Source organism: Tachysurus fulvidraco, chromosome 1, assembly GCF_022655615.1.
Source record: "Tachysurus fulvidraco isolate hzauxx_2018 chromosome 1, HZAU_PFXX_2.0, whole genome shotgun sequence".
NCBI lineage: Eukaryota > Metazoa > Chordata > Actinopteri > Siluriformes > Bagridae > Tachysurus > Tachysurus fulvidraco.
In genome coordinates, this window is record NC_062518.1 from 10,918,281 (window position 1) to 11,206,638 (window position 288,358).

General features: G+C 40.8%; 7 protein-coding genes and 1 pseudogene across 12 annotated transcripts in view; 2 read left to right on the forward strand and 6 right to left on the reverse strand.

Moving 5' to 3' along the window:
- LOC113649652 (lysyl oxidase homolog 4) overlaps window positions 1–26,320 on the forward strand; it is a 28,822-nt gene extending 2,502 nt beyond the window's left edge. Inside the window, exons 3-15 of the mRNA XM_027157536.2 lie at window positions 1–243; window positions 826–1,040; window positions 10,616–10,654; window positions 10,739–10,949; window positions 11,940–12,117; window positions 15,357–15,511; window positions 15,643–15,798; window positions 16,804–16,966; window positions 17,516–17,759; window positions 19,475–19,590; window positions 20,721–20,857; window positions 23,696–23,807; window positions 24,099–26,320. The exon at window positions 1–243 is cut by the window's left edge and continues 317 nt beyond it. Of these exons, the coding sequence (XP_027013337.1) occupies window positions 1–243; window positions 826–1,040; window positions 10,616–10,654; window positions 10,739–10,949; window positions 11,940–12,117; window positions 15,357–15,511; window positions 15,643–15,798; window positions 16,804–16,966; window positions 17,516–17,759; window positions 19,475–19,590; window positions 20,721–20,857; window positions 23,696–23,807; window positions 24,099–24,169 (2,040 nt within the window). The 3' untranslated portion in view covers window positions 24,170–26,320. The remainder of the gene's footprint in view (window positions 244–825; window positions 1,041–10,615; window positions 10,655–10,738; window positions 10,950–11,939; window positions 12,118–15,356; window positions 15,512–15,642; window positions 15,799–16,803; window positions 16,967–17,515; window positions 17,760–19,474; window positions 19,591–20,720; window positions 20,858–23,695; window positions 23,808–24,098) is intronic.
- Window positions 26,321–26,563: 243 nt separating this feature from the next.
- Window positions 26,564–47,976, reverse strand: LOC113649653 (atlastin-2-like). Of its 6 annotated transcripts, none has more exons than XM_027157537.2 (16): window positions 47,821–47,955; window positions 41,146–41,866; window positions 37,157–37,186; window positions 36,792–37,060; window positions 34,036–34,170; window positions 32,226–32,330; window positions 31,849–31,899; window positions 31,695–31,751; window positions 31,506–31,598; window positions 30,920–31,058; window positions 30,557–30,684; window positions 30,410–30,466; window positions 30,217–30,288; window positions 29,337–29,768; window positions 28,226–28,240; window positions 26,564–28,126 (listed from the first exon to the last, which is right to left on the reverse strand). In XM_027157537.2, exons 2-16 carry the CDS (start codon window positions 41,237–41,239, stop codon window positions 28,016–28,018), a joined length of 1,788 nt encoding a protein of 595 aa, XP_027013338.2. In that variant the 5' UTR covers window positions 41,240–41,866; window positions 47,821–47,955; the 3' UTR covers window positions 26,564–28,015. The 6 variants fall into 6 exon arrangements, with proteins under 6 accessions (XP_027013338.2, XP_047668773.1, XP_027013340.2 ...); XM_047812817.1 differs by having other exon boundaries at window positions 41,544–41,866; window positions 47,821–47,954; XM_027157539.2 differs by lacking the exon at window positions 28,226–28,240 and having other exon boundaries at window positions 47,821–47,953.
- Window positions 47,977–58,452: 10,476 nt separating this feature from the next.
- Window positions 58,453–75,862, reverse strand: slc22a31 (solute carrier family 22 member 31). Its single transcript, XM_027157521.2, has 9 exons — window positions 75,278–75,862; window positions 68,979–69,082; window positions 68,280–68,434; window positions 64,709–64,877; window positions 63,002–63,147; window positions 61,571–61,679; window positions 60,966–61,180; window positions 60,141–60,252; window positions 58,453–60,058 (listed from the first exon to the last, which is right to left on the reverse strand). The coding sequence occupies exons 1-9, from the start codon at window positions 75,749–75,751 to the stop codon at window positions 59,629–59,631; spliced, it is 1,914 nt and encodes a 637-aa protein (XP_027013322.1). The 5' UTR covers window positions 75,752–75,862; the 3' UTR covers window positions 58,453–59,628.
- Window positions 75,863–79,049: 3,187 nt separating this feature from the next.
- ankrd11 (ankyrin repeat domain 11) lies at window positions 79,050–184,216 on the reverse strand. Its single transcript, XM_027157535.2, has 13 exons — window positions 183,730–184,216; window positions 151,034–151,122; window positions 104,502–104,647; window positions 100,021–100,159; window positions 93,221–93,394; window positions 92,114–92,314; window positions 91,772–91,914; window positions 91,439–91,583; window positions 84,307–91,346; window positions 84,082–84,180; window positions 83,598–83,741; window positions 83,324–83,416; window positions 79,050–83,119 (listed from the first exon to the last, which is right to left on the reverse strand). The coding sequence occupies exons 3-13, from the start codon at window positions 104,586–104,588 to the stop codon at window positions 82,934–82,936; spliced, it is 8,451 nt and encodes a 2,816-aa protein (XP_027013336.1). The 5' UTR covers window positions 104,589–104,647; window positions 151,034–151,122; window positions 183,730–184,216; the 3' UTR covers window positions 79,050–82,933.
- Window positions 184,217–189,133: 4,917 nt separating this feature from the next.
- Window positions 189,134–191,804, reverse strand: LOC125145969 (annotated as a pseudogene).
- Window positions 191,805–196,515: 4,711 nt separating this feature from the next.
- spg7 (SPG7 matrix AAA peptidase subunit, paraplegin) lies at window positions 196,516–205,209 on the forward strand. Its single transcript, XM_027157547.2, has 17 exons — window positions 196,516–196,764; window positions 197,230–197,332; window positions 197,451–197,534; window positions 197,622–197,863; window positions 198,523–198,662; window positions 199,194–199,296; window positions 199,826–199,951; window positions 200,086–200,248; window positions 200,638–200,811; window positions 201,144–201,268; window positions 201,351–201,453; window positions 201,657–201,767; window positions 201,855–201,970; window positions 202,134–202,290; window positions 202,790–202,953; window positions 203,041–203,118; window positions 204,568–205,209. The coding sequence occupies exons 1-17, from the start codon at window positions 196,567–196,569 to the stop codon at window positions 204,775–204,777; spliced, it is 2,397 nt and encodes a 798-aa protein (XP_027013348.1). The 5' UTR covers window positions 196,516–196,566; the 3' UTR covers window positions 204,778–205,209.
- A 187-nt stretch (window positions 205,210–205,396) lies between these two features.
- On the reverse strand, window positions 205,397–223,149 carry cdh15 (cadherin 15, type 1, M-cadherin (myotubule)). The gene is made up of 14 exons (XM_027157546.2): window positions 222,920–223,149; window positions 214,943–215,104; window positions 214,147–214,302; window positions 213,818–213,962; window positions 213,108–213,289; window positions 212,331–212,459; window positions 212,003–212,188; window positions 211,233–211,477; window positions 210,781–210,923; window positions 210,453–210,686; window positions 209,490–209,732; window positions 209,201–209,346; window positions 207,970–208,158; window positions 205,397–206,751 (listed from the first exon to the last, which is right to left on the reverse strand). The coding sequence occupies exons 1-14, from the start codon at window positions 222,971–222,973 to the stop codon at window positions 206,551–206,553; spliced, it is 2,415 nt and encodes an 804-aa protein (XP_027013347.2). The 5' UTR covers window positions 222,974–223,149; the 3' UTR covers window positions 205,397–206,550.
- A 30,988-nt stretch (window positions 223,150–254,137) lies between these two features.
- Window positions 254,138–288,358, reverse strand: part of acsf3 (acyl-CoA synthetase family member 3) — a 60,379-nt gene continuing 26,158 nt past the window's right edge. Inside the window, exons 8-10 of the mRNA XM_027157572.2 lie at window positions 261,739–261,873; window positions 261,461–261,572; window positions 254,138–255,206 (exon numbers count right to left, since the gene is read on the reverse strand). Coding sequence (XP_027013373.2) covers window positions 255,089–255,206; window positions 261,461–261,572; window positions 261,739–261,873 — 365 coding nt within the window. The 3' untranslated portion in view covers window positions 254,138–255,088. The remainder of the gene's footprint in view (window positions 255,207–261,460; window positions 261,573–261,738; window positions 261,874–288,358) is intronic.

A 288,358-nucleotide genomic window follows, 5' to 3' on the forward strand; every position in this document is an offset into this window, starting at 1 on the left:
CATAGTGGCTCACGCAGGCAAGAAAATACTGTGCCACAAGGACATGAACTGCCCAATTACCTACGCAGCGGGACAACGTACAGACGCAATCAGGACAGTCAACCCAGACCATCAGGACAGTCCTCTGGACCTGAAAGATCTAGATCTCCACAATCTGGTCCAGTGCCCAGGCCAGAGCAATCAGATCCCAATGTAGAGCATGACAACAGAATGAACACTGATTTCACAAACACTGTGGAACAGGTATGACTAACACTGTTGAGCTACATTGATCCTATTTAAACAGTAAATTCTACTTCTCATGTAACATGAAGATACTTTAATTTGTTTGTTAGTTAATTTATTGATTTCTTAGTTGACCCATTTACAAACCACTTTCTCTAAATACACTAAATCACAAAGCATTGCAACCATCCTAACAACCCCTATAAAACACTTTAAAACCTAAACAATGTAAATGTGCCACCGAAACACCAATATCCACTGTTCCCTTAACATTTGACTGGTTTAGTTTGTTTGTATATCATATTTATGTCTTACTACACAGTCTAGTGGCAAAGCTAGCTGTAAGAAAACCTTCAATTGATTTTAATTACTGTTTGCTAGACAATCTACTTTCACCATCTGTCATGTCTTGGCATGCAAAACAATTATTTTTCTAGGAGTACTGACGTTTTCTGTGTGTCTACAATCCTGTTGAACCCAAACATTATTCCATTTGTTTTATCATTGGTCCATATGTTTTTTCCGGTACACTGAAGATGAAAGCTAATGTTTTGAGAACAAGATGAAATGAATGTCAAATTTGCATTCCTCTTTCTGCAGAGTGTTGGAAGAGGGAGTTTGGAAGAGGTTCGACTCCGCCCTGTTTTGCCTGGTACTCGCGGCACTGCAATGGTAATGGAAGGGGTGCTTGAAGTGAAGCATGCTGGGAGATGGAGACATGTGTGTAACCTTGGCTGGAACTTGAGCAGTAGTAAAGTGGTGTGCGGGATGCTGGGATATCCAAAAGCAGAGCAGCACAATGAGCGCTTGTACAAGTAAGTCATTTGCCCACCTTCCACTTCTTCATTTGGATTCCCCTTTTTTTTCTGTTATTATATTAATACCAAAACACTTTAGTAGGGGCAATATGCTAATTCATAGTTATGTTCATATGCTATATCAAATTCCTAATAATTGTTTACTGTATAGCCACTGGATTATGTGCTTGACCAGGTGTTTAGACATGAGGTGGCAAGCAAAGGAGGAAGCTATTTTGTATTATGTTCATTGTTGCAATCTGATTGGACACATTACTGGCTTCACAGTTGCTACTGTATATACTCTATAATACTTAAGGAATTTGGTGCGTATGCATAATTTCATATGTATATGTATAACTACAGTTGCCGGAAGAACATATAGATTGATCTTGGAGAAACAAAAATCTCAAGGCATAATACAGATCAGTCCAATTCAATTCAAGTTTATTTGTATAGTGCTTTTTACAAGTGAAATTGTCTCAAAGCAGCTTTACTGAACATAAACATAGAACAACAGTTTAATATAAAGAATAATATAAAGATTAATAGAATACAAAATTCAAGATTAATATTAGATATATTTAGTTCACAATGTGTATGTATTTATCCCCAACGAGCAAGTCTGAGGTGTCTCATGCAGCAGTGATGAGGAAAAACTCCCTTAGATGGTAAAGAAAGAAACCTTGAGAGGAACCAGACTCAAAGGGGAACCTCATCCTCATATCAGTAATCTGATCATCCCAATATACACTATGACCAAACATATGTGGACCCCTTACTTTCACACTTCCATGTGCATTTGTCCATTTATCCTCGAGAGCATTAGTGAGGTCAGACACTAATTTCAGGTGAGGAGGGCCTGGGGCGCAGTCGCACGTTAATTCTTCCCAAGGGTGTTCATTTGGATTTAGGACAGGTTTAGGACAGGTCTCTGGACAGGACACTCAAGTTCTCCCACTCCAACCTTCCCCGTCCCCACGGAGCCTCTAAGGGTTAGGTTTGAGTCTCTTCCAGTGAAGGTAGATTGTAATGCAACAACAAACAGAAACTCACTCCAATTGTGTGCTTCCTGCTTTGTTCCACAGTTGTTGAAGAACCACATACAGTATAGGTAGTATGATCAGGTGTCCACAAAGTTTTGGCCATGCAGTGGAATCAGATGTATTTTGCATTTTGGATGTATTTTTTCCTCTAATCATGGTTGAGGCTGTGATTAACATTGAATTTGGTATCAACTATTAGCTAAGCCATGTGTTTGTGTTTTTTAATGTCATGTAAGTCGAGTGCAAAAATACAGTACATGACTGTTTCACCGTGTTTATAGAATATATTTGTCATCTGAATGTATTTTCTTTCCATATATCATTGTGGATTCATGGTTGTTCAACCAAACTACAGCCATTTTAGACAGATGTCAGTTATTCCTCCTCTACTTTGCTTTTCCTTTAACTGGAAATCCTTGAGCAGCCCACTAAATCATCCACACTGCCGGCCCCCCAGCCATAAATAGAGCAGCCACGGAAAACGCAGCTTCTCTCTGTCTTTATACTTTACCACAGATCCTTTTTCTGGAAGTTATACCCTACACTCCAAACCCCCTAAATTAGATGGACTACGTGCTGAAAAATCACCACTGGCTAATGTACTTTTCCATTTCATGAATTGTTGTTTTCTCCTTACTTCCTTCCTTCGTTCCTTCCTGACTTTTGAAGTCAACACATCACTTGCCAGTTATTTACTAACCCATTTCAGTAAGAATAACATGGAATATATATTATGCCATTTAAGGCTTATTTATTTATACATTCTTATATTTATTTCCCTCTGTTTTTGATCTCTTTTGGATCTTGCCTACAGACATTCAGTGATAAAATCATACCCTGACTCTCTGTTTGTTCTGTTATTTCCACACACACATGCAGTTAGCTGTGTTTTGGGGGAGCATGTTGTCAAGGCCCCTTTTACTGATTGCGTCTGTGTTTGCATCATAAACTCTTCAACCATGCAACATCAAAAAGCTGATGGAGGAAACATAGCCAGTGTTATGAGAACGGCTACAATGCTGATGGCGTTTCAGGATTTAAGCTCTTTGCTCTTTTCTTTTGTCTGTCCGTCTCTCACACCCGTGTTTTAGCCTCTTACAGATAATATAGTATAATTATTTATTCATTAGACATTGCTATCAAAACAGCTTACAGAAAGTAATTGTATTTAGTAGTTTTTTTAAGAAACGTTATGTAACCTTCATTGGTGTGGAATATTTATTTCATGATTAAATTCAGAATTTTTATAATTACATTTTTTTTTCATCAACTTTGTATATTTTTACTTTAGCTACATTACCCATAATGCCATGTGAATACCTGGAAACACATAAGGTTTCAAAGCTTCAACCTTTTATGCACCATCAACACTATCATTCTCATCATGTCCATAATTGCTGACTATCTGATCTGAGCCTCCACCGTCAGTCTGCATTGTACAGTTGCACTGCATTCTGGAATTTAAAGTCAATCATTTGCTGCCTTTTGAGGTTACAATACAACAGCATCTGCTGCTTCCAATCAGATTTCCTCAGCTGTATACTGGCAGTGTATATTTTTCTACCTGCAGATGATCTCATGGCCACATCTTAAGTATTTAACAGGAAACATGCTGTCGCTGCCTCATCCACTGATTGTGTGTTAATCTAAAGGCTGTTGCCATCGTAGTCTCCACATCAAACAACTGACAGAGGAAATTTAGCCAGTGTTATGAGAAGGGCTGTGTGATGATTGTCTCGCTGAATTTGTTTTTGTCAAAATGATGTGATAAGGGTTGAGGCTTGGTGAAATAGCATCCTAGGCTAAACCCAAACTGGGATAAATGAAGGGAGTATGATTACAGATGTTTCCTCTCACGTAAACTCTATGATGAAGAAAGTACATTGTGTCAGAGTCAAATCAACAGTTTTCTTTAAAGACCAAGGTCAGCCTGTAATTAGGAGCAACGTTTGGGTTAAAGAGGAACTGTTGTGTTGTGATAGCAAGTGGTTAAAAAGGCCAAAACGAAATTCACACCCACACTGTGTCTTATTGTACAAACCATTGAAGTAAACCCACGATGCAAAAGTCAGTTATCTTTAGAGAAACTTCTATTCCTCGATTATTTACTATTCCACTTATAGTTAACCAGTTCATTTACTGTCTTGCAGAAAATGTAAGTTTTCTGGATGTTTTGTCACTCATCTCAGAGACTTAATCAGTTATACCGAATGTTGGAAAATTCCCCACATCATACACCATAGAACTTGAGTGGGTTTTATAAAAACTAGTGAGAAAGCAGAAAAGGTTGAAAATGCCATTATATTATATAACAGCACTATTCTGACATGTTTACTTGGACAGGATCCCGTGCGGTAATGTCTCCACACTCAGACGTCATTGCAGTGTGGTGATGCCATCTGAGTGAATCATAGATTTAAATGCTGACATTTCACTGTTCATTAAAAGAGAGTGACTAAAGCCTGTAAGATGGCGTAAGTGTAGACCTACTACTCTGAGGCATTTTACATCGAATCATAACGCTCACCATTCTTATTTGGTCTATAGGAATGAACAGGATAACATTAAACATTTACAGAAATAAAACTGCAAAAATTCATTTTACAGCCTTAATTTGCACAGAAATCTGATATGAACACAGTCCCAACAAACGATTATGCCCGGAGAAAGAGTTTTGCAGGTTTTCTTTGTAGCTTAAATAGCCAGAATTTGGCAGGAGACACAGTAGCACTATTACACGGTGCAAAAAAGCCCACATATTCATGACGTGTGTAGAGGCACTTATGTACAAATATATAAATAGTACTTGAATATGAATATTTTTTAAATTGCTCAGTGTGGACTTAAAAGTAATGAGGCATGTTTTATGTAAGGCTCAAATCTAATCCAAACTTAACATAGGTTTACATCAAACTGGTGATTTGTCAGATTTGTTTAACATATACAAATCTATGTATATGTAATATAAATTCAGTGTAGTGGGTTTTTTGGCATTCGATAAAAGTATATAATACAACATATCACTTGGGAACTTGAAGCTATATTTTGGTCAGTGTGCAGGATCAGCCACGATACATCACGGTACCAACACTGAGATGTTGTGTGACTTTGTACATAGACTTAATTGATCTAAGAGGGAAATTTTCTTACAGCTGTTTAACACTAAAACACTAAAAGCAAAATGTCAATGAATAACATAGACATTATGCATATATGAATAGATTCATATGATTGTGTGTTTATCTCTCACACAGAAGGCCAGGCTTATGGATCAAGCAGTGACTCTGTGGATCCACGAGGTTGTGTAGAACCATGTGGTTAAGTAGATTCTTGATGTATCTGTAGCTTTGCTTTATTTCTCCTTAGTTTACAATTAGGAAAGAATTTGCCCATTTGCTGTAAACCCGATTTCATGCAATCCGCACTATCTAAAAATGATCGATCACAACTCAGAGGCAACTACGGTCCGATCTAAGATCCGACCTTCGTGACAGGTATCAGTTTCTTTTAATTGTGGTCCTTGTGGGAAGTTAGTATAGCCTGCTTGGCTTTGTTTAGTTGTTTGTGTTTGTAGCTCGCTTCAAATTCCTGTACTTTTGGAGAGAGATGATAGTCAGTCTGATTTATGTGACTGGAATATATAATTACAGGACCTTGTACCATGAAATTTTTTAAATTTAGCACATTTTAAGTAGATTTTATAAGAAGAATCTACTGACAGGATTTTTTTCAGCATATACTTTAAAAGAAATGCAGTGCTAAGCTCCTTCTGCGAGACCAGCCTCAGATCCAGAATGTTTGAAAGTGGCTGATTTGTATGTCACCTTTGGGCCAAAAATCTGACCTTGGCATTATCATTGGTGGTATAAACAAATACTCTGCAAAGATGTTGAAACTGATCATGAGTTTCTAGCAAAAATATGTAACCGTAAGCTGATCATCACCACTGATTCTGTAAACATGGCTAACTGTAAGCCATCATTAATTGCTGCAACACCTTAGAAGGAACCCCAAAAATAGACAGCACAGCATCCATTAATAAGAATTTGTACAAAAAAAAAGACAAAACAAAATATTACAAAAGCAGTAAAATATTATGAAACCTAGGCCCAGCTAAATGTGTGTAGATAGCATGTGTGCTGTAATTTTGTCCTTTTGATCATCAGTCTGATGTCCACTCTTCAAGGTTCACTCTGTTTGTGGTTCAGCCTTCCGGCTTCGTGTCACGTCTCGGCTTTGTGCTCTGAGCTGCTGTCCTCTCGGGCAGGGACGCAGCGCTCAAACTCCAGTAATTATAAGGTGGAATCTTGCGGCAGCGTCTCTGACTGCGTTTTAATAGCCGTGTTCGATTTGGCTGTGTCAGCATAGGACCTCGCCCTTCTGGCCGTTAAAGCCTCAGTGCTCTCTTTCCATCATTTCGGTTAAAGAAATGTTTGTGTTTGAGAGAGAAGAAAAGCCATTTCTCGCCTTTTGGATGGTGTTTATGTAGCCAATTTAAATGCCCAACATTTTAGCAAATCTCCTTTACTAAATATTGAAGATTGACATTGTTTGCTTTGTGGTTGCAACCAGTACATTGCATTTTCATAGCTGGCGGGCTAAATACAGTAACAGACTTCTATACAAAAGCTTTCCTTTCAGCAGTCTAAGGTATACTCTCTAAAAAGAAGTTTTGGGGTGAACCCCTCTGGGCTGTCTTTGGTGGTGTAAGTTGGATTTTGACTCCTACATTGAATAGGATGGTCTGGATCATGTTTTAATGCTGTCAGACTTGTTAAGTGTCAAGAGAGATTTAGTGTGCTTTTTCTTTCCATCACCAGACACATTTTGGGAGACATTATATGTATGAGGAACAAACATGATCATTTGAATCCAGAACATTTTTTCTGCACTTTCTTTTGGTGTAGGGTAAAAAATATGCTGGTTTGTGTTGGATGGCTGTTGTGCTGCATATGTACTTGAAAGTGCAGAATATTTCCAAACATTAGACTTAGTAGTGAAAATGTGCTTTGTGGTCACGGATGTTCATGAACTGACAATAATTTAATGACACTGGCTAGATATTAATGCTGTTTAAACATTGTTATCCAGTAGTAATCAGCAGGTGTTGACTGCCCAGGCTCATATTTTAAAGAAGTTAATGGAGCATTCTTTGATGAAATGGTGATTTTAGAATTTGGACAGGAATTTGGAAAGTTCTTTATATTTTATAGGATAGTGTAGATAAAAGGCCCTGAATTTCAACCCATTCAACAAGTTTTACAGAATGCAACTGAAGCTTTAAAAAAATAGAAATAGTTAGTTAGATTGGTGATTAACAAACTAATATGAAAGGTTTTAATAACAGTGATATCAGCCATCATCCTCATAAGAGTCAGCTAAGATGAGAGTCAGAGTCACAGAGCTTATCCCCAAAGGAAGGAATTCGCCCTCAGAATAGGAAACGCACCCTCAGTCATTTATTTACAAACATGCATTTGCTATTCCATCTGCTGGCATGTTTTCTGGAGGTGTTAAGAAACATGGACTTACATGGACACTGGGAGAATTTGTGAATCTCAAACCAGGGACCCTGAAGCTGTAGGTGTGGGTAACCATTGCTAGTTTGAGACATGATGTGGAAGCACACTAAGTAAGTGAATTAGTTCAAGCTTTGGTGAATCTTTTTGTTGCTGAGACACTTTGCACTTTTTCCAGACTAACTGGCCCAGATTTCTGCCATTTCCCTCTAACAACAGGGAGACGATTGGAAAACATCACCATACTAAAAAGCATATATGCTCATTATTGTGTACTTACTGAATAATCATATATTCACAGCTTTAGCCAAAGTGGCTTAAACAAGAGGCAGAATCTAAGAGCAAAGGCACAACATCGGCTCTTTCCGGTCGGCATTCGAAACCACAGCCTTCCAGTCACTAGCATTAGTGCATGTAAATATTACAGAAGTAAAACAAAGTATAAGAAAGATAAAATAGCTGCTGTAATTGTCTAAAATTTGCTCTTAAAAATAATATGGTCAGGGCAAATGTAGTGTGGTTGTTTAAGTCTTTTAAAATTCCACACTGATTCTCTGGGAGACATTCTCGTGCTCAAAAATGTGTGTCTGTGATTTTAAAATGGCTGCTCTTTAAATTATAAAAGGATCATTTTCATACTTTCGCTACTTGTCTGGTGCAATCAGCTTTCTCCTAGATCATATTAATGCTATGTGCACCAGAGTATCTACATTCTACTAAACTCTCACTTCTTCCTTCACACTAAACACACAAAAAAAGACACAGACCTCCTCTTCTGTCTGCCATGCTTACTGTGAAACCACATTAAAGCATGGATAATGCAGCCATCTCTCCTTCTGAACACAGATTAGCCACTAAAGAAATTAGCTGTGACTCAGAAGGTCCGTGGTTTGTTGGTGTCTGACACTGTGCCCTTGATGAACTTTTCCAAGGGCTACTACATATAGAAGTATTTGTTAGATGAATATTTCTTTATTGTAATCCACTTCCTCTGAAGCTTTTCTTAATTCCCATTCCTCTACATTTTCTTTCTAACTTCTTCAGTTCTTTGTGAGCAGCTGATGAAATCCTTTCGTAGGTGTACAAGTGGCAAATAAGCACTTTTACAAAAACCAAACCAGACCACCAACACCCACATGCTGTGTGTGATTCTCTTGGGTAGACAGCAGTGTGTGAGGCTTGCTTCTCTCGTGGCAGTGTGTGTGTGGTATAGCCTGAGATGTAGACTGGTAGATTTACAAAAAGGTCTTGACTAGTGTCCTGTATTAGCATGATACCTATAATTTCTAGCTAGATTTAGAGTTCACTTTTAGCTTCAGACTAAAAGATGACAGTCTGAGATTTGTTTGCAGAAGAAACTGTGTTGTAACCCTTTTAACAGGATATAGAGCACATCGTGCTTCCCTTCCTTTGTGTGGTGTGTGGCTCCCAATCAGCACCAGGCTGGTGGCTTAAAATCATCACTAGCCTGTGCTTATATTTAGCTTAAATACCCATTAGCATCTCAGCTTCCTTTCATGGCTCCTGCATGGCTGCTTCTTTAAAAAAAAATAGGCACAAAAGAGCTTTAGATGTTTTTTAAAGCACTGGTTTTTACTGTACATGAATAGGAAGGTTTTGACATTTTTAGGACAATTTTCCTGTTTTTTTTCTGACTTTTGCTTCTTCATTGGAGTTATAAATTTAATGTTGCTAACAAATATCAATAAAAAGCCTTTATTATTGCCACACTTTAGGGTGTACATTACAACACAGTGGAATTATTTTCATCATATAACCTTGGCTTTAGATGTTGGGGGTCAGAGCACAGAGGCAGCTGTAATACAGTGTCCTTGCAGAAGAGAGGTTTGTACTGTAGGCCTTTCTCAAGGGCCAAAGGAGGCAGCTTTATTGTGCAGGGGCTTGAACTCCAACCTTCTAATCAACAACCCAGAGCCTTAACCAATTTATATGAACAACAGATTTCTCTGAACTTCTATGGTGTCATTTTCTTGGCTGCATTCACAGGGCAAAGTAAGTCTTTTTTAAAGATTTCCTGTTTTTCAAGTGTGTATTATATGGTTTAATTGTTACCTATATGAGGATAGTTGGTTAATTGAAAGGTTAATTTGTTTTGTGATTTGATTTGACCAAACAGTATCCTTTCATTATTTATCCATTATAATGATGAACTAATAAACACAGTCATTTGTAGATCATTTGAAGCAAGTGTATGAAGATGTGTGAGTATTTCTGGAAAGGATTTTGATGAATTTATCAGCTACCTTATTCTTGTCGCCTTAGTGAAAATTGTGTAAATGAGATTTTTTTTTTTTTTTTGGCCCAACCACTCATTTATGAACAGACTTGTTTGGTTCACTGTAGTTGGTGTCAAATAAGTGTCACATTCGTTACACAGACAGCAGAGCAGTAAAGTTGTCACCACCTCATTTGGCTTGTGTATGCCTTTCTTACGTGTCCCTTCCATGTTCATGTATAGCACTGATCCATCTGTGATTGAAGTTTATCATTAGAAAAATGAAAGTCCAGAATGAGAGAGCGAAGAGACAGTGGGAGAAAAAGAGACACGGGGGGTGTCTGGCTGCTAGCAGGGAACACTGAGATCTCTGTGAGTCTGTTTGGGATCCACAAAACCACCAAACCTCCTCAGCTTGTTTTGTCTGTCATATATACAGCTGCTATTTATTTAACTGAACCCATAAGGTAAAGCAGCTTTCTACTGATGTGTGTACATCAATGTGTGTGTGTGTGTGTGTGTGTGTGTGTGTGTGTGTGTGTGTGTGTGTGTGTGTGTGTGTGTGTGTGTGTGTGTGTGTGTGTGTGTGTGTGAATTTGGAAGTCTGTAGAGTCTGAATCACTAAATCTTGGACTGGTGGCACTTCACCTAACATAAACACACAAAAATACGGCATGTTTACCGGCGTGTCTCAATGCTTAGGAACATATTTATTGAGTTTAAATTTGGTATGAGGTGTCGGTGTGTATCTTTCTGTGTATTTTATGGTTTATTGAATCTCTTCTCTTTCAGGAAACAGTGGGAATCTAAGATGATGGATCCAGCCACACGGTAAGTTATGACAATTTATATTCATTATGCAATGTGCTCTTTAACGAAATGCTTAAAATGTGACTTTCTCTGTCTGGCTCACAGGTCTGCAGTCAGTAAAAAGGGTTATTGGGTGGAAAAGGTGAAGTGCACAGGAGCAGAGAACTCCTTGGCACAATGCCAGACTCAACTGTCTTTTGCACGTAGTGACACGCCGTGTATTGGGGGGATGCATGCTGTGGTGCGCTGTGTACCTGGTCCACAGTTCTCCCACATGTCCAGCTCTGGACAGCCTCGAGCGACACCCACCTCTCAGGTGAGCACACCAGCTCATCATGCCCAGTCAGCTGTCATAATACTCTATAGGACCAAAGTATGTTGACACGTGACCATCAGAGCACCTGTCCAGCTTCATGAAATGTCCAGCTGCATTTAATCAGGTTATTTTTACATGCTATGTGTTTCAGCACTGGTCTAACACTTTATGGCTAAGCTTTTGCTCCTAGACATTTTTTTTAACCATTTCACAATAATTGCACTGGGGCAGATCTAGCAGGGCAGAAATTTCACAAACTGACTTGTGGAATTCACTTAGCTCTAAAACTGTTCTACTTCCACTGTTTTATGCTTCTATTAGCTATGGGTTTGGTTGAAACACCAGAACTCCAAAAGTAAGAGGGAGGTCTACATACAATTCTACTTATAGTGTATGTAAATATACAAAAGTGTGGCATTATGTGACGGGGGCCTTGGATGAATAAAGCTATTTCCAGAAAATTCCACCCAGAGTGAGCGAACACAAGGTTAACTTTAATATAATTTTAACAAACAAAACAGGGTTTTCTTCCTGAAATTTTAACTGTCATGCTAGTTAAGTCACAGCTTTTTTTAAATAATGTAAAAAATAAATGTACTGAAGCTGAGTATTATGCACTAAATCGAGTCAGGGCAAAAGTACTATCATCATCCCAAGAATATGATCAAATTCTACTAAACCTAGTAAAAAATTTACTCAGACCCTGTAATGAGTAGTTTATCTCTGAAACAACAATTTAGAATGTAATACAATACAAATATACTTAGTGATAGTCAAAGTGTAGACTCCCATATAGAAGGATGAAAATGAAGAATTTTATTTATACAGAGTAATTAAATGGGTTGGGCTTCACAAATGTTATACCAAGGTGATATTATACATAGTGCATATAAATATATCAGTAGATCAAAATTAGTATTTTGCTTAATGAAGGTGATATAAATTTTATCTAATAACTTGAATTTGCTTCCAACATCTCTGTTTAAGCAGACAGTACGTCTGAAAGCAGGACCCAGGCTTGGAGAGGGACGTGTAGAGGTGCTGAAGGAAGGGAAATGGGGGACGGTGTGTGATCACCTGTGGGACCTGACTGCTGCCAGCGTAGTGTGTAGGGAGCTGGGCTTCGGCACTGCCAAGGAGGCACTGAGAGGCGCATACTTGGGCCAAGGTAGGACATTTAAAGACATTTGTAGTTACCATATTTTCTGAACTATAAAAGCATATATGAGATTAGTTGTTAAAAAGCTGTAATTAAAGTGACTACATTTGAGTAAATACTGGGATGTAGGGATGTAAATACTCTAGGAGTAAGAATTTAGTACCAAATTATCTTCTGTATTTGCACATTACAATGGGGTTCTTACAAACAGCATTGGAACTAATGTGTTTATTCATATTAATATCTTGTCATTGCTTGGTGTCACCTGCTGCATAACACTGACACGTACATGCAGACTGTGGTAATTTATGCATATTACACAGACCTTTTATTCTGTCCAACTCTGACCATCAGATTTGTGCATTATTATATTACTATTATTACTGGAGCTCCTCTACTAAAATGACTCCAGTTCAAATACTGTTTAAAGCCCAAATTCAGACAGGATTAGCTTCACATGAGGAACTGGGGTAATTCCATCTGTTGCAGGTGCTACTCAGTCATTTTATTTCTGTCCAGACTGGTAAAGTCAGTGTTTGTCTCCTTTTTCCACTGAGAAAATTTTAACCCAAATCACCTACTGTTTCTCGATGCACATAATGGTGGGGTGATAATTTTAGTCCCATCTGGATAGACTCTGGTCCTCTTTTCGTTTGCAGGCAGATGTTGCCTCATGTGTTGGAAAGACACTTTTTACTACTGCTACTTGATGCATTCATTGTCTTTGCCTGAAGATTACGAGAAAATATTTCCAGCAGTCAAAAGATAATGGGCGGTTCTATAAAAATATTGTTGCTGCAGGTCATTTTGTCTAAATGTGGACTCGGAGCTGCTTAGGGGGGAAAAAGAAAAGAAAAATTGTTACACAAGATGTACAATACATTCTTACAATAACAACAATAAGAAGATTGCAGTTTTTTTATAAATATATTTATGATGCAGTCCTGAGGCACACAAATATATGTTTTTTATTTTACATAAGTAAATATGTATGCTGTCTGAATGGAGTATAGGACACAATTTATCTCTCTAGAAGGTGCTATGACTTACACAGTAGGAGGTTTAGGTGTGTGTTAGTCCCTCATTAGGTAACTGACCAGTAAGTAGATGAAAGAGTTTATTTAAGTCGTGTGTGTGTGTGTGTGTGTGTGTGTGTGTGTGTGTGTGTGTGTGTGTGTGTGTGTGTGTGTGTGTGTGTGTGTGTGTGTGTGTGTGTGTGTGTGTGTGTGTGTGTGTGTGTGTGTGTGTGTGTGTGTGTGTGTGTGTGTGTGTGTGTGTGTGTGCTTCAAGTCAAGAAGTCAAGAAGCTTTTATAGTCATTTCAACCATATGTAGCTGTTGCAGTACTCAGTAAAATGACACAACCTTTCTCCAGGATCATGGTGCTACATAAAACAAAGATAGAGCTAAGGACTTAAGTAAGTAGTCCTAGATACATAAAGTGCATCTATGCAACCTAGTGCAAACAGTGCAGGACAAGACAAAAGGACAGTGCAGGACAAAAGACAGTGTAAACAAAAAATACAAGACAATACACAAAAGACAATACAAAAAAGACAATATACAAAAACAGGGCAGACCAGTGTAAATACTGTATGTTTAATCAATATTACGTGTGCAGAAATACTGGAATGAACACATTAGTATTATAGCAGCAGTCACATGAGGTAATGTAAAGTATTGTACAGCAATCAACTGAAATGTGAGACAGATGTGCAAAGAGCAAAAACAGTGTGCAAAACCGCATGTAAACAGTTTGATATGATGGTGCTGTAGACATGGATGTAAATTCGAAGAGTGTGTATTTGGTGTGGGTCATTGCAGTCTATACAGTTGATTGCGCGTGTGTGTGTGTGTGTGTGTGTGTGTGTGTGTGTGTGTGTGTGTGTGTGTGTGCGTGTGTTGTGCTCGGTACAGTTCAGTTTAGTTATTGAGGAGTCTGATGGCTTGTGGGAAGAAACTGTTACACAGTCTGGTCCTGAGGGCCTGAATTCGGTACCTTTTTCTGGAGGGTGAAGTGTGTGTGTGTGGGGTGTGTGGGGTCAATCACAATGCTGTTGGCCTTGCGGATGCAGTGTGTTGTGTAAATGTCCATGATAGAGGGAAGAGAGACTCCAATGATCTTCTCAGCTGTCCTCCCTATCCGCTGCAAGGACTTGCGATCCAGGATGGTGCAGCTCCCAAACCAGACAATGATGCAGCTGCTCAGAATGCTCTCAATGGTCCCTCAGTGCTTGCACGTGTGTGTGGTTTTTCATGTCAATAGGTCCGTGTTTCCAAGTCCGCAAATCCTGCTTCACAATAGGGTTTAGTTTCTTTTGGAATAAATGTTAGGGATAAATGTTATGCTAAATAGTAACTTTAAAAATTTTTATTCTTTGTTTCTATACTTCTGTAAAGCTGCTTTGAGACAATGTCCATTATTAAAAGCACTTAAAATTCGATTTTGTTCTTGTAAATTTAATTTTATTTTTTAATGAATTAAAAAGTCAGTTTGCACCTTTTGTTTACACATGCTATATTGCGCATACTGTAGCCTATTTTTCTATAACTTGTAAGTTTATAATAAAATAGATTAGAGCCCTTATTATTATTAGCCTTTCTTTTGTCACATATACATTACAGCATCTTTCAATCAACAACCCACAACCTTAACCACTTAAGCCAACACCACCCCATGTTTACATTATATTATAGCCAGCTGCATAAAGGTCACGAGTAGAAAAGAAGCAGTTGGGTAACACGGCTCATCCTCATGACATCATGACCAACTGCACTGTAAATTACAGGGATTCCTGTCTTTGCGCTCTCTGTTTCCAATGTATCTCTGTCGTGCCCGGTGATTCTATTTTGAAGCATTAAACGATGTGCTGGGTTTTGGGGTGTAATTTTGTAAGGGATGCTGAATACAAACATGCTTTTGTCCTGTCCACATCACAGCTGTGCCATTTTTGATCTCTGTGTTTTTTTTTTTGTTTTTTTTTGACTAGCCCACTGGCTGTCTGGTCCAAGGAAAATGTGCTAATCAGTATTTCTAGCAGCTTACGGTGGAGCTGTTGCAAGGATAAAACTTCACTTGTGACCTGTCATTAAGCATTAGACATGATCATGAGGCATTTTAACAGTCTATACACACAAATGAACACAAACTCACACATTTGTCTTACTATCAGTATAAGTTACATAATAATTCATATAACTAATTAATACTCCAAAAGGAAATTTTAACTGAGATTTTTGTTTTTTCAGGAACGGGTCCGATCCATATGAACTCAGTGCAGTGTACTGGCCAGGAAAGCTCCATAAGGCAGTGTAAATATCGGGAGGTTCCGCTGTATACCTGTAAACACAGCCAGGATGTTTCTGTTCGCTGCAACGTTCCCAAAACTGGCCTGTCAGCTACGGTGAGAGAAACACACACAAACACAGGATTGTTTATATAAACGCTGTCTGTTGTCTTCGTAGTCTTAAAGTTATGAAGCCTCTCTCTCTCTCTCTCTCTCTCTCTCTCTCTCTCTCTCTCTCTCTCTCTCAGGTACGTTTGGCAGGAGGGAGAGATCCTTTGGAAGGAAGGGTGGAGGTCTTGATAGATGGGCGCTGGGGGACAGTGTGCAGTGAGAACTGGGGCATCAATGAGGCCAGAGTGGTCTGCAGACAGCTTGGCATGGGCTTTGCATCTTCAGCCCACCAGGTATAGAACTACTACAGTTATCTAACATTCTGGGGAGTGTATTTGTTCTTCAGATGTTATACAAAGCACAAAGGTCTTTCTCTCTTTTTCTCAGACACACACACACACACACACACACACACACACACACACACACACACACACACACACACACACACACACACACACACACACACACACACACACACACACACACACACACACACACACACCATACACATCTGGCCAGTAGCAGGTTTACCCCTGAACTAAAATCCACAGACATTCAGACTAGATTTCATTTGAACAGATTTCTTATAGCCTAGCGTGCCACTGTACACTGGCTTTGTTTATATCCTTATTGCATTTTTTCAGTCTTCTGTTATTTCCCATGCAGAAGATAATTGCAGGCTTTCCATGAAATGCCTCCATACTTCCAAGGAAACGTGGAAGAAAAGGAGCAAAGACTGAGAGAAAACAAACTTAAAATAGTTGTTTTGTTTTTGTTTTTTTTACTTGCACTGGATGAGAACACTGTTAGGATTTTTATAAACCTGGACTTCTAACAGCTTGAGGAACGGGAGAGAGGGGAAAAAAAAGGCATAACATCCAGTGAATGCTGCTATTTGTCACCCAACACTCAACTCTAGTCTACTGCTGAGTAAATCTCAGACAGTGAATTCATGTCTTTGGCCTGGTTACTAACCCTCAAGATACTGTTTGGGACTCTGAGGCATGTTCATCTGGAATATTTGTTGTTCTGTGCATAACTGCTTTGGCATTTTCACCAGTTTGTTCCTTGCTGGTTTTATAGTCTTGGCTCTGTGTAGGAGCTGTAGTTTCTCAGCCACTGTGTGAATATCATGTGGTTTTACATCAGCATGCCCTAATGATCGCCATGAAATCTTTCCAATTGCAATGATTTAATTAGATGTCTTTGTGTGCAAAAATGGCTTACAAATACTTACAAGCTATCTGGACAGCACACATACTGTAGATAGACACAAGATATGTTGTGTGATTCAGGAGACCTCGTACTGGTTTGGGAACCCGAACGCAGAGGAGGTTGTTCTCACTGGTACTCATTGTATTGGGACGGAGATCTCCATCCAGCAGTGTAGGAGGAACGAATATGTTTACTGTCCTCGTGGAGGCGGAATCAAAGCAGCCGGTGTTACCTGTGCAGAGAGTAAGTCAGTTATCAATTTTTCATTCATCAATTCATTTCAATGAACATATTAATAGCAACAGTTCAGAAGTTTGCATCTTTTTCATTTTTCATTTAATGTGAAGTCAAATTAAATAATAACACAAACCCACCTTTTACATTTAGAACGGTCTTTAAGCTTTTTGTTGCCTGGAAATGCACGGAAATGAAGCATGTCATTACAAAATATTGACTTTCTTTTGACCCTTGATTTCTTTTGTAGATAATTTAACAACATTACAGTATATAGCTTTACCAAGAAAATCCTTTATTCGTCCCCCAGTGGGGAAATTTCCAACTTTATTTATTTTTGTTTGTTTGTTTGCTTAACAAACAGAAGGTGCATTTTTTTTGCAATACAATACTAGTATGCTAGCACAGTAAGTATAACAGTAGTTTAACCTGTTATTACAGGTAGCTACTAATAAAACAAAAGGGCAGCTGTTTACAATTGCTTGTGCTGCAACAAACCCTCAAAATGAAATTCTACAAAATGCCTTAATGAATTTCTGAATGTATGTTTGCGTCCAGCTGCACCAGACTTGGTGCTGGACTCTCAGCTGGTCCAGGAGTCAGCATACCTGGAGGACCGTCCTCTTCACCTGCTCACCTGTGCCCATGAGGAGCGCTGCCTTTCGTCCTCTGCCGCCCACATGAACTGGCCCTATGGCCACCGGCGCCTGCTGCGCTTCTCCTCACGGATCATGAACCTGGGACGTGCAGACTTTCGGCCACGGGCCGGACGCGAGTCCTGGGTCTGGCATCAGTGCCACAGGTAAGAGCACAAACCAACATCAAAGCACAAGCAGTGTCTGCATTCAGACAGCTGAAACACACATGAACATGGATTAATTAGAAGAATCTTTTCTAAGAAGAATAAAAATGGTAATGGAATAACATCGCTGAGTTATAAAAATATTCTCTATTTGTTTTGTCTTTTAGTAGGTGATCTGACTTCCAGAATATACAGAAACTGGCATGCAGGGTTTTTTGTGTGTGTGTTCCTCTGTGTTATAAGACACACTGAATTATCCTGAACAGACTGAAGTCAGCACATTATACTCATGTAAAACATGACTGATATACACAATAGTGGTAGGTACAATAAATAGTTTTTCCAAGCAGGTAGAATTAAGGCAGTTTGTTTTAAATTACAGATGAATTTATAGCTCTGAAAATATAATACAGAAAATTATCAGACTTTATAGCTCTGAAAATACAATATAATCCATGTATCCATGCTCTTTTTGTTCCTAATGTACAAACAGGATCTTAGACCCATTATGTCTGCTTTCATTACACAGATAAACAGAGAAGCCCTTGATTGTGGGCTTTCATTCTGTGCTTTCTTTGCAAGTGCTGGTAGAAAGGGATCAGTACATGGAATATGTGTACTTTTAAATTCGGCATGTCTGAAAGCCAAAATCCCTAAAGATTTTAGCTCTAAATAGTTTTGTCTGTGGAATTTGTGTCTGAGAGCTTTTTTGCCATTCTGGTTTAAAGATTAGTTCTTGTTCCAGGAGTGAAGCTGTAATAGATGGTGTTTTGTCAGTTAAACACAAAACATAATCAGAAACAGACCAACACAAAGTCCAGCGCATGCACACACAAATACAGGACTTTTTAAAATCCCCAAAGACCCCTTTACACCTTCCTGGCAGCTCTGACTGTATCAGCACCATAAAGCTCATTCAGATGTGTGTTTTTTATTTTCTCCTTATGGCTCTGCTCCGTCACGGTCCGGTTTCTTTATAGCTGTGGTCAGGATGCTGCGGTCAGCTGAGAGCACAGCCTGGTCCTTCTCACTGCTCTCTGAGCACAATGAAGGAAAAGAGATTTGTGCCATTTTGTTTCACTCTTCTGTCTTTTACATAACTACGGAGTGGATGCTAGACATATTATTTACATGATTCACATACGATCCCTTAGACTTTTTAATATCCAATGTTATAGAAATATCTAGATTTTTATGTTAGAAAAAGTGAGCGAAAAAATTATTTCATCTACTTTATTCTTGTTGCTAACAGAGAATGAAAATATAAACTTATGTTACAGACTCCTACCTTGTGCCATCTTAACCCCATCGCACCCGTGACATCTTAATGGCTTCCCTTTACTCTACAGTCCTCTTAGGTGTAAAGATATTAAGTGAAGACAATTCATTATCAGATATTTGGACAGTGCAGGATGACAGTATTGATGACATTAGCATTATGTTAAAGGTGTAGTGATTAGTAAAGCGTAACCATGTAATAAATGAAAATGATCCCGCGTACATTTACAGCATTATCCAGAACAACGTATAGAAGTGTCTTTTATAGAAGTCTTTCTCTCTATGGAATACATCCTTACTGGATCTGCTTTAACTGGAGCACATTTATACTGGCTGTTCAGGAGGATTACATGTAGTTGACAAGTACAGGTTGTGAAGAAAAATATTACAATGTGAATGCAGATTACCATAAAGGTGTTCCATGTGTGTTTCTAAAGACACTACCACAGCATCGAGGTGTTCACACACTACGACCTCCTGACCATGAATGGTACAAAGATCGCAGAGGGACACAAAGCCAGCTTCTGTCTGGAGGACACATACTGCCCCGAAGGTGGGTTTTCTACTGACGCTACACTACACCAAGGCTGCAACTTCATCTTGATTAGCAATAAATCAATTATTCTATTTTAAAATATTTTCTTTTTAGAAAGACCCATTTCTTTTTTCCCTCTGATCGTATTTGTCCTGAAAATTTACTAAATACCAAACGTTTTTATTTCAAAATATTATTTTCCAGTATTTCGATCCATTAAACTACAGTCACCTTTACGAGGCTTAAATAAACAGCATAAGATCATTTTTATCATTTTTATGGCATGAGACCTTTTTTTATATACTTATGTAAGCTTAGAGTGTTTTGTATTTTTATAACTATGTCATGTGGCCAATGGACCAGTGGTTTCAGTCAGTTAAAAAAAACCTCTTTCCTACATTGTGAGAACTGATTTATTCATTTCTGACAAGTCAGATATAAAATAAAGGCCAATATCCGCTGGCTGTCTTGTTGACTGAAACTGTTGATGGAAAGGAAAATATTTTTTACTTATTGATTTGAGGTGAATTATTTTCTGTCATGTGGAATCGACTCCAAAGCTTTGGGGGTTGAATTGGAGTCAAATTGATTTGATTCCAGGCATCGAGAGCCAATAGCAGGATGTTACCTGATGCACAGAATAAAGATTAAAACTATAAAGTGTGTATGCAACAAAAATGCATAAAATGCAAAACATGACATTAATCCAAAATAGTTTAACTGCTTACAAGTGAATTGAATCAAGCTGCATCACTATTTGTGGTGTGAAGAGATGTTGTGTGTGCGGCCGCATGTGTCATAAAGCAGACCATCTAATCAGTAATCAACAAAATCCATACAATTTAAATTTTCATTAGATATTGTAGCCTTGGCTTAACACTCTTCACTCTTTAAACAAAGCCTTTATCTGTATCTTACTCTGTTAGTTGCATAGCATTTGCTTTATAGCTTTTTAACTTATTCACCAGCTTTTTTATTTAACTGCATGTGAAGCTCTCAATCCAAACCTGTGTGGAAAATTCATGTAAGCTTTTAAGCTTTTTAAGTAATTCTCCTCCTTTTATGGAAGGAAAATGACTCGAGTTTACATCAGAGCTACATGATGTGGTCAGAGAAGAAAAAAAACTTTGTTGTCTCCTTGGCAACAGGCCTGCACAAGCGGTATTCCTGCTATAACATGGGGGATCAGGGCATTTCTGTGGGATGCTGGGATACGTATCGCCATGACATTGACTGCCAGTGGATCGATGTGACTGATGTCAGGCCTGGAGACTACATCTTCCAGGTAAACTCCCACCTCACACACATCTGTTCTTTTATTACACCTGTAGGAAGACTGTGTTTTAATATACCACATCACAGGTTAGATATGTCTGTAGATCTTATTACTACTTAATACTCAGATAATTGTGTAGTTATTCATTTCAATAAGGTCAAAAGACTGCTGTAGATGGTGGAGATGATGAGATATATAGTGTATACTCTACAAATAAATTAGAGTTTATTTTAAATTAGTGGTTATTTACTGATTAATAAGGATATTTAACAAAATAAAACATCTATTAGTAGTTATAAATAAAAATATATTTATTATTAAAACATCTAATTCATTATTATTAACCTTTTCTGTATGGAGACTTTTTGTTGGTTTGTTTTTTCAATACTTTAGGGGATTTTTCCTGATTTCATCAAGAATAAAAAAAAATCCCTAATTTTGTCTTTGCCAATTCCCACCAGTTGACCAAGCCAGTCATATGACAGCTACTAAACATGACGATCACATGCTTTCTTCGAGACACATGAAACCAGCCATGCTGTGTGCTCATGCTGTGGAAAGGGCGGCATAACACACATTTGGGAAAGTAATATCCAATCCAGTATTCATGCATGAACTCATAGATGCCCATGACTGATTTAGCATCACTGTGATTGACAGGAAAGATTGAGGGGGTGGTGGTGGTGGGGTGGGGCATATGTGATTATTCTCACTCAGAGAGCACAGAGTATTTTTGCTCTCTTGGCCTCCCAAACCTACAACCTACAGGAATTGTCAAGGTTTGAACTTAGTTTTGGTTTGAGATCGCTTTTCTGTTGTGCCACTCAGTGAGGGAAATGCCATGCACACAACCCTGTCTGATTATTTTCCTATAACTACACACGCTGCTGTGTTTAATTCCTTATTAAACATATAGGAAAATTAGATAGATTTAATTTCACACACGTGTTTAAAAAGAAAAAACATACACTGAAAGATACAAAAGGAGAACAGGCAAGTGTGTGCATGTGTGTGTCTGTGTATGTGTGTGCATGTGTCTCTCTCTCTCTCATCAACTCACTGCAACATATGTCCTTTCACTATGATTCTGTTATAGGCTACAAAACTGCTGTGTATATTTTCACCACCATACATCCTCATTTTTTTGGACACTTTATTCCTCTTTATTTAGCCACTGAACCACCATGTGCAGGTTCAGGAGCTGTAATACTTTACTTTTATTACCCTGCACCTTTAAAACCTCGAAACAGCGGAAGAAAATGATTCATCTAATCTAAATAAACCAAAATAACCTTGTTCCCCTGCACTCCTGGCCAAAAAAATAAATGAATAAATAACCATGTTTTAAAAATAGCATGAAATCGTGTAAAAGCTTTTTTTCCCCTCCCCTAAAGTCATGCACCATTTTAAAATGGCATTTTGCCTTCAGTTTTATGGGAGCAGTTGGGAGCAGGTTTCTCCAGCGATGCAGAGTGCAGATAAGGAGAGTAATTGAAACTAATTGAGTCTATGCATGCTTGCATGTGGGTTTTTTTTTTTTTTTTTAATTTAAGGATTCAGACTCAGTTTAAAGCCTTCCTCAGCCCTGCTATTACTGTAATGGTTCAGAGAAACGGCTGATGATGAAAAGGATGTGAGTCAGCTTTTGTCTACTTCTCTGAACCTAAAGCAATTTCAAAAAGCAGGTATTCTGGTTATGACTTCTTTCAGGCACAGCGCTTACATTTAACCACTACAGAAAGTACAAAGGAAAGTGGGTAAATAAGAAAAAGCGTAATGGGAAGAATTAAGGTAATGCCATTACTGGTTAATGTTCTTTTAACCAGAGCTCCTATATTTAACATCACACATTTATTGCCACAGTTCAGTGAAGTGGACGTTTCTCATTTCATCACTACAATTTAGTCACTAGATTCCACGCTTACTTTTTCCCAGAGGCAGTCTGGTGGCAAACATGCCATTAAAACCGACTGGGACAATGACAATACCATCTTTATGATATGGTTTACAGTGCAGATCAAACAGAGACCTTACGTAATGCTCAGATGTGTGTTAGGATTCGCTTTAGGTTGCCATGAAACCCCCCTTTGCAAGAGCTGTAAAGTGCACTAATAAAGCGAGTTAGAGGGAGGGTGTTTCCATGCATGTGTGGATTTCATGCTATCACTGGGCGTTCTCTGAGAAAGAGTGGCCCAGGCTGCGGTGTGCCAGATTTAGGAACATACATTTAAGCGCATTACTCATGACTGGTTTGAGACGTGCGTCCGTGATTGCACAGTCATTTACGAATCAGCATTGCAATCTGCCCGTACTCTCTGAGATTAGACAGATCTCTCGACATTAGAATGTTTTGTGTTTTGTAATACAGTGGGAAGCAATAAAAACTAAGCAGAGCTCTTTGTTGCATTACAGTAGCAATGCCTGGAGTAGGAATTGTCTCAGTAATAAATAAAAATTAGTTGAGAAATATCATTTTCACTCACATTTTGTACTTGGATTTATTTATTTATTTATGAGGACATGCATGGTCTTCTCGGCATGGAAAAATGTGTGTGTTATTAAATATAAATTGTTTCAGCTTGAAAGCTGGAAAAGTCATTTTGGTTTGCTTTTTCATACATAAATGTACTGTATATGGGGAGCTGGAAAAAAACAATAGCAGCCATAACCAGTGCTTAATGATAGACTCTGAATACAAACGCACAGGCCAGATCTATCCTCCATCATCAGCAGTAGTGGGAAATGGAGCAAATGCTGTGTGTGTACGCTGAAGTATATACGAGTGGGTTATTAAAATATCTTACCTCCACATAGCTGGGGCCAATAATTGTCCCTTGCTTGCTGTAGGTGGAGGTGAACCCCTCACTGGACATGGCCGAGTCTGACTTTGAGAACAATGTGATGCGATGCAGATGCAGGTACGATGGTGGGAGAGTCTACCTGTACGGATGTCATGCAGGTGAGTGGATGGTTTTGTTTAATTAGGAGAGACATTTCCCAAGAGTTTTTTTTAGTGTTTAGTTGCATTTACAACAAAAACATCATTATGACATTTATGTCATGTAATAAAATGCTTATGGATTCAAGTTAGAAGCATGGATCTCTGAGTGAATCAGTAATTTCGTTGATCATTTATTTTATTACTGTTTTACCTCTAAACTGATGATGTAGGTGATATTCGTGATCAGTGCAGGATTTTGGGTTTAGCTCAAATGTACTACATAACCTTCCTGTCTGCATGTTTTATAAGGTGATGCATACAGCACGGAGGTTGAGGACCTGTTTGAACACCAGCAGCAGATCTCCAACAACTTCCTCTAACGAATGGAAGGAGAGGAAACCAGGAAAGCAGAAACTCTCCTTCGTCATCCTCTCACCCTGCCTCTGGATGGAGGGGAAGGAGAAGGAGAAGGTGGCTAATGCATACAGATTACAGGCTGAGGGGTTTCTAGAGATTTTATTTAAGTTTCATTGACAGTCAGGTGAATCCGTCGAAGTAGGACCAGATCCAGAATTCTGGGTAATTTTTATCCAGCTCTGAATAACTGATCTGTTTATAATCTGGATGGAGTGTGTTCAGGTAAACATATATAAATGAACCAATCTTAAGAGCAGTAATTCTGGCAAAACAAGATAATCTAATATTAGATTAAAATATTATAGGAGTAGAACAGAGTATATAAGATAAATGGGGAAAATGTAGGAAATGGGAAAATAAGGATTTTTTTTTTTTTTGCCACAGACGAAAAAGAACAGATTATGCACGTAGAACAGGAACGTTCAGATGTCCACCCTTGCTGTCATGTTATTGTTGCCATGGCAACGAGTGAATTTCTTATTTTTTAACCTCTAAAAAGCAGTAACTTTCTTTAGATTTAAAGTGTTATTTGACCACTGGTCCCCACCCTGAGAAAAACAACTAAACCTAATGGTATTAACAGCAGCAGTGTTAATAAATAAATTCCCTCTCTGCATTTTGCTGCAGCTCAAGCATTTTTGCTTTTGAACCCTGATTTTCATCAAACATGATCACTCAAGAGCTTCGGTATTCTTTTCATCTGCATTGCTTGTGTTCTCTAGATATTCCCTGGCCTGACCTTTCAGAGCTGTAGGTTTCTCACGCATACTTTATTTTGCAACATTCATACTGAATATTTATGATCCCAGTTTCGTGTCAATGATCTTTCCGGATTTCATGCATAATAAATGAACCCATAATTAGTACAGGTTTAGTGTAGCAGCTGGACATCTCATAGCACTTTTTACCTAAATAGTGCTTTGCTTATTAGCTGGTTTTGAAACATCGACCCCGGATAATGTATCTGAACACAGAGCTGATAGCATTACATTAAAAGATTTTGCCATAAGTTTGTGATACATCATAGCTGCTCATTATCACTTGAGCCCAGGTACAACCCCTACAGGACTCTTCATAGTCGCAGTGTTTCAGCTCTCATGGTGCTCGATTAGGGAACACGTGGAGACACACAGGAATAAAGCGGATCGTCGTAGATCCTCGGATGTGTCGGTGCTATGTTTGACCATTTGATAAGTATGTATGTGCTTCATCATAGATGTATTGTCATGTACAGATTTATTTGAATCATGATTTATATATATTATGGTCTGTAATTTATGACCTTTTGATACTTTTGTTATTGCAATTTTATCTCGGTGAAAAACAGCAGGTCAGTGAATTTTATTTTAGATGGTTCCATCACTAATACTTGAAAATAAACATGTTATGTCTAATGTATTATATTTGCAAGAATAATTTTGCAACTGTCAAATTTATGAGTGATTGATATGATCAGTCAGTCAATTCCAGGTAGTGCCACAAGGGGGTGTGAATCGTATCTGAAGGTATGTGAAACAATACAGCTGGAAAAGGGGGAAAACAAGTGTCCACTACTTCAAAGTTTTATAATTTAGTAATCTTGGTGGATGCATAATTATGATAGAAAACTCAGTGTGCAAACGTATTCACCTTCACTGGTATGTTCTTCCACAGTATTCTGAAATGCAAAGCCATAGTGTTTCCAGTACTGCCAGCTGGAGAGCAAGGCACAGCAGGATTCTTTGAAAATCTTATTTAAATGCCTCAAAACCGTATGAGTAAGCCTGTAGAAATATAATTAATGCTCACCATAAAGTTCTGGATTAGGCTTTACAAAAATATTAAAATCAAACAAACATTGAACATCCTGTAAAGCAACATTACAGCTATAATTAACAAGCGGAACAGGAATGTGTTAGAAAAGCTAAATCAAACCTCGATTTTTTTTTTCACCAAAAAAAACAAAAAAACACATTAGATGGTGACAACTGGCCGAGTTTGCCGAGAAGAATAAGCATAAACCTCAGGATCAATAAGTGAAGAGCTAATTAGGGACAATTGTAGCTAAAAGGTGGTTAATAAAACTGGGTAAATACTTGTGCAACCAAAAAATGGCTTCTGTTTTCTTTTCCAAATGTGCAGAATTTGGTAAAGCTCAAGGTGCCGCATAATAAGAAGTGGCTGTCTTGCATACACTATATGATAAGCGTTAGAATAAGTATCAGTGCTTAGCTCAGGAACATTTGCACTAAGCTCCAGCCCCGGCTCAAGAACAGAGCTCTGTACATGGACCCTTCAGTGTGATGGCATTTTATATCTCAAGCATGTAGTGTTGCAACACAAATGCAATAAAGAGATGAACTAGACTGAACTGAACATTTGGATATACAGCAGTTCATTTTAATATTGTATTGAAAAATAAAAATAAAAAAATAAAATAAAAACTGAAAACAAGTGAAAGATTATAAACATTCCAGTGCTTGGTCAGCAAGAGTGGAATCATAATGCTCAAGGTAGATAATTAATATATAAATAAAAGAAAAAATATAATACATCCTTCTGACATTTACACATCACGAAAGCATTCCTTTAAATTAACGGGGCATCAGTCTACCACAAAACCGATGCTGTTCCAGCTACAAAAAAGGTATAGAAAATTTTAGTTATACATCTATTTTCCATACACATGCCCTATTTGTGACGAGTTTAAAAAATCCGAACTGTACAGGATAGCTCACGTCAACCGTCATCTTGTGGATGGAATCATCAAAGCATCTATGTTCTATTATACAGCAGGTAGACAGCACATGGGCCTATAGAAGCAACTGTGTACAGTAATTTCACTTTGCTACCGTCATTGGTACAGTTCATCCTTTACCTCTATGATTTGATCTCACAATTTTTATAATACTGTGGAACATAAGACATGTCATACACCTTGAATAAAATATGCAGTGTTGTATTTATTTAAACAACAAGACTGACAAAAACAAAGAAATGTGCGATTAAAATCTATAGATAGCGCCCGATTCCTTTAGAATCCTTTCACATTACGAATAATAACCATTAAGTGCCTTGTGTTATTCAGTGGAAAAGTAAATTACAGTATAAAATGTGCCATTTTCTCACTGGGGAGAGCGGAACAGCACGTTTAACTATCCACCTCATTAGCAAGGCTCTAGTGGGCACCCTTTCTAGAAATACAAGGCCAATGTCAGTCTTCCACTAGTGGCTAAGCCACTAAATGCCAATGTCTCAAGCGTTCAAAGACGATCACACACTACGGAGTGTGCATGAAGAATGGTGTAAACTTTGGCTCTATGATTGGTGCAGCGTCAGTTTGTCTGTAACTTGGCAACATAAGCAAGCTTGCATGGAGTTCAGCCTAAAATCAACCGAATCACTGCAACACCTGAGCAGAGAAACAAAAAGGACGAAACCGACAATGAGAGAATGCAGAACGGGGAATGATGAGATGAATACGGAATGAAGAGAATAGAGAAAGGTCAGAAGTGAAGTGGTAGCTGAGGGAGCACTCAACACACACTCAACACACACACACTCAACACCCGACAGGCCAAACAAACAGCATATAAGAAGCATTTGATGCATTAACAAATATTCAACGACTTCAGTCCTCCATTAGATACAAATGTCAGCATGATGGAATGAAGGACATCTGGATGATGAAAGTGCCATTCTGCATTCTATAAACGTACAGAACCGAGTACACAGCAGTTTGTACTTAAACCCAACCCGGTGCGGCCGAGGCCACTCGCTCGTCAGGGCTGAGAAGGTCCTACAAAGGAGTTTTTGAAAGAATGTAGCAACTAGTTTTTCTTCTTCACATTGTTGTTTGAGGGCAGTCTGTTTCGCCGAGTGGGCAGGAGTGTGCGCAGCGTCACTTTGTTCCTTACAACCTCGAAAAGCTTGCAAAACACCTGAAAGAAAGAGAGTGCGTTAGTCCAGGGCACAGACACGGGGTGGGGCAAAAAACAAAAGCCAAGCACAAGAGACAGGACGGCCTGCAGACAGCTCACCTTTCTCGGAGTCCTCTGTTCAGCGGAGTGGAAAGACAAATGAAGAAATTAGCAGGAGAGGAAAGGAAAATAAAGCAGTGCATCAAAAATCAGCAAAAAAGACCAATCCCAAGAGACAGATAAGTGTCTATTTAAAGCAAGTGTTAAACTTTATATAACAAGCTTTCTAGGGTTATGGGAGTCTGGAGGCAGAAATAGCAACATCCTCTCAGATCAGACCTCCAAAAATCATAAAAAGAGGAGATCTTAGTCTAAATCAGCACTCCTACATGTGGAGGCTTAATGAAATTTAACATTAGAAAAAGAGGAAATATGTAAGGCATGGTGAGACAATCTGGAATATTACACCACAGTTATTTTAGAACAACTTGCTGATGCCACCCCCGGGGTTACAAGCGTCACTGCAGACACGTCTCCCAGGTTCCAACAAGAGATGGTGGCCTGAGTGTTCAGACTACTGTCGACTATTCATCCATCAGTGCAAGTTTAGTCTGGAACATAATTACCTTGAAATGATTCCTCATGAATATTATAATTAAACAGTGACTAAGGTCCCAGTTCAATATATCTAAAGGGGAACATTATAAACCCCATTTATTCACCATGGTATCTGTGATGAAAATGATTTTGATCAATGGTGAAAAATAAAACTACATTTTTTAAGAAAAGACATTAAAGACCAACTTCAGTTGATCGCTCATTATTGAGTCGCACTATAAGACAAACATGCATGAAATTGAAGTCGTGCAAGTCTGTAATAGAAATCCCTTGACATCCCAGTCATTCTTCCTTTTTCGATAGAAAACTGCTGTAAATTAGTCGTGCTTATCGGGAAAGTTTGTTTAAATATCTGATATAAATGTGACTGGGAAAACTTTATATTACCAACATTATAGATATAATAAAGATAAATCTTGTTTCTGTGAATACGGGTCAGACCCCATAAAAGAACCTCAGAAAGCTGGAGTGTGCATAGTAGAGAACAACAAGAGGGATAAGTGTGGAATGATTTTTCCTTCTTGTGTGAATTGGATTGGATTTCAGGTCCAAGAGACACACAAAAAGAAGATAAACTGAAAGAGAAAAAAGTTGCAGGTTGAGAATAACCCACCTGCACCCAAAGAGTTTCTGCCACCTGGTCGATGACGCAGCCCACCTCGCGGAACTCCCCTGAGTATTTGACATAGGCCCAGGTGCACAGAGACACCAGAGCCACGCCCATGATCAGATTACACAGCATAGCCACAGAGTTTACGCCCACAAAGCCCGTCACTAGCGATACCACATACATGGCAAACATGAGGGCAAAGAGTGTGGCTGGCGTGCGCGCAGCAAAGAAAATGTTCTTTCCGTCGTTGTGCTTGACGAAGTTAGCATAAGCCTCGTCCAGCTCAGCCTCCAGCTGCTCCTGGTAGCGGCGGCAGAACTCCTCGCCTCCCATCTTCTTGATGGCGCAGAACTGCCGTATAGAGCTCTGCTTCAGCTCCTCGTGATGGCGCTCCAAATCAGCTGGTGCGATGTAGGACTTGTCTCCTCCACAGACCTGCAGCACACAACAGGTTCATACTGTGCAACTCGCACCGTGGGTGTTTTATGAGAATCATACCAGAAAAGTGCTAAGACATGACAGCAACATGGTTCCACCACCCAAAATAGCTGTACTCTCTCCTGACTGGCTAACGTGCATGGTTTTCACTGTAGTCTTTAATTGTATGCCTAAAGTAGATGAGAAATGGTAGGCATGCCTATTAAAGTGGCCAGTAGGTAGCAACATAACACTAAACTCTGGTCAAGATTCAAACATGAGAGTCACTGATTAGTTTTGTATTGTGACTAGATGAAAAAAAAAAAATCATAATACAGGTTCCATGAGATGAAATGTTAAAAGGAAACATCATGAAAGTAAAATGCCAGTATTTTCTATTGCAATATTGGAAACCAAATTCTCTTGTGCCTAAAGATTAGCGGTTCAGTTGAAGATGTTCATTTACCTTTTCCATGCTCTTCATGTAAGCATCCTTTGCTCCTGTGACTGCTGCAAGATTGTTAGCTTCAGCTGTTGCCTACACAAACAAAAAGAATAACAATCACACTATACAATTAAATCAAATCCTCCTAATTTATGATTATATTAAATGCCATTGACCGATCAGATGTTTTTGTTTGTGCTGTAATGAACTCTACCTGTAACATGGACTTTGGTTGTGGTAGCTCTTCCCCTTGGTATATTTTCATGTAGGCCTAGAGCCAGACAGCAGAGTTAAGACACAGAGCCAACTGATTTATTTAACAGATAAAATCACGTGCATTTTGGAGGAGGAAGGCATTTACTTTGAAATACTGTACAAGATCTCTACATGTCACTTTGGAACCACCAATTTCTTTCTCCACCAAGTTCTCTGGAGCCAGCAACAGTGGGATGAGATTCTCCAGCTCCTTTTTAAAGTCAGGATCAATATCTGTGTGTGGGAAGGTAGAGGAGGAGGACAAACATTTGCAAACTCGAGTTCAGCATAAATCCATCCTAAAAGTGCATTTACATCACAAATGCTGCTCAAGTTCTTAATACTACAGCAGAAATATAAGTTCGTTTATAAAACCCATGGGAGTAAAAACCGTAAAGACGTCAAAATCGGTCACTATTTTAAAACAACAATACTGATTTTCAGACACTAGAGGGCAGATGACTCCTACCTCTCAATCTGCCATCAAAATGGGGATTGGTGGCCACTTTGAGGCCAGGGTGAGGAAGCAGGAAGCAGTTGATGTTAGAAAAACAAGAGTGGATGTGTTTCCGGACATTCTGAAGCTCCTCGTGTTGGTTCTGCTTCACCTGAGTGCACATTAAAAGAAAATACATCAGTCATCAAGTCAACTCTGCCATTATGCACATTCACTAACAAATAACTAATTATGCATCACAGGGAAGAAGAGATAAAGTGAACCAATTATTCAGATCGACTCAAAAAGGATGTATAAAGCATAAGGGACACCACTATCAGAGATTACTGTAGAGATAAGGGTGGATTAATGATTACTTGCTTATAAATCCTGGGTGAACATAACACAGAGAAGTTACATTTAGGACCAGCTCTCACAGTAAACATGCAAACAGCATATTTAGGGCAGCAGTTGGAGTAGACGTTCTGGTCCGTCATCATATTTCTTGTATAAAGAATAAGGTGCAGTCTCTCTTTGAAGCTTATGCTTCTCAGATTACGAACGCTAGTCTCGATTGCAGCTCAATGTGTAACAAGTAGGGCATAGAAGCTCCACTTACCTGTAGCCTTTTCTCTAGAAACGCATTCCCCCCTTCCAGGCCATAGTCATGTTCATACGGGTAACTCCAGTCTCTTATGAGAAACATTAGCGACTAGAAGCCACAGATAATGTTCGTGTTAAGAAAATTCTCCATTGTATTAAATAAAATATTAAAAAGTTCGAGTACAACAGTCACAGTAAAACATACCTGGAATGGTTTTAGGTAAATTTCCTCCATAGCAAGTCTTCCATACTCTGTGAAAAGCTAAAGAGAAAAACAGTGATGAAGAAGAGGTGCACTCCTGTAAAGCTGGATTTTCCCCACTTTGGTTCCTTTAAAATAATCAAAGCAAAAGACTTACCTGCAGATGTTGAAGATCATCCTCTTGCACATTCTGAGATAAATTGTAAACCTGGATGGAAATCACAAGAGCATTAAACAGGAAGAATCTAAAGTTGATTGTATTCAAACAAATTATTGCAACAGTATTCGAAGCAGGGATGCAACCATGTGATAGGACTGAATGACTTTAAAAGTCAAGTATATTGTAAAGTTCATCATTGGGGAAAAGGGGGAGGAGAAAAAAAAAAAAGCTTAAAGTTTATATTTGGATTCATGTAATGAAGAGAAAGTATGAACATATAGTGTTTACTTAACCGTAGCACAAAGAAAAAAAAACTACAGTCCACAAGAGAATAGGATATTCAGTACAATATAAAAGCAGATGAAAAAGTAGACCTGAACAGAGCTGGTCATGGTGCTGAGGGCGAAGAGGGTGGCACAGTCTTTAATGGTAGACTGGCTGTCGAAGGCTCCCTGTGTGTCCATGAGCAGCACAGCCACCTGCAGAGACGCACATGGCCACGACTGAGACTCAGTTTTACCAAAACCTGTTGATTCCATCACGAACACAGACCTGCTTCCAACAGTGAAAGCATTTATCCAAATTCCAAACTCTAACCTTCTTCTTTCAGTTACACAGATCTTTTATACATACACATTGTATATTTGTTACATGAAACCCTAACCTTTAATTTAGTGAATTTATTGTACAAAGCTTTAAAACATTTGAAAATTACTAACATTAAAAGGATATGCAATGACTACAAATCATGAAAAACACTATTAGATATAACACGAGGATTGTGCAAAGTTCAGGCTCCAGATTTCATAAAGCCACTGAGCCTAGGAAGGATGTCATAACTGCTTAAAAAAGGATCAGTTTAGAATTTCAGAAGTCAACATTTTCAGGCATTAGATTGTGCTTACATAAGAAGCATGTACGTATTCCACTCCTAGATAAACCTCCAAGACCCAAGTGTAGCATGCGAGAGATACCAACGATGACGGGGGTAATAAGTACACTACATGGACGACAATGGTCAATCACACCCATGTGTGCTTTCTAAATATCCATCATTATAACCTCTGCTCCTCTGGGAAGACATTCCACTAGACTTTGGAGCTGTTGTAATTTTGTTGTAATCATTCAGCCAAGAGCATTAGTGAAGTCAACGGTTCTGTGGATGACAACACCATTCTTTCACTCCACCCTGAAGGAAAACAAAATCTTCATTTACATTTAGAGCATTTAGCAGACATTCGTTTCCAGAGTGACTTACATTTTCCTTTTATTTAAATTTATACAACCGAGCAATTGAGGGTTAAGGGCCTTGCTCAGGGTCTTCATAATGGTCGCTTTGTGCACTGTGGCATTGTCATGCTGGAACAGGTTCGAACTTTCTGGCTACAGCATACAAAAGATATTGTAGACAATCATCTGCTTCAAAAATTGTGGCAGCAGTTTAAGAAAGGTCCACATATATGGGTGTGAGAGTCAGGTTAATATAGCCTAGCTCCAAAATCTACAGTGCAAAAAAAAAAAAAAAAAAAACCCAATAAGGAAAACAAAAGGACAATTAGCAGATTCATCCACTTGCACACTGACTAACAAGGAAAGGGTAACCATCACCACATTTCTATAGTCTTATAGACTACATTTACCCAAGATGGTTTCTAAATCCACACTAAAACATACTTTAAGTTGGTGAAATCTTATTCTTGGAATCAGACTCTTCATAAAATTTATTTGTATGTAATCAGTATCACTAAAAACCGTGAACACAAGTGTGCCACACCATAAACAGGAGCTAAACCTCTAGACGAAAAACCCTGTCGTTTACATAAATCACTTCCGTCACAATGATAGTTATAACCCCTGAACAAATTAAGTAGAGTTGTTTCAGAGAGACTGATTATGTAGAGATCTCCGCTGTGAGCCAACAATCAGCATCAACAAAAGGGATTCACCTCAGGTAAGTGAAACTGCTCAAGTGTAACCATATAAACATTATAAAGAGGACCGGCTCATCAACAACTTAAAGATCGGTCACGTTCAGCGAGAAACTTGAATTTCCCTTTATGTACCTAGTTACATGTGTTTTTGTTATACAACTTTTATAGTTATTCTATTCTGAGAGACTTGATGAATACAGATGGTTGTGCAGTGTTGCAAGCTACAGTACGCGAGTAAGGTGTCAGGTTCTACCTGGGACCCGTCCGGTTTGTTGACCACAAACACTTCACTCCAGGCCAGGATTCCTGTGGTCTCCCGCTCACATCCACCTCGCCAGGTGAAGCCTGTCAATGGTTCATCACTTCCCCCCAGCCATGAGGCTGATTTCTGCAACAGCATGACGGTTAATGAGAAAGTAATCTAAAGAAACAAAACCAGCTTTTCTGTTGCAAAGAAAAATAAGTGTTACAGGATAACTAGGTCAGGGGCCAGGTGTTATAAAATAGTAAGAAACAGGTAAAAATGATTAAAAGGTCAATACAGAATCAGTAGTAATGGTTTAATGTTCAGGCCTTTTGTTGTAGTTTCCAAGACAATTGATTATGATAAAACATTAATATGTAAAATAGTCTACTGAGAAACGAACGTAGGGAAACCAGATTCCTGGACATACTTTACATGTTCAGGTTTCACTCGGAGTCTTACTGCAACTTAAATTACATTTCAAATCTATAGAGTAATCTATTTCAGTAAACACATTGCAATTCACAACAACAACGTAGAAGCATTATAAAAAGGCCTCTCACAAGACACCTAACCTACAAACCCTGAGGGGGAAAGTACATCATGTTAATGGACATGGCAAAACAGTCTGAATCTATGGCTTAGTGCAGAAATATTTAGTTAAACTTGCTTTAGATCTTTTACAAAGTTTTTAAATCTGGCCATTGTTTAGCACAGCATAATTTTTGCACTCATTAGTAGTAAAGATCGCTGCTCCGTTCAATTCAGCCTAATTGGGTGTTTGGACCTCCTACTGCAACAAGATCATTGCACCACGTTGTAATCAGTCAGATTTGTTTGGTTACAAAGCTGAATATGATCTTGTCATTTAGAGCCCCGTTTTTACAACCAACTTCCTAACATTTTCAACTTTGTGAAGAAGAAAAAAAGGCCTTACTGATGATAACCAACTGAATCAGTATCAGATTTATTGGCCAAGTGTGTTCACACACAAGGAATTTGGTTCCAGCAGTTTGAGACTCAAAAGTACAGACATATAATACTAAACAAGAAAACAATGCAGATGATGAGATACAATGTAGACAGAATGAGTATAAAATATGAATATAGAATACGACTGACCAGTTATATACATAATATTGTGCAATATTATGCTTTTTGTACAATATACAGCAGCAGTAGTGTGTAATATACAGATGATATGATGACTGACGTCCTGAATGACTGACGTAATGAAGTCCTGATAATGCAGTACTTATGATAAGAAGCAGTGAATATAATTATGGTGAGTTGTTGATCAGGGTGATTGCCTGGGGAAAGAAACTGTTCCTGTGTCTGGCAGTTTTAGTAAGCAAAGTTCTGTAGCACCTGCCAGAAGGGAGGAGCTGAAAGAGGTTGTGTCCAGGGTGCGAAGGGTCAGTAGTGATTTTCCCTGCCCGGTTTCTGGTTCTTGTGTCTTACTAGTCCTGGAGAGTGGGCAGGGGGCGGCAATTATTTTTTCTGCTGTTATAACCGTGCGTTGCAGTCTGTTTCTGTCCTGTTTTGTTGCACAGGACAGATTCTATGACTGCAGTGAAGAAGGGAAGGTAAATGAAAAAGTCCAATCTCTGAGCAGGTGGATTAACCGCCATAATACAGACGCACCCTGAACTCAAATGGGAAACAATCTTCTGTTTTAATCAGATCGCAAATTAAATATACGTTATACACACACAGTATTGTGCAAAGATTTTAGGCAGGTATATAAAAAAATTTACAGAATAGAAATTCTAATTAAATCATTTTCTGCGACTAGCATTTGCCTACAAAACAGAATACATTTTTCTAGGTATACTTGCACAACGTTTTTGAAGGAACTCGGCAGGTAGGAGAACTAACTACAGATCTTCTGTGGATGGAGGCTGCCTCAAATCATCATGGCTCTTCTTGTGATCACAAACAGACTCGATGTTGAAATCAGGGCTCTGTGGCCCCAAAACGTCAGTTCATATTTGCTTGTTTAAAATTTTGACTCAGCAGTCCAGAGCACATTTTTCTGCACTCCAGTTCTTATGTTTTTGTGCATATCGCCTAGCCTTGTTTCCACATCAGAGGTACTTCTATTTGGCCGAAATTCTTTCATTAAGACTACTTGTGGCAGACTTCTCCGGACAGTACATGGGTGTGCCGGGTCCTGCTGGTATTCGCTAGTTCAGGTGTACTATGCTAGTCCATTTAGTATGAACACTAACTGGTTTTCCACATTACAGTTCTTCATAAGTTTTTTAAAAAAAGGTTTTTTAAAAACCTTGAATCGTGGTAAATCCTTTTTGAATTTAAGAGGCAGATTCGTCGATCTGAGACGCAGCCATGAGAAAGACGCAGAAAGCACAATCATGTTGGCAGCAAAGGGTTTTAAAGCAAAACAAATGCAGTCAGCATGTATTGTTGCTCGCATTACTGTTGCTTTTGCACATAAAGTTATGCCTCGTGTATGAACTGCAACCAAATAAGATACTCACATCTACATGCCTATGTGACAGCAGAAAAACACATCCCCTCACTTAGCTTACCACGTTACTAACAATTTGTATTTTAAATGTTGAATGACAATTTAAAATGTTACAGGCATCCTAAACTAAAAACCTAAATGAAAGTATGGTTAAGGCTTGGTTGTAGAAAATTCTGTAGAAAGCCATTTGCATTAATAGTTTGGGAACCCGTGGCCAAACCCAGTTCTTCTCTTGAACAATTTAATTGGTTAACTCAACTGAATCATCTCTCACCTGGTCGTACATATATCGGAGCATGAAATCCAGCAGGAAGGACTTTCCCTTGCGGAAGGCCCCAGCAACAGACACCACCACTACGTTGAGATCTCGGATGTGGTCCTGCAGCAGGATGCGCTCCAGTGCCTGCTCATCCAGAGAAAACTGGTGATCATCTTCATCTGCCACCACAATTTGAACAGGCCCAGCCACCTCCTCTTCTTCAAGCAGCTCCTCCGCCTCGTCTCCGCTCATCTTATGACACACGTCTTCTGCCAAACCCGCACCTAACCGCAATAGACACAGACAGAGAGCGGTTAGAGAACAGCCACCTGATAAACTAACACACACCATGAATTAGCAGAAGCTTACATTTCACTTACATTTGTAATTCAAATATTTTCCTGGCCTATCTGCAGGGAATATAAAAATAAGGTCATTAACCCAAACTATGTGCACAGTGTAAAAGACTATTGCATGCTTAATCCAAATAATTTGTTAACAGAGGAGAGAAAAATTGATCCTTTATATTCTTGTGTTGCTTATGCATCAGGCACTTGTACGATGGTTGGAGAAAGGCCTAGTGGCAGCTAATGTACACTAATGGTTTCCATTTTTGCTAAAATGTACAGATCTCTGTTTGCTAGGACAGACCAGGATCATTTATATAGATCAGACTCTTTGATTGGAACAAAACAACCGGAATCCTCACACCAATCTGATGAAAGTGACTGGAGCGCCTCTTTTCCTTGAAGAATGTCTATACAAATTACAAACTTGTTAAAAATGATTGGATCCAAGAGGTCACGAAAATGTGTTTAAAAATAGATTATATTCAAAGAAAAAAAAATAGAAATTAAACTTCTCCATATATCAGTCACGCTGCCAGCTCTCCTCCTCTCAACAGATTTATATTGTTGTAACAGAAGGAATAACACACACACGTTCAGCAAGCATCTATCCACACAATACACACTCATACACCAGCTCTCTCTCACTGTTAATATCTGCTGCACCCACTGTCACCCCAGCGAGCAAGAACACAGAGTCCACGTGAATAAACCGGTTACATACTAGATGCAGTAACATACTTTGCCAATATATATTGTCATTTCAACCATATATAGCTGATGCAGTACATAGTGAGTTGAGACAATGTTTCTCCAGGACCTTGGTGCTACATATGCTGTGACTAGCCAACAGAAGCCAAAAGAATTTTGGTTGCATTAACAAAGGCACTCAATCTCTGGTAACCTAGCAACTTGGGGAGTGACACTAACAGCCAATCATGTAACAGTATCAAGTTTGGTTGCACCATATCGTTGTCTCGTGCTGGTGCTGGATTCCTCTTCGGTAACCGGCAACTGATAAGCAGAAAATGAGCCGCAGCGAGTGAGGAAACTGTAAATAATAGAGGAAAAGTCAGCTTGCCAGTATGGCAGTTTTTTGGATATTATAACTAGGGCTGAAACGATTCCTCGAGTAACTCGATGACAAATGTGCTAGGCAAATTCCTCTGCTTCGAAGCCTCGTTTAATTCATTTTAAAGTGCACGTCACATTATTGTGCAATTATTGTGTGTGTGTGTGTCTGTGTGTCACAATGCGCTTATGTAAAAGCGGAAGGAGACGCGAGGAGTTAGCGGTTTTGATTTGAGAGTGCGTGCTAGTGCGGGCTGCAAAGTGGAAGGGTGCGATAATGTCACTGAGCAAAGAGAAGAAACAAACAGGAGAAAACGACAGAAAATGTCCAGGTTTTGGGACACTATCAGAGCGTCCGTTTTCAGCAGCAGGAAACATTTCTTCAAAGCGCAGGGCAATATATAATATGCTTAAAGCACTCTGTGTGAAACCATGCATGGCCTCTAGGTCAAAGTTCATGTCCATGTTTTTTGCCTCTTAAATACCACAAAGCATTCCAAATTAGACAGTAAAAGGTTTGTTATAGCTGAGCTGTCGATTTTGAATCTATTAGTTCTGAAAGTTGCATGACTTAAAGGCAGTATTTTTGTATTATTACTATTTATTTTAATGTATGCCTTGAGATACTTTAAAAAAGTAATTTGAAAATCATTTATTTTTTTGTTTTTGCATCTCAGAAAAGGGTTCATTTTAAAACCAGAATGTTTGACACTTAAATGTACTTAATTCTTCTCTGTCAACTTTGTCATTGTTCACAGTATAGACAGAGAAACAATGGGTATCTAAATGTTTATTTTTGATAGAAAATATTGTTGTATGCATTTTATACTATGCATTTAAAAAATTAAAGTTTTTAATTTAATTTTCTAAAAAAATTTCATTTTCAAAATTTCAAATTCATTTTTCTAAAAAAAAAAAAAAAAAAAAAAAAAAGGAAACCAATTAGTTGTTCATTTTAAGAGACCTGTCTTATTCTCTCTTGAATATTTAATAATGCTCTTTAAATTAAGCAAACACATTTTACCAGACTACTCGATGAAATTTTTGGTAGAATACGCGATTACTAAAATATTCGATAGCTACAGCCCTAATAAATCTACGCAATATACTTGAATAGTTCAACTTCAAGTATGATTAGTGTAAGAATAAATTGAGTTACTTTTTCATATTTCTGCAGGTTTTATATTTTAAACAACGTTACTGTAGTGCATCAGGTTTGTTTTTTATATTACAGAGGTATCTCAGTATACCTCAGTTTTATTTATGTTTACAAAACACTGTACATATTTTACACACTATTTACCAGAAGGTGAACAGCTAGTGAACTTCCTCGCACTAAACTTGCACTATATTCTCAGGTTTCTCTATGTTACATTTCTGTCTTAATAACTAAGGGGATTATGATCAGAGGAAGGTTTAGCTTAAAATAAAAAAATGTTTAAATGTAATGTTTTTCTACTGGTCCTTATTTTAGATGGGCCATAAAAAAGTTCAATAATTATCAATATCAACCGATATGAAACACTGATATCGTGATAGAGTTTTCGGCCATATCACCCAGCCCTAACGTACTGTACATGTTGGATTCGCCGCGTTTGGATGCCAATGCTGCTTCACAAAGCAATGAGCATTAATCGTAAAGCAACATCCGCTGCTGTTGATTGTGTTTGCGCCGCTGCTGCACTAACGTTGCTGTATAACGTTGCATACAGTGACGTCAGGACTCGGCTCTGTGACGGCTCTTTAGCCCATGGAAAGGAAAACCGGTTCGCCAGGGGAACCAACTTTGAACCAGAACTCTATTAATTCTGGTGGAAAGGGGGCATTAGTACAACACAGAGCTAAAGACATAAAGTAAGTTAATCCTAGCCACATAGTGGTGCAAACAAATAATACATGACAATACATACAAGCGTGTACATACTATATCATAGTACATGAGCAGAAATATTGAAATTAACGCTTAATATAATAGCAGCAGTTTACCATGGGGGCATGGGGGGGGCTGTCATATTGAGAAATCACTTTCAAAACAAAAGATAAAGATAAAAACTTTTAACTGGACCCCATGAAAACACTAAACATGGAGACTTCTTCACAGTAAACTTCACCATATAAACATTTTTAAAATTACATGAAGGTGGAGCATTTATCAAGTCCATGGCCAAAAGATGAAAACAAGCAGGTTCCAGCAAACATACAGATGTTGACAATGAAACAAAACACTGGCCAATATCATTTGAGAGGTAGTTCTAGTGGCTAATCTTCACAGATTTCACATTCCACACGTAAGAGTGTGAAGTTTGAGTTAGCAGAGCAACAGCACAGCTGGACAGAAATCATAGCATAATAAGAGAAATATCAGATATTCAAAAGAGCACAATGTTGGTGTGCATCTCACTGGTGTGTGTGACTAAAGCACTATTCGGATGGGACTAGTTCTATGTGGGGACGTGGGGGTAAAGTAATTATTACCAGAGCTTCTCTGTGATTTTAGTCCTGTCCAAATGCGCCATCTCGGTAATCATTACGGCGACTTTTACCTTCTGTAAAAAGGTTGAAAAAAAATTACCTCAGGTAATACTATTCCCGTCCGAATCGACCCGCTGTAAATATGTACGGTAAAATTCCGTCATTTCCTGTTTAAAAGTAGTTTTTGGTGCGTTTTTCAATCATGGAGGCGCCACGTTGTCCGTTTGTGCACGTGATAACAGGAAGCAACTTTATACGCACATGACAAGGAGGTTACTGTGGTGCGTAAAGCGAGTTACCCCTCCCACTTCTGCTACTTTTACTGAGATGTCTTGTCCCGTGCGAATTGGCCAATTAATATTACAGACATCCTGAGGTAAAATTGCATTACTCCACGTCCCCACGTAGAACTAATCCAGTCCGAAATAGTGCTTATGACAGCAAATCTTTGTGGAAGTTGGTAATATCACTATACCAACCCAAGGATGAACCACATCCAGCAGGAGTAACAGTCCATTCAAGGGAAAGCAATCTGAAAGATGTCCAAGTACTAACCAGGATTAGATCCCACATAAAAAAATAAAAAATTACCACAGCTTCCCAAATCACTGTAGAGTAAATGTGCACCTTGACTCTTCCCACTAAAACTGTTCAACAGGAGCTCCACAAGGTCATTATCCTTGGTCAGGATAGCCAAAACATATCTAGTGGTTTCATTGGTTTAAAAAAAATAATAATAAAAAAGTAGTAGTATGTGGAGAAGCCCCAAAGAAGCTAACTACCCAGGGGTCGACCAGTAATGGCTTGCGTTGCATGATCAAGGCATTCTTTAGCCCAACTATTTGTGGTAGATGAACGTGTCACTGCCAAGGACTACCTAATGCACCCAGTGGTTTAAACATTGTAGACTGTGCTGTGTATCATGATGATAATGTACACAGCAAGACGGGTGACAAAGGGGTTGGTGAACATGAAGGTGAAGTAGAACATCTCCCATGGCCTGCTTTCACCAGAGCCTCTTTGGGGTGTTCTGGAACAATGAGTCTGGAAATGTTTTCCTCCACCATCACCACGTAGTGACATGGTCACTGTGTAGGACCGTCAACTCCAAAACGTATTGAGGTTGTATTGGCCACAAAAGGAGACCCTAGACCACACTAATAAAACTATTGTGGTCTAAAACCCTCAATAAATTATGTTCTGAAAGAAAAGAGAATGGAAAAAAAATTAATATTTTAAAGAATACAAGGATGAAATATAATTAAAAAAAATAAAAATACAATAAAACGTTTTTAGACTGTACAATACTGAGCAAAACCTATTTAATACTACGGTACCATGTCTTAAACACGGACCCTCAGCAACACTGCTGTGAATTTAAAAAAACTTTGTATTTTTGCTTGTCCTCACAGTTACATTTGCACACGCTTGTGTTTATGTAGAGAAAAAGCGAAGCCTGCTGAAATTGTATTTGTAGTTGGTGTTGTAAACTTTTTCCAGAGAAGACCAGGAGACTTGGATATCCTTGTGCAGTAGTCTTTATTGTAGATACACGATGAAACGAGTCTGCAAGTCAGAGCGTACTGGCACGGGCGCTGCAGTCATCAAGTCTGACTTACAGTGGCAATACATTGTAAATATACACATTTTAGGGGGCAGTCCAATCAGATAACGACAAAACACTCGGGTGACCATCAAAACATGAAAGGATGTAACAGCCCCAACACCAGATCCTGGAATTTCACCCACCCTGGATTCCATTAACATAACAACGGGACAAATGGTGCAAGAAGACAGATGATACCCTGAGTTACCTTGCCCCTTTCCTTTGATATGTATGAGATACAGGACCCACAAGTCTAATGTAAAGTTTGAATTTAACTAGCATTGTAACTTGATTGGGCTTCTATATTATCCACAGAAATATGCTAGAACTAAAAGGAAATAAAACAATGACTTAAAAAATTATTTTCCCACATTGGCTACATAATAGTGATGATTGATTAACATAGACAAAATCTTCACTGTAATCATTTCAACCATCATCGCCTCACCCTACGGTACAAAGTAATAAAGCAATTACAAGACCAAAATCTAATAAACCCACATGCTTACTTGTGTAATAGGATTCAAATTATTAGAGCTGGTATTGAGTAATGAATAAGAGTTAAGGATAAGCTGCTGTAGTGCTGCCTTGCCTGGGATGTGAAGTCGCTTGTATTATTTAGGCTGTTTGCTGACGTGATCACGTACAACCAAACAGCAAGGGAGTAGAACTGGAAAAGAGACAGAGCAGTCTGCAGCGTAAGAGCTTGAGCATCTGTGTGAGAGATGAGCTAGTGTTGCTAATTTAGCAAACTTGCTCTAAATTCAGTGAGGAACAAAAGGTTTTGCAGCACCGATTTATTTTAAGCAGCTTCATGCCTTCCTTTACATGTTGTACATGTTGATTCTCTAAAGCCTGTTTATGTGCTAAACGATTTTTCCCTCGAGTCACTAGCAGACATTCCTATTCATTTACCACAAACTGTCATGGGTTCACGCTTGTACTGTTGAGGCAAATCCACAGATGTGTCCAGAAATCTAATGGACTAAAACTATATGGTGCATCAACATTATCCTCTTCGGTATTTATGGTGCCCACTTAACAAAATAAAGGCAAAAATACACACTCGTGCTGGAGAGAATGCAGAGAAAAGCTGCATTCACACAGGAAACCACTTTATGGATGCAAGTCAGCAAATACTATAAAGTCCTACTGCTGGTTGCCATAGAAATACCATTTAACAGTAGGTGGAGCAACTACCAATTTTATTGCAGCTAAAATAATTTAAAAAAATAATCTTGGGAGATATATATATATATATATATATATATATTATAAAATATATATATATATATATATATATATATCTCCCCCACACACACACACACACACACACACACACACCAGATGATACAAGAAGCAGCTCTTTGTAGAGCGCATATGATCTTTGGTAATCCCGTTGGTACTCGCTGCATAGAAGCAATAAATTTCTCACACAGCTAAACACGCCCACTTCTAGTCACCATCACTCACATCACGAGATTGCCAGTTCTTATTGAAAATTATCGATCTCTGATTGCTTAGTCACTGCAAATCACTGTGTGTGTGCGTGAATAGAGCATAAGGTTTACAGGGAAGGTCTGTAATTGTCTTAAGTATGTAATATTTTTACACATTTATCTGAAGATGACAACCATCTTATTTACACAGCATTAAGCCAGGAAACAACATGAGGAACTGAAGGACTTTAATTGCTCATGTTACGTTAACTTCTGGATCAGATTAATTTCTCTCTAGTAGGGTTGGGAAACGAGAACCGGTTCTGTTTTTTTAACAGGAACCGGAACCACGCAGAATTTTTAAGTTTCGGTTCCAAACGCGGTTCCGATGCGATGGCGGGCAAAGCGCTGGGAGCGGTCACTTTAAATAGCCACGTCTTGCCTCATGAATATTAATTGTTTACACTGTTTACAGTCACGCAACCAAATTAACACAGCTTACCACAGAAATCAGTCACTAGCGCTGCTGTGCTGAGATAAAAAAAAAAAAAAGTCTAAAGTGTGGATTCATTTCCAAAGCTACAACAATGAAGCAAATCTACCCCCTCTGAGAGGGTTTTCTCCACAGCTGGAGATACAATAAACCAGGAGAGGTCTTGTCTTCTCCCAGAGAAAGCAGACATGTTAATTTTTCTTCAGAAAAATTGCTAACCGTTTTGCTAAGTTGTAATTCTGGATGTTAAATTTGATGTTGGATTAATTTAAATTTAAATGGATATGAATTGAAATGCTCTGTTTAAAATATTTGAGTGATTAATAAACACAAATGGAATTGTTTAAGAATTGTGCATTATTTTTCACATTTCTTTTACTATGAAATCGGAATCAGAACCGGGAATCGTAAGGCAGAACCGGAATCAGAACCGGAAAATGTCTTTTGATACCCAACCCATGATGACAGCAAATGACAGCAAAATTATTCAACCCAGTCATCTCAATTGTAGAGAAAGCCTCTCAAGCATTCCATGGAAAATCCAGTTTCCATTTGATCCAGCAGATAATACTCTAATACTCTACAGTGATAATGGAGTGATGGATGATTTAGAGGAACTACAAGGTCATTCGAAGAAGATTGAAGGGGGGGGGGGGGAATCAAAAATTCAATCAAAGAGGTAATTTCTCTTGGAAATTTCTAGCCATCGGAAGACAAGACTTTCATTACAGTGGATCAGATTCTACCTCTAATCGTTATGAGTAAAAGCTGTTATGAAGCAAGTCCCACAACCTGCAGCCATCATTTTTTGAACATGGCACAAAAGCGTTTGAGAAATTCAGAACATTTAGATCAATTGAAAGACACCATAATCCAGAGCTTTAATGTATCTTTTCCCAATAGCTTTTTTTGTTGTTAATACAACTGAGCAGTTAAGGGTCAAGGGCCCAGAAGTGTCAAGTGGTCAAGTGGATTGGAACAGCATTTTAATCACCGAGCTGATAATTATGGTAGACAAATCCATGTAAGAATCTAAACTTACTAGGAAACAAACCCTCCTCTCATCCATCTGGACACAAGAGCATTCACACAGGAAATAAGCAAAGATCTTATTACATCATGAAGACAACAGAGGGTTATATTATATGGGCCATAACATAACCGTTAAACAGGTCCAACAGATTTGATGTGAAAACAAATGCAATGTCAACAGCTGCTAAATGAAAAAGAGCCATTCCCCATGGCCACAAGTGGGCAAGTGTTATTAGAAACACCACAGGCTAATGCACGTGAGAGATGTTTACTCTGATGATGACAGCGGTGAGAGGAGGGGGAAAAAAAATAAATAAATAAAAAACACTTTTTTGCATGCTTGGTGCTAATTGCTGTATTGTTATGGTCTTTAGGCTCAAGAAGCTGGATAGATTGTACAAGTGGCACATTGTTGTAACAGACAGGATTCACCCACTCAAACACTAGAACAAAAGTAGCACAAGATGACGTCTATATGCTGTATAATGACTTAAAACCTTGCACAGCTTTTTACCTACTGCAATGTCTATTTTGTTCCTCTTCCTGTGGATGTAGGTTTAGTGTATTGAGCTGAAATTTCAGTATTACTGAAATAGCAGTGTTTCACAGCGATCTATATTCATTAGTTTCACTCAGTGGAGAGGTTTACTCTGGACATCAGCTCTGTATTGTGTTGTATAATGCACTGCATTAGTGGACGTCCCACTGTACATCATACTCCATTCCCTATTATTACAGAGCGTAGTCTCTAGACAGTGAGTAGCTGAGGCAAGATCATCTTGCGTGCAGTGTAAAGTCCAGGTTACAGCTCAGCAGATCTGATCCAACTAGGTCACATTAGCATGTCTAAAGGCCACAGTCATCTGACAGAAGAACCGAAGGGAAGAATTCAGGATAAGATCTGAGGAGGTAAGATGATCTGGTTCCAGTTGCCACAAATGAAAGGAAAATAAACACTGGTCTGAGCATCTGTCTTTTTGCCCAGCTAAAAAGATCGTATAAGCTACAAAAAGGAGTGTTCTTTTAATTGTAATTTTTCAGATTACCTGAACAGTAAACCCTAATCACACTAGAAGCCAATGACCAAACTTACATGACGACTTGTTCAGTAAAAAGCAAGGGGGACATTACATACTTTGTACAAACCAAATAAACATATCTGTTAAACCATTTAATTTTCACGCATTTGTTTGTTGTTCATTATTGACCTGAAACTGCCTTATCCTGTTCAGGGTCAATTCATAGTCTAAACTGGGAACACCAGGCATGAGGAGGAAACGAGTGGATAAAATGCCCAGACATTCATACACAACAAAAGGACCTTAGTGAAACCCAAACAACTACTGGTACATTTTTCCAATGTTCGGTGTCTGAGCAAGAAATTTCCCTGTGAATGGAAAGGAGGTCTTTACTATATACACAGTAATGCTGAATTTATTTTTATTTAACAGCAACTCTGAGAAGTTCCAGCTGTTTTATTTTAACAGGTTCACCAAGCCCAAGCGAACAGTTAATTATTAACTTATACAAAGCATTTTTTGCTTGCTGTGTGTGTCTCAAACTGCACGGACCTTCATTACAAATCCTATGCAATGACACTTCTGTCCACAGACATGACACACATTTCAAAGTGGTGACAAGAAATAAATGAAATGTTTTTATCATTAAGACAGACATAAAACGTGCCAAAATACAGCGTTAATAATAGCAAAATACGCTTAATACAGCGTTACTTTCTGGGGCATGTGGGTTTGAGCAGTCAGGATTAACTCGTTAAAACCACGATAAAACCAATAAACACCACGATGATTTTAAGGTTTCTACGAGCTTCGCTGTAAACTCTGGTTTATTACAGACACCAACAGGAAGGAGACAAAAATACCGAAAGATGGTAAACGCACGTACGTTATACGTGATCACTTAATAGGAGCTAAACAGGCTGTAAGCTCAATGTAAACACGGAATGCTCAAAGTCAACCGGCTACCTGCATCAGCGTTAACGGGCTGCTGTAGGATCTCATGACTTACACTATTTAAAAACATACACGAAAAAACAGTCAACACTGACATTATTAAGCTAACGTCTTGTTTACATATACAGAGCTTTGAATGTCTTATTCAAAGCTCTCTCAGTGTATGTACATTAAAACCAAATCCTGCCCGGAGGTTATGCTATGCCAAAGCAGCTTTCTCTGAATCCTCAATATTCTCCATTACGGTAAAATAAGTGTGAGAGCAACGTAAACAGGAAAAGGTGCAATGTATGGTTTAATGAATCAGGAAACTGAGGAACACTGGCCTGAGATATACGGGAACGCTAGCATTAGCTCGAGGCTAGCTGTAGCCTAGCATTAGCTCGAGGCTAGCCATATATATCTATGGAGGCCAGCTTTAGCCTAGCATTAGCTCGAGGCTAGCTTTAGCCAGGCATTAGCAGGTGTTATCAGCCAGTCAGTTAGTCAACAGTGCAAATGATGAGACGAGCGGTTTTTTCACGCCCGCCTACACAAATTCACCCCTGCTTGCTGTAACATTTAAACCAACAATGTATCTGTCATAATGTTATCTTCGTTGCAAAAGTTACCTTTACGATTTAGCCCGGAATGATTCTGAAGCTTCTGCCTGATCTCCGCCTCCGCCATCTTTGACCCCCCCAGTTCAAAATAATCAAACTCGTCTGACGTCAACAGCTCCTACTCCCCGCGCGCCTCTTATCTAAACGCGAACGGCTTGTGCACGTGGACACGTGCTCGCCGCGCCAATATGTATCTTAAAATAGGGTCAGCCAAACGTCACTGTCCATAACAACCGAATTAATACAGCAATAATGTTTTAAACAATGATTTATTCAACATAATATCAAAATAAAAGGTTACCACCAAATTGCGGTTTATTTTACATCGTTTTTGTGCTTTTAAATCTGATAACGTAAAGCTTGTCCCCCCCTATTCCAGTACGTTGTGGAATAATCCGTCCCCATAGCAAGTGCCAATCAAAACGCAGTAAATATGAACGTAATTCAAATTTGGCTGAATGTTAGCTTTAAGCTAACTACACGACCGCCATCTTGTTTTTGACAAATTTATCAACACTACAGTTATTTTTTATTTTTATTATTTTTTCCCCTTAATCTTATCTAAATGTTGCATTATAATTTTACTCTGTTACCAAAGCTGTACTGGAAAGGCAAACCTCAATTAGGGACAATTAGATATTAAATGTTAAATATAAGTAAATATGAATCATTATAATTATTATGGTAATAAACCACAAACAAATGGGTTTAAATATAATATTTGACATGAGCAAGACACCTTTTGAGAGAACCCAAGCTCAATATGGAGCTCGTCCTCTTCTGCGTAATGCTGAGTAGTGGGATTTTTTTTTGTTTACTATATATCATAATCATAGTCAGCATCGGGTCTGTACACAATCATCAGTTTGTCTGCATGCAAAGTAGTGGCTTCATGGAACGTGTATGTAAACCAGTTCTAAACTCCTATATCATATAAAACCTGCTTTAATACAGGTAATGGTGATTATTTTAGGGCTGATAAACCATGTGACTGCACCTGAAATATGTACATTTTGGAAGGTTTGAGTTTATTAAATACAAAAACACAACACAACACACACACACACAGAGAGAGTAAAGATGTGAGAACATATTCCACTTGTTTATCTCAGCAATCACATCTTCATTAATTTATCAAGAGTTTATACAGTTTTAAACAGAAACCAAATAATCAGAATCAGCTTCATTGCCAGGCATGTTTTCACATGCGAGGAATTTGTTTTAGTGACATAATCTCCACAGTGTAACAGAATGACATATACAGTACTGACAAAATTGTATGTACACATTTAAAGGTGTGAAATGTGCAGTTGAAATCTACATATACAAATATAGACAATTTGTATGTACAAATTTGCAAGTGTGAGAAATGTGCAATTGAAGTATACAATATATACAATTTGTATGTACACGTGCAATTGTGAAATGTGCAATTGAAGTAACAGTAAACATTTGGACAATATGTATGTATGTATGTATGTATGTATGTATGTATGTATGTATGTATGTATGTATGTATGTATGTATGTATGTACAGATGTGCAAGTATGAAATGTGCAAATAAACGCCTCAGGCATAATTTCATTAAGGAATATTTTTATATTATGATTGTAAGCTTCATGTCCACATCACTGCTATTCTGGGCTTGCTTCTTGGATAGCTTTTATTGCCCTCATAGTTTAACCTGAATATAAAATCAGCAAGTCACATAAGCTTTGTCTGTTGTGCTTTGGACTGGTTCCTTAGATTCATTTTCTACCGCTTATCCAAACTTCTCGGGTCATGGGGAGCCTGTGCCTATCTCAGGCGTCAGGCAGGATACACCCTGGACGGAGTGCCAACCCATCACAGGGCACACACACACTCTCATTCACTCACACACACACACACACACACACTACGGACAATTTTCCAGAGATCCCAATCAACCTACCATGCATGTCTTTGGACCAGTGGAGGACACTGGAGTACCCGGAGGAAACCCCCGAGGCACGGGGAGAACATGTAAACGCCACACACACTAGGCGGAGGCGGGAATCGAACCCCCAACCCTGGAGGTGTGAGGCGAACGTGCCAACCACTAAGCCACCGTGCCCCCTCCTTAGATTCATATCAAAGCTTATTTTGGACTAAAGATAAGTTTAACTTGAATTAATGGGCTGATTGTTTACATTTTCCCCATCTTCTTTTGTCTTTGAACTTGTACTACTGGCTTCATTGAACCCAGACCCAAAGCATTGTTGACAAGGTTCTGAGCTCAGTTTTTCTCCATCTCAGTGTTGCTGATGTTGGTGAACGTTTGACATTGGGCCTCATAGTCTCATGGATAAAGTAAAAGATTCCGACAAAATGCAGAAAAACAGTTGCCTGAGGCGTTTATTTGCAAACGACACCAACAGAATATTCATCTGGAAATATAATATTTGCTGGTAACAAATGTTTAGTTTGGAATTTTGTGGAAACAACAGCATGTACAACAGCACCACCAGTGGCCATAAAAATACTCATGAAGCTTACAAGAGCTGATGTTTTTTCTATCTTAAACTGTAGATTCTTGTAATCCCTTCATGACAGTCATGTTATATAATTAAACAAAGCTAATTACCCTCTAGATGAGGGCTGATATATATTTTAATGCACACTGAGCACATCATCAGCAGTGACCGAGCAGACGCATGCAAAATATGTTGTGTACAAGGTGATTTATTTACACTAGCACAAAGAATACAAATTATGGAGAAGACAAATGACTGAATCAAAGTTTTAGTAATAAAGGTCAATAAAGGAATACAACTTTATTGTGTTGTATGTATGGAATTTGAGGGAAAATGTATACACATAATCTGAAACATTTGGATTTTAGTTCTATAATATAGTTCATTCATTAGCAGTGACACATGTTGGGCTCTTATCCAGAGCGACTTGCATTTATCTAATTTATACGACTGAGCAGTTGACGTTTAAAACTTTGCTTAAGAGCCCGGCAGTCTCAGCTTGGTGTGCTTCAAATAGCAGTGCTGGCATTTGAATTTATGTATTTAAGAAATATGCAGCATTTGAAACCGGTATTTTTACCACTGGGTAAACTGCACTCAGTCTGTTCACATATCATCTCAAGGACCTCCAGAGGTCACATGAGCTATGGGAAAGTCACTGACAGGAGACAGCACAGAGAAACAGCTCCAGTTTACTGAGGCATCCATTCACAGTCCGCGTGACATGTGGCCTATATAGGCAAAAATCAGGGGACTGGTTTGGAAATGACACAAGCAGGGGGATAAGTAAATGGGTCAGATATGTGTGTTTGAGCAATGTTCTACTACAAGGTTAAATGATAAATTGTTGAACACTGTGCAGAGTATTAGAGTAATAATGTCAGACTAAAATGCTCACATTCTCACAGCCTTCTAGGGGTCAAAATGTTTAGCAGGCAAAGGTGGAAAAAGTGCATAGAAGTAATATAGAAGTAAATTTCAGAGAATTGCAAACAACAGAAACTAAGTGAATAAAAACAAGTAAAATGGTCCCAAGTTCCTAAATGTAAGAGATTATATAGTATTTTAAAGAGACTAGTTAAAAGACTAGCTGACAAGTTTGGGTAGCAGTACTGACTGAGTATCAATACTTTTTCTAAGACAGTTAGTTTTGGTTAGTTTAATTGTGCCTTTCTGTTCCTCCTATAAGCTGTCTCACTCTCAGCTGGAGGAAACACCCTCTGGCAGCACATGTATCACGTCGATCAGCAGAGATATGTTTGGAGTCCAACACTTGCTTCTGCAGTTGCTGGAAATCTATCACATAAAACCTATATTCATTCTTTCGTTCATTCATTCATTCATTCATTCATTCATTCATTTTCTACCGCGTATCCGAACTACTCGAGTCACGGGGGGCCTGTGCCTATCTCAGGCATCATCGGGCATCAAGGCAGGATACACCCTGGACGGAGTGCCAACCCATCGCAGGGCACACACACACACTCTCATTCATTCACACACTACGGGCAATTTTCCAGAGCTGCCAATCAACCTACCATGCATGTCTTTTGACCGGGGAGGAAACCGGAGTACCCGGAGGAAACTCCCGAGGCACGGGGAGAACATGCAAACTCCACAGACACACAAGGCAGAGGCGGGAATCGAACCCCCAACTCTGGAGGTGTGAGTCAAACGTCCTAACCACTAAGCCACGGTGCCCCACTAGGTAAAACCTATAGTATTATATAAAAATAATTATATGACAGCAGTACACTATGTATTAAACATGTTCGACTGATTAAACATTAATTAACCCAATGTGATGTTAAGCATATTGATTAAAGTATATAAAGAGTTTAGAAGAGATAAACTTCTTTACCCAAGAGTTTTGCCAAACAGGTCTTGGCTGATCAACCACCAACCATGTGTGGCGAAATGTATTTATTTTTTTACTTATTCATTCAATTATGTAATTAATTATTGATTTATTTAATTATTATTATGTGAAAAATAAATGACTAAAATTGTTATAGATAAAGTTTGGCACTTTGGAAAAGATTTGCTAAGGATTTGAAAACATCTATTCAGGAAAAACCACACATTTAGTGCCATTTACTAAAAGGCTGTATATTACTCCATATTACTCTAACAAAAATCTAATCTAATCTCTTACCTTTAGGTATATAGGGTTTAAAAAATTAAATTTCTCTAACTTTGCCTCTAATATTTGCAATTCTCTGCATTTCACTTTAATCTATTTTATTTACGCACTTTATTCTTTATTACTTCTGTGTGTTTTGTGGAACTAAAAGCCGATGCACAGGGTTCTGAGAATATAAAAAAATTAATTATAACCATTATAATCAGTATAATCTGATGCCAAAGAAACTTATCTTGATATCTTTGAAAGCCAGGGTGTGTTGCTTTTAGCTTTAACTATTTCTTTCCCAGTGCAATGTTGGATTGCATTGTTTTATGTATTATCATTTGTAAGTTACTTCTGATCGCCTGAGATAGGCACAGGCTCCCCGTGACCCGAGAAGTTCGGATAAGCGGTAGAAAATGAGTGAGTGAGTGAGAAGTCACTTCTGATAAAAGAAGCTGTGCTACTCCAAAAGGAACTACAGCCTTGGTGTGAAATCCTAAGAGGTGCAATCAGTCATGACAAAAGTAGGCCACGCTGTTCCCACATGCATGCATGTAGAGTAGGCAAGAAGGCCAACAACACATATCAGTATCCATCTGCCTGCAATCCTTGCACAAGGAATTCTTCAGGAATCTGCAGCACCTAAACGATTTAATCTTGCTAAGCCTTAGAGCATTACTTAAATTCTTGCAGGGCTAAGCATGTGCAGGATTAACTCCCGACTAGAACAGTATGGCCTTTCCTGGTAAGGAAAGCAAGTTGTGGCTCACTATAACAAAAGAATGGCAACATATTGCTGAGGATCTCCCCTGCAGCAATGAGGAAAATAACGAGCGATGGAGCAACAATGTTTGGTGAAAAATCTAATTTACACAATTACCTCTTTCACTTAGTGTACCATGTTTGCAGCTATATGGCTGATGTTGTTTATCTCCCCTAAAACCACTCACTCACTTTCACTAACTGTTTGTCAGGGTAGTGGTGGATCTGGATGTTCATATCACTTTCCATTCTGTACTGTTAGTAGATATAATTTGATTGCATATCATATTTTATATTTTTCCATATTATTCTCATGAGCTGCCCAGCAGGGGGCAAAGAGGAAGGCCAAAGAGGAGGTATATGGATGTAATTAATGAGGATATGAAGCTAGTGGGTGCAAGTGTTGAGGATGCAGAAGATAGGGATAGGTGGAGAGAGATGATTCGCTGTGGCGACCCCTGAAGGGAAAAGCTGAAAGAAGAAGAAGATTCTCATGTCTTCATATTTCAATGAATTCTTTTTTTATTATAGTTTCTCATTGGACTACATTCTGTAGCACCTGGACTGCCCAGGGACATACGCCCAGATTCTGTTTGTTGACTTTAGTTCGGCTTTTAATACTATAATTCCGGAAATTCTTCTCTCCAAACTCCTAAGGCTCACTATACCCCCTTCCATCTGTCAGTGGATCACCAGCTTCCTGACAGACAGGAAACAACAGGTGAGACTGGGAGGTGTGACCTCCAGCATTCGGACTATCAGCGCTGGCGCTCCACAGGGATGTGTCCTCTCCCCACTGCTATTCGCCCTCTACACTAATGACTGCACTTCAAGTGACCCAACTGTTAAACTCCTGAAGATTGCAGATGATACTACGCTCATCGGTTTCATCCAAGATCGAGATGAATCTGCATACAGACAGGAGGTAAAGCGGCTGGTGCCATGGTGCAGTCAGAACAGTCTGGAGCTAAACACCCTCAAAACTGTGGAGATGATAGTGGACTTTAGGAAAGACCCCTCAACACTACTCCCCCTCAACACTACTCCCCCTCACAATATCCAACAGCCCGGTGTCATCTGTGGAGGCCTTCAAGTTTCTGGGCTCTATCATTTCCCAAGACCTGAAATGGGAGTGCAACATAAACGTTATCATCAAAAAGCCTCAGAAGAGAATGTACTTTCTATGTCAATTAAGGAAGTACGGTCTGCCACAGGAGCTGTTGATGCTGTTCTACACTGCAGTCATTGAATCTGTCCTGTGCACATCCATCACCACCTGGTTTGGTGCAGAACTTTGCTTACTAAAACTGCCAGACACAGGAACAGTTTCTTTCCCCAGGCAATCACCCTGATCAACAACTCACCATAATTATATTCACTGCTTCTTATCATAAGTACTGCATTATCAGGACTGTCAGTCATCATATCATCTGTATATTACACACTACTGCTGTATATTGTACAAAAAGCATAATAGTTATTTGCACTCCCACACTTTATGTACATTACCGATCAGTCATATTCTATATTAATATTTTATATATTTTATTCATTCTATATTCATATTTTATACTCATTCTGTCTACATTGTATCTCATCGTCTGCATTGTTTTCTTGTATAGTATTATTTATGTCTGTACCTTTGAGAGTCACAAACTGCTAGAACCAAATTCCTTGTGTGTCAACACACCTGACAATAAATCTGATTCTGATTCTGATTCTGATTCTGATTAAATTTAGTTGATAAAGTTTAAGGAAGATCAGGCTGGGTTTTGTCACTACAAGTTGTATAAGGTATATAAACTTACCTTACTGTGTATTGACAAATAAAATATTGAATCCTGACTAACTTAAAGGCTCTCAATGTTTTAAGGCTGAATGGAACAAGAAGGCCACAAGTCATGCAGATGATTTTGCAGCTTCAAAAATTGTCTCTGGAATTCACCAAATCTTTTAAAGAGAGTACACGAGAGATATGAGCATTTATTCAATGTGACACATTCATTATTTGTTGCTGCATTAGCCTCATAGGTCCAGTGCAAAATTACGAATCAAACACTGAACATTAAACATGTCATGGATTGTCAATTACATTTGAAATAAGTGTTCAGAGAATGCTCAGCTTGACGGTTACGACGTGATATACGAGCACCAGTGATTTCCGACGTAAGATGACACAGATAAACACAACAGATTAGAAACACACACGGACTGGACAGAAACGATCCATTTGACATTTTACAAATGACAGATCCTTTTATATGAGGTACATAGAAGCATTGAACATTATCATATTGTCAGTGCTAAAATTTACAACCTTCTAGTCTCTAGTGCAGCACTTTAAATGTGGGTATGTATGTGGGAAGGCATAGTGATGGAGGGACCGGACGAGGAAAAGAGGATGGAATGCTGAAGCCAGCCACCTGCTGTTGGAGAAGCAGATGGGCCTGTAGAGAGCTGCGAATCCTGAGCCACCTGCAGTTAAGTAGAGCCTCAAAACTAGAGCCTCAAACCCTCTAATAACTGTCTGTCCTCTCAAACAGTGTTATTTACATACGGATCAAAATTAGACCTAGGCTAATGACATCAGAATCAGAATCAGCTTTATTGCCAGGCATATTTTTACATGCGAGGAATTTTAGTGCCAGAAGCTCCACAGTGTAACAGACTGACATATACAGTATAGATGAAATCGTATGTACACATTTACAGGTGTGAAATGTGCAGTTGAAATATACATATGAAATCTACATATACAAATATAGACAATTTGTATGTACAAATTTGCAAGTGTGAGAAATTGAAGTATACATTCAGTGCATACAGACTTTCTAGCCACTTTATTAGGAACACCTTTACACCCACTCATTCATGAAATCAGCCATTCAGGTCACGCAAGGTATAAAATAATGTACTCTAGATACAGGTCAAAAGCTTCAGTTAATATTCACATCAAACATCATAATGGTGACAAATCCTTATCTTAGTGACATTGACTGTAGCATAGTTGTTTTGCTACATATTTTTGCGTTGTCTAATCTTATCTGTAAAAGACACGTATGGGTGCAGGGTTTCATTCTAATCACCGCTGAAGCCACACCATTCCAGCTGTTTAATCAGCTGATCGTGGCTTTTAATAGACTCGCGTGTGGCTTTGCTCAAGTGGAATAAAAACACAAGCCTTTTCAGGATAAGAGTGGACATACCTGATGCATTTATTCCCCAATTAGACAGAAAGACCACTATTGATAATGTATTTGCACCAACTATATAATTAAATACACTGGAAAAATGTACCAAAGCATTCGGGAGCTCACGACCAGACCGTGCAACAGTTTCTTTTCACAAGCCGGCAGACTCCTCAACAACTGAACTGAACTGTACTGTACTGAGCACAACACACACACACACACACACACACACACACACACACACACACACACACACACACACACTCGACTGTATGGACTGCACTGATCTGTACCAAATACACACTCAACCAATATACATCCATGTCTACAGCACCTCCCATATCAAACTGTATTACATGCTGATTCTACACATTGTTTCTACTCATTCAGTCAATTGTAGGACTGAAAAGGGGGAAGTTGTGGCCTAATAGTTAGAGAGTTTGACAACCCTAAGGTTGTGGGTTCGAGTCTCAGGCCGGCCTTGACTGAGGTGCCCTTGAGCAAGGCACCAAACCCCCCAACTGCTTCCCTGGGTGCCGCAGAATAAATGGCTGCCCACTGTTCCGGGTGTGTGTTCACGGTGTGTGTGTGTGTGTGTTCACTGCTGTGTGTGTGTGTGTGTGTGCACTTTGGATGGGTTAAATGCAGAGAATGAATTCTGAGTATGGGTCACCATACTTAGCTGTATGTCATGTCATGTCATGTCACGTCATTTTGCTGTTTACCACAATTTAGGATAAGCATAAGAATAAGTGACCCATACTCAGAATTCATTCTCTGCATTTAACCCATCCAAAGTGCACACACACAGCAGTGAACACACACACTGTGAACACACACCCAGAGCAGTGGGCAGCCATTTATGCTGTGGCGCCCGGGGAGCAGTTGGGGGGATTTAGTGCCTTGCTCAAGGGCACCTCAGTCGTGGCCGACACAAGACTTGAACCCACAACCTTTGGGTTACGAGTCAGACTCTCTAACCATTAAGCCACGACTACCCCATATTATTACAATACCTCATATAACTGCTGCTACTATATACAGTATGCACACTGATAAGCGATGCTTTTGTGTTTTGTTTTTTGTGTAATAGCCTGTAATGTTTTCTACTGTTTGTCTGCACTGTCTTTTGTCTTGCACTGTTTGCACCATGTTGCACAGATGCATTTTATGTGGCACTTACCCAAGGTTTTAGCTCTGTGTTGTTCTATGTAGCTCTGTCTTTGTTCTTTGTAGCACCAAGCTCCTGGAGAAACGTTGTCTCATTTCACTGTGTACTGAGTCAGCTATATATGGTTGAAATGACAATAAAAGCTTCTTGACTCGACTCTATTTCTAGAAGATTCTGACTGTAAATCATACTCCGTTCTGTTCCAGTCAATTGGAAACGGTTGTGGTTTTAAAGTGATTTACAACAGACCTTTAGAACCGCCTACATTCACCATCCTGTAGCCTTTAATGCTCAAGTGAATCAAAGAAACTAAGTGACTGGTGTAGAATTAAGACTGTCTGCTATAGGCAGTGTAATTATACTTGGATCCTGTAAGGGGAGCTCTTCAGTTAGAAGTGTGAGGAGGTTATAAGCAGGGCTGTGAACTTTTATTTTGTCTACTCTCAAATCTGATCAGTTTAATTCTGCTTTATGGTTTGTTTTTAACTGAAGAAAGCTTGGCATTGCTGAAGCAGCAGCACTAGTGCAAGACATTGTAATAAGATTCACATGAATTTCTTTGTGTTAGTTGTTTGTTTTTTTCTCTTCTGCTCTCACCCGAGATTTAATAGTTTTAGATATTTAATGGTTTTGTTTTTTTTTGTTCATTTTTTTAATGTCATACATTTCAAGGGATGTGCTGTACCTGTAAAAACCTTTTTAGGAATGTTTTATTCAAATATTAAAATAGCTTTAACAAAATGCAGAGCAAATGAATCCTCTTCATATAAATGATACAGAATGGTACGATTTCATACAACAATTTAAGATGGTTTAGGTATTAAATGGCAGTTTAGAAAAAAGTGTACAGGTTAGGAAAAATCCAGGGAGATACTTAGGAGCTGAAAATGTAACTGCATACAAAAAATTGATTTTATTGCAGTTTTTTACACATACATTACAAATATATCTATTTTTTAAATTGCACACAGTTCCCATGTTACACCAGTTCTGGTTTGGCTTAATGGTAAATTAGTCTAAAAAAAAAAAAAAAGGTTTCATGCTGTTCACATTTTAGAAAGAGAATAAATAAAGTCAGTTGGTTTGTGTAGAATGACGACAAACTGAAGAACTGAATTTCACTTAGATCTGAGATCATGATTCTGACTTATCTAGCTGCAGTCTGTTTGTGAGGCACTGCAGATATCCCATGATGCACCTGTTAGCACCACTGGAACCCTGCAATAAACTAATCTGTAACCAGTGTACATTTATCCAAGTGATCATAGACTGATTTACACTGCTAATGCACATCAGACTACAGCGACAGGACAGAATTACAGATAAACCACCATGAACACAGAGTTGTTTGTAAAACAATGTGAGCATCTTTCAGTTAGATTAGTCCTGGAAGGACGAGGTCACAAGGTAGGTTTAATAAGCATCATGAGACCAGCTAAGTGAATGAGGAGCAGCTCTCATGTGAGCTTATATCACTGGTGCATAAACACATTCAGAATGAGAATATATATAAGGAACAGTGTGTGATGGCTCATGGGATTGACTGGACATGGAGAGCATGGCGGAATTTAAGAAAAAAAACAACAACACAGCAGTTCAGTAAAGACAGATATTCAGCCACTGTTCCTGTAACAGGCTCTGGATCCACCATGACCCTGACCAGGATAAAGCTCGTACAAGAGACTTTATACTACGAGAGAAATTAATCAGTATAAACATTCAGGGAAAACATTATAGGAAGTCAATACCTGTACAGTACTGTAGCCTTACCTGTAGGTTTGTGGATAAATACTGGTCTGAGTGTAAACACTGACATGGACAGTATTAACCTGAAACAGGAAGTAAACTATCCTTTTTTTCTGTCTTACAACTTAGTGTATAACATCACTTTATTGAAGACATTATTAATATCAATATGGAACGTCACACACAGATCTCAAATCTTAGGTTTATTCTGGCCAGAAGCAGCTCCACCTACTGGACAGATGGAGAGTGGCAAGAAACAGTAGCTGAGAATAGTCTGTAATAAATTATAAAATGCCTGTAAAATCACTAATGATTAACTAACTGCTATGAGGAGTCATCATGACCAAACTGTGAAGCACCGTTACTCAGCAGCACTGGCTGAGATGTTGCTGCCGTACTGTAAGGCACTGTGTCCTGGGCGAGCATCTTCCTGGTGGCACTGAGCAAGCGTGAGTAGTTCTCTGGGTTGTACTGGGACGACGGATGGTGGTAACGGAGCAGTGGGAGGTCGTCTCTCTCTTTCTTGGAGAGGAAGAGCGGAGGCCGGCGCAGACCCTCTCCGTCTCTTAGAGAGTCTGCCAGGGCCTTGCGTTTGCTCTCGGGCAGCAGCATGATACAAAGCACAGACAGCACGGCAAAAGTGGTAAACACCACGTGGTGCAGGAAATAGCCGCCGTTGTTCTGCAGCTCCATCAGTGATGAGGCAGCTGTGCCTATGCTGCCGGCAGCCATCACCAGTCCCAGAGTGCCACCCCTGAGACAAACAGCAAAAAAGTCATGATTAACACAGTCTGGAACTTTCTAATGTGTTGACTCTACCAATAATAACGTCTTACCGAATGACAGTAGGCATGACTTCACTGGCGAAGAACACACTGAGCAAGGCCAGAGCCTGAGACGAGAGAAGCCCCACGACCGACAGCACCAACACCAGACCTCCACGCAGGACTGACAGCACACAAGCAAAGTCTGTCATTATGTATTTTTATATATTTATGTCCTACCTATGTACATAATTCATTTTTGAATACTGAACTATTAAAAATACTGTTCTAAAATATTTTTTACGATCAACACCTCAAAATGTTAACAGAAGTGATGCAGTCATATACTGTATATTTCTTTTACTTTTTTTCTTGTGCTAATTAACCTTAAAACTTAAAGTGTTGAATTAATTGAAAAATTACATTATTCCAAATAATACTGTATTTCTTTTAAGATAATGTGAACAAATGCATCATTGGGAACATTGGGCACGATGCAGGAATATACCATGGATGGGATGTCAGGCCCTTGAAGGAGACAGTGTGCACGTGCATATTTAGGATATCAAAGAAGCGGAAGGAAACTAGAAAACCTGGAAAACCCAGAGGAAACCCATATGGACACAAGGGGAGAATAAGAGGAACTTTTTAATAAGAGGAATTGGACTTTTAATATTCTCATATATTTAATCTAGAAAATGTAAATTATTTTCTAACTCTGTTAAGTGACCAGATAATTTCTAATGTAATTCCTCCTGGTGGTCCAGCAGCAGGATCCTGTGCTCCCGTTGCTGCGTTCAGCTAACTCTCAACATTGTGACCCTGAACAGGGAGCCATTTCGAATGTAATTGTAGTCAGACAAGTGTAAAGGTACTGTACATAATAATGCTGATTACATTGTGTGAGGGCCAGTAACACCAGCGATGACAGGCCTGTGAGGATAGCAGTTAGCAGCAAAATTCCTCTCCGGCCCAAACGGTCAACAGACACGCACAGGAAGCCGCACGCCACGGCTCCCATCAGAACACGCAGGAAATAGCTAAAGTAGAAGTGGGGGGAGTAAATGTGGAGGTTCCTGGTGAAACAGTACTGGATCCCTGTGCCCAAGAAACTGCAAAGCAGATAGAGTTCATTGCACAGACTAAATCACACAATCACATGGAAAAGATACCAGAGTATATCAACAAAAGCATACACAGAAAAATTATATTTTTTCTCTATCAGTCAAATATTAATCTTGTATTATATTAAACTTTTTACAATTTTTAAATGTTTGTATTATGTTAATGTTCTGTAAAGCTGCTTTGAGACAATGTCCATTGTTAAATATACAAATAAAATTGAACTGAATTGAATATAAGGTTATTATAGTAACATAAAAGATATTTAATATTGTTCCAGCTTTAGCCTGATTTAAATGTGCTGTAAGTGGAGACTAAGTAAACTGTAGGTTATAAGGTGTAAACATGTAAACACACAGAGGTGTATAAGTGTCACTCACAAGGTAAAGGCAAGGATGAGACAGTTCCTCCAGATAACTCTGGTGTGACGGAGTTCAAATATGTGGTGGTACTCGGGCTGGGGGTCTTCTGGGAAAGCCACATCTATCTCTGTAGTGGGAGACGAGCACAATACACATAACCACAGCTTCAGGCTGAGCCACACTGCACCCAAATACATGATCCTTCACTCCTGCCTTCATTTAGACTAATTTATTTATTCGTTTGTTTGTTTGTTTTATAGGGTTTAACAGTTGCCAACACAACTTTAGTAAGAAATAATAAGAATTATAGATATATTCTATATAAAATAAAATGAAAAGAAAAGAAATAATACGAAGAAGAGAAAAAAAAAAGAAATCCGTGTCAGCTTACATTTATGTGTGTCGGCCCCATATTTTCCCAAATACATTAGGAGAACCTTTTAAAGACAGTCTAAACTTTTCTAGTTTAATAAAAATAAAATTCTATCTCAAATCCATTGAGAAAGAGTTGATCGGTATTTGTTTTCTAGCAAGTAGAATTTGTAAAGGACATTGCATCGTTTTTAAGTGTAGAAATGGAAGGCAATGAATGAAAGACCTTACTTTGTTTAATAGGATTTATTAAGCCTCTTACTATTAAGACTGAAATTAATTATTATTAACATACACACACACACACACACACACACACACACACACACACACACACACACACACACACACACACAAAAATATCCCCTTTTTATCCACTGTGAAATATGGCCACTGTCTAAGTTATCCATTACAGCCTTGCACAGTTACATCACAGTAGTATTAGCTACATAGTAAGATCTTTTTTAAGATCATATTAAAAAAGACGAATCAGTAATTGCGACACCTAGTGTTCAAACTAATAAATTCATGTTTAAATTCGTATTCGTATTTTTATATCGCTTTTAACAATTCACATGGTCTCAAAGCAGCTTTGCAGAAGCATAGAAACATTTTAAAGTTAACATGAAATGAGTTTAGAGCAGTATGAGTATTAGATCAGTTAATATACAGACACAGAAAATCTATAACTGTGGCCAGAACTGTGGATCATACTGATCATAATTCTGGTAAATGTAGCTTATCATGAGCTTTGTGTGCATTGACAGAGCAAACAAAATACACACTTTCATAGAAGCGTCCATGTTTTTTCCCCACTCTGCTCATCGCACATGCGTGAGGTGAGAAATGAATGTACTGCAACTTGCAAAAAACTATTTATAATGAATCACAAACACAGCATTAATGTACATATACTTCTCTACACATGCATTTAGTTTACTTAACAACAAGAAGCTCAGGATGAGAAAACATGGCTTTCACATGATAGATTAATCACGTCTGTGTCTCATGAGGAGGAGTTAGATCAGGTGTGTAAAAGCAAAGGTGCTTCCAGGAGTGATGCAGCAATGCATATACCTGTCAGAAGAGTCTCTGCTGGGTAGATCTCATCTCTTCGACTCACTCTGTTACGGCTGGTGAACATCTGTAGGCATGTCTTGGCCTGAGGAATCTGAGATGTGGCCAGAAGCCAGCGAGGAGACTCGGGAAACACAGAGGGCCAGCTGTTCAAACAGACAAACATGCTATTCATTCACCACACACACTCCACAAATGTCATCCACAAGTCAACAGATACACACTTACACACTCACACACACATACAGTACACCCACTCACACACATATACTTGCTTGAACTCACACAAACTCTCTCTCTCATTCGCACTCACTAGCACTTGCACTAGCACTCGCACACATGCATGCACTCACACTCACGCACTCACACACCCATTTATAAACTCGCCCTGACATTCATAAACACGTACTGACACTCACTTGCACTGACACTCACTCACTCGCACTGACACTCACTCATGCGCACGGACACTCACTCATACGCACTGACACTCACTCATACGCACTGACACTCACTCATACGCACTGACACTCACTCATACGCACTGACACTCACTCATACGCACTGACACTCACTCATGCGCACGGACACTCACTCATACGCACGGACACTCACTCATACGCACTGACACTCACTCATACGCACTGACACTCACTCATGCGCACGGACACTCACTCATACGCACTGACACTCACTCATACGCACTGACACTCACTCATGTGCACGGACACTCACTCATGTGCACGGACACTCACTCATACGCACTGACACTCACTCACTCGCACTGACACTCGCACTCACTCGCACTGACACTCACTCACTCACTCGCACTGACACTCACTCACTCACTCACTCGCACTGACACTCACTCACTCGCACTGACACTCACTCACTCGCACTGACACTCACTCACTCGCACTGACACTCACTCACTCACTCGCACTGACACTCACTCACTCACACGCACTGACACTCACTCACTCATACGCACTGACACTCACTCACTCACACGCACTGACACTCACTCACTCACACGCACTGACACTCACTCACTCGCACTGACACTCACTCACTCGCACTGACACTCACTCACTCGCACTGACACTCACTCACTCGCACTGACACTCACTCACTCACACGCACTGACACTCACTCACTCGCACTGACACTCACTCACTCGCACTGACACTCACTCACTCGCACTGACACTCACTCACTCACACGCACTGACACTCACTCACTCACTCGCACTGACACTCACTCACTCACTCGCACTGACACTCACTCACTCACTCACTCGCACTGACGCTCGCTCACTCACTCGCACTGACGCTCGCTCACTCGCACTGACACTCACTCACACGCACTGACACTCACTCACTCACTCGCACTGACACTCACTCACTCACTCACTCGCACTGACACTCACTCACACGCACTGACACTCACTCACACGCACTGACACTCACTCACACGCACTGACACTCACTCACACGCACTGACACTCACTCACACGCACTGACACTCACTCACTCGCACTGACACTCACTCACTCGCACTGACACTCACTCACTCGCACTGACACTCACTCACTCGCACTGACACTCACTCACTCGCACTGACACTCACTCACTCGCACTGACACTCACTCACACACTCACACGTGTGTATGTGTGTGTGTGTTGGCAGTAAAAATGGCTGACTCACCACCAGTAGGAGAGCAGCAGCAGTAGAGGCACCGTAGCCACAGCCTGCAGCACAGTCCAGTCACCACACAGCAAAGCCAGGCCTGGGAGCATAAGCTCAGCAAACACAGAGAAGAAACCACTCACCATGGACACCATGAGCCTGTGAGGGGGATCACACACCTCCAGACCTGCAATACAGAAAATGATTACAAAGACAGTTATTCTTTTCCAAAATAGTAATTTATTTGTCCTTTTACTGTTCTAGGTGCATAATGGGTATTAGACAACACTCATACATGCATAATTTCGAATGCACCTTAGAAAGACCAACATTTAAGTCAAGATTGAGTTAATTCATTAAATTAGACATTAGACTTTATGGGATGAATTTATGAGAAATAAAACCCAATGCACGTGAATCTGTTTACATTAGCAAAGTTAAATCACAGATAATCTATAGAATTAAATAAAAATGAATTTATAGAGAATTTTAGTGAATTTGGAGCAGTTTGCATTATGCATTTAAATTTTTGTTGCAAGAGATTTGCTTCATGACAAAAACCAAAACTTGTTGGACAAATTCCTCTCAACAGTTTCAGGTATATCAAATACAACATGTAAAGTTTTTGCTGTCTGGCTTTGCAGTTCTTTCCATAACCAACTGCTACACACGCAGTGTTGTGGACACTGAAATATACTGGCATGAACATTTCAACGAGCTAAACATTTTTCACATATTTCACATAAAAATCTCTCTAACAGAATTTGCCAGTTGTTGGCTCGCAGTCCTTCGTGAATGTGTGCAAAATGGTGTGAAATTCCTCAATGACTCGAGCTGCAGACTTTATGTTTGCCTCGTCCTCTAACGAGGATTCAGGAAAGCAACATCGCTCCCTCCCAGTGCCTTCCATCCGACTATTGTTCTGGAAACCATATTACATCTCATATTTTTCATTTGAACTGAATTTTACTCTATGACCTCAGAGGAATTTGGCCTTACTGTGTGTGTGTTATGTTTTAAGATTCCTGCTCCTTGTTCCACCCTGTACCTCCATCTCCTACGCATTTCAGAGCTCCCACCATTCACACAGCTGACACAGTGAGCTCCCTGGATTGTACCGCATTACACAGTGTTCTCTCAACTTTTCCTTGAGTTAAAGCAGAAATACATTCCTGTATATAATCACAGGAAGACCAAATGAGAAAAACATGGCTTGCTATAGTGGCCTTTTTCCAGAGGAAGTCTTTGGCATAGCTTTTAGCTTGCAATCATATTTACTCCAAATACAGAAGCTGACTGTGTCTCAGACAGACTACTAACGTGGATCCTGGGAACTTTGACTGTATGGATCATATAACAACAAGACAAGCATGAAAACTGGTAGCAGCACAAGCTATAGATAAAAAAAAAATCTATTAATAAACTGACCTGAAGACACTATTCCAGTGTTCACACTAGCAAGTGGAAAAGTGAAAGGAAACCAGTTATTTTCTTCATGACACCGAAATCGAGAAGCCACATGGCGGTAGCGCAACATGAAACATTTTTCAGTTAAGATCTGCTATGATTGATCAACATTAGTGATGAGCAGGTTATCACATATATCCCTAATCTTCTACTCCAGTTCTTACCTGTGTTTAAATTTGTTTTCTGGAATTTAAGACAGTATAAAGATATGCATTTTAATAATGGAGCACAGTGATGGCTAATTACTGAGTAAATTGCTAAACTTTATACATTTTGTTGACTATTATGTTATGTAATCAGAGAGACAGTACTGAGAGCCTCAACTGCTTAGCTCTGTGCTTATACTTTACCTTCATTTAAGTAGATACTGTATGTAAAAGAGGTATGAAAAGGGTTAAGAAAATATTAATCACAAAATGAAAAGTGCCAATTAAAAGTGCCTTATACTATAAAAATATAAGGAATAATAATAATAATATTATAATAATAATAATAATAATAACAATAATTATTATTGTTATTATTGTTATTATTATTATTGTTATTATTTTAATAATAACAACAATAATAATAACAATAATAATTATTGTTATTATTATTGTTGTTTTAATAATAATAACAATAATAATAATAATAATTATTATTATTATTATTGCAATTAAAACAACAACAATAATAATAATGTGAATTATTATTATTATTAAAACAATAATATTACTACTAATAAGAACAATTATCGTAGTAGTAATGATAGTAATAATAAAAACAAGAAAATATTATTATTATTATTATTATTATTATTATTAATAATAATAATAATAATAATAATAATAATAATAATAATAATAATAATAATAATAATAATAAAATAAAGGGTGAGAGTTCAGAAGAGAAGAGCAATGACTTGTAACTACTGGTCATTAGTTCTTTACTCATACAGTTCACTTTATAATCTAGATCAATGCTTCCCATGTACATCTAACATAAAAAACTAACCAGTGAGCAAAAGAGGTTGATGCAGAAAAGGCTTTTATTCTTGTTCTTCATCTATTAAGAGACTGACACACAAATGTACTTTAAGCCATCCATCTCTGGAAAATGACCACCACAGGACCACTGCTGAGCAGATTGTTCATCTATTGTAGGTGGATCATTCAGCATGGGGATGACACTGACGTGTGTGTTCGTGTGTGTGTGTGTGTGTGTGTGTGTGTGTGTGTGTGTGTGTGTGTGTGTGTGTGTGTGTGTGTAAAATTTGTGATGGTCAGATTTGTGTGGTCTTTAAAATTGTAGTAGTGTTGCACACAATGTACACCTTAATCACTGTCCTTTCTGTGACAAATAGCATACCTAATAATCTCAATCTCTCCCTCTCACTCTGTCCCCCTCTCTCTGTCCCTCTCTGTCCCTCTTTCTCAGTCCCTCTCTCTCTCCATCTCTGTCTCTCTCTTTTCCTCTCTCTGTCCCTCTCTCTCTGTCCCCCTCTTTGTCCCGCTCTCTCTCTCTCTCTCTCTCTGTCTCTTTCTCTCGCCTGAACCGTCCTGATGCCCTATTGTTGGTTGGAATCCTATCACTTGGAGGTTGCTCACCGATGATGATGAGCCACACGGACAGTCCGCTTTATAAGCAGGATCGATGCATTGTACATCTAACAAAAAAAAACTAACTGGTGTGCAAACAAGGTTGATGCAGAAAAGTGCTGCACGGCTTAAATGTCGGAATCTTTATACAGGCAAAGATGATAGGAAGAAAGAGTGACTAAAATTCCTCTTGTTGATCCATAATGCAACTCTGCAATGCTACCGTTTTACTTTATATTTTCATGCTGATAGCACAAACAAACAGTCTTCCAGTATAACATGCAGCCAGACAGGATGTGGTAGATAAACAGGAACTTCTTATTCTGCACAAACATCCTGCTACCTGATTACATAAGTTCTAATGTTCTTCAAAAAGCAAACATCTCTTTACTACATGCCATAATAATCTATATTAGGAACACTGATTTCACTAGGGGAATACATTTTTGACCTGTGTGTGTGTGTGTGTGTGTGTGTGTGTGTGTGTGTGTGTGTGTGTGTGTGTGTGTGTGTGTGTGTGTGTGTGTGTGTGTGTAACTCACGGGCGATATAAGAGGAGAGGAAGACACCAGCGAGTGCAGTGCCTTGGCCTAGACGGAGGAGCTGAAATACCTCGGAGCTGTTGGAGAAACACACTGCAACTCCAAGCAGGCCTGAGAAAGACACGGAGATCAACAGAGACCGACGCCGACCTAACCTACACACACACACACACACACACACACACACACACCATCAGGCCAATCCGAATTTCGCTGTATCTACAGATTACATGAATCCAACAAAAAAATATGTCAAGTTTTCAATTTCATATGTTGGCATTTTTCATTAAAATAAAAATAAAAAGCATGTGTTGAAGAAAAAAGAAATCCGTAAATAATTAATGATTAATTTAACAATCAATCAACAGAATATGAATTAATACATCATTATTAATAAATTCTGAGAATCTTGAATAATATGGATGGTTGTAAAACTTTAATACTTAAAATATTAACGCTATAACACAAATAATAACACAAAAATAATGAAATGATCACATTATGAAAAAAAAATGTATTGACAAAAGTAAAGAAAATTGTAATATACTTTATAATTGTATAATTGATGGAGATCTAATTATTCTGATCTAAATTCTAATCTATAAAAGCAGAGAGGATTTTATTTATTATAGTGTTTAATTAGAAACACTTGACCTCCCGGTTCAGTTGCCTAAAGCACCACCACTCCAGAACGCTCACCAGTCACACAGAGTGCCGAGCAGCACGTAGCCGAGGATCCAGCCGGTCATGAAGCAGACGTGCTGCAGAGGAATCTTCCAGTAGTCCTTGCAAACCAAGTTCCACTGTGGACACCAGAAACAAGGGATAACTTAGATAAGGTATCTTAAGTGATACTGAAAAAACTGTTCACAAGCAGCAGTGATTTGTTTACCTGCTAGAGTTCGCATTCTCAAACAGGATGTAAAATAAATGACACTGACACACATTGTTAGAACTGCAGAGTCAGTAACAGGGTTACAGCGAGGTCAAATGATTGCGTTGACCTTTCATCTCATGTGTTGTTGCTGTTGGAAACCACTAAGGTCTGTTTTCGTGTCCTTATTGACATGTCCCTCCTTTTCCCTGTCTGAGAATCCCATCACCACCTTAAGTTCTACTCGATCAGCTCAAGTTTAATTTCTTGACACCATTTTTAATAGTTCACTGGTACCACAGTTCTGTTGGTGGAATGAGAATAGGACATTTTCAATCATAATAAACAAATAAATGAGTTTGTGGCCGCAAGTGTGTTGGCTTTTAATGTGAAACGTCAGTTTTTTCCTCTGTTTATAACCTTACACATAATTGTAGTATTTTAAAGGCTTATAAACAAGCACAGTGTGTATAGACACGGGGCAGTGTGTATAGTGTATAGACACGGGGCAGTGTGTATAGTGTATAGACAGTAAAAGGGGATGCGGTAGCTCAGTGGTTAAGGTGTTTGGCTACTGATCGGAAGGTCATGGGTTCGAACCCCAGGTCCACCAAGCTACCACTGCTGGGCCCCTGAGCAAGGCCCTTAACCCTCAGTTGCTCAGTTGTAAGTCACTCTGGATAAGGGTGTCTGCTAAATGCCGTAAATGTAAATGTAAATGTAAAACAGTAGTGGCTCAAGCCCCGGCACTGCCAAGCTGCCTTTGTTGGGCCCTTGAGTAAGGGGTGCTGTATCATAGCCACCCCTGTGCTTAAACCCCGACCTACTCAGTTTCTTTTCATGTAAATACTGAAGAAATGACACTTTGCTCCAATGTAAAGTAGTGAGTGTACAGCTTTTATAACAGTGTAAATTTGCTGTCCCGTCAAAATAACTCAACACACAGCCATTACACTCCTAAGTGAAAATGACCAAATTGGGTTTAATTAGCCATTTTCTCTCCTCAGTGTTGTGACACCGTTAGTGTTATAAGGTCTCAGGTGTGAATGGGGCACAGCTGTGTTAAATTTGGTGTTAATGCTCTCACTCTCTCATACTGGTCACCAGAGGTTCAACATGGCACCTCACGGCAAAGATCTCTCTCAGGATCTGAAGAAAAGAACTGTTGCTATATAATAAGATGGTGTAGGCTATAAGAAGATTGCCAAGACCCAGAAACTGAGCTGCAGCATGTTGGCCAAGACCTAACAGGACTGGTTCCACTCAGAACAGAACACAACTCAGAAGCTGAGTGCACGCGGTCAGCGTCATATCCAGAGTTTGTGTTTGGGAAATAGACGTATGAATGCTGCCACCACTGCTGCAGAGGTTGAAGGGGTGGGGTGTCAGACTGTCAGTGCTCTGACCATACGCCACACACTGCATCAAACTGTCGTCCCAGAAGGAAGCCTCTTCTAAAGATGATGCACAAGAAAGCCTGCAAACAGTTTGCTGGAGACAAGCAGAGTAAGACCATGGATTACTGGAACCATGTCCTGTGGTTTGATGAGACCAAGATAAACGTACTTAGTTCAGATGGTATCAAGCCAAGCGTGTGTGGTGGCAATCAGTTGAGGAGCACAAAGACAAATGTATCTTGCCTAAAGTAAAGCATGTTGGTGTGAGTGTCATGGTCTGGGGCTGCATGAATGTTGCCGTCACTGGGGAGATACAGTTCATTAAGGGAACCCTGAATGCCAACATGTACTGTGACATACTGAAGCAGAGCATGATCCCCTCCCTTCGGTGACTGGGCCACAGGGCAGTATTCCAACATGATAACAACCCCAAACACACATCCAAGAAGATCACTGCCTTGCTAAAGAAGCTGAGGGTAAAGGTGATGGACTGGCCAAGAGGTCTCCAGACCTAAACCCTATTGAGCATCTTTGGGGCATCCTCAAACCGAAGGTGGAGGAGCACTAGGTCTCTCCTCCTCATCCACCAGCTTCATGATGTCATCATCATGACATCATCAACCTGTGACGCTCTGGTGAACTCCATGCACAAGAGGGTTAAGGCAGTGCTGTAGAATAATGGCGGCCACACAAAATATTGACACTTTAGCCCAATTTGGACATTTTCACTTAGGGGTTTACTCACTTTTGTGGCCAGTGGTTTAGACATTAATGGCTGTGTGTTGAGTTATTTTGAGGGGACAGCAAATTTACACTATTATACAAGCTGTACACTCACTACTTTACATTAGAGCACGGTGTTGTTTCTTCAGTGAAAAGATATAATAAAATATTTACAAAAATGTAAGGGACTTCTGTGAGATACTGTATATGTGGCGATAATAAAGGCTTCCATGCCCATTCATTCATTAATTCATTTCACATGGGGAATCTCAGAAAGCAGAAAAGGAGCTATTATTTACCTTGAATATAAAAAGATTTGTGTGAGCTCTTAACCACTCTACTATGGAATATGAGATGAGCATGGGCAACACCAAGTCCAAGTGAACCTGAAGCATAAAGCCAAAAATCAGGGCAAAGCTTTCTCAGAATACACTGGAAGTGAATGCTGGAACCAGCTGCTGCTGCCACCTCCCATTAACCTGAGGTTACATCAGCTAATTTATATAGCACAGTATGTACTGCATTCTAGAGGGAAAAAATAACTAAAATTTACATTTTCATCTTTCTCTTTTGTGACTCAAAATTCACCCACTTCAACATCACACAATTTATTTTTTTATTTTTTTATGCCACACATTTAAAACATACACAAGTTTTTTCTGAAGCCAAATAAATCCAGATAAGGCTACTGTGCTCCAATTGGTAAAGTATATAAAGTATAATAAAGTCAAATTTCCCATCAATAATGAGAGAAATACTTTTAACACTTTTAACAACAGACATTCAGACAATGTCAAAACGCAGCTTAACAGAAATCTGGATGTACTACAGTACCTAAGTAAGATTATACACTGAACAAAGTGTGAGATATGTGTATCGACACTTTAGTATCCATGTGGGACCATCTTTATTTTCCAGTAGAGTCTTATAACCATCAACATTGGAGTAACATTATATTATCTTTAGAAGAACAAAAAATTCAATCCATGTACACTGGTGTCTGCATTTCAGAAACTTTCTGTCATGATAACATGATGCTGTAGTGTGCTATGGAAAATGTAGTGTCTCTACAGCAGTTTCAACCGATGTGCAGCTGCACGTTTCTCTTCTTCTTCCTGCTCTGCTCTGTTCCCTGCACGTTGGAAACACTGACAAACACCTGAGACGTCAGACAGAGGGAAACACTGCCATGGAGTCAAGGATTCGGGATGAAGTGCACACAAAGCTGGGTGCTTCCTGTTGGCGTGACAGAGATTTCCTCACCCAGTCGAGTAGCCACTGCTGCTTTCTTCAAAGACACAATACTCTCCAATACTGACTGGAAGACTGACGGAATCATCCTTTATCAGCCAGTTATCTGTGTAACTTTTTTACTCTGTCTGTAACAATAGTGTCAAAGCATTTTACTAATCACTATGACATCACATGTCTCACAGTGTCTGAGAAAAGTGTTGAAATGTGTTATAGTAGCAAACAGCTTATGACCAAAGCTTACGCTTGCTTCGGCGGATAATCTCGCATCCATGCTGTAGAAGTTGGACCTGACGAGACTTTACGGTGTCAGCCAGATGTTGTCTCAGAGAGTTTAGGGATCTAAATGTATTATTTATATTTACAAAAATGTACCATTGCTTAAATTGCTGAATTAAAATTGCTACTAAATAATCTATCTATCTATCTATCTATCTATCTATCTGTCTGTCTGTCTGTCTGTCTGTCTGTAAAGCTGTTTTGTGATGATTTCTAAGGGTCTGGTGTGTTAAACGTTAGCACTTGAAGTTTCCTGGGATGGTAAATGTAGTGTTCCATATGCTAACAAATGATAATTATTTACAAGACCTTGTGCGGACTATTAATCTGATCATTCTCATTAAAACTACATTGATATACATGCACGGTGCACTTTAACCCATGTATTTTTGTAGTTATACAATCATTCAGTCATGTGGCAAAGGTCAAGAGCTTCAGTAATTGTTGACATGGAACAGCCATGAGAGAAACTGCTGATCTCTTGAGATTTTCACCAACAAGATAATCTTTAGAAAAAACACCTAGTGAGCTGAAGGTGTGCATGCTGAAACACATTACTGATGTGAGGGATCAGTGTAAATTGACCAGACTGGTTTGAACTGAGAGGAAGTCTGTAATTACTCAAGTAATCACTCTATCGTGGTGAGCGTAAAAGCATCTCAGGAAACACAACACATCAAACCGTGATGTTGATGAGCTACAGCAGCAGAAGACCACATCAGGTTCCTCTCTTGTAAGCCAAGAACAAAAATCTGATGCTAGCATGAGCACAGACTTACAGAAACTGGAGACTAGAAAAAGCCCTTGTAATTGATGTTCCTAATGGTGTGTGTGTGTGTGTGTGTGTGTGTGTGTGTGTGTGTGTGTGTGTGTGTGTGTGTGTGTGTGTGTGAGTTCACTTTCAAGTCAAGAACCATGGATCAAATTTGCTGAGAACAATTTGCAAAGACTGGATTATTGTGCCAACAAAACTCCGAAAAAATAATGTCACATTTAGTGAAATATAACGATTTAGCTGTAATGTGAATATTTGAACGGTTGAAGTTTTCACCCCCATTTTAATACTAAGACTATCCAAAAATCCCCAGTTTGCTGGGTGTTAACTCAGAGGCCTCACTTGAAGAACTATAGTTCTCTGACATTTTGCATACTTTTGGACAAACAGTAAGACTCTGGGTGCAGAAAGTAGTCACCAAACAGGTGAGTTACTGTAGCTGCCTGTGGCTGTGTCTCAAACCACACACGTGTGTAACTTGGCATGAGCTGATAGAAGGTCAACACTGCTCACATTCTGTTGTATATACCAAGAATGGTGACATATTATTTAACCCTTTTATCCAGAAATTTTTTTCATATATGAAAAGGATTCTGTGAATATATAATGTAGTAAAATGTAAATGGATTAAAACTTTTTTTTGTTGATATTTATTTTTTTTATGTAGAAAGTTAGTAAAGAAGAAGGACAGATGGTCTTGAAAGCTACAGATGTTATATATAATTAGCAGTAATGATCTCAAGAGAATTGAGGTGATTTATACCTTACATATTAAAACACAGGTCTTGAATTGACTGTCTGTAAGGTGGATTATTATTATTATTATTATTAGTAGTAGTAGTAGTAATAGTGTATTCATTAAAAAAGCAGTAGTATGAATTAACTATTAATTAAATTAATCAGAATTGAAGGTGTTTGTGAAGCCCAGCACCCTGGACTTATTGTAGGCAGTATGATTGTGTTTACATCGTGACTGACACATCAATCACATCCCAAACAAAACAAGCATTGTGACACATAAGCAAGTTTCTAAGACTTCTAAGTTTTAACACTTTTTATGGCCACAATTAAACGCATTATAATAGTACATATATTACTGGTTATTTGTACAAGTAATAATGAAATTACATTTATTGCAATTATTACATTTCAAGGTTTTTTTTAGTTTACGACACTGTGTACATTTACAGGTAGGCTGTTAAGTAGATGATATTTTAGGGTCATTATAAGTGCAAACCCCATTAATAGGGGGTTCAGTAAACCCCATTATTTAGGGGTTAAGTAAACCCCGTTATTTGGGGTTAAGTAAACCCCATTATTAGGGGTTAAGTAAACCCCATTATTAGGGGTTAAGTAAACCCCATTATTAGGGGTTCAATAAACACCATTATTAGGGGTTCAATAAACACCATTATTAGGGTTCAGTAAACACCATTTTTAGGGGTTCAATAAACACCATTTTTAGGGGTTCAATAAACACCATTATTAGGATTTAGTAAACACCATTTTTAGGGGTTCAGTAAACACCATTATTAGGGGTTCAATAAAAAAACATTAGGGTTCAGTAAACACCATTATTAGGGGTTTTAGACAGCAGTCATATTAGGATTGGCAACAAACAGAAAAATTGCGAAGGACAATTGTAAGTAATTTTTAAAAACAAATAATTAAGAAAGATCCTGATAAGAAAAAGCCTGACCTCAGTGACGAAGTTGTTCTGGAGTCCTGCGGCTTCCCCGTACATCCATCCCCTGGTACAGGGCACCAGCTCCCTGCGCTCCAGCTCAGAGGAGTTAGTCCAGTTCCTCGGGTACTTGTAAAGCTCACAGTGGCTCAGTCCGGAGCCGTTCAGCCACGGCACGGTGAACCTGATGAACGCCTGTGTGGAGATGTTTCTGATGGGGAAGTCTTCGGGCAGTAAGTGCGGGTCCGCTCGGCAGTGGTACGACTCCGGTGCGAGCGTGAAGAAAATGTCACAGAAAAGATTCAAAGCCACGGCGAAGTTCGGGAACCAGCTAAAAACCACAACGAGACGGTTGTAGCGTCCGTATCCTCCAGTGTAGGGGTAAATTTTGCTTTCAAACTCCATCGTTTTAGAACAACCGGCGTGTATCATGTCACTGAAAACCTGGTCACCCGGTGCGGTGTTTTTAGTGAAAAACGAGTCGCTCATGGAAGAGTCGATTCCTTAGAACGCCAATTGATTCACATTTTAACGAATCGATTCGCAGCGCAAAAGACTCCAAACATTATAATATTTAGCTAAAGTTCTTACCTTTTTAGGTTGTGAATGTGTAAAAAACTGAATCCATAACCATGCTAATGTTTATCAGCTTTCTGTATTAGAGCTCATTATAATTAGAGCTGCCTGTGTGTAATTTAGATAAATACAAACCATGATTTTCTTTCACTTAGGGTTTTGTCATAGAGCTTGAATCAAACTTGTGACTTTTTAGTCTTACGAGACCGAGAATATAAGTCACAAAACCACGTCATTGTTACCAAGAGATGGAATTATCAAAGCAAAACTCTATACCTTAAATAAACTCTCAAGTGGTCACACACAGTTGAACCCATACAGTCTACACAGAATTCTCAGATGTGAGAGTATGGGATTAATCATCCATTACAGCATAGTACTGAAGTGGCCAGGGTTCCAGGTTCAGTCCTAAACTCAGGTGATTGTTTATGTGGATTATCCCAAGCCATCCCACTTAAGGTACTGTAATAATAAAAAAGATGTAATCATTGATATAATGATTTTTTTTATCTAGGAGACATTTATTAAACATCTATGGAAGAAGTCTCCGGAGCCAATGCTTTGTGATGGTTGGTGTAAAATTGTATTCATGGTAGAGAAATTTTTTGTCTCATAAACTATAAGAGAGAGAAAACGAGGAGCTGATGAAGGAAGCTTCTATAATTTAAGAGATAACAGAAACTAGTTTGCCTAAAGAATGCTCCATAATATTTTATTAATTTTACAGCTTTTGGCAGATGCCCTTATCCAGAGCAAATTAAATTCACCAAGCAGTGGCTGCTCTGTGATCCTTGAATACAAGCTCATAGCTTTGCAATCAGCAGTGTTAACCGATGACCTCCCACTTCCCCGGACATTTTATGTAACTTTAAAGGGTTAAAATGCTTATTGCATAGTTCATTAAATCCTTGTAAATTGTATCATAAATGATAATGTTATCACATCACATGTGGATTATTTCCATTTAAAAGCATGGTCCATCGTCTGGTATTGCTTACAAAATGCAGGCTAGTAAAACTGCAGCTTATCCAATATTTCTGCTGACATAAAATTAAACGATCCAGCAGTTTGATTCACTGTCACAGGTTTGTTCTAAGAAAGCAGTAAATCTTGAGGACAACTTTTGTTGCCAATTGTAATTGGAGTTCCAAACAAAACAAAGGTTTAAACCTGTAAAATTCACAATTAACCTGTTTCAACAGTCACTTCTCAATAACATTGTTAAGGCTGTTTTTGCCCATGTCAGTGCAATAATACAGTGAAGACTTGCATCCACCGATAATCATGTTGAAGTTCTGATGCCTATAGCTGTTGGTGTAAAAAATATGCCACATCTACATCATCTGGTTTGTTGTGCCTACATCACAACTGATTCCTCTGTAAAGTTATTTCAAGAGACCGGAGAATTGCAAGGAAAAAAGTCAGAATTCTGAGATTTAAAGTTGCAATTCTGAGATATAAAGTCGCAATTCTGAGATATAAAGTCACAATTCTGAGATATAAAGTCTCAGAATTGAGAGAATTCTGAATTCTGAGATATAAAGCCGCAATTTTTAGATAAGTCAGAATTGAGATAGAAAGTCAGAATTCTGAGGTATAAAGTTGCAATTATCTTTTTTTTTTAACGAGTCCATTAACTTCCATATATTTAACTAGTTATTTTTGTTTAATTGACATGGGCTGTTGATTCACTGAATCTGATTCACTGAATCTGATAACTAATCTGATTCACTGATTCACAAATGTGATTCAGTGAGTCACTCACACGAGTCAATTATTAATCACTCACGTGACTCTGAGAGTGACTGAGTGAGAATCATCTCGGTGTTAGCAGCTGTGATACATATTACAGTCGTGTGTGTGCTTTATGTGTTGTGAACCATGGAGAATATTTTTAGTGAACCTACTCAGGAGGAGTGCACAAACATTCAGCAATGTCTTAACGCTATAAATATTTTAACCAGACACACACCAGCTCACCTTTCTTTTTCTATACACAGAACAGTATTTGCACATGAAAGTAAACATATTCATATATACAGCTTTATAGTGTGTGTGTGTGTGTGAGTGATTTTAAAACTTAGCACTACTTTATGGCTGATTTGAACAATTTTTATAAAAACTATAGAGTTAATGCAAACCCTTTATATAAAATAAATCTGATATAGAAATGAAAGTCCTTTAGTGTGTTGGGGTGGACATGTTTGTAAAATTATTAAATATTGTAGGTTAGAGATATTTTTAGTGGAAATGAGTTTTGACTTCTTTGTCATTTCCTTGTTGTTTTACGTTATGTAAATTCATGCACTATTTTGTTATATTTTTACTTATATAATAAGGTTTATGGCAGACCGCAGTTTACTATTTTTACTGTTTGAATAATTAAATTAAGAAGCTGTGGGTGATAGTGGATGTGACCAATACATTTGAATTTGAATGTGAAAAGCGGTCACAAAGAATATGTTGTGTAAGGTGGTCCAGTGGTGCACCAACTGGAAGCTTAAGGATTCACAAAAACATTCGAAACCTTGTGTCTGTCCCTCTAACTATATCTCTGGATTTGATCGTGGCACAATTACTGGCCAGATTTGAGTTTTCAAAAACTGCAGATCTCATGAGATTTTTAAGCACACACACACAAAATTATGTGCAAAAAAATTACTCTACAATCATGGTGAGAAGAAAAGCAGGCTTTATGTGCACACTTCTGTCTCATTCAGATATGGACAGTGAGCCTCTCCTGCAGTGTCACATTACAGCTTTAAGGTTTAACATGACTTCATGAAGACATTACAAATGTGTGTGTGAAGAGATGAAGATCAGGATCTTATTAAATGCACTAAGGTTATTTATACTCAGCGTGTTACTCAGGTAATAAGACATAGACTGATGTGGATGATGCTGATAATCAAAGTGAGAACTGCTTGGTTGTTGTAAATATAGAACTCTTTAAAATGTTTTCCCACCAGTAGATGAGGTTATAAATGCAGGTATGATCATGTAGAGCCTCTTTTTAATTGGGTACGGTCCATGCAAAATGAGAATCAGTTGAGGAAAGTATGTAGGTAACAAAACTATATGTAGTTAAAAGAAATCTGGCCATGTGCAGGGTTTTCCCAGGCTATCACACAAGAGTTGTCCAGTCGTAGACTCACGACTCTATGCTGCCACCTGCTGGACTTGAAAAGTATCAAGAATTCACAGACAACAATCATATTTCAAAAATTTATTTACGAACATAAACTCTGAGGAACAACAGCAGTTCTCGCGCTCTCTGTACATGCAACTGTAGAAAATAACAATTTTTTTTTTTTTTTTAACTCCATTAACTTTTTTTTTTTTTTTTTTTTTAGTTTCTCGCATTTGAATTGCAGGATATCGACACAGCTAGAGGTGAAAGTACTGGGTTTCGGACAGCACTGAAGATAGCATCGACAAATCCCACCCTCCCATAGCTGCTCCAACAATATGTACACAATTCAACTACATTGTACAAAAGGGAAAAAAGAAAAGAAAAAAAAAAAGTGACTTTATTACATCACCTGCAGCGTCTCATTGCTGTTAGAACCCCACATTCTATGCAAGATTAGACTAGTACAAAGAGAAGGGTGCAAAAGGTCCTGGGAGATTATATACAAGCTTTATGTACAATGTCTCGGTTCTTTACTCATTACAAGAGGAAAATATACACAGCGGAGACCTCCAACTCAAACATACCACAGGTGTCAGAAAAAAAAAAAGATAATAAATAGGTTATTTCTCACCATTTAAGAACAGCTCTACATGCTTTATCAATTTTCCAAGAAACACCTACTGTCAGATTTATGCATATTGGAAAAGGACAAAAAACAAATGTAAATAAAGGCTTGAAATTGTGACCTGTTAGCATGTAAAGAAACCCGGGTGAACTGAAATCACAGAGGTAATTATGTGTTATGGAGGTCAATGGGAGGAAGTGCTTCACTCGGAGACAAGAAATTCAGTTTTCAGGATAACGTTTTGCGAAAGCATTACAGAAAAAAAAAGCGATAAGCTGATGACCATGATACAGAACTGCCACATAAACCCACATCACAATTTCAAGCCTTCTGTTGAACAGATTAAAAAACAGGCAGAAGGATAAACGAAGAAGCAGGGAGTTGTCAACTCAGGAAACAAAACGGATACACACTTGCACACGATGCGTCTGTAAACAATAGTGAGAGTTGCAGGGACAGTAATGGGATACATTCTGCTTTTTAAACCATACTGATGAACAGGTCACACTGTTGAGAGGGGAAGACGACACCACACAGAGACACACACACACAGGCACGCAAACACAAGCATTTGTGGTTAGATTTTCTTTTTTCCAAAATTAAGAGCACTAAAATTCAATCAATTCAAATGGAAACCTTTTCACACACACCCTGTAGGTCAAATCAACAAAAAATGAACGCACAAAAACGGCTTCTTGTGATATTTTAAACATACATACACACACTATCACACATGAGGAGGAAAAAAAAGAAAGAAAATAAAACACAAACACAAGCCTGGATGATGAGCATAAGCTAATGTCACACAACCTCAAGCTGAAGTACAGGCAGCTAATGAAGAATGATAAAATATCAGAAACATGGTTTTTAAAATCAGGATTCAGGATAAAAAAAACTAAAAACAAACAAACAACTCACAAACACCACAATACCTACTAATTATGAAAGTTCCATTATAAAACAGGACGATTTAAAATAACTAATTTGCACATGTCCCCTCTGTCAATGCGGCTATATAAATGTTGTGTGATTGTGCTTTGAAGTTGAATTAAACGGCAAAGAAAAGCTTAACAGGTAAAATCTGCAATGTGCACTACAATGAGGGGCAAACGTGAGGGGCATTCACGAGGACAGTAACTATGGAAACAGTCCAAGAGCCCACAAAAAAAAAAAAAAAAAAAAAAATGGAGTGTAACCAATTTTTTATGCATGACCTTACATGTCCACATATAAAATGTCTAATACTAAGGGCCCTTTCAAAATCTCTGGAGAAAAGAAATCCTTCACGACAGAGTTGGAGAAAAGCTCACGAATGTATTCCGGTGCCATTCCTTTAGATTGCTGTTTAAAACAAAACCAACCAATAATAATAATTATTATTATAATTAAATAAAATGAATGTGATCACTTGCGGCCCTTGAACTACACAAAGAGCTACTCATCACCACTTGCACAGGAAAAGGAAACAAAACAAAACAAAAAAATGAGTTGTGTCAATGATAATATGTGCGAGAAAGAAAGAGATGAGGTGAAGAGAGAACATTAATCATTATGGATCCTCTGTGTTAAGTGTAATATATTCAGCAGTGTATTGGATGGTTTAAAGGATGTTTCTATATTTGTCAAGACCCAGGTTATATCGACTCGACACGCTGCCGCTGATGTTCCTAGCTATAATGTGTGCAGCTTTAAATGAAAACAGAAAATGTTAACTGTAAAAAGGCATTTTCTTGGTTTATTTTTTTTCTTTTCCTTTTTTTAAAGATACATACTTGTGTATTAAAGCAATGAATAATATACCTCTACTATTATTTAAATAATCCATAATCACTCTGCTACATCTGAGAACTATGTTTGTGGCCCTGACAGTTTCATTCTGAGGGATTTATGGATAGTCTGATGACGGCAGACATACACTCTGACCGACCTGAAAAGAACTTTAAGGAACATGTACACACGAGTCCTTAAAATACTGACGACGTGTACACATTTTGGCCCGTGGGTAAGGGATGGGGGAAGTGCTGCCCAAAAGTGAACTGTACATACAAAGATAATTTTATTCATTTATTTTTTACACTTAACTGTGTGATGTTACAGTACATAAGTTATTTACAACTGTGCAGTAATGGGTGGCAAAATAAATTATCTAGAAGGCAGCGAGAATACATTGGTTAACGAATATAAAAACTGTACATCATTTACGGAATACAATATTTTTTTCTGTTTTTTTTTTTTCTCCATTAAACTAACATTGGCTCTGTAGTGTTTCAAGTCACGTCCTCAGAAAAGGAACAATGAAATGCCCGAGTAAAGAAAGACCAAAATAATAATAATAATAATAAAATAAAAATAATAAAAAAAAACAAACAAAAAAATAACCCCACTAAAACATCATTTGTAAAAGTCTTTGCCTCTTGGTTTGCAACACTGCATTTCCTAAGTTGTTCTACGTCTCTTTTCTCTTACTGCAGATGTTTGCAGAGTGCTAGAACGATGAGCCTGGCTTTTGCAGTGGACCATCAGAGGCTGTGTGAACCTGCTTTAATTTTCCCCTTCGTCTGAGGACACCCTGGATCTCACGATGTCTGAGGTGGGATATCCTGGTGCTGAAGGAATGTCTCCCTCACCCTGGCATTGAGCCTCGCCACACACCGCTTTGCGCCGGGCGCTGTGGGCATCAGGGAGCCACGCTCTCCTCTGTTGTGGTCATGAGAGGTCCGAGTCCAGCAGCATGCTGTCCCACTTTAGCTGTGGATGTTTCAGCGTTCATCTTGCACCTTACGACCTTATATGTCTTTTGTTTTTTTTTTCTTTAATATGTGGCTGCACCTCGAAGTGTTGGACCATGTTGTTTCTGTTCGGCACACTCGAGGACACCGTTGGTGCCTTCTATCCCTGATCCTGAAAGGACAAATGTGGAAGAGCCTGTCTGAACCCTCCCCTTTTGTTGAAATTTAATTTAAAGGGGATCACAAATAAAGAAAAAATAATTTTCACTTCCCCATTTATTTTTCACCCAAATCAACTGGCAGGAGAGGGTGGGCTAGCTTTAAAGCAAAACAGTGTTGCTTCTTAAATTCCAAACAAAAGCATAAAAACTTTTAAGGATGAAAGTGCAAGGTGTGTTTTCCTCCAGTAAAAAGACGCTTCCTCTTCTGACAGAAGGGGAGCATTTAGTTTTTATTTCTTTTACCTTCTTCTATGTAATATATACGTATATACTCTTCTCAAAGAAATCTTCTTTCAAACTGGCTAGCCCTTACCGAACTTGCTGTCTGATATCTCTTTGAAAAATAAGGATTTTGGACCGCACTCTCTGAGTTTCCATGTGTTCATGTCATGCAGGCAACAATACAAAGTCGTCGTTGACATCGACCATTGGCACGTAAAAGGAGGGAACCTCATTGACGCACAGAGATTTGTGTCCAGCAGGGTCCAGCTCCTGCACCTTAAGTTGCCACTCCATTCTCTGCACTGCGTTGAGAGCGGCGGCCTCATGCTGCTGCCGCATCAACAAGCACGTCTGTGGGATCAGAATCATAGTGTTACCTCTAAACATTGTACACTAGTAAAGTCTAATCAGTTCATAGCATCACGCAGTGTTACTCTAGGAGCACTCGGTTACAACACTCTTTTCATTCTCACATTGCATCACTACAGTGTAGCATTGCATCAGAATATACAGGATAGGAATTGCAACAAAGATGAACATCAGCAAGATCCTCACCTTCATGCGGTCATATTTATCATCCACGTCTTGAATCCAAGAGATAAACTGTCTGGCGTTAAAGCGATCTCTTACAGATTTGTTTTCATCCCCCTATCACAACATATCAATGCATTAACATTAACCAAACTTAAAATACACACACACACACACACACACACACACACACACACACACACACACACACACACACACACACACACACACACACACACCTGTAACTGTTATTATTGAGACATATGGTAGGTTCATGACAAAAGTAAAGTTATTTTACCTGGCTCTCTGATGGCATGTTGTAAACCTCTGAATCCAGAAGCATGGTGCAGGCGCTAAACGGGACAGCCTGATTAGCAATAGTTCTGGCTGCTCTGCAGTGAACTCGCAGAACCTCTTGTTCACAGGACACAATCAGCTTTTCCTATAAAAAATATAAAATTAATTTTAGTGAAGTACATAAGGCCAGTCTAGACTCTCTGACCCTTGAGATATCTTTTAATTAAGGTGGTATATACAATTTTCCAAAGACACAAGAGCAACATCAGATGAGTGCTGGATGAAATGAGGATACGGATAGTATTACACGATACTTTGTATAGTTGGGCTTTTCAATTTGTACAGAGGCTTTGTATACTTCAATCAAAACGTTTCGTGCTGAGTGATCAAAGCAGTAATGTTAATAGGATGACTACTAAAGCACATCGAGGGATCCAGGGAAAGGAAACAGGCAGTGTGTGGGTGATGGAAGTTGGTGCACTTACCCGCTCAATGCTGTGCTGCAGTCGCAGTTTCCCCCTTACTGCCTCCTGCTGTCTGAAAAGCTCCTTCAGTGGCTCAGACAAAGATGGTGGTGGCGCAATCTGCCGGGAAGAACCAAAAATCTCATTTAGTTCTGATCAATTTTGAAATGCAGTTTTCTTAGTGTGACTACATGTCGGATACAAAGTACAACAAAAGGTACGGTCATGTAAAATTATTGGTCTTACCACCGGGATGTGCAGTTTGCTCAGCGGTTTGCCATCTAGCAGGTAGGAGCCTGTGTAAGTTACATATTCTGCATAGCACTGGGGAGCTTGTGGTGTTATATAGCACAGAATTTTCCGCTTCTCTTCAATCTTTTTGCGGATCTGCAGGTACTCGAAGTAAGGGTTCGAGCGGTCGCTGTGGTATGGCTCAATTTCATCCAGCTTGATGGCGTTGACTATAACCGCTAATGTCTGCTGTATCATCTCCCGTGTTTGCTGCATCGCTGTGTTGACAATCTGAAGCTGGACGTGTTGTGGGCCTGATTTCTGGAACTTCCTTTTGCGAGGATGCTGTGTCTGACCATCCTCTTCCTCAATGCGACCTTTAGATTTGGTGACAAGAACAGGAGTTGAAGCCTGAGCAGTGATGGCGCTGATAGGCTCCTTCTCTTTCTCCTTTTCTCCAGAGGTTAGGGAGGACGGAGAAATAGTGGTGATGTTTGTGGTAACAGGAGAAGAGGTTGTTGAAGATGAAACACTTGTCACAGTGCTCTGCTTACTCTGGTTGGCCAGCATCTGTGCTCGATTACGAGTCATCCTTGGAGCTATCTCCTCAACCTTTTTGGGGGCCTCAGTTGTTGCAGGTGCAACTGGGAGTTTGACTGTTGTCTCCAAAGTTTCGGATATTTGGGTGGTGCTAGATGATGTGACAGTCAGGACTGGAGCAGGGAGGCAAGAGTTGCATGAGGAACCCAAGACAACCACAGGATTAGGTGCAATTTGTTCTGATTTTAAAGGTGTCTGTGGCTCCAAACGTGGTGTTACTGCCGTCGGAATATCAGGGGCCATGTCTTTCTGCCTATATTCCTGGTCTCTCTCTCCATCAACAACTGAATACATGTTGCCATCACCCTCATCCTGGTCATCAAACAGGTGCACATCGTCCTGGCTTGTTTCTTTTGTTGGTGGAACATCTTGAATTTTGTGAGGTTCTGGTTCAACCTCATGTTGGGGTCTGTAACTGTCATGGTCTGTTGGCTCCAAATCCTGAACAGATTCACATGGAGTAACATCGGTAGGTGAGCATGGGGGTTTGGTCAAACTGCAATAGTCAACACCAATCAACCCTAATTCTTTGTTTGTTTCCAAGGGTCTTATTTGGACAGGAGGATGTTTGATTTCTGTTGTCTCTGGGGCTGAAATTTCAGGCTCATGCATCTCTTTTTCTGGGAAGGGAAGGTCTGGCAAAGAGAATGGACTCAGATCATCTAGTTCATCAACAGTACTGGGAAAGGGGTCAGCCCAGTGAGACTCGCAGCTTACTGGTTGGGCAAGACTGCTCTGCGGGTAACTAAGTGATTCTTCTCTATTCTCTTGTGCCACACATGATGGCTCAACTTCCATTTGATTCTCCTCAACATGTGGTTTGATATCTGTGAAAAAGTTTTCTAGTCGAGTTGAGGAGGGTGGCATGAAGTTTGATTCTACAGGTTCTGCTTCAGGTCTTGGTGAGGAAGAAATATCCTCTACGCTGTCTTTCGGTACCTCATAATGACCTCCCGAAATGTGTGGGTATGGTCCGGAATATGTAGAATACGGGGGTGTCATAGATGAATGGACAGGTATTGCAGTTGGAATAGGTGCCAGTTCACAGTCAGAGTGTGAATATGGACTGCTGATCTTTGAAACGGCAGCTTCAACCTCTCCATAACTTTCATGGGGTGATTTCATAAGACCATCTGAGTTCCACCCTAGAGACTGGTCACAAGAGTTTTCCATGTTATCTTGAGGATGAGTGGGTGTCAGTGGAAGGACATCAGGCTCTCTACGATCTAGAGTTTCAGCCCAGGTCTTCATGACAGACTCTTCTAATCCAAGAGAATATGTGGGATCTTCTGTAGACTGCAAGGCCTGATCTGAAGCAATCTGAGTTTCAGCAGTTTCTTCTGCATTATCCTCCTCTTCATCCTCCTCCTCCTCCTCCTCCTCTTCATTATCATCCTCATCGTCATCCTCATCTTCATCTGGTTCCTCCATACGAGGAGGTAAATATTCACTGCCACTCACTGGATCAGAGGGCAACATACTGGGCTCACTCTGATGTGGTTCAGACAAGTCATCAATGTCCATCGGAGGCAAAGCTGCAGGGGCCGGTGTTAGAGGAGCAGCTATGTCAAGACACTGAGGGTCAGGTCTATGGACTGGAGTTGAGGGCTTCATGAGATAATTGTACATGCTCTCTGGAGGGAGTTCGCAGGCATCATTCCCAGAACTGGCTGCAGAAGCTCTATCGGGTACAGGCTGTGTCAAATCAGGCCTTGGAGACAGCATGTTAATGTGAGGTGAGGAATATGAAGACGAAAGAGTATCAAGTCTCTCCACTGGTATTTTGTCTTCGGAAATATGCGAGGCAGAAGACTCAAATTCTTGAGGTGTGTTTTGCTGCCTACGAAACTTGTCATCTTCTACTTTCAACTCTTCTTCTAGAGGTCTTCTGACATCCGAGGAGATTGACCGGCTTTCAAGGGGTAACTGCATATTCTTGGCTGGTGTAATGCAGGTTCCTTCTGGGAAACTATGGGATGAGTTCTGGGATGTGTATCTATCAAAGAATGTTGGGGAGCAGGCATTCGTTGACATAGTCATTGCAGAAGAGTTTGGACAGTCTAGTCCATCAAACATGATTTCTTGGTAGTCCTCTGTACTGCAGGATGGTGTACGAGGAGTCTGCATGACTTCCTCATAACTTGGACATGAAATAACAGATGCAGGAGTGGGGACACCTGTTGGTCTGTTCTGATCAGGTCGTGGAGAAGCAGGAAGATTTTCCTTAATCTGGTGGCCAGCTAACCAGTCCTTTGAGTTCTGGCTGTCAAGTGGCTGTGACTTTCTCTCAGGGGACATCATCTGGGATGGAATGCTCATATCTTTAAGTTTCTTGTCTTTCAAAGCAGAGTCTAATGTGCCAGACTTCTTAGAAGAGAGATCGGTACGGTTCTTTTTCAGATCCTCACTAGACTTGATTTTCTCTTTAAGCTTTGGATCTCCTGATTTATGCCTTAATTTCTCCATTTGTTTCATCTTCTCCTTGTGTCTTTTATGACGCTCTTCATTCTCCTGATCTTTCAAACTAAGCATTTTGCCAAAGCTTGTTAGTCTGAGATCACCATCAACCAGAAGCTTCTCACGTGGACGAATGTCTTTCCGGGTGCTGTCTTTTGACTGGCTGAGCTTGTCGCCATCATTGAGCTTATCCTTGGTCTTGATATACTCTGTTCTATCTTTGTCTGCAATGTCCCTATTTCTGTCCTTGTTTTTACCATCAAATTTTGGACTATCTTCTTTAGACTTATCTTTCATATTTGTGATTTGAGGGCTTTCTTTCATTCCAGATTTTGGCTCTTCTTTGTTGTGTCTGAAAGACCCGAAGCCATCTGAATATTTATGCTTCTCCTCTTTTACCTTATATTTCTCTTTCTTCTTTTTGTCTTTAATTTTTTCATTATTAATCATGCTATTTGTCTTATCCTTCTTGGACATTTCCTTTTCAAACTCCAGGGTTTTGTCCAAGTCGTCCTCTCCATCACCCTTCGAGCTATATGGAAAAGTGTATGGATCGGCTTCCAGAGGCATGGGCTCTTTCTCGACAGGTAGGCTCTCTCTGCGACCAAAGGACTCTCTAATCTCCTCTGACTTGTCCCTCTTATCGGCTTTGTCCTTCTTGCCTTTCTCCTTATCCTTGTCATGACTCTTTTTGGATGATGAGGATGAAGAATGCCTGTTTCTCTCTTTCTCTCTGAATTTATCCTGCGGATTGGAAATGGACATCGGCTCCCTTCGATCCTCTGACATATCCGGCAATGTGATATTTGAGGAGTCATAGAAGCTGCTTGAAACCGGCTCATGACCCCGGTCTGTGAAACTGTCTGATGAGATCTCGCTGTTCTTATCATTGGAATCATCTTTGTAATCGTTCATGGCCTCCTCTTCTAGCTTCTCAAGCAAGGATTTCTCATTCTCACCACTCCCCTTAGAAAGTTTTCTATCTTTCAGATGGTCTGGCTTATCTTTGTATTTGCTTTTGCACTTTTCCTCAGTGAGCTCCCTCTTGTCTGTCGCTTTCTGTCTAATTTTCTTTTCCTGATTCGAGTCCACAGATGCTCTGTCTTTGCGGTCCTTGTGTTTTAGATCAGTTGAATCCTTATCTTTCTTATCTTTGTGTTTTTCCATGGAGCCTTTTCTCTCTTTTCCTGCATCCAATGTCTTCTCTTTCTTTTTATCTTTATGCTCCTTTTCTTTCTTATTTTCTGTAGAGTGTTGTTTCCCCTCTCCTGAGTACTTCCTGTGTTTATCTGTCAGGATATCTATGTCATCCCTATCAGGTGTGGAATCTTTACGGTGAGAGTCCAATAGTCCAAAGGAATCGCTCAATTTTGCCACCCCTCCATTGTAATTCTCATTCTCATCTTCACTCTCATCTGTGAATATATCCTCAATTTTATACCATGTCTTCTCCCTCACCTTTTCAGGCTTCTTTTCTTCCTTTTTAAATTCAATAAAATCCTTTTCCCTTTCACAGTGTTTGTCCTGAAATATTTTTTCTTTCTTTTCTTTACTCTGCTCAGATGACATCTTCCTCTCCTTGTCCTTGCTGTGAGAATCTTTGTGTTTATCTTTAGCCCCATCTTTCTTGTCTTTGGAGCTCCTTTCAATGTCTTTATCTTTCAAAGACCTGTCAAGTGAGTTTTTCTCAGGTTTCTCCTGGTCCACGCTTCGATCTTTAGGCTTATCTTTGTGCTTTTCACCTTTTACCTTGTCTTTCTTCTCCACGCCATCCCCTTTCTTCTCCTTTTCTTTTCCAGAGTGGTTCCTCTCCCTGGGGTCTGACTTAGGAGTAGTTTCACTCTCTGATTTGTCTTTGAAGAAAGTCTCATTGCCATATTCATCTCTCAAGCATTCTGTTTTGGTTTTGGAGTCTTTACGGTCCTTGGTGAACTCATAGGAATCTTTCCTGTCTCTGCACTCAACAGTCTCCTTTTCTTTTTTCTCTTTGATGACCCCATCAGCTGATTCCTTTCGTTTCTTCTCCTTTTCTGAGTGACTGGAGTTCAGCTTTTGTTTGTCACTCCAGTCTTTTTTCTTTTCGTTTCCTTTGTCGCTTACTTTGTCAGAGGATTCCTTCTCTTTCTTTTTTGAAATATCTTTTTCAAAGCGCTTGTCCCCATGCTCGGATTTCTTGTCTTTAACTTTGTTGTCCTTCTTCCTGTCCCTGTTTTCATCTTTCATCGTTTCCACGATGAGTTTGAGAGAATTGTTATTTGCTTTGTAGTCTTTTATGGGGGCATCCCAACTATCATCCTCGTAGAGAGAGCTGTCGGAGGAAAGGTCTGATGGCCATCGATCGTGATCTGATGCACTCATCTTGGTGTCCTCTAAAAAAGGATTTTTTATATCATAGTCCTCGTAATCTGGTTCTTCCTTGAGGGTCTTATCCTTCTTGGACTTTTCTTCTTTTACACTTTTGTCTTTTTCTGACTTAAAATGCTTGTCCTCTCTCTGCTCACTCTTTTTTTCGGCTTTGAGAGACTTATCCTTGGACTTTTTCTTTTTCTCCTCTTTGTGAGATTTCTGTTTTTCCTCCTTAGGCTTTTCTTTGTCCTTTATACCTTTCTCTTTTTCAGTTTTTAGGGATTTGTCCTTCTCATCTTTACTTGCTCTATCTTTGTTAGACTCCTTTGTTTTTTTGGACTTCTCTTCTTTAGATACTCTCTGAACATCTTTCCCTGTCCAGTCTTTATCTTCGGTTTTAACTTTTGACAACCGGTCCTCTTTTTTAAAATGATCTTTTTCGTGTTTGGAGAGTTTGACTTTACTTTCAGAAGGCGACTCTTGTCGTGAATCGTCAAAGTCAAAGGAGATGCTCTTGACAAATTTTTCGTTCATGTCTTGATTCAACACTAAAGTTGTAACCTTCTCCTTTTCTTTATTTTTGTGTTTATGTTTTACTTTGTGCTTCTTCAATACCTTTCCATCTTTGTCCGTTTTAGAAACAGTTCCATCTGTGTTTGAGTTCTTATAAAAGTCAGAGCTCTTTTTGTCTAGAAAACTGGCATGTGTGTTGTTTTTCTTTTTCTCCTGCACTTTCTTCTTCACCTGTTTTATAGACTCAACACTTGAGTCTGCAGAGGAATAATCAGACTCGCTGGAAAGCCTCGTTCTGACCGAGTCGGACAGGGAGCTGACATCAGACCAAGCCGGAGAGGACACGGTCTTCCAACCGTCTGTCCTCCACTGTTTTGGGTGCTGCTCTGCAAGAGATTGTGTAAGCTTCTGAGAGCCCAAACTACCATGAGAAGAGGAGGAAGAAGACACGGACAGTGAGCTAAATACACTAGAGTCTTTAAGGTTCAAAGTTGAAGATTCCTTCACACAGTTCGAACCTGGCATTGAGCCCTTATCGTCCTCGCTCTCCATTTCGCCTGTCTCGGAGTCTGAGGTGCAGAACTTGTCATTTACTTTGCCAAAGCGCACCTCCTTACTGACGTTATTTTTTGTTTCCTTCTTCCTCTTCTTCTTGACTTTACTTTTGTCTTTCTGCTGCTTTGAGCACAGTGTGTTAGAGTCTCTACTCTTGGTGTTGCTCTGAACAGCAGATTGCCTTGGCGTGGGTGTCGGTGTGAAACACAACGTCCGGTCGTCCTCATCGGAGCTGTTGCTATCCGATAGTATCCGACGCACAGGCTTCTTTGGTGTGAGTGAGTTGCTTTTGGAATAGGTTTTAACCTCCATCTTGGGGATGGAGATGAAGTTGTTGGTCTTGCTGACAGGATCCTTGCGGAAGTCTTTTTTGAGCAAATGTTTGTCATCAACAGGTGGGACACGCTCCTCCTCATCGTCCTCATCAAACTCGTATTCGTCCTTCACTGGCGTGGTGGTAGATTTGGGCGGGTCAAGAGGCTTCCCTTTCAGCTTTAAGCCCTTCTCGAACTCTGAATCTGTGTTATTGCCATCAACAGAGCTTGATGGGGCAAATGATGGAGCGTCCTCCTCCTCTGAAGATTCTGGGGGCACAAATAAGAAAATAATTACTAGAGAGAACTTGCTAAAAATTTGTATTTGGCTTTTTAAAATAAATGATATATATACCACACACCTGAGGAGCTCTCACTAGAGGTGTAAGTGCCTTTTCCAAGCAACAAATTAAGCATGGTTGGAGAATTGGCAACCTTCAGCGGTGTTTCCCCTCTTCTGTTGCTTTGACAAGGATCCCCACCATACCGCAAAAGTAACTTCACCACCTTGAAATCACAAACAACCATACAAACATTTTTTTAAGAAAAGGGATTTAATGAAGCCCAGTCAGAGGCTGGGTCAAGCAAAGAATAAGTTCACTTACTGAAAAATAAAAAGTGCATAAAAATAAACCAAAAACCAAAAACCATGAAATGCTGGTGTGATGTACTGTCATGCTTTAGCAAAAACATACTTTGAAGTGGCCATTGTTTGACGCGTCATGTAGAGGCGTATCATCGTCCAGGCCCTTGGTATTGACCTCGGCCCCGGCTGCCAGCAGCTGCTTGGCCACTTCGTAATACCCTCTGTTGCATGCCTCATGAAGTGCGGTCCAGCCTGGAATACACAACGATATACATTTATTATTTATCTTCTTAAAAATTATATATAAACCAAGCATGATATATTGCAGTGTTTGTTTTTTGGAGTACATATATATATATAAAAAAAAGGAAACTAACACAATCCATAAGCACTAACACTGTATGGCTCTCAGGCTTAATTGTGAGGGTGCAACAATGAAAGCACTCTTCACCTGCAAAGTCTTTTACATTCACATCAGCTCCCTCGCTGATGAGCTCCTTGATGCGGCGCACCTCGCCGCGGATGGCTGCTCGATGCAGCCGTGTTTCACCCCTCTCATTCCGCTTATTCACTTTGTCTTTGGTTTTGGAGGCAGAGTTTGGTGTTCCCTTCTGACCCAGATTTGACTGTGACTGATGCTTTGGTGTTGTGTCTGAAAACAAAACCAAATATAGAATGGTATGTTTCAGGCGCATAATATAGTGCAGTTTGCATAGAGGAAAAAAAGCATGATGACCCACAGCTGCCTCTGGATGGCGGTCTTGTACAACATAGCACATTTAAAACCGTGGCCTTTTGTTTCTGGATTGGTTTTATGCTCTTTTGCCAGACTAAATAGTTTCCTATGGTTTCTTATGTACGGTATCATCCAGAATGTTAATATTCTAATTACATAATTACATAATTCTAGTTAATATGCTATCTGTGATTAGTACGGATGAGGATGTGATGCACCAGATGCAGAAACCCACAAAGACTGAAATATTTGATGTAGGAATTCATCAAGAACCAAATGCTATGTGCAGACAAGCGTTTTAAACTTTTTTCCCTCTCGTCAGCAAAAAATATAAAATACTTCAGTGCACGGTAAGAATATGAAATACTCACAGCAAGGACACGCGTTTTTTCTTAAATATGTGCAACCACTTGAAGAGGAAGAGGTCAGTCTGAGTTAAGAGGCTAGCATTCTTGAATGATAAAACAAAATCCAATGCAAAAATGTTCAGTTCCTGTGTTATATATCACTGAACACCACCAGACTGTAAAAACAGTGTAAGAAAAATAAACAACACAAAACAAAAAAAAACGTTTGAGCTGAAGGCTAAGGAAATGTTTTGAAGAGGTGCACAAACACTTCGATTGTCATAGACAGCAGTGGATTAAGATTTTGGTCCATTTCGCTGTAGTAATGGGAATTGATGAGGGTTATCTTGTTAAATGGAATTCTAATTAAGTACTGTGATGTGTGTTTTAATGAAGCATGGCATGAGAGAGTGCAGCAGGGACAGCGAGAGCTTGTGGGGGTTCGCAGGACGTGGCGCTCATGACAAGCACACACCTGGACTGTTTACTGACTCCTCCGCCGTCATCTGCATAAGAAGAGCCACCTGCTGCCGCTCGGACAGCGGGTACCCAGCCCGGATTCCTGGCATGCCCATCCCGAACGGCAAGCTTGGCTTCCTGGTGTTGGTGGGCTCCTTTTTAATGCGCTTCCGCTCCGGACCTTGCTTCTCTGTGTAGGAGGAGAAAAAAATGGCCGAGTTAGACCCAATGAACTGCCCCAGTGACTGATTATAAGAAGGATTAGGAGCTTTTTTAAACCAATCTGAAGTGTGTTTCTAAATCTCAATCTCGGAACCTTCAGTTCTATGTATTTGTTCATGTTTATTTGTGTTTTATTCTTTGGAAATTTTTGGACTCTTCACATTTCTCCACACCATAATCACAATCTTCAAATTTAGGCAAACCAACTCGAATAAGAGCGAATCAGATTTTCTTTCCTGCATTTTGAATTTGCTCCGATGCACGTTTACATCTATTTTTTCTCTATTATTTACGCAAGATAAGTTCATATTGGCTCTAAGTGTTTTTGCACTTTATGGTGCCTAGGCAAATATGAGCTATGATTTTAATGTTTCTAATCTTCATAAGAAATCGCTCAGGTGAGTACAAAACCACAAGTGTGGCGGATCTGACCTCCTTTTAATAGACATTTCAAAATGACCTGAATGAGTAAAAACCTTCACAGATGCTTGTGAAAGTGAAGTGAAACCCTGCACTCCCAAGTGAATTCCCTGTCTGCCCTGAGAGTCTGAGAGCCTGCAGCAGCCGAGCAGGATTACCCAGAATCCCCACGGGGAGGGAGGAGCACTTAGTGTGTGTCTGTGTGCCAGTGTCTTTCTTTAAGGGTGTGATTTGGCAGCCTGACAGCAATTACAAAATGGGTGGTGTTGGTTTCATCATGGCTAAGCCAAGGTCACAGCGTAGATGAGGAGCCGGACAAAAGCAGCTGCACTTCTAAAGACACGCCTGTCAATTATTTTCAGCATCTGACTGTAAACATATCTTTCCCACAATGCACTGAGACGGTCCATTACACTGCCTTCACCCAAACTCTCAGCTTACAGTGAGGCTTACAGTTGCAGTCTTAAGAACAAACAGAACCCAACAACACAACTACACACACACACACACACACACACACACACACACACGCAAACCTGAACTGCTAATAAAAACAAATGAGCTACACCAGATGCCATCATCTAGGTTTCAGCACTCATCTAATCTATGAAAGATCTACAAGCATTCATGCTGTTGCTTTTAACACAGTGATTTGCTCAAGGCCACAAATATAATTTATACAGAGAGGAAGCAAAGCAGCAAAAAGACTTCCTGTCACACAACTCTTTCCAGGGATTACTTTCCACAGTCAGATCTGATGAACTCTCGCCAACATCTGCAAACGATTACACTTAATGTACCCCCACCCATATGCATTCTCAACACACATCTGCCACTTAGACACATTCCTCTGATTCAAACTCAAACTGCAGGAGCCACAGAAGCAGTCTAAACATGTTTTTCCACGGTGGGAAGAAAAGGCGAGCTAAAAATGCAGAGCTAGCTGTGTGCAGGCTTCACAGTGAGCACAAATAGAGGGGCCTATAGATCTAGGATCAGACTGCATTCACCAAGATGGCTTCCTGGAGTCTGCGACTCGGCTCATTAAACCATAACAAAACTATCCATGTTTTCCAGAAGTCGACGTCATGCTTTAACACGGTCAAGATTAAAAATAATTATGTGAAACCTTAATATTGTCTAAGACACACAAGCATGTTTTCTTAAAGCAATGTAGAGTAGAAAGTAATGATTCCACCTAATGCAATGTACCAATAACTGAAATAGTCAGAATAATCAAATAAACACGAGAAAAGAACCCATAAAAGCACCCATGGGAGCCGGTTTTAAAAAGAGTGCTAAACTACTCCATTACAGAAGCTTTAAATTATTATTATTGGTCTGGTGTAAACGCCTGAGACGTGGCTCATCTGATGGATTCACACAAGCCTGAAACTAACTCGTTGAAGCCGCTGCAGTCAGCAATCCTGTGCCTCTTTTCCACCGGAAAGAACCGGGTGCTGGTTCAGAGCTAGCACTAGTGCTGGTTCAAAGTTGGTTCCACTGGCGAACCTTCTAAGAACCGGTTTGCCTTTCCACCGGCTAGAGAGCCATCACAGCGCCAAGTGTGACGTCACTGTATACGTGTCACGTGTCCCAGAAACGTTAGCGCAGCAGCGGCAAACACAAACACAACAACAATGGCGGATGTTGCTTTACTGTTAATGCTCATGGCTTTGCGAACCTACATTCGCATCCAAACGCGGCGAATAAAACATGTACGTGCAGCTAAATGTAATCTGTATAAAAGGAGGTTGTAATCGATAAAGTACATAACGTTATTTTATCGTTAACACAGAAAAAAATGTAGCCTTAGCATGTAACTACCTACTATCATGTGTACTGATAATGTATCATATTGCGGTAAAGTAAAAATGTATTAAACATTAGTATACTTAAGGTACATTATCAAATGCGCTAACAGTAGCCCCGCCCCCAGCTCCTGACGCAAGCGGTTCTTAAGTCTAGACCAGCAACGTTTTGGTGCTACTTAAGAACCACTTTTCCTGGTTTGGAGCCGGTGCTCTGGCGGTCGAAACAGAAAGAACTGGTTCTAAATTAGGCTCTGGCTCCGAACCAGCACTCAAACTGCCTCGGTGGAAAAGGGGCACTGGTTCACCAGTGAGGCCTGAGTTTGCTACATGAACGTGACACAAAACGTTTCTCCTCCTTTTTTTGTGTCGAAACGCAAGCCCTAAGCATGAGATAAGAAGCAGACAAACTTGAAATATGAGGTGAGAAAAACACAGACAATGGCTTATGTAACGATGTGTGAAGGAGAATGCGTGGGCTGCTTGTCCATAATCTTATCGAAGTAGTTAAACTTGTTTCTCTCAATCTAGTCTAGGCAGCAAAGTTACTGGACTGGTAACTGACAAATAGGACTGACAAAACAACAACAAACACACTTTGTTATGATGAGGGTCGATGTTCTGGACGGATGTATTATAAGCGATTCGGAAGGAAAAACTCGAGTCTTGTATGGACTGAATTAGTTTAACTGTGTTCTCAGTCATTTGCTGTAATCCTGCACAGGAACACTCGTGTCCGGCTACATACAAAGCTAGAAATTCAGTCGAATAAAGACACGGTAGGTTTCAGCTCCAATGCAAAACAAAACAAAAAAAACAAAACAACTCTAAGCTATACAAGTGTTGCTTTATTATTAGTTACAGCCCCGGTGACTACAGCACTGAGTGAGCCTTGCTGGGTTGTGAAGGTGCTTCTATAAAACTGTGAAATGATGAAATCTTTCCCACAGATATTTCTAGGTACCGACTGCGATTTTCACCCCACATTTGAAGTAATGGAGTCTGTGGGTTTTTTTTTTAGCCTCTGTACTAATCCAAATGAAAATGGTGTGGGTTGTGGGTCTGTGTTTCTGAAAGCAGCAGAATCTGGGTCACTGTAGAGGGTGGGGACTTGCCATGGAGGGGACTTCCCATTGCCGGGACATGAAGCACGACTGTTACTGTGCTAGTGTCCACATTTACAGTTACAAACCCAGCATACAGAACATATGTTGACCAACAGGGGCCCGTCTCATATCTATACAAAGGAGTCTGAGAGTTCAGGAAGGCCAGAGGAAAAAATGGAATGAGGCGGGTGTTAGGGAAGCAATATCCCAATAACTGGATTTTTTCCCCCCTCATAGTATAAATCTGAAAGCAGTGTCCGGCTGTGCGGTATAAGACTTGTATAATTCAGCCTCGCTGGGCTGTTAATTCACCAGGAAAGTGTGTTGTGGGAAACATATGATTAAAAAAAAAAGGGAAAAGGGATGTGAAAGAGACAAATGAGATGATACGGAGTAAGCGAGAAATGGAGACGCACACACGAGAGAGAGACTCTTCTTAAGCTGCCCAGAGAAAACAGGAAATGAAGGCAGAAGAGACAGGAAGTGCCCACAGGATGTTGTGTCATTGCTTTGTGCTACAGATGAAAGAACACTGTGACAGAATGGAACAAAGGAGGAGGGAAGAGAAATTATGATACAGTAAAAAATGCCCTGTGATTTGTCAAGCATGAAGAGGGGGAAACTCATGAGTGGACCACAAAAAGCATTTTTTTTCATGTGAGGAGCATTAACACAACAGGTCTATCTCTACAAGCTACACACACACAAGGGACATCCATCGAGTACAATATAAGCTCCTGGACATGTAGGACTACTCAACCAGTCTGTGTTCTGATATACAGTAACGCTTTAGGGAGAGTGCTAGGCTAGATTAAAGGAAAAGTGTAAAACAAAAAAGGGAAGCTAGCAGGCACACAGTGTACCAGCAGCTAGCAGATACATCTGGTAAGCATCCAAGCTTGAAACCAATTGGTGGTTGTGTTAGTGTGTGTGTGTCTGTGTGTGTGTGTGCCAAGATTTCAGCCTGGCAGCGTTGGTGTGCACAGCAGTAGAGTGGTGAATGTTAGTGGCGATGATAAGCCCACCCACTCATTCCAGCCAGAGCGATAACACGCACTCCCAACATCTCCCAAACACTCTGTGCCTTTACCAAGCAGCCCCAAATCATTTACTGTGCTGCTGCAGGAAGTTTTGTTACATTTTCAAACAGCAGTCTAAGAGAAAATGCAGCAAGCTGCAGCAAGTTACTGGATTCAATCTCATATATTATAAAACAGCAAGTGTGTGACACGAGACCAGCAGAATCCAAGCACTTTCCAAAGACTTTCAGAAAGGGGAGGAGAAAGAAATATTCCGCAGGCCTCTTGTACAAGAGCTGCCTGCAGAAAGCACTGAAGCACAAGAGCAGCAGAGAACGAGAGAGTGAGTTAGTTTGAGAGAGAGAGAGGGGGGGGGGGAAGGAAAAACACTGCTGCAAAAATACCAGCTAGATGAATTATGCATCTCAAGTGGAGTCTTCCAGAAAATGAAAGTGAACAGAGCTGAGCCAGCACAAGGCCAGCAGTGCCTCTACCTTTACTCACAGACTTTTATGTACATCAGCCTTTTGGGGACAAGGTGCAGCTTATCTTTTGTGGTTGTACACAAGTCTGGTATCATAAGAATTACACTGGTTGCATAAGAAGAAATGCCATATTTGTATGCCTGCACTGAGCAAATGACACTGATGTGAAGTAAGAACTCGTTTCACAGACAGATGTAGGTGCACACAGATATTCCTGAACTGTGCACGAAGTGAATAAACGAACAACGGTTCTTAGATTGTTCCTTGACGGGTGAAGGGTGCGGTGCTGATCACACCAGCTCATTACATAATAAAAGCACACAGTCTCAGCTTTCACTGGCCTCGAAGGTGCTCTGCAGCTAATGGCTTCCTTGCAGCTTCAAATGGCTTTCCAAGTACAGCTATTGTCTGTTTTATCTAGCGCTCTCTCTCATAATTAAGCTCGATGAAAACGTCTATGAGCCACGTTTAATAAGTCAGCAGTATGGTGTGTGTCTGTTGATGTGAATATAGCACAAAGGTAACTGGCCTGAAGTGTCACATATCCCACTGAGCAAATAAGGTCAACAAACCCATACACACACATGCACGTGCGCACAGGCGCACACACAAATTTCATGACTCAAAGCGTTAAACAGAGTGGAGAAAAGGAATGGAGCCAAGTATTACAAAAAATATCCACAGGGGACTGACGATGACTTGGCATAAAAATCAGGCCCAAAGCAGAAAGCCTGGTCTGAGCTGTACAACCAAATGAACACTATTACACACCAAACAAAGCCTACAATGGAAACTCACAGGGTTACCTGGTAGAGCTGTGAAGCTAAGGTTCTAATAATAGCAGGGTGACACAAAGACACAACTTAAAAGTAGAATGATGGCTGGTAAATTATTATGAACCAATTGCTGACATGCTGACAGGGTGAAAATATGGGCATGCATAATAAAGCACAACAGCATAATCTGATGGGAGAAAAGGAGCGAGAGACATTCAGTGGGCCAGTGGGAAAATGGAGGCCCCCACCCGTGGAGTTAGCATCACAATAGGCAGTACAGGCATTGTCTGAATGGGGCGAGAGAAAGGGAAAGATTTCACGCCTAATGGGTGAAAATGGGGGGAGTAACAGCCCTGGAACTGTTACAGAGGGCCTGAGCTCAGTCTGATCAGTCAGAAAGAGCAATAAGGTCCAAAAAAGAAAAGAAAGATACAACCCAACCACACTATCCGTATACACACAACCACTTCATATACTGCTACTACTATTACATATTTTTTTAGGAAGACAAAAATAATGTTGTGATAAAACAATATTCTACATTATTCTACTAATTCATAAACATGCAACAAAAAAAAAAAAAACAGCAAATATATACTGCTCACATCAATCCTTCAGACACATTCAAGCAGGAGATCACATTAAGCAATTTAACCTAAACCCATTTCATTAAGAAAGCTCTCTGAACTACTCATTACCAAATAATTACACCATCCTCCAAGCTGAGCTCACTAAGCACTGAGCAGGCTCTTTTTATTAGAGAAAACACAGATGGACGACTTACCAAAACCCTCAGCCCATCGTGTCCAATAATTTCCTACGAACTGCCGCCATGTTTGTGTTTTCAAGCTTCCTGCTAGTCCAGAACAGTGCACTCCAGTACAGACAAAACAACTCCATGCAGCCCTTTCCAAAACACCACCTTTCTTCCTGTTACCCACAATCCCCAGCTCAAAGGCCTGGCCCTGCCTCCTTACCTGAGTCTGAATCTTTCTGCTCTCCATTGGCTCCGACAGTGAAGGGAAGCTTCCGCTTTGGAGCCTTCTCTTTCATGTCTTTGATGCCATCGCTGCGGTCCAATTTAGGAGTCTTGTTTGACGAGCCTTTATCTTTATCCTGGGGAAAGGAGACGAAAATGTTAGAAAAAGATTTCGGTCAATGTTAAACTTGTTGAGCCAATCAGCAGGGTTTGGAACTGGAAACAAACAACTAGATCCTGGCTGAAAAATGATGATTGGCAGCAAGAAGAAATTGTTGTTCTTTGCCTTTTTATTATCATAAGAACAAATATGATCAACTTTATCAGGTGAAAAAGCTGTGCGCCAAATGAAGGTCTTGTTTAAACCTACCACAGATTAATAAATCCATTTGAACAATGAGTCATTGTAGTGGCTATGGTTCTGTGGACTGAGCTAGCCTGCTAACCACTGGCTAACTGTTGACTGAACCGGTGTTTAATACTATAAGCAACAAGGCCAACATTTGGCCAGCAAGCGCTAAACAGCATTTAATCACAAACATCACACTAACTGTTCCTACAAGCTTTTAGTCATTATCATAAAGGTCACAGCTCCTGTGTTTTAACAGCAGTGACGTTCAACTCCATGCTCTGCTCAGACGCAGTCTAATACGTTTCTTTACGCTGAATGCTCTGCTACGTTTTAGGCGAGCTTTGAAGCAAACAATCTTTTACATATAAATCACTTTTTGTTGTGTGTCGTCAGCGTGCTAAACAGTAGCCAGTCATTTTCTTTGTTTACTCCAGAGGAACGCCATGAGTTTTGATATTATGATATAACTAGTGATTTACCTTAATGTTGAAATCTTGGCTGGCATCCAAAAAGCATGTGCAAGATATAAAACTAAAAGAACACTTTTCTAGCAGTTCATTTATGTACAATTATGATATAAATAAACCCTATTTTTCCCTATCAAGCTTATTATATATTAATCCTGCACTGCAAAAACAAACATGAAATTTGACTGATTTGTTGTACCTAGCTGAAAACTTGTGTGAAAAGCACACATGCAGCATGAACTAGATGAAAGACCCTTGCACCCTGTAAAGTAGACTTGAAAATGTCGAGGTCATTTTATCAGCCTGGGGTAATTATAAATAGCTAAATTCTCAGTGCAGTATTAAATGGTGTATTCAATCTAAAAACACTTTTTAAAAAAAAACAAAACAAAAAAAAAAAAAAGCACAGCAAAAGCTGTACTGGATGTCAGATCAATACCCGCAGCAGCGAACGCTCGGGTGTCGCTTAACCTTCAAACTGTCAAACTTCTGACTGACACACACTTTGCTATTTAGACCGACCGATGCTAACATGCAAAATTGTCCTGGTGTGGTTGTGATGTGACGTGTGCTGTGCTGCTTCTGGAGTAAAATGGACATGTCTGTATAAACGAGGTAGTTGATTGATGTGCTTTTAAATGAAGGCTGTTAATGTTGATGCACTGAACCTTACTGGAAATGTGGTATGGCTTTCGTCACACATACATCATACCTGCCACCACCTGCTCCTGCCTGGGCAAGATTAAAAACCACGAGCTCTGAGAGGGATGTTTTGTACAACTGCTGATCTCTCTAAATACAGACAGTGACGATGCTTTTCTATTTCAGATATTCTCACGGTCGTCCTCTGCGTGTAGGGCATCGATGTTACCCAAACAGTGATTTACATTTACGGCATTTAGCAGACACCCTTATCCAGAGTGACTTACAACTGAGCAACTGAGGGTTAAGGGGTCCAGCAGTGCTCAGGGGCCCAGCAGTGTCTTAACCACTGAGCTACCACCACCCAGTGATTTCAGTCTTGGCCTTGAATCATGTACCGGTGTACTTTATTTAGGTCTACCTGTACAATCATGCAGCTATCAGCCAATCATGTGACTGCAGAGCAATGCACATAAATACATACAGATACAAGTATGAAATTTGGCATGTTTGTTGGTGCCAGATGGGCAAAAAGTTCCATTAGTTTACACACGATGCTGCGACAAAACAAAAAACACCTTGTGAGCCGCAGTGTGAGATTAGAGGATAATGACCAGACTGGTCTACGATGATAGGAAGTTCAGACTAACGCAAATCACTTCTTTACAGCCACGATGAGCAGAAAAGCATCCAACAATACTCAACATATCAAACCTTGAACTGGACAGAAGGCCAGGTGATGTTTATTTAACGGTCCAGTTAAATGGATGATTCTGTGCCCATGACAGCCTCAGATTCTTATTTTTAACTGACAGGAGAGGAACTTGATGTGGTGGGCTGCTGTTGTAGCTCATCCACCTCACACCTGTGATGTGTTGAGCATGCTGAGATGCTTTTCTGCTCACCATGGTTGTGAAACAGTGATTATATAAGTTAATATATCCTTCCTGGCAGCTCAGACCAGTCTGACCAAATTCCTCTGCCCTCTAATATCAACAAAAGGTAGGTGCTTCCACCCGCAGAACTGTTGCTCACTCTGTTTTTATGTTTTGCTCCATTCTGTATAACTCTACTGACGGTTATGCGTGAAATCTCAAGAGATCAGCAGTTTTTAAAAATAAACCTGCCGTTTGGGCACCAACATCCATGCTGTGGTTAAAGTAACGGAGATAACGTTTTCCCCCATTCTCATGTTTGATGTGCCACATTATTATCTGATTAGAAAACTGTGTGTGTGCACTTGCACGCATATTTATGCACACACATGTACACGTATGCACGTACACACAGCTCTCCATGCCTTGCCAAAAGCAGAATGAGTGTCTGCCACCCACACCATCAGCGTAAATGCTACATACACACACACACAATTTAGAAGTGCGTTTTAAGTGCTGGCAAGTTCTCAAGAGTTTCAGGCTTCTATCCTTAATCCATTGCCCTCTTTCCACTGTAATTTACAGTTATATAACCGAGTGAACATGTGATGACGAGCTCACTCCTTTCCTCCCTAATCAATGCACTGTAATCATCCGCTGGCACAAAGCCTTTAACGGCAGTGCTTCTGGAAATCATGACACCATTATTACATAATTCAAAAATATGAATAACTACACTTATGCAATGTATGGTGTTATTTATTTATTTCTTTTTGCTGCCTTTTGTTTTTCTGGAGGCAGCCGGGACAGCTGGAGCTCTGGCAGGCTGCTGGCAGTGCTAATGAAGGCTAATTAAGGAGCTCTTTGTGGAAGTTGAAAATGGCAAGATAAGGTTGAGCAGGAATGCAGCATGGCGCTGTTCCCACAACCTGCCTCTCCCCCTGCGTCCTTCTCCCAACCTCCCTCCTTCCCGAGACGAAGAACACTCCCAGTGTCATGAGACCACGATGTTACCGCCTGCTCACACTGCCTTACTGTAGGTCGGTTGTGAGAACGTAAAAAGAAACGTCGACATTCTGCCTAAAACAATTGTAAATACAGTCCAGGAAAGTAAACACAACCATACTGACCATATTTATATTTATAACAGAGTAAAATATTCAAATATACACACTATCTATAAACATAGATATATAGACAGACATGTGTATCGGCTGTATTATACTATATACACATTTGTAAAGCGATAACCCATATTATACTAAACCAGCACTGTATATTGTAATATATGGGTTAGTGCTATATGTTCTTACACAGTGATAGTGTTCTAATAACACTATCTAAATAATAAGTATTGCATTAAAAGTGATGTGAAAAACACTAAAACATGCATAAAAATAAACACTACTAATAATTCAAGTGCTAATATTGACGCAAGACATGAATAATACAACACTGTATTTGTATACATTCAAGAGTAAAGCATGTAATGATGTAGAAATCCAAGAGAGAGAGAGAGAGAAAAACTGAAAACCAAGCTGAACGGAATGACAGCTGTGAGCCGCCGTTTCGCTTCAAAGCTGCCTGCGTGAGTGGCTGTGTTTAGTGACTGGTCTCCTAGCAATGCTCTCATGCTCACTCACTCTTGCTCTCGCTCCCTCCCCCTTGCAGTGTCTGATGCAATCCTACCCAGAACTCTGTACATACATATACACACACTCGCGCACACTCACACACACACACGTGTGCTGGAAACATAACTCTGAGCTCGAGCTAACCACTGACCCAACATCATTGTTCTCCATCTGGAGCTGCTGTTAGAGCGAGTGCAATTCTGTATCATCATGAGAACGCTTAGAGATACGAAACATGTACAGAAAGAGTAAACACAACTAGTCACACTGGGTTTAGAGGGAAATCTAGCAAGTCTAAAACACATAGGAGAGAAGAAGCACTAATAGCGATGTGGAGCAGAGAAGACATAATGTGTGCGTGTCTCTCGAGGACTGAATTTAGGTCATAATCAATACAGCAGGAGCTCTTTCACAAGCCCAGTGTCAGACTGTCTCCTAACTGCACCTAATGGTTTTATCAGGTCATCATGATGAGCTGGGTGTGTGTTATGAATGTAACTTTATCTCACCTTCTTCCCACCCTGCTTCTCCACCATGTCGGTGCTGAGTGGGAAGTCCTCCAGCTGGGGGGTTTTAGAACCCCCACCCTTGGGCATCGTTCAGCTCTCGCCACGCCAAACCACATTCACGCCTCCATCGCGTCGTCATCGACTGTCTGATAGATAGAGAGATAGAGAGAGAGAGAGAGAGAGAGAGAGAAAGAAGAGGGAGAAAAGAGGGAGAGACATTAGCACCTGTTTGCCTGTCTCCCCAGAAAAAAACTTTTCTGCTCAGTCACACAACCCCAAGCTTTCCATTTCCAGCAATTACACACAGCTCGGCTGTCTCGCTCCCTCAGCAGTGCCCTTTAAGTGTAGGTTAGCTTTGATTGCTATGCCAAACCCATGGCATTTTGTAAAAATGCAGTTAAATGCAAACGTTGGGGGGAAAAAAAAAGCTGGGAAAAAAAAGCTGGGAAAAACAAAAAACAAAAAAAAAACAAGCAAGATGATGAAATTTGTTGTCAGCATGCATGCATGTTAGAAATTTTGCATTTAACACTAATACCCTTGGCCATGATTACACAGTAACAGTATGGAACAATGCTACATTTGCATGTTTTTATGTGGACGACAAGTTTATGTAAATTGATTTAGCCTATAGCTGAGCAGTCGAGCGCTTTAAAGCTTCGGCGGCTCTCCGAAAGGCGCCACAACCTTTAAATGATAGAGCTTTAGCCTCAATATATTTCAGATCTTTGAAAATGTAATTAGCCAGTCAATGTTATTTACAACCTTATTATAATACACACGTTAATAAAACAGACAACCGACTGCTATATTCATGCTAAATGAAGGTACTCCAGAATATTAAATTCTAAGCCCCACATGCTGTTTGCGTTTTGTCTGTTTATACGCAGCATTTAAAGATCAATATATAATTAATTTGAGTTGTGATTGAATTATTTATCAATTTGAAAGAAAATAAGCTTGTGGCACAGTGGGTAACAATGCAGGGTCGCATGTTTAATCTTGTTAAATTCTCTTTTTATGTTCTCCTCGTATCTGTGACGGTTTCCTCAGCATTCTCTGGTTTCTTCCCTCCTCTGTATAAACACATCAAGTAGATTGGCTACATTAAGTTTTTAGGGAGTGCGTGTGATGCTCTGAGATGCACTTGAGTCCCAGCCAGGGTGTATTCCTGCCCGTTTCCCCAGTGTTCCCCAGGAAGTGTATCATTTCTGTTGATAAAATGATGCTGAGCTGATATTTCTGTCCAACACGACATACAACTGAGACTGAGCACCTAAGGGCCTTGTTTAAGAACCCATCAGGTGCCCAATGCCCACATCACTACCACTTATCCTGAATCTACCCCAAATAATTCAGCATTTAACTACCGTCATGCAGCCCTAGCAAAAATCAGCTTGAAACAGCAGAGCCACCCAAAACCTAATAAAAAAAATAATCAGCAGACAGAAAAAAAAGATTGGATCTTCTTTTATTATGGTGGTGAGATCACAGGATATTAACCTTGAGAGCAAGACGGAGACGCTTGGCACACTGCAGTGCATAATACACACTGCAGAAATGTTGGGAGGGCCTTTAACGCACACACGCACGCACGCGCACACACACACATTTTCGAGCTCCTCTGTATTCCTGCTGTGCTAAAAGCATCCTCTCCCCTGTACGAAGCGCTTGCACGATATGGAACATGAATAAATCATATGCCGAGAGGGCCATAATAATTCTCCCTGCCGTAGTGTAATTTCTCCAGAGTGCCGTGCGTAACAGAAAACAGCTCCTCCCTCCATTCCGCTCTGTTTCTCCATCTCCCTCTTGCCCTCCTTCTCTTCTCTCCCTCCCTTCCCAGGAACGCTGGCACTCAGTTGTGCTGTGGCGCCACACACACGTCCTTCTGCAGCTCTCTACAGCTATTTATATCCGTTCCTTGTGCACATGCGCACACGCACACAGACAGACAGAGACACACACACACACACACACACACACACACACACACACACACACACACACACACACACACACACACCCTCATAAAGGCAAAGACAAATACAGCTTGTCTCTCTTCCTGGCATGAAGAACATGAGATGTCCTCAGAAAACTCACCAAATTCATATTTCAAAGTGGCTAAAAGGTCAGTCAGTGGTGGAGATAAACAGAAGCACATACACACTTCCACACTTCCCTGAAAATAGGTCGACACATGTTCTGGAACAATCTGCGCTACTGGAGCCTATTTTAAGACAGACGTAGATAGAAGTTTGGCATTATTCATCTACATTTCCAGAAGCTGAAAAGTGTGTGTGTGTGGTGTGTAATTAATTTTTCCATATCTTATTATATGTCCCTTCGTGGTCTCTGCCACGGGAACAGAAGTAAGAATCAGACGTTATTAGACTTTCAGATTTTGATTTCTGTTGTTCTGCTTCCTGTGAGCTGTGTCTGGACAAAATTTAGAAAGGCTATTGTGTGTTGTGTAAGTGTGTTTGTGAACTTTTTCAAGGCAGGAAGAGGGACACACACGAAGAGCAGCAGTTGCCTGAGAGGAAACAGTTACAGCCACTCTTCATTTCCTCTGTCTTTTTCCTCAATCATAAGTAACACAGCATCTGCTGTCAAGAGTGTGTGCTCTCGCGTCTCTGAAAGAGCCGCTTCTGCCTGCAGCAAGCATTAATTCATCACATGAGGGCTACTTTCTGCTTGTACCCTACTGTCCAACATGCACACATCAAAACAAGCCCTTCTCCACGGCAGAATATACAATGAGCTTTTTTTAACGTTGGTCCTGTGAGGAGGAGGAGAAGGAAGAGGAGTGTGGACCTCTCATGACTGGGTAACATTAAATTCTCTTTCTTCAGGAAATAATGTCATGTTATTTGCATATGTTTAAGCTTTGCAACTCACTGTATGAGGAGCGTTAATTAATTCATGGGAGCAAGTTAGCATTTCAAATGATCGCTGGCCAGTGCTGTCTGCCGCTAGGTCACCTTTAAATTAGCGCCGTAGCAGGGATCACACTCAAAACACACAACAAAAAACGCTCAATGGCATCAGGGTTAGTGGCCTTGACCAGAGATAACTAACGTTAACTCATTACCAAAGATTCACATCAGCAAAATCGGGGCTAAAATCATAAAGCAATCAATCATAGAGTTCACCTTGCTTAACACACCAGAAATCACTATCTAATGAATCAAATGACGAGAAGTTTCTGTAGACCATACGATCACTTGATAACTCTGGGCAGATAGAGGATGTTAGATTTCATTTCTAGCTGCGAGTTCATTCGCAGTTGAGGCCTCACAGGGAAAGATATGAGTGAGGTCTGAGCTTAGGGTGCTTCCTCTCGCCTGCTGACGGTGCAGAAAGGCCTGCGCTTGGCCAAACACAAAAAGCTGCATTTAATCCTGCTGTCCAAACCGGCTTGTCCCTCTGGCTCACACACACGCAGACCACACAGATTTGAATTGGAAACACAAGCATTTTGCCCTCGAATCCCTTTGAGAAGAAGCAATGAATGCTTATCAATACAAATCAGTCAAAGAAACAAAGATGACCCCTGAACCGAGAGACAGGAGAAGTGTAAATGTCCCGTGAAACGCTGTGTTCTCTCCAGAGATTAGTTTATTTCTATAACTGGGACAAATTTCTCCCTCTCACACAGTCACCTTCAAGCCCTTTCCCAGTCTGGCTCATATCCTGACAGAGAGCTCCAAATACACTGCCGAACGCTTTCAGCATGTCCATTATTTATATATATATATATATATATATATATATATATATATATATATATATATATATATATATATATATATATATATATATATATACACTTAAAGCACTAATATATAAGTGCTTAAAGTATTTATAGCTGCCATGAGTGTATTGTTGCAATAAGTATAAAACGTGTCACGGTGATGGAAAAGAAACAAAGCTGAGGGAAGTGTTTTCACAGCCCCGCTTTCCCTGTATCTCATTCTCTCCGTCTCTCCCCCACCTTCCGCGGTCAGATAGAGGCCATCGCTTCGGCTCACTGCGGGACATCTCATTCTGTCACTCTCTTGCACGAACAGGGACACACAGCGAGCGCAGCACTAATATGGGCCGACTCTGGCGACAGCGAGTGTTACAGAGATGAAAGGGCATGCTGGGCCTACTCCCCTCTTCCTCTACAAATTCCTTTCAGCATGTCTACTCCACTCGTGTATTCCAGAGGGACTGAGTGCACCTGTCCCTCATGCCTCCAATGGAAAATAGCTCCAGCTCAGCAGCTGCACCAAGTCAATGGGCATTAGACAGAGCATCTGTGTGGGTGCCTGAGTGTTTGCATGCACAGACAAATGTAAAGGCTGAGGCTCCTCGTCTTCTTGACTTCAGTGTGGAAACATGCTTGCGTACAACTGTACAGAGGGAGGTTAGGGATAATCCTAGCATGCAGGGCCACTCTGGTATGAACGCATGTGCATGACATGCCATGTGCATCTATGGTGGTACTACGGTGTCAATCAGCATTCACCTTGCTTTTCTGTCCCTTATCAAAGAGGAAAATGATCACAAACGCATTTCAAGGGCATTATAAAAAGAAAAAGTGTCCTGCCGCACTCTTCCACAGGCTACATTTTTTAAACAACAGTCCATATATTAAACCTAATAGCTCACAACAGAAGCTTTTAACCCTATTCATCCTGTTAGGATTCTTGGACTGGTGTCTACAAATAAACCTAGACGGCACAAACACGTGGCATGACATGACCACATGTCATGGGCTTATTTATAATAAAGCAGAAGAAAAAAACAAAAACAAAACAAACAAACAAAAAAAATCTGATCATTTTAACGCAGCACATGTGAATGTTAAGTGAGGGTTTGTAAAAGCTACAAGTCATGTTATAATGAGCAATTTAACTTCAAGCTCCATGTAAAGACACTGTGCATAAGTATGCGATTTGGGACGCACCTCCTGAACTTTCTTTTCCCTTTCAGTTTTCTGTAAATTTTTATTTAATAGATTTGACGCTGTCTACTACTTGACACGTGCGTACTTGAGTGTCTGTGTACTCACACACATTCAGAGATATGCTGTCCAGACCAGTGGCAGCGACAAATCTGACAGAAATACTGTAGCCTTGTGTATGTACACTGAACGGTATTAAAGGTAGAGGCTTGATGAAGCCCAGACACTCAAGCTGCGTTTCATTCTGTATCCAGCTGCTTTAGTAACCGAAGCCTTCAAATGTCCCTGTCTCACTGGACAGCATTTTAATTGAAATGGCATCTTTCAGTGTCAGGTTTTGAGTGCTGAGAACTTATTTATTCATTATTTCTTGTAAGCTATGACTACAGGCAAAATGTAAAATTGTGATACTTTTGGAAAGTGCTCATTTTTCGTCAGAGGGCAGCTGTCTTCCAGATGGGTTAGCCTTTATTTAGCAAGCTGGCTGCTTACCAAAGTTGCAGTCTACTGATCTGAGCGGTGTCTTTCCTCTTGTGTCCTGCGTGTGCACTGTAACAGGCTATTTGCATTAGCTGTGAGTGTAGTCTGGACTTTGGTGTGTAAATAATGTTGCTGAGGTCAGCTCCTGTTTCCAGGTGACGCCGAGCTGCGACTGGCTGAACGGCTGGCGAGCGGCACAGACTCATTTCATTAGAGGCTTTTGTGTGACGAGGGGAGAAGACAAACAAGGCAGAGAAGGGGAACGAGGGGCAGGAGACTAAGTCTCCTATATTCTTCTTCTTCCATAATCTCTCCATCACAGAAAGGAGAAGGGAGGAAGAGTGGTGGATTTGGACTTGTGGACAAGCCCATCATATCCTTCGTAAATATGATGGGAGGCCAGAAAGAGAGAATGAGTTGTAGTGAATTTATCAAACATGTGGGCAGCTGAGCTGTGTGTGTGTGTGTGTGTGTGTGTGTAGCACCAATATAGCTTGCGGCAAAGCTCTGCTGCATTGGAGACTACCTCTGCATCTCTTCCTCCTGCAGAATGTTATCCAACTAACTCTGAGATAAACAGGAACGAAGAGTATCATGAGGGAGCTGCTTCTCGCTCTCTCTCTCTCTTATACAGACACAAGGCCTGTTGCCTAGCAATTCAGGGACAGGGGCACGTGCTTCTTAGTAGCTGACACAGTGAGAGAAAAACAGGAAGGGAGGCAGGGACAGCAAGAGCATGAGACCGAGATATATTGAAGAAGTAAGAATAGAAGTGGACTGGAGTGTTAATGAAACTGTGTGTGTATTTCAGGTCGTCCATTCAGGTCACGGACATTCGTGTCCATCACTTCACCTTGTGCACTGCAACAACACAAACAGAAAGACACACAGCCTAACGAGTGCTTGTGCATGTGCGAGCCATGTGACACAAGGAGATTCCAGACTCAATTTCAGCACCGGCAGGAGCAGAGCTGTAGGCCCTCTGCCCATTTTTCGTGCTCCAATTGCCTGCTAACAAGGGAGACTCGATGCAAGGAGTCATGTGATGCGCCACGCTGGGTTGTTTTGACTGGCGAGGAAACTGAATTTACAATTCAAACTCTATGATAAATTCACAAAGATTGATTTATGGCTTAAAGGAAAGTAAAAGCAGTTCATAACATAAGAGTGAAATGGCTAGACATATATTTGGACACGTATAGCAGTCTACCAAAATCCTGTGAGGACGTGATAAAAAGTGCTCGGGGCAACTTTATGTTTGAATGTATTTGCATGGAGAGATGCAGTAGGCTTCGAGTGTAAACAGCAGAGTGGGCATGTGCTCAATGCATGGCTTAGATAGCATTGTATACTGTTGGTTTGCAATGCAAAATGTGGCTAATGTGGCTATGGTGGCTTATGTAAGGAGGGTGTAATTCAGCCTGGGATTGGTACAAGCATGCCTGACTGCAGGTTAAGCATTCACTTAGTGCTCTGTTTCTGCAGGCAGCCTGCGTGTCTGTTTCAGCCGGAGTCATGGGAGAAAAATCAGAAGAGGAATCAAACACATATCCGCTCTGCACGACAGATCTAAACACAGCACACCCAGGTAACTTGCTCATGAAGCTATGAAAGCTACTCAACTTTCTCCTCTTAAACAGCAGAAAAGTGTGTACAAGCAAACCCAACTGATCAGGAGGCTGTTATATGAGGATTAGACAAGACGACAGCGGAACGGCGCAGTCATCCGTTTAACGCTGCCGTATTTGCCTCTGTCCTGCGTTCAGCCCGGTTGCCCTCTCTGCTTTCCAAATCTGCTAATCAAAGACTGACAAAAATCTTTCCAGGACATAGCACTGTGTGTAGCTATTAAAAATAATCATGGCTATGATATTGAAAGAGAGCAGGCTAGCGCTTTCTCTAAACCCTCTCATTATGTTTACAGAGAGAACAGCTGGATCGGTGTGAGAGGAGGCGGACGTTACTCTTCCATAAAGGCAACACGGATGCCATTAAAAATAAAGCTCTTTTTCACATGTCAAACTCGCACATGCATCTCAGATCACACGCTAGAATACTGATAAAACCCACCGGAGCTCTGTTTCGTGATTTCATTAATGCTTGAATGTAAAATGCTGTGTGACGAGCGAGCGGCAGACACACGGGAACGTTTTAAAGCTAACGCAAGCCGCCATCTTGTTTTTTCCATCACGGTCATGCTTAAGACCAAGAGTCACAGTTATTATGATGTAACTGTATGTAACAGTCACTACATGGTAATGTTTGTATGTATTTTATGCAACTTTTCCTGTGTTAAAATCTCGTGCTATTACACAATACTACTTTTGACATTGTTTCGAATAAAAAATAACCTTAAATAAATGAACAAATGAAATGAAGCCAAATGACAATCCTTCCTTTCTGAAGCTCTCAAAGTGGTGCTAATGTTATTATGTGTATTTCTTGTGCCTAGACTGAACCAGATTAAGTGAAACTGCATCTAGTTGTGTAGAAGCCCTAGAGCTAGGAACACAATCTCTCCGACTCTCACATGAGAAACAAACCTCTACATGGTCCATCAACCCACAAAACATCAGTCAGTATGTCAGTAACCTTTATGAAATAAAAATACAAGTGCAGAGTCACTGCATAAGCCTCAATGGTACTGACTATAACTTTCCCTAATAAGAGCTTATCGTGCCTCTGCACCATGGACTGCTCGCTGGGTGTTGGGTGATCATGTGACCGTTGCACAGTAGCTATAAAAGTCACCTGCAAGACCTCATGGGATTTGTAATACCCTAACAATAATGGAAAGAGTCATCGATTCAGAAACAAATCTCCAATTTGAATTAAGTGGCTGAGCTGAATGACATAACAGCAAATCTCTTCATCCAATGCCCGAAAACCTGGACGTATTTTATCCTCTCAAACTGGGATCAGTTTCAAAATACTCAAGTCTCACACAATTAAGTTTGTTTGATGGGATGTCTAAATTCTCATGTTTCAAAGTATTGGCACTGCATTCTAAACTTTTCTGTATGGAGTATTAAAAAAAAAAGAAGAAGAAGAAGAAAAAAAAGGAAACAACAAAACAAAACAATTACTATGTAATTAAAGCCGCTCCAGCTAGTAAAAGCATTCAGGTTTCTGTACATGGCTGAGAGCAGGCCCGTAGTCTCCTTAAAGGAAGACGGAGAATGATAAACCTGTTCAGCTGGTACAAAGACAAATGAAATACAATATGAGGCGTAATGCAATGACAAGAAACGAGTTTTCATGCCTGGGAGATGGTTTCCAAAAATGTACCATGACTCTGGACTAAAGTTAGACAAGATCACATGCACATGAGCGCTCTGAAAAATACTCTCACATTTCAGTGACTGAGACTTTACAAAAACGCTGACAGGATCTAAGCGGACGAATACATTTCTCTTATAGCACAGCGTACAACCTCGTGCGTTTGTATCGGTCATCCTGATCTCTGATATCGTTGTCTGAAGGTGAAGCTGCAGTGTGTGTGCATGTGTGTGTGTGTGTGTGTGTGTGTGTGTGTGTGTGAGAGAGAGAGAGAGAGAGAGAGAGAGAGAGAGAGAGAGAGAGAGAGAGACAGTTCAGAGCTCATGGGGATGCACAGAGTACTCAGGTGTGAGGCAGTAGATCTCTGTGCCCTGAGGCTGGGCTCTAGGCACCTCTCTCTGTCCGGCCGGTCCGTCTCTATTCCACAATTTACAAGCACGATAACCAGACACTAGCACAACGCTGCTAGTAATGAATTAAAGCAAGCTGGGAATATCTCTACTTAAAGCCATCACTGCAACATTACACCGCAATTCACGACATACTCCTACTTAAATGATTAGCATGTAGATTTTAGACTGAGAGTCATTTGGTCTCTGCATTCAACCACAAGACTGTGATTAACTCAAGTCGTGTTGAAAGATCTTACCAACTCTTACAGACCTGCTGTGTGCTGAAGGATGATTCACCTTGCTTTTTTGTTAGTACACTGCAACTTAAGTGTGGCATTTAGAAAAAGTAATGCAGCACACGTGTGTGTGTGTGTGTGTGTGTGTGTGTGTGTGTGTGTGTGTGTGTGTGTGTGTGTGTGAGAGAGAGAGAGAGAGAGAGAGAGAGATGTGAGTGGAGCTGCATTAATTAAGGATTATGGGCGGAGGTAAAAATAAGCACAGAACGTAGCTGGATAATGAACAAAGCACAGGGGAAGAACAGAGGGAGATGGGATGTGACCTTTCACAAACGTGAACATAAACACCACATCAAATAAAAACACTACTGAATCCTGCCGTTCCTCATCGCACCAAGTTCATGAGTGATAATACACACACATACACACATCATGCTATTGTGGATAGAAGATGCTTGGAGTAAATGCCATTTAGATGCTCCAGAGACATTTGGAAAATTCCACACAGGGTTTTATGTTTTATAATAGCTTTTAACGCTGAGGTCTAACACAAGGTTATGGAGTTTAATGATTACTGATGACTGTGTAAGGGGTCTATGGACTTAAAAGTGTAGTAGGCTTAAAAGTGGTACCTAACAGTATAAAAAGCTTGTTAGCTAGTAAACTAGTTTGAATGTAGCATACATTTAGTCTTGTGCTCTTTGTTTAAGATACAAGATAAAATCTAGTTATAAAGCCTGGCTTTGCTTGTTTAGTCTGTATGTCCATATACCTTTGTGCTACTGGTTCTGAAAAGATGGCTAATTAATCCATCCCTGCAGCCATTACATGCTATGGCTACAGTGTTGGGGTGCAACCCATGTGAAGCTCGTTGCATACAAACATACACACTAAATAAAAGGACTTGATTTGTGGTTGTTGCACACACATGCCTGTTAAACACCTGGGAACAACAAATTAATAGCCCTGGACACAAAATTCGCTCGTCATAGACACCTGGGCTACTGATTTGTATTCCCTTGCTGTTTCATTGCTAATGTTCAACCATTTAAAGGTGAGAGATTTTATCTTTTATAACCATGACTTCTCAGGCTGCAGGAAGACAGCATCTGGCTAATTTGCCTCTCATAGCTCATGTAGGTGTTAATGATATTCATAATAAGCCATTATTCCGTTCTGGTTCTTGACTGCTTGGGGATGAACTTTTAACCCGACGCTTACTGACCCCACCCTCCCCCAAAGGTCACCTCCTGATTTCAGATCCATGCACTACACAACACAATAGCACTCAATCTTCTTGTGTAGACCTCTGTGTCTAGTGGGTACAAACTTGTTGTTTATTGGGGTTCTCTTGTTGCCGGCTGACAGGCAGCAGTTGTTGCTGCAGGAGGAGGCTGGGTGTAAACAACACCGATGGGTGGAAATCCGATCCCTAAGAGTGGAAAAAAAAGCAGGCAGGCAGAACAGCAGAGCCACCACGGCCCATTATCCCTGCTCATTCCTGATGGAGCCTCTCTGGCGGGGGGCGCAGGCTCAGAGGTATTAACACACACTGAGAGAGGATAGGGTGCGTGCATTAGGGGGCAGCATGTCTGTGTTAGGAGAAGGAGAAGGTGGAGGTGGGGTTGTGTTTTGAGCAGTCTGAGTTCAGCCAGTACGTATCTTAGATCGCTGTATGAATTAAATATTAGGGATAAAGATAAAAGAGGCCTGAGTGCAAGGCATGGAGAGGTGGGGCAACGCCCAAACTACTGTACTAAAGGCTGCACTGGATCCTAATTACTTTCCCAGAGTGGCCACATATGTACATGACACAGAAATGTAAAAGAATTCATTTTAATCGGCCCTCTAAACTTCTCTCACACTTTACAATCAGTGTGAACTGCTAATCTCTTGTTGATTTGTTGAGCCACTGATAGATAAATGACTGCTGTGAAACAAAGCAATGATGAAAATCATGTGAAAAAAGAGCAGTGCGGGCACACAGGCCCTGGGCCGTGTCTCACGGTCGACAACTGAACCACCTAACAATCAATGCTCTCATTAGGTAGAGTAGAGCCACGTCAATTAGCCACTTTTAGCCTTAGCTAAAATCACAAAGCTGGAGAAATTAATTCGACCAGTTAGTGCGTAGCAGATTATTAAATCAGTAATGACTTGGCCGAGGGGGTTTGAAACACATCGTGAAATTGAACACAACACAAAATGTCAAAGTCTAGCAACTCCAGTTCCAGTTCATATTCACTTGTTTATGATGCTTTTTAATTATACAACTTACAAATTAAGCAAAATTCAGCTCAGACGTGAAGCAGCTGGGTGTTAAGCAGTCTTGTCTAGGACAAAACTTTGTGACAGGAGATGGAACTTCAACCTAGAACCTTCTGTAATTTTCTAAGCTAGCTTTGCCTTTATGAAACTGTCTGGACTTGTTGAAAATATGACATGACATTCAATACCTGCAATTTGCACATAACACAAAACGGTGCTTAATTATTGCAAAAAGTTATTTTACTCTTGTAAGACGCATCTGAAGCTGTAGCAACGGATGGTTCATTTCTCCTGGATGTCATTCAGATTTCAATTTGTGGAAATATCTGGAAACACACACAGTGAGCTCCAACCAAAGTCGCTGGTTGTCCCCATGCAGGCGGGATGCTGGAGCAGGCATGGAAAAGCCACAGTGCCTGCTATGTGGAATAAACACTGAGAAAAGTGATGGCTGCTATAAAAGCCATTCCCACTCCATCTTGCCTCAGAGTGTTTCCAAGAGCCTCTACTGAATATTTCCTCAGCCCTTTAATTTACAGTGAGAGTTTATACAACACGCCACCTGTCCTCACTTCAACCAAATCAAGCCCACTCCATCTGTCCCCTTTCCCCTGGACGTGGCCACTGGACTCGGAAACTAATTTGGCTTCTGCCGTTTGGATGGGCTGATAAATTTCCCATGCTTCTGTGTTTCCTTTACAGCTATTACACCCTGATGCATATGAACACAGATCATCCAACTGGCACCGTGAACATGGGATGTGATAATCTGTCAAAAAGGCGCTGAGACAGCTTATTCTATCCAAACCTCATCATGGGAAACTGGCTGCATGTGTGAGAGGACGTGGAATCCAACAGGAGGTGTCCTGAATGACTTCACTGTACAGATCTCACTCTGTAAAAAATCCTCTCTTGCACACACACCAGATCGTAAGACTGCAGCAGGGTGAACGATCTAAACACATACAGTACACAGTGCGCATCCTTCCCAAATGATGAAAACACACACATTTATGCCAATGACAAGAAAACAAAAAGACTGGTGTAACTCAGGGCTAGGCAACATGGCACTATAATACTGACAGAATTTAAAATGGAATAAAGATGGCATTTTGTAAATAACAAAATTTTTTTTATTAAAATTCCCTTTTAAATAAATATATTGCCATTTCTAAACACAAAAAATACATTCAATGTACATTTGTTCATTAATAATATTATTATTATTATTATTATTATTATTATTATTAAGATAGCACCTATAAATACCAGCAAAAACAGTAGCTTCGGGTGGAAATAAAGGATTGGACTGAGTCTGTAACAAATGAAGAATGGAATTGGATTTTGAAAAGTTTTTTTGAAACTGGAACTATTATGGAACTGGAACTTTATATATAGAGAGACATTTTTGTATTTTTTTGTTAGGGATGTTTTTATTAATACTTTCAATGCACTGTGTGTGACAGCTGTGGTTGTGCTCTTAGCTATGGCCTTTTCCCCCTTTATATTGTTTGCTTCAGTTAAAAACACCCCATTATTCATTTCATAAACACACACACAGACACACACACACAGACACACACACAGCTGAATGTTAAGCCCTATCATATTTCAGTCAGGCCTGGAGTGGACAGCCAGACATCCCTTCTTTACAAAGAACACGCTGTCCTTCGATTTTGTCAAGCTGAGGCTCCCTAAAGTGCCGTGGTGGGGGTAGAGGGTCAGCTCTTTTAGGGAAAGGTCAGGAAATGACCTCTGTATCTGCACTGAAACACTTAACACGCATATGCACAAGCACAAAATCGCAAGCTCAGTGGGGACAGACAGGAAGGATCGTACTGGTACAGCTACAGAGGTACAGTTTGTATAAGAGCAGAGATAACCTGAAGGCATATTCATCACGACATTAAAAATTTCAAACGTCTTAAATCTAACGGCATCTGCATGTGCCTGTATTATTATTTTTTTTTTACATTACAATTCATCTGGAGCTGTTCTCACTAAAACCCAGTAAGCTTCAATGATGTCCAGGATATTATGGATGCAGCTTCTACATGGTCACTGTGTGTGTATGTGTGTGTGTGTGTGTGTGTGTGTGTGTGTGTGTGTGTGTGTGTGTGTGTGTGTGTGTGTGATTTGTTATTCAGCAACACTCACAAGCTTCTCGGGTTTAAAGATAATTCAAAGTCTGTGACAAATGTTTAACACTATTATGCACCCTGAACGTCACAAAATATCATCTGTTCATCTGCACATGGCCAGCCGTAAGTCAGGGAAACACACCCTTCAACCGGCTGTGTGCAACTGAGTAGTTCTGACTTTTTCCTGAGCAGCCTCACATCACACCTCTCCGAAAAGCTCCAGCTTGAGCCAGTCTTTCATTACAGCACATACAGCCTACTGAACAGCTTTCACACCCAACCGCTTCATAGCCTCATCCACTGGAATGCTCTACTGTAGCCTGCATTAAATCCTTCCAAAACATGTCGAAAGAGCGTCCTTTTCATCCGATGTTTAATACTTACTTGGTCATTACACACTTTTTCCTTCTTGCTCCAGAATCTAAGACTGCACATATTGAAAAGCCCCAAAATACACATCACTACAAGAGCTCGTCTTAGCTCCAGTTAACTAGTGTTGCATGGATCTCATTTGCACACTAGAACATTACAGGCTCTTATGTTTTATGACACAATAACACACCCATCTGTATAATATGACAAAATCATTGCAGGCACAAATTTTACACTCTGGCCGGTCTGTGGGCTCAAAAATTTCTGTAAAAAATAACCTGACAAGTGCACTTCTAAGGTCTCAGCATTGGGCTGTGTGTCTGTGGAGCCATGCCTGAAGCTCATGCTCAGTTGTAGACCAGAGGATCCAGTAATGGTGGGATTACAAGACTCAGAAGAGAACTAAACACAATATAGCACATAGGCAAAAAGCCTGGAACAACAATTTGAGGAGCGACAGGAAAATGTGGATGCGTTGTTCTAAACATTCACCTCCTCTCTTAAAAATAGCAAGGTCATAATTAATTTCAAGTTCTCTCTTAAACTTCATTTCATGTTCCCTTTTATGTTTTCTGTACATTCTGATTTGGTCACATGTTCACGTTAAGTGCAAGCATGTTGGCAAATACCTGAGAACATGTGCACACAATGTCTGAACACGTTGGCAGATTTGCAGTAGCAGATGTATAATTTAGCCTTTACACAACACAAAGCTGAAGCACTACTCACACCCCTTAAACTTGCACTCTCTCTGTCTGGAATTTCCTGTTGATGGCTTATTGCTAATGCCCAGAACTCAGAAATTTCTGCAAAAAGCTGCAAAAGATTTTCAACCTAAGCACAGCAAGGAGCGAAAGAAAGCGAGTGGAATATCAAGATAGATATTACGGAATACATTTCTCACATTATTCCACAGGCTGAAGTATAATCTAGTCATTAGGAGTGTCGCACTGCTGCTTATTCACTTGAAAATAAGCAGAGAACAAGAGAAGGCACAATCGTATTAGGACTAAGAGCTACAAGGCAGCAATCCGGCTGTATTTACCATGACGTGTGGGCTGTAAACTGAGAGGAAGAGCAACTTCACATAACTGAATAGTGTTTTCAGTACAAAATGCCAGACCTATGGCCTTACAACAGGAACCAGTGGGTCATGGGATCAGAGAAAGCCTATCAGCTCACAGCACAAGTGCAGCAGTGAGCCTGGGGAACAGGGGAAGCTGATCCTCATGTGCAGGACTGAGGAATTGCCCTGTGCACTCGCTCGCCTGCTGTTAACACAAAGCTTCCATTTTGAGCTGTTCTGAGAGCCAACCCTCATGGTCTGCTTCTATGACGTCAGCCTGCTTGCTTGAGGTTTAGTGTTTCTCACAAACAAGTTCCGGGACACAATTAGAGGATGATTGTATATATAGAAAACACGTAGTGATGTAGGTTGGATTAAGATGCTATCAGAATGCTGTACCATGTGGAGACAAACACACAGCAACATGCTTGCAAACAATTCTAAAATTAGGTCAGCGCAGCTTGACACTTCTGGCCTTCTCCCACAGTCCGACGATGGCCGTCTGCCCTCTCGGGCCCCGCAGCACCCCCCCACACAAGGGGCCCATTTTAGTGCTCCATTTCTTTCACTCTCTCTCACACACACACTCACACTGATTCCCAGTAGAGGAGGATTGCATAACAGAAGAAGGGGTGTGGGGCCTCAGCCTGTTCTGAGGGAAACAAAGACGGAGCCAGAACTCACTCTTCTTGTAGCAGAAGGCCTCATTCATATGCAGATCTTGAACCATGTGTGCATAGAAAGAGCAGAGATCTGCCTAGTCTGGAACCAATCACACACACACACTTGTGTATGTGTGTGTGTGTGTGTGTGTGTGTGTGTGTGTGTGTGCGTGCACAAAAGGACTGAACAGAGTATTTGAACAGTGGATCCAAAAAAAATTGGGATTACATAACATCTGAAACACCACTGTCAACAACTGAACCATGGCGGTGTTGACATGTCCACAGTAAACTTGTAGTTGTAGACTTATAGTACAGTAGATTTACTCCACAAAAAAAAAATGTAAGAAATTCTTCCAGCCTCATTTTTATTTTTATATAAACCTTAAGCAGGCAAAAATGACTGGATGAACTAAGCAAATAATAAGCCTCTCCTACAAACACTTAAAATCAAACACAAACCATCTCCAATGAAAATGTACATCAAACTCCAACATTTATCACCAGTGACACTGACATGCACTAACCACCACCTTCTCCATCAAACAAACATCTAATATTCACCATGACACCAACATTCCTCAAGAAAAATCCAATATACACCTTGAAATTACTCACAAAACACTATCATTCATCACCACACAGCAGTCTCTATTACAGACCAGCAATCCCCATTACACACAGATACTCGCCAGCAAAAATCCAATATGCACCATCAAATCCTAACACTCATCCACAAAGTACTGACATTCCGCATCACAGACAGACAACTCCCCTTTAATCACACTTGAATTCCAACATTCTCTTTAACATCATCATCATAGAGTGACTTAAAAGCTAACATTCAGCAACAAAATGCCTGCATGTACACCAGAATGCCTGCATGTACACCAAAATGCCTGCATATACACCAAAATGCCTGCATGTACACCAAAATGCCTGCATGTACACCAAAATGCCTGCATGTACACCAAAGTGAAACCAAAATGCCTGCATGTAAACAGGTGGCACTTAAGCATTACTTTTAGGAGAAAATTCTAGAAAGTACACACGGGTCCACTTGTGTTTGCTGGTGTTATTGTTGGATAGCGAGTTGGTTTGCTTTGGGCTTTAGACAAATAGATGTCATTCATTATTGGGGAATTGGAGAACAGGCACCAGGTGAGTCGCTTTTTGATGTGATGACCAAAGCAGCGAGCTGTAGAGCAGCGATGGGAAGAGTAAACACACCTACACTTCAAAACCGCAGGAACAGCAATAAAGAACAAGAGATCCTACACAGCCATACTCCTCCTTTACAGGCAGCACCTATAGAGGATTAGGAAAACCCCAGTGCAGCCTTGTGTGGTGAGCGCAGGTCTTTTTATTGGAGGACCAAAGCGAGCGATAGAAGCTAAGCCTCTTGCATGCCATCTTTAATAAATGCGAGCGCAGGCCAGCCAGTAAAATAGACTCATTCTGCAGTCTCCTTTATGAAGAGAGAGCCTGGGGGAGTGCAAAGCTTTAGTGCATGAAGAGGGAAAGGGGTGTGTGTGTGTGTGTGTGTGTGTGTGTGTGTGTGTGTTGCTGACGTACTGAATACTCAAAAGCATGCATCAGGAAAGGCAGAAGGTGCTGGTCATTCAACTCGTCCTCATTTTGGAATTTGTGCAAATCATGATTAAAAAAAAAACAAAACAAAAAAAAACATATCATGCAAAATCATACAAATACATTTAATTTTCTGCTGCTTGTCAACATGCTAACATCTACAGCAGCTCTGAAAAACAACTGCAAAAGCCAATGCATCCAACCACAATCTTTCTCCTGCAAATCTCAAAGATGCCATGGAGTGCAAAATACGTGGGCATGTGAAAAACAGAAAAGGAGCCAACGTGACCTACATAAACAGCACGTGGAAGAGGCTCAGGCTTCCACATAACTAAGTGTTTACTTCATCTTGTATGCATGCAGCTCCCTGCGATGTGGGAAAGAGGGATGGGGGGGCAATGAAGGAGAAGAGAATGGGAGAGAGAAAGAGAGAGGGGGAGAGCAAGACTGGTAGGGTCACAGAAGCAAAGCAATCATTATTATGTCCTCCTGATTGACAGGGACTCTTTCCCCCCTTCAGTACAGCATATCAGCTAGTGAGAGGAGAAATACACTCCGCCTCCACGTCCTCATTCACCCTGCACTGCCTCGCCGGCTCCGACACCAGCTCACGCACACTCTACAATCTCCTGCGAGCAATTTTTTTTAAAAGGAGCGAAAGAAGAGAAGGTACGGCATTCATTAATGCAAGAAAGAACACCACCGCTATATTAGTTGCGTCACGCAGTTTCTCAGCTCAGATAAAAACACTACAAGGTTTTTTAGCCACGATTAGCCAGTGTATTCATGGAAGTACAAGTTGGATTGCTGGTGGTGATAAAATTAAACATAAACCTTTCTACTCATGGGACAAATTGAGGAGAAGAGAATTAGGGAATGCTGGAGAATGAAGGGCTATGTGGTGTAGAAAAAGAACCATTTAAGATTTAACTATGAAGTGCTACAGGTACTAAGGGAAGACTAAAAATCAATAAACCCAGACATTTTGCTTATTATTGGTAAAGCAATACTAGACATGAAGAATTTAAATTCAGGGGGAAAAAAGTGCTTCACAGAAACCACTAAAGGATTCAAATCCAAAACATACAAATACAACATAAAATGCAGCCTAATACTTAGTCCAGACAAAAGCAAGCCCCAGACCTGCTATAACAGGAAAGCCTGAAGAGCTTCTTGTGCAGTGAGACGGCCACTGCACGCTGTCTTTAATCAATATCCTCTGTAGAGGTCTTCAACTTCCTTTGAAGGCAAGACCTGGGTCTGGTTTCCTAATCAAGCTCTCAACCCTCCCTTCTTTCCTTTCCAATACAATAGAGTCGTTGAGTGTGTGGAAGTGTGGAGGCTGTAGTGTGTGTGTGTGTGTGTGTGTGTGTGTGTGTTGGGGGGGAAGAGAAATTGGACAGAAGCAGAGCGGTGGACCAGGAAAACAGGGTGACGCTCATGGAGTCTTTGCTAACAGGCTTTTGGCCAATCACATAGGGCTTTAGTGAACTGGCTGAGTGCACAGCGGGAAAACTCGTAGGGTCAAAGTGTATGTGTTCCTGAAAAGGCAAGTAGGCAGCGGCAATGTCTGCCACTGCTCAGCTTTTACCCACACCGCAGACAAAGAAGGGAGAGAAAAAGACCGGATGGTGAAAGCGAAAAGCAGCACATTGATCAACCATGGGGAGAGCGCTAAACAAACCCAGCGTGAACAGCAGCAGCACGGCAGCGCCGTATCGACGGCCTGAAAAATAGAGCGTTTATCGTGAACGCTTCAGCCAAATCACGTTATTACTGCCCCAGCACAGAGGAGAGCTATTAGCCAAGCCTGCTTAAGGCCACATTAGCCCACATTCGGCATCGGTCTCTGGAGCGAGTGCTAGTGTACTCCTCACTTTCTGCTGTATCACCACGAATGATGCCAGAACTGGGACTGAGCACACACACACACACATTATATATATAATGGGAAAAAAAAATATAATATAATATAATATATATAACTGGGACTGAGCACACACACACACACACACGCACACACACACACCCCTCTATGGAAAGTGGAGCAGCCATGATACAGGCATTAGTATTTAGCAACCATATACTAATGTAATAATCAAAATTTTATGTGATTCAATTCAGGAGAAAGTTACATTGTGAGACAACAGTAAAAAAAAACAAAAAAAAAAAAAACGTACCAAATGCTGCTGCTCAGATGGCGTTCTGATCTAAGAAAGCAACCAGACATGTCCAAATGAAATGTTAATATATAAGGCTGCCTGCTGAGATCCTGTCGTCTAGCTGATTTCTGAAAGCTTTGGAGAAAAATGGCAGTAAAGGGGAAAAAACTGGCACAGTGGGGGAGAGACTGCTATTGAGTGTACAAAGTTATTTGTAAAAGATTCAAACTTTTAATAATACTCGATTGTCATTGAGTATTTGTCCTCTCATCACTAACAGAGGTGCGATTTCTCTCTCTCTCTCTCTCTCGCCTGTCAAACTTGTGTGCTAACTATCATGCTAATAGTTTGCTTATAAATGGACGTCTTGTATTGAAAAACAAAGAAATCTAATTATAATATTATAATATGATATTCAACCAATTTACAGGTTTTCTGCAACTCTATCATTAAAAGAAATTGAATTACATCAGCAGATTTCCCTTTTTTTGCTAAGACAGCGTGATATGCTACCATGATCATTTACTAATGCAACAAAAATATAAATATTACTTTAGCCAGAACTGCACACAATCCTGCCAACAATCCCACAAACTGTGTTTCCGTGTATCGTTTCTGATCCTGGAAATAGAAACCCCGCCCTCTGAAGTCTAACTTGCACTCACTGGAACAATCTGGGTGGTGTTTACAGTACAGAGCTTTAAGTGTGGTAAAGTGTGGCTTTAAGATCTGCTCTCACACAACTTTACTGCAGGTGATTGTAATCGATGCTTGTGGAAAATGGTGCAAAGTGGAAACAAAAGGATGATGCGAGAGCTGAGGAGAGAGCACGACTCTTCAAACCACCCAGTCGAAAGGATCGGGTCGTCTCCCCACCCTTCCATTGCAACACAACAAAGCTCTTATTACACACGATCGATACGGCAGCCACTTAATAAGGACGACCGACTGCATGGTTCTCAGCTCCAGCCATAAGAGTCTGAAGAGCTGTTTCATTGAATTTGTTTAATATAATCCTAATCCTACTGTGTGGATGAGGGAGAAGCAGGAGAATGCACAAAGTAACAGACAGAGTAATGACTGGCTTTGCTTTACAAGCTTTCCATGGGGGAGACGGTGTGTGTGTGTGTGTGTGTGTGTGTGCGCACTAACTCTAAAGAGACGCTGTGAATTATTGATGGCAGAGACAGCAGGCCAGACTGCGGATCGCTAATGCACGGGAGCTCATAAAGGAGGATGGATAACATTACACATGACATCACCGGGCAGACGCCTAAAACCGAGCAGAGCCTCTGTGCCACTCCCATACTATCCCAACCCATCCCATCCCCAGCAGCACACATCCAACGAAACGCAGACAAAACACACTGACAAAGCATTACGACAAAGCCTGGGCTTTGTCTCTCAGCTACACATGGGTATAAAAGGTTTCTACATTTGGACTGTCACGTTTACACAGTACACACAAAAACAGACAGGAGCACCGTATTTAACACACATCCTACAGAGACCGGATCATCTTCCGAATGATCCTTCTGCACATATTCAGGGATTAAACACTGAGCCGCTCTGACCGGAGTATGCAGCATGCTGAAAAATAAAGGAAGATTCTGTACTGTACTGGAAACCGCGAGCATGTCTGACTGTGTGATGATTTAAACAAGCAGTTCACACACTACTAAACCTTCCGCTTCCCTTCATGTTAGCTACATCAGCCTCGTGGTTCCAACGCAGAAATAAAGGCGTGAACTACGGACGCCAACCGAGGGGGGAAAAAGTGTGTCTTTTCATTTAAGGCTTCATTAACGACCGGAGTAGTTTTTCCTTTGTACATAATAGAGATGTTTCCCATATGCACACACTGGAATTAGTAAAATAGGGAAGGGAGGGAAAAGGAAAGAAAGAAATCCAGCACTCAGTTTTCACTCGAGAGTTTCAGCACTAATTTCGTGTGGTTGGAGTTTATAAGCTAAAGCAATGGCTCTGATATATTCGTGAGCAAGGATGGTCAAGTGTGGTTGTGAATGTACAATAGTGTTTCCTAGCAATCTTGCTGAGGGCTAAGAGTTTGTTTGAGTGTGTTTACAGAGTGGACCTCCCACACTTCTTACACACACGCACTGTCACACACGCGCGCACACACACACACACACACACACAAACACGCACACACACACACACACACACACACACACACACACACACACACAGAGAGAGAGAGAGAGCAAGCAAGGGAAAAGTGAAAAGAAGTGCAGTTTCTTCACTTTCTCATAGAACTGTGAGAGGGAAAAATGAGGGAAAAAAGAAAGAGGCATGGAACAAAGAGATGGAGGCATGTAGTGAGCGAGAGAAAACCTGCGTGTCCTGTGCGTGCAGTACTGAAGGCCACTCGTTTCTGTGAGCAATTCAGCTGAAGCATAAAAGAGCCTGTACACAGCACATCCACAAAAGCAACAGCCGCAGCGCACAGAAGAGTGTGACTGAGGGGCCAGTGATGGGGAAATGCATGCTCCACTTTACCAAAGAAAAAAGCACACACACACACCTTTGCAAACCAAACACACACAAACCCTAAAAACAGGGCTAGATCTTAAGACCAGGATACATAGCCGTTATGTCTGTTTGAAGCTGCAGTGACTCAGAGCAGCCCAAAGCCCTGTACTGTATGTTCTTTAACCACACAGCACTTAACTGTCAGTCAGCATCCTGATTATGAAGAAGATTCAGGGATTAGTCCTGCACTAGTCCATCGTCTGCACATCTCTATTTACATACAAGCTGAATACGTTTCTTCGGTTCCCACACATCAGTTTGCTTATGTAAGTATACTTGAACACATCACTGTTTGCTCACAATAACGCTGAATCAGCGCTGAATAATCCCGTCTGTGTCGTCATGCGATGCTTTTATTAGAATTTTATTAACACTCGTGTAAACCAACGACTTTGTGCTGTTATCTTCCTACAATTACATGTGTTCTATTTCTCTTAAACCACACCAATTTTCCAACTTTCTTTGTTTTTGTTTTTATTTGTGTTTAATTAAACAATGACGTTTATAGGTACACCGTCAACTATCAGCTGATAAAACTGAATGCCTAGATGTAGAAATTTTGATCCACTGCTTTCCATGTGTGTATATACTGTGGAACATTTTGTTACAAACTACAACATGAAATGATTTTTGCCATCATGAAAACTGGCCATGTGGCAGTGAGTAGGTTAAACAGAGCTGTGTACAGCCACGTTATTGCAGCTTGTGTATGGCCAGCCCTCTCTCTCTCTCCTCTCCCCTCCCCCTCACTGCGGCAGCGCAGATGGTAGCTGTGTGACCTCGCCGTTCCTGCCTCCTTGTTTTGATCCTGCAGTCCTGATTGTTCAGGCTAATCCCATCCTCCCTGAGTCCTTGGCTCAGAGCCAGGACTGTTATTAAGCACACAAAGCCTTTTCATTCCAGCTACTGTCATCGCCGCTGCCTCCCCGCCTCTCCCCCCTTGCTCTATACACTCACCCCTCCCTCCATCTCTCTTCTCCAGCACTCCTCTTTTCCTTTCTTGTGTTGTCTCCTTTGCTTCTGTCTTTATGGCTTCCCGCATACAGGCCTGATCAGACAGGCCTCTCATTTTGTCATTTTTCTCTTCCTCCGTCCGTCTTTCTCTCAGACTTTTCTTTCCCCTTATACTCTTTGTGATGTGTGCACGTCATTACATGAATGTGTATGGTAAAAGGTCAAATCTGCGAGATTTTGCACACAAATAGTGTGTGCGAAAACAAAATTTCTGATTGAAAATATCAGTTTAAATTATTCTTATTATTTTATCTCTCGCCGGTTTTATTTTTAAGCTAACGTTGAAGCTACTCCAACCTGGCCATGTTCAGGCATGTTGCTAGGCAACCAATACAAGCCACACTGCAGGTGTGTGTGTGTGTGTGTGTGTGTGTGTGTGTGTCATTCTTTGCAGGCCTTGAGCTCGGTCCCTCTTCATCTCAGACATGTTCATGTACCTCTATTCACTCACAGCAACTTGTACACACACTCTTCATCTTGTATGCACAGCACTCTGTAGCAGCTCTAGAGAACAGCAGCAGCCTGAGATTACAGCAGGAGATTGGAGCGCAACCAGCACAATGTCCTGAATTCATGATGCAGATGCTCAGGTACAAAACCCTCACACATCCTTCACATATCAATGTGGAGTTACTGTGTTACTCTCATAATCTCATCAGACAGCCCACCAGGCAAGCCGATACTACACATGACCGGCCAGACCTATGTCCTGGTTGCCTAGAAACTGTCACCATTATACTTAAAGGGACCATGAAAAAGGAAAGTATGCTTCAATTGCCCAGCTTGATTGGGCAATTTCTAAAGTAGGTAGGATAAAAACCGCTGTGTACGAATAACAATTCAAGTTGTGGTCTTTTTGATATCTTAGAGGTTTCCAAATCAGTGATGAGCAAGCTGGCAGTAAAGAAAATAATAAAAACTCCCTACGCAGCTAAAAAAAACCCCAAAAAACAAAAACAAAAAAAAAAGCAAGCTCTCTATACTCTTGGCTGCTTGTTGAGACTGTTCAGATTCTGTGAATTCTGAAAGAATGTTGTGGAATTCGGTCAAACCCTTCAATACAAACACTACCTCTCTTCCTGCTTCAAACAATCATCGGTCAAAAGACGACAAGTCAACATACAGAATCAAATCGCAGCTCATAAGTATTTAAAAAGGAAAAGACAGCAGTATATTTAGCCTATGTGCACAGACCCTTGGACATTGGGTATTTCCTGTACTATTGTTCCGACGTTACTCTGCCGGTTCTTACCAGTCAGGAATAACAAGAAGAAGAAGACATGTCAGCTAGTTGCATGAACCAGAAAGCAGGTTAAAGGTAGCTGAAGAAAATGGAAGAGAATTTCAGGGGACAAACCACCAGTCAGTCAATCTGATGAATAGTGCCATATTTTGGTTACCTAACTGAATAAAAACTGGCAACTAAGACAATAAATTAACTCTGCATGGCAGGCTAGATATCTATTTAGGTGCATTAATACAGACCAAGAGAAAAAAAAGAGGATATAAATTCGACACTCTCATAGACTGACACCACTTCTGCTCATCTCAGGCTACTTAATTATAAATGACTGATTAGAAATGTGCCACCTTTACATGCCAGTAATATCCTAAAAAAAGATGGAATTGAACCGCCGCAATATAATTGTGAACACTTCAAACTCATTATGCCTTCAAACTCATTATTCATCTTTATTCCTGTACCGTAGTCAAGAAGAGGCCAACAAGAAAAGGTCTCCGTTCTGTTCAGCTTTGTGAGCAATGTGTTGAAAAAATTGGTCGTAAATATAGAAAGCCATGGTGTTTTGGAAGGCAAGCAGATAACACAGATGGAGCAGCTGCTGCTTGTGTGTGAGACATGGTGAAGCAGCACGAGATCAGGAAGGTCTGAGGTCACGATACTGGACAGGGAACTGGGGAAGAGGGAGTCGATTGATCCATGTTGATTGATCTAAAGGTAACACTAGTGCACAGAACGTAACCCATTTAAATGTAAAGAAATGCTACTTGGTTGATGTTGATTTGACATCATTTGCTGAACTTATGGGTGTGGAGACCTTCTTGATTCTCTGGGTAACAATTCTCTGGTTTTCTTTCACAATTCCTGTGTTATTAGATTGCTGAATTTTTATTGGCTCGTATAGGGGGTGCAAATAAATGAATACATTCAAATAAAACAACACAAACAATAAACACCAGGTGTTAGCATCATAGCTCTAAATTTACAATAAATTGTAAACGATACAAATCCAGACTGAAATTAGTGAACACAATTCAGAATGTCAGTTTTCTTTGTCTGGATATAAAGCTGTTTCACAGCGTATGCAGTGAAATAAAAGTGTTGATGAACCAGGACAAACCTGGGTTAAAACCAGAGCATTCATTTGTGGTGATAATTGTGAAAGAAGCAGATATCAGCTTCATGAGCTGAATTCATGACATTAGCCAGATGCTTAGTCAAGTTGCCTGAATTGGCTGTTGTGCAGTTTTACATTCTGGCAATTGTGTTTCTTCACTGCCTGTCTTCATCCACGTGCTAAACGGAAATGTCACTATCACTTTTAAAACCATCTTTTTCCACTATTTGAGGGGATAAAACTTTTAATCATCTGTGGATTGTTGCTGATGGAGCCACTTCACGGGCCTGTAGGCAACAAATAAAAATGTAGTGTATTCAAACGTAGTCATTAGAGATTCAAGCCTTTGAAAGGATATAGAACTTTAATACCTCCTGTAGCACAAATCTCAACCCCCCACAGCTGGTACACAGAAGAAAGTGACAAATAGACGTGAAGTTGCCCACACCTACGCAACAGCACGAAGCCTTAAGAAAAAAAAACTAATATTTTGACAGTCAGCGTCCATTACTGAAAGTGAAGCCTGTTTAGTGTATAATTTTTCCTTCATCAAACATCCTACTGAGGTTAAAAAAAAAAAAAAAAAAAGAAAAATAGTGGAGGGAAAAAAATAACATGGCCAAACTAGAGTGCCAAAGCCTCTCATCACAGCCACATGCTTCATCACACACACTCCAACTCTATACATCTACTAAATCACACACACACACACACACACACACACATAGACACACACACACACACACACACACACACACACACACACATAGACACATAGACACATAGACACACACACACACACACACACACACACACAGAGGGGCCTAGTTGCCAGGGCCTTGCCACAGCCTTAAATTAGCTTGCAGCAGAGGAGTAGAGTGTCAGCAGCTGAGGCAACGCCTGAGGCAAAAATCGGGACTGGAACTGCAAAGCACTAAGCCTGTGGAGACATTCTCCACCTCGAGTTTCAATTCAGACATTAAAGCCTGAGATAAAACAAACTCTGTGAGCACAGCTGAAGAAGACATAAAAAGGAGCTTAGTGGGGCAGACGGATCTTGTAATGGCTGCTGTTTTTCTGCTGCTCTCTCCTCTTTCTGCTGTCTTTCCTTGTGGGGGAACGCTCTCGTGTGAACACTCACAGGGGCATGAAAGCTGAAGCAGGGCAGAACAGAGCCAACACCTGCTCCAGCAACAGCTGCTCTCCATGACTTTGACACTCCCTGGACTTCCCCACCCACTCCGCTCCTGTTGGTATTGCCCAACACTTGCCTGGCTGACACTTTACACACCCACAAAAGTGTACAAACACACACTCCCTGAGTTTTCCTCAAATACCTTCTACACAATATTCATTAGAAATCAAAACGTTTGTGGACTTGTGAAGTTGTAACCCTAAAATGTTTGTACGAGACCATAATTTACCTCCAGTGAGACCATAATTTACCTCCAGTAACAGTTAGGTAGCAGTTCTGCAAAAAATTGCATCCAAGTACAAATAATGGCAAAGAAGCTCCTAGTCTCATCACTAATATGTTGAATATGTAGATTTTACTTTACACACCCCAGAACTCTAAAGACACCATGGATGATATAAACGTTAAACTGTAGGACAAACGCAGGTCTGCTCCTGTTCACTTAATACGATAGTTCGATGTTGATATGTGCATTATGTGGTAGCTCAATGGTTAAGGTGTTCGACTACTGATCGGAAGGTCATTGGTTCAAATCCCAGTCCACCAAGTTGCCACTACAGGGCCCCTGAGCAAGGCCTGAAATAAAAAAAATGTAAGTCACTCTGGATAAGAGTGTCTGCTAAATGCTGTAAATGTAAATGTGCATTATGTCTTTGAGGAGGCACAGAGAACAAACTGCCCATCTAAAGTTGATTAAATTCAGTGATGGCTTATTAGAGAGGATGCAGACCCAGCAGAAGCAACTCCTGCTTTCTAAACACAAAGCAGCACGGCTCCTGTAGCACAGCCTCTGTTGTGGTTTATCCAATCACAAACGCTTCTGTAAACAATTTAGCCAAAGAAGGCTCGTTGGACCAGAGTCTAGCTACAGGGTTTGAGACTTCAGCATTTCTGGGTTGATCAGTGGCCCCACAATACGGCTTGTTTGAAAAAGTCAGAAATCGAGAACAGAATGTTTAAAGACGACCAGGAAGAGAAGCTTGCGTTTATTCTCCGAGTCTGTGGTGCTGGTCAAAAGTGGTAACATCAAATGCTAGCACAAAAACTAATTTTCATTTTTTTTGTTTCTTATTCACAGCTATAAACTAATAAACCTTTAAAATGGCAGCTGATGTGGCTGTTCTGTCATTTTAGCTGCAAATTCCTGCTAAGCTTGGGATTTTTTCTGTTGCTGGGGCCTCACAACTTTTTACTGGCATATGCTTCTGAAGATGTGGAAGACTCCTGCCAGCACTCTCAGCTAAAACATCAACAACTACATCCACATTTACACCACCCTCTCCACACACACACACTGGAACCACTTTTACACAAAACACAAACAATAACTTGCGAAAACCCTCAACACACCTGCGCTGACCTGCTCCAACTTGCAGCCTTCGGTGAGCGCTTCTTGTCCAAGAAAGCATTGCTGACACGTCGCATACAATATTCTTCAGTGGCACGCAAACCTGAACAAGTGTGAGTATGATATTGTGTGTACAGATGCCTAACCATGTGTTAATACTTTAAGGTAAAATGTAAGCGCATTGACTCACATGTTAAATGAAATGTATTAGCGACTGTGTTCATTCATAGCGTATTGTTATATGGTACAATAATCAACATATTAAAACTTCCTATATGTAATGTGGACATTTTGGTTTGTTTTTCCCTTTGAAGATCACATGACCAGATATTTATAGTTTACTGAGGCTAAGCATTGTGCAAACTTCTATAAGATCTGAATGTGTGTGGAATAACTCAATATAGTACAAGTCTAGTATTCTGCTCAGTAGTGCAGACACGTTCCCGTTGGCTACGAAACCAGAAAAATTAGGACCGAATTAGACATGAATCGGCTGAAACTGTCTGTCAGGAGCTTCACTGTCTTTTCTGAGCAGATGTGTAAATATAGAGATTAGGGACATGCCTGGCAGCTGACTTGCTTCTGTTTATCTGCTGTCTTAGCCTACAGGCCACATGGCCGCGCACACGCACATATGTACCGTTTCACTTTGTACTGCTTTAAGCATTTACGTACATGCTGCTATAGGTTCTTATTTTTTGGATTTATTGGTCCGTCAAATACATCACAGATTCTCCTGCTTCCTGTTTGCTCTCCACAGACCCAGTGTACATTTCTTTCTACATCTTTTTTGTGTTTTGAACGCAGTGTATAATGTCTATACAGACACAGCCTGCGGTATGAACAATGAGACCCTAGCCTTAAGGGAAGGACACACACACACACACACTCACACACACTCCTCATTAGAGGTGATTTAGGGACAGATTTAAAACAATTAGACTCATCCTAAAGCCTTAATATGGACAGGCACTGTAAGTCTGTGGTTGCTATGGAAACACGTTCTGATGTGATGTGTATTACATGAACAGATTACAATACCAAAATAAAATATGGTTAAATATTTTTAAGCTAAAAAGAGACAACATACTGGAACCTACAGCACGAAAAATCTTTAAAAACATAATGGCGTAAAAATGGAGATGTGGCAAAGAGAAAGGGAGTGGGAGGTGGCCGAGATTGCTTGAGTAATAGTGGTGTAATACGGGCCTCCCTATAACCCATCTCTGACTCTCTCTCTCTCTCTCTCTCATGCAGTCTGTCTCTCTCTCTCCCTCTCTCATGCAGTCTGTCTCTCTCTCTCCCTCTCTCTCCTTGTTTTTTTATCCGTCTGTTCGTCTGCACAGCCGGGCTTCAGCAGAGCCAGTGCTGCAAAGCTGCCTGCTGGGTGAGGACGATGCGTGGAAAAAAGAGGAACAGAAAAAGTGCACAGTGTGCGTGTGACTGGCATTTCAAGCGGCACAGAATAACATCCTGGCCAGCTAATCTGTGCGAGTGTGACAATTTATTCAGGCTCACGTTACTGTCGAGTGTGAAATGTGCCGCGGAGGAGGAAGTGCAGGAAACAGTGCCTGAGTCTCCAGCAACACACTCGGGAGCCTTTTCACTGCCGTCTCTCTTTGCAGCCTCACTCTTAGCCTTGTAAAGTCTTCAGCTGCCTTCAAACTTAGTGATGAGTCGCACATCTGTTGTATGCTGTAAAGCGTAACCCCCCTGTGTTATAAATTCACACGAAAATGACACCTGCCCTGGATCCATGAACAGAGGTAGTGTAATGTGTGCTCTATGCAGTCAGTCATGAGAAACTACGATAGCTGCGTTCACTTCACAGTGCAGAAGCAAAGAAAACACCAAACATGGCAGGAACAGCACACTTGGAGCTGAAGTCTGTTCAGTGCATATTAAACAGACAAATTCTGGGTGGAGGAAGAAATAATGCAAGTCATGATAAGACGAAACACAATCTGCACTAGTATAATAAGCCACATTTTCATAATAAACAGACAGGTGTTCTTTTCCCAGGTAAACTGTGGCACTGGATCATGCAGGCTTCTCAGGTTTGTTGTGATGGCTCAGCTTTGGACTGAGAAACAGACAAACACCTTAACATAATATAACCTACACGCTGTATGTTTTGCACAGAAGTGGTTGATATTTACTGGACTGCAGGTTTGCATGATGCAGTCTTTGATCCTGTTCGACCTTGTAATCTGGTGCAGTCCATTCATTCCAGTGCTATCTGATGGGCAGCACACATACCAACAGATGCCCACAGCTCTGATTAAACCAATGCTCATATTTCCCATGAAACTGTAAGCTGTGATGTTTTCTGGCACGTGTTTATGTGAGATGCTGATTAGCTCGCTGGAATCTGAGGTACTTTCCCCTTCTGCAGTGCTGCATGTCGGTCATGGTTGACAAGGCTGAAGGTCTCAGGACATGCTAATGGCCAGATCTCTGGAAAAACCCAAGCGCTCTGCTGAAGAAGGTGGAAATCCCTGTATTGAGAACACAGGGCCTTTCATTCGTTCTCTGTGCACCAGTTCTGCTCACGGCAGCTTGAGAGCCATGGGATTAGACAAATGACCACTTCAACTGAGCTACTTTCATTCAACCCACATATTATTGCACTACAGTGTCAGGGAAAGGACAAGAGGCACCACAAACTAACAGGACTTGGTGAAAAGGAAGGGCTAAGAACAGCCTGGTCCTAGCTTGCAGATTTAAAATCATCTTATACAGTGACCTGATGGGTCGATCTAGATGATTGTGACATTAGACCAAACAAAATAAACAGGTCTATTTAATGATGCTGAAAAAGTCAGATTCTCATGTTAGGCAGGTAAACTTACATCAAGTGACCTAAAATTAGGACACAATCCATGGAAAGCCGAGTAATTCAGGGTTATGTCAAATGCCAAAAAGCCCAACAGCGGTAAGTCTCGGAGCTATATCTGCAACCTTTGAAGCTGGTTTTACGCTATATGATTTCAGTGGCCTTTAAGGATTATTACTTGTCACACTATGCAAAATAAGCCCAATAAAATCTTGGCTTAATTCTATAACGGTAACATGTTCTAAAGGTCAGATTTTACGATATAGGTCCTCTAATGATGGCTCAGTTACTTCATCGGTCAGTGTGATCTGGAGCTGGTAAAGAAAACAGGCTCTCATTAACAAACTCCTTTAAATGGAGGGTGAGGAAAGAAGGATGTTTTCTTCTGTCCTGTGCAAAATATTCAATGTCATGACTTTGAGTCAAGTGTTGCAGTAGCTGTGCAATTTCAATCAGAATTTTTGGACACTGCTACAAATTATTCTCATTGTACCCAAATGCTTTCTAGGCAGGATCATCTTAACTCATGTTTAGTTGGCAGGTCATGTAAACCCAATGCCTAGATGTGCTTAAACATTCAAACCTTTAGTACAGAAAGATCGTACCATTTAATGTCTGTTCGATAAACATGCATGATCTCTGAAATCAAGGTTTCCTAGACCGAAATAATGAACTTTGTATTATCATTACCAGCACAGATGATGATAAAAGGCTGGCAGTGTCACGCTGACATTTTCTCTACATCCATTCCCTCCACACCCTTGTGTCATCTTTTCACAATCAGCCAGGCCACATGTTAGCACTTCCCTCTCTCTGATGTATTAGTCAGTGGAATTGGGAACCAAGGCTGAGAAACAGGTGCAAATGCATTCAACTGGGAGCTCGAGCAGATTATCTGAGCTTGGCTCAGGGGAGACAGGCTGTACCTCTGCATATGTAACGGTGTGCATGTGTGTGTGTTTGTGTGTCTCTCAGCAGGGGCAGGTGAATAGCAGATCCAGCTCATCTCATCCCCCATCACGTAGCACACCGCTGTTTGCTCCTGCGCCTTGCACACTATCCATGTAGTCCACTAGGCCGTTGCCAAGGTAACTGCAAATGGTGAGTGGTGCAGCCTGGGCCGATTACTGTAAACAGCGCCAGAGAGATGGATAGAGATAGAGAGCGAGTGCGAGAAGGGCAGAGAGAGCAATATCTCCACTAACGGATCACATTTATAAATACCTTGCACAATTCTGCTGTAATATAAACAGCAGCGTTCAAAATAGTCTCTGAGGAAGAAGAATAAAAATACGACGGTGGCCACGATGAAATACATTTTTCGACCCTAACACAAATACTTAAAGAGAACGCTTAAGAAAAACTAGGGCAAATGGTTTGTGCTAGTTTAAAAAACAAAACAAAACAAAACAAACAAACAACAAAAAAAACGCTGTGAGAAACAAAGCAATCTGTGTGTGAGGTCACAACAACAAAAACACTTCTAAGTCTGGCTGTGTGGACGTGTTGACTTGCTCGCCTGATTTTACCCAGTGTGTGTACACACACACGCACACACACACACCCCGCACCGCAGCGTAGCAGGCAGAGACAGACTCAAAGCAACGGCAGTTGAGAGTTGTGTAAAGCAGCAGTCAGACAACACTTTCACCTCACCACCAGATTATGGGCGTTCCTGCTGTCATGTTATTTTGGAAGGTACTACAACAGCGAAGTTAGCCAGATCGTGTGCTTCTGTGCATCAAAAAACAAGAGAAATGGAGATGGATTTCCGGTGAGGTTGCAACTCTGCTATTTTATTTATTTATTTATTTTTAGAAAGCAGAGAAGTCTTCTGCTCTACATGTTTACTTGGATCGTGGTTTAGAGGTTTGCAAATTCTGTGGGTTAAAAGGCACCAAAAAAAAAAAAAAACAACTCCGCGCAAAGCAGTTATTTTCAGATACAAACTGCGTTTCATTTCATGTTCTAATGTGTTGGCTCTTTGCCAGTGGAAATGTATTCACATGACTATAGAATAGTGTGACTTGGCAGAAACTAGCTGTAGTGAAGCACAAAACAAGATTGTATACTAGTGAAAGCACAGGCACAGGGCAATCCAGCATGCAGACACGTCTCCTTGTCCTGATGATTTAATTCTGTTGCTCTTTGCAGCTTTTCTGTAACATGACAAGCTGTTTTATCATCTAATTAACGTTAAAAGGGAACAAGATACAGGCTGCTGAGGAAACAACTGTTTATAGCGGCTATAAAGTAAGTGATAACGGGAACTTGTCTCGAGGATGTTCCACAGGTTGACTTAAACACTAAGATTAAAGCTGGCAATGCTTTAGGCCACGTCACTGTTTCCTCCAGTTTATTGTTTGTGAGCACATTTATTTTCTTGTTGCTGGTCTATCCTTGGCCCTGAAAGATCGCCCTATAGACGGAAGCGAGTTAAGCTCTTTTATGCTGACGAGACTCGGTCTCCCTCGAATTTCTCAAGGCTGGCGTAATGATGGAGGCTGATGTGCTCTAATCAGCACAGCTATTCATTACGAATGCATCACACGTGACGAGCAACACGAGCGGAAATATGAACAGGTCGCCGCTCTCTCACCCGTGGTGTCGGCTGAGCTCAGCAGTGGTGTGGGGGTGAAGGTGAGGAGGGCATTTGTGCACAACAGGCACATCTCTCTCTCTCATTCTCACTTTCACTTTCCACACATCATCCCTCCCTCCCTCAGTGCAGCGCGTGTAGGGTGCCGGAGTGGAAATATTCACAATGCAAGCTCATGCCTTTTAATGGACAGGGCCTTTCAGCTTCATCAGCACTGTGGTCGAGTGCAGCAAGAGCTCTGGCACAGGAAGAAAGCCTACATTACACTGGAGCCATTTCACTGACGCTTCAATGGTGCTCGGAAAAGCTGCGAAGAAAAGGACGAGAGACAAAGAAAGAGCACCACGTAGGAACAAGCTAGAGACAGAATGAGATGCTACACAGCTGTACAATGCAAATGAAGGGGGGGAATGAACAAGGTGGATGGAAAGAATGAAAAGGAGACTCGGTGAAAGAGAGAAAGTGTAAAAGAGTGAGAGAGTGTGAGTCATAAGAGCAAAACATGCATTCAGAGAAAAGAGGAGAGGACTCAGATCTGAAGCAAACAACCATGTGAGAATGTGCAGTTACCAGACAGTTAAAGCTTTTGCATTAGCAGCTCCTCCCTCTCTCTCTCTCGCTATGACTTCTACTACAGCAACACAACTTCACATTTCTGAGCACTTCAGGGCTGCTGAGTGGCATGTGAGTCAGGGGCTGATTTTCAGTTCTGACCTCATTTTAATGTAGCATGGTCACTAAACATTAATTATCCAATTCTTCTATCGTGGTGCTGTTGAGTTCATAGATTAGAAAGAGACTTTCCAGTGTGAGCATAACCTCGCCCAGTCACTGATTATTTTCCTGTAACAGCATGCCTCGTTGTGCAATGATTGCATAAAAAAGTGATAACTTTATGTTGTAGTTAAAAGTACAAAATGCACCTCGTTAAAAAAAAAAAAATGTTGGCAAATTGTTGTGTGTAAATTGCTCACAAGTGTATTATTCCTTGTTTGAGGAAGCATTCTTTTACTCCGTAATTGTTGGAGGTTGTTTAGTTCTCTACAGCACACTACTGCAGCTCTCAGCATGTTTACAGAAGTCACAATTTTGTATCATCATGTTAACATCCATCAAAGTCGTCACTGCGATACCCAGCACGCATTACTCCAATTGTTCTTACACACAACCACTTCTTTCTGCATTACAGTTTACTTCAGTGCATTTAGCAGACACCCTTACTCATAATACCTTACAGAAGCGCTGTATGTCCCATGAAAAACACGTCCTCATGCTAGAGTAGCCTCAGTCAGATAAAGACCTGCCATCTTTAGGAGGTTCAAATCAGACTAGCTTAAAAGCTTAATAGATGAATAAAAATCATAAAAAGTCATCATTCTTAAAAAAAACAACCAATCATTATAGTTTTATTTTCCACTTCCACGGCCCCACACTCCCGTCTGCCAATGAAGACGCATTATGAGAAAACTTTTATTTAAATGGAGAGGACATGTGCGAAACGGCATCGAGACTGCGGAGCTCATACTGGCCTTTGGATTAAATCTATTGCTAAGATGAACATCTTATCAAAACGCAACACCACCAAGTCATCCTCTGCTCCACAGGCCTCAGAACACTCATTGAAACCTCTTTAAACCCCCCATCTTTCTCTTAAACGAGCACACAGGCCTCTTGCATGGTCTCATTCTGTCTCACCATGCTGCAGGCCAGCTAACAGGAGAGAGAGAGAGAGAGAGAGAGAGACAGAGAGACAGAGAGAGAAAGAGAGAGAGAGAGCGCGCAATAAATCTGGCTGATGCAATCTAATGGAACATTGTCTTAGGATGGGCTCAGTGCTCAGTAAATAATGGACTTCTTACAGTCAGGAAAGATAATGCTCCCACCCTGGGGAGAGAGAGAGAGAAGGAGAGGTTCAGAAACACCATTAGTGCCTTCTCAATGGAAACACACAGACATTCACAGGCAAGCCACATGCGAATGCCTGGAAAGCTGCTCTACTCCAGCTCCTGTATGCCAGTGTTGGGTAGAGGCAGTGATGGAGGGCAGCAGCAGCACTCTCAGCCTTCACGTTGATGTTGACTGGTACCATGCTGACGGTAATGAGAGAGTGGGAGAGAATCTGAATGCCAAGTGTGGAAAATGATAAATGAGGCTTCAGAGAGTTGGAACTCACTCCAGGGTAACACCGTGACAAGCAAGCTCAATGTAGAGTGCGCTCTGATCTGACGCCACTCTGGACAGCATCGAGAACATGTCATTTCAGCAATGCGTGTTCTCTCAGACCGACCGAAATAGAGTGAGTGGTGCAGTCCATCAAATCTTGGCTACCCTGACATACAGAGCACAACTTCCACATATAGCCATAGTTTAATTGCCATGTACTCAAAACGTATGGCACACTGGCCTGCCGCAGCAAAAATAACCTCAGTTAAAGGGATTCCAAAGCCAGGTGTCCAATTCCACCTAAAATAAAAACCCTTGCTAATACACACAAACATGCCAGTCGGTCAAGTCCGACTTTCAACACCCAAACTCTGTAACTCTGTCCAAGACTGGAAAACGCCACAGTGTAGAAGCTCATATCCATCAGAGGCAGTGGACCTGGAGAGACTCGCTCATTCCGTCTCAGATTCCAGGTTTTTCTATGCTCCAGAAAGAAGCAAGTCATCAGTCACACAAATGATGTAATCAGTGGCATGATTACCAGTTTTAGCCTCACTACAGCTGGATTTAAAATGAACCCAAGCTATTGTGACCTCTGCTGAAGAGCAGCACAGGAGGTGTGAGGAGGGGGAGAGACCTAAACCTTCTCTGGCTAAAATGAAGAGGTCAGTATGCACAGACAAAGGTCAAGAAAATGGCCTATAAGCTGCCAAAGCAAAATGAGAAAGAGAGTCGCACAATGCTGAAGTGAAGAGAGTGTCGCCCTGCCCCCCCTTAGTAAGTGGAGAACAGAGAAGGAGGGGAAAGGGAAGGGAGGGCAATGCGACACTTGGCCAAACCCCTGGACCTCCTTTCAGGACAAATGTCATACTGTTGCAGCCTATAGCACACAGGGCGCTCTTTTATAGCTGTAAAAAGCCCAACCCTGCATAATAAACCCAGGCTGAAAAGAACTCTGTGCTGAATCCTTTTCAACACTCATCTGATTCAGTCTTCTTCTCCAGGCTTACTTTGGTTTGACTGGGCCACATGGATGACTAGGGCTCTAACCAGAGGGTGGGGAATCTTGCCAGGCATTGTCTCAAAAAAACAGATGACATAACTTTGACCTATTCTTGGGAGACTTGTGGGGAAACAAGACTAAACATGAAGTGAAAACACAAAAGTGGTTTGGAGGGCCACATACAGGCATGCTTAAACCTGGGTTCAGTATTATGTAAACTTAGCATCACACTTAGGGATTTTGACCAGTTATCGGTACGAACAACAATGAGCTTGCGTTAGCTGCATGTGTGAACTGAATCGCGCTTGACGTTAAGATATTCAATGTGAAGACCTTGAGAATGGAACCTGAATCTTCAAATCTCTTTATACTGAAACCGATCACCAGAGAGCCTGGTGCTCCTTTTCAATCAGGACTCCTTGAGTCAGTATTGATCTTCTAACTGCTTTGATTTTAAAAGCTACAAGCAAATCGAAACAGGGGACCATCCATAAAGTTTTCTCAGAGAGGTTGATCATTTATATCAAGGACGTAGCAAAAGGTACTGCAAGGAAGCAGGCATAATCAGACAACTTTTCCGGCTGTAAAAAATTAACCAAAACGCCATTGTGTACACACAGTGAGTATTCACCAGGAAATATTTTCTCTCTCCTTCCTGTGTTAAAAAGGTGCCACCTTGCCATTTACAAACAAACACAACTTCTGCAATGGCTCACAATGACTACAGCACATCACATGGCACTGTTTGTATAAGTGTCAGGATTGTAGGATGTATACGTGGACGAGTGACGGAATATAGGAGTGGATGCTGAACTTCCCCATTTGGAGGGAACATATGTCCCCTGATGGTCAGTAGGCAATCAGAACCCTGTGAGCTCATGAGTTGTTATGGTGGATGGGAATACAGCATGGAGAAGCAGGACTGAGATGGAGGCCTGAGCCTGCTTGAGTGGACAGATGGGGCATGTGTGGCGTGGGAAGGGTTAAAGTCTGTGGAGGCCCCATCTGCCACCTCGTCTGTTCTCCAAGGCTGGCTGATGGCCGCTGCTTGGCTCCATAACAGAAAATGGACACAGTTGTACTGTGACTTCTCTATTCGCAGCTGACCAATAAGCATACCCAAAAAGGCTAGACCCTTTCTCAAGGACTTAATATAAATCTGCCCAATCTGTGCTACTGTAATAAGTTTTGAGATGTGCATGTGAGCATGACTGACAAAGCCAGGTCAGTAATCACAAACCAACTCTACAGCACAATCTGTTTGGCTGAAATAATACCAAAAAGCCCTTCAAATACCAAGGTGACAGCAAAAAATGAGCTCATTCAGTACTTAAGTAAAGCAAACAAAATGGCAAAGAAACAAGAGTGAGTAGGAAGAGAAAAAAATTCCAAAATATGATCTCCCTGCACAACATACAAGCTCAGACCCATTCTGTGTAGATCCGGCTAGCCAGTTGGAGCCTTTCAAAGCCACCAGCAGGGAAAAGCTCAGCAATGGAGAGCCACCTGGATCCGGTAAAACCTACATTTTAGCTCAGCTCACAAAAGAGGTACAACAAAAGACTTCATAACCACAGAAATGCTTTTGCAGAAGCAATGCTTTAATACTTTAGTGAAATGCAACAGACGACAACAAAACATTGTGAGATGGAATAAACAAACAAAAAAAAAATCTCACTACAATTAAGGTTTGGGTGGATCAGAGTTTAGGTTATTACTTTATGAAACTGAACTGCTAGAATAAATGACACGTACTCTGACTAAAAAGCATTGGGGATTGACTGGCATAGTAACAAGGATACTGTATACGTTAATAGGGGAAAGAGCTTTGTAAAATTCTAAAATAGCACCAAGTGACATGAGGCAAAGGTAGCTTAAATGGTTAAGGCTCTGGGTTGATTGGAAGGTTGGGGGTCAAGCCCCAGCACTGCCAAGCTTCCAATGTGGGCCCCTGCACAAGGCCCTCTGCATCATGGCTGAGTCTGTGCTGACCCCAATGGCACATGAAAAGAAAAATATTTCACTGTGCTGTGCATTTCCTCTGGGTGTGAACATAAAACTACGGCTGTGTAAAAGCTTAGTATAACCTAAGCTATAATTCTAAAACCTTTGTTTGCAGCTACAACAAAAGAAAGAATTAAGAAAGGCCAGCAACATACAAACAGCTCGACCGTGTGACTGTGTTCCAAAACATTTCCAGGGCATCCATGAACCTTACAAGGTACAAGTGCATGGCTCCAGACTGAGAGAACAAAAAAAAAAAAAAAAAAAAAAAAAAAAAAAAAAATTATTTCATTACATAAAGTATAAAAATGAGAGATGGATGCATTTTGCCGAAAAAGGTCAGTGGACAAGGTTTGGTCATTAGTGAGATGGCTGGCAAAGAACAGAGAGAAATACATGGCCTGTGTTATATTACATTCAACACTTGTATCTGCAACAGGCAGGAGGGTTCTGGAAACAAGCCTTTCTGCTCAGAGTCAATTCTGAGTTTTTCCCCACTGAAGTACTGTAGAAAGCAAAGGTCAGCACCTCTAATGAGAGGAGCGTGTGGCATGCGGACGCACCATGGGATCGCAAACAAGGACACACCATCCCAGGAGTGCTATTGGCTTGCTACCAGGCAAGAGACACTCGATACACCAAGGTTGCAATGCTCTGCCTGGTGCTGGAGGGTGACACTGAAACAGGCCACAGAGGGTTAGACCCCTGTATTACAGCTCTCCTTAACATGATTCCTGGTACTTTCATGGCTATTTGGATTACAGGAAAATATGTTAAGTGCACAGTTTCCTGAAACCAGAGCCTGACTGACGTAAGCATTCGAAAACACTGCTGTTTTTGTGGGAATTTGTATCAGCGACGAGAGACACAACAAGGAGAACCCATCTCTTTTAAATGCAAATTTACCTTAAACATAGCCCAGACGAAGAGAAACTGGGTAATGCAGTTAAGTGCACCTTAAATATCTCCAATACTCCAGAGCAGTGTTTTCATAGGGGTGTGATCCCTAGATGCTCCATTGTTGTCTGTAAGAGAGGTCAAGGATTTTAAGGCTCTTTTACAGGTTCTTGCTCTCCTGGCCCTGTGATCAAATGCTACATTTACTATCTCAGCTGCAGCACCACTAAAAACAGCACAGTCATCATGATCCAGACACAGCCAGTTCAGAGAGAGAGAGAGAGAGGGAGAGGGAGGGAGGGAGAGGGAAAGAGAGAGGGAGGGAGAGAAAACACAGGACAGAGAGCAAGAGAGGAAAGGGCCAGGGGGAAAAACCCAAACGTCACACAGGAATGAAGAGGATGAGATGAGATCTGTGTGGAAAGATCAGCAGGAGAGGGTGAAGAGGACACGCTGAGCTGCAGATACACAGCTCTCCATTTAAGCAGAAGAAACCCACAACACTTTCATTAGCATAGCGTTGTTCACATTCCTGGAAGAAAACTTCATCGGCTAGCCTTATAGTTCGGAAGTTTGTCTAAAGTTAGATTAAATAGGTGAAAAGGTAAACATTTGGGTAGAATTTATCGGCGTTTGGTTTTGAATCGAACTCTTCTGCCGGATGACAGGCGCTGGTGCAGCTGTTCTTTTCCTTCAAATTGCAGCAATTGACATTTCTCACAGCAAAGACAGAATAAGTCCTTCCATTGTATTTTCAAAAAAAAAAAAAAAATGGGTGGGGGGATAAAACGTTGCATTTACAAAGAATCCAATTACTGTGTGCACATCGAGCTGAAAGAGCTGCTATGAACAACAATGTGATGCTTCTAAAGCGCTACATGTTCTTTAATCAGAGTGTCAGAGAAGCGTACGCAGCTTCGGACGAAAACCACGTCTACCAGGAGTCGCAATGGGAGGGCTGCTTTTAAGTTCATTTACAACAAAAACTCTCATTTGTTCTGGGGTGGGATGGTTCATGCTTTACCGGACTTCTCTGTAATAAGCAACTGCTGAATTCTAACAAACGCTACACGGTGGTACACAATTACAGTAGTTAAGTGCCGTAGATATCCGTGTGAGTCTCGAGCATCGTTTTTTAATATTCGGGCAGGTTTCATAGAGTATTCTTGAGGTTGTGTTCAAAACCGTGGCTTGACAAAAGATGATATATGATCCTTTATATGAAAATAATGAAGAGTAGTATAATGACAAAAAATGCAAGATAGATCAGATCTTGTGTTGGCATATCAGCCCAGAGAATCATGCACAAGGAAGCTATAATTACTACTATAAACTGTTGTGATGATGTTTAAACACAGTGATTGATCACTAGTTTCACATGGAGACATTTGGTTCTTTGGCTACTGGCACATTGCTACATTACAACCACAAAAACCTACAAACACACAGCAAATTTAGTTCCTGTTGAAGGATTCGATTTGAGCCCAAAGGGCGACTCTGGACAATCCTTTTCATGCTCCAGCTGTTCACTTGGGTGGGGAATGAAAGCACACATTTATATTCTAGGTATAAATATTCATTTATAGAACAGAGAACTTGAGATCATAACTGTGGCCTATGGAAAGAACTGAACGTTTTTGTTTTTTTTTTTGATCAAATGTAGCCAGAGGAGAGAAGTCAGATTGGATGAAGACGACTTTAGGATCAGTTTTAGTAGCTGCTTAATTCTGATCAGCCGTGGTAGTGTAAATGGTTATTATGTTAAGAAATACAAGCAAGTTATAAAATATTGACTACAAATACAAAGAATACTAGGGTATGTGTTGCTGGGTAAACTGTCTGTGGAAATGGGTGTTTAACTGGGAGAAGAAGAAGAAGAATAAGAAGGAGAAGGAGAACAAGAAACAGGCAGAGTTTAGTATAGCAACATGAACCATCGGTGCAGAACTAAGCGATCGGTTCAAATGACCTTATTTATTGTCATAAACTAATCACGCAGAATTCAGCTTTGCCCGTCATCTTATTCTGACTTATGAAGCAGTACAAGTTTTTTGGTATGAATTTCAGCTGTATATTTAAAAAGAACCTACTCAAGTTGAGGTTGATGTTCAGTGGTAGTAACCAGCAGGACGTTCAAGTGTCCAAAAACTGCTAAAAGCATAGAAAAGCCATCAGCAGTGCAGAGCAAAACAAAGCAAACACGCCTTCACTGCCATGAGTCATCACACATCCACATAAATCACTGCAAGCTGCCTTCCAAATTTATAGGGAGTTATAATAAACACACAACAAGCATGAGGGGGAAGTTGGCTGGAGTTTTTTAAAAACAGAAAAGCCCTTCGCTGTTCCACATCCACAGCTCATCCAGACATTATGTACAGATCCAGACCTTCTAGAGCTCTGGTCTTAAAAAATTTATGTCGAGTGTTTCTCTCTCCCTCTTTCGTGTGTGGGAGGAAGAGCAGAATAAGGACAAACGCTGGCCAAAGACCTGAACGGAGCATGAGAATGAGCTTCATTTTCCTGACATCACATTCCATTCGATGTGAGCTGAATTTGTCTTCATGAAACAACAGTCCTCATTCTGTTCTTTTGGTGGGAACGAAGGATAAGAAACACACGTGTAGATTTTAAGGCTTTTCCTGAGCACTAAAATGAGAAGGCTAATGAATCCATTCCTCTGCAAGGAAACAGACCTCCACCTGGAAAGCTCTACAGCTTCATTTAAGCACCTCCTTTTTCTCCTTTTACAGCCCACATCAAGTGAGCTGTTAATTGTTGAGCAAAGGTGACCTCGGGACAGTGTGGGGTACAATGTTTGTATCCTAGCCAATCAGATGCCACGGTGATGAATGAAATAGTGATCTCATTCTTTTGGATTAAGATCTTAAGAGCTGGTTTCTACGCTGCCAGGATTTTAACGACGTGCAAGAGCCTGGCTATAGACAAAGGGTCCGCTTCAAAATGGTCTATACAGGATTATACAGCAAAGGTGTTCTTTTATTGCGGCTTATTCTTAAATTAACTCTGTACTTGCCACTGTGTGTTAAGCACAAGTATAGATAGTAAAGTAATGAGTAACACATCAGACAGCGTGCTGCAGCTCGACGTGAAAATTCACCTTATTCTGCTTATAATCCAACAATTTGCCAGAGATTACAGTGTTGAATTTATTAATGAATGATTCAACACACATTTGAAAGGTTTATCACTGGATTCAATGATAGAGGAAATAACCAAAGAGACAAGTTAGTTCCTCACATGATAAAACAGTTGTTCCCTCTCTGCCATGTGTTTGAGCTGTTGCTATGAAAACAACGGGGTATTAAAAACCAGTGGTTCAATATTAACCGAACCGATATCATTCATTGTACACAAAAAGTGATAACGGCAACTTGCCTCTTGAACATTTGTCCATCATTAAATGTAACAAGCTGAACAGCAAGACACTCATCATTAATGAATTAAACATTGTAATCGTTGACAAATCACTGCAGTGTAAGAGAAATAAAACACTTCACGATGTGCCATTAGAGGAAAATATTCATCCATTTTGGGACCCTTTACTTTTGTTTTTTGTAAATATTCAGCAGAAACCTATAACATCGTATAAGTTTTTAACACCGAAAAAAAACACTGCTTTAACAGAGACATGTCGTACAAATTTGTACTGTGACGTGATCTTGATATTATAGCATACTGCACAGCAGTGTTATATAAAGTACTACAAAGCAATACTTGAGTAAAGTACAAGTATCGTACTAGAAAAAGACTTTGGTAGAAGTGAAAGTCACCTTTTAGAATATTACTCAAGTAAAAGTCTAAAAGTATCTGATATTTACTGTACTTAAGTATTAAAAGTCATTTTCTGATATGTAATGTACTTAAGTATTTGAAGTAAAAGTAAAAAGTAAAATTTCAGTGATTTTCGGTAGGCATTTGACCATGGACGGTTCCAGGGTTTCATCTTTAGGGGGTTTTAGCCCTCAGTGCGAATTTAAAACAAGAAGAGTTTTATATTATATGACTACATAGTAAGCCAAAAGTTATGGTATTAAATGGCAAAAGTGGAGACCAAATTTTATGCATGATGTAATGATGCCAGTCTTGAATCAAATCAGTTCATGTATTTGTGCATTCTCTACAAACAGTGTGTCCAATGAATGCAGTCATTAATAAACAAATATTCACAAGACAAAGACCAAATCAATAAATGTTATTTTTATTTAGTATTGATATTGCATTAATATTTTGTTTGTGCCATCAACTCTGGTAATAAGAATAGTGACATTTCTGCTTTAGGTTAGTGGGACGAACTGCTTTGAAACTGCGTGCGTGTGTGCGTGTGTGTGTGTATACACACTGTTCCAAAAGTCTCCACCTTTCCATAACAGGCTTCAGTAAAATAATCAAGACAATAACAGTATGCTGATTTCAGCCTGATTATCTGCTGATGCCCATATGGTCTGATATTTTAATACACGATGACTCACAGCCAAAAACCTCCTCTGACCTCCATTTTTGCACTCTGCATGCACAAGAAGATCCGGCAGGCTTTACATTCCTGCTCTTTCTTCAATCTCGGAGTACACACGTCCACGCTTAAAGACGCGAGTGAGATGCCATTTTGCAGGGTAATGATGCGCGGATTTCTGCTCTCTCACCACAGAGCCGGGCCTGTTCGGAGCACACAGACTCTTTGAATGGAGCATTAGCATGTGGCCCACCAGGAGGGAAAGTAGGGGAGGGGATCGGCGAACAAAGCCCCTATAGTCGTCTCAAGCTGAGCTATGAGACTTATGTAATATGACTGGCAGGACCCACTTCCTCAGTCGGAGTGCTGCAGACTAATCCTGTTGAGGGAAAGGCCCAGGTGGGGGAAAGAGAGAGAGACAGAGAGAGAGAGAGAGAGAGAGAGAGAGAGAGAGAGAGAGAGAGAGAGAGAGAGAGAGAGAGAGAAAGACAGAGACACAGAGAGAGTGTGTGTGTGTGTGAGAGAGAAATGCTTGTAATAAGCAGAGGCAAAGTGGTGAAACGAAGCCGATCACAAAAGAGGGCTATCTTTTATCTGCAACCAATGACAGCAGCACTAACTGACAAGACTGCAAATAATATCTGTCCTGGTGGAGGATGTACACAGGATTCAGGGAGTAACAAGAGGGAGAGAGGAGAGAGAAAGAGAGGGAGAGAGACGTGCAGGCTTTGCTACACATCAGCACAAGCAGGATTTAGAGCGGTTAAAAATAAAATCTGATTCTGATTTACTGTACCGGGTGCCTGGAAATCATGTGACTGCCAACACATGAAGAGGAGGAGATTGGGAAGAAGAAATATACTCACACACACACACACACACACACACAGGCAGACAGACAGAGCTGCTGGCATAATGGCATAATGAGCTTTATGGTCTTTCTTTTGGGTTTCACTGATGGTGAGCAGATAAGAGTGAATTCAGAGGGAAACAGCAGTAGCTCATATAGCTGCAGACACCAAGGAGAATTCTCACACAAAAGGTGGAGTTACTTAAAAACTTGTGAGAACGCGGAAAAACGATCACGAGTCAATTTTTTCCCCCAGACTTTCCATTACAAGGGCAGGTATTAAGATTTCTTAGTAGGATAATCATCTAAACCCTTTATCAAAGTGACCACAGTGCTGGAGCTTTCTGATAAACCTTACCGATTGGGTGAAATGTGTTGAGGTGATAACATAATGGCCTCGATACCTAGCAAACTACAGACTAATGTCCCTTAAGGTTGGCCAAGTTATCTCGCTGCTCACATGTAAAGAATAATAATCAAATATGATGAGACACTCAATACGTCAGTACTTGTACAGCCTGCATTTGTTATTACAAAACGTGCACCCATCATCTGTTTCTATCAGGCTTAGAGCACAACAGAGGGCCTCTGTGTGTGTAGTGCAGCAGGTGGTGAAACTCGGAGGTGCGCTCTAGTTAAAGCATGAAGTGTGTTACATCTGAACATAGCAAATGAAAACATTACCAAAGAGTAGCTTTAATTATAAATCGCCGGCTCCGGCAGAAATGTGTCTGTAATCCTGTAAAGTAGCCGTGTTCTCAATAAAGAACCAAGTCACTGAATAATATCAGTTCTGGTTGAATAATGTGGTATACTACATATTTGATAACAGGAACATGTGTACGTTCTCTACAAGTCTCTCTCGTACAACACAACACCAACATTAAAAAATCAGAAGTTGCATAACCTAGCTAGCAGGAAAGGTAAAATCTCTAGGATCTCTAGAAAGGAAGTGCTACACGCAGATGTATTTTAGTCTGTGATAAAGTGGCCACATGGATGTGGCTGTGAGGCGAGGGAGGATGAGGAACAATAGTTAATTCTGTCTGTGTGTGTGTGCGTAGGCATGATCCACCAGGGCCTTCTGACGCAGCGTCACATGAAGCGCATGATAGAGAGGGGAAACTTCATTAGCACGACAGAGCTGACCCACTTTTAGCAAGGATTTGAAAAAAGAAATTTAAAAAAAATCCCATCTTCCCCCAAAAAACAAAAACAAACCACACACACACAAAAATTGCACACAGGAGCAGGCAGGCAGGGCCTGGACATGCACTAAGCCCTGCTTTTAAAATACATACACACACACATTCCAACACACTAGACTTGCATGTTTGTACTAGCACAGACCACATGCACACTTTCTACACAGAGCTAACGTAATTCTAGTTCCCCAACAGGCCCAGTGAGCAATTTATACGTTAACAACCAGGTTCATTTTCAACTCCAACGCTGAATAAGATTATTTCACAAGAAAAGAGGCAACAGCCTGCGAGACACGCCCTAATGACAGACCGATGCTGTGCCCACCAGTGTGGCCTCGACTGCCGCAGAAAAAGAAACGGGGACGAAAAAATTAAAACCAGCAAACAAATGGAAGAACACCCTAGGAAGTATGAAAGGAAGGGTATATTTACCGATTCCATGGCTGTCTTCAGAGGGAAGTGATTAAAATCCAAAAGGGAGGGGGGGAAAGACAGGCTCTCACGGCGAAGTCTGAGGTATCCTGAAAAACAATCAAATCAAAAGGAAAGCAGGGGTTAGTTGACTGAATGCTAGCATTTAACATTCCTAACATGATGTAACGTGCAGGATAAGCTTTCCCTGCTCAGCACCAACTGACTGGATCGTCTGTTCCAGTTTGCAGGCGTGTGGACAGACTAACCGTGAGAAGCTACCAGGGCTAAAATCAGCCATAACTAGCACTGAACTATGATTTGCTGTATCAGTTATTATTAGCTGTGGTGTTCTGTAGGATGAAGCACTTTGGCTGTTGTGTGTTTGGTTTTGATTTGTGAGTCTCCACGTTGTGCTCTAAGGCCAAAAGATCATCAGCAAAGTGAGCTGCAGAGCTTTTCACAGCGAGACACACTGCTGTCTCTAGCCTCTTAAACAGGATACACCTCAGCAACATCACTCAACAGTTACTTGAGCATGGGAGCCGAGATGAGAGTGATGTATAATACCGCCTTCCTGTGAACGACTCTACAGGATTCACATGCACGCAAATAAATGCAGCGCTGCAAATATGCAGAAAACACACACAACTCAAAACGCCCCTAGACTCCGACCTGATCGGGACGTGTTGCCATGGATTTTGTTGTCAAGGACATTTCGAACAAAGATCTATAAACGAGCCAACCCCGTTTTGCATCTCGTCTGATCTGATTATACATATATATATATAAACAAACAAACAAATAAATAAATATAATATGTACCAGGATATTTGGGTGTGCTAATAAAATGCCAGTAACCTCATATCGTTAGGAATGGCGAATCGTATGTTAATACTAGTGAGCGACAAAGTGAAGTGTGATTTCTTTTTGTGCTGCATGACACAGAGCCATAATTTCTGCCAGAGCAACAACACATCTGAATTGAAATTTCATGCAAATGATGAACGATGCAGTCAAATGACTCCAAACACTTGGCTAAAAGAACTTTCCAGACAACTCACTTGCAGATTTAGCTCATATAATGAAAGATGTGTACAGAGCAATTAAGAAGATGAATAAAGCTCTGAGTGCAGTACCAGAGATTGCTGGTGTCTCTGGTGAGTGCACATAGTCTAGTACTGGTAAACAGTTAACTGTTAATAACCAATCACCACACTGATCGTTCATGGTTTCATTTACGTTTAACAAGCTTATAAAAATGTATAAATTACTACCAGAGTTTCTTGTCTAAATGAAAAGATTAGAAACACACAATCCTTCATTTAAAACTGACCCACACATAATTCTTTTCCATGATCACACGAGTCCCAAATGCAAAAAAAAATTGCATGGCCCTCAGAATAGCATGAAGTTTCACTGGATTTCATGTTAACTTGCTAACTTTTGTGATCTCAAAACGGTTAAATCCTGGAGGAGCTGATCCGTGCTAGCTGCAACAAAACATTCACAAGAGACAAACTACAACTAAACAACAAGAATCAAGAAACTCTGAGTTTGTAGTTATACTGCGAGTTAGTTTAGCTCATATAACGATGTATAATTATGAAGACAACGCCATTCGATAGGATAAAAATCTCTGCTTGATTAACAGAATTGACAGAATTCCAGATAGAACCAGCAAATGATCCTTTAACAACAAAGTGTCGATAGGAATAAATTCACTTGTACCTGATTGGCATAGAAAAGCATTTCAGCCTACAATGAGTGAACTGGTGAAAGCAGATTAGCACCAGGCCTTTAGCAGTGTAGTGCGGCCGTGTGTATACGAGGATCATGATGCTTTTCCCAGCAGCGATCTCACAGACTGGACTAATCCAGTACAGAGTACACTGCCTCCAAAAGAGGCCTGTAATCTTACTGCACAGAAATCCTGACCACACACGCAGAACAGACACCAGCAAAACCACTAAACACAGAGCAGCCAGACACGGCACAGACCACCGGCCCCATCAAAAGATCTGCTGGATATTGTAAACATGACAGGAAATGTTCCAACAAAGTCTACAGTCGACGGTGACTTTATTAGTAACACCTGTACACCTGCCCAGTCATGCAGTTTAATCAGCCAATCACGTGGCAGTAAAGCAATGCAGAAAAACATGCAGATACAGGTCAAAAGTTTCAGTTAATGATCACATCAAACATCCGGATAAAGATCTCGTTGACTTTCACCGTGGTATGTTTGTTAGTGCCAGACAGACAGGTCTGAGTATTTCAGAAACTTTCCTTCATAACAGTTTCTTAGTTTGGTGCAAACAAACCTAAGAAAGAAGAAAGAAAAAAAAGCTCCCAGTGACCTGGGGGTCTGCAGGCTGACACACTGCTGATGAGAGAGATCAGATGAGAATGAACAGACTGGTCTGAGCTGAGAGGAAGTCTATGGTAACTCATATAAACACTTATATCTGTGCTGAAGAGAAAAGCATCTCAGAAAACAGAAGACATCAAACCTTATGGTGGATGAGCTATGGCTGTAGAAGATCACATCAAATTGCTCTCCTGTCAGCCTGGAATAAAACTCGGAGGCCATCATGAGCACGGACCAGCCCAAATGCAGAGGACTGAAAAAAGATTGGGTGATTTTCCAATCTTCAGCAGTCACGTATGGTCTGTGCCCATGACATCCTGTGGCTGAGATTCTTCTTCTTGACAGCGGGATCTCGAAGAGGTTCTTCGAGGTGCGATGTGCATACTGAGATGCTTTTCTCATCACCACGGATGTAAAGAGTGATTACAGGAGTTACTATACATTTCTCAACAGCTCAAACCAGTCTGGTCATTTTCCTCTGACCTCTATAATCAACAAGATGGTCAGTTTCCTCTGACCTTTATCAACACCAACACTAGCAACAACATGGTATGGTTTATTTTTTAACCCAAAGGACACAGAGGACAAGCATAAGATGAATAGATGGAGTATAATATCTGAATGTTGACCAAACAAATGAAAACAAACGGCTAACAGGAACATTAGAGCGACTAATCGTACAGAACCTGGCACTCATACTGAACATCCTTTTAACACATTTTTGGACTTTATCTTATAGATTATACTGGAGTAAACATTTGTAATTGTAATCTTTTAGGTGTCACCCAAAAGAGGATGTTTTCCTTTTGGACCTGCTTCCTCTCAATGGTTCTTCCTCGTGTCAGATCAAAAACGTCTTCTTTGCCTTGTACGCCTACATCTACAACAGCAGCTTTGTGGTGCTGCTTTGTGACAACGATGCCTGAAAAAAGTGTTAGACAAATAACAATGCATGAAATGATATAGCTGATAATGAGGTGGACATTGATAACTAGTAGCAAAAACACAAGCACAAGGATTATGATGAGGATGATGATACAGCATTGAAATGAGTGACCATAACTGCTCTCCAGTGAGACAGGAAGAAGTCTAATCCAGTGTTACATAATAGTTAGTTACCCCATCAAAAATTATTTTAAAAAAGTAGCAGTGTAAGCACAAAAATAAAGTTAGCACAACCCTAGTTACAGACAATCACTGCCATGTTTATAGAAATATCAAGTAGTTCACTATACTGTGGAAAATAATACTAATAAAAGGTTTCTAAGCAATAACAAACAAGCCTGTTTGCGAGCCAGATACGAGTCTAAAAGGTCGGTTATTGGTCCACATTAGAAGTATACACTGAGAGAAGAGGCTGTTCTTTTTAATCTCTCCCTCCCTGCACAGAGTGCACGCACTGCTGACCTTAAAAGGGAAACTTCAGGCTCAAGGAAGAGCGCTCATGCACTCTGAATTACCCCTCAAAGGCCTGTTTATTTTTGCCGGCGAAAAAGGATGCTTTCACAATTCTCTTCGAGCAGAAAGGAAAGAAGTGGCACTGTGGGGAGGGCAGGGTTTGCTCCGGCTACCCACATCCTGGACAACTCTAAACATCTCCATAAAACTGGCCAGACCAGGCACCACGGAAAACAGCTCCCCCGCACAGATAAGGCAGCGTTTAGAGGGAGCATTAAGGCATGGAGTGCGATGAGGTTACAGTCAGGACCAGGACAAGCACAGACTGTATACACACAGACACACTCATAGGGACCCAGACACACACACACACACACACACACACACACACACACACACACAGAGGCACGCGCACAGAGAGAGAGAGACACACAGAGATACACACACACACACGCGCACAGAGACACAGACACACACAGAGAGACACATGCAGAGACACAGAGAGACACACACACAGGTACAGAGACACACACACAGACAGAGACACACCACACACAGACAAACAGACACAGAGACACACACAGAGAGACAGAGACAGAGACACGCACACACACACAGAGGCAGACATAGACACACACACAGACACATGGCTTCCGTAACTGGCACAAAGCTCTATGTCCCTCAGGCTATTTGAACATATTTTTAACATAAAAGGTTATAAAAAATAAATAAATAAATAAGTAAAACAGAAGTATACATTATCTACAATGTCACACGACAGCATTTGACAGTCTAGTCATTCTCCATGGCTATACAAATGAATGTTCTGTCTCAATCATCACAGAATAAGTAGAGCGATGAATGTAACGGTGAGTTTGAGCTGTAAAAATAATCTGATATCCCCAAAAAATTAGATGGACAAACTAAATTGGTGCGAGAATAGTGATAAATACAAGAGACCCTTGTGTGCGCTGCGGTTTGTTTAACTGTAGTGAGAATACAAGAGAACAGGACCGTTACCATGGAGACGTTCTAAGCACGAGAAGTACTACAGTGATAACACAATACAATGATTTCACTACAAGGCTATCACTCATTTCAGCTGGGTCGAACCCCAGGGCTGATCAAACTGACCACATTGATGAAACAAACACAGTAAAGTGTGTTACTGAGTGTTACTGTGGCCTCAGCATGTTGCTAAATGAACTTGTGTGGTTTGCATAAGGTGCAAATGCAATCCCTCATGAGTAAAGGAAGCACTGATCAGTTTGGACCTGTCTAGATTCACTGCAGCACACATACACAGGCCTGTATGAGCAAAGCTGCCAATATCGCTAGCAAGAAAATCCTAGCAAACACAAAAGGGGAAAAAAATAATGTTACCTCCACAGTGTGCAGTAGGCAAATGTGTTTCCAGGTGTGTGCTATGCAACAGTATGAAAACAATGGGGGCAAAGGCCTTCTGTGGAAAATAAGTAGTCGTACTGTCCATAAACACCCACTTGTATTCTTTGGGGTCAGAAGAACAAGGCTTGTGAGCTCACAGGCCAAACATCACTTGAGTAGACTCTGCCCTTTCCCTTTCGGTGAACTGGCTCTTTGTATTTAATTGGATGCTTGCTTTTACGGTTAAAAAAAAAAGAAATACAGAAAAACATAGTCTTTACGTATCAGCAAAAGGTAAAACCCCTTACGTGCAATGTCCAAGCCATAAAGGTTTCCACAGCTTGTTGTTTGGACTGAAGCTGAAATGGTGCCTTCTCAAATTGTGCTACGATTCGTGGACCTCAGCCTTTCCAAACCAACACTACACTAATGTGATAACCTGTGAAACTCAAGCTTGGTATTAAAAACAAAAAAAACCCTACAACTCAGTGCTCCCAAAACTATTTTGGTCAAATGTCACCAAAGTTGTCCTAGGTTACATAAAATATTTGGCTATAAGATGCCTGAGAAGCTTGAAGAAAAAAAAGAGAACTCCTGACACAGGACTTTTTGTTGAATCGAATGAAGGTTTGATTATGAAATCTCAGTGCTGAAAGCTGGCTTTATTGAGCTTGTCTACATTTTGCTGAAGATGTAGAAACAGCAAGATTCATTGGAAGGAATACATTTAAAACATAAAATACATCTCCAAGAGGGTTAAAAAGTGAATATAAAAAAAGCAGATGCTGGAACTCAAATAATGCTCAGGCTAAGTGTTCAGCTGATGCGTACAGGCCCCGAGCGAAGGCGTTTAGTGGATCCTCCAGTGTTCATGTCTATCTGCACCATGCTGACTAATTAGGTTTGACTCAGCATGAGAGATTAAAAAGCCAACACACAAGAAACTGCTGAGGCACAAAATGATTCAGCAAAAGCACACATTTTTCCCAAATTACTGACAGTCCCTTCATATGGACTGACAGTCGAGAAAAGAAATAACAGCATGACTCTGGCAAACACGGTTTTTAGCATCCACATCTCGCACAAATACAGTTATCTGAAATAAGATCTGCAAGGCTGCTCATTGTGCACTACACACAAACCCCAGTCTTTCCATTTAATAGAAATGGCTTCTGGCTAAAGCCGTCTCGATCGTTTTCCCCTGCTTCTGTGTGAATTTTCTCTTTCTGCATGCCAGTTATGGCGGAGATGGCTCCAAACCCGGCCTCCATCTTGTTCGAGACTACATAAGGCCATCCTGCGTCTGCCACGGAGAAGATGGAAAAGGTGCAGGACCGTTTTTCCAAGCCTCGCCTCATAAATTAGATCAAGAGCTTTTCAAATCAGAGCTGCAGTGCAGGGTTTGGGCTGAGCACTGAATCTAAATGGAAAGGTCTTCTACAAACGTAGCACTCTAACACATCGTGTCTGCATAGCTACTTAAGTGAAGAGCCTTACTGAAGGTTGATCTCATTCTTTTAATTACTCATTTCTTCAGGTGTATTGTATGCTTATTAAAGAACCACACAATACCACTGAGACAGAGTCAGACTCCAGGCTTTGACAAAAGGAAAAAGACAAAAACTTCCTAGTGCTCCTAATGTTCCTTTTCTACTGAAGAACCATGTGATGCTGGTAATATTTTAGTGTAGCATAACATTCACACAATGTGTTAACCACTTGGTTGGCCAATTCTTGATTCTGATTGGTCAGATCAGGAGGTGCTGATAAATAACTTTAGATATTATCACTGTGACTATAGCGTTTTTCTTAAGTTCGATTCAGACAGAGATTATTAGTAAATCAAAGACGCTGATAATAAATTTGGGGCCAATATTCATTTACTGTAAATTTGATTGTTGTGTGAATGAATACAATCACTACATCAGCATAATGTTTAACAATATCAGCATGAATGCTGCAAATGCAGTAACCTCAAGTAATCTATAAATAGATCAAACTTTATATAGCGCTGTTTAAAATAACTAAAATAAGCTTCTTAAATATTGCCGGGAATGACGAGAATGCTCAAAACGGCTCCACAATACATACATTTGCATAAATTTAGTAAAATGAAAAACCTCAGTAGAATGAGGGGGAAATCTCATTCCAGTGTCCATTAGGTTCTCAGCGGTCCCAGATGACGAACAGCAAGTATCGGTGTAGAAACACCGCCTTTCAGCATGTTCTCCTGTGAGACTGCTCCTATTCACTTCATTCATTGCTGTAGCTTCACTGTAAACACGCTCATACACAAGCGGATTAATTCCTGCGTTTCTCATAAACACACTGAAGCATGTTTGATTGAATTTACGCAACACACGGACCACAGTTCTACCAATCCGGTAGCGCTGTGGACAGGACATTGAGACAGACTACACAGGTGTTGTGTCGTATATTTTTCAAGCGATCATATAGTGCTGTGGGCAGAAAAAGACCGGTGTTGTTTCTAACCGTGGTCATGCCAGACGTGTATAACTTAACAAAAAGTGCTTATCGGTTCGATAATCGATCACTACCAGCTTCTAATGTCATGGTGAAATGTGGAGTCTCTAGTATCAGTGTTTGGTAGCATTCAGTAGTAAAACTTTTCTTTTAAGTTTTCCACCATGGGAGCATCTTCAGGACTGTCAGCTTGTGTGGTTTCTCATTAACAAGCTGCATGATTAGTGATACGTTTTTTTGTTGTTGTTTTTTTAAAGAACAGCATATAGGCAATACTGTTTCACACTGAGATCATTACCTAATATGCTGAAAAACTGGTGTGGCAATTAGGCAAAGCAGCAAGGAGTGAGAACGTGTGAGAAAGAACTGGTACTGAAAAACAGAGGCATGTATTATTTAGTACAGTAGTTCAGTTTGCTGCGAGATTCAACTCAGTCCCAACTGTAGTGTAAAATGTGTTGAACAGCAGTGGGGTTTTTTCCATTTTTAAATAATCTTTAATTGCAAGGAGCTTTAAAGGGAATGAATTATTACCCAAGTAAAAAATATCCAGAAGAATAAACCTTTTCTGTATTACAGTCAGCCCTGTTTCCCACCAACATTTTTTCCCTAAAACTTTATCACTACATACTTTGGATATAAAGGTAGTTATATTCAATTGCAGAGCATATATATAATAAATATACTTCTAAAAATTCAATTCACACGATGGTATCTGTTATATAAACTTATGTAATTAAACTAGAAGTAATTCAACTCTGCGTATTGTTAAAGTGTGTGCGATGGGTGACTGGAGAAAAGTGTCCAAAAGATAACGAGTTTTGCATTTAAAAAGTAGGATGGTCCATCAATAGTCTAACATCATTCAATTTCTTTAAAAGAGCCTTGACAAACTCTGGCAAGGTTTTACTTGAATATTATTGGATGTTTTGGTTTAGAATGAGAAATAATATTAAAGCAAAAAAAAAAACCAGAGTTCACTTCTAAACCAAAATTGGTGGCAATGAGTCTGACTTCTGAAGCGGCATTGAAAGAACAAAACATAACTGACCTCACTAGTCCTGAGGCATGAAAACAACCAATGAAGCCAATAAGCTGTGCACGTGCATGCACACACACACACACACACACACACACACACACACACACACACACACACACACACACACACACACACACACACACACACACACACACAGAGAGACAACAATTGTCTGTGAGTACAATGTTTTCAGTAATTTTCCACTATGAGCTCCACCCAACTAAAGACTTGCACCTCTGCATATGTCACATGCTCAAAGGAACATTGCTGCATCGGTGAGCTTCTGTAAATAGTGTCTCTCTCTCACACACACACACACACACACACACACACACACACACACACACACACACACACACACACACACACACACACACACGTTTTAAATTATTAAAAAAAGACCAAAGTAGCTTTGGTATATTAAGAAATATAATTCACTGTCAGTAAACTGCAGGATTTCAAACTACAGAGGCATCTGATTCAGTGAGTAGTAGTATGTAGCTCAAATGACTGTATTTGGCAAAAAAAAATGTAAAAAAAATAAAACCAAAAAAATGGCAGGAATCTGCCTCAAAATGTGAAGCGCTCAGAATGTAGCGCATCAAGCCACGCTTCCCACACACACATCTGATCAGACAAACGTTAAACTGGAATATTTCTTTCACTAAGCAGTCACACTACACAGATTTGGTTTCCTCCCTACAACAACATGTATTCCAACCACCCAATCACTGTGTCATACTACACTTTATTACTGCTATCATATATTAATGGCTGACTAATGCACACAGATAAGGTTCGTGTACAAGACCTACGAGGTTTGCTTTTGGTTTTGAGAATCACTGAGCTGCAAGATGGCTAAAATGATTATGGATACCATTATTCAGATAACTGGCATTTCTAACAAATATTTGAGTATATTTAAAAACAAAATTGTCATAATGCACTATAATTTAGCCAGACCTGAATGTTCACTGGAGATTCAATAAACCCGACATTCACACAAGGAGGTTTTCTGACTGACTGGACAGACACCGAATCGCACGAAAAGCATGATCTAGTTTCATCACCAAACCGACTGCTTTCTAAAATTTGCTGAAAACTAACACAACCTAAAGTGTAGAAAACCTGGTCAGATTGTGACTTTGAACATTGTGGAAGCTTGAGGCTAGAAAAGCGCACAAAACAAGACGCACTGTGTCCTGTGGGCTGAGGTGAATAGTTTACTAGATATTGCCACTGAAAAGTTAAACATCAGTGTCTCCCTGCTCTAAAGACTCCAGCAGTGACACTTAAATAATCACAGTGTGACTTTTAAACACCACCGTGTTCAGGTGCACAGTCTTCAAAAAGGTTTGAGCATACATACAAACAGTGTGTGTTATGTCTGAACTGAACACACAGATCAAAGCATCCACAATGCATTGTGGGATTAGGGAGTGACGAGTGCTCTATTGCTACCCTCAGGACACAGCCATCCTTTATCCTAAACCCCCCAAGGCCACCCCTTCCCCTCTCCACCCCTGGGGCATCAGATTACGGGAAGTGCCACGGTTTCCATGACACACACACAGCTCGCCTTATCTGAAAGAAATCAGGCTAAAGTCCAGACAGCACTTTTCCTGCACTTATCTTGCAACACATCTGACAGAGACCCACAAACCTCACGTCCTGATTCTTCGACAATGTAAAAACGTCAATTTGCTAACAATGACCCATTGAAAAAATATATAGAAGCTGAACTAGTGGCTGACAGTGTACGCTGTTTTGTCCAGGTCCACCGTCTCCAGTGTCGACCATCTGCATCTGAAAGCGTTTGTAATGAGCCCCTGCTCTGAACAGCAGCAATTCAATATGAGAGAAACCAGAGTGGAGTCTGCTATATTTCAGAGGATCAGGTATCAACAGCAGCAGCTTGCTTATTGTAATATCTCACTGAGGCTAAATAAATAGAGCTATCCTATCTGTCCTCAACCAGGGAAGGGAACCGGACACGGGCTCCTGAGAGAGACAAGGAGGTGTGTGTGTGGAGAGAAACAGAGAGAGAGAGAGATAGCAATATCACAGCTAGCTAACGTATTATGATACGTTCAGCCGTGTGAATGACAAAGTATTATAGATCAGTGCTAAAGAAATACTGGAGCATTTTAACCGAATCTTTATCCACTGCATCTGCAGCTTACATGTGAATAACCACACAGGTTTACATTAAACAAGAACCACCAAAATTACAACAGAAGTGAAATTCCAGTCACAACAGGTATGTTTACGTGTGGATGTCGGTCAACCCGGAAACATTTCAGAAAGCGCTGCTTATTGCAATCTGATTCAAATATTCGTTTGTATGTGCATTACATATACATACACATATGCCCACAGCACTGAGCATGTGTGCAATGTATTTCTGAATCTAACCGAGTGTGTTTACATGGCTAATTTTTGTTTCAGATCTACACCACCGCCTTCGAGCTGATCGGAATTTCAGCCTCAAGCTCAATCGGATAGATTGGTGTGTTTACATGAAGGGTTTTCGGTGCGCCCGAGCTATCCATCTTACTAACGAATTATTTGGTTGAGAGTAAACATAATGAATGTTATAAAAATCCGAGTACACAGTAACCTGGAATCAATCTTACATTGTCATACTGATGTAGATGTAGAAAGGTCATGTAGTGTGTTTTTATGCCGAGGTATGGTAACGCTACTGGAAATTCTTTAATCCGAGGTAAAAAAGTTTTGCCTCTGACGGGATGAATTCTACAGTTTAGCTTTAACTACACAACTGATGCAATCATTCTACATTCCTCAAACTGATATATATTTATCTGTACTAGTGCTTCACCCACAGAACCAACAAACCTCCAATCACAATACAGAAGAGGAAAATGTAAACAGATGATAACTTTAGGCACATGATTAGGGCGGTCTAATGAAGTCTTGGACGAGGGAAGTAACTAGACCTGTGTTCCAAATGATGTATACACTATGCACCTCTATTATGCACCAAGCACTCTACAGTCTGGTGAATGAACTGTAGATGGGTAATGTATCAAATGACTAATGTTAACGTTTATTTTATTACTAACTGGAAGTATAAGACGATTATATAGTATATGTTACACCATACTAACATAAGACTACTAATACTATTTCTACAAGACAATAGTGTAGAATAGCTCATGAGTATGTGATTTAGTATACAACTTAGATTCTTTTAACAATCAGACAAACCTAGCAGGCAAAATGTAAAAACAAATAATGCTGCATTTCAACCTTTGCGTCGTCATTATATCCGGTTTTAGCGCTTATACTCCAAGTTATCAGCTCAATAAACAACTCTAACCTGGTCAGAAGCTAAGTACATGAGCTTTGCATAAAGACAGGACTTTAGACTCGGACAGATTGTGGGAGAACGAGAATGCCAATCTGCACGTGCTCAATAGGAACCGAGAGGTCCATCTGGCACAGCGGACAGCTAGGCACTGCTACAGCCCACACTCCTGCTACTCTGCCAGTCAATGTGCATGAACACAAGAACGAAAGAGAAGAGAGAAGAAAAAAAATCTATCCTTCATGCAGAGTAAAATACTTTTATAGAGCAACATAAAGCTAAGCCTCAGTATACAACGTTACCAAGCAATGTAGAAATAAAAGAGAAGTGTAAAATGCCATTCCACAGCATACAAACATTCAGAAATTCTAAGCTTAATTACTCATATGTACACACACACACACCCACACCCAGGATGAAGCCGTAAGGCTTTATCGATTGACAGAAATAACACAATTGCATGCGTGCAGGGGCGAAGGCGTTGCAAAAGAGGAAGAAGGGAAGCGAGGAAGAGGAAGTAGCTGAATTGGGAATCTGTACCATGCCTGACACAGTTCGCAGCTCTGTTTATTCAGTACAGCCGTGCTGGGCAAAAAAACCCAACTTCAAACACCCGCCATTCGCTAGTTGTCAAGGTAACCATTTCTCTAGACAGAAAAAACCCACATAATCCTAGAAATTCAAAAGCTCTGTTTAATCACAGAACGTGTGCTTCATCCAAGAAGAGTGATTTAGCAAAGAACATTACTGTAACTGAGTAGTGGGCATGAACCAGGCACATAATCTAGATCATTAGAATTAAACATCACAATCCATGTCACTGTCTTATCACCGCACTCTCACCGGACGAATCGCAGCATTACTGGACAGAAATGTAGCAGAAATAAAACAATAAATGGTTCTGTCCAACATGTGAACAACTCAAAAGGAGTCTCCATTTTCTGTGCACAAACCTGAAATGGCAACATCATGCACTGTCGTCCCAAACAAAACAGTGATGTAGCAAATAGTCCTATATTTTTTCTATGATCCTGATGCAATATTGGAAAACATCATAGAAGCAAGCACATGCCTTTTGAAGTCTCCTGAAAACTTGATAGAGAAATTTATGTTTCATAAAAAAAAACAGATGCTATTTTTATACCTTCCAGCTCTGAGAGATGCTTCTGCAGAGGAATGGATTTAGACAAGCATCTGATTGGTTTCTAAACAGAATGGGAAAAAGAATTCTGTCCCCTAAATCAATTTCGAAAGCCAATATCAGGAGCTTCTGTGATAAAAGCTGCTAGCACCCTCCAATCCTAGCACATGCTCTGCAACCAAGTCCCTGTCACCATAGCAATTTCTAGCGACTCTGGAGCCTGAAAGGCATCTTGTCATAACGACTCTGCCGCTTTAGCCGTGACATTTAACACACATTCATTTCTCATTTCTGTGCAGCATTCATTGAGAAAGAAAAGATGAGGGAGGAGAGAGAGAGATACACAAGTGTTTAGTGTGAAGCTGCAGATTCGTTTCGATGTAAATTCAGGGTACGCAAGAACAACAAAAAAAGGACAAAAGAGAAAGAGTTACAAAGGCGCATGAAGCAGCAAGCGTCAGCAGTGTTTCAAATACTGAAAAACGTTAGTGTCGTCCGTGTTTCACCGTGTTCAAAAGGTTCTAATCAGATTCAACATGATTAAATAGATTTCATTACAGAGACACCATATTATCATAACATACCCTGATCATAACAAGCACGAATCCCCTTTCACCACAGAATTAAACAGAATCGTGACCAACATGTCCATTCGAATAAGATACAGATCCAGGCCTATATTAACTGGGGTACTGTAATTTTTAGTCATCATTTTATTTATTTATTAACTATTGAAACCAATTACAAATAATGAACTGAACATTACTTAACAACTGGCAGTGACTTTAATAAATAACCATAAATAAGGAGAGAAAGAAGGCACGTGGACGAGAACAATTCATTTCAGCGCATCAAGATACACAGTAATAGGTATGTAAAAGGTTCCACGTTTGTATGAAAATGTCCAGGTTCAGTTAGAATGCCAGTCATATTTTCCATTTTATAAACACATTCAGGTTTTTCAATCCCTTGGGCCATTTTTGGAGGATGTGGTTTCATCCAAGTAATTGTTCTGGTTTTTCGTGCACTTAGTAATAGTATATGTAAAATATATCTCAGGTTTTCACTTCACAGATCCTGGGGTATCCCTTCAAGCAATAAAAAGATAAAACAATAAAAGACAAACGAACAAAAAAAAAACATTGGGGTGAAAGGCAAGTCTATATGCAGAATCTTCATAATCTCATCCTTAACCCCTCACCAGAATTTGGATATTTTCAGATAATACCAGAATATAAGTGTGCGCATATTAGAGTAGGTAAAACATGGTGTAATATTTCCAGACACCGGAATATATTTTCTGTAAAAAAAAAATAATAATAATAATGACGACTTTCAGACAAGACCAAAAACCCATTATATAATAATTACACAACGGCAAATTCCCATGTCAGAATACGAATAGAGCTCAAGTCTGAATAAAACAGAGCGGTCGTCTAACACAGCTACACAATACGTTGTTTGAAGTTTTTGTGTAGTGAAGTATTTGTCCTACTGATACTTTTACTACAACCCTCTAACATCCAAAGGAGCTGCATATGCAGCAAGATGTGATTTCTATCGTGTTGTTTAAGTGCTCACACCAATCAGACATGGGAGTGTGTTGCAATGCCGAAGAAAAAAGTTATATAAAAATATATTCATATTAATAGAGTGACATACAACACAACAGGTTCGTCGGTCTGATTTCAAACAATGTAAAGCACATTACAATCCACTGTTCGAGTCTCAGGTACAACACAGTATGTGCTTACAGTGTAAGAGTGCATTAACTATACGATAATGCTGCAACAGCACCATGAAAACACACTGATTTGATTTTGTACACTTGTACAATATTAGAAATGCAGCAACACCGGTGAAATCTGCCTCGGCTGGCCGTTTGTGATTGGATCAGTGGAGACAGATGTTAACACTAGATGTGAACGAGGCCACAGTCATGTGCTGTTATATGATTGTACCTCGGAGCTGCAGTTTCTTTGATGGCAAGCTGTCAGAAATGTGTGACTGTACTCATTCCAGCTTATGCTCGTTGCCTATACTGTATTGATTTTAATACACTGATAACACGCAATACAAATCTTCTCTACTCTGTATGGAATAAATTGCCAGCACATGCAGTGCTCGAAAAAAAATCCTTGACTGTTGTAAAAGCCTTTTGTTTAACAGCCGTTTCCTAGCAGTGGAGGAAGGTAGAGCAGCGTATCTGAAATTAAAGGGAAAGAAAGCTATTCAGCATTAAGCGTCCTGCCTACTCATTTAACAAGCCTGTGAATGCCACACATCAACTTGAGAAGCACAGAGGGAGGCTTCCAGAGGGGTTAATCTTCCACCAATCTTCCTCTTTCAGGCAACTTGCATCAGGACCAGGCAGGGCCTGGGGCAATTGTCTCAGACTGGGGTTTCTAATTCTATCGCAGTGAGGGCTGGACAGGGTCTCAACCGTAATGGAAGCTGATCTGGAGGGCAAACAAAGGACTCTAGGTGTGTGTGGGCTGGCAGTCGCCTTTCAGAAAGACCCCATCTCCTGCTCGGCCCTGGTGTCACTTCCAATCGTCCTCGAGCTGAGCAGCACCACGCTGCCCCCGCTTTCTCATTTTCTCCTCATCGGAAACCTGTCTCTGCAGGAGAAGTGGATATGCATGAATTAAAGCTAGAGAGAATTACGATCGAGTTAACACAAGGGACTGGGAAAATGAATCTGGCGGATGGAAAGAGGGAGAGTGCGAGTGAGAGCGAATATTGCTGCAAGAATTAAAACGAGCAACTGCTCCAGCATTTAGTATGAGGACATTAAGACTTCTGAGGTGCTGTGGTGACCTTGTTTGGTGGGGTAAAACACTCGAAATAAAATGACCCCAAACACCAAACGAATTCATGAAATTCAAGTAATCAGTGCATAAATAAACTGGCATGTTTCACCTGACCTTAGATTAGATTAAAATCTACTTCATTAATCACAACAGAAGGCAAGAAATCCAGCACCAAGGGACCGAACACAGCAACCTGCCGTCTTTAACCTTAGACGATCAACAGATTCATAATGTTTTTTTTGTTTTGTTTTGTTTTTTAAATCCAACACACGATTGTGTTTGCTTAAAATTCTTCCAGATTCTCATTTTTTTATTTGCAAATATTCCATTTTGTATATTTTCCATTGGCATCAACAGCTGGCATCAACTACCCAAGAATAATTGAAGTAAAATCCAACCTTGCTAACCGTTTTGAGCAGAACTTATAGACGCACGCATTGCAGCAGCTCATTCGGAGATGCTGCTCAATTAGGATCATTATCACACATCGCTTTTATTTATTCATATCCAACTGATTCCGGGTAAACTCTGTGAATAATAGTCGCTTACCATAGACAGCTGTCAACTTGTCAGCGGATGCAGCATTGTATCATACATCAAACCCGACAAGGATACGTCTCAGAGATGCTTTAAGCCACTAATCACCACTCAGTAACCTATTCAGATCCGGATATTATCGTGCTTAAAAACAGAACCATGTATAGCACAGTAGCAATAGATGCTTGCTTGAAACAATTCAACTGCATGGAGAAATTTCCAACCTGAACATCTGTAGCGCAGCAGCGCATGTCCTTATAAGTATTAACACATCGCACATATTACAGAATTTATTTACATCTTTCTAAAGTATGCAACAGTATGAAAAAGATGTGTTTATATTCCGCTATAGATTTCATTTGGTAGTCAACACGATGCTATTACACTTGATACACTATATTACCAAAAGTTTGTATACACTTGAACATAAAGCCCCAATCTGTCCTTGAATAAAACTCGGGATCTTAATCTGGCATCGGTCCTCGTTTTGCTGTTAATCTTCTGGGAAGGTTGTAGAGATGTGTTCAATCAGCCCGGAGATCAATAATGAGATCAGGTGCTGATGTCAGGTGATGAAGCCTGAGGTGCAGATTGTGATCCAGTTCAACCCAAAGGTGTTCAGTGGTGGTTTGAGGTCAGGATGCTGAGGTACAGAACCGAGTTCTTCCTCAGCAGCCTTGGCAATATATTCAGTTCACTTTGTGCACAGGTGCATTGTCATGCAGGAACGGGGTTTGGGCCTCTTGGTTCCCTTAGTGATTTGTGTGTCTCTGACATAGAAGCAACAGTTTGGAGAAGACTGTGTGTGTGTGTGTGTGTGTGTGTGTGTGTGTGCGCGTGTGATGATGATCAGGTGTCTACAAACCTTTGACCATATAGTGTATCGGTACTGAACACAATGATACCACACTTCAATTCAGCAAGAAAGCAGAGAAGACGTCCAGTCAGAATTGAGTCTGGTAAATTACTATGGGCTGCCTGTTCACACTGATAGTAGAGGACAAGTCAAAGTATTGAGTTCCAAGTCAAAGTACTGAGCGAACACACGACAGTACTAATGCTTGATCATTGAGTGTCAATACATCAGTGCCATTCCTATACATCTCCAACACAACCTGAGGGAAGAAATCAGGTTGCAGGAGCAAAAAGGTAACCATAACGACACCTGCATCAAGAAATGAATGGATGTTTCACTGTTATTCAAAGATGAGCTGGTTTTTGATTCCCATAAATAATGACATGTAATGTCAAAGCCTCGTCTTTGTGATTAATAAATATATAACTGGTGCAAACCAAGCATGGAAAGACTGATCATTAATCCTGGATTTCAGATGAATAATTACAGACCTGCAACTATTTACAGGTCCAAACAGCATTCAGTACTCATTGGATAAAGGGTCATGTTGGTGGATGCACTAAATAAAAAAGGCTGGCAGAATAAGAAGGTGAGACTTGATGACGTAAAAGCTTATCTATTATTACTACTTATTTGAGAAAGTGTAATATAAAAATCTGTCCCGTATGAAAGGCAGCATTAGTAAACTTGTTTAAAATCTATTCTTCTGCACAAGAACGTGACAGCCGTATCACTGAAGCAACCTCGTTAAGCCTCTTCCCCATATGAGACTTTCGTTGAAAGCTTAATTTAACTGCCTGTATTTAATGAACATTTTATTCTCAGTTCTGATTACCGCCTACTGTAAACCTGTAGTATTCACTGTAATATAATAATTGGGATAATATTGTCAAGCATACTAAAGCACTGTAATTATATGCAAATGTAATATTCTAGGGCATACGTAGCGAGCAGCTTGAGGCACAGAAGCAAGAAGCACTTCGTTCTTTCTCAGGTTAGATCATTCCAGCAAAAAAAATGCCGATAACGTTAGCCCACCACACGATAATGTTAGCTCACACCCACTTCCAGGATTACTCTATAGTCGTGCTTCCTACACTATTAACTCGGGGTAAGAAACAATGATCGATGCATCTTGATAACATCTTGAACAATAGCTAGCTCTTTAAACAATTCTGCAACAATTTAGTTCCTAAGCAAAAGTTCTTAAATAAAAGGTACAGTACTGCCCAGACACAATAGGTCAACAAAGAAATCAAAGAAAGAAAGAAATCACAAACAGACAGAAATGTCTTAAGACAAACCATAAAAAATAAATGTTGCTAGATTAGCAAGCATGCTTCTGTGTACCAGCTAAGCTAGCTAGCAGATTCAAAGGTTCAAAGGTAGCATTCAAACCTGAGCCATCTTTTTAAAGTGACTATATGGGCAAGTATATGGAATTAGAAAAACAAAATCAAGTGGCCCAGCAACCCTGCTCAACATCGAACCCTGAAGCAACTTTGGAAGCTTCCACATAATTCAAAGAGGGCAAAGCAAATTACACATTTTCATCTCAAAAAAATGTGTACCTGCTACTCGGGGTTTTTCTCAATATAACACAAACTAGAACCAGGATACAGCATGTACTGTGTGCTTAAGAGTAAAAATGATGATGGTATATACACTATCGATTTAGTCTAGAAGCTAAACACATCAGCATGCCTCAAGACATTTTAAGATTGCATCGTGATGATTGAAATTCGGAATGAAACATAAGGGGTCTAAAGTTTCCCACCCTGACCAAAACCCTGTCTATTTCAACACTAAACTCACTGTCTATCTTCACTCTTAACTCACCACAAGCTCATTTTCACGCAGAATATGCAGCAGAGCCTGGCTTTCCCTATTCTCGCAGACGGACGCACGGCCCTGCACGCTCAACCGCAGTAACACCCTGCTTCATGCTTCCTGTCAAAACAGAAGCAGGTGGAGAAGCATCTTCGAAGGGGAGGTGCGAGGTCAAAAGGCCATCTTATAATAAATTGAAGAGAACATCATGCGAGCCTGCACGTGTTCAATTATTCATTCTATTTTAATGAAACAAAGAGCACAAAACATGACTACACACACACCCACACACACGATTCTCCCAAAGCAGAAGGTCACAAATAGAAAGATCCCAATCAACTCGGCTGAAAAGCAAAAATGCTCAGGAGTACAGATAGCAAAAATGGCGTAACGATGCAACCCTAAAGTGAAAGAGGTAATTTCTACTAAATCCATGCATATGTAATCACCAACATGACCCTTGGGCTCTTGTTTTCCACTGCACGCTCAGCCTACACACTAAAATTCAAATGAAGCTTTTGGAAGGAGGCGATAGGACTGGTATATTCAAATTAAAGTCACTGATGTACTCTAGGACAGAAACAGAGATAAAATTTTCAAAAAATGTTCTCAGATGCAGGAAATAAGACTGCACTGTCTAACTTCAACCGCATCCCTATCGTCAGGATAAACACACTAATCCGATTTGAACAAATGGTTTATCATTTCAGTCTAGGTGCAAGAGCGGACGATTAAATAAAACAAAAAGAAGAAACTCAGATACATGGGTTAGTCAGAGCAACTCTGAAAGTAAGCACAGCTACAAGTAGGTTTCGATACCCTTCACTTCCTGAGGAACCGGAGACAAGAAATGGGGTAACAAAAGGGGTAAAGCCTCAGCACACTGCAGAGGAGCAACTAAGCATGTAGAGAGCACATCGTGGCTGCAGTAATGACTGGTTCACATGAAAAAAAAAATGAAATATCTGATTGCTAAATCTTTTGGATTTACTGAAATTGTGCAATATTCACTCGTGGCGGTTCTAAGAGAACATCCTGTAACGGAAACATGTCAAGGTCACGTGACCACAACAGCAACAAAAGGCAAGTAACCGACAATTTCCCTTGTTGCGCTCACAGAGAACAATACGGATACACATTTCTTTTTAGAGCCAAGACTGGTACCTGAAACATGAGCTTTGTTTCTCGTGCTGAGGACCAGTAACCCTGAGGGGTACTAAGAGCGGAGCCAGGGCCCCATAACAGTGGTGATCTGATAGCAGCTCACTATTATCAGATATTACATTTATTACTGCATTATGAAAGATGCTGGCCTGTTTCACTGGTACAAATAAACAATCTCAAACCTCAATAAATAATAATAACAACAACAACAACAACAATAATAATAATAATAAAACCAAATGTAGTTTTGCCTTAACCTTGGAAGCAAAGAATTGTACAGGATTAATATGCTGCAGAATTACAATTTTACTTTACTGGAACAAAGGACATGAAGGTCCCTTTGCTCAAAGCAAGCTCCATGAAGACATGGTTTGCCAAGGTTGGTGTGGAAGCACTTAAGAGTCCCAACCTTAACCCTACTGAACACCTTTGGGATGAACTGGAGCACTGACTGCACCCCAGGCCTCCCCACCTTACATCAGCGTCCAATCCCACTAATACACTTGTAGCAGAATGAGGAAATCCATACAACCGTGCCACAAAAACAGGAGACAAAATCTGAAAGGGGATCTTCAAAAAGTACATGTGAGTGATCTTGAACACACTCCCACAAACTTTTGACCACATTTTAAAGTTTGAGATCAAGCTCTCAGGCTTCAAAAAAGTTTGAGGAAACCGATGTCTGGTCCATGTGAAAAAGTTCTGCGTTTCTTGTGCACGATGCAATGTCTGAATTGAATTTCATAATCTGCAGCATCTTCTGTATGCTGGTGATATTACGGCTCCTATGTTCTCACTACTGTGTGTGTTTGTTGCTATAAAACTGCATACTGGAGCATGCTGAATGCAATCAACTGACCTTCATGGTGCAAGTGCTTTTGACTGAGCATTGCACATGACACATCTCATGACAACATGCATGTGGTTTGCTGGTACTTCTGCGCGCACACACACACACACACACACACACACACAAATGTGATTTTAATGTGGCAGCAGAATCACAAGAACATCAAATGTACTAAAAAAAAAGCGCTTGCTACAGAAATTATTTAGCGTAAAGCCGACATTTATTTATCACTTTTCTTCCTAATCTTCCTGGTTCAGCCGGTTCTCAATAAATTCAACAGAGCTAAGACTTCACCTGAAGTGTAAAAGCGCTGATCTGACACCTTTCACTCCAATTAATGCAATGTTCACAAAGCAGGACCTAATCATCTGCTATGTTTACGTGAAGTTATTTCGATGGCAGATTCGGTATGGTGTACGTGCGTGTGTGTGTACGTGTTTTTGTGTGTGGTGAATATGCGTGTGTTGTGTACATTTATCCCAAACTGTGCAGCCTACATACACACATTACATGTAAGCCAATCAAAAATTAATGCACGTCTGGAGCGAGGTTTATCATAACAACTAGAAGTGTGGGAGTCAAGGCAGTATATGTTTAGTCCAATCAGCATACTGCTTCTTTATAAAGTTTTACATTATGGCCATCTCAGGGAAACACCAATCGAGTACAACTGTTTAAACGGGCAGTAAGGAGAAGAGTCTATGACCAAAGTAACATTGCTCAACAGTTTATATTTGCAAAACATCCTCCATTCAAGCTGAACTGGATGCTTGGAGAAGAGAAAAAAAAAAGAAACACACATTGGCAAAAACAAACAATGTCACTTGTGCTAATGACGACAACAATGATTTTCTTCTGTTTTCCGCATCGGACTCAAAACATTATTTTGATACAAAGCATGTTGTGACTCAAAAGCATGTGCGCATTATACATACATGTGGATCTCGATTGTACATAACTGTGTCAATATATTGACTATCTATGTGTCAATATGCTGTTAATCTAATAGTTAATAGACAATAGCCTGATTCTACCACCTGATGCTACACCAAACTCAAGCTCTCCACAAAAAAGCAACTTATTAGCCATGTAGCACCATCACTGCTGAATTACTGTCACATCTAAATGAAGTCTAGTCCTGTATATGTCCTGGTAACTTCACTCAGATTTTGTAAAGCAGGATGAAATACATAAGGGAACCATTAACAGATTTGTTCCTTCAACTACAAACACTGATGAGGTGGATATACTTTCCTTCTTATTGCTGATTTAAAATAAAACAAAAAACATTTCCAACATTCATGGCAACTTGTAAAACAGGTTTGAAATCACCTTTCTGGCTTCCTAAGGAGTGTGCACAAAGTTCACCCAAAGTATTTTGCCCTTTTTAAAGCATGTTTAACTAGAAACTGCAGATAGGGAACAGGTTCCTCCATAAGCAAACACTGCTAGCAGAGCACACTGTAGTACAAACCGATCAAAAACAAGCTTACTGCTGTTTTAGCTGTGGAAATGTGTGGATGATGTCATTTGAGCCATGACTGGTCAACTGCAAGCGGTCACTAAACATTTATTGAAACCTTTTTTTATTGCTCTTTGTTTGAAAAACGTTTACAAGAAACACGAGTCTTTTTCCCTCCACAACATATTTCCACAAGCCCCTCGTAAACTACATAATTATGCTTCGGTTTCGATCCATGACACCTGCAAGCCATGAGACAGCTATTATCTATGACAATATGCTTCCTAACAAAGATTCAAAGAGTATTAAAAACCCTTTGAGAACGATATTCATTTGGCTTTATTCTGAGGATGTAGCCACCCAAATTAGCTCTCTATGGGAATTCATCATTTACGCATGACGCCAGGAAAAGCTTTTCCCATAGAGGGTTTAAGTGATCCATTCCCAGTGCTGCAACATGTAGCAGTGCCTCAGGGCCAGCACCGTCTCGATTATTATACATTAATCAGAAGGAGTTTTTAGCTACACTAATTGCAGAGCTACTACCGACTGCCATATTGATAGTGCACCAATTCAGAACAGTGCATTAGTATTTACTATGTGCAGGCCGTCGCTGTGTGTCCTGTGAGAATACTCTGCTTTATTCCTGTTGAATGCTGTGTATGTGTGCATGTTCACGTTGAGTCACAGATGTTCCTGCTTCCTGACTGGGTTCCTGCGGGGTGTTCGCTTGATGTGGTGCAATGTCCTAATCACATCTAATGGCAAATAATTGTCTCAATCACACAACCCAAAATAAACATTAAATGTTCCGTCATAGTGTTGCACTCTTAATGACATTAATCACAGCAGGAGATTCAGCTACACTGATGTCATGATGTTAAGTATGATATGCAAAAGCTAGCGAAAAACAACTAGTGCACAGTAGTGAAAGCAATGACTCCTTTACAGACATAAACATGCATCTATTTAAAGCAAACCTGGAACAATGATCAAGCTTCTGGCTCTATTATGGGATGTTCAGTAGGCAACCATGGAGGAGAAACAAATATGCAACACACACACACACACACACACACACACCCTGCTGACAAAAATCTGCTGCACACTTGCGAATCTAAATGGATTGTTACTATCCCTCAACACAAAGGTCTCTGTAATCAGCAAATAATAGCCTACATGAACATGTAGTGGGAGAATAAGCTGCTTCATTCAAGCATGAGCTGCTTCATTCAAAAGGCCCAAACCACCCAAGAGCCATTAAAAATATACAAAACCCTTCGTTCTATATACCACAACAACCCATATTAATTTTAAAAATAGATGCATTTGAGGGAGAGAAATATTTAAGTAAAATATCAAATAATTGGATAGAGAAAGCTATATATTTTATTCCTGTTTCTTTTGTTTGTGGTTGAATTCCCCAACTGCCTTTTTCTGCAGCAGAAGTGCTGCCAAACGTGTTTCCAGCAACCACAGAAAACTGATGCTGTTAAAAACCACACCCCCTGACCGCAAACTGGTTTGCTATGCTGCAATACCAGGAAATGGCAAGTTCAAAACAAGCGATGAGTCACAGGCAATCAATGGCACTAGGAGAATGCACAGGGCCTGGCACAGTGCCGGAGGGGAAGATTACCACACCTGTCCCAACGTACAGCCTTGGAAAATAACACCCAGCCCTATCAGAGCAATATGGTGTGATACGACAAGGTCAAAGTGCTGCATGATCTCTGTTGACACATTGGCCTGGTTTGGGGGAAATACAGCCATGTAGCCACAGTGAGTTAAGCAATATACTGTACTTTTCAACACAGTCACTGCAATCTAGTTAAATCCAACATACAGCTCTATCTACGACTGACTTCGTATTTACTTGATTTAGGTATTTGACATTCCCTCATCTGAATAAAGAATTACAGAAATCTGTGAAATAGAACTGGGGCATAGAAGCCTTTATTATCGCCACATATACATTACAGCACATTGGAATTCTTTTCTTCACATACCCCAACTGAGGAGGTTGGGGTCAGAGTGCAGGGGCAGCTATGATACAGCGCTCCTGGAGCAGGGAGGGTTGAGGGCCCTAGCCTTGGGCAATGCTGGGCCTTGCTCAAGGGCCCAGCAGTGGCAGCTTGACTGTGCTGGGTCTTGAACCCTGATCCTCTGATCAACAACCCAGAGCCTTAACCAGTGGAGCCACCACTGCCCCAAATCATCCCATAAGTGTAGAGCCAATGTACAGGGTTGTCTGAAAAGTCAGGAAACAATGAGAGGCATAAAATACATGCACTTTAGTTTAATTTATTTATTTTTTACAACATATGCTGTACACGTTCTCTCCTACGCTTTAGGTATTCTCTCAGCAGCTGTGTTATATTTTTGGATTTGTCTCCACACATTCTGGTTAGTTACCTACTTTTCAGACACCTGGAAGAAGGACAGTATTTCTGCAGCATTATTAGGGTGAGACAGATAAGGCATATATTCATATCTTGTCCCATGTTTTGGTTGTCTGAATTAGTAGCTAATGTTTTATAATGACGTATCGTGATTGAGTTTGCTAGATTAGAGCATTAATACAAGCATGAATAAACTGTTGTCCTTTTATAACAAAGTTGGAAATGTGTTTGTACCCTTGACAGAAATCAGCAAGTTGCTGGTGCGTGTTTTGAGTATGACCTATAATGTTTTATCTCCAAACTGCTTTTATTCTTCAGCTCTAGCTAGCATTTTCACTTTGTCAACCATCAATCAGACGTGTGTAGTGCAGCAGCCGACGTGTGAAGTGCAGCAGGCAGTGAGATTCAGATTCATTTAATTTTCAGATTCAAGTCAATAAGTACTGGATGAACTTTATGTGAATAAAGATACACAAAATCGGCTTATCCTGGCTACATATTGGTTCACTGTTGCACTGTTTAAATGAGACGCGTCATATGAGCAAAATATTACATAGAACTGAAAGTTTGTGTTAGGATACTTATATACTGGGACAAGTACGAACATGAATGTCTTCAAAGAGGTCTATTCATGATTAGTGCCCACCGTAATGCAATATTTTTTATACTGATTTAATAACAAGGCTGTTCCCTATGTGCAAACCATGGCAACACATTAAGCAGTTCAAGTCATCTAATATGTAATAACACCACATTCCTGCCTATTAGGGAAATCAGGGTAGAATAGATAGAGTTGTGCATATGAACAGATTAAGGAAGTAAGTGTTGGTGTTAATGTTCTAAACTCGTACTAACCCTAGGTCGTCACTTTAATATACAGACTGCAGATCAGACGAAATCCAAATGGCAAAATTTTCCTGAAAATCTATGCTTTTCATGTAGTAATAAAACCCCCCAACCACCTTTTCATCCCCAGAAAATAGGCAACCTATAAATAACAGACAGGCATTAAAAGAGGCCGGGTAGCACAAATGGAAGGGAGGCACTTTAAGTCTTTGTGCTATACACTTGGCACCAAGCCGCAGAAAAACAATGGCGTGTCAGAGGCCTGTGGTGGCCATGCTCCCTTTGCTCTTTGGTTAGGTGGGCTTTTCAGTCATGCACAGCGCCTAGGACTCCCATCCCCCCTTCCTGTCACCACCGCATTTCAATGTAAATGGGCCGAATGAATGGCTGCAGCTGCCCCATCAAAAGAAGAGCAGGGCTAAAGAAGCCAGGGATTGAGAGTCAGCCAGGCCATGCTTGCCTTCTCCAAAATAACCCCAAACCCCCATGCCTCGTCAGGGGGAAAAAAGCCAAATCAACAGGAAATTCCGCTTTACATTCCACGTAATTATAAACCATGATGTAAAGGCAGGTTTGAGCTTTTCTTTCTTAGGGAGCTTGATTTTTACCAAACCAGTGCACATATAAACAGTGCTTAATCATATACAGCTGACAAATCCTAAATACAAATATAAGATGTAGCCAGTACACTTGTACAACAGCCAAAAAAAAAAAATCATTACAGCAATTAAGCTATAATTGTTACAGCTTGGTTCTGTAGAATTTTGTAAACATCATGGCACAGCCAAAAAACAAAAAATATTTAGAAGTAATAGCAAGGACTTTCTCAGAGAGTTTGGCCTATACTGCAGGGAGGAAGAGGGGGGGGGGAATAGAGAGAGAGCGAGCAAGGGAGAGGGAGGATATGGCCGAAGCCACCTGTTCCCCTGCTGTAAAAACACACAATCCCTCTGTAACGTGTCTCTCTCTCTCTCTTTCTCTCTCTGTTATCAGCTCGCTTCAAACACCCAGTGAGCCACACACGGATAATACATCACTCCTCGCTCAGCACATCCAATCATAACAACTGCTGTCTCCAATCCTCCCTCCTCCTGCCTACTCACTTCAGCCCACACAAGTGAATCTGCAGTCTTTGGCATGCACACACACAACTAATATTCATAGGTGAAATGGAAATCTAAAGTATAAATATACCATATATATAATATATGGTATATTTATACTTGTATGTTGTATGTTCACACACACAAACAGACACACCTCCAATGACACACTGAGATTCATTTCAAACAGGCTTACTGCAAAAGATAAAAAGAGACACTGGGTGAAAGCATCTCGAGTAAAAACACTGCGGCAAACACCGTAGAGAAGAGATGGCTCTCTCTTTTTTGATGCTTAAGATTCAGAGATATATCAACAGTACTGCAGTGGGAGCACAACCTGGGCTGGAGCGACTAAAACCTCCCTGTAAAACCCTTCAAAATGTCCAAATCAAGTACAAATCACCACTGCAGCTTCGGATTGTAAGTATGAGTGAAAGAAAAAGTTAACACTAAGGCTTTCACACATATCCTCTGTGGATTTGGCACATAGATTGTGTACATCTAAAAAAAAGAAATTATGCTATGTATGATGCAATGATCAACTCAAATGTGACATCCACTTTAGGCTGAACAATCTTAAAACACTGCTTCATGATTGAACCTCCAATGCAGCCATTAAATCTCCTAGACTGTCCAACACAGGTCATGACAATCATGATGGCAGCAAAAAGAGAAACAGAGGTCAAATGTGTGTTTCACGTGTTTTGGCCCGGCTCCATCCAATGGACTGCGTTCTTAATCCTCCTGGTGTACGTAAATTAAACAGTATGTGAGGCATCAAATATGACCCACTCCATGTGTGTGCCCGTGTGGTGCCAGGGAAGGAGGAGAACATTTCAGAAAGGGTTTTCAATGGCATTTGTCTTTCAAGCAGGGGCCTTTAAACCATTTAGACAAAAAGAGAGAAGTGAAACAGGGAAAGGAATGTTCCTGTTCACTTACACACCAAACACACAGCACTGAGGAAAACAGAAGGACAGAGGAAACCAAAACACAAGGACAACACAAGAAACACAAGAGACACACTGCTCTGAAATCAGCAGGAAAAGAGCAGACACGCGTGCACACACACACGCACACACTCTCTCTCTCTCTCTCTCACACAATATTCCATATATTCCCTGGTATTCACATTTAAGGTCATTAAAGTTACAGTCTAAAAATTATAAACCTCTAAAATATTTCAGCCAATTTATGTCACACACACACGCCCAAATGTCATATTTGCATCAAACAATCACTGATAATCTTAAAAAAAAAAAAAAAAAAAAAAAAAAATCATTTTTACACAGTAGGTACAGTTCATATTAACAATTGAAGAAAATCAAAAGTGATTCCATTATCATCAGTCTTTTAAATTAGGCCCTTCCTCCTAAAGCTATATGTAGAAGACAGCTGCTAGTAATGTGGACAATCACACAGATCCATGTTGAACCTAAAGACTGTACCCATTTATCTGGTCATGAGTTAGAGCATAACACTGGTTCAGGAGCATTGTGACAACGTTACACCTTGGTGTGCTGCATGAAGGCACTTTTCACACACGCAATTCCCTTCACAGTTCATTTTTACAGAAAACATCTAAGATTTCTGCTTAAATGAGTGCCTTATGAGCGAGCTTGTAATGGATGTCACTGTCACAAGATGGATTGTTATTGGATATCTTACTTGCCATGGCACCAGTGTAACCTTGGCAACTAGAAGTGAACCAGAGTAAATAAAATCAGGAGGTTAAATCAGGCAGTGTTCTTGACTACATTTGAGCTACAGTGGGGAAGGAAAAAAAAAACAAAACAATGCAAATTTCATTCTGGCAGAACTGATACTCTAAACAGAAAGTGTAAGCATTTGGGGCTTTCAGGGACTTTTGTCAGCGAATACATTTTTTGTTTAGACTGGTTTGAATAAGAGTTACACACAGAGCACAAGACTGAAGTCTGTCCGTATCAAAGAACCCTAGAAAACTTTACATCTGGACTTTACACCAAGTGTTTATTATTGTTGCCTGTGTACAATAGTCATTTACTACCTGAGAGGAAAAAGTGCATTAACAAATGTCACACAAACACACACACCAGTCTGCTACAGTCAAATCTCACATGCACACACACGTTTCGACAATTCTTTTTTTTTTTGCATAAGGGAAAACCCAATTATAAGATCCAATCCTAAACGCTGAACAAGCCTCTTCTGTGGTGCACAGTTCAGTTCTCAATCCTGTTTCCAAGTCTCAGTTAAGCCGCAAGCACTAAAACTACTTCATAGTTAAATCTTGACCACAAAGGAGTAAACAGATCAGCAAATCAGGCTCTCTGAATATATAACTCCACAATGGAAATCAGTAACCGTTACATTTTACACATCAAGATCTTTAGTAAAAACTATGTCCAAAACTATGAACCACAAGGACACTAAAAGGTTACATGTGTTTTTTTATTAATTAAGATAAGACATTGAACACAAACTCAACTCTTTCCAATTCTGGCGAACTTATTATTTTTAAAGTGAATCGCAGGGATTGTTCTCGTGTTATGCAAAGACGGCCAAATTCTAAACGTATCCAGAAAATGGAGTGAACCCCTATCCCCCAGGGCGACGCTCACCGAGTCTAACTCGATCTGTTGCTGTGCTCGGGGTTTGATTTATACGTGACGCAGGTTCTGACAGCGGCAGATAAAACATGCGACTAACGTTAGCTTCACATCGTCAGCAGGCGGTGAAACGGGAAAAAGCTCAGACGTTTATCCAGCCATGAATCATGGGCTTCCAAGGATGATGTGCTGATTATTTTTCTTTGGAATGTGTCCAAGGATTCTGGCAGAATAAACGTTTCAACTTAATTAGAGAACCAGATGTCACCTATTAAAATGTGCTATGCCAGTAAAACCGTTCTTCATTTCATTTGGTCAAAAATAAATAATAAATTAACACATATATCTGTGTCATCTAGTCTGTCTCAAGCTATTTACAGTGTGCAAAAACAAAACAAAAAAAGTTTGTGAGATGAAAAACTGTGGAACTGGATTGTAATTCCCCCCAGAGGCTTTTCCCTGAATATTAGCAGCCTAATCATGTGAATTATTATGCTGCTTATTAGGGTTGTGCCAAATTCCAGTTTCACGGTTTCCATCGCTACTCAAAATCTTTTCATTTACAAAAATAACCAAACAGATACGATACTACTGAACTGTGACAAACCTGAATGTCCTAGTTCAAAGCTTACACAATATCTACAGTCAGACACTTAAACACACACACACACACACAACACTACAGTCAAGAAACAACAACAAAAGCAGCTTTACACAGTTTAGAATTTCTGTAATCGATATATGATTGACCATGTTTGCTTCCCAAATTATTATTAGACAAATGCACATAACCTGGTTGATATGTTTCTGTATAAAATGTTCATAATTATTTCCTGTCATACAGCATTTCATGGAAGTAACCGAATTTATTTGTATGTATTCCCTTCTAAAAGGATCTTAACTACAAAATAACTGCAGCACCATCTAGTTTCAGAACTATTTGGAAATTTTCTTCGACTGCTGCTCTGCTATAGTGCACCTTTCAGCCGCACAAAGTGCCAATAAGTGAAGCAAGCAGTGACAAAGTCGAAACCCTGGTCTTCAATGACCCTGCAACCTCAGCCAGGACTCCATTTCCTGTCTCTGGTTCACACCATAGAACCTAACAAAACAAGCTCCATCTTGAACGTGTCCCTCTTGAGGGACTTAGACACCGACACTTAAACAGAAGACTAAACCACCCCAACACACACAGACACTATACAATTCAACTTTCCTATAAACTAACAATCAGCTCAAATACGAACAACAAAGATCCATCCACAAAATAGTGATAATCAGTGAATTTATTCATCAGACTGCAGCCTGGACCATATCGTCTTCACTGCTCTACTCCAAAAACTGGAAGCAGAAATATGATTAATTAAATTAGGATTTCTTTGTGCTTTACGTGTAATCCAATCCAAAGTTACGTGCATGTGAGACGCGAGGTTTAAACCCAGTGTTTCCATAACGACAAGGATGGTTGAGTCCGGTCAGCACTTTCAGCTTGTAATCATGTTGCTTGAGTTTTAAATTTCCATCACAACAAAACCTCATCTGAGTGCGGGTATTAAGAACGAGAGCTTGTGAGAGTAGTCACTGGCTTGTATTTGAACCGCCTTCTGAAACGAGGATCCTCTCGTTGTTGAAAATAACACGAAATGCACACTAATATAATACCACTACTGCTTTAATATTGCAAACAATATTTAAAGCTTCTTAGACAGGAAATAAAGGACGAGTTACCACATACATTTTGCCCATACTCACCAAATTTCAAATACCAAACCAAACTTATACTGAGCAATATCTACCCCAAGACGTTATTTTTAACAACCGTCCCTAAAATCTACAGACTGTAAATCCTTTTTCTCTAGATTTTTTCGCTCTCTCAAGAGCCAAAGACACACATTCAGATTCCTGGCACAGACCTACCGTTCTTCTAATTTAAACATATTACAAATATTTCCCACCAAACCTTCATTCAGATCACTCCACATTGTTTTTTCTCACGGAAGAGTAAACATGAATGTTTTTATTTAAACATATAGGGTTAATTACGAGTAGGTTACGAAGCTGCGTGAAGGTGTGTGTGGGGCGTATTTCTGATGTTCGGAGAGCTTCAACGTTTTCAGGGATTATAAGAATATGTGCTGGGAATTACAGCAGGTATCTTCTCTGCAGTGCAGTGCACACTTTCAGATCACTGCACCAAGTGAACAGTGTTCCCATCCTCCATCCTGCTCCACCTCACCCAGTCAAATCACTAAACCAGAACAGTTCAAAATCAACCTCCTGAATTAAATTCGTAAATCTGAACTGCTTCAAACCATCACCTAATACAAGCAGCTCACGTTTTTAAAACTCTCTCACACGGACATGCAATAAATCAGCATTCAACAGCTGGAATAAGAAGAAGCTCTATTTCATCACAGCACAGTGTGGAAACCTACAACACCACCACCAAATCTGTGCTGCACTTTTCTATCCAAGCCCAAATCTCTGACACACAAAAAAAGTGTATTTATTGAATAGAAATAATTCAGTTTCCATCCTATAGAACTCACACAGGAACGAGATCTCTTTGAAGCAATAATCTAAACAATAATACAATCCACACGTCCAGTATTTATGTCATATTCAGTGTATGATCTCAAAAGTGCTATATACCTGCTCTACTGTTCCTTCATGTTGTTTTTCTATTTGTTTAACTCCATAAAAACACACTAATCTCTGAGTAGCATCAGATAGCTCAGCTAAAACAACAAAAACGTTTTATTCAGGTTAACCTGTCCTATTTTTAACGACCTTTTCATGCTACTGTACCACAGTTGTTTCATTCATGTGTGTATATATATATATGTATGTGTGTGTGTGTGTGTGTGTGTGTGTGTGTGTGTGTCAAAACAGAAAAAGCACATAAAATGTTCACTTGTGTATACAACTACAATTTATGCTCAGGGAAAAAGAAAAAAAAACAAACAAACACATTAGATCACGTTAGCATCGATGCTAACGCGTCTGTCAGTAACTTTAGCATTTAGCATTAAGTCGTTAAACGCAGCTTGGTCTGCAGCATAAAGGGAAAATCCACCAACAAGAAGTAAAAAAACAGCTTTACTGCTTACCTTCGTCAGAAGTGTGAGCTACATCTACACAATTATACTTGTTATTTCCCCCCGACGCTTGATTTTCCCATTTGAGGCCTTCCTAAATCAGCGGGCTAGAGTTCGAGGGTGTCCGAATGAAACAACACACATCTCAGTCACGGGCTCACGAGAAGCCGCGGTGCACACGAGCGCGCGCGCGCGAGCGAGGGAGCGAGCGCCAGTTAAAAGATAAGCTGAAGTTAATTCCTTGCTTTCGATCCCCACGGAAACGCTTCTCCAACTAGAGCTCCAGCAGACGACTGAGAAGAAAAATCAGGAAATTTCCATGATTATAAAATGCTAGCTGATTATTACGGTAACCACGTATCGATTTAAAGGCTTGATTTGGAGATTTAGGGTAAATAAAATCCGCTTCGAGTCAAAATAATCCCCCCTTAACGTCCGTCTTCTTTACGAAACCGTTTCAAGCGGCCTTTGACTCGCTCGCACTGCTGACGAACAGAGACGCAACCAGTTGAAACCTGACCCGTGATTGGCTGCTGCAGGTGGGCGGTCACTGTATGCGCCAATCATAACGTGGGGCCGTGTTCCAAATTGTCTCCTCAGAGAACATAAAGTGCACTTAATATTCTTCACTAACTGACAGTTTAAACCCTATGTAGGTTAAGTGTATAGGACGTAACGTGCTATTTGAGACGGTGCCAATGAAAGAACGCCATTGTGGCTCGTGCGTGCAAAAACATTTCTGTAGTCAGTGGAATTAGCTGAGCCATAATGGCGTGGTTGGTACCATTTAAACATGTTGCTTACAAAATTGTAAGAAAATAATGTTTTTTTTTTATTTTTATTTTTTTATTATAATTTTTTTTTTAGAAATTATTTTACATATTTCTAATTTGTAGGATCATAATTTAGGATTTATCATAGACGTTATTGTACTAACTCGAAAGGATGGAAATTACAGGACCAGCAGTTGCAATATTTTATGATACAATTCAGAATCCGAATCAGAATCGTTTATTGCCAGGATACTGGGTACGTTTGCACTTACAGGAATTTGTCTTGTTGTGTTGGAGCATAGTAATAATAGAGAAGAAGCTTAATATAAGAAACAAAGGTTATAAATAAATAAATAAATAAATAAAAATGTGTATAAACATTAGGATTTACAAAAAATATATATTAATAATAATAATAATAATAATAATAATAATAATGTATATAAACATTAAGATTTACAAAAAACATAAATTAATAATAATTAATATTTACAAAAAACAAATTAATAATAATAGTAATGTGTATAAACATTAAGATTTACAAAAAACATAATAATAAAAACGGTATAAAACATTATTTACAAAAAACAAATACATTAATAATAATAATAATGTGTATAAACATTAAGATTTACAAAATAACATAAATAATAATAATAATGTTTATAAATATTAATATTTACAAAAACATAAATAATAATAATAATAATGTGTATAAACATTACGATTTACAAAGAAACAAATAAATGAATAATAATAATGTGTATGAACATTGAGATTTACACAAAAAATAAAATAATAATAATAATAATAATAATAATAACAATAATAATGTGTATAAACATTAACAAAAAAAGCAATTGGATGTAAACAAGAATAGAAACATGAATTGTACACTAATGCAGGATGTGCAAAGTGGCCAGTGCCAATATACAGTTAGAAATGTTACATATATTACGACTGAAAGAAAAAGGTAAGTGTACATTAGTGCAGGATATACAATAGTGGACCAGTTGGAGACAAATGAAGGTGCGTTGTAACAGTCAGATTTGTGAACATTAATGTAATGTATCTGAGCAGTGGTGAGGTAGTTTATTAATGTCCAAATCCTGGATGTTGTTGATTAGTCTATTAGAAAGTACATTGTTATTGCGTGTTGTTATTTATTACTGCTGTAATGGCGCCATCTGCTGCACAGTGCAGGACGTACAACCTTAACAAGGAGAATTATATATATATATATATATATATATATACACACACACACACACACACACACACACACACACATATATGTATGTATACATATTTTAATAGTATTTTTAATTGTATGTAATTGTTATAAAGTAGCACCATATGCTGTAAAAGTACAACTTGAGCACGAGAACAGAGCAAAATAATTCTTTTCAGATTTGCAGTTGCTGTCATCCTGGGTTAAAGTGTAAAGCAGAATCAAATGGACTAGATCACTTCTTTTGCATTAACGTAATTATTTACATGCAGATAACAATGTCCAAAATCTGAAGGTCAGTGTGTCAGGGATGCACATGATTTGCCACATCACTGTTTATATCTGCTATATATATACACAGTCGCAGGAAAAAAGTATGTGAACCCCTTGGAATAAACTGGTTTTCTGCAGTAATTTGCCATAAAAAGTCATTAGATCATCATTCAATTTCCAACAATAGACAAACACAATGTGCTTAAGCCGATAACACACAAACAATTTTAATTTCTTGTGAATTTATTGAACACATCCATTAAATTAACATCAGTGCTGGAGAGAAAAGTAAGTGAACCCTTAATAGGAGTTAATATCTGGTTGAGCCTCCTTTAGCAGCAAGGACTTCAAGCAAGCATTTTGGTAGTTCTGGATCAGACCTGCACAATGTTCTGGAGGAATTTTTGACCATTCCTCTTTATAAAACTGCTTTGGCTCAGACACATTTGCAGGATGTCTGGTGTAAACAGCTCTCCTGAGGTCAGTCCACAGCATCTCACACGGGTTAAGGCCTGGGATCTGACCGGGCCACTTTGAAAGATGTATTTTGTTTTTCTGAAGCCAGACTGTGGTGGGTTTATTTCGGTGCTTAGGGTCATTGTCTTGCTGCATCACCCAACTGGCGGATGGCCAGCCTCAGATTATCCTTTAGGATATTTTGGTAAACTTGGGAATCCATCCCCTCGATGGTGGCAAGTGGTCCAGGCCCTGAGGCAGCGAAGCAAGCCCAAATCATGATGTTCCCTCCACCCTACTTCACCATTGGGATGATGTATTGATGTTGGAAAGCTGTGCCCTTTTTGCACCATACGTACTGTTTAGTATTCTTCCCAAACAATTTAACATTTGTTTCATCAGTCCATAAAACATTTTCCCAGTAGCACTGAGGATAGTCAAGATGCTCTTTGGCAAACTTCAGCCGCACATCAATGTTATTTTGGGAGAGCAGCGGCTTTCTCTTTGGTGTTCTGCCATAGACACCCTGTCTGTTCAAAGACTTGCATATGGTAGATTCATGAACAGAGATATTTGCTAGTTTCAGTGATGTCTTCAAATTTGATACTCAAGGGTTCTTCTTTATCTCATTGAGGATTCTGCGTTGTGCTTTAGGGGTCATCTTGGCCCTGCACCCACTTTTAGGAAGAGTAGTATCAAAGTAGCTCTAAACCACACCTTCAAACATATTTCATTAATTTGACCCCAGGTATGCAAGCTCCTCAAATAAATAAGCTTTCATTGACGTAATTGATCTATGGGTTCATTTACATTTTCCTCCAGCTCTGTGAATGCTTAATGGGTTCAATTAAGACACAAAAGATTCAAAGTGTTTGTGTGTTATTGGCTTAAGCACATTGTGTTTGTCTATTGTTGTGAATTAGATGACAATCAGATCTTATTTTATGGCAAATTACTGCAGAAAACCAGTTTATTCCAAGGGGTTCACATACTCTTTCTTGCAACTGTTTATGTATGTACTGTATGTATCAGTGGTGCTTGTTGTACACCACACAGAGACGGTTTTAGTTAGTAAAAAAATATTTTCTTTCATCCATTTATTTTCCGTAAGTAATGAGGGTTCTGGATGGTGGTAGTGGTTTCCAGAGAACATTGGTGTGATGTAGTGTTGGGTTCTACACCACCTTAACCCGAGACAAAGTCAAAACCAAGACCATTCGATTAGATTAAGGGATGTGGAGCCCATCATATGCATACACACATCCACGCTCTCATTCACACTTAGCCTTAGCTAGCATCGTCTTGTTGCTGGGAGGAAACCCATGAGATCATGAGGAAAACGAGAACAAAGATTCCACACAAATCAGGATCAAACCAGCGGCACGGTGCTACTTGCTGCACCACTGGAAAAAAATACTAAAATTTTTTAATTATCCTAAAAAATGAAAAAAATAAATTAAAAGTATGAATTCCGAATACAAACATATCATGGGCTAATGCAAATGCAGTTTTTTGCTTGCTCCCTCTCTTTCATTTTCATTTCAACAAGCTTTACCGGCATGACCATATACTGTACATGCTGCTCACTTTTAGATGACGTATACAGGACTACTTACTTTTTGGTCATTAGCTTTGTTTTGATTTTTGTAGCACCAGGCCTGCCCGATCCATCCTGATGCCCTACTTCTGTTTACCTACTTCACCCGGTGCTGCTCAGACATGGCCCCGCACACTGGTGTAGTCTGTGATACGCAGGTATATGCCGTATACCCACTAGGAAAGGCCAAGGATTTCCGTATACCCACTTAAAAAGCATGAGGATACGTAACAATATCGTTTTGTGACAGAAATTTCATTCATAAATTCACCCCGCTCTGTGTTGCGAACACAGACTGTGGTCGCGATTGCGAATCACTAACGTTTTTGGATTATTGGGGCTTCCGTGGCCTGTGACCTGATCTGACGTCACTTACCAAGGAGGAAAATCAGTTGCTTGACGGTCTTTTTTGGCGCAAATTTGAAATTAACTAACTAACTAACTAACGTAAAAGAAGATATGAAATGAAAGCAGACTCGAACTACACTCTGAGTGTTTTCGGAAGCCTGCGCTTAAAGCTACAGCAGCTTCGGGTGACATTTCACCCACAGCCCGAGTACAAATGTATTTGGAAAGCTTTGTAAACTACCAGTTCATTCAGTTCATAATATTCTGCAATGACAGAGTGTTGGTGATAGAACTGAACAAATGTTTATTGTTCACTCTTAAATGTACATTGAAAATTGACAGCTGATAAAACCGTTGGGTTACTTAACGTAATCCCCGGTTCTTTGATAACAGAGCGATGTGTTTCACTATGGGAATCGCTTTGGGCGTGACCAACTACGGAAGCTCTTATGACACCACGTCTGTCTTTGACAGACAGGTCGACCTGCGACCAGACTCCGCCTTGCCTATATCAGTCAGGTTGACCCCTGTCTACGTCATTAACGAGATTTCTTCCCGTCCAAGTGCAAGGAGGGAAGTGCTGGTGAAACACCTCACTCTGTTATCAAAGAACCGGGGATTATGTAAAGTAACCCAACATTCTTTTTCTAACTTCGCTCCCGGATTGCACCCATATTACTGTTTCCAAACGGATACAGTAGTACCGGCTCCCAGCACTGTGTGTGCTAAGGACAGTTCCTAAACGTCTTGCCTGTAGAATCGCACAAACATATGCGGCGTTGCCCAACTCACCGCCGAGCAAATGTCCAGAACGGAAACTCCTCTGAGTAAAGCCCACGACGTGGCCATACCCCTAGTGGAGTGGGCTCTCAAACCCGTAGGGGGCTGAAGACCCCTGCAACCATAAGCCACAGATATCGCCTCCACAATCCAGTGGGATAGCCGCTGTCGAGATAACGGCTTCCCTGTGTGAGGAGTAGCCCAAGACGCCGTCCTGTCCACATACGCCTGAAGAGCCTGCACCAGGCATAATGCATGAAGTTTCTGCTCCTCCGGAGAAGAAAACGGTGGAGGATGAAAAGCCGCCAGTTCAGTAGACGGGCACCTATATGCCGCCTCCAAAACCTTGGGCACAAAAGCAGGGTTAGGACGAAAAGAAACTTTAGTGAGCCCCGGAGCGAATTGTAAGCAAGACGGGCTAACCGACAGTGCCGTCTAAAGAGAGAGATACTTAAGACTCACCGCCTCTATCGGCTCAAAAGGATGTTGAGACAAGGCTTCTAAGACGATGGGCAGATCCCATAAACGAACCATCCGCCTAAACACCGGCCGTATGCGGCGTGCCCCCTTCATAAAACGACTTATTAAAGGGTGCTGGCCTGCCGACTTGTCACCAAAACCTACATGGCAGGCTGAAATAGCTGCCAGGTACATCTGCTTTATCAAGCAGATCTTGGAGGAAGCATAATATATCCCTAACAGAGCACTGAAAAGGGATAATCACTCTCTGCCCACACCATTCTTCAAAAACACGCCATTTATTGCTATAAAGAGCGCGGGTAGAGGAGGCTCTCGCACTCTGTATAGTATAACTGACGAGGGCAAGCCGACCGCATTCAGATTCCACCTCTCACGGGCCAGGCCCAGAGGGCTAACATGTCCAAATGTCGGGATGGCCAGCACGGGGCTATCAGAATCAATGACAGACACTGCTCCCTCACTCTGGCTAAAGTGGGGGAGATTAAGCTCAGTGGGGGAAATGCATACAGAAGCATGCCCGGCCACCGATGGGCTAAAGCATCCACACCCAACGGTGCATTTGCATCCACCAGACAGAAATACAGAGGGCAATGAGCGTTTTCTTGCAAGGCGAAGAGATCGACGGCAGCCTGACCGTACCTCTGCCATACCTGGCTCACCACCTGAGGATGGAGATTCCAACTCCCTGTAAAGGGGATTTCCCTGAACAGTAAATCTGCCCCTCTGTTCAAGATCCCCGGAACGTGAGTCGCCCGGAGAGACAGAAGCCGTGTGTCGCTCCACACGATCAGCTTCTTCGCCAACCGATGCAGCTGAAGGGAGCGTGTGCCCCCCTGACGGTTGATGTAAGCAACCACTGTGGTGTTGTCCATTTTCACTAAAACATGCCGACCTCTGAGGAAACTCAGAAAATGTTTCAGCCACACCGCCAATAGCTCCAAATAGTTTATATGTTCGTGCATCAGCTGTGGTGGCCACAAGCCGTTCACAGTTCTGCCCATTAGGGTTGCTCCCCAACCCTTTAAGGACGCGTCCATTGTCATAGTTACTCTCGATGACACCGCCCCTAAGGGAATCCCCGATCTGAGCGTCACAGGGCCTCTCCAGTGTCTGAGCGCTTCGACGCACACATGATTGAGCACATACGCAAGCACGTGATCCAGCGCTGAAAATCCCTCATTTTGAGTAGCCCCAAATGCACTACCGCGATCCCCGAAGCCATAAGCCCCAGCATTCGTAAGCACAGCCTGTACGGGACCACTCGTCCCCTCTGAAAACGAGTGAGACATTGTGTGAAAGACGCTATTCTCTCTTCCGTCAATGTGACTTGATACGAAAGGGAGTCCAAGTTGAGCCCTAAATACTCCGTATGTTGAGAGGGCACCAGCCGGCTCTTTATCATATTTATCCTGAAAGCCAGGTCTCAGAGGTGATTCAGGACGATCTCTGCGTCTTTTATGGCTTGCTCCCTTGACGACGAGCATATCAGATAATCGTCTATGTAAGACAATATCCTTATGCCCTTGTCCCTCAACAGGAACAGGGCTGCCTCCACACATTTGGTAAAAACCCTCGGAGCTAACGACAGCCCGAACGGTATATTTTGAAATTCGTATGCTGTGCCCCGGTATGCAAACCTGAGGAATTTCCTGTGAGAGGGATAAATATCTATGTGGAAGTACACGTCTGCCAGATCTATCGTCACAAACCAATCGCTTGGGAGAATCGATCGACACAGCACCTTGTGTGTCAGCATTTTGAATGAATACTTTCTGAGGTGTTTGTTTAATACACGCAGATCCAAAATAGGACGGAGGGCTGCGCCACCTTTCTTTGGAACTACGAAATAACAGGAATAGAAGCCCTGATGGCTTTCCTCCCCGTGTACCACTCTGATTGCCTGCTTGTGCAGAAGGGTTTCGATTTCGGCCGTCAACACACGAGCCAATTCTCCCTCGGCCACCGACATGACCAGCCCGTGCGGGCTCCTGCTGACGGGGAAGCGAGCACTGCCCCCAGCGGTGGGACTGGGGGAGCGCATTTCATGTCTTTGCATTTTCCACGGTTTTTTAAACATATTGCCCTCGGCTGTTTGCCTGGCTGCGATAGTGCAACATTTATTGTCATGTTTCTCGAACCCGGGGAGCATATTGCCCTCAGCTTGTGGCTTGGCTGCGATAATGCATGTTTTATTATCAATTCAACTGTGTGTGTGTGCTTGGTGAACACCGCACATGGCTCTGACCTCCCTCTCTTCACTGAACTGGAGGAGAGCAAACATAATGAGCTCTTATCAAACTCAGAACAGAAGGGCTGAACTCCCGCCTTCTTCTCTTCGCCGGCAGAGAGAGAAGGACCGGGGAAAACCTGTGCATCAGGTCGCACACTTTTTCTTCCTTTCCCCGGGGTGGGGCGGACGGTTCCTAGCCGCCGCGGCCGCAAAAGAATGCTTTCCCCAAGGTCTGGAGCCATCCGGACGCGGTCGCTGACCGACCTGTCCATTGAGAGCAGGTCTCACAGCTCTCGCGGTCATCGGCCACCTTCTCGATGCTGTGGCTGCTGCGAAGCCCTGCCGTGTCGACTGAGAGGGAAACAGAGGAGAAAAGCCTCATCCTCCTGTTTTCTGAGGGTGCTGGTTTCTCTCATTTTCTCGAGAGCAGGCCCGAATAAGCCCTTAGTTGGGTCGTAAGGGGCATCCATCGCCTCCGCTTTCTGAGCGTCGCCCAGGCCTGACAGGTTTAACCACAGCGCTCTCTCACCTGACACGGCCAGGCCCATTACATGGCCGCAGCCCTGAACAGCACCGCATGAGGAGCGCAAAATCACGTCATTCACAACACAGATCCCAGAGTGCCGGGCTCGGTACACCTGAGTCCAACTGCCGCCCCATCTCCTCCAAAATCTCCACTTGATATGCTGACAGTAAAGTCACAGCATTCAGTGAACATACGGACTGCCCCGCATATTTGTACATCATCTGAAAAGTCGTGGCGGTCAAGCAGTCCATCTTACTCGGCAGTGAATACTGAGATGAGGAGGAAACAGATTGTCAATTCGGATGGAGGTTATACGCCACCGAAGGCTCCACTGCTGGGGGCCCGGCCAACCCCAGCTTCTCCATCCCCTGAATCTCCAACATCGAGTGTCCTTTGGTGGGGAGCTTACTCTTAAATGGGCTAGACCAATATCGAGACATCTCCTTCATGCACGCAGGCACGGCAGGCAAGAGCTGTCTCGCTGCCGAGTGGGTCGGCGGCAGCCTTTTCCCATCGTAAAGGTCTCTCACGGCACCTTCGGCAGCTTTGGCGGCTGGCCAGGCTAGGCCCTGCTTCGCCGCGGCTCGTTTGCACACTTCGTGTAGGCTGTTATCAGCCGGGGGTGCCGAATCACTCGTGCTAGGTGGTCTAGACTGTTGGACTGGGAAGGGGGAATTGTCTTCCTCCTCTTCATTGTCCATGTCCAGATCGAGGAGGTCAGAGTTAGCATCGCCATCTGCGTCCTCGTCTCCCAGTTCAACATCCACCTGCGAGCTCTTGCTAGCTCGCGGCATATGGGCCATATCTGTCAAGGCAGTTTCAGACAGGCAAGGGTCCTGCTGGTTAGCCACCGACACTTTCAGCCTCCTTTCCAAGATTTCCACCAACAATGACACACAGTGAGCGCATGTCTGCGGGTCCGCTAACGACGTCTGAGCGTGCTTCAGGCCCATACACACTATGCACATAGGATGAGGGTCCCTGCCCGAGATGGTAGCTCCACGTGATGGACAAGGACAGGATACAGCCTGCTTAGTCTTCGACTCATGCCCTTTGGCGGGGGTAATTGCCGTCGACATAGCGCAGTCTAAAGACTCGTCACAACATGTTAGCCTGTTAGACTTTGGATTAAACCTCCGGTAGGTCCGCCTTGACGCGTAGACCGAAGCAAATTAGATGCTTCCTACCGCTGTAACTAAACACACAGCAGGAGGTAAGAATAGCTCGCCACAACGCAGACGCTATTCCAAATGTAGGGTTGTCACTCACAACAATCCCTCTACTGATGTCGCGTTCGGCGACGGAATCTAATAACGGTCCGTCTATTGAACAGTTAAGCGAGATTAGCAAGTCGGGATGCGCTGAGAGAGCTTGCTGCAGTCTCCCACGGGAAGAAAGTGCGAAATCCTCCATCTGAGGATCCCCCCCCCCCCCCCCAAAATGTACAAAAATTTTGCACTCTTTATTGTGAAAAATATATGTAGGTATACCTAAATATACCTAAATAATTGTGTAAGTAGAAAAACCCCCTGCAAAGATGCATTTAGAAACAGTTGAGTTCCCCCTTCCCTTCCTCACAGTGGTTTGACTCACTGCCTGCTTTCCCAGTTCATCTCACCTACTCTGCACACACGAGTCGGGTGTGTGGCTGCGGCTCAATTAATGTTCAACTCCATTACGTAGGGGATTTTATTCACTTTAAATAAAGCGATTCTCTTTGATGTAGTTGATGCAGACTCATTCATAAATTAGTTGCAGCAAAAATGCTGATTACCGATGTAATTTTCCATGCATTTGCTATATTAGCGATTAAAATATTACTTCTCTAGTTAACGTTAGCTTGTTTACAATAGCTTGTTGCATAGTGCACTGCAACTAACAGTTTCCCATGCATTGTTTTATTTGGGACGACTCGGCATAATGTTAATTTAACATTAACGGCCACAATTAGCATATTGATTAGCTGTGCATTTACTAAATGAGCACTGTGCTACGTCTGAACTGACCCCACTGTATTTTTTTGTATAATCAATTTCTATTCTGTTCTTAAGTGTCTTAATTAATTTTAAATAAAATTTTAGACCTTTTTTAATTCCTTGTTTTTATTGTTGTGATTATGTTTTTTTATAATAGTTTTAAATTCTTTATGTAAAGCACTTTGAATTACCATTGTGTATGAAATGTGCTACAGTATAAATAAACTTGCCTTGCCTCACAGTGTCATAGACTAGATAAAATGACGGAGAAAAGGAAAATTTGAACCTGAGAAAAACTTTGAAAATAACCATAATGACGCAGTCTCCATGCTACAATAATAATGATAAAAGCAAAGTTTTTCACTGTGGGGACATATCTTTATAAGTACAATTAGACTGTATTATTTGTGTCCCCCTTCAAAAATTTTATTTATGGTCCCCCCCTACTGTTAAATGAAATTTATGCCCATGATTAAGCCTTAAATGTTATATGAATATGGGACCTGGAGCACAGGTTTTATCAGCTGACTTTTGTTGCTTATAATAAATTGGAATGTTGATAACACATAAGCAGTCTTTAATAATGCTCTAAATTACATGTGGATGCATATTTTATGTATTAGTGAGTGTGGTGGTGCCTATGGGGTGCCAGTCTAGGATGGGTGCGTATGAGGCTGGGAGGGGGAAAAAAAATCACAGTATACTCACTACAAAAAACTAGACTACACCACTGGCCCCACATGGTCAGCCTAACGATAGATTCCCTTCTGACTGTGGTTCCTCTCAATTTTCCACACCACCCTGACTTGCCCATGTCTGATAAACTCATACAAATTTAACATATGGATTGTTTACAGATTACAGAGCCAAACCCCAAGTTACAGTAGACTTATATACAACATTTATTAGCAGTAGGTATCTTCTAATTAGTTTCAATAATGTTCTGTATACATGTCCTCTGCTGTACATGTTTATTTTTATTTATTTTATATAGCAGTTTAGTAAAGAAAACAGTTAGGCATTATGTTATATATTATATAAACTGCAGATTTCATAGCTAGCAAGCAGGTTAGCTGTTGACTATTAGCTACTAGAAGAAACAAATACATTTTATTAACAAACAAACAAACAAAAAAGAACAACAAATATTAAAACACATCACAAACATTTTACACACAGAAGCAGATCAGTGTCATGATAATCAAGATAACCATAAATAAGTTTTTTTTTTCTTTTTCCTGTTGTTCTAAGCTAGCTACAGGGCTCTCAAGTTTTGAAGACAGACAAGCGTGACATCTCCAACCCCACCACCCCAAAAAAAAAAAAAAAATAAAATAATGGGGGAGTTGTTGGGTTTGGTAAGGATCGTTGACCGCAATTTAATAAATCCATTTATTAATTTGTGTGTGTGTGAGAGAGAGAGAGAAAGAGAGATTATTGTTTATTGCTTTTTGGACTCCTTTATCATTTGTAATGTTGCTCCCATTTAAAACAGTTCAGCTCAAGCCCAGACATTTTTAGGGTCATGATTGTTTTGTTTTGAGGTTTTGTTCAAACCGACCATCGAAAATACCCTCGCTAATGAATGTTTTTTTTTTTTCATTGGTTGTTGCGTTAAATCTTACCCAGATAGTGCTATTTTATGATTGGCTATTGTGTGGCCTCATTTTTTTGGACGGCTGAAAAGTGTCAGGCTTGACTAAGCGGTGCGAACTGATACATTATGGGCACTGCAGCATATTAAATATATGATAAAAAGTTAAAACGTTTTTCTGCGTGAGAAATACAATGTATGCCGGGAGAGTGTGAGAAAAGACCGAAATGAGTGACTGTCACTCTCAATGCGTGACACTTGACAGCCCTGTAGCTAAGGTAATTAGCGTATTAACTACATTTCCCATAATGCATCGCTGTCCGCCATGATGGGCGGTTAAAGGGGGCGAAAGTTATTTTTTAATTTATTTTTAAAATGTCAAACGAAGAATTGTCTTAAGCATAAGCCTCTGATTAAAATAAAAAGAAACAAAATACAAAACAAACAAAAAACAGAAATCATTAAACTGAATAATAGCTTAGGTCACTGAAAAATAGGGACACTAGATAGGGTATAAATGACACGGTCTAGTGCACTTCGATTCCAGAAGACAGCGATTTGGGATTCGGCCCCTCAGCTGAGAACATGGCGGCGTTGCTTCAACATGGAAGGCGCTACAGTAAACACGTTACCTTTGTGTCATCTCATAGCGTTGCTTTACACTGTCGCAGGGATCAAACACTTTTCAGTACAAATGTAGTTAAGATCCCGATATGCAGAAATTGTGCTGGATGGCGTTTTTTTGTGCAGCCCAGTCGGGGTGTGAAGTCACATCTCATTCAGGTCAGTAACATAAACCTGAATAACACTCAATAAGTCTTAATGTGATTATCGTAATGAACCCGAATCGCCATCTTGTTGTTTATGTAATTGCAGCGCGCCCTGGTCACGTGACTTAATAAAAACATGTAAATCGTATGCACGAGATCATGACGTCATGACCACGACTTAGTAAGTCGTAGGCACGAGATCATGACGTCATGACCACGACTTAGTAAGTCGTAAGCACGAGATCATGACGTAATGACCACGAATTAGTAAGTCGTAGGCACGACGACACGAGATCATGACGTCATGACCAGGACTTAGTAAGTCGTAGGCACGAGTTTCTATAAGCTGTATTCAGGGCCTGTATTACTATGTTGTAGGCACACATTTTAGTTTTACATTTATTTATTATCAGCAGCAGGGCTTTTTATATATTAAGTGGATAACTATTTATTTATTTATTTGTTTGTTTGTTTATAGCAAATACTGAACAGACCCCTCAGTCCAACATTTCTAGGGCTGAGCAAAGTGATCTACAGAAACCGCTTGCTGACTGATCCAGTGGGATTGTGGAGGAGTCTTGGTAAGTAATAATCTGAAATCTGCTGGGGCTTGAACCCCAATCCTCTAATCAACAACCCAGAGTCTTCACCACTTGAGCCCAATGTCCTATCCTCATGATTCTCTCTTCCTCCAATCAGATGCTGTCAATTATTTCAACACATCATCTGACAGACAACAGAAGAAAGATGGATCAAACAAGAAATCACCCAAAGAAGACGAAGGTATCCTGGATGGATTTTCTTTCATTCTCTTTCATTAGATTCTTCTTAAGGTTGTGTAATTTTTACCTGAGTTGCTGTGTTTTTCAGAGGAAAAGAAGAGGCGTGAGCAGGAGAACCAGATGTACAAGGAGCGCCTGCGCATTCTCTTCATCATTGCTGCTTGCATGAGCCTACTGAACTTGTTTACCTCCAACGGAGGAAACATCTCCTGGAACGACTTTGTTAATGAGATGTTGGCCAAAGGTGAGGTGGCACGGGTGCAGGTGGTGCCAGAGAGCGAGATCGTGGAGATCGACCTCCACCCTGGGGCTGTGATTTTTGGCAGGCCTGTGAGTATTCATGTCCGTGTTGATCGATTTTCAATAAAGCTTGATTGATGTGTCTGTGTGGTGATTTGAAGCGCAGTTCAACACACCAACTGAGTTCTTAAAGCTAAATCTATTCGTATTTTATCGCTCTGCTATAAAAAGGAGAAAGGTGCACAAAGTAGAGACGTAAAAGCTAGGTCTGTGTGTGGGTTAACAAGTTAAGGGTTAGTTAAGTGTTCATAGAAGAGGTGGGTCTTCAACCGCTTTTTGAAGATGGTGACAGATTCAGCTGTTCAGATCTTCATTCCAGTGTAATTACAGTATACATTTGTTGACTTCTTCTCTAAGGACATGTTTATATAACTTTTGTGGAAGGATTCACCAGTGTCAGAGATTTGTAACGGCCTGTAAGCCTTCAGAACAAGGACTTCCTGTTCTTTTCTCACTACGATTCATGGCGTTATAATAAAACGATAAACTTTTAAAACTAAAAAAGCTTAATCGTTAATAAATGGCTGGTAAATCGCTGTGGTATGTTAGGAATAAAACCCTTCAGGATATATTCTAGGATATAATAACTTGTGTTGAGCCACATCACAGCACCCTGTAACAGCACTCCGTGTTGTGTTTTATTCTTGACTTGTTCTGACGTTGCACTAAAGAACACTTGTGTTTTCCAGAGGCTCGCCCTGACATACCGCATGCAGGTGGCCAACATCGACAAGTTTGAAGAGAAGCTGCATGCTGCAGAAGAGCAGCTCAATATCGACCCTAAGGACAGAATACCGGTGTCCTACAAGCGCACAGGCTTCTTTGGGAAGTGAGTAGTTTGGGAAGTAAGCCTGGATAACTGTAGTAATGCTGGCAGGGATTTTATTCTTTTCAATTTAAGGTGAAAGAGCAGAATTCTTTTTAGTGCTCTGAATAATGCACTTCATGGCCAAAAGTTTGTGACCGCTGATGATCATCACACAGATGTAGTGTTTCATCAAAGAGGAAATAGAGGAAGGTTCTATACACTTGTGTTAGCTGAATCAACATGTAGATGAATCTGCCATTAAACTTTTTTTCCCCCCCTGAGATTTTATTTTTTCTTATTATTACTTTCTTAATTTTAGCACACTTTCATCGGGCTGCATCCCAATAATGCAACTGCAGCTTCCTTGATCTTGTGTTCTAAGTCTAATCTGTAACTTGGATATACTGTAGCTTTTAAACGTGAAATGGGAGGCTTCTAGATCAAGGATTCACAATGACGTCTGAGTCAGAATTCTTTTTTAAATGCTGTTCTGCACTAATCTGAATTGTCATCCTAATGCCAGCAGTCTGTGTTTGCTCTTCACTGCTGCAGCGCCCTCTATGCTCTCGGCATGGCGGCTGTCGGTGTTGGAATCCTGTGGTACATCTTCCGTCTGGCAGGGATGGGTGTAAGAGAGGGTGGATTCAGTGCTTTTGTAAGTTTTGACTTCATATACACTCCTTTTATGGTAACAGTTTGTCCTAACATCCTCTGAATATATTCAATAAGCTAAGTTCTGTGTGGTTTAGCTTAGTTTTAATCTAAATGATTATTCTGATTAATAAAGAAGCAATTATACTACAGTTTGCATGTACGTTTCAGAAAATAAACATCTGTATTACAGAAATATGCAAATGAAATCGGTACTGTATATTTATATTTATGTATATTTTATCTTCTATAATTTTTTTTTTTTATATATAGATTATTTTTTTTTTTGTCCTTACATCTAGTTAACTGTTCATCATACATTGTCAGAAACCTTGTGAGCAAATTAATCTGGGATAACTTAATAATATGTAGTGACGTATAGATTCAAAATCTGGTTATTTTTAGAGTTAGTTCATTCATTCTATTTGCATCTAAAAACTAAACCAACCAACCAGGCCAAAAAAAAAACATATCTTGGTTCATGTATATGGAGTAAGTTTCTCTTTGTGTGTTTTCTTACTGAATGTCTGTAGAATCAGTTAAAAATGGCAAAGTTCACCATCGTTGATGGAAAGTCTGGGAAAGGTGTGAGCTTCAAAGATGTCGCCGGGATGCACGAGGCTAAGATGGAGGTGAAGGAGTTTGTGGACTATCTGAAGGTATTAACATACTGAGTTGTTTTTTTTTTGTCTTCCTAGTATTGTATCAGTACTTATCTCAATTGTATCAAAGAGCGATTTCAATGCCAAAAGGAGCTTGAGAACTGAAAATAACTAAGTGTTTGTATTTGCAGAATCCAGACAGGTACTTAAACCTGGGAGCAAAGGTACCTAAGGGTTCACTGCTGCTTGGGCCACCTGGCTGTGGCAAAACCCTGCTGGCTAAAGCAGTAGCTACTGAAGCCCAGGTGCCCTTCCTCGCCATGGCAGGCTCTGAGTTTGTGGAGGTGATCGGAGGTAAGATTTCAGCAAATTTTAAAAAGTGTGTGGTGGAGTTTATTGGGCAGAATGCTGATGAAGCTTATTTACTAAACAGTGAGCAGTTCGTTGTTTAGGACCTTGGACTACCGAGCAGATGATTGTGAGCTTAAATCCCACCACTGCTGGGCCATTGAGAGAGGCCATTAACCCAAAATTGCTCAGTAGTATAAAATGTGTTGGTAAATTGCTCTGGATAAGGGCGTCTTCCAGAATACTGTAAATGAAAACAACACCGTACTGTTCAATTTCTGCTCTGTAGTCGCTCTAGAACATTTCTTCATTTTTCTTCACCCAGCACATAATAATACCATGATGGAAGGGTTTTTGGTCACGTCTGTGAAGCTGATCGATTTAATCTATTTTAGGTCTTGGTGCTGCAAGGGTGAGGAGTTTGTTTAAAGAGGCAAGAACACGGGCACCCTGCATCGTCTACATTGATGAGATCGATGCTGTGGGCAAAAAACGGTCCACTAACATGTCCGGCTTCAGCAACACAGAGGAGGAACAGACCCTGAACCAGCTGCTGGTTGAAATGGATGGTATGAAGGAGAAGCTGAATGATTGAAATGATTAATTACAGATTGCTACTGAATTTTGAGATTTTTCATTGGCTCCTGCTGATGTTTTATGTGGAACGATCATTTTATGAGGTCCTACTTAAGGAGACAGACATAGAATTGGTTAAATAGCGTTTTACTGATATGACCATTAGTTTATCAAGCTGAAACATACACTACACTTGACCAACTCAAATAATGCTCGATTCTCCAAAACTTCTGAGCTCAGTGTTTAAGACGTTGATCAGAAGGTTGAATTCAAATCCACAGAGGATCGGTCCCTAGTTTTAACCCTGTTTCTATCATCCTTATAGGAATGGATACCACCGATCATGTCATTGTCTTGGCATCCACCAACCGAGCAGACATTTTGGACAATGCACTGATGAGGCCAGGTCGGCTAGACAGACACATATTTATCGACCTCCCCACTCTTCAGGTACTGCATGCGAGACAGTAATGTGTGTTTATGTGACTTGATTGTAGAAAAGAGTAATCCCTGATGGTTCTGATGATTGTAGGAGCGAAAGGAGATCTTTGAGCAGCACTTGAAGATCCTGAAGCTTTCCCATCCTGCAGATTTCTACTCCTTGCGTCTGGCTGAGCTCACACCTGGCTTCAGTGGTGGGTTTCCTCATTATAGTAACTGTAATTATTGTCATCCAGATTTTCTGGGGATGAAGCCTCTTGATAAGACAAAAACGCAGATTGTCTATATGTCATTCAGGCACGATTTTCCTCACCTAGAACAATCGCCCAGTTAAGAACCGGTCTAGAAACCTAACAGCAATCTGGCGTCTTTTGTGTGTGTATCTTTCCTGTTCCAGGTGCTGACATTGCAAACATTTGCAATGAAGCAGCTCTTCATGCAGCGCGTGAAGGGTTCAAGTCCATTGACACCTTTAATTTTGAATATGCAGTGGAGAGAGTTATTGCAGGTAGTACAGCGTCATCTGACTCCGTTATCTTTATGAGCCTGTTTGCTATCTAGTCTTGATTTTACATGTGATTTGTGGAATGCTCAGGCAGTGTGAAGAAAAGCAAGATCTTGTCCAAAGAGGAGCAGAGGGTGGTGGCTTTCCACGAGTCGGGCCACGCTCTTGTTGGCTGGCTTCTGGAGCACACAGAAGCTGTCATGAAGGTACAGAATACAGTAAAACTTTTAGTTTTAGTTAATAACACAGTGCATAATTATGTTGTGTGATTCTGTGCTTTCTGCTTTGTATGTGGCTTACTTGGCATGCTGTGTTCAGTGATTATGGTGATATTTGTGGTCTCTGTGTGGGGTTTCTTACCCCTGGCAGGTGTCGATAGCTCCCAGGACCAACGCGGCTCTAGGGTTCACGCAGATCCTGCCGAAGGACCAGTATCTGTTTACCAAAGAGCAGCTATTTGAGAGAATGTGTATGGCTCTGGGTGGAAGAGCTTCTGAAGCCATTACATTCAACAAAGTCACCACAGGTAGGATTCATCCACAGTGGAACTTTTCTTTTTTACCCGAGGTGAAAAGCAGGGTTTAGAACGATGATAACCCAGGGTTAAGCTCAAAGCACTTATGTCTCAGAAAGGGAGGTGTGGCTTCCTATTGTTTAAAACTCTATTCTATTCTATTTGATAATAATTCAAACAGTTTTATTTCTATAGTGCTCTCAACAAAGGTCATCATAACAAAAAAGCTTCACAGAATTGTATACATTTTAAATGTATAAATCGCTCCGTACCAATCAAATCAGTGGTGTTGGTGGTCTTACAAGGTGATATGAGGAAGAAACCAGACCAACCAGGAACCCAAAAGAAACACAGTCAATGTCCAGTGATGGAGACTTGAATGCATTTGACTGTATTGTACTAAATGTTACATCATAATGTTGGAGCTCTAAAATCTACACAGCACAGGAAATTACAACTGGGAAACAACGCATTAAGCTCATTTTATTAAAATTTAGCTCCTTGTACGCAGGCGCTCAGGATGATCTGCGGAAGGTGACGCGTGTTGCCTACGCCATGGTGAAACAGTATGGCATGGCGCCCAGCGTGGGACAGGTGTCTTTCCCAGACACCGAGGAGCAGGTTGGTATCGGACGCAGGCCATTCAGCCAGGCACTTCAGCACCAGATGGATCATGTGAGTGAACACACACGAAACTAGACTATAGTTTAATTTATGTCAGTAAACTGATGAATGATGAATTGTGGATGTGTCGTTATTCAGGAAGCCAAGATGCTGATTGCACGTGCATACAGACACACTGAGAAACTGCTCCTGGACAACAAGGATAAACTTGTACTGGTGAGTCAAATTCAGACATACAGCCAGTATCCGCCTCTTTCTTTAGCTCCCACGTCCCTGTATGAATCCTATGTAAAGTGCTCTGTCTTTTCCTACACCATAAAAATGTTTTTGCTTCGTCGGATTTCTTTTTTTCTTTTGGGTGATTTGGTAGAGGTCAAATCAGGTCTCTAAATATACAAATGAAACGATCCATGTGCTTACATCAGCTCCCCTTTTACCCCAACCACAGAAACCTTTTTTTTTTTCCTGTACATTATTTTCTTCCTCAGCGAGAACTGTACTCTAGTAGTTAGTGATGCCAAGCTGTGCAGGGCAACATAGCTGTTTTAAAGCACCCTAGGAGGTTTGCAGATTTCCGTGAGCAACAAACCACTAGAACTATGTACAAAATACGCATGCACAGCACACAACACTCATGACTCATGCATACAAACAAAGCATTGTGGTTATTCTGCAGTGTCATTCACACTTGCTGTTCTAGCACCAGCATACCACCAGTCGTTGTGTGATCTGACAAGTCTACATAGCTCTGATCTGAGAGAAACTGGCTGTTTTGTAGCTTTTATTTATTAAATTGCTAATGAATTTTTCTTGAATCTATCATTGGTATCTAAATAAATGACAGATGGTTTGTATCCTAATCCTACATTGACAAAATAAAAATAAAAATTTCACCTGAGGCCATCCTTAAAAATATTCTTGTTTGCTGTAACCCGACCGACCCTGTCAATTTATGACCGACTCAATTTTTTATTTATTTATTTATTTTTGCTTTAAGTCCAACCAACTTGCCGGTTGTAAATTTGGGTTAAGACCGACCTTTTTTTTTTTTTTTACTCTTCAAGCAACTAATACAAAAGTAATAAAATAATATTAACGGGTTCGTGCACCATAATACATCTAAAAAATTCATTAAAACATCTCGAAACAGCTTTAACTCAGCACGAAGTTCTGGAAAAACTGTGTCCGGCATCAAAATAAGGTTTGCAATGATGCGCCCGAAGGCATGGTTTGAAGACCCAGTCAGTGACGTCACGATATGCTGATTTGTTTAAAGTCATACCTACGTAATCACCATCACCAAAATTGTACTTTTTTTTACATTGAAACCCTTTTTTTTTTTTATAACTGTTACTGCAAACCAAAATATTTTTAAGGATGGCCTGATAGCTCTGTAGTGATCTGAAGAATATAAATATTTACGTCTAGTAAATTTTTCAGACATATCGCATACACTTGTAACTTTAGTTCCTGTATGCACTTGCTTCCTTTTGATTTGAGCTGTAGCAAATGCGACAGACAAAGAGTGACGAGAGCTAGAAGTCTGCACTGTTAAATATTACAGCAAATATCTTCTGTAGTGTTTACAGACTATACAGTAGTTGAGTAGCGTTTCACCTTCTGGAGTAGCTCATAAGAGACAAACGAACAATGCTTTTGTTTCAGTTGGCAAACGCGCTTCTTGAGCGAGAGGTGGTGAACTACGATGACATCGAGGCTCTGCTCGGTCCTTCTCCACATGGACCTAAGAAGATGATCGCCCCTCAGAGCTGGATTGAAGCTGAGAAGGATAAGCAGGACATTGTTGAGGAAGAGCCTCCAGTACCCCCCCGAGCCCAGAGGAAGGATGACGAGGAAGAGGAGGGACCAGCATGATCCTCAGAGGATGTGGCGAAAAACGGAATAAAATGGTGTGAATCTCATCCTGGGAATTGTGGGTAATGTGCTTAGCAGGAAAGAAAAGAAGGATGTTTTTCTGATGATCCGTGTTTAAAGATGGCACTTGTAGGAGAAAAACTGGTTTCATTAGGACAGGAAATGGGATGTGATTTTACCTGCAGTGTTTTTTTAAACACAGTTGCAGTTGTGTAAACTGCTTAGGTGCAAATGGACATTACTTAAATAATTAAAGCGCTCTATGCACTGTTTATTTATTTTGACATGGTGTATGTCATGAAGTCCCTTTATGAGCCCTGCTGATTTAGAAATCATTATCATCGCAGACGATTTAATCTGAACACCAAACTGTACATTTTCCTAACTGTACATGAGTGTTATAATATAGATGTTATTTTTATGTTCAAGAAATCTGACAGTACTGAAAATCTGTTCTTTTATTCTGAACTGAAAGAGGTATTTTTTACAAAATAGGTCATGGACAAGACAATTTGCTGTTTTGTAAGAAATAAATATTTAAAACAGAAACATTTCTTTTTCAATAAGAAGAGTCAATAACAAACCAACAAAAGAATTTAAAAAAGGAATTATAGCTGTGTTTTGTGAGTAAAATGTTATACTGTCCTATGAATGGTGGTAAAAACTGCAAATCTATATACAATCATATTAAAAATAATCACAAAATCCTTGAATAATGCATTATAATGTTACAACTTACAATGTTCCTTTTGTCAGAAAATAATTTTTAGTGCCATTTTTTGAAACAAGGCTGCTTTAATCTCGCAGGAAAAAACATTGCATTTTTCATGTTCACACTGTTTCAGTTGTTATCGAATCGGACCTTGTTGTTGTTGGCTTTGTTAAGCCAGGACAGCAAGATGTTTCAGAAGGTCCAGAGGCTGCTGAATCCTGAGCTGCGTGGTGCTTCACATGTTCTTCCCATTTCCGTGCTTCTGTCTCATGACCATGATCAAGCAGTTACTGAAGATGAATGAACGAAGTTTAAGAGTCACAAACAGCTGGAACCAAATTCCTTGTGTGTGTCAACACACTTGGCCAATAAACCTGATTCTGAATGTGTTAAGATGTGGTTCAAAGTGAAACGTACAGAATTTACACTTGTTATAAAGGTAAGAAGCGTCTGAAAGCTTTGTGTCAAACCCAGTCATTACGTCATAAACTAATGAAAGAAACGTCAGAAACCATGTTGTCTTAGCTGAGCCTTTATATTTGCTCTGAGGTGACTATTGTATCATTTTTAACCAGACACATCTTTTAACACACTCGATTTAACTTAGGGTTTTATTTGGTGAACTGAGTGTGTTACAGCAGGAAAACGTCTATATTGCATATATACGATGTACCCAAGAATGGAAATAAAAATTGTATCAGAGTGCTAAAGCTTACTAAGAACTGGGCCTGTCACTTCTGTCTCATTAGTATGCAATGATCACTGTTTGCCTTTGTTTTGGTGGAAGATGAGCTGTCATGTCAGTCTGCTGAAATAACTCACTGATCCATAACGGCACTACGGGAGCAAAAATACAGCTCGAATCGTCTCCCACATGACAGCGTTGACCTTTCTAAAGAACACACCAGAGACTAATTTGAAAAGCTTCTGTAGATTCTCGATTAATGATCCATACACACACATCCATCCTCATCAGCAGTGCCTATGTCACCGACCCCAAATGTATACTGATGGGGAATGTTGAACCAGTCACGTGAGCTCTGATTGTAGCTGTGGGATAACTAGCGGGGGTCGTACATGTTAGCCAGTTTCTTGAAGCGTGGTCCCCAATCGTTAAGGTAGTCGTAGTCCTGGTCCTCGTCTGAGGTGGAGGAAGCTAGGGAGCTCAGGCTGCCTGCCAGAGAACCGGTTCCTTCGTAGTCATAGATCAGAGCTGTGTCAAACGGAGGCACGTTGGGGTCGTTGTCTGCGACATCCAGACACTGCCAAGAGGACAAGATAAAGAGAAAGGTTCTGTGAGCTCACATGCATGCTAATCGCAGTTATAAGAATAAAAAGAAAATTAGTAAGGTCATTGCCTGCTAATCAGAAATGCAGTACTCTTTGTTCAGTACCTCATTAAAGATTATCCAATTCAGAAGGCATCTAATTGTATCTGCAAACCTTTGGGAATTGGTATTCTTGTATGCTCCCCAGAACAGAATTATAAACGCTTTCAACAAACATGATGGAAATTAGCAATTGGCAAATTTTTCAAATGAAAGTCAAGTAAAAGAATTATTCAGCTCATTCCTGATCATTCTCTAGGTAAGCTGGAGAATCTAAATTCACTATTTAAATGTACAGAAGTTAAAACTATTATTAATCTAAATTCACTATTATTTGTTATTGAACCTGAAAGCTTCAAGGAAACTTAGTAGTATGCTAGCTAGCTGTACACACCGATTGAAAAACTAGTGATTGAAAGAGACAGCACTCTAAAAGACATATGATTGCTCTGAAATATGTTTCATAGTAAAGTTCTTTTCAGTTAAAATGCTGGCCAGTTTGGTGATACCCTGGTATCAATTGGTACCTTTGGGGGATGTTTGGTACTAAGCTGCATTCGGAAACGGACAGCTAGATAGTGCACCATCTTGTCTATATACGTGGTTGGATATTTCCTTTTCTACACTTGACAGAAGTCATATGTTGTCTCCATTTATAGTGTCCGTGAAAAACCCATCCTCATAAGAATACTATCTAACCAAAATCCCTGCTAAAGAGGAGTGAGTACATTGACTTACTACATTACAAGTGAAATTTTTTTCCTTCTAATTTATGTGCGTGGTGAAGAGGTGGGTGTTTAGTCTTCTTCTGAAGACAGCTAGAGGAAGTTCAGTCTTGATGCATGTCTTCCTTGTATCTAAAGGTCAAGCTGTGTCATGCTAAAAGCTTGAAGGTCATGCATCTCAAATGATGTATTGGGTTTAAAAATGTTTACTGTTAATGGTTTAAAAAACTTTAAAGTCTAATGCTATGAATTTCTGTGTTATTAAGCTCTTGTGTTACTTATATTTTTTTATAAGTGCTGTTCATATGATGTCCCTATTTGATCTTATACATTTATCTCATTGTCTTCTTCGTTGTCTTCTTCATTCTTTATTCCATGTTTCAAGTATGAACGGTGCCATTCAAATAATGATCATATTCCCACGTACATCACTGATAAAGTCCTCAATGTCGGTAGGCTCTCCCTGCGGTTTGCGTGGGTATGCAGGCGAGGGTAGGTTATATGGAGCATCCTTCCGGAGTGGCTGCTTCCATTTAGGAAGACCAGGTTGATTGAAGGATCCTAGAGGTATAACCATATCATTTGGGGTCCTCAGAAGATCAATGTTGAAGGCATCCTGAAAGAGACAAAAGGTTGTGTTTATGAGGGGAAGATGACTAGACCACTACTGTCTTTAAATGTACAGAAGTCACTATTGTTTGTTATTGAACATGAATGCTAATGCTTTAAGGAAACAGTAGTATGTTAGTTAGCTGTACAGACTGGGTTAATAACATTGTTTAATCTTGGATGTTCTTTGCTAGATAATACAATATGATAACAATTTAGTTAAAGTTGAAGCAAAGGCTTCCAAACATTAGTTGTATATATGCTTGTCCTTACTGAATGCTATGCCAGTAGCTGTAGATATTTGGCTAACTAGCCTACTGATTGCTAAGCCAGGAACTGTATTTTATTGGTTACTAACCTACTGAATGCTAAGCGAGCAGCCTGTAGCTTATTTGCTATCTATGAAAAACATCTTGAATCAGAAAGTAAAAATAACATACAAATTAGCTTAGCTTAAAAGTAAAAGTCACCAAATAGAAAAAGTAGCGACATTAGCGACACTGTTTTTCAATCCAGTACTGGTAAATACTAGTCAATACTGGTTCCTGGAAGTAATTTTAAGTATACATTAGGTTTAATATCTTTTAAACAACTAGTTTAAAAGATATTAAATATCTTATAAACAACTAGCAGTTGTCTTTTTCTACAATGACAAGAGTATACTGTCTTTATGGTAGATTTGGGCCCTAATAAGGTAAAATACAACACCAAGGTGACATTGTAAAATATTTTAAAACTATTTTAAAAATGTAGACATTCCCTAAATGCCTTTTAAACGACTTTGTATGCATTACTAGGAGACTAAAACTGATTGTGTCAGCTGCATGAATTCCCCAGGCTAATGCAGAACGTCTCTGGCCCATACATGGTGTGTATCAGTGTTTCCCACAGAATCACACACACACACACACACACCAGCTGCTGCTGTCCGCTCTCAACCTCACTCTGCACATACTGTGAGCTGTCACATGTTTCATGCTCACACAGCTCACATAGCCCACTGCTGTAGTAAAGGAATCGTGTTTGTGGGAGTTTGAGTTAACTCTCACCTCATCCTCCTCTCCTCCGCCCTGCTCATCGTAGTTGAGTACATTGTCACGCACATCGTCCTCTGATTCGCCAATCAGAAGGCCTCCTCCTTTCTTAACACCACGTTTGGTGCAGCTCCTCACCGCCACAGCAAATATCAGCAACACTGAGCACAACATGCACACGTATGTATATCACATTTTATAACGGACACTATTATTTAGATAAACAATCCTGGAATGGATAAATGCACTCATGAATTAATCTCCAATGTCAAATTAAAAACATATTTATGTATACAGTACTTACAAAATAGTAAAGCAACACTGGCCATGATGATCATAAGGGCAATAAAGCTAATGCCCACTCTAGCTCCAAAAATGGCTGCAGCTGTGACACTCATACACTGTCCAGCGCTGTCACATGGACACACCGTCACATTCACCAGTGCGTTGGAGTGAAGAGGTGGTGAACCAGAGTCTGATACCTTAATGGGAATGGAGAACTCCCCCTGGTCTATATCTATCACAGGCTGCAGTACCGCATGGGTCTCTGTATACATAGGACAGAAAAGCAGACAAATTTTTTCCCAAGAACAACTGTACAATGTAAAAAAGAGCTAAAATTAATGCTCCAATTTGCATAGATTTGCATACATTTTTTTATGTTTCTTTATAAATTAATAAAATCTTTTACACCAACATTTTAACATAGATAATAATTAAGAGTGATTAGCATGATCCAATTACCATACTAACTGGTCCTTAATAACATATATTCATTAGTAATGATTTGGCTAGAATGAAGGATGGATGATTGATAGACTAACTGAGTGGTTTTGTAAATTATAAAACTACTGGTAAAGCTATTTGGTTTTTGCATCTATGAAACAAATGATTTTGTTTTTACTTAAAAGCACTGATAAAATAGAGATTTGATGGACTGATGCATGGATCTGAGGAAGAAATTATATGTATGTATTTATGTATGTATAAATAGATGGATGGATGGACCGATGGGTGTAAGGGTTGAGTGGTTGGATCGATAGAGGTATAAATGTTTGGATAATTGGATAAATGTAGAACGGTTGGATGCATGGATAAATGGATGGATGGATGGATGGATGGATGGATGGATAGATAGACTAAAAAGTGATAGATTCTCAGACTGGATGAATGGGCACTGTGATGGTTTGATGGATGGATTGATAAGACCCAAAAGCATATTCTTTTGTATTTATTGAAAGCAGAATTTTGATGTTTTTTTTTGTACCATTGAGCTGTATGATAGTCCAGTTGGATGCCATGTCTCCATCAGCCAGGTCGAAGTTAAAGGGATCTGCATGAGGGGCAAGGTCACTATCTACAGCGCTGATCAGCAGGCCCAGTCTGTGCCTCTCTCTGTTACTACACAGGATGCCACTCAAAGGGACAAGCACAGGGGGAAAGTCATTGGTCTCCCACAGAGTGATCTCCAGAGGGCCCATAATGGAAGTCCCACCTGCATCTGAATGGAGGAACAGTGATGGGTGCTGGATTTTTTTATTTAATTTTTTTTTACTTAACATGAAAGTTTAATATTAAATTTGTTCTGCACTCACCCATGTCTGTGACCTTTACTACTGCCCTGTACTTATTGTTCTTAACATATTGGGAGCGGAGGTTGAAGTTCTTCCTGGCTGAAATAGCTCCAGTTTCATGGTTGATCAAGAGCCATTTTTCAGGATCTTGAGTAATTTCAAATCTGAAAGAAAAAAGAAATCTCTCATGTATGGCACTGAAGCAGTACTTGACCAGAGCAAACACAGATGGCAAATGATTAATTACATTTCTAATTTATTTATTTCAGGTTTAAACTATAGAAATCCAGGTATAGTTTAAAGATTTTAGTATTCGGTTTTTACTAAGTCGTAATCTTGTACCTATTATTAGCAGCTTGATTTGTGGTATAATCTTAAATATTCAGTTTCATCTGGGGAGCTTCAAAATAACATTTTGATCATACCATGAAAGTATAATAATGGGCATTTATTTACAAAAAAATCTTTCGTACCTCAGCTTGGAATTCTCAGCATCATAAGCGATTTTGGAAATGAAGACTCTCCCTGGTTCAACGGACTCGGGAATAGACACCTCTATGGGGTTCGAATAAAAACGTGGTGCTTCATTCTCGTTGAGAACTCTGATATTGACGATAGCGGTGCTGGTCTGTTCATATGGAGCTTTAATACTCAGAGGGACTTCATTCTCTGTTCTCACAGTGAGCTGGTACTCTGCCCGTGACTCGAAGTCCAGGGGCTGCAATAGAAGAGGATGGAAATTGTATGCTTCAGATCTAAGCGTTAGATATCCTATTAAAAAACAGAGAACCTAGCGTAACAGTCCGACACCCTGGTGATCAAACCTGCCTCTGATATCATTTGTTAGTCCCTATTTGAACTGTTGAATGGTGTCCATGGATTTCCTCATTAACTCTTTCATACATCTAAGCGTAAATGATCAAATATCTTTTGAAAGCTCTTGAATAAGGCCAATACAATAGTTAAGAACTATTCTAGTCTAGTCTAATGCAGTCCCTTGTTTTTGTCAACTCGACATAACCAGATGTTTTTGAATAAGGTAAAATACTCACACAATTTTTTTTTATTTTATTTAAAAATGAGACACGTGAACATCAAATGACTCATTTCCAATTTGCTTAAGACTCAATTGAAATCCTGAAGCTGACAGATCTATGGCAGAAAAGAAAATAGCAGCCAGTCTACCTTCTACTACTCTTACTACTACTTCTACTACTACTGTCATATTGATGAAAGTACTCACCTTCACTACAGAAATAATTCCCTGGTTAGTGACACGGTCCGTCCGGATGGCAAAATTGCCAGAAGAATCTCCTTTAATGATGGAATAAGTAATCCTCCAGTTCTCACCATTCTTCTCATCTTTATCTGTAGCATTCACTCTGCCTATTTCCTCTTTGACTTTATTCTCCATGGCAAACATTGTGTACTGCAAACACAGGAGAGTAATCACATTATTGTGCTAAAAAAGAAGGTAGCATGTGTGTGTACAATATGTGAGAGTGGATGTGTACTGTGTTTGTGAGTGTGTGTGTAGTATGAATGAATATGTATATATGTAGTACATGTACCGTGGTAGGGTTGAACTGTGGAGCATGGTTGTTGATGTCTGTGATGTGGACGATGGCTCGTCCTGTGCTGGTCAGGCCCATCCCAGACATATCGGCCACCTGCAGGGTCAGCCGGAACAACTGCACCACCTGGGGCAAAAACACAGCATTATGACAAACCCTAAAGCCACACAACAACATCTACTGCTAGTGGAAGGTCTTCCCATTAAAAGTAAAGGTTATTATAACAGTAAATAGGGATGTTAAACAAATGGGATGTTCAGTGGTCATATCTTCACATACTTTTGCCAATATACTATATGAAGAATGAACTGATCTCATCATAAATAGGAGATTTCTGCCACCCCGAAACAGTATAATCCAGTTATCTCAATTGTCTCGCAGAGAGGATCCCCTTTAACTGTAAAATCAAGTAATATAAATTTTGAGTCCATTATTTACAACAAAATTTTTGAGTCATGGAGCTTTTTAATCGTGAAGGTTATTTATCCTTTATTCCCTGTATCAAGATAACATTATGTCTTTATTAAGGTTAACATTAAAGTCTACTTTGTTTTTGAGTTGTTGATGTTTGGATTAAATCCACTGAATTCAACAGAGCAGACCAAACAAACTAATATCTATAATAAATCCTTTTATCACTGTACCATAAAGTGGCTGCTACAATGCATAACATCATTTGAGACCAATCTGTTTAAGACATTTTTGGTTATTTTACAGTAAAATAAAAAATTCAGTAGCAGCTTTACAACAATATGCTTTTTACACAACACCTACATCTCGGTCCAGTCCCACGTCTCTGGTGTAGATCACTCCTGTTACGTTATTGATGCCAAACATGGTCTTGTTGATGCTGAAAGGTGGGAAGCTCTCCTGAGCTGTTATGGAGTAGCTCAGGATTGAGTTGTCTGTGTTGGGGTCATCAGCATCTGTTGCTGATACAGTCAACACTGAAGTACCTAAACAAGGGATATACTGTAATGTAGATTAAAATGTTTTAAGAGAAAAATATTGTTTTTAAAACTTGTGTTTTGTAAAAAACTGTGTGAACAGTTATTTTTAATGTATGTACGCCGCATTTTCTATTTTTTGAACCTGAAAAGCCCCTTTCTTAATATTTCTATTATACCGGGTATGATTAGATCATACTGACCTGAGAATAAGTTATATTACAAGAAGGTATGACGGCAACTGCTTTTTACAGAAATATACCACAAATAATAAATTGGCAATACTGAATTACAGAATTTCCATGTGTTACTTGTGCACTCCTACATGATTACACACACCTGCTGGTAGCAGCTTGAGAATTGTTTTGTGCATCTTTACTGTTCCCAAAATACATATATACATTTAAGGTTGCTCATTTCTTTCTATTATTCAGCTCAGCTGCTCAAAGTCAATATCAAACAAACACAAACCTGTCAGATTGTCACTCTATCATTTTGATTGTTCCCTAGTGTAGTTATACACAATTTCTTTCTAACCTGGAATGGAGAATTCTGCCACAGAGCCAACAAACTCCTCTTTGATAAAAGCCGGTCTGTTGTCATTCTGGTCCAATACGTAGATCTCGATGGTGGTGGGGTTTTCTAATCGCTCCCCACTGGGCGACAGGGCGAAGGCTTTAAGCTGAGGATGCACAATTATGTTATTGGTCAAACTTTACAGTTTATTTACCAAATTAATTTTACTGTTAAATGCACGTGTCACGTTTTTCTAAAGGACTTAACCCCGAAACATGAAACAGCTGTTCACAAACTACTTCTGCACATCCCAAGAGAACAGTTTGTGCTATTTATGGGGTTCAGTGTACCGTGAAGCTCTTATAAGTCTCTCTGTCCAGAGGCTTCTTGCTCTTAATCCATCCTGTTTTATCATCTATTTCGAAGAGGTCCTTAGGCTCCTGGTCGACCCCAGGGCCCTCCAGCTTGTAGATCACTTCTCCAGTGAAAATCTTGTCAGATTTGATCTGAATGGAATGGAAATTGTTAAAGACACATGGTAAGCATCTTGCTTCCCAGATGTGCGTTAGAAACAGGTCATCAGGTTGATAAGTGAAAAAGATGCATTGAATATTTACATACAAAGAAATATTCAGTGAATAAGTGCAATGTAGTTCAATAATAAAGGCAGAGGTAATAGAAACTGCAGGACAGCACATAATGTTTTCAGAGATACTTAAATCTGCTACAGCTTTAGAAGGGCTTTGCTTGAATGGATAATAAAGTAGACGTAGTCTACTTGTCTTAGACGTAGAGATTTACTAGGAAATCTCTGTACTGTGTTGCAATTTTGATTATCATTACATTTCTGATTAAGTCCTGAAGTATTACCATTACATTTCTGATTAAGTCCTGAAGTATTACCATTACATTTCTGATTAAGTCCTGAAGTATTACCATTACATTTCTAACTAAAGTACTGAAGTATTACCATTACATTTCTAACTAAAGTACTGAAGTATTACCATTACATTTCTGACAGGAGTACTGAAATATTACAATTATATTTCTGACTGAAATATGATGATGAAGTCTCATATGACTTATTGTTGCATGTGGCAGCTTTAGTTTTGCTTCGCTCTCCTTCTACACGTCTTTGTTAATTACCTGGACCAGATACTCAGGGACCTGCTTGCTGTTTTCAGAAACACGGATGGGTGGTATGATCCAGTCTCTCTTTACTCGGCTCAAACCTGAAGTCTTTGTTCTCCACGGATACAGCACAACTGGGTTCAGGTTCTCTCTCCTCGACTGGGAGCTACTGGTAACCTGCAATGTATTTAAATGGCACTTTTATGGACTGAACAAAAGTCTGCAAACATCATTTATACTTTATATGCACAGACACAAATATTACAAGATCTGTGCTGCCATTTGTTATAACACCTGTTAGGAGAATTTGCAACACAGTAAGACTGTCATAATGTGACAGAAATATGAAGGCTGTTGGCTAATTTAAATCTGAACTCCCGTTAACGCTGAAAGTGAAAGGTGAAACAGTTTCCTGAGCCCCATTGTGAAGCATAGCTAATGTGGAATCCAGCATCTGCACTCTTATGAGTGAAAGCTCTCTTATGCTATCCTTCTGTTACTCTCTTTGGACACACACACACACACACACACACACACACACACACACACACACACACACACACACACACACACACACACACACACACACACACACACACACACACACACACACACACGCCACATGCACACCACTTGGTCACAGACACTTAAATCTAGGCACATATATTTCCTTACAGCCACTTCCCACACAAACACACAAACACACACACACACACACACACACACACACACACACACACACACACACACACACACACACACACACACACACACACAAAACACACTTGGTGCACTTGGCACAGCTGTCTTCTCGAGGAATGAGCTCGATTTCCCCACCCACGCCCTGCCACACTGATACCCACATTATTCTGTACTCTACACTCCACATATCCGAGTTCACAGGTCAAACTCTGAATCTCCTGCACTGACAGTAACCCATACACTCGCCCACAAACATATTCTCTGACAGCATAGGCTGTCTTCACCTGCTTGGAAAAGTCTGGACCGTGTAATGACTGAGTTAAAAATAAAAAAATCTGAATAATAACGGTATAAGTAAGGTTAGATTTTATTTTGTGCCTGTGTAATTTGTTGGAAACAATTCATGTTGGACAAAGCTGAGAAGTTACAGCATATACCTTATTAAAAGAATCAATGTTTCTTTGAGTCTGCAAATATGTCCTTAAATACAAATACTTCTAGTCTATATATACTGTAGATACTGTATAATGAACTATTCATTTGATATTCATTTGAAATTATTTTATGAACAAAAGTATTCTATTTTCATTTTGCAAATAAAGATTTAGCTTTCGATGTATTCATTGTATTTTCTGGAGTTGTTGCTGTCCTCTGTTTTCACTTGAAGGTCAAAGACCTGAGAGTAGAGTGTAGGAGTCATGGATGAAACTCAACACTGAGAACAGTAGCAAGTATGTGAACGGGGAATAAATTAGCCTCGGGTAATGGCTTTCTGACTAGGTCTACTTCACAAAATTTAGTTATTGTATAATGCTCCTTGTGATCAGATTCTGTGTCCTGGTATTAAAACTTGTGAATCGAACTTTAAATTCACAGAAAAGAGAAAATAGAAAATCCTTCAGCTTATATTAAAAAAAGCTAAATTAACAGCAATCTATAAAATGTCAAAGTATTCTTTTCACTCATACGTTACCCTATGAATGGGATGCAAGTCTATCGTAGGCTGTTACACCACTGATTTTAAGAGGAAACTTCACCTAGAAGCATGTTTTTCATAAGTGGCAGGGACCCTAGTACATGTGATACTCCACACAATCAGTAAGGCAGGATCGAACCTGTGAACCTGTATTGCTGTGAAAACCTCATAAATACATTAATAATATTGTCTGTTATTATTTGGAACCATCATGGAGAATGAAAATGGCATGCTTGGGAGAAGCCACTACAGAATGGAAGTCATGCTAAACATTCCCAGGCTAAGCTAGAGCACAAATCTTAGCCCTTTGTGCTCTTCTACATCCAGTGTAACGCTTGGCTCTAGTGACTATCTGGGTGGTCCACAGTGGAGGCATGTTGATGTCATTAGCAGAAGAGGGTTCAATTACTTTGCAGTTTTTTCAATTAACCATGCCCTTTAGGCCCAGTGACAGGGCACACTTGCTCAGTTTCCTGAAGACTTTATTGCCTGGTAAAGCTTATGACTCAGATTCTTTGATCCTGTAATGTGATCCTATGACATGCGGCAGTGAACAGTTGTAGGTAAGGCTGAGGGGGAGGATATTATTTCTCTTTTTCACTCTGTATTAGATACCAGGTTTTCCAAAAATATTTCGTTCAGGAAGGAATGCCCTAATATCTGGATAGTTGCAAAGTTTCCCATCTCCTGTCCTGATCATCTATATAATCCATCCCTCAAATAAGCCTGTTGGAATCAGTGATGGAAAGCTAGCTAAGTGTTTCCTGATTTATATTATGTTTCACAAATATCTGGGTCTTGTGCAAATTCACCTGGTTACCCTGGTCAGTACACTATTCTCAACACAGTGATGCCCTGTTGTACTACATCATCATCATTCAGTGAAGTTTTTACTGACTTGGATTTACATTTACAATGAATCTCTTGTTATATTTCTGTTGACTCTTTAATACAAATGTTATATCAGGCTTGAATGACAAATTCTATGTTAATAACTGATCCAGTCCAACTTGGTACCTTAGGTAGCAAGTCCAAGCCTCAAATTATTTAAGCTCCAAACACTGGAACTGAAATACAGGCCCATTATTCAGGTCAGTTTAAAACTTCAAGGTAACACAGCCAGCCAGCTCTTGACTATGAATTACCAAATATAATGCTTAAATTCCACACTTGGAATGAGCAGATAATGTGACAAAAAAAACAATACAAATGCAAATACAAATATGATGCACACTATTTGTTGTTGTTGGTTTTTTCCCACTGGTTTACCATTTAATGGAGCTCCAGGCTTCAGCTTGAGTTGCACTGATGCAATTGTTCTAAGTGATCTCGAGGCTGCTTGATCATCTGTGCTGTGATGTTTTTGTGTGAGGTAGCATTTCTGCAATGCCCTGGGATATCTCTGCTTGGGGATCCAGAAACAATGACTTGTTGTATGATATAATGTATGAATATATTTAAAGGACTATTATGTGTGCACTATAAATTATTTGTTGTTATATGATATGTTAGTAAAAAAAAAAAAAAGACTTTTTCAAGCAGCCCTGTTTTTTTTTTTTTCAGATTGTTAAAAACACTGGGAAAGAGCTTCAGATACATTTACATTACACTACATTTATCCATTTATTAGAAGCTTTTACAAGCAAAATCAACTAGGGAAATACAAGTAGTGCTTCCTGATGCACCACAGATAAGGAAGATCCATTTCCAATCTTCTGGTTTAAGTAACCGTGTCTGACATGTACACTGTATATATAATGGATTCAACCTTAATGAGCAGTGCTTTATATTGCACTTTTCATTTTGTTTTAACAAACCTTCGACTGTCTAAAGTACTCTGACTGGCATGACTTTTGGCTTGCTGCCTACAGATGCTCCCATAGTAAAGATAAATCCTTCCTCAGCCTCACTGGGAATATGTGTCAGCCCACCAGTCTCGCAGACGCCTTCTTTCTGATATGGGATACAGTCAATGAAAGCTTATCACACAGCACTGTGGTCTGCTTTGAGACATACTGGCTTAGATCCCAGACACGGATACTGACATTGGAATGGGTAACCTCACTTTACATTATATTCCAGGTCTAGGGATCAAACGCTGCCTGATGAAAACTATGTGATAAGTTGAAATGGGTTATTATTAGAACAATAAAAATGTTTTTTATGGACGTATTGAACTGAGATGTGGATTCATAAACAATGCGTTCCGTAAACCGAAAAACACACAACATACCACACATCATCATGTGTTTACCACATTCACTTTGTCCTGCATTTAGCCCCGTTAATCCCTAGCTTTACAAGAGTCATCCCAAAGAAGCCACAGAAGTCACTATCAGCTGCTCCACAGCAAGGTGGGAGGAATTTAATATAAGGACCTGATGTACTACATTTCTGGTGTGAATTGATGTAAGTCACCCATTCACAGGGACTTCTATGGTGGACGCTTCATGTAAATCACTTGGAATCAGTTGGAGGACACTCACTGCAGCTAGAGTAGGTCCCCAGTGGACAGCCTTGAGATACATGGTGTGACTGCTGTGGATGTCACTTGAAACCATGATGGCAGTGGCAGTGGCAGTGGCAGTGGTGGCTCAACTGGTTAGGGCTCTGGGTTGTGGATCGGGGTTCAAGACCCAGCACAGTCAAGCTGCCACTGTTGGGCCCTTGAGCAAGGCCCTCAGCCCTCCCTGCTCCAGGGGTGCTGTATCATAGCTGCCCCTGCACTCCGACCCCAACCTCCTTAGTTGGGGTATGTGAAGAAAATAATTCCACTGTGCTGTAATGTATATGTGGCGATAATAAAGGATTTCATGCCCCAATTCTATTTCATTTCATGGCAATCACCACAAAACAGTTTTGCTCTCAAGTCTCCATCAGTGTACAAGACTTCTTGTTAAAACTAGAATGAATTTCCTAATTTTTTTGACCATATAGTACACAGTTGTTAAAGGGAAATGATTTATAATCCCACTCTCCAGTGTCAAGACGATGCTTCCCTTTTAAGTCTGGTTCCTCTCAAGGTTTTTTCCTCATATCCTCCCTTGGAGTTTTTCCTCACCATCATCACCTCTGGCTTGCTCATTAGGGATAAATGTAAAATTTACTATTTATATCCTGAATATTTTTGTAAATCTACTTTGAATGGAAGTCTAATAATAAATGGATTTTAATTGTGTTGCTATTTAACAAAGAAATAAAATTTAGAATCCTCACTGCAATGAGGCTTTCTGAAAGGAGATATTTACATACTTAACGTTTATGAAAGGAGTCTCCAGTGTCAGAGCTTTGTAATAGTCAGAGATTTAGCTGTTCCCTTCCACTTCCTTTACATTTGTCATCGTGGTAATAATAAAGGCCAAGGGATGTTAAGCTATGCAGTTTTGTTTGGGAAACACTGTAATTGTAAATTCAAGAGAAAGTCATAAAAACAAAAGTAATACTGGGAACATTTTTATATAGATGTACCACCACATGTGTCATTCTGTAACTGATAAAGAAATGTAATTCTTGGTAAATTGCTATGGTGTGAGTGGAATAAAATAGTTATGTGATAACCGTGAATCTGCTTTGTATCAGGCAGCACCATATCACTATATTGTTGATTATTTTTCTTTAGCAGCCCCACATTTCCTAGCTAATCTCTTTCCTCACAGTCCTTCTCTAGTATTACGGCAGATGATGTGTCAGATACCAATGAATACTGACTATGTTTCAGTTCTGGAGGCATCTCAGGAAGCTGAACTGTGACCTACATATAGAGTGTTTTTTAGGTGGTTGTGTTTGCGCTAAGGTGAAATGAATTTATTTATCAGTGCAGTATCTGTTATTTGTTGCTGGTATGAGCATGAGTACATACAAAAGAGACCATGGAGGTCCTATCAGTTGTATATCCTCCCTAACGTGAATTCGACAATACAGCAACTGTTATTATTACCTTTAAAGTTTCTGAACAATATTTCTTGAAACAATCAGTATGTAAGCTATAGTCCACTATCTTTACTGAAATACACTGCAGTTTATTCCTGGATCTTATCGAGATTTAAACATGATAAGGCATTGCTGTTGTACACATTATTAAGAAGACCCTTTAAGATACAAGAAACAGTTGTCCTGATGAGTTATGTGCCTGTGTGTGAATCCCAGTGAAACCTAAAACCCAGTCAGTTCTTCTATCTCTAAGAGGTTGTCTTTCTTCTCAGCATTTCTCTCTCTCTATCAAACCCATCCACCATTTGTGCTTTTGTCACTGCAGCAGTCCTATTTTTAGAGGCCGTCCATGTTTCACTACAGCACATGCTTGATCTTTATCCTTGCATTATGGGGAGTGCCCTGTTCAAAATATTTTAGTGGGAATCAGTAACCAGTTGCCATACTTTGGAATTGCATTCAGTGCTTTGGGAAGATATCACTAGCAAGGCTTACACATTTGTACAATAAAATAAATGACAGTCAAATGATTTATCAATGCCATCTGAATTTCTTTGCCTTTACCTGAGAAACAACATATATAGTGAAAAACATTTTTTTATCTAGGTCAATGTTCAGCTTTCTGAGATACCTCCAGTACAGAGACATATTCACTGTTCATTGGTATTTGGAACAACCGCTGTGAGACCCGGAAAGGGACTGTGAGGAAATAGATTTGCCCGTAAATCGAAACCCTCCAGCTGTCTGGAGTGATTGTTTCCAATGAGCATGAGCTCAACACTGACTGCGTTATAGACCGATTTGAATGAGATTTCACGGACAAAAGTGCTGGCTTTCTGTTTCCGCAGTTGGGATTACTGCACAGGACAACCGGCATTGAGTAAACGCATCTGGGAACAGCTGCCATTCGTCATCACAGACTCTCAAAGAGCCTTCACTGTACAGGCATGATGGTCCAGTCTGCAAGTGCCAATGGATATGGTGATTTCTTCTGAGCTTAGTCCTTAGTGAGTTAGCAGTGTCCATGGCTAAACTACAAGGAATGCTGTGAGTCTTTCTTCTGGAACCCGAAGAGGGGATGTAAGCACTCCCAGGTGCTATAGTTGACTGATAACCATAACCAAAGGCTTCATGATCAAAGAAAGCATGCAGAAGGATGGACAATCTTGCCGTAATAATAATATAATAATAATATTTTTAAACCAAAGCAGAAAAAATTACAATAGGTAAAGAAAAATTGTAACTGGTTAGTGATATGGAATTGGAGTTCAGGGTATCAGATAATGGCATGCCCAATGCTGGAATGCTTTGATGTATTTTCACCACATGACCAAACGCATATTTCACATAGACTCATCCATGCCTAATTTACACATGCCATGTAAATAGAGACAAACTGTGACAATACAATTAGTCATTAACAAACTGATCACGAATAACTGCATATAATATTGTATTTCTATAATGGGATCGAACTAGGAAAACAAAATAGGTAAAGATCTTAATAAAGACAAACATTTTTAATAAAGACAAACATTTGATGGGTTGTATGCTTTTTCACTATTAAAAGTCCTAATCATTCATCACAATATGCAGTGTTTACTTCTGTCTTGTTTATCTAAGAAATGATGGAGGCCTCTCAGTATAAAGGCTTTGATTACTTCTGAGTTTCACTGCAAACACAAACAATGCCAATAACCTGATTGTGATTAATGTTCACATGTTTATCTTCACATGATTATTATTTGTTTTTTCCCCTGATTTATTCATTTTCTTCAAATGGCAATGTTGACAAGCTGGAAGGTTCATAAACCATATTGTCAGAATAGAATAGGAATCATGAAATCTGCTATTGCTATTACTGATTAGCTGTCATCATCCTTTTAATCAGCATTATTGCATATTTGGAGCAACCACCTCCTCAGTTTGAGACTGCTAGGCAGCTAATGGTTGACGTCAGGTCGCTGAACTCAAAACAGAGGAAGTTAATAATCCATTACTCTGACGTGAGTCGTGATGTGTAAGTATAGATGAGTTGAGCAGCTGTGGCCTGGGGCTGTAAGCACCTCCTAAACTCTACATCACCATATCTGTTTCAAATAAGTCACCTTCAATAGCATTTTTGTTTGGCTTATAGAGTTACTGCAACTGAATTCACTAAAATTTCAAAGTAACAAATACACGTGGTAATAAAAAAAAAAATACAAAGATTCGATGTTTCAGTGAAGCTGAACTCCAGGAGAGCTTTGCAAATTTCAAACCCGAGACAGCACGTACATAGTATATGTTATAATGCATCATGAACACGCTAGTTAGCGCTGAGTACTAAACCCTCTTTAACACTAAACAATAGATATGCTAGAAGAAAACATTTTTATTCGTACCTGACCAAAAGATGCCAACAGCACATACACTCCCACCAGCAGCATGACTCCCATTGTTTTTTGTGGCCTTTAGACCTCAGTAGTTGCTCTGTGTCCCTCGATCCCCAAGAAAAGACTGTGCTGGACAGCAATATGGTTTTTAGTGCGTTTTCTGGATGATGATGTGTAAACCCTGCTGAAACCCCTCGGTCCCTCTCTCTCTCTCTGTCTCTCTCTCTCTCTCGACTGTGTGTTGGGGATATGAGTGACAGCACATGTGGTGGACTTGCCTGAGGAGGCTGTAATCCTAGCCCCCCTTCAGCTCCCCAGTCATGGACACACCCCAAAGTTTTTAGCCCAGGAAGTTTAGGCCTTGGCATGAACTCTACTCATGTAAGAGCAGACTTCTTCAAAAGCATAGACAAACCCATTTTTAATGAGGAATATTCACCCAAATGCTGATTTACTAATGATTTTCCATCACCTAGCATCAGTTGAATAGAAATAACTCACCGGTCAGAAGGATACTCATTTTTATTCATTTTAGAATTTGTTTTAATTATCAACTTTTGGAGGGAGAGCAGAAAAGGAGGAAAATCAGTGAAGAGCCAGAGCAGATGGCTCTGTAATGCAGAGCGCTATGTGGAAGGTCAAATTTCAGCAGGCTATTAGTCGAATATTGTACCTTTCGACCCTGACCTCCTCATTACCAGCCACCACCTGTGTCTCAGCTTAACATTTGTCACAACTTCACAAAGACATTCATAATAACCACATATTTGGGTAAAAGGTTTTGGGCTTCAGTGTAATGCTGTTCATTGTTGAGTGATCTCTCTGTTTCTTGCTTGGGCTGAAAGAGGATAATATCCAGTTCCTCAAATCCGATTCCTTTGTTCTCCCACTATCTAAGTTACTTTTCAGTTTCAGGAACGGAAAGTTACGTGTGTCATATTTCACCATAGTTGAGTCTAGGTAGTTATCACTATTTACAAAGGATAGTGTTGCTCTGATATAATTCAGGTGTTCTTCATTAGTATTGCATTTTGGATGGTAATTGTATAGATCAACAACATCAACTTCCAGAGGCAAGAAAGAGAGTCAGATTACGCTCAACTAAAACTATAATGTATATTCCTTTGTTTTATTCCGACTTGCCTGTTTCACTAAATTCAATTCCATTTCATTTGTATATCGCTTTTAACAACGGACAGTGTCTCAAAGCAGCTTTACAGAACATAAACATAATACAAACAATTTAATATTATACAAAAAATAATATTAGACTTATCTTTAAATGTATTTATCTTTAAAAGGCAACTGAGATAACACCCTTAGATGGAAGAGGAAGAAACCTTGAGAGGAACCAGACTGAAATTGGAACCTCATCCTTATTTAAGTGACACTGGAGTGTGTGATTATAAACAGTCTGATAATTGTGTATCGATGAGGAGGTTGTAGTCCTCAAAGACGACATGTAGTTGGCATCTCCTCTTAGAATGTTCGTATACTTCATGAAGCAGAATCCAACTGGAGCTGGTAGATCTCTAGATGCCTCAGTATCCTCACAGGGTTGGCCTTATCTCAATGAAGGTCCAAAGTGAAGGCCCTAAATCTTAATAAAACTTACTAAAATCCAGTTTAATCACAAATTTAAGGGAAAAGTTAATTCCCTCAATTCAATAATATGGATAAAAATCTATTTCATCTAAATCAAATCTAAATCTGTTTCAGGCTGGATAAATTACTCGAATATTTCAAAACATTGTCCTAAAGTCAACACAATAGTAAACTACTGTGGTAAAAGTATTGATTTAAACTATTTTAAAATCTTTAGTAACCTAGAAGATTCAGAGCACATATCAGGTACAGGAATAAATCTATTCGAGAATTTATTGTCAGAACTTGCAGTAGTAATTGTTTTTATGGCTTTATATTTCTTCGTAATATATTTTTGCTTATTCATGATGCTCTCAGTAATTAATTCTAATAAAACTCTCAATGTGATTCTGTTTACATGTTTGATGCACAGCGGCTACATAAAAATATTTCGGCTTTTGAGTTAATTTTCCTTCCATATATAATCTAAATCATATTTAAGCCTACAGACATTTACAATATGTACGGTTATTCACACGCTTTCTCCAGCATCATTTAGCTGTGCTGCTAATCGGGGATAGGATTTCAAAGAACAAAAATTTGCAAAGTCAGAATTAATCACTTTTATAATGTAAATAGTTCCCTCTCCTCTTTTCTTGATTTTGCTGCATCCGGGTCTAAAAGAATTAACTGCAAACACAGTTAAGGGCGGTTACAGTCCCGGCTGTTCAGATTTCTGCTGTAGCATTCTCCATATGAAGACCTGCTATGCAGTCCTACAGATACATGATGGAAATTCTTCTGTCAAACAGGGTTCTTCAGGCCTTCACCTCACCATGGTTCATGTCTTGGGCGTTTTAGCCTTCGTGCACATACACACATTTGTTTCATGACAAAAAAAACAGGTCTCCTGATTCATCTGCTGGACTTTTGACTGTTGTCAGCAAACCAAGAAACAGTATCCACACACAATGCGTGTGTGCGCACGTGCGTGTGTGTGTGTGTGTGTGTGTGTATGTGAGTATGATGTGAGACACACACACGCGCATTGTGTGTGGATACTGTTTCTTGGTGTGCTGACAACAGTCAAAAGTCCATACACACACACACACACACACACACACACACACACACACACACACACACACACACGCACGCACGCACACACGCACGCACGCACGCACACACGCACACACGCACACACGCACACACGCACACACAAACAGACACACTCTGTGTGATGAAGGATGTCTTGTCCACAGATGAGGGGTCAGAATATACTGCAATCTTTGTCTTAATGTTCCAATCATGGATGATCAAATCATGGAACAGTGAAACCTGCTCACATGCCCTTTTCACACACTACAGACCTTGATGAAGGATTGAAGGAAAAAAATACAAACACATGTCCATATGCCACTAGTCAATTATAAAAATGAATAAAATCTCAGTCTTGTGTTCACACACACACGCACGCACGCACGCATGCACACACACACACACGTCTATATGTGTCAAGTCAAGTAGCTCTGCTTGGATTGAAAGGAACTTGAGTATGAGCATCATTACAGATTTAACTTTAAGTATCACATTTCTAACTGAAGTTTTCGACTATCCACAGATAGAGACTTGAATGTAAGTCACTCTTAGCAGTTGCTTTCTTTTCTATACAAGAAATAACATCCACAACCATCTTTAGTGTTTATGAATGGCAGCATTCACAGAAATCCCAAGGTGATCTATAGGCTGGTCGTACTAGCGCATCCCCAGCTGCAGTGAGTGACCGACAAGATGAACATGTAAAGTGAGTCCTGAAGCTCTGTCAAAGTCAGTTTGTCTCCTCTGTCTTTCCTCACACACACACACACACACACACACACACACACACACACACACACACACACACACACACACACACACACACACACACACACACACACACACACACACACACACACACCAGGTTCTACATAGGTCTACACTTTAAGGTTACTTTATAAGTTTTTGTTTTAACTTCTTAGCTGGAGGTTATTGTGACAAGAATAAGATCATATATGATTTTTCTAAACATGAATCAGAGGGGGCACAGTGGCTTAGTGGTTAGCATGTTTGCCTCACACCTCCAGGGTTGGGGGTTCGATTCCTGCCTTGTGTGTGTGGAGTTTGCATGTTCTCCCCGTGCCTTCGGGGGTTTCCTCCGGGTACTCCGGTTTCCTCCGGTTTCCTCCCCCGATCCAAAGACATGCACGGTAGGTTGATTGGCATCTCTGGAAAATTGTCCGTAGTGTGTGAGTGTGTGAGTGAATGAGAGTGTGTGTGTGTGCCCTGCGATGGTTTGGCACTCCGTCCAGGGTGTATCCTGCCTCGATGCCCAATGACGCCTGAAATAGGCACAGGCTCCCTGTGACCCGAGAAGTTCAGATAAAACGGTAGAAAATGAATGAATGAATGAATGTTCTCTATCATCTAAGATATTTGATGTTTTTAAAATCTGACATACTTTTTTGTTTATTCTAAAAATGCTGTGGCTTGTTATGCTCCTCCACGCTGTGTGTGTGTTTTCTGTCTGTGTTTCTGTCTAACGTGTGTGTTGTGGCCAGGTGTCCTGTGCTGCGTTTACGTCTAGGGTCCTGATGTACAGTCTGCAGGTGTGATGACGACATCGTCATTGCAATGTTTTGGGGTAAACTGAATCAGACCTCCTGTACAAGAAAGAATATGAATTAAATGTGTATTATCCTGAGAATCCTGTGCAGGAAGCAGTAGGCAAAGCAGCTCACAGCTGCTGTTTCTCCATTTCTCTGTCCTGAAGTACAAACCACACAGGGTAAAGTGAGCATTCATTTATCTATCTGAGAAAAACAAAAGGTATTCATTTGTGTCATCCTGAAAGGACACAATGTGCTGGATATTGGTGTGTGAACTAAAGGCTGAGTATGCGTAAAGGTATGAATGTGTGTGTGTGTGTGTGTGTGTGTGTGTGTGTGTGTGTGTGTGTGTGTGTGTGTGTGTGTGTGTGTGTGTGTGTGTGTGTTTTCTAAGGGATAAAGGCACACCACCTGTCTCTGTCATGCTGGGCAGCAGCTGGCTGAACCCCCAGTCAAGCAGGACCGTTCCCATGAGCCCTCAGAGAGTAAGCGAGAGAGACAGAGAAGAAGAACTATGTCCCCTGCTGACTCTATGACAATTTTAACAGTGCAAAAGAACTCAAAGCACTCAGCAAAATGCAGAAATTCAAATATCAAGATATATAAAATATCTTATGCCTTTTTTATGCTTTATCTTTATAAGACTTTATGTTAAGTCAAGTTATATGTCATGTTAAGTCATATAACATATTGTAAAGTATCAGATTGTGTCTTATATACTAAGTATAATATATAAATATAAATATAAATTATACATGTCTTCTGTAATCAGATTCAATTTCGATTACGGTAATGTGTGTAATATACAAATCGGTTAAAACACATACAATCTGTGTTATTTCACATATATACATTTCCATTTATGGTATTTGGCAGATGCTGCTATCCAGAGCCACGTACAAAAGAAGACTCTAGCAATGAATACATTGATACTGGTTCACTAGGTCACACACTATGGATGCCATAAGATTAAAAATTTGTTGGGAGAAAATACAGCACATAAACAAATATATTTTAAACAAACAAGAAAAAGCAAGTACTAGTTAAAATGTTTTAGGAAGAGGTACCTGTACTTCAACCGCTGTTTGAAGATAGCCAGTGACTCGAATGTTCTGAAATCGATGGCAAGGTCGTTCACATTTAAATTAAATTTTAACAATTCATTATTATCATAATTATCATTATTATCTCAGAGCAGCTTTACAGAAGTATAGAAACAGAAGAGAGAAAAAATAAAATAAAATAAAATAAATATCTATAATAATAATAATAATAATAATAATAATAATAATAATAATAATAATAATAAGAAGAAGAAGAAGAAGAAGAAGAAGAAGAAAAATAATAAAAATAAATAAAAGAATACATATTTTTAAAGTTTGAAATTAATTTTAAAATATAATTTAAATTTTAAATACTGAATATCTATCCCTAACACTAATGAGCAAGCCGGCTCAGAAGAGAACCATCCTCATTTGGGTGACACCGGACAGTAAATAATGTAAATGTAAATAATGTCCTTTCTACAATAGTTTATAATAGTCCAACTGAGAGCTCCTGAGGAACTAATGGTTCAGCACAAAAACTGAGTTCACCACAGACCCAACACTAATTTCTTCTTGTCAAAGTCTGTCAGTGATTGCTGATAAAGACTAGACCACACATGTGACTGACACAACATTGGTTCAATAAAGGCATGACAGTCTCCGGGTGGCTCCATCCACCACATTCATCACATGGTGCCAGAACTGTTTGTGTGTGTGTGTGTGTGTATATATATATATATATATATATTTATATTTATAGAGAGAGAGAGAGAGAGAGAGAGAGAGAGAGAGAGCTAAAACAGTACACAGTAACATGAAACAACGTTCCTCCAGGACCCTTGAGCTACATATGACAGACAAAACACAGAAGTATAGGCTAATGTGTAAAAAAATTACTTACTGACTTGTGTGTAAGTAATTGATTACTTCAGTGTGTGTCTGTGTTCAGCCTTGTGCAAACAAAAGACAGTGTGAGACCAGACAGAGCAAACAGACAATACAGTACAAAGCAGTATAAGACTGATACAAGGCAGAAGGGTCTTAATAAGAAATTTGATTTAAGAAGATGCAGGTCTGTTTTTGCCTTTGCAGCAAGCACCAGTGTTTTAAATCTGATGTGTACCACTGGAATCCAATGGAGGGAGTGCAGCAATGTTGTGGGGTGGGAGAACTATGGAAGTTTGAAAACAAGTTGCTGTGGTTGGCAGGTGGGGCAGAGCTGCTAGCAGTGAGTCTCAGTAGTCCAGTCTCAAGCACATGAGTGGCCTGTGTGGATAAAACAGGAAACCAACCTGAGTGTTAACTTAGTTACCCCAAGAGGAGAGTGAGTTGTTTTCATAGAGATTTCATAGAAAATGGTGATTTTTGCCCTCAGTTCCTTTAAAGAACAATACAGTATATATGTTGGGGAAGATAATTTATGTGGTTCCAAATATCCAAGAGAGATGAAATATTTATCTATTCTTATATATCTAGCAATGGGGCACGGTGGCTTAGTGGGTAGCACGTTCGCCTCACACCTCCAGGGTCGGGGTTTGATTCCCGCCTCCGCCTTGTGTGTGCGGAGTTTGCATGTTCTCCCCGTGCCTCGGGGGTTTCCTCCGGGTACTCCGGTTTCCTCCCCCAGTCCAAAGACATGCATGGTAGGTTAATTGGCATCTCTGGAAAATTGTCCGTAGTGTGTGAATGCGTGAGTGAATGAGAGTGTGTGTGCCCTGCGATGGGTTGGCACTCCGTCCAGGGTGTATCCTGCCTCGATGCCCGATGACGCCTGAGATAGGCACAGGCTCCCCGTGACCCGAGAAGTTCGGATAAAGCGGTAGAAAATGAATGAATGAATATCTAGCAATGAGATATATATAGTATTAATATATATATAGTATTCTAATTATTATATATAGTAAATCTGTGCACTTACACCTGGATTTGACATGGACATCTCTGTAAACACAATCGTGATTTCAAGATGAACAAAACCCTTAAATAGAGTGTATGAGGAAAATAATACTATTTAAAAAAAAGATAAACATAATCAGTGTCTGGGACTAAACTGAGAAAGAGGTCAAGAGAATCGATCTTAAGAAAAGTACAGTGTATATATACTGTAATTCTCTTTAAAAATCAGATATAACAACGTCTCTAAACAATATCGATTTTATGAAACAGCTTGTTGTGATGGATATAAAAAAACAACAACATTAGACAACAAAGGTACACTAAGTTTATCTATTGTTTATGATTATGTACAGTTCCATCAACACCTTCCATAACACATTTCCATCACTTCATGCCAACAACAGTGTGATACAAAGCATTGTATATATTCGTTTATTTATTTTTATCCTTATTTATTATTATTATTATTATTATTATTATTATTATTATTATTATTACAAGCTGCTTTGAGACAATGGGAATTATTAAAAGTGCTATACAAATAAATTGAAATAAAAAAATGAATTGAAATGAAACAATGTCCTCCTCATTACCTTTTCATTGTAATTCAGGTCTACAGAGACTGAACCTTCGGATTCAGACCATCTGAAAATCAAAATCCGTTTGATTAAGAAACAGAGTGTTATTTTAGAAATGAATAAGATCTTAATTATCATGAATTTGTTTTCCCTCTTCAGACATTGTCCACTCTGTTTGTCACTAACAGGATTGTGTTCACTAAGTAAACTGGAGTTCACAGATTTCAGGCTTCCATAAAAATAAAAGGACACCTAAGGAAAGGAGAGTGTGGTAGCCTAGTGGTTAAGGGCTACCAATCAGAAGGTTGTGAGTTCAATCCCAAGTCCACCAAGCTGCCACTGTTGGGCCCCTGAGCAAGGCCCTTGACCCTCAATTGCTCAGTTGTATAAAAAACAAAAAGACATAATGTAAGTCACTCTGGATAAAGGCATCTGCCAAATGATGTAAATGTAAGGAAAGGATTCATTTAGAATCTGACTCAGTGATGATGAGCTCAGGAAAAGACACTGGAGTTGTTAATGTTCACCACAGGAATGAGTTCATTATCTCTGTATTAACTATATGATATAAGTTAAGGGTGGCAGCATGCTTCTAAAGGTAGAAATGCTTTTATACAATTCCTGAGCTCTGGTTACTGTCTGTTTGGAGTTTTACATGATAGAAGAGGACAGCAGTCTTTGTTGTCACATATCCGAATATAGTACAGTGGAATTTATTTCAGCCTTTACAGATGCTGGGGTCAGAGTACAGGGTCAGTTATGATACAGCACGCCTGTAGCACAAAGGGTTAATCAACAGCAGTCATGTGGAAGTGCTGCAACATGAACTCATGACCTTCTGAGCTGTGGCCTGAACCTTATCCACTCAGATTGTACTCTTTCTCTCTCTGTCTCTGTGTGCATGGAGCCTTCTGGTGGACTGGCTTTACATCCAGAGTGCATTCCAGCCTCATTCCCAATCCTGACTGGGACAAAGTGTGTACTACAAACTAATGAATGCATGCAGGAATGGAAAAAACAACAAAATAAAACAAACAAAACAAAAATCACTGGTCTCAAAAATCTCTCTCTCTCTCTCTCTCTCTCTCTCTCTCTCTCTCTCTCTCTCTCTCTCTCTCTCTCTCTCTCTCTCTCGATCAGAACATTATATTAATTTTGAGGTTATCACTCATTCTTCCTGGCTTGTCTTCATGGTTGTCTTGACTTAGGATACATCTGCTGGAAGCTGGGAAGTGCCAACCATAAAAACAAGGAAAACTAGAACTAAAAAAACAATTGAGAAAAAATACACTGCATTCTATATTTTAACCACCAGAGTGCAGTGTTGCGCTTTCTAAACAAAATCTGACATGGTATAACATTCTTCATCCAGTTTGTCCTAAATAACCCCAAATAAAGACATAAAAATACGCATTATTTATTTATCGATTGATTGATTTATAAAAACGTGCCTGAAATATTAATGCATTTCCATGCCTTTTGTTTAGGTCACAGTTAATGTGTGTATCTGTCAAAAGCAAATGAGAAGTGCATCACCGCACACAGCCATAATTAACACACAACACATGAAAGAGCATCAACCTTAAGTCCTACAAGAGCCACACTGCTGCTGCAGAAGGAAGGAAGGAAGGAAGGAAAGAAGATCTGCCAAGGTTTCATTTATGATGGAGAAAATAAATTAGTAACTTGTAAGCCTGGCACTTTAATATCTTATCTTTGCAGTAATAGAGAGCTTTAATCCAGGCCTTTTTCCCCCCCTAATGCCCTTCATTGTTCTCCATGGTGCTAATGAGCGTGCAGTATTCCTTTTGTGTTCCTGTTGTGTGCTCTGAATATTCATACACACTTCAGTCTACAAAATTGCATTTAGATTTGTTAGAAAAATTTCCACATTTGATACTAATGAACTAATTAGCTAATTAATGATACACCTACAGCTAAATATAACCTTAACATCTTTTAGTTCATCTCATAGTTTTAAAATAAAAGCTGATTTTTTTGTAAAATAAACAAACAAACGGATAAATAAATAAATAATTAAAAACAAACAAACAAACAAACAAATAAAAAAAGAGTGAAAAGCAATTTTTTTTCTTTTTTCTATATAGTGTTAGGTATAAAAAGAATTGACAGTATAGTAATGTATTTAGGCGAGGGGAACATTTTAGTTACTGTTATGTTGGTTAATATTTGAGTATGTTCACTATGTTAAGTGTTCACTCACTCAATCATTCCCTCTTTCACTCACTCACTCACTCACTCACTCACTCACTCACGCACGCACGCACGCACGCACGCACGCACGCACGCACGCACGCACGCACGCACGCACGCACGCACGCACGCACGCACGCACGCACCCACGCACACACACACGCACCCACGCACCCACGCAGGCCCGCGGGCACGCGCGCACGCACCCACGCACGCACGCACGCACGCACGCACGCACCCACGCACGCACGCACGCACGCACGCACGCACGCACCACGCACGCACGCACGCACCCACGCAGGCCCGCGGGCACGCACGCACGCAGCACGCACGCACGCACGCACGCACGCGGGAACGCACGCACGCACGCGGGAACGCACGCACGCACGCACGCAGGCCCGCGGGCACGCGCGAACGCACCCACGCACGCACGCACGCACCCACCCACGCACGCACGCACGCACCGACCCTCGCACGCACGCACCCTCCCACTCACGCACGCACGCACAGACGCTCGCACGCACGCACGCACCACGCACGCACGCACGCACCACGCACGCACGCACGCACGCACGCACGCACGCACGCACGCACGCACGCACGCACGCACGCACGCGGGAACGCACGCACGCACGCGGGAACGCACGCACGCACGCGGGAACGCACGCACGCACGCACGCACGCACGCACGCACGCACGCACGCACGGGCGCACGCAACGCACGCACGCACGCACGCACGCACGCACGCACGCACGCACGCACTCACCCACGCACGCACGCACCCACGCACGCACCCACGCACGCACGCACGCACGCACGCACGCACGCACGCACGCACGCACGCACGCAGGCCCGCGGGCACGCGCGCACGCACGCACGCACGCACGCAGGCCCGCGGGCACGCACGCACGCTCGCACGCACGCACGCACGCACGCACGCACGCACGCACCCACGCACGCACGCACGCACGCACGCACGCACGCACGCACGCACGCACGCACGCACCCACGCACGCACGCACGCACGCACACACGCACGCACGCACGCACGCACGCACGCACCCACGCACGCACGCACCACGCACGCACGCACGCACGCACGCACGCACGCACGCACGCACGCACGCACGCACGCACGCACGCACGCACGCACGCACGCACGCACGCACGCACGCACGCACGCACGCACGCACGCACGCACGCACGCACGCACGCACGCACGCACGCACGCACTCACGCACGAACGCAAGCAAGCACGCACGCACGAACGCACGCACGCACGCACGCACGCACGCACGCACGCACCACGCACGCACGCACGCACGCACGCACGCACGCACTCACGCACGCACGCACCACGCACGCACCACGCACGCACGCACGCACCACGCACGCACGCACGCACCACGCACGCACTCACGCACGCACGCACTCACGCACGCACGCACGCACGCACGCACGCACGCACGCACGCACGCACGCACGCACACCACGCACGCACGCACCACGCACGCACGCACGCACGCACGCACGCACCACGCACGCACGCACGCACGCACGCACGCACCACGCACGCCCAGCACGGGCACGCACGCACGCACGCACGCACGCACGCACGCACCACGCACGCACGCACGCAAGCACGCACCCACGCACGCAACCCACGCAGGCCCGCGGGCACGCGCGGACGCACGCACGCACGCACGCACGCACGCACGCACGCACGCACCCACGCACGCACGGACGGACGCACGCACGCACGCACGCACGCACGCACGCACGCACGCACGCACGCACGCACGCACGCAGGCCCGCGGGCACGCGCGCACGCACGCACGCACGCACGCACGCACGCACGCACGCACGCACGCACGCACCCACGCACGCACGCACGCACGCACGCACGCACGCACGCACGCACGCGCAGCACGCACGCACGCACGCACGCGCGCACGCACGCACGCACGCACGCACGCACGCACGCACGCACGCACGCACGCACGCACCCACGCACGCACTCACACACGCACACACCCACGCACGCACGCACGCACCCACGCACGCACGCACCGCACGCACGCACGCACGCACGCACGCACGCACGCACGCACGCACGCACGCACGCACGCAGGCCCGCGGGCACGCGCGCACGCACGCGCGCACGCACGCAGGCCCGCGGCACGCACACGCACGCACGCACGCACGCACGCACGCACGCACCCACGCAGGCCCGCGGCACGCGCGCACGCACGCACGCACGCACGCACGCACGCACGCACGCACGCACGCACGCACGCACGCACGCACGCACCCACGCACGCACCCACGCAGGCCCGCGGGCACGCGCCACGCACGCACGCACGCACGCACGCACGCACGCAGGCCCGCGGGCACGCACGCACGCACGCACGCACGCACCCACGCACGCACGCACGCACGCACCCACACACGCACGCACCCACGCAGGCCCGCGGGCACGCGCGGACGCACGCACGCACGCACGCACGCACGCACGCACGCACGCTCGCACGCACCCACGCACGCACGCACGCACGCACGCACGCACGCAGGCCCGCGGGCACGCGCGCACGCACGCACGCACGCACGCACGCACGCACGCACGCACGCACGCACGCACACACTCACGCACTCACCCACGCACGCACGCACCCACGCAGGCCCGCGTGCACGCTCGTACTCACTCACTCACTCACTCACTCACTCACTCACTCACTCACTCACTCACTCACTCACTCACTCACTCACTCACTCACTCACTCACTCACTCACTCACTCACTCACTCATTCCCTCTTTCACTCTCTCACTCACTCACTCACTCACTCACTCACTCACTCACTCACTCACTCATGACTACAGGAGTACAAACAGAACAGAGCAGAACAGAACAGAACAGAGCAGAACAGAACAGAACAGAACAGAACAGAACAGAACAGAACAGAGCAGAACAGAGCAGAACAGAACAGAACAGAACAGGACCCTGACCGACATGTACATAGGCTCTGCTGCCATTCCACAGCAGATGAAATAAATGACTGGCCTATTACGCTGTCACAGCAGCAATATCAGGTACACATTAATGTAAATTAAATTGCAATCAAATATCACATGAGTGGAAAAACTGAAAGGAGGCACATGCTCACTCAGTCTGTGTACGCATGACGTCTCAGACATCCTGCCTGCTCCAAAAACCCACATCTGTGGAGAATTGGTTCAGAAATAGATGAAAATAAGAGCTCAATAAAAATCTAGCCTTTAGTGTCAGTCATGCACAGTTCCAGTGTGATGAGCACACCAGGGCTCTGATCAGCGTCTGCCTTTTCAAAAGCTCCCCATCTACACTTCTCTCCTCCCTTTCTTCTGCTTTTACATTTGTTCTTTTTGTTTTCCTTCATCCTCCATCCCTATAACCTTCTTTTCCCTTTATTCTTTTTTTATCTTCCTTTATCTTCTGATTCCTTTATCTTTCGTTATCTTTCTGATTTCACTTCATTATTTGTTTTCCCTCCATTTCTCTCCCACACACTCCTCATAAACACCACAAACACAAAAAACTAAAGAAAAGTCACACATATCTGTTTATGTTTCTCTCAGTGAGCTGTTTTAGGCATATTTCTCAGGCTGTCCATCTTTACTCTGCATGTTATGAGCAACTGCATAAAATGTGTGCGTGTAAAAACAGGTTGAAAGAACTTACTGGAAGAATGTGTTGTTCCTCGTGTAGGCATGTGTTGCAGAGTCTATGGAAATGTTTGTGTGTTTAAAAAAGGGATAAAAACCCTGACAAAGGTATTATAACTTGCTGTGTGTGTATGTGTGTGTGTGTGTGTGTGTGTGTGTGTGTGTGTGTGTGTGTGTGTGTGTGTGTGTGTGTGTGTGTGTGTCGGAGAGAGAACGGTGGAGGTGGAGTGACCACACTTTGCCAATTAAAGTGAACATGATGACACAATGGTGAGTGTTTCGCCTGAATGCTACAGTGATGCGTGTGTGGAGCGAGATAATGGTGTGTGTGTGTGTGTGTGTGTGTGTGTGTGTGTGTGTGTGTGTGTGTGTGTGTGAGCCTCAATCGATGACACTCGGTCCCCTAGTGCTCAGCACACACATACAGCCGCAAGAGTCAGTAAAATGTCAGTGCACACACACACACACACACACACACACACACACACACACACACACACACACACACACACACACACACACACACACACACACACACACACACACACACACACACACACACACACACACACACACACACACACACACACACACACACAGAGCTAACTAAACAACACTCATTAAGAATCACAAAGACATGCATTCTCTTAAACACACACACAGACACACACATAAGCACACAACCATTTTAATGTTATATTTATACACAAGCCTAAAATTACACTATAGACACAACAGTGACACCTTGATACTCTTTCTGAATGATTTGTCTCTGCTTATATATTTTCAGTGCATCTCCAACACACAGCACATTAGTCATAAATATTCATAAATCCAGTCCCCAATGTTCATTAATATTCATAAGTTGACATGCAAGTTACAAAATATGTCTAGCTTGTTTGACAGAATATGAAGAGGTGTCAAATTGATCTTACTTTCATTTAGTTTTTTATTTTCTCAGCATTTATTGTCTTAACACTTCACCAAAATCAGATTTTCACTGTAGAGAGCCTTCATGTGCAAATAACACACTGTGACACACACTATGCTGTAGGATTAGCTGCCTGGTGTAGAGCATATCTTTTGTCGTGCTCTCAGTACAACATCTCCATAGTGTCTCCATGGAGGTGTGTGTTAATCAGAGACTCTCCACAAACACACCTGCTGCCAGCGGTCAGTGGTGTGTTGCGCACGGCTGGCACATGGTGCGGATTAGCTGTGTCCTGATGAGACAGGAAGAGGAAGATTCCAGACCAGTTTATTATCCTCCCACACACACACACACACACACACACACACACACACACACACACACACACACACACACACACACACACACACACACACACACACACACACACACACACACACACACACACACACACACACACACACACACACACACACACACACACACACACACACACACGCACACACACACACATGCACACATACACCCGCACACACACGCACACACATTAGAACATGTACACACAAAGTATACACATACACACAAACATTTAAACGAGTACACAAATACACACTTAGGTACACACGCACACACACACACGCACACACATTAGAACATGTACACACTTAGATACACTTACACGCACACATTAGAACATGTACAATGTACACACATACACACAAACATTCAAACAAGTACACAAATACACATTTACATGTGCACACAGTGTGTGTACATGCTCTAATGTGTGCGTGTGTGTGCATGTGTGCGTGGGTGTGCATGCGTGTGTGTGTGCACAAACACACACGCATACACACACATGCACACAAACACACACACACACACACACACACACACACACACACACACACACACACACACACACACACACACACACACACACACATACACACACAAACACACACACAAGCACACACAGAGGATATCAGAGTGAAACAGAGGCCACGCCTCTTTTAATTTGATTTTCAGCACCTGGTCCAGAACCAGATCAGGCTTTGTATCAGTAGAAAGGGTTTATGAGGTGTCCTTGAACAAATCCCTTAATGTACAACTGCTTTGAAAAGGGACTGCATTCTGTTCCCTGTGTAATTAGGTTGAAAATAAGATTTTTACCACTACAATGCTGAGATCTGTGTAATGTAAATACAGATGAGGTGTATGAGATAAAGTCACACTCACAGATAGAAAAGTCTGGTTTAGTCTGTCACAGCCAATCACATGTGAGTCTTATGTATAAAACTTGGTGAAATGGCACACAGGGCACATCTGTGTGTGTGTGTGTGTGTGTGTGTGTGTGTGTGTGTGTGTGTGTGTGTGTGTGTGTGTGTGTGTGTGTGTGTGTGTGTGTGTAAAAAGAACAGAGGACAGTGAGGGGGCACTTGGTTGTTCTGTGCTGGAGGAGTGATGATGGGGTGCTGGGGGACTGACAGTTGTCAGACAGGGTGAAGCTAATCTTCTCCATCGGCTGTCAGTGCTGCGGACATCAAGAAACACAAACACACACACACACACACACACACACACACACACACACACACACACACACACACACACACACACACACAGAGCTCTACTCACTCCACTGGCAATGTCAGCTTGTCAGGCCACATATGTTCGTCGGCTCCAGAGGAGACGCGAGGACACAGGCAGTCTCCGTCTTTTTCCTGTCTCTCTCCTCACACTTATCTTTGCCTATCCCCCCACCACCCTCCCTTCTTCCCTTCTTCCATCCATCCTGTCTTCTCTACCTTCCCATTTCTATTTCATTCTCTCATTTTTCTCCTTTACTCAATACCTCAGCTTTCTTGAAAATCTATAACTGTGTATTTTGTCCTCTGTGCATCCTGTAAGACTTTTATCTTAGTGTGTATGTCAGATGGAAGGCTTTTTGTCGTCATTCTTTTGTGGATCGATACATCTTTCTTTGTCTTTTTTGAGATAAGCACCTCATGTGGAAGCAGCTTGACTTGCTGTTATTCATAGAGCCATTTATAACACGTCCCCTCACAAAACCACTGCAGAGCGCTCTACTGTTAACATAGCTGGCATTACGATGTCCTGTTATATCAGTGCTGTGATTCTCACTCGAATGTTTGACAGGGAGCAAAATTTGGTGTAAAATAGCTGCTAGTTTTGGTTCCTCAAACAGCACGATTTCTGCTTTGGCCAAAGAGACAGAGGACACACCTCATTCAAACTAATAGTAACACAGAACACATCTATAGTCTTCTATTCTTTGCTAAAAAAACGTCATCAACAGTCTACATTTGAATGACCATGGTCTTAGGTGCCTTAATAAATATAACTACTATAACTATATATGTACAGTACCTATTTTGATCTATGTTAAGTTTGTCATCTTGTATGCAACCATAGTTTTTTAACAGTTTTAGTTTTTTAGTTTTTGAACATCTTTGAAGAAAACTATCTAAATATTTCACTCTGACTGACATCTTTCCATGTCATTAAGACACTTTGTTCTTTTTCTACAATACATAGAAACTCCAGGAAGCATACTTTTCTGTCAGATTAGTTTAGGTATGTTATTGTATTTCTAGCAGAGATAGAGCCTACATAGCCTACATACAGTATAGTATAAGTTATGGGACTATAACGTACATAGCCACAAGCTCTAGAAGCAAGCAGTTAGAATAAAGGTCAGTATAATCAGTACACTTTAAAGATATGAAGTGTATGTAGTACACATAGAACTTTTGCTTTAAAGAGCAAGACCATGCATACATCATGACACTCCCAAGATCCTCTATGCCAGACTTATTGGTCAGAAGTCTTTTTATATATATATATAGCCCATCTGTACAGTACATTTCTCAATCTTTAAAATATCTTTGTGCTCAGTGAATATTATTTATGTTTAAAGACCAGTAGATGTTTTTTCCTTAAAATATAATTACACACAAATCACAGTTCACATTCATTTTCTACCGCTTATCTGAACTACTCGGGTCACGGGGAGTCACTGAGTCATCTCAGGCATCGAGGCAGGATGCACCCTGGACGGAGTGCCAACCCATCGCAGGGCACACACACACACTCTCATTCACTCACTCACACACTACGGACAATTTTTCCAGAGATGCTGATCAACCTACCATGTATGTCTTTGTACAGGGGGAGGTAACCGGAGTACACGGAGGAAACCCCCGAGGTACGGGGAGAACATGCAAACTCCACACACACAAGGCGGAGGTGGGAATCGAACCCCGATCCTGGAGGTGAGAGGCGAACGTGCTAACCACTAAGCCACCATGCCCCCTTCACAGTTCACATAATTTATGTTCAAGATTTTGATATCCATTTTTGGTGCAATTCTCTAACCCTGGAAAACAATTAAGTTGTGCCCTGTGATGGGTTGGAAGCCCATGCAGGGTGTTCCCCAAATCTCCTGGAATAGTCTCCAAGTTCCTTGTGACCCTATATACAGAAATTAGATAGCAGGCTGGATGGAAATTCTACCCAGGAGTGTACCGACCTGCAGGGTTCCCATCCAGTTATTTTGGGTTGGAAGGACACTTTCTATACTGAATATAGACAACACATCAAGTCAAAAGTCATTTCATTACTGTGAAAAAAAAGCTTCCCTTTTAGTGAATGGTGTCCAGATTGAATAGAGGGGTTCACACAGTGGGTTAGTTTATGCATGACACTGTATTGAGAGCCAAAGCAGTGACTCACTTCAGCACATCTTATCTTTCTCTCTTTTTGTGTATACATGGATTTTGGCCCACAGTGAGAATTCTGCCTCTATATAAGCTTGATATTCCTCTTCTCTTTTCCGCTCTGATTGGCCCGGCTCGGCTTTATCTCCCTCTGTGCAGTTTGGAAACAACAAAAAGAAAAGCGATGTGTCTTGTTCAGGCACTAAATAGCTGTCTCGTTTGGCCCCCCTGAGGTGGCTGCACATCACTGGCCACCTCATTCATCAGCCCTGGCACTGCCGCCTGGCCCACTGAGCTCACACTCCACGAATGGAATGATAAAATACTTCACCAGGCCAAAGACCACAGAGAGAGAGAGAGAGAGAGAGAGAGAGAGAGAGAGAGAGAGAGAGAGAGAGAGAGAGAGAGAGAGAGAGAGAGAGAGAGAGAAAGAAATAGAGAGACCCAAGTCCCAAGACCCATTCTGTAGAGGAAAGGAAAATCAAAACATTTTTAAAATCACACAATCACACCTGCCGCTTTCCACAACCCCCCAAATCCCTTCTCTCCAGGGTTTGATTACAAACCTACACACAAACACTCTCACTGCTGTGTCTGAGCCAATGGGCTGCTCTGACCACTATAGACAAACAGCAATGTTATGTAAACTGAAACGATTTAAACAGCCTAAGCCTTAAACAGCCGGGAGATTGAAGTGTCCAAATAGCAGCTGCTAACGGTCACGGCACTTTGAAGCCGAACAAACACACAAACACACACGATTGTAATGACCAAATCTTGACCAGAGAACTTCAGATCATGGCTTCTTGGATACCTTTGACACCCTCGAGCTCCACTAAACCATCAAGATCTATGGTACATTGCATCAGGACACCATTGTGTTGGCTTCTGTGTAGATAAAGTACTAGATTTTCAGTTCTATTAGTTTGGGATTCATTAACACCAACAGTGCAATAAATCCAATAGTTTTGATACTGGAAAACATTACTATTGCAACCTGAGTGAGGAAATCCAATTAATGTACAGTAAAGCCTGATTTCTAGCTGTTGCACATCCAAGAATGAATTACTTACACAGAATGCCCAGTTAACTTATTTAGGCAAACACAGAGCATTGTTTGCGACGTGCAACAATCAGTAACAAAGAGTGTCATTTGTTTATGTGAATCAACCTGGAAACATTTTAGTATAATACAATGGTTGGGAAATGCTGAGTAGATCAAAACCTTTAAATGCTGGATGCTGTGAATCTTACCAGTAGTAACAGAAATAATATTTCCTTACTGGCATTTAATTGCACTACAGTGTTAAATGGGGGTGATAACTTTACAGTAGACTACAGAGGTACAGCTCGGGGAATAGATGGATTTATTTGTCACACTGTGAGTTTAATGTTGGTCTCAGCCTCAGAGACTTCATGGGCTGTAACATTTTACAAGCCACAAGCATTTGTAATGTGCGCTGGTTTCTAAACACACTTTTAAATGCCAGAGCAAACTTTTCAGGATTGATAGTTATTGGAAAGTAAAGATGATACTCTTGTGAGGTTGCCTATGTAATAAATCATATTCTATATGCTGTGCTTAATGCACTAAAGTCAATGTGAGGAATTGAAAGCGGAAACTTTCTAAGCGGTTCTATTCCAAATTTCTTCGACTTTTCTGGAAACCACCAGAACCAGCTGAATTAGCTTGTGCTTCTGAGCTGTTAATTTCAATCCTTGTTTCATGTGCTACGGTATTTGACAGTATTATGGATTGCTAAACATTAAGCCTGAGCTCTGACTTTTGCTAAGACTTTGATTCTTATATTCAGACAAATAAACCAAATCTCCACATGTGACAATCCTTTAATATGATTAACATGATGTGTGTTATTTGTTAATTATGACGATTCCTGAGGGTGTAGAAGACAAAAGACCACTCTTGGCCCTGGCCATGAGCCTTACAGGCATTGGTGTAATCCAGTGATTACTTGCTATTTCTTGCTCTAAGAAGCTCGTTGTTATCATGGTTCTAAAAAGGTGAACACCATCAGTGAGATGGCAAGATTGTGATTGGTGTGACAAGCTAACGGTTCTATATACAGTACATCAAACAAAGACAAATAAAAGAGTTTGGGTATATAATGCTATTTTAAAAGGTTTTCTTTCATCTCAAGAAAACAATACAGTGACAACAAGAACAAGATATAAAAACTAAACAAGAATACATTTGTGTCATTAGGGGTGAAGCAGTTACAACGATGGCAGGTCTGATAGATTAATGGGTCTTATAACAACAAAGCAATGTATGTTTGTGAGAAAAAACATATCCGGGGCTTGTTTCTGCTTGGCCACACTGATCCTTCAAGGCCTGTGCGACTATAACACTGCATGGCAGGGGCTTCTTCCAACAGATGTTCCCTCCCACTGGCATCCTACTGCAGCGTGTGTGTGTGTGTGTGTGTGTGTGTGTGTGTGTGTGTGTGTGTGTGTGTGTGTGTGTGTGTGTGTGTGTGTGTGTGTGTGTGTGCATAGAGGGAGAAATAAATCAAGTCATAGCCATTTAGTAGGCCAGGCTGCTGCGGTGTCATTAGGAATCCTGTCACAAGGGGAAAGGGGTTTACATGGAAACACCACAGCCATGCAGGGGAATTTTAATTCTCCCGCATTAAACATGAGTCAGAGGTTGATGGATGGGGTGAGAGGAACGTGATGATGGGCTTATATGCATTCAGAGAGGCAGGATTTAACACACACACACACACACACACACACACACACACACACACACACACACACACACACACACACACACACACACACAGATGCAGAGTAAAAGAGGTTGCAGATAAAAATGATCTCCAGACTCTGCGTAGGTGTGTGTGGATGTGTGGGTGTGTGAGTGTGTGTGGAGACGGCAGGGTCGGTAATGACCTTGGACATGTCATACATTGGCGTATATTTCTCCACCCAGCTGCCACTTTAATGAGCAGCTAAAATGGCCTTCGCTGAATAATTAATACTCCAGCCCATTAAGGAGGCATTAGAATGCATGCTACCTCTTATCGATCCTCTCCACCCTACATCTCTTCCTTTTTTTTTTCACTTTTAACTCTGGTGCTAGTGCTGGAAATGTGTTTGTTACTCGGCTGAAGTGAAACATGGATACAGTGGTTGAAATGTCAGTTGTGCAATTACATGTCCTGAATGTTTCTGGCTGAGTTATGGAACCCACTGACACACTATGCGGGGTGTATGAATGAACGACTTTGGTCAGTTCCCTGGATCTGTAGTGTTAATACTGTATATAACGAATATTATTGTGTTGGCCTGAACATATTGAACATAATGACCTGAAAATTATAATGTTCAGGGCATTATAATCATTTTAGATGGCTATTTAACAAGATTTCAGCCGAGCGCCTACAGGAATGGCACCACAAGGTAAAATAAAAAACCCAGGCATTTCCTATTTGCTATGATGCAAAACAGTTATTGTTACCACCTTGAAGTTGATTATTTTCCAATAAAAGCACAGCCTGAAGTATTCGTTCCTTTTATACCACAGCAAATATTAAACCACGAAGCTTTTGTTTATTAAATAAAGACTTTTATTTTTTCACTTTTATGTTACAATGGCTCTCTTTTACAAGTGCCTCTTCTGTTTTGTTTTAAATGTATTTAGAAATAAAGGTAGCATGTCATGTCATCAAGAAAGAACAACAACAAAAAATGTAAGTAGTAAAAACTCTATTCAGTTAAAAACCGTTAAGCTTCAACTTTACATCTGATTCTTACAGCTGACACTGGAGACTAGAAATACGGTAAATAAACATTTCCTTACAGATTGTTTGAATCTGTTCGTGAAACCCCTGTATAAGTTGTTACCATAGAAACGATAATGTATTAGAACATTAATATAGTCCTTGGATTTGCTTTGGTACTCCTCTCAGAGCTGCTCATATAGAAATGTATCATTATCTGATCAGCCAGAATCAAGAATATATCCAAATTCAATTGAACCGTGATAAAATAAAATAATAAAAACAAGTGTGCATGAAGGACCTTTTAGTAATTGGTCACTTTTAGATCCTAATAAACTTCTAAGTGTTGTTTTATTAAGGCAAGGTGCACCTGGAGGGTAAACCATATGTTGATCAGGATCTAATAAAATCTATCCGAGATTTCTAATAAAATAAAGACGAAAATGATTCTCAGGACACCAATTCCTCTTCCCTGTTTAGTGTACATGTTTGAGTCTTTAGACACACACACACACACACACACACACACACACACACACACACACACACACACATAAAGGGAGTTGTCAGTTGACAACTGACTTGGCCTGGAGTGATATTTATGTTCTGCTTCTCATTGAAAACAAGTGAATATAAATTTAAGGTGTGTCCTAAATGCTTGTGTTTAACAGAATAATTGTTTTTAGACAGTAAAATGATAAAAAAAAAATTTCACACACACACACAATTTTATTAACATACGTACATCTACATCTATCTTGCAGAAATGCCAACAGAAAAGAAAAAAGCTATCAGTCATGCTATAGAATTATCAGTCATGTAAGACAAGTGATGTAGAAGGAGCCATGTAGAAGTCATGTGGTAGGAGTAATGAAGGAGAAGCCATGTAGTTGGAGTCATGTAGGAGTCATGTAGGAGGAGTCATGTAGGAGGGTCATGTAGCAAGAGTCACTTAGGAGGAGTCATGTTGGAAGAGTCAGGTGGAGGCATTTCCAGTTTTGTGCTTCTGTATTCTACTATTTTATATAAACCATTTGAAATAAACACTGAGCCATCATCTCTTTAGAGATGCATATGTAATAATTTTGACATTCAATTTGTTTGAAGCAAAACTTCTTTACTTGTGACTGCTGCATTCATTTTAAAGCTCTAGTGTTAAAGCAATATTAAGATACTCTTCAACTCACACAAGTGAGCTGGACGTGATTGTGAGTTCATTGTGAGATTTTTAATGAGTAGTTTAGTGCTGATCACTAGAGCCTCAGCTTGACTGAGAGTCATGATTATGGATTACAGAGTATCAAATGCAATGACACGAAGTTTGTCATTTGCAGCTTATAACAGCAAGCAAATTCACATTTTCTATCCGTTTGTGATGTTTCATATTAAGTAACCTACAAAAATGTCCTGTACATGCAGGTTCACAGAAAAGTGTTCAGTGTGCAATAGACAAGTTATTTAACAAGATTTCAGTGGAGAGCCTATAGAAATGCCACTACAATAAGGCAAAATAAAATAAATAAAATAAAAACAGGCATTTTCTGTAGTTTATCTGTGAAATAAAATCTGTGCTATAGAAATATAATCAACCCCAGGGTAGAGTAGAGTAGTAGTAGAGTAGAGTAGGGGGCATAGAAGCCTTTATTATCGCCACATAATACATTACAGCACAGTGGAAGCCCAACTGAGGATCTTGGAATCAGAGTGCAGGGGCAGCTATGATACTGGAGCAGGGAGGGTTGAGGGCCTTGCTCAAGGGCCCAACAGTGGCAGCTTGGCTGTGCTGGGGCTTAAACCCCAATCCTCAGATCAACAACCCAGAGCCTTAACCAGTTGCGCCACCACTGACCAGTGTAGTGTGATGCAGTTCAGTTACTGTTTTCACCCTGAAGATGATTATTTTCTGATTTATTAGGAAATATTATGTATATTGTTGCTACAATAGTGGTACAACTTCCAAAAGTGGATAAACAGAATAAATCTGTCATATCATGTTTTTTATTGAGTTGTGTTTTGTAATAGATGCCCAGTGTTAAATACACACAGGATATAGTTTTCTGCACACATACATTAACACATTCGGTTTCCATGCAGAGTAGCATGTCGATCAGAGACAGCAACACTAAAGTTTTTGTGTATTAACAGCAAAATAATTACTTTTTTCCCCACAAAACTCTTGAAACGCTCATTTTCCACTCTTATTGTGATGCAGATGGTGCAGGGTACAGAAACAGAACAGCGTTATTTATTCTCACTGCAGGGGTGTGTGTGCATGTGTGTGATGTGTGTACGTATCTCTGCACTAGAGTCATGTAGGATCCGTTGCACACACGCAGTGTGTCTCGATCAATCCCTGTTTAGATGGATGAGGATGCATATAGCGATCGATGCACAGATATTGACACGCATATGTGTGTAAAGAGGCGACAGCACGTTCCACTGTGAGCTGAGATGAGTGTGAAGATCCAGTGCTCAGTAAGAGAGCAGAAAGTGTGTGAGAGATATGAGGCAGATAAATCTAAGCAGCTTCTGTTGTCCAGAGGGTCAATAATCAATAGTTGTTATTATAGGATGAGGCAGGTGCCTGCTGACTCTCATACTCACCTGCACGTCTTACTGTACATCACACTCCATGTCCACACTCCATTTCCACAAAAAACAACAACCAAAGATATCATCCCTAAATGTACACACGATATATTTCTAAATTGTAAATTTGATGCAGAGACACACCACGCATCTGTAAAGTGAGCCTGTGAGTGAAGTTTAATGCCAGAACCTAGCTAACTGTCCAGCTGTTTCACAGCAGGATTAATGATGTGGTTGAGAAACAGCAGATGATCCCCTAGAAATTACTCCTCATACCATCATCCCCTACAGTACGTGTTGGTGTATACGTATGCTCACAGCATGGGGCGTTTACAGGTGAGAGGTTTAGAACTCATTTGTAGGGTGATTTCTCCAGCTGGGAGCCATTTGTATCTGACTGATTCTATACTTACAAGTATGTATGCAACACAAAGGGAAAATACATGTTAAACATAGATATGTATCCTTCACAACAGCCTGTGTCTGTCCTAAGCTACATTGACACTGTAACTTAAAATAGAATTCCATTATCAGTAAATATACATTTTCCCACAACCTTCAGCACTTGAACATTTCTGTGGTATATTCCACAAGTCCATATGTTTAACAAGAAGTGATGTGACGTGACATACGGCTAAGTATGGTGACACATACTCAGAATTTGTTCTCTGCATTTAACCCATCCAAAGTGCACACACACACCGTGAACACACACCCGGAGCAGTGGGCAGCCATTTATGCTGCGGCGCCCGGGGAGCAGTTGGGGGTTCAGTGCCTTGCTCAAGGGCACCACAGTCGTGGTCGGCCCGAGACTCGAACCCACAACCTTAGGATTACGAGTCAGACTCTCTAACCATTAAGCCACGACGTCACATCATCCAGGTCTTTGGAAGAGTATCAGAGAAAAAAGTAAATTTTTTCCTTATTTGTCTATTTTTAAAGATATTGTGCTATAAACTAATAAACTACATGCCAGTTACCTTAAATTATAGCTAGAAATAAATTATTCATTAAATACTTATAAAGTAAATGTTAAACATAAGCATTGATCCTAGTTAACTACATTTTGTGTATTTGTGAAGAAAAATAAACCTTGAACCATGTTAGCTACAAAAAAAAAAAAAAGATTGTTTCCTGAAATGAAGTAACATTTTATAAATGTTTAAATGCTGTTTAACCAAAAAGTAGAGAAAAGAGGAAGTTGCACAGATTAAAAGGAATTCCGATCACCCAAAATGTGACATTTTTAATACATAAAAAATATCTAAATCATTTTAAACAAACACTGTCGGCTCTGATCAAGTCAATTATCAAGTCAATTTCATATTCAAAAATTGTACAGTTTTGCCTTAGCTAGCAGCATGATGGTGTAGTGGGTAGTGTTGGTAGTGATGGTACTTATAGTAGTGAAGGCAGTGACAGTAGTGATGGTACTGACGGTAGTAAGGGTATTGTAGTGATGGCAGGATTGGTAGTGATGGAAGTGATAGTAGTGATGATAGGGTTGGTAGTGATGGAAGCGAAGGTGGAACTGATGGTAGGGTGGTAGTGGTGGTAGTAATGAAAGTGATGGTAGTGAGAATAGTGTATAGTTGGTAGTGATGGAAGTGACAGAAGTGATGGTAGTAATGGTATTGATAGTGGTGACGGAAGTGATAATGATTGTAGTGTTGGTAGGATCGGTAGTAAGGCAAGTGACAGTAGTGATAGTAGTGATAGTGCTGATAGTAGTGATAGTGCTGATGGTAGTGATAGTGCTGATGGTAGTGATAGTGCTGATAGTAGTGATAGTGCTGATGGTAGTGATAGTGCTGATGGTAGTGATAGTGCTGATGGTAGTGATAGTGCTGATGGTAGTGATAGTGCTGATGGTAGTGATAGTGCTGATGGTAGTGATAGTACTGATGGTAGTGATAGTGCTGATGGTAGTGATAGTACTGATGGTACTGATAGTACTGATGGTACTGATAGTACTAATGGTAGTGATAGTGCTGATGGTAGTGATAGTGCTGATGGTAGTGATAGTGCTGATGGTAGTGATAGTACTGATGGTAGTGATAGTACTGATGGTACTGATAGTACTAATGGTAGTGATAGTAATAATGGTAGTGATAGTGCTGATGGTAGTGATAGTGCTGATGGTAGTGATAGTACTAATGGTAGTGATAGTGCTGATGGTAGTGATAGTGCTGATGGTAGTGATAGTAATAATGGTAGTGATAGTGCTGATGGTAGGGTCGGTAGTGATATAAGTGATGGGAACTGATGGTAGTAATTGTAGTGATAGTAGGGATGGTAGGGTTGGTAGTGATGGAACTGATAGTAGTGACAAAAATGATGGTAGTAATGGTAAATAGTAGTGATTGTAGGTTTGTTAGTCTTACCTCATCACAGCTCCAGGTTTCTCAGTTCGATCTGTGCATGTTCTCTGTGAGTCCATGTAGGTTCTGTTTTGGTTTTCTAGTTTCTGTCCTCTAGGAGTGTAATCAGGACAACCACAGACAAGTCCAATACAATTTTAACATTCATGCATTGTTCCAATGATAAGATTAGTGAGACCAATGCCCAAGTGTGAGGGAAGTACATTTGTCAATAATATCCAAGACAAGAGCAAATCAATACAAAAAAAATGCCTCGACTCCAAGACTGGACTGGAGTCCTACAGCTCTGCTCTGCCTTTCCCTTGCCAAAAACCTGCCAGTAGTTGGACTGACAAAGATAAATTGCTCTTGGGTATGAATAAGTGTGAATGTGTGTGTGCATGGTGGACCATTTCCTTTCTGGGGTGTATTCCAACCTTGGTGTTCCCGGGACTGGCTTAGAATCCACTCTGACCCTGACTAGAATAAAATGCTTACTGATGATGAATGGATGAGTGAATGAATGCCTTTCGGTTAAATGATGTTCATTTAACCAGGTTTAATGGACTTGGACAGACACAAATGGCTTCTAGATTAGATCAACATGTTTAGCATTACCACAATGCAATGTTATCTATCAACTGAGAGATGACACTGATTAAACCCCCACTTTCTTATGCAGAGATCATCCAGTAAATTTGAAAATAAGAATTGTGTACATTTTATGCTTTATTACTACCTCTGAACTATATGATGTGGGGTGTAGTGTATGTACAGTACACCGGGGTGTGCATGTACTGTGGATGGGCTGCCCTCTCTGGATTGATGACCAGGTGTTTTATAGTATTTGTGGCTGTGATCATCCATCAGAGCGATCGATCGCGCGCCGAGCTGCATTTATTAATGGCGCTGTCAGCGGGTGAAGCTCCAGGGTGTCGGAGCTCGTCTGGGATGATGGATCATTAGCCACTCTGCCTGCTATTTATTCTCCCATGACCCTGTCTCTGTCTATTGTCTAGCGCACCGAGTTATGAGTGCTGGGACATGATAATTTAATATTGATCATAGTGGCAGTGAGGAGTTTAGTGCGATAGCCTTGGCCCATCAATAAAAATAGATCACAGCAATCACGACAACAGAGATGAAAGGTGACATGCAAATGAGTGCATAAGGATCATACCAATAAAAGCACAATAAATAAGGCTGCCCGCTGACTTAAGCTTTCAAAGGGTTTAAATGATATAGTTTAGATTTAGAACACATGATACCAATAAACTTTTTACATTTCTGAGAGCAACACAGGGATCATTAACGTGGTAGATAATTTCCTTGTAGATATTAAAGACATTTTCATTAGAACCAAAATCAGAGCGTTTTAAATGCGCTTCTTCTGTTTTGCTATGATTTTATTAGAATCAGCTATGTTTAACATCTGAATAACTAAGAACGAAGATTTGAATTGAGAATTTTGTACTGTTATGTAACAGTGTTCTTCAGCATGTGTGAAATTTGCTAACAAAGTTAACATAGCTAACAAATACTGAAAGCTTGTTCTTATGCTTTAGATTCGCTGTTGCTGGCGAATGCATCACAGTTAATTCAAAAGATTGTGATTCTGGCTTAAAAGATGTCTGCTACCTTTTTAGCTCTGTAATGCATTTAATTCCTTGTGTCAGAAACCACATGAATCTTTTTCAAATGACTTGGCAAAAGTGTAATAATTCAGACAAACAGTATTATCATCACGCACCAGTACAGTATTGTGCACAATATTAGACTCAGCTATATTAGCACAATATTACAGCTACACTATACAGACAGAAGATTGTGGACATTTAACCAAACAAACCCATATGTGCTTTTTGAGCATCCAATTTCAGATGCTTTCCATCTTTGCTGTTATAATAACTTCCACTCTCCTAGAAAAAGAGATCTTTATTCTTTATTATTATACGAGATTGTGGTTGTGGGGATTTAACCAATCAGCAACAAGAATTTTAGTGAGGTCATATGCAAGGCTGGTACACAGTAAGTACTCCAGTTCATCCCAAAGGTGTTTAGTGGAGTTGAGGTCATGGCGATGTTTAATCTCTGTACACCATATGGTTTGCTTTGTGCACAGGGGCACGGTCATGCTATAACAGGCTTGGGTCTCTTTTGTTTCCAGTAAAGAGAAAATTATAACACTACAGTGTTTGGTTTGAAGATATCCTCTACAGGATATCTATATCATCTATCCTCCATATATAACTTTGTATGCGATGGACATTTAGTGTATGTTGAGAACGAGACAAACAGACAAAACGAGAGAACTAAAGAGAAAATAGGGCTTATATAAAGGAGAAAAAGGGAAAGTGTTTTTTAGCTGGAAAGCACTGAGACCTCTGAAAAGGCAAGTTGTTGCCTCTGAGGCAGTGTACTTTCTGAGAGCTGTCACATCACACACCTCTCTCAGAGTCCCTCAAGCTACAGCAGTATGCTTTTACACTTTTTGTGTTCTGTAATTGCATGTGTGCGCTCGCTATGTTCCGAGGAGATTTCTTCTTCGCTCTGTTCGTCCTTAACTGCTGTTGCATTCTGTTCCTTTGCTCCAGCCTTACCACACATTCACTTCAAAAGTTCAAAGACACTCTGATATAAACCGCTCACTGGATCACTCAGAGCAAGTCACTTTCATGTGACACGGAACTGAGAGGGAAGAAGTCTGCAAGAGTCTGCAGGGTAGGAGGGAGGGGTTGTTTGGTGAGGGGGATGAGGGCACCTTGAACAGAAGTGTGGAGTTAAAACACTGATCACTCACCCGACATACTCCTGAATTAATAGCACACAGCCACTTTCCACTCAGCCGCATGTCAGTACTCACAGCCAATCAGCTTCAGAGCGTGCTGGCATTTTTGAATTGTGTGTGTGTTGGACAAGTCCGGTATAACATTTGCCCTTCTCTCCACAGGACCCTGGGGCCCAATAAGCGTCCATCTGCAGACAGATTCACACACGCTTCAGTGGGCAGGCAGCCGAGGCAGTGTGTGTGTTTGTGTGGGTGGGTGTGTTTGTGCCAGGAGTGTCTGACTGACGCTGCACACACTCCATCATCTCAAAGCCCTGGGGAGAAAAGCCCCAAACCACACACACATGCAAGCACATGTACACACTCACACAAACACACACACCATCCTCATTACCACCAAACTGCTGGACGATGTGGGAACAGGAGTGGGAGGAGTGTTGGAGGCAGGTTTTGCAGATGAAGAAGATTTGGGAATAAGAGGAAGTTGGAAGGGTCGAAGCTTGGGGGAAGTAAGAAGTCTGAAGTTTGGAGGCTGGTTTAGGGAGAAATAGAGATTTGTGGTGGAAATGGATCAGGGGAGTTTGGGGCAGGTTTGGCTTGCAGGGGCAGGTTGGAGAAGGGTTTTGGGGGAAATGGAAGGTCAGGTGTGGACACAGGATGGCAAACAGTGGTTTGATTGCAGGTTGAGGTAGATGGTGGAGAGTTGGAAACACATTTATGGGTGCAGCAGAGGTTTGGGCAGGCAGGTGCAGTTGTGGACAGGTTATAGGAGCAAGTAATCATTTGAGGTTTGGTTTGGGGATTGTGGGTTTTTGGTTTTAAACAAAAGTTAAGGCAGATAATGGAGGTGTTTTTTGACAGGTTTGGGGGAAGATGGATGGCAGTGACAGGGTTCTGGAAGTCACTGGGAAATTCAAAAATAGGTTTCGGCATTAGAGGGAAGTTTGGGGGCAAGTGGAGGGTTGAGGGACTTCTACCTTCCTGCCCAAACCTGTCCACAAGACTTCATGCCTCAGCACACCTCAGCCGTTCACACCATACAGAAATCGATAGTCCTTCTTTCTTAATCAGCTCTCTGGTGACTGCAGCCAGGGGAAAAAAGACACAGAGAGATCAGGAAGAAATAGATAACCACTGTCTACCTTACTGTCTTCTGCATTGCTAGGTCTGTCCACTCAGTTAAACAGTGTAATATCCCTGTGCTGCCAATTGTCTGATCACTTACAAACTCTGACGACTCATCACATCAAAACTATACACTGTAAGGAAGGTTCTCATCTCCTGCTTTGAAGATATTCTCTGATATTATATTATCTGCTCATTGGTCTAGATGGTTAGTTTCAGGTGAGACGTGCAACATGACACTAAAACCTAGACCATATTTTTCTGCCAAAATAGTTTTATTAAACAATTTATTTCAATCACATCACCAAACAGGATATATCAGAAATAAATCATACAGTTATAGATTTTTAAAAAAAAATCTGTCATTTCCATCCTTTCTTAATTTGTATTTCTAACTGAATTTAAACATTAGTGTGCAATGCATCATGTTTTGCGTGCTTGCTGTGTATATAAATTCATATATGTGTTTTATCACCTGCTTCTGTCATTTTTTTCCACACAGATTCCTAGAGTTGAGAATATGTCTTCCCTTATAGCAAAGCATTCTGGCTTGGCTTAGTGCATGAAGCCTAACATGGCATCATGTGTTATGTCACTGGTCCACTTTATAACCAATATGAGGCTTTGACAAAACACATGACAGCTGGTATGTGTTACTGCCACAATACATCAGTACTAGTAGAGACAATATCACAATAACAATTAAAGAGCTAACAATGAAACCTTTTTTTTTTCAAGAGTCACAGCTGCAACAGTATCTTCTCTCTCTCTCTCATAATGAGGTGCCTCATGATCTACTCACCTGGCTGGCTAATGCTACTAGGCAACAAACAATATTATACAATTCATTTAATGATTAAAAGATGCACTATCAAAAATAAAAAAAAAATTACGACTCTTTTCCTTAATAATTACTAAAACAAACAGAGAAATGAAAGATCTTTGTAAAAAAAACAAAAAAACAAAACAAAACAAAAAAAACAGAACTTTAAACCCTTCACTGTAAACAGTCCTTACAGGAGCTGAGAGCCAAGATTGCTGCTTTAAGAATTAAGTAGACGTACAGGTGACGGGAGCGTGTGAGCTATGAGTTCCCTGTGATCTTCAGCGATTAGGAGAAACCTCGGGTGTCACATGTCTGCTAGTGATCCATGCTTTAACACACACCTCAGCACTGAAGCCAGGTCAGCAGGTAGAGTGAAGAGAAGAGGAGTGAAGAGCTGAAAAAACGGTCAGTGGGGGAAGAACTGGTGCAGCAGGTCTTTCTTATTCACTTTCCCCATCTGGTTCCTAGGCATGTCCTCCACCACAATCAGCCCGGTTGGGATGGTGTATGGAGCCATGTTTTCTCTGAAGAATATAAAACACACACACACACACACACACACACTCAAGCTCACATCATACTATCTAGATCAAATTTTCCGTTCAATAAAATCTATTATAGCTGATCTAAAATTATTCTGAATCTGTAGACGGGAGCCGTGTATATAAAACACTACACTGTAACTGAATCACTGCAAATCCTGTTTATAATATGCACCTCCCGTCGCTTTGGGTGGGAATAGAAAAAATGTAAAAAATGAAATGTGCAAAACAAAGAAAAGTGCTTCTTTACTGCTTCCCTCTGGTTACGGGGGCTGTTTGGGTGAAAGCACAGGAATAATTATCTGCATTAATAATTAGGACAAGGGAAGGTCCTCACCATGTTTGAGGGGACTGTGATATGGGATTAGGGTGTAAATATTATGCACAGTCAGGCACAGACAGACAGGCAGGCACAGACATACAGGCAGGCAGGCAGGCAGGCAGACAGACAGACAGGCAGACAGACAGACAGGCAGACAGACAGGCAGGCAGGCAGGCAGACAGACAGGCAGGCAGGCAGACAGACAGGCAGACAGACAGGTAAGCAGGCAGGCAGACAGACAGGTAAGCAGGCAGGCAGACAGACAGACAGGCAGGCAGACAGACAGACAGACAGGCAGACAGACAGGCAGACAGACAGGCAGGCAGGCAGGCAGGCAGTCAGGCAGGCAGGCAGGCAGACAGACAGACAGACAGACAGACAGACAGACAGGCAGGCAGGCAGGCAAGCAGGCAGGCAGACAGGCAGACAGACAGACAGACAGGTAGGCAGGCAGGCAGGCAGGCAGGCAGGCAGACAGACAGACAGGCAGGCAGGCAGGCAGACAGGTAGGCAGGCAGGCAGTCAGGCAGGCAGACAGACAGACAGACAGGCAGGCAGGCAGGCAGACAGGCAGGCAGACAGACAGACAGGCAGGCAGACAGGCAGTCAGGCAGGCAGGCAGACAGGCAGGCAGGCAGGCAGACAGGCAGGCAGACAGACAGACAGACAGGTAGTCAGGCAGGCAGACAGACAGACAGACAGACAGACAGGCAGGCAGACAGGCAGGCAGACAGACAGACAGGCAGGCAGACAGACAGACAGGTAGACACATCGATGTTGGAGAACAGTAGCTTATCTGCCCAAAACGAATGTAAAATAAGAGTTTATTCTCTCGCACATTCCCATATCTTTACGCCCAGCTTTTGCATGCTGTGTTTCACATCGCTTCAAGACATATACAATTCAATTAATTCCATAAACACTAAAATTAGCATGAAAAGAAAATAACAAAAAATAAAACCCTGAGCCGAACGCCGAGTTAATTAAATGTGTAGACTTTGTGAAAGTATGGTTGTTATGGAAAGTCCTGGGGCCTGGAATTTGTTTTATATAAAAAATAAATAAATAAATAAATAATACTATACTATACTATATATATATATATATATATATATATATATATATATATATATATATATATATATATATATATATCTCACAGTTTTTGTAAAGATGTCATTGTGTTTTGTTTCTTCGGCGCACGTCGCTTCCAGCACAGCTTCTGTCTGCTTTTCTTTTTTTCTCTCTTCTGTTCTTTATGCACAAAATCAATTTACCTTTTTACACTCTCTGTCTGTTCTGTTGTTGTACTTCCTCTGTGTGTGTGTGTGTGTGTGTGTGTGTGTGTGTGTGTGCATGTGTGTATGTCTCAGGATGTATGTATTGGGGCGACTCATATCTTGTCTCTCTGTTGGCAAATACTATATAAAGACTGACAAATAAGTAAAATGACAGCTGGAGCTGGGGCACAGAGGAATGAGCATTCCATGTTCATGTGCAAAGAAAAAAGAAACAAATAAGATATGTAGAGGACTGTTTGTGTGTACAACACTCACATGGAGTATATAAGTATGTAGGCATAAAAGCATATGCACACCAGTTTTGTTAGAGTAATGAAGACATTTTCAGCAGATGTTGGAAAGTAGAACTCTGAATCAAAGCAACACAGCAACAAAAAAGGTGTTTTATGTGGTGTGTGTGTGTGTGTGTGAGTGTGTGTGTGTTTTGCGATGGTGAGGGTGGGGGTGTTATGGAAATTTACCAGATGTATTACGTGCTATAGTGGTGGGGAAAAAAAATAAATAAATAAAATTAGATTCTTTATTGTGGGGATCAATACCATTATACCATGTGAATCGAACGGGTTTAACTGATCAAATGTCTTTTAGTGTAAAGGGGAATCGACTCATTTTTTTATTTGATTTTTTTAAACCATCCTTTTATCATTGAAATAGTTAAGTCTAACCTTAATTACAGCGAGTCTGGAGGGATCCTCAGGTTAAATAGTGTTTTATAACTTTCCCATATCTCCCCACTGAATATACACACCTAATTACTACACTTTAGTTGGAAAGCACAGAAGTTTGATTACTCCCGAATTTTTCCCCAGATCAATGACCTCAGTGTTTAACAGACCAACAGCAAGCATCGAGACCTCACCTCAGTTTAACACACACATCTGTTCACACTTACATACTCGTATTATCCACTGCCTGTGAGCTCGACCCGGACTTCATTCCAGTTGAATGTAAACATTTAATAGAGTTTATTACTAATTGATGCATTTATTCTAAATCACTTCAGCTACTTTTTAATGATTCACGAACACCCTGTATGGAGCTGCAGTAATACAGCAGTAAAAGCAGTAAAAGTAACACACTGAGGTATGTGTGTGTGTGTGTGTGTGTGTGTGTGTGTGTGTGTGTGTGTGTGTGTGTGATGAACTAGGCTGTGCTGGCAGGAGCAAAGACAGGTCAACACCACTGTTTCTCATTTTCTCAAGTGTGTACACTCAAGCAAACAAATAAACACGCAATGTGCACACACACACACACACACACACACACACACACACACACACACACACACACACACACACACACACACACACACACACACACACACACACACACACACACACACACACACACACACACACACACCATACAGCACCACATACATCCTACCAAACACAGCCACGGCACTGAGACACCACACCATATGGAGCTTTTTTTAGCAGTCAGAAGCACTGATACAGTATGTGCAAGAAAAATACACAAATAAAATGGGGTGGGGTGGAGGGTGGTGAGGGGTAGAGAAAGCAGGCAGGAGAGAAAGTGAGTGATTGAGAGAGAGAGAGAGAGAGAGAGAGAGAGAGAGAGATCTAATAGTTTTGTATCGAGGGCACAAATGACAAAAAAACAAAGACTCAAAAAAGTAAATAAAAAGAAAAGAAAAGAAAAAGAAAAAAAACAGGAGGGATTACACAGAAGAAACCCAACTTCTGTTCTGTCCAGGCCTTACTACATAAAGAAGTGTGCACTATGTAGGTGAAGAGTAGCTTGTGCTCTGTGCGGTGTGTGTGTTGTGCGTGTGTGTGTTGTGTGTGTGTGTGTGTCGTGTGTGTGTGTATGTGTGTGTGTATGTGTGTTGTGTGTGTGTGTGTGTGCGTGTGTGTGTATGTTGTGTGTGTGTGTGTGTATGTGTGTGTGTGTGTGTGTGTGTGTGTGTGTGTGTGTGTGTGTGTGTGTGTGTGTGTGTGTGTGAGCAGAGAGCCACTTTGGCTGCATCCCTTCATTCATCGCTGGCTGACTCTTTCAGCTCACAGCTGCTTAGACCCATACCAGAAGCTGTGGATGTGTGTGAGTGGAAAAAGTGTACTCACTCAAAAAGCTGTGTTCTTGAACATCCACATCGATTTGGCAGTGGCCCGGAGGGACCGTCAGCTTGCTGCGTGATTCAACACACTCCACGCTCTGACGCAAGCCCGCGTGCCTCAGCACACACACTCACTACACAACACACTCCACACGCTGGTTTAACTCAGTGCTGCATGTGTCGGAATAAACACATTTCATCATCGCTGTGTTTCATCAGCTGACAGATTGAGATTGAGTATTTGGAGCATGAGAAAGAAAGTTAACTAATGTATACAGTGTTTGGAGAACTTCACAGAGGAAAGACGGCGTTAGGAGGAATGTGGACTTATAACTTGTTATAATACTGAAGATCAAAGCTGTAGTTACTCTGGTGATAAAATGACTAAATGTGACTTCACTCTCACATACACACTTGGGCTCTCTCGCTCACATATACTGACACACACTCGCTCACACGCTGACATGCACTCGCTCACACACACGCACTAACACACACACACACACACACACACACACACACACACACACACACACACACACACACACACACACACACACACACACTCAATCTCACACACACACTCAATCTCACACACACACACACACACACACACACACACACACACACACACACACACACACACACACACACACACACACACACACACACATTCACTCTCACATACAAACTTGAGCTCTCTCGCTCACATACACTGACATGCACTCACACACTCATACACACTTACACACACACACACACACACACACACACACACCACTGCCCCTCACACAAACACTTTCTTTCTCACTCATACTCATTGACTCTCACATACTCTCGCTCACACACACTGACATGCACTCTCTCACACACACACACACACACACACACACACACACACACACACACACACACACACACACACACACACACACACACACTCTCTCTCTCTCTCTCTTTCTCTCGCCACTGCCCATCACACAAACACTTTCATTCTCACTCACACACACACATACTCACTCACACACACACATACTCATTCACTCACACATACAGTACATACTTGAGCTCTCTCGCTCACGCACACACCGATATGCTCTCTCTCACACACACACACACTGACAAGCTCTCTCTCCCTCTCTCTCTCTCACACACACACACACACACACACACACACACACACACACACACACACACACACACACACACACACACACACAGTGAGCAAATGTCTGCACAAGAAGGCAGTCAGTCTTTCTTCTAAAATACACTAAAATAAAACATTCTGGAGGGAGATTTAGTGTTTTTCTATAAATTCAGCATTGTATACCTGGATCATATCATACGTGATAAAGGAGAAGTCGCGTCTACTCTACCGTCTTCACTCCCACTGGATGTTGCTGCAGTGCCTCACTTTGTATTTACATAAAGTTAAACTTCTCTCAACTCACTGGACACAAACAGGTCTAGTCACCAACTCCTTTGGTGTCGCTCAGGTCGGTCTTCAGCTCTAACTGCAAATGACTGAACTGCTTTAAACATGAGCAGCAGCTAAGTATTTCCATCTATGGTTACAAAGCTATCAGGAAAATAAATAATAAAATTTGAATAATATTAATAATAATAGTAATAATAATAATAATAATTATTATTATTATTATTATAAAAACATTTTTTTCATTTGCTTGACCAGATTTACTTTATTTGGACTTTTATTGAAACTTTTTATTCAGGCAGTTAAACAGCATTTCCCTAGACCTTTATTATTATTATTATTGCGTACGGTGATAAAAAGTTCCATTTGATCTTGATAAGACTCTGAGCCCTTAGTGCAGGCGTTCTGTGCTCCTGCGTCTAACCCCAGTAATGCTGTAACTCCTACACAACAAGTTCCTTAATTCCTCGCTGTGATCAGTTATACAGAGAATTCACTGCATCCTCATGGAAAAGAAATAATTCTGTGTTTCAAACCAAAGCACTTTATTTTTAATGCTATAGAAAGTAGTAGTTTGCATCTTGCCTAAACTTTCTATGCCTCAAGATACTTTATTGCTTCCTTTTTTCCGTCTCCATTCACTCGCCACTTCCATAATGATACTGAAAACAAGGCTGAGAGCAGAAACATCCACTGGATAAACTTGGCTTACAGTAAATGCAGCGTGATACAGTATATTTATTTAGACAATAAAACTTCCACAGTTTCGCATTTAAATGTTTCTTTTTTTTTTTAAATAATTTTAAAGCTAACTAGTGTTTGAATGCATACACATAATTCTATTGGATAAATATCTTAAGTAATACATACAGTGATGCCAATCCCAAAGAATGGAAAAGGGAGATGCTACTTTAACGACTGAGATGGTAACTAAAGAAATGGCATCCAGTAGCATCTGTCTACCTCATCGTATTTATACCAAAGATGGAGCAGATTATTTTTTTTCAGCCTTCTGTTTCTATTTTTCTGGCCCGGATCTCTCATACAGCACGGAGAGGGTGTGGTAAGTAAGGAGAAGGTGATGTTTCAGTAAGGAGTTACCTGGCCCAGGTCTTCAGCTCAGGAAGGCTGATTGTTTTCCCATTCTTCATCTGCACAACCGCAACAACCTTCTGCCCCCAGATGGAGTCCGGCGCCCCGATTACAGCCACATCTAACAAACAGATAAAGAAAAACCACATGTTTTAATATGTACTTGTGATTTCCGTTAATGGCTGCTTTAAACGATCTGTTAGTTCTGAAGTACCAATGTGGCAGTTTCACTCTTTTAAGCATCGAATTTTCTTCTGAACCTCCTGAAACGCATTCCAGTCATGTACCTGTGATGTCAGGGTGGGCCAGCAGGTGGCGCTCCACATCCAGTGCGCTGATCTTGTAGCCGCCGCTCTTTATGATGTCTACAGAAGTTCGTCCCATGATCCAGAATACTCCGTCTTTGTAGACCGCAGTGTCTCCTGAAAAAAAAACCCAAACAAACAAACAGAAAGAAAAAAAAAGCTAACTTTAATTCCGACAAATGAATAACAGCGTACTCTGGAGACTATCAGGAACATCTGAACATTCATGCAACGTCTAATCAGCCAATCATGTGGCAGCAACATTATGTAGATGCAGGTAAAGAGCTTCGGTTAATGTTCACATCAAACATCAGAAAAAGCAAGTTGTCTGTCAATATTCAATTGTCTGACTGTATCTGTTTGTAACAAGGACATTATTCATAATAACACTCTCCAATGATTATAACAGTTAATAATCACACCCTCCAGTGCCACACAAACGGTGCTCTGATTGTCTTCCGTGGTGATGAAGATTTCGGACCTCCACTGAAATGAGACCGACTCTGTGAGAATCCTGAGGTCTACCAGCTCCAGTTAGACTCTGCGATACTAAAGAGGAGATGCCAACTCCATGTGGTCTTTTGCATCAATACATTTGTCAGACTGTATATTTATAATCCTCTCAAGGTTTCTTCCTTCCATTTAAGCGAGTTTTCTCCTCCCCACAGTCACCTGAATCACCTCACAACTTGCTCATTGGGGATAAATACAAAAATCATTTAAATCTATCTAATATTAATCTTTATATTAAACTTTCGTTCTATGTCTATGTTCTGTAAAGCTGCTTTTAGACAACGTCAATTGTAGAAAGTGCTATACAAATAAACTTGAATTGAATTGAATTGAATTGATGAGGGAACCTCATCAAGTGAGTCTGGTTCCTCTCAAGGTTTCTTCCTCTTCCATTTAAGGGAGTTTTTCCTCCCCACAGTTGCCTCAGTCACCTCAGGCTTGTTCATTGGGGATAAATACAAACACTTTTAAATAAAATTCTAATATGAATTTTGTTTGTTGTCTAATACTAATCTTTGTATAATATGAAACTATGTGTACTATATTTCTTACAGTATGTTCTGTAAAGCTGCTTTGAGACAATGTCCACTGTTAAAAGCGCTATACAAATAAAACTAAATTGTTGTTGGTATCAGGTGGATCTCCTGGGAGTCTCACACACAACAGTCTCTGGAGTTTACACAGAATAGTACAAAAGACAAAAACACACCGAGTGAGTGACAGTTATGTTGGTAGTAATGCCTTGTTGATGGTTAGACAGGATCAAGCTGCCAGAAAGTATTTATTAACTCTTATAATCAGTCTTTACAACCGAGGTGAGCAGAAAAGCATCTCAGCTTGCACAACACATCAAACCTCGAGGCGGACAGACTACATCTACACAACGCCAGCTCAGATTCCACTCATTTCAGCCAAGAACTGGAATCTGAAGCTTTTCATCATTCTGTCGAAACTCTAGACTGTGGTGTGTGAAAATCCCAGCAGTTTCAGAAAAACTCAAACCTAAAACTAAGTTAAAACTAAGAACCATGCCACAGTTAGTCACCAAAGAGATTTGACTGTTTCTTCATTCTGATGATCATTAACTGTAAAATTATTTTATTTCCATTGCACTACTACTACTACTAATAAAAAATAAAATTCATGCAGCAACAGCAGCAGCTATAAACACAACACAGCTATGAAGAATTTAGGATAAAGTGTAAAAAAAAAAAAAAAAAAAAAAAAAAAAAAAAAAGATGAAACAAATGTGGTGTATATTTGTTGGAAAAACATCTTTTCTAAGCTTGTATTTATTTGCTAGGAATGAATTTACCTGAGGTTAAAATTAAGCTAATCAACACATCCGTCTTTACAAAGGGTGCCAATATTTCTGCCGCTGACTCTAGGTCGATATACGTACACGTATAAAATGACCTCGATAAAAATCAATGAAGAAATCCTTTGGGGTGACATTAATAAGATTTGTGGAAAATCCTGAACCAGTCAGGATCATACAGAGCTGGTCATCTGGAAACTCCTTAATTATTTCCTTTTATACACACACATACACACACACACACACACACACACACACACACACACACACACACACACACACACACACACACACACACACACACACACACACACACACACACACACACACACACACACACACACACACACACACTATTTTAAGGGTGGCAAAAAGAGGCACTCAGGCAGCAGAAAACTCATCACACACTAATGAAAGAAACTGTAACACCTATTTTCTCCCCATTTACAGTGCAGAGGACTGCAGTGAGGGTGAGAAAGAGAGAGAGAGAGAGAGAGAGAGAGAGAGAGAGAGAGAGAGAGAGAGAGAGGTGAGAAGAGCACTCACTGAATGATGAGGGGGCTCAGGTGGGACAGAGCAATGATGAGAAGAAAAAATGGGTCACTGTGGACGGGAAAAATGAGAGAGAGAGAGAGAGAGAGAGAGAGAGAGAGGAAAGTGAGAGCAGGTAAGGAAAAGAGAAAAAAGAGAGAGAGGAAAAAGAAGTATAGAGGATGTAAGGGAAATAGAAAAATAAGAGATATATCAAAAAAGGGAAAGTGGAAAAAGGGAGACAGACAGGAAGAAAGGAAACAGTAGAGGAAAAGAGGAAAAAAGGGAGAGGGATGGAAAAAAAGGAAGTGATAGAGAGTTGCTGAGAGTAGTGGAGATCATTACAAGCTGCAGACCCCAGCTGTGGTGAAGTGAGTGAGTGTGAGTGAGTGAAAGTCTCTCTCTCTCACTGTGTGTGTGGCAGGTGGTGACTGGTTAGAGATGCTCAGTAGGCAATGACTCACAGTGCTCATAAAGCCTCACCAAACAGCCTGAAGCAACACACACACACACACACACACACACACACACACACACACACACACACACACACACACACACACACACACACACACACACACACACACACACACAGGAAAAGTCACTTCAGCCAATCAGCTCACACCTGCTGCAGTTAAATCCAGAGCTGCCTGCAGTTAAGAGATCAGCTGTGTGAGGGACACAAAAGTGGCCACACAAACCTGTGCTTGTTAACTAGGACTACAGTCTCTGTCTTGGAGGTGTGTCGCTGCCTGTCAGAACAAATATCACAAAAATCAAACAAACAAAATGAAAAAAAAAAAAAGTTGCCTGTGGTGCACCATGAAATGCTGCTCATGTAGCACACAGTCCTGGGGTTAGAACAATATTACACTTGTGCATATAGTGAGTAGGGAACAACTACTCTCTGCATAACTGTAAGCTGTAGGAGCTTAAATAGAAACAAAAATGTGGATAAGTTGAAGATTGCTATAGATTCCACTGTAGAAAATAAAATTATATTAATCAGTTAGATAAATAATTTCCAGACTATTTGGAAAGAGTCGATGCATGCCTACATATAGTTTGGCTGAATTCCTGTAATTGTAATGTCTATGTGATGAGGCAGTTTTACGCAGACTTCCTGTACCGTGATTGACAGTTCAGAGGCCACACCTACTGTACCATTACCGACAGCTCAGAGGCCACGCCTCCTGTACCATTACCGACAGCTCAGAGGCCACGCCTCCTGTACCATTACCGACAGCTCAGATGCCACGCCTCCTCAGCTCAGGTGAGTAAAACAGAACCCCATGCTGTCTCAGGCCGTGAGTGAAATACGCATGCTTTCCTCAGGTTTATCTTGTCAGCGAGGGCTGACATACTGTACTAACACTTCAGAAAGATCTCCACTGCATCAATCATGCTGAACGGCCCATGTCTGTACAGCATGATCACTTCAGCCCCTCCGACTACATCCATTTTCCCCACTGTCTACTACTTCTCACCTTTTCTATACTTTTTCCTCCTCCGCATTCATATTTCTCCTGCTCTTTTTTCTTTTCCTCCTCTAGCTCGATAAACTAACCCTCTCTCCTTCCTCCCCCATGCTCTCTTCCTCTCTGCTGAGAAGCCCGGCGTCAATAGAGGGCCCATCTGTTCCCATACATCATGCTCTTCATTTCAGTTTATTAGCCGGGATAAATCATAAATATTTCATTATACATCACGGGCGGCTGTCGCCGTGCCGACACAATTTATCACGGCCGGCCCTCTCGCCGCTCCGCGCGCAGCAATAAGCTTTCCAGTCTATTAAACAAGATTGATACAGTGTGTAAATTTAGATATTGGGAATTTCTTCACACACCGCTGCTCCTCTCTGATAGGCTAGCAGGGGGTGGGGGTGGAGAAGGGGGTTTGTGTGGATGAGTGAGTGTGTGTGTGTGTGTGTGTGTGTGCATATGTGTGTAAAAATAGAGATCAAGCAAAGAGGAGTGAGAGAGCAACAGAATCAAGACAGACAGAGAAAGACTTAGAAAGGGAGAATAAAAAATAATACAGAGCACAGGACACAAAAAATAGAAATGAAGCAGCTTAGAAGACAGAAAAACAGGCAGAGGGGGAAAATGAGAGGCAAGAAAGAGAGACAGAGGGTGACAAAGACAGAGGAAAGTATAAGAGGAAGAGAGACAAGCAGAAAGTCAAGAGGAAGACAGAAAGAGTTTCAAGTGTTGAAGAAAATAAAGAAATTCAAAGAGAGATGGAGAAAGAAAAAGAAAGACTAAACGCTGAAAAACAAACACAGAAAAAGACGGAGAGATAGATGGAGAGACAGAGACAGAGGAGACAGAGAGATGGACAGTACAAATCGAGAGAAAATACGATGGAACGGGGGGGGGGCATCTTGAGACAAATGGAGAGAGCTACAGACAGAGACAGGATGGAAAGCAAGGAGGGAGTGAGTGAGGGAATGGGCCAAACCCCCCTCTTTGTCTTGTTTAAAAACCACACCCAAACGAAGCATGGCATCATTCAGTCACACACTCATAATTCCCTGCTGATGGAAATAAAATGGAGGAATGAGAGCCTGTTTTACATGGAGGAAGATAAGCTGCCTAAATACCTGCCTAAAATCTGAATGTGTGTGTGTGTGTGTGTGTGTGTGTGTGTGTGTGTGTGTGTGTGTGTGTGTGTGTGTGAAGTGTGGCTATGAATTCCTGAGCTTTTCAGCCTATTAAGAGATCCATAATGACTCTGTGGAGGAAGGAAATTTCATAGGACATCTTAAACATGCAGGTCATGGCTCTTTTGCAACATTCTGACACTGTGTGTTTGTGTAACTAAGAAGTTCCAAACACAGGCGACAGTGAGACGGAGACTGGGCTCTGATTAGCGGAGAGGAGGTTGATGGGAGTTGTGTTACAGGCAGGCGGTGGTTGTGCGTCTCCCCGTCGCTGCTGTTGTCATGGTGGAGAGCGATATGCTCCAACAACTTTCCTAATTAAAATGATAAGAAGCCTTATTGCACAAGCGGCTCGGTTTTCTCCCTCCTACCAGTCTGACATGTTTAAGCGAGACATGTCGGAGGCTGAAAGTGAAAGAAAAAAAAAAAAAAAGACGAAAGTTCAACTGAAAGTTCTCAAAGCTACGTCTCGAATCGCACACTGTGACCAGCACACAGAGTGTTTTTATATTATCTTGTACAAAGCACTAAATGTAAAAGACACTCTGCCTCGCAAGAACCATATCTTGATCATCACATCTGAAAAAATATCAAATGTAGACAATTTTTTTTAATATTTGTAAATATTTTATTACTATATAAAGTTAATTGCTTCAAGCAGTGTAAATCTACCAGAAGATCATTTTACTAATTTTCATTGAAATAATAAATTTCTCGTTTCCTCACTACATGTCGTCGGTCACCTGCTTTCAAGTAAGCAACTCTACAATCTATATGCACAAAGACACTGAAATTCCAACACGATTTTTGGTGACTAACGGTACACGGTATAACTTGGAGGACGGATCTCTTTTTCATCATCCTTCAGAATGCTTTTTGAATAACCAAAAAAAAAACATCTAGTCAGAGCTACATGTAGATGTTAATCTGCAGTCTATGCAGGACTGTGTGTCACCTTCGACATCATCACTATGCTTATTAGAGGAGGCAGCCAAAAATCCTGCTAGAGCAGGAAGATAAAATTTTAGTCCTGAATACTGAAGCGTACAGAATACTGAAGCGTACAGAATACTGAAGCGTATGGAATACTGAAGCGTACTGAATACTGAAGTGTACGGAATACACGACACGGGGTTCAAGGCCCAGCACAGCCAAGCTGCCAATGCTGGGCCCTTGAGCAAGGCCCAATCATAGCATATCATAGCTGCCCCTACACTCTGACCCCCAACCTCCTCAGTTGGGGTATGTGAAGAAAAGAATTCCACTGTGCTGTAATGCATATGTGGCGATAATAAAGGCTTTCATGCCCTGTTCTATTCTATTCTATACTGACGTGTACGGAATACTGAAGCTAACAGAATACTGAAGCGTACGGAATACTGAAGCGTACGGAATAGGAAAGTGTAAAGAATACTGAAGTGTACAAACTACTGAACTGTATGGAATACTGAAGTGTACAGAATACTATTCTTTATACTTTCCTATTCTGTACGCTCCAGTATACTGTACACTTCATTATTCCCTACACTTCAGTACAGAATACTGTTCAATACTGCAATTGTACATATTTCCTTCTGGTTCACATACGTATACACCCACACTCAGACATGTGAATGCTCAGGGTATTGAATGCTCAGGGCACGCACTGACACGCATACAAACAAAAACAGGCTATTTTTCTGTAAGCTCAGGAAGTGGAGGAGTTGACAGCTCTGGAAAAGGGCAGTGTGACAGAGGACATGTTCTGCGTCCAGCACTCTTATACCTCAGTGCACACACACATCGCTCTGACAAGCTGCTATGCTGTTCTTCTAGGTGTTACAATCCCACTGGAGAGAAAATGTGTGTGTGAATGACAGTATACTCCCTATTAGGGCACATACAGGAAACCTCTTCTAGAATTCAAGCTATGTACTAATGTGTCCTAAAATAAACACCTTCATCATACACACCATGTCAAAACACTAACCATCACCGGTGTACCACGGACATGTACAAAACCACACTCTTTATTAGACAGACTGGACATTTTGTCTATTACAGATAGTATCTACTTGAATTTTAATGAAAATGTTAATAAAAAAAATAAATAGTGAAAATTTCAAATACAAAAATAAATATTGCTCCAAAAACAGCCAAAAAAGCTTTTGTACGCATATTTACATAAAGAAGCAGCCAATGCAGGAGTGTGTGTTTTTCTTCCACAGTTAAATTGGTCCCTGGATACACAAAGTTTAAAAACCCCTGGTCTAGACTTTTCTCGCTATTTCATAAGTGTGCTGCGTGTTATGCATATGGACATGAATGCAAATAACAGAGTGCATCTGTGTAGCAAATGGCACCCTACTCTCCATTCCCTACATTTAAGAATCGAGTGCACTATGTAGCTTACTTATACAGGCAAACGAATCTGTGATTCAAGTAAACAACTTAGTTTTCCATCTCAATACACAGACTGTCTGGTTTTTCTTTAGCCTCTGCGCACACACCAGCACAAACGTCTTGCCATTATGCGTCACAAAACATATGCCCTATTCACCACACAGGCCATACGAACTTCTGCCCATCATCAGCCCATTGAGGAAACTGTGGACATGTCCTAAATCACAAACCTCTTTACTGCCGTATATAGGCTTCCTAAAGACCTGAAGATCTCAAAAGTCTCAAACGTCTAGTTCTGTCCCAAACCATCTGCCTTATTCAATGTGAAGGCAACTTAAAAATAATCCCGTACAACTCACTATAATCAGTCCAATGTGGACGTGTCCCAAACTGTTCATCCTTACCCTAACCCCTATATAGGAATACCATCTCATTCGTGTCCCAAACTATCTGCAGTACAAAAAAAATATGTTTTACAGTTAAGGCGGTGTGGTCAGTTTGGTGTGGCCTCTATGACACCACATCGATATATAGGTATAAATAGGTACAGTACAGAGAATTTATAAGTGTAGATACATATTCTTTCCAACTATAGATTTGATTTCAAATAATGTTTTTTTCTTGGCATTCTTAAGGGCTTAGGTGTGAAGTGTGTTAGAAGAGTGTTACAGCAGTGAAAACCATTGCAATGCTTTAAAGTAATGGGTTCGTGTTTCAGCACGTGTTTGGTGTAAGGAATAATTTGACCTGTAAGCATTCGGTTGTGAGAAATCGTGGCGGTGTGAGCAGCTAAGATGTTGTCCAGACCATTGTTTTGTGGTTAGATTAATATGCTTTTAAAAAGTGTTAAAAAAGAAATTACAAGAAATAAATGTTTGAAAAAAAAAAAAAAAAAACCCAAAAAACAAAAACACTTCTCATGCCATTACAGATAAATGCAAGTAATATTATATAGCAGTTAGTGACTTAGGAGGTCTATACTAGTATCAGCTGATTGAATGTTAATATATTATTATAGAATTTAAATTGAAATAAGTTTGGTATTTATATTTGTATACTTTTTTAATAATGAAACTAATTGCTTAATCCCAGTAATGAAAGAGTGAACAAAGTGTGGTTAGTTAACGTGCAGGTTGTGGTTCCAAACTACTCAGACCTGACGGTCTGTTAAAGCAACACGAAAGTTCATGAAAGTCCTTGTGATTTTTGTGACAATTAAAACCCAACATCACATTAAATAGGTATAAAGTAATAATACTCACATGAAACATGAGCAGAGCTTAAAATGAGCTTATCTTGTCTAGATGAATGAAGATGATGCTGATTGATCCCTCTGAAGAAGCAGTAAAGCGTGTGAAGCACGTACACACACATGAATATTAATGTCGGCGCTCAGACGCAGGCAACTCACTAGAGGAGCTAATGAGGATGAATACGTGACGAGCGCTGACTGAAATGGCAGCTCTGATCGTATTTATCTTTCTTAACTTTTGCTCTCTTTTTGGAGTTTGTTTTTAATACACTACATGAAAGAGCTCTGAAAAAAGGACCTAATTAGTTTAATACAATGCAATGTAAAAGCTTTATGTTAATAACTGTGCAACATGCTTGCTGAGAAACATCAAGACTGGGCTTCACCTCCAGAAGTCGCATCTCTCATGGATCTCAGCTCCGGGCCTCTTTAAGTGAAAGGCATGAATCCTGAAGGCATGAATTCAGGATTTGTAGCAATTTCTGACCAAGTTAAAGCACCACACGTCATTCTATCTGAAACAATGTGTTCATCAAAATACAAAAGAACAACAATGAACGTTCTCAAGAACATGCCAGAAGAACATTTTACATGACGTTGATTTATCATTTCGAATGAGAATTTTGCACTTGCACTATATAAATAATAAAAGATGACAGTCTGTGCTGTTGAAGAAAACTAATCAAAAGTGGGGGCAGTGGTGGCTCAAGAGGATTCGTGTGCCACAAACACCCAACTCTGCCTGTCTGCCAAACCCACCGGTTCTCCACCATCTTTGTCAAGCTGTTCAGCTGAAATTAAAGACTGGCTCTCAGCGAACTTTTTGAAGGTAAATGGCAATAAAACTGAGGCTCTGCTTGGTGGCACTAGATCTGTTGTGTCTAAATCTAATTGTTTCTCTTTACACATTGACAATGCTGCAATCTGTCCTTCCTCTCAGGTTAAAAGTTCGGGTGTCATCACGGATAGCACACTATCGTTTAAAGCTCAAATTAATAATATCACACGGATTGCATATTTCCATTAGCGCAACATTGATCGTCTCCGTTCCTTTCTTTCAAATAATAATACTGCAGTTCTCATTCATGCACTAGTCACCTCATGTACAGGTATTCCCTCCAAATTGCTGCATAAGCTTCAACTGGTTCAGAATTCTGCAGCTGGTGTTCTCTCTAGAACACCTTATACTGATCACATTTCTCCGGTTCTCCAGCAATTGCATTGGTTTCCAGTAAAATATAGAGTTCAATTCAAAATCTTGCTACTCACTTATAAGGCACTTCATAATCTTGCACCACAATACCTTACTCAGCTTCTCCATGTTTACACTCCTTCACATGCACTTCAGGATCTTCATCTTCACTTTCTCTTGTGGTACCTCGGATTCAACTCACTACTATGGGTGCCAGATCTTTTAGTTACGTTGCCGCCCCGCCTATGGAATTCTCTCCCCCTCGATGTTCGCAATAGCGAGAGCTTGTTGACTTTTAAAACGCGTCTTAAGACTTATCTTTTTATACAGGCTTTCTTATAACATGTTTTATTGAGACTTAAATGCACTTTATATGTATATGCTGTTTGTTTATGTGTTTTATCTTATGCAGAAACCTGTATATTGCTTGTAAGGTGACCTTGGATGTTCTGAAAGGTGCCATGAAATAAAATGCATTATTATTATCATCATTATTACCGTTTGGCACTTGAGCAAGGTCCTTAAACCTCCTGGCTTCAGGCATGCTGCATCATAGCTGACGCTGCGCTTTGTCCACAACCTCCAAAGTTAAGAAATATGAGAAGAAATACAATATAGCACAGTGAAATGTGACAAAATAAAAGCTTCTATTCTGAAAGTGGTCATTTGAAAAACGGTGAGATACAAAAAGGAAAAACTGTTAACATCACAAAAAGGCATTTTGTGCTTAAAATACCTGGGATCATTAAGTCCGGCTAAACGTTACCTATTTTAATCCATTTTTTGTTCTGTGGAACATCTGCAAAACAAGTTATTTCTATCAGCTGAGTTTCTCCACTCATTTTTGCTCTCTCATGAAAAATGTAGCTCAGTTTGTCACTGACAAACCAAAGCGTAAGGTTTTTGATCCTAAAGACTCCTGTGAAAAAAAACTTAAAGCAACATCTGTTACAAAACCCTGACACTGGAGACTCCTGCCATAAATATTAAATAAACATCTCCTTACATAGTGCTTCACTGCATTTCCTTTGTTGAACAATATACTGGTACTGTACTTATGAAATGCACATGCGTTTTGTCGTAGTGACCTCATCATCATCATCATGCACACTCGACACAAGCAAAGACCCGTCCACCTCCAAGTGAAAAAACTTTGCAGAAAACAGGAAAAGTAACTCTGAGTAGAGTAGGTCACGTAGCTGGAGTTTTTCTAGGTGCACTAGTGTATGTCGGTGAGTGGGCTGGAAGGGAGGCACTGCTTCGGTCAGATTTAATGTAAGAATTGCACTGAGAGAACACTGGTATCACACAAAGCCTTGCTCCAGTTCTGACCCCGACTGTCCAGCACTGTCAGACACACCTCTGTCAGCCATGGAGCCCTCACCACCGCATGTGCGATGTGGCCTTTTGCCTTTTTGTTCCTAATATCCAAAACAGACTACTTTTAATGGTTTGCCATGAACATGATCAGCATTGTCATCAACTCATTCAATAACCAGACACAAAGGTGATGCACAATCATGGTAGCAGGGTTAGCACAGCTGTTTACCCTGGTTATAAAACTCTTCTCTATAGCAGGGTTAGCACAGCTGTTTACCCGGGGTTTTAAAACTCTTCTCTATAGCAGGGTTAGCACAGCTGTTTACCCGGGGTTATAAAACTCTTCTCTATAGCAGTGTTAGCACAGCTGTTTACACGGGTTATAAAACTCTTCTCTATAGCAGGGTTAGCACAGCTGTTTACACGGGGTTATAAAACTCTTCTCTATAGCAGGGTTAGCACAGCTGTTTACCCTGGTTATAAAACTCTTCTCTATAGCAGGGTTAGCACAGCTGTTTACCCTGGTTATAAAACTCTTCTCTATAGAAGGGTTAGCACAGCTGTTTACACGGGGTTATAAAACTCTTCTCTATAGCAGGGTTAGCACAGCTGTTTACCCGGGGTTATAAAACTCTTCTCTATAGCAGGGTTAGCACAGCTGTTTACCCGGGGTTATAAAACTCTTCTCTATAGCAGGGTTAGCACAGCTGTTTACCCAGGGTTATAAAGCTCTTCTCTATAGCAGGGTTAGCAGCACTTTCGCAGTTTTAATCAAGTCAAATTTCAAACTCTTGTATGTTAGCGGATTAGCTTTTCCAGAGCCAGATTTCAGCAACCCAAACACCGTCTCCAGCCAAAGTAAAGTGCTCATGCTCCAAAGAAGGTTGGACCAATCAAATCTCACCTTCCTTCATCACACTCTAGAGCGGAGGTGGTGGCATAGAGAGGAGGCCCAGGGAGTTCAAGTATACCCTTGGGGAAGTGTGATTTGATTCGAGTCAATAAAACCACTACAGTCCATCCTGAAGTGCTTCGTTGTCCCTGGCTGAGTGCGCTCTTCTCTTAATCAAGCTTCAAGGCTACCCAAAAAAGAACAATAAATGGATTTTTGTATAGACTGGATAAACTGTGGCGTGTCTGCTGCCAATGCTACATGCGACATCGTAGCTGGACTAGTCGATCATGGGAGATCGGCGATGGCTTTCGATCTCAAAATTCTCTAGTGAGAATTTTTCATGAGCAGATGGCAGCATTGTGGACTGGAAAGGTGTAGTAGCAACCGTCTGGGGAAAGAGGGTGAATGGAGATGTTGCCTTGATTAAAGGTGCAACATTAGGGTGTAATGCTCAGGAGGGGAATGTGGGCGGATTGAGGTGGAGAGATTAAATGACCAGATTGAGACAACGGTGGGAACACCAAAAAGACCAACCAAAGTCAGTTTGGTGTCTGAATTGATGATTTAGTTGATTAGGTTTTGTACAAAAATAAGGTAAGCTAACATGTAAGGCAAGCTTATAAGATCCAGTTTAGAATCATAAATAATAAACGTATTCATTCATAGTCAGGGTTACAGAGTCTGTCCTGATCCTGGGAACACTAGGTGTGAGGAAGAAATACATCCTGGATGGAATGGCAAAAATAAATCAACAAAGCAGCAGCCATGTTGAAGTTCAACCATATTCTTCATCAGTACTACAGAAGTAAAGGTGGTACTGTACAGAGGAATTGCGTAATAAAAGTCCTAGTTTAATTTGACATTGTAAGCATTGTCAGTCATTCTGACCTCGGGGACAGGACTCCATCCTAAATGACCTTCATAGTAACTTGTCTTCTGAGATAATTTACAGGGAAACGTCAAGGTAAGGCAAAATGACAGCGTAAAGAACGTCAGTGCGAACACTTCAGCATTAAGCTCAGAGCGTTTCTCCAGGGTGAAACGAACAGCAGCGACAACGGAGCACATGGGGCAGCTTGACATGTCAAAGAATCTTTACTGCAATTTACTACAGATTCACAAAATACTTAGTGTCTAGATGACAAAACAAGAAACGAAGAGTGTGAAATGACTGAAAGGTTGGAGATGAAGAGGAAAAACTCAGGACTCCTGATATGAGAGTAGCAGTGCAGGATAACATGCCTGATGCTGGATGTTCTTTAGAGAAGGAAAGAGAATTTAATTAGAATTATTCAGAATAAGTTTAGCCTCCTGGTGGCTGTAATAAGCTGAGTGTAAGCTGAAGTAGATGACTGCGGTGAACTCGTTTATTATATTTAATTAGAGCCAATTCCACACAGTGAGACATTGTGAGAGCGGCACTCGGTGTTAGATGACATGAGCAGTAGAGCAATAGTTTAAGTGAACTAAAACTGAAACTATACACATATATATGTCTAAATACTACATATATTTATATACTCCCAATATCATTCCAGCTGTTGCTGAGTGGTAAAAATGCTTCATTTGCCATTTTAAAGTCTAACTGATAATGAATGAATAAAATCAGGGTGTTACTAAGAGATAGAGTTTTTTTTAGGACATATTTGAGGCTTGGTCCCGAGAAATCTGAGCATCTCAAATACACATATATTCTTTACTAAATACAGATTCACTTTTTATTGTATTTTATTACTCAGCATTGTTTAGCTCTTTACTGTTTGATGATGCAACAACCTCCTGATCTCATCATCTGGAGGCTGTTTGGAAGCAGAAGCTAGTGTTAATATTATTACGTTAATGTTATTTAAGCTAATAATCTAAAATTTCCACTGTTTTTCTAATTATTAAAAGCATTACTGACACTTTTGATGTTTCTAATTTAAATTTCTATTAATTCCACATGAGCAGAGGTGACGGTGAGTCTTCGAGAGGAAGAAACCTTGAGAGGAAGCAGACACAAAAGAGAACCTCATCATCATCATCATCTGGGTGACACCAGAGAGTGAGATTATAAATCATTTCCTTTCTATAACTGAACAATATATAGTTAAGTGCAATTGTGTAACCAGGAGCCTTTAAGCAACTAATGAGTACGAGCACCAGCGTAATTTCTAAATTCAGTATATAAATCACGATTTGTCATGAAAGAGCACGTTTTTGGGCTGTATGTGACTCAGACTTTTGATAGAAGCTGTTGGGTCTGTTTATTCCAATGGACTATTTTTATAGCACAAGTATAGAATAGGGTGTGGTTGCCAGGTTGGTTGGATTTCCAATAAAAATAATCGTCTTGACTTGCAAAAAAATAAAAAAAATAAAAAAATTTATTGAGTCAGTTTATAATAAAGTATATAATAAAGGATTCCAATCTGGCAACCCTGCGCAAGAGTAGTTATATGTTGTAACCCTCGGGACCTGCAGGTTTTGCAAGCCGACAAAAACGTACAAAATTACCAGTTTACTGAAATCCTCTGGATTTTTTGTTTTGAACTGGGGGTTTATGCTAGTAACAAATAATTAAAGGTTCAATAGAAAATATTCTTATTCTTTACATGCACAAATAACTTGGACGATATGTCAAATATAATTAAGTGAAGAAAAAACAACAACAATATATTAAGCCATAGCAAATGTTTTGAGTTGCTATATTTCTTATTGGACTGCCGGGGGAGGGGGTTAAGGCCAAGCTTATTAATGCACTTTAAAACATTTTCAGTCAGAGGATTTTTACATGATTTCACATGGTACTTGGAAAAAGCTTCTAGCTTCGTGCACACTCATGAAGATCATAAATAGAGTTGAAAGCAGGCTAGGGCAATTTCTCTTATGTGAAAAGGGAATAAACAGTCGAGAATATAAGTATGTTCTCCCTGAACTGCTGATTCTTCTTAAACCAAAAGAAAGCTATGACTTACATAATGAGTTATGTACTGAGACTGGTGCTCTGAGTGACACTGCTTTGGAATTGTTCATCATTGTTCAGCATTATTTATTTTATTTTTTCCCCTTATTGCTGTTAATCTACTTAGATGGTATCTGTGGTTTGTGGTCTTTTGTTCAACACCACACAAGCACGATCTACGTGAAATCCATGTTTCCCCATGGGGACAATATTGTTACTACTACTGCTAAAAAAACAGTGAGCAGAAGAACAGGACACACACTACGGTCGATAATCTGAGCCCATCTGTCTCCGGCGCTCCCCCAATCCCACCGTCTGACCTCCACTCAGAGATGAGAGAGGAGTGGTGGAGCAGCTAGTTAACATCCTTCCCTCCCTTCCCCTCCTCGCTCCTCCGCTCTTCATCCACAGCGGTTATTTATGAGCCCTCGGTCTAATGCGCACTCCCCAGGCAGTGCTTGGTCGAGCACGGCCAACTTTTAGCATGCCTCCATTATTCATAAGTATGTGCGAGCAGCATTTGGAAAATTGCTAATGCTTTTCCTCCGCATCCTCCCTCCCTTACTTGTATATTTATTTATTTATTGTTTCCCGGTGCGTTATTCATTCCGGGAAAGGGACTCTTCCTCTTTCTTTGCATATGATCTCTCAGTATCTGATGCTTACACTTTCTTCTTTATTCTATCTATCTCTCTCTCTCTCTCTCTCTCTCTCTGCAAAATATATATATATATATATATATATAGATATATATATATATATATAAATATAAAAACACACACACACACACACATACACACACACACAATAGTGCATTTTCCAGTTGAAGCTCAGAAACTACACTGTCCAAAACTAAACAAAAGTAAATACAAAATCTACATAAAAATAAGTAAAACACAAAATATCTGCTCAGCAAATGGAGTCACTTGTTATTCGTCATATAGCTCATTATATAGGACCCTATAATGCCAGCACCAGGTTCGATAGTTTGGGACTTAATTTTTGCATTTGTTTTAAAAATGCATAATTTACTAAATACAAAATAAAAAGATATTGCTTATTTATTATTATTATTATTATTATTATTATTATTATTATTATTATTACTTATAGCATATATTCTCTAAAAACTACTTGCAATAGTCAAAAGAACCATATTGTGGATAAGAAATGTCAAATTAATAATATATTGATAAATGAAAGTCATTTTTTGTGATTGTTGCTGAATGCTAAATTGTGTTGCAGAATTTTTGTGCTTTTTTGTAGAAAACTAACTCTGACCAAACTGCATTCACAGGATTCATCAAGCGAAGAAACACGTGTAATGACTTTCTATGACAATTGCACTCATGGTCGAGGCACGTGAATGGAAGAGGACTTGCCTGAAAGCATGCTGTGATGATGTCACACAATCTGTCGTAATTATGAAAAACTGAAAGCTCCTTTAATTTGAAAGCTTCTCCAAATGCATGAGTTTGTGTTAATTTCCGTTATCACAAAATCCAGGAGAGAGGGTAATGTGATGATAACATTCGTGCAGGAACATTTTGGCAACATACTAGACTCTTATGTTTATTCGTCTCTCTTAAATCGTCTCTCTTCACGATTGTTACATTTGACAGCAAAGATTAAAGTGAAGATAAAAATTCCTTATTCAGTATTCATTTTTCTATCATGGGGAATTTTCAGGCTTGAAGGAAAGCGCTTGTGGTTAAATGTTGTAGTCTTGAAGCTGTTGAGAAAATATCTCAGAAACCTCAACTGAGGAAACTGTCTCAGAAACCTCAACTCAAGAAACTGTCTCAGAAACCTCAACTGAGGAAACTGTCTAAGAAACCTCTACTCAGGAAACTGTCTCAGAAACCTCAACTCAAGAAACTGTCTCAGAAACCTCAACCAAGGAAACTGTCTCAGAAACCTCAACTCAGGAAACTGTCTCAGAAACCTCAACTCAAGAAACTGTCTCAGAAACCTCAACTGAGGAAACTGTCTCAGAAACCTCTACTCAAGAAACTGTCTCAGAAACCTCAACTCAAGAAACTGTCTCAGAAACCTCAACCAAGGAAACTGTCTCAGAAACCTCTACTCAGGAAACTGTCTCAGAAACCTCAACTCAAGAAACTATCAGAAACCTCAACTGAGGAAACTGTCTCAGAAACCGCTACTCAGGAATTGTCTCAGAAACCTCAACAGAGGAAACTGTCTCAGAAACCTCTACTCAGGAAACTGTCTCGGAAACCTAAACTAAAGAAACTGTCTCAGAAACCTCAACCGAGGAAACTGTCTCAGAAACCTCAACCAAGGAAACTGTCTCAGAAACCTCTATTCAGGAAACTGTGTCAGAAACCTCAACCGAGGAAACTGTCTCAGAAACCTCTACTCAAGAAACTGTCTCAGAAACCTCAACCGAGGAAACTGTCTCAGGAACCTCTATTCAGGAAACTGTCTCAGAATCCTCAACTCAAGAAACTGTCTCAGAAACCTCAACTGAGGAAACTGTCTCAGAAACCTCAACTGAGGAAACTGTCTCAGAAACCTCTACTCAGGAAACTGTCTCAGAAACCTCAACTGAAGAAACTGTCTCAGAAACCTCAACCGAGGAAACTGTCTCAGAAACCTCAACCGAGGAAACTGTCTCAGAAACCTCAACCGAGGAAACTGTCTCAGAAACCTCTATTCAGGAAACTGTCTCAGAAACCTCAACCGAGGAAACTGTCTCAGAAACCTCTACTCAGGAAACTGTTTCAGAAACCTCAACCGAGGAAACTGTCTCAGAAACCTCTATTCAGGAAACTGTCTCAGAAACCTCAACTCAAGAAACTGTCTCAGAAACCTCAACTAAGGAAACTGTCTCAGAAACCTCTACTCAGGAAACTGTCTCAGAAACCTCAACTCAAGAAACTGTCTCAGAAACCTCGACTCAGGAAACTGTCTCAGAAACCTCTACTCAGGAAACTGTCTCAGAAACCTCCACTCAGGAAACTGTCTCAGAAACCTCAACCGAGGAAACTGTCTCAGAAACCTCTACTCAGGAAACTGTCATCAGAAACCTAAACTAAAGAAACTGTCTCAGAAACCTCAACCGAGGAAACTGTCTCAGAAACCTCAACCGAGGAAACTGTCTCAGAAACCTCAACCGAGGAAACTGTCTCAGAAACCTCCACTCAGGAAACTGTCTCAGAAACCTCCACTCAGGAAACTGTCTCAGAAACCTCAACCGAGGAAACTGTCTCAGAAACCTCAACCGAGGAAACTGTCTCAGAAACCTCAACCGAGGAAACTGTCTCAGAAACCTCAACCGAGGAAACTGTCTCAGAAACCTCAACCGAGGAAACTGTCTCAGAAACCTCAACCGAGGAAACTGTCTCAGAAACCTCAACCGAGGAAACTGTCTCAGAAACCTCAAACAAGGAAACTGTCTCAGAAACCTCTACTCAGGAAACTGTCTCAGAAACCTCAACCGAGGAAACTGCCTCAGAAACCTCTACTCAAGGAACTGTCTCAGAAACCTCTACTCAGGAAACTGTCTCAGAAACCTCAACCGAGGAAACTGTCTCAGAAACCGCTACTCAGGAAACTGTCTCAGAAACCTCAACTGAAGAAACTGTCTCAGAAACCTCAACTCAAGGAACTGTTTCAGAAACCTCAACTGAAGAAACTGTCTCAGAAACCTCAACCGAGGAAACTGTCTCAGAAACCTCAACCAAGAAAACTGTCTCAGAAACCTCTACTCAGGAAACTGTCTCAGAAACCTCAACCGAGGAAACTGTCTCAGAAACCTCAACCGAGGAAACTGTCTCAGAAACCTCTACTCAGGAAACTGTCTCAGAAACCTCTACTCAGGAAACTGTCTCAGAAACCTCTACTCAAGAAACTGTCTCAGAAACCTCAACTCAAGAAACTGTCTCAGAAACCTCTACTCAGGAAACTGTCTCAGAAACCTCCACTCAGGAAACTGTCTCAGAAACCTCAACCAAGGAAACTGTCTCAGAAACCTCTACTCAGGAAACTGTCATCAGAAACCTAAACTCAAGAAACTGTCTCAGAAACCTCAACCGAGGAAACTGTCTCAGAAACCTCAACCGAGGAAACTGTCTCAGAAACTGTCTCAGAAACCTCAACCGAGGAAACTGTCTCAGAAACCTCTACTCAGGAAACTGTCTCAGAAACCTCTACTCAAGAAACTGTCTCAGAAACCTCAACCGAGGAAACTGTCTCAGAAACCTCAACCGAGGAAACTGTCTCAGAAACCTCAACCGAGGAAACTGTCTCAGAAACCTCAAACAAGGAAACTGTCTCAGAAACCTCAAACAAGGAAACTGTCTCAGAAACCTCTACTCAGGAAACTGTCTCAGAAACCTCAACCGAGGAAACTGTCTCAGAAACCTCTACTCAAGGAACTGTCTCAGAAACCTCTACTCAAGAAACTGTCTCAGAAACCTCAACCGAGGAAACTGTCTCAGAAACCGCTACTCAGGAAACTGTCTCAGAAACCTCAACTGAAGAAACTGTCTCAGAAACCTCAACTCAAGGAACTGTCTCAGAAACCTCAACTCAAGGAACTGTCTCAGAAACCTCAATTGAGGAAACTGTCTCAGAAACCTCAACCGAGGAAACTGTCTCAGAAACCTCAACCGAGGAAACTGTCTCAGAAACCTCAACCGAGGAAACTGTCTCAGAAACCCAAACCAAGGAAACTGTCTCAGAAACCTCTACTCAGGAAACTGTCTCAGAAACCTCTACTCAGGAAACTGTCTCAGAAACCTCTACTCAAGAAACTGTCTCAGAAACCTCAACTCAAGAAACTGTCTCAGAAACCTCAACCGAGGAAACTGTCTCAGAAACCTCAACCGAGGAAACTGTCTCAGAAACCTCAACCGAGGAAACTGTCTCAGAAACCTCAACCGAGGAAACTGTCTCAGAAACCTCAACCGAGGAAACTGTCTCAGAAACCTCAACCGAGGAAACTGTCTCAGAAACCTCAACCGAGGAAACTGTCTCAGAAACCTCAACCGAGGAAACTGTCTCAGAAACCTCAAATAAGGAAACTGTCTCAGAAACCTCTACTCAGGAAACTGTCTCAGAAACCTCAACCGAGGAAACTGCCTCAGAAACCTCAACAAAGTAAACTGTCTCAGAAACCTCTACTCAAGAAACTGTCTCAGAAACCGCTACTCAGGAAACTGTCTCAGAAACCTCAACTGAAGAAACTGTCTCAGAAACCTCAACTCAAGGAACTGTTTTAGAAACCTCAACTGAAGAAACTGTCTCAGAAACCTCAACCGAGGAAACTGTCTCAGAAACCTCAACCGAGGAAACTGTCTCAGAAACCTCAACCAAGAAAACTGTCTCAGAAACCTCTACTCAGGAAACTGTCTCAGAAACCTCAACCGAGGAAACTGTCTCAGAAACCTCAACCGAGGAAACTGTCTCAGAAACCTCTACTCAGGAAACTGTCTCAGAAACCTCTACTCAGGAAACTGTCTCAGAAACCTCTACTCAAGAAACTGTCTCAGAAACCTCAACTCAAGAAACTGTCTCAGAAACCTCAACTCAAGAAACTGTCTCAGAAACCTCTACTCAGGAAACTGTCTCAGAAACCTCCACTCAGGAAACTGTCTCAGAAACCTCAACCGAGGAAACTGTCTCAGAAACCTCTACTCAGGAAACTGTCATCAGAAACCTAAACTAAAGAAACTGTCTCAGAAACCTCAACCGAGGAAACTGTCTCAGAAACCTCAACCGAGGAAACTGTCTCAGAAACTGTCTCAGAAACCTCAACCGAGGAAACTGTCTCAGAAACCTCTACTCAGGAAACTGTCTCAGAAACCTCTACTCAAGAAACTGTCTCAGAAACCTCAACCGAGGAAACTGTCTCAGAACCCTCAACCGAGGAAACTGTCTCAGAAACCTCAACCGAGGAAACTGTCTCAGAAACCTCAACCGAGGAAACTGTCTCAGAAACCTCAACCGAGGAAACTGTCTCAGAAACCTCAAACAAGGAAACTGTCTCAGAAACCTCAAACAAGGAAACTGTCTCAGAAACCTCTACTCAGGAAACTGTCTCAGAAACCTCAACCGAGGAAACTGTCTCAGAAACCGCTACTCAGGAAACTGTCTCAGAAACCTCAACTGAAGAAACTGTCTCAGAAACCTCAACCGAGGAAACTGTCTCAGAAATCGCTACTCAGGAAACTGTCTCAGAAACCTCAACTGAAGAAACTGTCTCAGAAACCTCAACTCAAGGAACTGTCTCAGAAACCTCAATTGAGGAAACTGTCTCAGAAACCTCAACCAAGGAAACTGTCTCAGAAACCTCTACTCAGGAAACTGTCTCAGAAACCTCAACCGAGGAAACTGTCTCAGAAACCCAAACCGAGGAAACTGTCTCAGAAACCTCTACTCAGGAAACTGTCTCAGAAACCTCTACTCAGGAAACTGTCTCAGAAACCTCTACTCAGGAAACTGTCTCAGAAACCTCTACTCAAGAAACTGTCTCAGAAACCTCTACTCAAGAAACTGTCTCAGAAACCTCAACTCAAGAAACTGTCTCAGAAACCTCAACCGAGGAAACTGTCTCAGAAACCTCAACCGAGGAAACTGTCTCAGAAACCTCAACCAAGAAAACTGTCTCAGAAACCTCTACTCAGGAAACTGTCTCAGAAACCTCAACCGAGGAAACTGTCTCAGAAACCTCAACCGAGGAAACTGTCTCAGAAACCTCTACTCAGGAAACTGTCTCAGAAACCTCTACTCAGGAAACTGTCTCAGAAACCTCTACTCAAGAAACTGTCTCAGAAACCTCAACTCAAGAAACTGTCTCAGAAACCTCAACTCAAGAAACTGTCTCAGAAACCTCTACTCAGGAAACTGTCTCAGAAACCTCCACTCAGGAAACTGTCTCAGAAACCTCAACCGAGGAAACTGTCTCAGAAACCTCTACTCAGGAAACTGTCATCAGAAACCTAAACTAAAGAAACTGTCTCAGAAACCTCAACCGAGGAAACTGTCTCAGAAACCTCAACCGAGGAAACTGTCTCAGAAACTGTCTCAGAAACCTCAACCGAGGAAACTGTCTCAGAAACCTCTACTCAGGAAACTGTCTCAGAAACCTCTACTCAAGAAACTGTCTCAGAAACCTCAACCGAGGAAACTGTCTCAGAACCCTCAACCGAGGAAACTGTCTCAGAAACCTCAACCGAGGAAACTGTCTCAGAAACCTCAACCGAGGAAACTGTCTCAGAAACCTCAACCGAGGAAACTGTCTCAGAAACCTCAAACAAGGAAACTGTCTCAGAAACCTCAAACAAGGAAACTGTCTCAGAAACCTCTACTCAGGAAACTGTCTCAGAAACCTCAACCGAGGAAACTGTCTCAGAAACCGCTACTCAGGAAACTGTCTCAGAAACCTCAACTGAAGAAACTGTCTCAGAAACCTCAACCGAGGAAACTGTCTCAGAAATCGCTACTCAGGAAACTGTCTCAGAAACCTCAACTGAAGAAACTGTCTCAGAAACCTCAACTCAAGGAACTGTCTCAGAAACCTCAATTGAGGAAACTGTCTCAGAAACCTCAACCAAGGAAACTGTCTCAGAAACCTCTACTCAGGAAACTGTCTCAGAAACCTCAACCGAGGAAACTGTCTCAGAAACCCAAACCGAGGAAACTGTCTCAGAAACCTCTACTCAGGAAACTGTCTCAGAAACCTCTACTCAGGAAACTGTCTCAGAAACCTCTACTCAGGAAACTGTCTCAGAAACCTCTACTCAAGAAACTGTCTCAGAAACCTCTACTCAAGAAACTGTCTCAGAAACCTCAACTCAAGAAACTGTCTCAGAAACCTCAACCGAGGAAACTGTCTCAGAAACCTCAACCGAGGAAACTGTCTTAGAAACCTCAACCGAGGAAACTGTCTCAGAAACCTCAACCGAGGAAACTGTCTCAGAAACCTCAACCGAGGAAACTGTCTCAGAAACCTCTACTCAAGAAACTGTCTCAGAAACCTCAACCGAGGAAACTGTCTCAGGAACCTCTATTCAGGAAACTGTCTCAGAATCCTCAACTCAAGAAACTGTCTCAGAAACCTCAACTGAGGAAACTGTCTCAGAAACCTCAACTGAGGAAACTGTCTCAGAAACCTCTACTCAGGAAACTGTCTCAGAAACCTCAACTGAAGAAACTGTCTCAGAAACCTCAACCGAGGAAACTGTCTCAGAAACCTCAACCGAGGAAACTGTCTCAGAAACCTCTATTCAGGAAACTGTCTCAGAAACCTCAACCGAGGAAACTGTCTCAGAAACCTCTACTCAGGAAACTGTTTCAGAAACCTCAACCGAGGAAACTGTCTCAGAAACCTCTATTCAGGAAACTGTCTCAGAAACCTCAACTCAAGAAACTGTCTCAGAAACCTCAACTGAGGAAACTGTCTCAGAAACCTCTACTCAGGAAACTGTCTCAGAAACCTCGACTCAAGAAACTGTCTCAGAAACCTCGACTCAGGAAACTGTCTCAGAAACCTCTACTCAGGAAACTGTCTCAGAAACCTCCACTCAGGAAACTGTCTCAGAAACCTCAACCGAGGAAACTGTCTCAGAAACCTCTACTCAGGAAACTGTCATCAGAAACCTAAACTAAAGAAACTGTCTCAGAAACCTCAACCGAGGAAACTGTCTCAGAAACCTCAACCGAGGAAACTGTCTCAGAAACCTCAACCGAGGAAACTGTCTCAGAAACCTCTACTCAGGAAACTGTCTCAGAAACCTCTACTCAGGAAACTGTCTCAGAAACCTCAACCGAGGAAACTGTCTCAGAAACCTCAACCGAGGAAACTGTCTCAGAAACCTCAACCGAGGAAACTGTCTCAGAAACCTCAACCGAGGAAACTGTCTCAGAAACCTCAACCGAGGAAACTGTCTCAGAAACCTCAACCGAGGAAACTGTCTCAGAAACCTCAACCGAGGAAACTGTCTCAGAAACCTCAACCGAGGAAACTGTCTCAGAAACCTCAACCGAGGAAACTGTCTCAGAAACCTCAAACAAGGAAACTGTCTCAGAAACCTCTACTCAGGAAACTGTCTCAGAAACCTCAACCGAGGAAACTGCCTCAGAAACCTCTACTCAAGGAACTGTCTCAGAAACCTCTACTCAAGAAACTGTCTCAGAAACCTCAACCGAGAAAACTGTCTCAGAAACCGCTACTCAGGAAACTGTCTCAGAAACCTCAACTGAAGAAACTGTCTCAGAAACCTCAACTCAAGGAACTGTTTCAGAAACCTCAACTGAAGAAACTGTCTCAGAAACCTCAACCGAGGAAACTGTCTCAGAAACCTCAACCAAGAAAACTGTCTCAGAAACCTCTACTCAAGGAACTGTCTCAGAAACCTCTACTCAAGAAACTGTCTCAGAAACCTCAACCGAGGAAACTGTCTCAGAAACCGCTACTCAGGAAACTGTCTCAGAAACCTCAACTGAAGAAACTGTCTCAGAAACCTCAACTCAAGGAACTGTCTCAGAAACCTCAACTCAAGGAACTGTCTCAGAAACCTCAATTGAGGAAACTGTCTCAGAAACCTCAACCAAGGAAACTGTCTCAGAAACCTCAACCGAGGAAACTGTCTCAGAAACCTCAACCGAGGAAACTGTCTCAGAAACCCAAACCAAGGAAACTGTCTCAGAAACCTCTACTCAGGAAACTGTCTCAGAAACCTCTACTCAGGAAACTGTCTCAGAAACCTCAACTCAAGAAACTGTCTCAGAAACCTCAACTCAAGAAACTGTCTCAGAAACCTCAACCGAGGAAACTGTCTCAGAAACCTCAACCGAGGAAACTGTCTCAGAAACCTCAACCGAGGAAACTGTCTCAGAAACCTCAACCGAGGAAACTGTCTCAGAAACCTCAACCGAGGAAACTGTCTCAGAAACCTCAACCGAGGAAACTGTCTCAGAAACCTCAAATAAGGAAACTGTCTCAGAAACCTCTACTCAGGAAACTGTCTCAGAAACCTCAACCGAGGAAACTGCCTCAGAAACCTCTACTCAAGGAACTGTCTCAGAAACCTCTACTCAAGAAACTGTCTCAGAAACCGCTACTCAGGAAACTGTCTCAGAAACCTCAACTGAAGAAACTGTCTCAGAAACCTCAACTCAAGGAACTGTTTTAGAAACCTCAACTGAAGAAACTGTCTCAGAAACCTCAACCGAGGAAACTGTCTCAGAAACCTCAACCGAGGAAACTGTCTCAGAAACCTCAACCAAGAAAACTGTCTCAGAAACCTCTACTCAGGAAACTGTCTCAGAAACCTCAACCGAGGAAACTGTCTCAGAAACCTCAACCGAGGAAACTGTCTCAGAAACCTCTACTCAGGAAACTGTCTCAGAAACCTCTACTCAGGAAACTGTCTCAGAAACCTCTACTCAAGAAACTGTCTCAGAAACCTCAACTCAAGAAACTGTCTCAGAAACCTCAACTCAAGAAACTGTCTCAGAAACCTCTACTCAGGAAACTGTCTCAGAAACCTCCACTCAGGAAACTGTCTCAGAAACCTCAACCGAGGAAACTGTCTCAGAAACCTCTACTCAGGAAACTGTCATCAGAAACCTAAACTAAAGAAACTGTCTCAGAAACCTCAACCGAGGAAACTGTCTCAGAAACCTCAACCGAGGAAACTGTCTCAGAAACCTCAACCGAGGAAACTGTCTCAGAAACTGTCTCAGAAACCTCAACCGAGGAAACTGTCTCAGAAACCTCTACTCAGGAAACTGTCTCAGAAACCTCTACTCAAGAAACTGTCTCAGAAACCTCAACCGAGGAAACTGTCTCAGAAACCTCAACCGAGGAAACTGTCTCAGAAACCTCAACCGAGGAAACTGTCTCAGAAACCTCAAACAAGGAAACTGTCTCAGAAACCTCAAACAAGGAAACTGTCTCAGAAACCTCTACTCAGGAAACTGTCTCAGAAACCTCAACCGAGGAAACTGTCTCAGAAACCGCTACTCAGGAAACTGTCTCAGAAACCTCAACTGAAGAAACTGTCTCAGAAACCTCAACCGAGGAAACTGTCTCAGAAACCGCTACTCAGGAAACTGTCTCAGAAACCTCAACTGAAGAAACTGTCTCAGAAACCTCAACTCAAGGAACTGTCTCAGAAACCTCAATTGAGGAAACTGTCTCAGAAACCTCAACCAAGGAAACTGTCTCAGAAACCTCTACTCAGGAAACTGTCTCAGAAACCTCAACCGAGGAAACTGTCTCAGAAACCCAAACCAAGGAAACTGTCTCAGAAACCTCTACTCAGGAAACTGTCTCAGAAACCTCTACTCAGGAAACTGTCTCAGAAACCTCTACTCAAGAAACTGTCTCAGAAACCTCTACTCAAGAAACTGTCTCAGAAACCTCAACTCAAGAAACTGTCTCAGAAACCTCAACCGAGGAAACTGTCTCAGAAACCTCAACCGAGGAAACTGTCTCAGAAACCTCAACCGAGGAAACTGTCTCAGAAACCTCAACCGAGGAAACTGTCTCAGAAACCTCAACCGAGGAAACTGTCTCAGAAACCTCAAATAAGGAAACTGTCTCAGAAACCTCTACTCAGGA

Coding starts and splice junctions, on each gene's coding strand:
- LOC113649653 (XM_027157537.2), bottom strand. CDS start 41,239: ATGTGGGATCTAATCCTGGTTAGTACTTGGACATCTTTCAGATTGCTT. Junction 30,685..30,919: donor TTTTGATGGCAGATTGAGAG/GTAGGAGTCATC, acceptor TCCCACACACAG/ATATTGATCCTGACTTTAAA. Junction 29,769..30,216: donor ACATGAAGAGCATGGAAAAG/GTAAATGAACAT, acceptor TGTGTGCTGCAG/GTCTGTGGAGGAGACAAGTC.
- slc22a31 (XM_027157521.2), bottom strand. CDS start 75,751: ATGAGCGACTCGTTTTTCACTAAAAACACCGCACCGGGTGACCAGGTT. Junction 64,878..68,279: donor CCTCTCCTCTTATATCGCCC/GTGAGTTACACA, acceptor TCTGTATTGCAG/GTCTGGAGGTGTGTGATCCC. Junction 63,148..64,708: donor CTGCTGCTCTCCTACTGGTG/GTGAGTCAGCCA, acceptor CTGTTTGAACAG/CTGGCCCTCTGTGTTTCCCG.
- ankrd11 (XM_027157535.2), bottom strand. CDS start 104,588: ATGCCCAAGGGTGGGGGTTCTAAAACCCCCCAGCTGGAGGACTTCCCA. Junction 83,742..84,081: donor TGCAGCACAGCATTGAGCGG/GTAAGTGCACCA, acceptor TATTTTTTATAG/GAAAAGCTGATTGTGTCCTG. Junction 83,120..83,323: donor ATAAATATGACCGCATGAAG/GTGAGGATCTTG, acceptor CTGATCCCACAG/ACGTGCTTGTTGATGCGGCA.
- spg7 (XM_027157547.2), top strand. CDS start 196,567: ATGGCGGCGTTGCTTCAACATGGAAGGCGCTACAGTAAACACGTTACC. Junction 200,249..200,637: donor GTTTGTGGAGGTGATCGGAG/GTAAGATTTCAG, acceptor AATCTATTTTAG/GTCTTGGTGCTGCAAGGGTG. Junction 201,971..202,133: donor ACACAGAAGCTGTCATGAAG/GTACAGAATACA, acceptor TACCCCTGGCAG/GTGTCGATAGCTCCCAGGAC.
- cdh15 (XM_027157546.2), bottom strand. CDS start 222,973: ATGGGAGTCATGCTGCTGGTGGGAGTGTATGTGCTGTTGGCATCTTTT. Junction 213,963..214,146: donor AGACTTATAAGAGCTTCACG/GTACACTGAACC, acceptor GTGCATCCTCAG/CTTAAAGCCTTCGCCCTGTC. Junction 209,733..210,452: donor GACTATCATACAGCTCAATG/GTACAAAAAAAA, acceptor CTATGTATACAG/AGACCCATGCGGTACTGCAG.